The following is a 279172-nucleotide window of genomic DNA, read 5'->3' on the forward strand; positions in this document are numbered from 1 at the left end:
GATGAAGCCTAAATCGTAAGTGAAACACAAGCCATTATGCGCCTGAGCAGATAAGACAGATGTATTGATTAAATCTGAGACATATCTATTCCAACGGCTCAAAAAAACACGCACTAGATGCATCCAGCAAAAGACCCTCAGTTGAAAAATGTGGGTAAATAAAGTTTTTTTTACATTAAAAACCTACAAAGACATTTATCTTTATATCAAAGTCTTTGTCAACTTTCCATTCTCCATCATACACAAAGTAAGAGCGGCCATACACTGTGTTGGCACTAAATAACTAAAGAATTATTCGCACTTCAGGCAAATTGTTGCATATCCGTGAGGCGATCAAGAAAAAAATTCTGTCGAAATCATTAAATAATTGACTAATACTGATCTATCTCAAGTCCTCTCCAGCCTACAACACCTCCTTCTCCACCCTGTTTTTCTTCCTTGATCTCTCATCTCCCCCTTCTCCCTCTAGATCTCTCTCTCCCTCTGAAGCCGCCTTGGGGTTTACAAAGCTACCTTTTTGCAGGTTTAAATTTAGAATCACCTTCTTTGGGGCCACGACTCGTACTGAAGGGAAGAGCGTCTTGAAGCGAGAGCGGGAGCGCGCGCGAGAGAGAGAGGGAGATTTTCTAAACTCGTCCCTGTAAATTGGCAGGTTTTGTGAAAACCAATTTGGAGAGGCTCGGTTTGGACGCATGAGGGGACCGGTTGTGATGTTGTGCTGTGCGCTTCCCGTAAACGCGCTGAGTAGCTTTATTCAAAGAGCTGCGGTAAAAAGGCCAAATAAAGATCAAATCAACATGGAGGAAGCTCGCAGGGAGGGGTGGGTTTCTGTGCAGCGGTGGGGGCAACCTGGGACATGGAAAACGCAATAAAAAAGGAAGAGGAGGAGCAAAGAAGTGAAAAGTTCCTAATGTTAATGAAAGCATATTAGAGTGAAATATTGTGGCATCATCTAAGGCACATCACTGAGTACAGTGAGTCACTTGGGAAAAAAATCTTCAAATATGACACAACTCTGATAACTAACAGCATCGATCAGTCGTTAAAACCTATAGGTGATGCTGACGTACCGATTCTCAGATGTGGACAATTCAACAGGGAAGGAATGCAAGCGCTCAAATGATCACCAACCACCAGTTTAGTCAACTCATCTCAAACATTTATCTGTACATGAAACACACAGTGAGTGTGGTGTAGTGGTGGGCCGACCAACCTACTACTGAACAACGAGTTACAGCGCTAGCATGGCCAAAAACATTGTGAGCCACAGATTCAGTGGATACGATCAAAGATGAAACAAGAAGTCAGACTGTAAAATCTAACCACTGACTGACTGCTGTCATACTCTCTTTCAAATAACTCTGGTCTCTAACTTCCATTTAATTTTGATCGTTTCAAAGCAAATACTTTCATCTTTTTTAAAACCGAACTTTGAGCAGACTAAAAGAAGCTCTGAGGGGTCTGTAGTTTGCGTTTGGCTTGTTTTCACTGCAGCAACAAATGCATTTAATTGGTATCAAAGAGTCACACCAAAGAAAGATGTCGAACAGCCCTTTCCCACTGCATGGTACCGGCTTGACTCGACTCATCTTTTTGGTTTTCCATCGGGCAGAAGTCGTGAATAGCACCTGGCACTTTTTTTTTGGTGTCACCTCTCTCTGGACAAACCTGCCTTTTTTTTAAACAACCAAGCGACATTTCTGTCAGTTATTCTACAGCTTTTGGAGTCCGACAACCTCCAAAACCGGCACCGTGGTCTATTGAGGAGGTGCAGATGTTCCTCCGTGTGGTATAATTGTCAATATCCTAAATTGTGCACTTGTGTGTTGCATTGATGATGACGTTACTATAGCTTCATGTGTTGTTGCTATAGTAACAACGCCGCACTGGGGGATGCTATCTGCGGTGGACGTACCCGGTACCTAAAGCGAGTTGAGTTGGTACCATACAATGGAAAAATGCTAAAAATGTACTGAGACGCTCTTAAAACTGTGAGATATTTTAATTGGGTTGTTCTTCCACCACTTTTGAAATGTGCAGACTTTGTTTCAGGTGGAGCACACGCACAGGCACACATGCACACACACACACACACACACACACACACGCACACACGCACACACGCACACACACGCACAGGCACACACACACACACGCACGCACGCACACACACACACACACACATCCTGAAATGGATCAGCAGAGGGGTGGGACCTGCAGTCAGTCTTGCATCCTGGTGTCACGTCAGCCTTTATAATTCCTTCCAGGAACCTGTGAGGATTTTCACCGTGCTAACAATGTGTACTCATGAATGACTCACACACACACGCACACACTCTCTCTCTCTCTCTCTCTCTCTCCCTCTCCCTCTAGCACATCCCTCTTTCTCTCCATTCTCTCAGCGTCTCTCATGCCGTCTTGGCTACAGAAGCCTGCATGTGTGGTTAAATGCTTCCTTTAGTGTGAATTTGCATGCTTGCATGAGTGTGTATGTACCTGAGCGGGTGTTTTGAACTTCTCGCCCACATCTCTTTAGTACGGTCTGTTGCTTTTCAGTTTCCCGTCCTGTCGTCTCCTAACACACTTATCCAAACTGAGCTGCAGTGACTCCGCTCTCTGTCCAAACTCCATCATCTCAGGCAATCAAGTGCAGTCAATGTTTCTTTCATAAAGGCTGCATTTCGCCTCATCGTAATTTCTCCTCAACCTCAGTTTGGCCAGAAGCCCCTGTATCTATAGGCTCATTCAGGACAGGCCATGCAGTCGCTGAGCGTATCGCTGTCGCCACACTAAAACCAGGCATCTGCAGAAAATGTGAGCTTTTCAGGGATGAAGAAAAGAATGCTGTTCCACTGAAGCGTATAGGTGAATTTTTTAAATTAGAGAAAATAGAAGATTTCGAGAGGGTTTACAAGTCATGATATCCACACTCACAGTACAAACTCAGCCTTTTGCATGACTCAGTTCCACATTGCACACTATTCCACACAGTATGTTGACTTTTATAATACACTGTTTCCACAATTAGTCTACAAAACATCAACAGACCTGACTATTCTATACTAATAGGAAAAATGCACATATGCATGGAAATAAAACCACGACTTTAGATGTCACTGCCAATTAAACTAAGATAAAATAAAATGTTTTGTTTTTGTGAAGTCTTCCTGTTTTACAACCATCCACGTTTTTTAAAGTTTTACCAGCTGTGAAATGCTCCTTCATTTCCTTTGTGCATTGCATTGTGGGAGAATAGTGTGCATTTTAGTATGCATGTAGACAGTTTTAAGTCTGCTGACTTTTGTCACTTTTCCAGTATGAACACAATACACACTCAAATTCATTACACACTATTCAATAGAATTAGTGTATACGTAGAGTTTTAAGAAAGTTTGGTTAAAAAACATCCACTGGATAAAAAAGTGACAGATACGGAGGTAACTAACCAAAGATTCATTTTCCGTTATTAAAAAACACTCAACAAAACACGACCTGAGCAAAATGACTTTCATTACTAACAAACTTTCAAATGTGGTTAATATTCACCGTTTTCCTCTGAGCTCAGCTTTTAATTTCTCACACACTTCAACACACCTGAAAAGACTATAGTCAGCTATTTAACATGAATATTTGTTATTTCCAGATGTGACAGCTGTTTCACTTCAGTTCTGCATGTGTTGAAACAGTTTTGTCAGTCTCCTACACTGTTGTACCGCACAGACCCGTGTGTGGTTACATTTAGCAGAGAAACTGCCTTTGGTGAGGGTTAGGGAAACACTGTGGATGTGGTGCGATACTGAAAGTCAACACATCCTGTCTCGTGTCATTGTTGACTTTCTCTACATTTAATCATGACAACAATCTGCACCAAGTATTCTGAGTTACCATTAACACATGAGTCATGTTTTAATGACCACAAGCGTACATTTTAGGGAAAACAACATAGTAACATTTTGCAGATCAATATCAACATTTTGAGCCTTTGCTAAATTTCTTCATTAAAAACTCTCCACGCATCAAACAGTGGCGTCACTTCACATTTAGAACATCTTTGGTTAAAGATAAACTCATTCAAACACCAAACCGTCTGACAGAGTGAACGTTCAAAGGTTCAATGAAAGCTGTCGTCTGACGGAGTCGTTCAGGGCAGAGAGTCAGATTCTGGTTCAGAGCAAACAGAGCAGCGCTGGGACAGAACGGGTCAGACTGGTTTTTTGTAGACTCTACTGATGGTTGAGGGAAGGTGAAGGGATATCCAGGAGCCCTTCCCATCCATCAGAAATTTTCCATCCAAGAGGGTTTTTTCCCTCTATCACACATAGTTGTGTTGGTGGAAGCAGGTGGGACAGTCACTCGAATCAACACAGCAGAAGATAAAAACCCTTTAAACAGCTTGATATCACCACTGGATATGACAAACGTCAGAAAAATATATTTTATGTGTTCATACAATAAAACATGGTTGTTGTTTAGTTTTTGCTGTTTTTTTAACCAAAACTTAATGGTGAAGATTTGCAGTGATCCAACAGTCAAATACGTTTCATACAAAGTATTGACAAAGTTTAACACCTACTCTAAAATACTGTTAAAGGTACTGAAAAGTGACCTAATCACAATCCTCCTCTGCCCTTCACATTAAAAGACAACAAAAAACATGTACAGCTGTTTGTACATTACATTTTGAAGTGAACCATTTATCCCCTGACAAGCACCTGCCTTCCTTTTCCTCCATCTGGGCTTTGTTTGAAGTTGAAAGCGGCCAACAGAAGCCAAATAAACGCCTCAGGGGTTGTTTGCTTGTAAAGACAGTTAATTAAAACTTGTCGTCCATTTAAAAGAATTACATGACTTATGAGAAGGTGGAGTGACAGATTAAATGAACTCTAAGGCACCGCAGCGGGTTGTTAAAATGGCGGGGGGGGGGGGTTGTATTGTGTATATATGTTATATATTTAAAAGAATTAAACAATAAAATCATATATAATGTTTTGTAAATAAAAGGAATACACCAAGAAAGAGCTTGTCAGTGAACATCTGTTAAGTGATGAGAGGGGAGCTGTGACTGACTGTGTCACAGTGGCACAACTACGCTGTCCCACTTTGAAGGGTCCTTCAAATGCGTCCTTCTTTTCCTGGGCAATAAAGGGTGGATCTTTCGTGGACCAACCTATCCCAAGATTCATAGCGTGCTAGTAATGAACATGATATGGCAGCAGCCAACACCGACAGAGAGCCTGAGGATTCCACTTTACGTTACGTTGAAACCAAGGGCTTTAAAACCTCAAGTTTTTGTGAAAAAAAGTTATGCGTTGTCATGGTTGCTAGGCAACAGGAGCCGTGGTTTGCAATGCAAGGTAAAGGGCGGGCATAGCCGGTGACGCAAAGCAAAAATCCTCTACTACGATGAAGGGCCACACCTTCGTAGACTGCGTCCTCCGAAGGAGAAGTAATGCCAGATCCAGAATTACCAATACTGACACTTCTAATTATCAAAAGCTCATATGAACAGTCATATGTCATATTCAATGAGGATGATGCATTTGTGGGCCAGTAAACACTACAATTCTCTGTTAATTACTTCATTTCATAAGTGAGAAAACACAGGTCTGTTTTTAATGGTAAATAAAAAAAATGTTTTGTGTGAATTCTTTAAACTAACGAGATGTTCCTCGACAGTGATGGATCCTGAGACAGGTCTATTTCACGGTAACAAAACTGTCAACGAGCTGATGCAGCAGCTGAGCATTTGTGATCTTAGTTGTGTTCTGCGTTCTTACATGGCTGCCAGTTTGACAGTACTTGCACCCATTGAAAGTGGGATGAGTCTGGCATGAGTCTTACAGCCAGATTCAAGCCTACGTTGCGCCTTAAATCTTCTTGGGTCATCGACAATAAATTAAGTTTAATCTGAATAATTTTAAGAGAAACAGGCACCAGTTGTGACCATCTGCTGCAAAGCCTTTTGTACAGATTGTTTTTTCCACATCTGTCTTACTGCAAAACAACTTGGTCACAGGCAGGTGTGCATGTGTACACTCAAGCCTGTTTACTCATACTAAAACAAATCCTAAAAGTACAAAATGAAGAGCCAAGGGATTACCATCACTGTAAAAAAATATAACTTCCTTTGATGACTCCTTATGATGAAACTCAGGAAGACCAGCCTCAAGCTTTTTTTTTGCCTTGTATTTATTGTATTTACCACACTGATTTTATTTATCTCACACTGGATGACTTTTATGTTTTATGCAGTGTATTTGCTGTTCTGTGGTTTCATCTACCTGCCCAGAGACAACAGATAAATTAATAGCTATATTACTCTCATGTTGCCCACAGCCCTGCCCTGGGTGATGCTTGCTGAATTTAATATCACAATATTAGTAAGATCATGTATGTAAAATCACATCAAATCAACAAATGGATGTTCAACTTTCGTTCAAAAGAACTAAAACTATTAAAAACTATCCAGGTTGTAATGTTTAGTTGATTCTTCCGACCCGTAGTTTCGGCCTAACTTAGGTATCATTTCTTTTTCTCTCTCGACTCCCCACAGACCACTGTAAGCTTTATTTTATTTGGCAATCCATACTGCTAAAACCCTGGGCCCCCAGCAGTCTTAATGCAGCTCTGCTGAGCTCTGAGCCAATCAAAAGGTCGGGACATGTTTCAGAAAAAAGTTCAAGTGAGAATTGACTTTGATGGATCTGACTTCTCTCAATCAAAATGAATCAAAGAGACGTGAGCTGCAGGGACATGAGAAATGAAAACTTTACAGGCCTTACACGCAGCTTCACACAGCTTCTATCTCTCCAACACAATATTACCTACACGTCACATGAATACAGACATGTATGCTCACACACACAGGCTCATTCTGTCCCTTCTCTGGGTCTATTAGTCCCGGAGGCAGCAGGAAAAAGGACAGAATTAGTGATACGGTGGCTGATTTTTCACTGCTAAAGGTGCAATCCACCAAACCAAATAAATAACTCCACCATTCATTCACTTTTCCCTCCACCACCAGTTTCCCTTCCCCTCTACTGGTCTACACTGAGAAAACACACACACACACACACACACACACACACACACACACACACACACACACCACACACACACACACACACACACACACACACACACACCACACACACACACACAACACACACACACACCACACACACACACACACCACACACACACACACACACACACACACACACACACACACACACACACACACACACACACACACACACACACACACACACACACACACACACACACACACACACACACACACACACACACACACACAAAAGTGAAGATGTAGACCCACTCTAACAGGAACAGCACGCTGACAACACAGAGGCACAAGAGCAACTACATGTTAGAAACATAGATGCGCACATGTAGACACTCACAGACTGAACACACGCGCAGAGTGATGCACGCATGCACTAAACACACAAACACACATACAGTGAAAACACACTCTCCTTCCCCACATTCGGACATAAATAGCAGGATAAACAGAGAGGCGAGAGTCCGCTTTTAAAGGACCTGGTTGAAGTGAAAAAGGTCAGACCAGTTCTCAGACGCCTGAGAAGAAACGCACACCTCAACTGACCCAAAGTGGGCTGCATACACTCTACTGTCTTAACACGGTTACTGACATTTTGATGCAATTATTGGTAAATTTACGTTTCAGGATTGGCAACATAATAAACAACAAAGACTATGAATAATTGCTTGAACCTCAGGATTCCCCTCATCTTTTCCTTTATGTCCGTTTAAGAAACGACATTACCACACTGCGTCGCAGCTTCCCACCGTATATCCACCACATTTACTGTAAGTGCACTTTGCTCATTTGAACATCCGTGTCAGGAATATCCTGAGTCCGTCTGCAGGATCAGTAAAAGTGTTTTTTTTGATGGACCTGATGCATTTCTCTTTGCTAATTTTTGCTCTGGATACAGCGACAACAACAACAACAAAATGCTTTTAAATACACTTAATGCACAATGTTGTGACTGGTGACCTCATCATCATATACATAAATAATGAGGCTTGCTGTATTTAGCTGCACCTGAGTCAAGATGTCTGTTACATTTTGTAGAAGTAATGTAAAGCTTTACAAAGACTGGCAAAGAAATCAAATTTAAACTTTTATTACAGTACATTTTGACCTTGGAAGAATGTGGTCTGTACAGTATACGCAAAGAAAATAAACTGCTGGTTATTGCAGGCGCTGACAGCGAGTAAAAAGAAGAAAAGATGCGTGAAAAGCAAATGAAAGGACGATGATGTGAGTGAATGGCTGTGATTCAGACTGGAGACTGGCAGTGAATCTGGTCTGGGTGGAAAGGAACGATCATTTCACCACTGGGGAGACAGAGGAGTCAAGTTTTTCCTTGTTCTCGCTATTAATAGTTTATGTAAATATTGAAGTAAACAGAAAAACAGGAATTCGAGTAAATATAAAGTGTGTGAATGTGCAGCTTCTTCTATTTATTGTGTGAATTGTTTTAAAAGCTGTGTCTTTTTCCACATTTCTGGTTCTATCACTGGTTTGTACATGAAACCCGTCATAAGAAACTCACTGCTTATAAGAAAAGACCAGTTAAAATATTTTTATCGTATTTATAATTTGACACTGTAAATACTGATACCACAGAAACATGCAAAAGCAGTGGCATCAATACAGACAAAATGAAGCTGTTAAAATAATGTTAATGGTGCTCGACTTTGATGATTCACAATCATGATTTGTTTTATTTGAAAAACTTTATTGACTCATCTTAACATTTTTGAAACTTCATTCAGACAAGACAAAAGAAGCTTTTCTGGAAAGTTTTAAATCAAAAACAATGCATGCTGGGATGTACTCCATGCTAATATGCTAATAATGTTTCCAAAGAAATCTAGTGAAAGCTCAACTCATCATCCTCAACTCACACGGCTTCACATTTCAAGTTGATCTGAAGTGAAAATAACAAATTAATCCTTTTCAATAAACAGATAAATTAATAGTAGTCGATTCCTCTAAATTCAACGGAGCGTTTATAAAGTGTACGGCAGAATCTGAAATGTTGCATTAGCCTAGTTTTGTTCCAAATTAAGCACGGCAACTTATAAAGCCTATAAAATCTGATATTGTTTTGTTTTATATGGAGAAAGATCAGTGAAATACCTTTAAATAAATGTCTTCTTCTCTTGTATGGTTAGGGGTTTTAACGGCACATTACAGGAGCCTCAATAATTTCGCACCATTCGCCACAGTTTTAACAAACAAATAAACAGACCCAAGGTAATCAGTGACAGTTCAATTCTTCATCGCTCACATTTTAATGATATTCCTGTTTTAACAGAGACGAGAGCTGGCCGCGGCTCTGAGTCTGGAGGCGGCAAAGAGAGAGTAATGAGTGGGACATTTTGGAAGTCGACTCACTGTTACTCTGCCAGTGAGGTTTATATGGAGACAGAAGGAAATGAACTGTATCAATGGAGAAAGTGTCCTGCTCCAGGTACAGGTGAGGTTCCAGTGGAAGCCAAACAGAACAGGTCCAGTTCAGTTCATTTCCACAGTAAAAACAGAGCGAGGGAGAGAGACCCAGAGGGTACAGTTAGTGCAGCTACATCCTCAGTCTGTTTCCTTCAAAACATCCGCTCCATGAATTAGACATCTTATTTACAGAGTGGCCCCCTCCTCCGCCCGAACCTCCATCCCACTCCCTCTGCTCCTCTCCTCTTCTGGCCGAACACCGCCGCCCCACCCGTCTCACCCCTCTCCACCCTGTCTCCTCCCCTGTCTCTTCTCATACGCCCACAAAGAGGAAGGTTCTGTGAAGGTCTTTGGTTACCATGGTGGTTCTCTATGAAACCACGATGACTCAAAGAGCCCTCTGATTTCTTAACAGGGAAAAAAACTACACATCAGGATAAATAAGCAACTGTGGTTCTTACAGTTATTTTTAGTCCACTAACTTTAGTGTTTCTTAAAGGACTTACATGTATCATTTTAAAATAAATAAATACTTATTTATTATTATTACTATTTTTATATTTACTGTGAACTAAAACTTCCAACATATTTTTTATGTAATATTGGTTTCAGTAAAGATAATAAACACCATTCCAACATGTTAAAACAATGGTATTGGTGTTAAAGTCACGCTGGAGACACACACTTTTGTTTTGTTTTGTTTCGTTTTTGGACATTTGTTTGTGATACAACACACATTCCTGTCAATGGTCTCACATTATTCCACTGATTATGAGGTGGCAGTGAAGAGACATGGAACATGGAGTATCTGCCAGCAAAAGGCAGGTATAAGAAGATTATTTCTAGATAGTAAACATAACTCTACACAACACACGATTTAAAATACTTAAACCGAGCTGTGTAAGGTTTTTATATATTTTAGATTCAAGGAAATGTATTAAGTGTGTTTGTTAGACATCAAGGATACACAGAGTAAAGCTGAATGTAAACATGACTTTTGTTTTGTATGTTTTGTAATTTCACATTGCACCTTTAAAATTTCATTTTAACAACATTTTCACGGTATCTAAAATTTATAAACAACTGCAGAGCTTTTCTCTTTGTTTTGAAGTTAGAATTTCCTTTTTTCTTAGTTTATTTTGCAACACTCATGGTTAATGGTGTTAACAGGAAGTGTCACGCTGTCAGGTGATGGCTACTACAGCAGACAACACCAACAATAAAAACTACTAAATAAAGACTTAATAACTCAACCTAAATACACTGAATAGCTATTACTGAAAAATGCTGACTAGTAGTATAAAAAAATTGTACACAAGTTAAAATACATTATTGGTGAAATATTTTCTCATTAATTCAGATATAATGTTCATACGCAGCTTAAAACCCTTTAAGTTTAAAATTACTTTACTACACATGGAGGAAATATTACTACACATTTTTCCCACAAAATTTTGTCAAACAAAAAAAAAAAATCTAAGTCTAAAATGCATTTTAGAAGCAGATCTGAAGCTTTCAGCTTGTTAATGAAGAGCATGATCGAATATAATCACCTCCATTGTACGAAGCAGGTATGGACTGGATCAAGAGATCACAATGTAACAGAAGGAAAAGTTGGTTTAAGCCCCTAAATATATGAATGTTTCACAGTAACAGATTTTGTGATTTATTAAATATAAACACATGTATAATGAATAAGTTTTCTGGAACATTTTCACATAGTACTTCACTAGCCTTGATTCCATGTGCTGCACACAGGTCTGCCGTGGTTCCTTAGTGTTTCTTTACTTGAAACGCTGTCTTGATTATTTCTCTCTCCGTCGCTCATTAAACAGTAACAAGTATTCGTCACCAAATCACAGCCTAAAAATATCATTTCCTCTCTCTAAATCCTCCTCACCTCTCACACATAGCAGGGCACAAGCTGCAATTAAAGTGTATTTAATTTTAGTCTCATCTGGCATGTTAGCTGTACAAAGGTACCAGTGTTAGCAACTGGCCAGAGAGGGAGAGAGAGAGAGAGAGAGAGAGAGAGAGAGAGAGAGGGAACACACGGAGGTATTTATAGTGAAGAAAGCAGAGAGCAGAGGTGGAGGGAGGGCTCTGCCTCTGAGGGAGAAATAAGAGTGACAAAGAAGTAAAGATGAGGGAGAATAGAGAGCGTAATACTTGTTGTTTTCATTATTCTAACAGCTGTACCGTGACAGGAGCCATGCTGTTGAGGCTGTCAGTGACACTGATACTTTACAGGGCGGGGACAGAGGAAAGACCAATTATCTTCAAAGAAAACAAGAACCAAAAATGCTTGATAAAAATCAAGTTTTTAACCTTGGTAACATCCATATGGTGCTTTTTTTATACAATACAAGACATGAGCGAAATAATCAGTCATCATGACCACACATTTCCACCTCAGAACTGCAGTGAACCAATGAGTCTCCTAAAAACAGATTCAGACAGCCAGTGATTCATACGTCATATAACTAAGGAGCCAATCATGTCAGCCTGAAATAACCCTGAAAGCTTGTCAGTACAGACAGCGAGAGTTTGCATTAGCACAACCACTAACACTGTGTCAGCCACTGCTAGTTACAAGCTAACAAACAACAAACAAATAAAAGATGCTAACTACAGTAACTGTTCTGATACGATTCGGGTATCAACAGTCTCCTCATCGGAGTCTGTGTCTGACCTCTAAAGGTCTGACTGAGGCTCAAACATGTGGCTGAGCCTCTCCAGTGTCTCCTCTGGCAGTGGTGAGCGGGACACAAAGCCTAATCCAGAATTTCTCAATGAGGAAATAAGTGATGTGCTTCCTGTTTCCCCAGAAATCCTTTGTTTATTTTATGTATTTTTACATAATTTAAACGTGTTTGGAGAGGAACTTTAACAGTAATATTCGCAAAATTGTTTTAGGGACGCAAGAAGATGCAATTTATCATTTAATACCTTAAAACCAGTGTTTTATATTTCTACTTCCTCTTTACTCTCACATTGTCTGATGACTCAGTTTCTTTTTTATTTCTCTGAAGCAGGAAAAGTCAGTCAGGCATGATTTGATGATGAAGTCATAACTATTCTTACACATTACTGTTCAAACAAAAATCCAATTTCAAAAATCTACTTGCACATATTTAACCAAATAGACCTTCATGCAGGACAATCCTTTTAACATCCACCTCCACACTAAACTGTGTTTTTCTTATTGTTATTGTCACTTGGATACTGCAGCTTCACTGTGCAGAAGACGGTATTCACGTTTACCTGTTTGAGGGGGGAAAGTCTGTCTGAGCTCACCTTAAGTCTCAGTTTAAGATTTGGACATATGAGCTGGGTTGATGACAGCACCACTAGTTTTGAGCCAAACATGAACCAAAATGCAACTTACACACGTGCAACGTGGGAATTTAAAGAGTACATACAATGAGGATCAACTTTTAAATGAAGTAGGAGACATCTCATGTCCAATTGTTAAACGTTTGAAATTAATATTCATAGATTTTGGGTTTCTTGATGAGGTAGAAATAACAGATATGATTTTAAAAAAATGTTTTAACACAAGATGATCAAAATATTTTGAAGAGAAGTTAGTGTTGAGTTTTCCGCGAGTGTCCGCGAGGGTCCATGTGATGTAAATTTGTCATCAGAGGGTAAACACGATGGTCTGTGCAGACATCTGTGTACCTTCTATTTTGTTGTGTCCACGCATGCACAACTACAATGGCACCAACTGCGCATGTGCCCCTCCAAGTGGTCTTCAATTGCACTAGAAAGAATTATAAAGAAGCACATCCTTAAGTATAAGGTATAACAGAGGCCGCTAAATGCTCCACTATGTTCACCAGCTGGTGTCCAACTGCGTCTGCCTGCAGTTTGCTGCTGAGCAGGAAGTGTCCAGTAGCTTTTTCTCTGGAAACAGCTGCGTGAAGCGGGTGACGACACTATGAGAGCGGTGAGCGTGAACCAGAACAGCAAAGCTTTGGCCGGACATATAAATGAGTTCAAACTCACTATAAAGCTCAGTAAAGCTGAGGGGAACTGCAGACTGACAGACAGTGGTAATTCTCTGTAGGTTCATCAGCAACACCTTTCACACTGTCACACGGTTTTCCCTTTGGTTTTCACCTCCTCATTTTATACATTGTTATTGCAAAAATACAGATTATAGCTGTGTTAAAGAATTATTTGCCATTTTAGATCTACACTATAGCACAACCAATAAAGGAATATATTATTTTGACGTTGAATGTCAAATGACAGAAACAGCCTCCACCAGTATATACATTAATATTTCATATAAAGAAACGTATTGGTAATAGAACTATATGGAGTCCATGAAAACTTCAACGATGTCTGTTTCCCTAACCCCAGTTACCTGATGTGTGTTTCTTCTTACCTCATTAATGACACTGTGCCATCCTCGTGGTGTGACTAACAGAGCGATCTCGGAGCTCAGGCGACACCTGTGAAGAGCAGAAACATCACAGGGATAAGTTGACAGCAGCAAAGATAGAAATAAGAATTTTTAAAGCAGAACAAGATTCAAACTTGATACCACAGCTTTTCACTACAGTAATCTACAACACAAAATAAAAGATACTCTCACAGGGTCTGATCTTTTTCTATAATCGCTCAAAAATCAATGTTAAATGACAACTTCTAATGAAAAATGGCAGATCACATCAGAAAATAAATAGGAAATATTATTAGTTTGAGTTCTGTCTGAACTGTCCTGATAGACCAGGCAACAGAAAAATACATTTGGGCAAATAGTGTGACTCTGTAGAATCTCAGTTAGTCAGGATGGGACACATCTGTCTATAACAGACTTTAAGAACTTGCTAAATGTAAAAATCTTTTCTGTTCTACAGTTTTATTCTTCCCCCCCCCCGCTCTCTGTATGTTCATTGTTCCAGGTTCAGGTGCTGCGCCGGCTGGTTAATGGTTAACATCGGGCTCGGCCCTGGCAGAGAGCGAGGGGAGGAGGTGGAGGCCATGAAGAAATGGTGACATTTCACTGCCATTATTCATCCGTGCTTTGTTCCCACAACGCTGAGGAGTGTTTGCACTGGGATGGAGCGCAGGGCTGGGATGGAGGGATGAATGGGGTAGGGTGTGGATGGAAGAAGAGGTGGAGAGAGGGGCGGAGGGGGCAGTTGGGGGGTTTGAGAGGTGAAGAAGTCATGGGGTTAAAGTGTGAGACACCTATAAGGAGAGGATAAGACAGACAAAGGCCTCTGTGTTTCTGCCTCACTATCTCTGACTTTTTATCCTGATTTTTTTCTTTCTTGTTTCTTTTGTGTCTCAGTTCTTCACTTTTCTTAAGGTTCTTCCTCCCAGTCGTTCTCTGTCTCTTTCCCATACACACACACACACACACACACACACACACATATAGGGCCCACACGCACTGATACACACACACATGCACATGCTGTTCCCAGCTGTTTACATGGTGTGTTTGCACAATATGATGGCTGAGAGGAGGAGGATGAGGAGGAGGGAGGAGGAGGAGGACAGTGAAGGAGGGGCAGGGTTGTTCTCTCCTCTCCACCACAGAAAACCTCATCAGCTGCCATAGTTTTACTGTTCTGGGACTGATACAGTCCACCTGAGTGTCCCCCCGATGAGCCAGTTATTGTTGATATGTAAGGATGTGTAACACTCCTGTATGTGTCACGCATTAAAAGTTTAAACTTCTTTCTATTATTTGGGTGATTATTATTTACAAAATCCCACTTGGTTAAATGAACAAATGGAGAATCTCACAGGAAAGTCATACTTTTGTTATTTGTTTGACGTTACAAAACATTGTGGACCATGTGAGCTCAACTATGAACTAAGTTTTTTCTGACTTAAAACAGGATAATTTACCCTTAACATCAAAATATAATAATATGAATGAAATATACTCTGGGGAAAAAAAGAAATAAACTCATTCATCATGTATCATCCAGAACGTTTATAATCAAACAAATGCAGCCAAGGTGTTTTATTCAAGGTCATGTTTTGTTCAAACATTAGTCATTTACTTGAACATGAACATTTATCATCATGGATCTTTCCTCCATGTTTAAATGCCGGGTGAACCTCACGGTGGGACTGATGCTCAAAACTAACTGTACCTAAACACACGTACACTACACTTGTCTGCATATGACTCATTGCATGTATTGTGTGTGACGGTGTGTGTGTGTATCTGCATCTGTATACAGTGGGGTATACTCTCTGTTAGATCACACACACGCACGCACGCACGCACGCACGCACGCACGCACGCACACACACACACACACACACACACACACACACACACACACACGGGCAGAACAATGGCTGGCTTTGACAGAGCTGGCCTGACAGGGGGAGATGGGCTGGATCTATTGTGTGCTCTGTTTACTCACAGACTCACCTGGCACTGAGCTAATAGCACCAGCTCTATCTGTCAGTGCAGGGGACAGGGGTCTCAGCCCACACACACACACACACACACACACACGCATGCACACACAATGCAGCATATAGTTCTGATTTGTCTTAATGACACTAACACAGGCATAAACATAAATACATGTTGATGAGAAAGTGAGGTTTGCTTTTAATACTATGTCGTGTGTGTGTGTGTGTGTGTGTGTGTGTGTGTGTGTGTGTGTGTGTGTGTGTGTGTGTGTGTGTGTGTGTGTGTGTGTGTGTGTGTGTGTGTGTGTGTGTGTGTGTGTGTGTCCGGTCACACCTGGGTGTCCTGGGAGATTCTCGGTAAAAGGGGAGGGTTTATGGAGTAGAAAGAGTAGATGGAGGAGGAGGAGGAGGAGGTGGGGGTGTCTTTCAGGTTTTTACTACTGTGCAAACACACACAAAAACACACACACCAACCACAGTTGATGGGTTTTGATGGGATCAGTTGGAAGCCTCAGAGTGACCCTGCCCCAACCCCACCCTTGTTTGATCGACAAGGGTGAGAGAAGAGGGGTATGAGGGAGAGAGAGAAAGAGAGAGAGAGAGATAAAGTGAGCGTGTGTGTGTGTGTGTGTGTGTCTGTGTCAGGGGGTGGGAGTTTGACTGGTTTTGGACAGAAACACACCAGGAGACCTTACACACACATATACACAAACTAAGGCAAAACTTACAGACTACACACACAACCTACACACACACACACACACACACGTAAGACATCATTAGTGTTGTGCAAAAATGTTGTTACCCCAAAACAGCTACAGTGACTATACTATACTTTTCTTAGTGGTAACAAACAATGTGTTAGTCCGTCTCCCCGGCGCCCGCAGCAACAAGCCCATTGGCTCCCACTGGAAACAGCTCACAATATAGTTGCACTTTCAAAAAAAAAAAGAAAGAGCTCATTGATTTCCTACAACAGCTGGACACTCAGCAAACATTACTCAAGCAGGAGTAAACAGGACATTGTAAGGGACTATTTTCAGCGGCGGATTAAAACACATTTGGTGCTGTAGTGAGTACTGTCAGGGGTGTAGGGTTTATAGAGCTGAGCATTAATTCAAGTGCCCAGCAATAAAGTGAAATGGTGATATGTTATGTTAAATTAATTAAGAAACAGGTAATGACTGCACTGGTGAACTCATGAACTTCAGTCCTGGCTTTGTCATTGAAGTTTTGTTTCCAGTCTTTTCATAAATGAGCAGGATATCGCAAAAACTTGTTCACAGATTTCAGTGACATTCAGAAACAAATGGGTCGAGTTTTTGGCTCACAATCAACATCTCTAAATTAAAAAAAACAACTTAAGTCCTTTAACGGGCAGTCTTGCACGTCACACCACTGTTGATTTCATGTGATTGCCATGACTGAACTTTATGTCCAACTGCCCGTCTAGCCCACATGAGTCTTAACGGTCTCAGACCATGTCAGTTTCCCTGGTTCACTCTCAGGTCTCAAGGCCTGGGCAGTCAGAAGCAGGGCCAATCTCAACTGATAAGCCATTTTTTTGTTGTTTTTCTGTTGGGGTTTGGCTCCCTGCCAGCTGATAACAACATGGGGCATACCTGTTGCATTAATGATTGGTCAGCCCTGCCTCCTGCCCTCGCCCAGCTCCTTTATTTTAACATAATTCTTTATCGTTTATGCTTTGAGCAGAAACTAAATCTTATCAAGGGAAGGCATGAGATCTATGTACGCCATTAATGTCTCCAATTCTAGCTATTGCAATACATTAAAATGAACAAGGAACAAATGACATTACTTGTCATATATTCTCAGGAGAGGAACGAAGAGGAGCAGAGTTGTGGGGCATCTGTTTTTAACATACAGTAGCTGAGTCAAGCGAAGCTATATTAACAGAGTTCAGACGACAGTCGAACTGACAGGCAGTAATGGAGGGAGGGTCTTTATCCACAGTGGCATCTGTTCACAGCAAGCTGCACACCGCTGCACACCTAACTACCCAGAAGTGCATGAGTAGTTGTGGGCTTTCATGTGACATAATGCATCCTGTGTCTGCCACACTGGAGGTTTTACACAGTGGATAATAACTGCTCATTGTGTTTTGGCACAGGCAACAACATGGTCATGACACAGTTCAATCGTTACAGTGTATGCTGTATATATGCAATCACCTCTATGGTGTTTTATCATGTGAAACACCAAAAGATGAGTGAGTCATCCACCACTAAACTATAAGTCAGATCCATCAGTCCTTTGCTGCTGACTGTGACATTGTGGAGAAAGTGGGAATTACAACTCTCACTGTGGGTCAGTATCAACAAGCAGGAAAGGAGGCAGGTTACAGCAAAGTGTACAACTTCCACACATCTCTCAAGGGGTGTTACTCTGGGTGAGGGAGTGTTGTTCTGTATTTTTGTTTGTGATTATATCTTTGGGTCTATAGCTGAGTAAAATGTCAGCAGCACATAGTGAGAGCCACATCTGAAACTGAACGGCGTGGGTCGGGCAGTGACCTAGGGGTTGTCTGGGCTGGATAAAAGGAAGTCCTGGTTAATGAGTAACAGTGGCGATGTGGTTTGGCGCTACAGGTGGGGTGGGTGGGGGTTGGCCAGGACGCACACTGATAAGAAGGTAGAAGGTGGGTGAGTTTTAGGGGGTGGGGGCAGCGAAAGACTGGAGAGACAGAGACTGGGGCTTTGTTGTCTACATGTGAATGTATTAATAATATTGTATTTTAATAATAAACGGTATTTATAGCAGACATGCAGAATGTAGACGCACAAGTGGTACAAGCCAGTACCACTACAGGAACAACTGTGATAGTAGTGATAGGGGTATTAGCAGTAGTTTATCAGAAACAGTAGCAGTAACAGTTTTGGTATGAACAGCGGCTGGTAATCAAAGTGAAAGAAGAGGTAGAAGAAGTGAAGTAGTAACAGTATTACAGCTGTAGTGGCAACAGCAGCATTATTAATCAGCAATAGCAGGAGTAGCAGCACTCCTGCAGCACAGTAACAGTAACAGTAGTAGTAGTAGTAGAATTAGCGCTAACAATTGGCAATAATAGTATAGTAGTATAACAGCAGAGGAGGGAAGTAAGTCTATTTACTCCAATTCTGGAGCACTGGTACTTTTAACAGAGTGGTATTCAATTTTTGTACTAATTTATATATTCATTAAAAACATAAAAACATATAATAACGTAATAAAGCCATTACATGCATTTCTAAAACTACAACTACCCGATAAAGTACTTTCACATGTTACAACATGTTAATGCTGCTCACAGACTTATGAACCAATGAATAATCAAAGAGGTAATTTTTCATATTGATACTTGTTTTGCTGCTGATACTTCAGCACTTCTATTGAAAATTTAATGTCAAACTTTCACCTGTAATCAATCATTTTCATTATTTTTTAGTAGAGATAGCAGCAGTTGTATTAAAGCAGTAATATAATGTTAGTAAGTAGTAGTATTAGTAGCAATGGTCCAGTTTTATCAGAAGTAGGAATCTCATACGAGTAACAGCAGTAGTAATACTGCAGCAGTATTTGTAATTACAGAATAAACACTAACATTAGAAGTAGCAGTAGTAGTTAGTACAGCTGTGGTTTAATGATCTCCAAGCGGGAAATTCACTCCCCTGCTGAAATACCGTAAGTGATGTAACACACAGACCAATCAGAGCGCCGATCCCTGCAGCTGAAATCACTGGGACTATGTCCAGGTTAACTGTAGAAGTGAGTACATCAACAGGGTCATCTAATATGGCTCGACATATTTTATCCCCTAAAATATTCACACCTTGAACCAAAGGATAACCTTCCGTTTTCAACTGTTGTATAATAATTTTTATTGATTATTTGGACGGCTCCAATCGAGCGAGCTGGAATGTGAAGGTGATTCACATTGATCTCGGCACTGTCAGCCAGAGAAGTTTAGAGAGCACTGATAAGACCCCCTGATACTGACCTAAAAGAGGTTGCCATGACAACCAGTGTCACCTTTAACCTCGGCACTTTAGCTTCACTTCCTCGTTCTAGACAGCGAGACAGGAGGGAGACCAATGTGAGATTAACATCAGGAATTTAATTCAAACAGTTAAAGAGTCAAGAACCAGTTGAAGTGTGGATGATATTATACTGTATGTGAAACTATGACACTTAACACTGACGTGACAAACACACTGTTGCTCAGCCTGCAATATTTCCACTGGAGGTAATTAAAAAATAAAAAGCAGCATCTTTGGTTGGAGTATTTCACTGTCAGCTTTTAAATCCATTTAATTCCCCTGTCGTCCACACTATGTTGATGTCTCTCTGGCTGTTATCTCCGACATAGGCTAACTTACTGAGGTAACTATAACAGATTTTAATAAAAGAAATTCCATTTCATTCAAACCATCACTGCAGGTGGTTATTTGAAACCCTCAGTGGCCAAATCTTGTTTGTCCAAACTGCAGAATCTGCACCTTCTTAAAGAGCTTGGCTCCACAGTCTGTTTTTCTTGTGTCTTAACTGAACAAAAGCGCGCTTTAAACACAACAATGCAAAGGAAATCCTTCGCATTCATGGTCAGGGTTTAAAGTTTAGGGTCGAAAGCTTTAAGGGTTAAACTAATGAGGATATAAAGATATACCTCAGGATGCACCACCTCCCTCTTCTTCTTCTGCCCTCCTCTTCCCACACACAGACCTGGTTCGACCGGACTGGGTAATCAGTTACCTGCTCTAGCTGACCTGTACAACCTACATGGCCTGTTAGCACGAGGGCGCACACACACACACACACACACACACACACACACACACACACACACACACACACAGACCCCAAAGTCCACTTGAAAACTCAGGCCACTTACATTGTATGAGAGATAAAAGCTGTTTGCATGTCAAAATTATTCAGCATTTTGGTACTGTGTTAGAAAAGTTATCGTCCACACTGAAATTTCACAGCACCTTTACATGATCTCAGTGTTGATTTCTTCCATTTTGCTGTTTTTTGTTTATAGACCAAATGTCAAGAGCAAAGTCTGCAGCGAGTCAAGACTCGAAATGCAAAATGAATCATGATGATCAGAGACCTGAGCAAACTTCAAGCCAAAGCTGTCAACCAATACTGAATCCCACATTCATTTCACATCACTTTCAATCCAGTATTGTGTCAGGGTGGTCTATGATTGGTGAGTAAGATCACTGAAACATAGAAGAAAAAAAAATACACAAAGCTGCGCACCCAGTGTGTTATTAATTAAACGTCAAATGTACTGATGCAGTCCACAATGCATTTCAGCTGCATACACTGGGACATCACATTCAAATCAATAGTTTTTGAAAACCACCGTCCTCCTCGCTACATTACAGCAAACAAGGCCAGCATTTTCAACTTCAGACACTTTAGAAAGTGTTTTCCAAAAGAAAAAAAATCCAGTTTGTGTGTGGAAGCAGAAAACTGAGAAAGAAAATAAACATTTTTCTCATTTAAATCAGTTTGGGATAGACACGGCCTCAGATACACTCTCCAACCAAAACTTAACAGAAACTAATATCTTTTTTATTCTCTTTTTCCTACAGTATCAATCCCCCACAGCTCCTAATTACCTGTACTATAACTGCCTTGACTAGACTTGGTACAACTGCATCCAAAGATGTACACACACAAACACAACCACATTCACTAAGCTAGATACATAGCAGAATATGGAAATTTACAAGAATAAAAGACTGAAAGTTTCACTTCACTTTACTCTCATCTTCCCCTACCTCTATAAACGTTTTCTGCCCCTCTGTCCCTACCCCTTTAACCCTCAGCAACCACCTCTTAACTACTCCCAAAAGTAACTGCCCCGACAACCTGCAAACAGTTAACAGTCCATGTTGTGCTGGATATGTTTTACTATGTGAAGTAGCACAAAAAGTTACAAACTACCACACAAGTCATGTTTTAAACAACACATCTTCATCATTTTAAGAGTGTAACTGCTCCCCCAGTATAGTCTTTGACCCATAGACCAGTATCTGGGCTCTTTATCAGCCTTCACCTGTGGTTGAACAGCCTGTTCACTTTGCCCTGCTCATTCCCCCTCTGCTGTCTCACCATTGTCCCCCGCATACCTCCCCCATACTCCCCCGCCCCTGGTCACCGAGTCCAGCTCAGACAGACGTGGGCGGAGGATGAACAGAATGAACTGGCCCACTGTCAAAATCAATCTCTTCTTGCTTTATTTACTGTCTAATTTATCCACTGAAGTGTCGTGTCAACATCAGTCTTGACCAAGAATACAGTGCAACTTCAAACCCTCCAGCTCATATGCAGAAATGAGTAATAATAAGAAACTGAATGAAAGAAGGTTTTTGTTTGCATTTGGTTAATGCTGCATTTCTTTAAAGGTTGAAGCTGCATCAGTCTGAGGTGGAGGTGAAGTTTTATCTATATTTATTAACAGGGCAGCAGACGGGACAGAGCACAGGTATGTATAGTTTTCAGTCTGTTCATAAAATGTTATCATGTGGAGGAGTTGAGCAACTCTGACATGTAGGAATGTTTTGTTGAGGCACATGGCGCTGGGAGAGCTAGGTGTGGTGCAGGTAATGCAGGCCTGTGCTCTTGTACATCTAAGTTTGTGAGGACCTATTTTCATTTTTACACTCTGAGAGAAGGGAGTTTGGAAAGAGCAGACGTTTGTCCCTTTTTCTTTCTTTTACAAACGGTCAGGACTTGGTTTTATGGTTTATAGTTAGAATTAGATTTAAGTTTAGCCATGTACAGTAGCTGTAAAAGTTAAGGTTAGAGTTAAGGGCTAGTAAGACACAACCTCCCTCTCCACCGAGCTTGTTAACAAGTCAAACAGTCAGTCAGTCAGTCAGTTACACAGCCTCTCAACCAGCCTGTCAGTCAGTCAGTTGGGTGGCGACTGGTTTATAGCAGCTCAAGCAGTCATTCCACTTCCTTCTCTACATCCTTTAACTGCACAGGTGACTGGCTTTCCTAAGATCCTGGAAGCTCTGTGTGTGTGTGTGTGTGTGTGTGTGTGTGCGGTGAGAGAGAGTGAGAGAGAGCAGGAGAGAGAACAACAGATCAATAGTGAATGACTAATGAAGCACAGTGCGCAGCAGGAAACATGAGTCACTACAGTACATCAGGTACTAACCTGTGGGTGTGAACCCGGGACTCTCTTTTAGCTCCATTAAGAAATAAACTGTTGTTTAGTCAACAGTTTAGTCTGTCCCCACGGCACAACTTTGTTTAATGGGACAAAATCACCACTTGATAAATCAGTATCAGGTAATCGGACGTATTTTCCTTTAAACTAGGTCACAGCAAAAACACAGCGATTCAGCAGCTGAAGATGTTTAATTAAATATGATGAGAGAAAGCACAGCAGGACATCCTCACAAATTAGACATTTTAAAAGTAGATGTTGATTATCCATCGCTGATAAATAAATTAATCATTTCAGCCGTTCATTTAGGATTATTTTCATCATCAATTCATCCATATTTTTGTAATTAACTGATTGTTTAGTCTTTAAAATGTCAAAACATTGTGGTAAATGGCCATCACAAAGATCCACAGCCCAAGGTGATGTCTTCACACAGCTGACTTTGTCTGAACCACTGTCAAAAAGTTTACAATTATTTAAAGCAGCAGAAAGCAGCAACTCCTGACATTTAAGAAGCTGGAACCAGTTTAAAGGTCCCTTCATAAATGACTGAGAGTTTGATGCATTGTCTGTTGATCAACTAATTGTTTAATGACTAATTGTCTCAGCACTAATTATACATAAATTTAGCTGGAACTAACATAAACAGTTTTGTTTTAGCAGAATGAATAAAGAAGAGCATGCAGTCAGAACCATTAAAAAAAGAAATCGATTCATATATTTAAAAGTTGATTTTTAGTCTAGAGTGCTATAAAGTTAAATTAAGAAATATTCAAATACTGCAGAAGGAGGAGCACACACACTGCTGAAGAAATGTGGTATGTAAATCTCTACACCCACATCCTAAAATTTCATGGATCTGAGTGTAGTGAGTTAAGAGTAGTGACCAAAAGAGAAAAAACATCTGCGTTCCAGTTTTGCAGTCTGAAAACTGATGCACCAGCGACAGGATCACCAGCCAATTACCAGCCTGGTCTGGTGATGTCAGCGCTGTTTATGGCCCACACAGCCATAAACAGCAGACTCAAACCATAGAGAGACTCTGTACTTGATAAAAGAAATAAGACTGGGGTGTGGTGGCGGGTGGTGGGGGGTTGTTATTTGCATTATCTCACATTTCCAGACAGATGTGAACAAGTCTTACAAGGAATCATTTGTTTTGATTTTGTGTTATTTACTTATTCAATTTATTAAAGTTAAGGCAGGAGCACTTCTGGAGTCAGAGTCAGTAAAATGAGATGCGTCAGATTTGTATGCATCCGGTAAGGGACAGAATAAATAGTGGATTAAATGAGCCACTGAATTCCCCTCAAGTCCCCTGGTGGTCCCACACTTACTGCAAAGAAGTGAAGAGGGTACTTCAAACAGAAACATAAATACAATTTAAGCACCTGAACACAACTGCAGGGTTGTCATTAGAGGAGCAGTTACCCAGAATGCAAAGGGCAAAGTCATTTGGGTAAAAAGCGTCTTTAAGCAGAACTACGCCGAGTGAAAAAAGGAAGTGTTGTTACGAATGAAAGGCAGAGGCACAGGTGAGCGCAGGTAGCTGCTCTGTGACTCACTGGCTTCAGTCCTGATGTCTCATCACAGGGACATAAACACACCTACTCTGTGAGACTGGGCTTCCAAGAGGAAAATAAAACTTTTATTGTACGTTAATCCACGGTCAGCCCACTCTTGGCGATTCAGGAAGTTGATTTTTTAAAAAAAGAAAATGAAAGGGAGTTATGGCATCGTTAGCTGTCAACAGGCTGAGGAGAATATGATGTGTTTACAATAGATTTAAGCAGAGATGGTGCAAACTGACTCATTTTACATCTTCACTCATCTTACAAAGTGACTACTCACCTTACAAACGTACTTGCTGAGGTAGTTTTGCATTGTCAAAACAAAGCTGTTAAAATGTAAGAATGTTGCTCTGTTCACAAAGTAGGAAGAAATCTCACGTTAACTGTTGGATTTTCAACTTTTATACATTATTTGTGTAAAAAAAAAAAAAAATAGCGGGGCTAACAAAAAGAACAACATTTAAATTCGAAAATCAATACCTTAAAAATAACTGATAACTGATCAAAAGATCTGAGAAATGAATTTGTTATGTGTGCAGGTAACTGAGAGAAGCATCAGAGACTGGGAGAAGACAGACGGGACCTCGACTGCGGAAGTGAAGCATGTCAGCTTTTTATAACCTCGCCATAACTCTGCCTCTGTTGCTGTAAAAAAATAAAACTGTCTAGGATATTTCTGGGCCCGTCTCCATGGTTACACACACACACACAAACGAACAGACGCACATGATACACAAAGTGAGAATACATACTTAAAAATATGCTTAGCAATAGTAATACTGTTTTGTAATGCAAATGTTTATATTGCTCAACAAAAAAAAAGCTACACTACAGTAGGGAGAGAGAAGGGAAAAGGTGTGTGTGTGTGTGTGTGTGTGTGTGTGTGTGTGTGTGTGTGTTAATGTTGGAATTCTTTAAGTCTGGCTCTTTCTTTCTTATCAAACAGCAGCTTTCACCGCAAACAAAAGGAAATGTGACCATTTACCACACCTTTTTATAAAGGTACATTCCACTGTTTTAATGGATATTCCCTGTCACTCTGTATTGCACAGTGTAGGCAGGAAAAGAATAAACAATAAGCCATAAACTACACTCTCTGTCTTTCCCCCTCTATTATCCCCTCAGTGTGAAGAGCTCAAAAATCCCAGGCTGTACTTGCACTGTGGCGCCCCCTGTTGAATCATAAGACTAACCACCTGTGGTTAAAAGGCTGAGCAAACAGAGATCAAACTAGATATTTTAGGTGAAACATATCAAATTGGAAAATAAACTGCGCAAATAAAGGAAAGCCAGATGACTTGTCCTCACTAACAGATGGTTTACTGGCCCCTCAGCTGTCCAGCTTTCAGTAAAAACACTTCAAAGAAGCATCAAATACCAAAGGTTACAGTAACAGGGGCACAGTAACAGAAGTATATACAATCAGTTACTTCAACCCCTTGCTGACCCTCATGGAGTATTGCTTTAGTTGATAGTTTCAAATTATAGTCCTTAGAGAGAAGCATGCTCCACATTAATACAAATTAATTATGCTGGCTTGTGCATCTACAATGGTAATAAACATATACCGCATCAACTGTGCATCTATTTCTTTGGCCACTGTACATCCATGTTGAAAAGACAGACTGTCAGCACAGCAACATTAAACCTGCCAACCAGAAGCAAAGTAGCTCATATTACCAGCCTGGGAAAAAAAATTATGCCTCAGATGCTTCATCCTCACATCGTTCCATCACAGAAGATAATTCAACTCACATCAACAGCACAACCCTCTCCAACATACAATATTCACTAACCCGAACTATTTCAAAGAAATCAACAAAACTCCTGCACCATCCAGATACAGAGAATGTGGCCAAAGATTTCAGTTCATAAAGTGAGTGTGTGACTACTTCTTCTACTTTAATTTCATTTTGATGGACAGAGACACTAAGAAAGGGTTTGCAGTTCTTCACACTGCAGTTTTACATACTCAGTTACGTACTCAGGTCAGCTACTGTCTGACATTCAAGGGAATCGGACTTGGGTGTTCTCCTCTACAAATTTAGTATTTCTCACCTCTTCACTTGGGGCCTTTGTCTGTGCTGCTCTTCTCTGCTGGTGGAAACTCAATGAGGCTAAACGGAAGCTGAGAAGAAAGACAGAAAATTGTGTTTATTAGATATTGTATACAAAATGTTTAGATAAATAAGCAATCACACGTTTATTTACTCTGAAGACAGATAATCTGATCTAATCTATGACTGACTGTGACGCTGCAGGACCTATGTGGAGGTGGGTCGTTTGAGCTGAACAAGAAGCGTGATGCAGACTAAACTGAATACACTGAGAAGTCCAGAAGGGAAGATGGATCTTGGACAAGTGCGATGCAGCAAAGGTGTTTAAGTGAATAATAATAGATAAAAAATACTTCCATCTTATATGTCTTTAGTGCAAAGACCTTTGAATTGGTTGTTGTCCCTAATGGGAAAATGTTCATGATGCACAGACAAATCAAATCAAAAGTTAAAAGAGAGGAAAAGGTGTCATCAGAGAAAGAGTCCCAGCACATGCCAAGGACACACAAACATATAAGTGAAGATTAATGTGATCTTTTTACTTGTATCTATAACCTTTACATTTACTTACACTCAAAGTACTTTGCATCCCCAAATTATATGAAACTGAAATTAGATACCCTTCTCAATTGAACAAATCATTAAGAAATGTAGCCCCAGTCTGTGCATTGTTTGAAGACAATTAAGAAGCACCAGCTGGAGCTGGAAAAAAACTATGGAAAGGGCATCACAAGGAGAGATTAAACGTCCAGGACAAGATCAGTACCCATTAAATTAATTGTGGTATTGATATCAGCTCCAGGTCTATAATAGCTATAATAACTAAAGGGAAATCAAATTCACCTGTGACCAATTATCTAAAACACAGAATGACCAGTTGTGGTGTTTAGAGACCTCACAGCAGCTGAGGGACGGACAGAAGATTAGCTTAAAATGCCAAATGTAAATGCTTGTTAAAAGTTTGCCAGATAGACTAACTTACATTAGGGTCCAGCGGTCTGAGAGACCTCGGGGTGTACAATAATAACTGCGTCTTTTTCACAAGTAAGTTAAAAAGACATTCACTTTCTCGCAAACATTTAGTTGGTTCATCAAAAAAAGCTGCTAAGGTTGATGCTAGTGATGCTAATGTTATCACCGCTGCCTCCAGGTGTAACATCGTGTGGATGTTAGTCTTTATTCGGAGCTTATGGGCAGTTTATGCATCCATATTGGTATTTCATAATGCAACTATTTAGCCTAATGTTTGCCCTTCTTACCTGTCCGGCTTAGAGAAGCTGCAGGTGAGCTTCATCCTGGAAGTCGGGTCAGGGGTCAGGGGTCAGAGATCGGAGGTCAGACGAGATTCCGACCCTGCCCACTGTACGCAACGTGGCTGTTAACACGCATAACTACAGTTTTTTTTATCAAACATCATGTGTCATGTCATCATGTTCTGACTTTTAACACGTTAGAAGAACGTGACATGGCCAAATGTGACGTTTTAATGTACAATGATTAATTAATGTTTTTGTGTGTGTGTGTGTGTGTGTGTGTGTGTGTGTGTGTGTGTGTGTGTGTGTGTGTGTGTGTGTGTGTGTGTGTGTGTGTGTGTGTGTGTGTGTGTGTGTGTCACAGCCATGGATATACAGCGCCCTCTGCTAGTGAAAAGTGAGAACTGCACTACTGTAACTTGCCCGTTGTACGTCACGCGGTCAGCTCCCTTCCAATTGGCTGTCCGGCTGAGATCACATGACCACCTCTCCTTTCACGATCCTGTTTGTAGCCAAATCGGCACTTAAACGGTGCAGTGAATGAGTTTCTTCAGACTTGTTTGATCATTTAAAAATGAAATAACTACCTTAAATGTTATTGTGCAGAAGGAACAGACGTTGACGCTTTTACATGTGGGATTTTAATTAACCTGGACGCATGAGAACAGGTGGGTTGACAGTTTTCACTAGCTGAGAGTGAGTTGTTTTTGTTGTTTTGCACTGTCAGCGACTCTTCGGTTGCTCAGTAAAGTTACAGTGGGTTATTAATAGGAATTATAGTACTGTTAAACACAAAACATAACATTACAATCAGAGGTGCTTTGCCTATTGTCATTAACTATACACTGGAGTAGTTACTTCCTAACCGACTGTGTTTTTAAGGTCTTTAAATATTTGCTAATCTTCGAAGTCGCTTACATGAACTACATTCCTGTGTTTAGTCTTGTACTAGTTAGCTAACCCTGTGTTATCTACTCTGAAGCTCACAAATAAGGCGTGGTGCTCTGTTATTCTTTCTTTGGGTAGTTTAAGAATTGAGCAGTCCTCTCTGACTCACTCCGCCTTCTACAACTTGAGCCAAAACTCTTGACTCACTTGTTCCTCTGCACAGATAGAAACAAGCCTTCTTTGTCCTCTGCTGCCAGTTGTAATTTGGTGCACTAGCCAGACCACCCTTTGCTTGAAGCCTTTTTGTTTACTTTAAATCTAGAGATTATAGGGAATCTGCTTTGTATAGCGCAGTGTATGAAGAGTAAAGTAACTTCACAATGTTTGAGGTGCTGGGAAATCTGTGTGAACTGTGTTACAGCTTCCAGTTGTTTTCACTGAATTAAAGTGTTTCACCCTGTACATCTTTGTCAGACTCCCATAGTGCTAGTCTTCTAGTTTCAGTTTTAGATCTGAAATATGTCAGATTTCAAAATGTCACGATTCCTCATTCCAAACTCTGTTACGGTAAAACCCAGCATTGTCTGGTTCTCAATATCATGCAGTGCATGAATTGTTTTGTGTGACTGTTCATGTGCAACAAACCACACAAGTTATTTTATGTCTTTCTGGATGCAATTTGAGAGAACAAAATGTGGTATTTAAATAAACTGAGTGTGTTGGTACATTCTGCTCTATTGCTCTCTTCCTAAACTTGTTGTTTGGTGTAATTTTTGATTGGAAAAAAAAAAACCCTGTCCATTCTGTCAAAACCATATTACTGATCATGTTTTGCCTTTTTTGAAATCAGTTTGGAGAAAATCCCGACAAACAAAATCAAACATGTTGGAGAGCCTTTATTCAACAGTCCAGTATACTGTATGGTCCCATATCAGCAGCTGTATTGAGTAATGTTTCTATGAGGAGACTCCGACTCATGTGACTGCTTGTTTAGGGTTGCATCCTGCTGCTGTCAGCAATTAAGTTGCCATACTTCCTCTTTCTTTATCCAATCACAAGACCTCAGATTCCAGTAAACGGTTTGTCACGATCACATATTTTAATTTTAAGCATTATTACTTACAGTTATTGATACACAGTGCTTTGGTGCAGTTGACCTGCATGCAGCCTGTCAGCAGCTGGAGCCGCATGTGTCTTTGTGCTAGAGATGAACTGTGCAGGTTATTCTCTGTCTCTGGTGTTGAAAACACCTAGAAGCTTCTCTTTGTAAAGTCTGTAAAGGTTAAGCCGAGGTGTGTGTGTGTTTAAAGGAGAGACAATAGTGTTTGAGATTGCCATATTGTTTCATAACGATGCAGCTACATTAAGTTAAAGTTATTTATGATTATCTCTTACTCAAACAGAAACTTTCCCTTTTCAATTATTCAGTTGTCAAATTCACTTCATAAATTTCTTAAAACCTAATTTTTATCCCCAACTGTTCAATGTCATACTTTTAATGTACTGTTGTTAAATCTTTTACCTCTTGTTGGCATTCAGAGCTGCCAACATGTAAAAGCTTTTAATGCAGCAGGTCATTCATTAAGTCTTTTGTGCAGAGACATGAAGACATGATGTAACATCACATGTTTTGTTCCTGTGTTTGGTCTCAGAGCTGCTGACTCTGAGCTGACAGGACTGGTACTGAATCAGATGTCATTTTGTCCTTCAGCGTGAAGATGGACATCACTTACAATAAGGTAAGTTTGGTGTTTTTTCATGCTCTGGTTCAAGTAATGAATCACTGTTGAATATTTTCCACCTTTGATTGATAGGGTTTGATTATTTGCTTAAAGCAGTTATCAAGTGAAAATACCAAGAATTTACTGGTCAAAGCTCAAAAAGAAATGAACAGACGAATTGATAAAGATTGCTAGTATTGCAATCGAGAGGTATTGGTTAGACTGTTCATGGGGAGTTTGAATCATCATATTGAAAATTATAATTGATTAATCACTCTGTTAGATTACACAGAGGCACAATCAATAAATCAATATTTTCCAGTTGTATGGACACATTTATTGTGTAATAATGGTCTTGCTTATTTTGTTTAATGGCAGCGTTCATGTTATATTAGAGGTTTATTGTTTAGTCTGACGTTGCTCTGTCATTGTGTTAATGTATCCCTCTGATGCCTGTAGCTGGTGGACGTGGAGTGGAGGAGACAAGACGACAGAAAAGCACAGCTGGTACGTTACAGACCACACACAAACACACACATACAGACCGGCGGTACTTCAGCAGACACACAAGCTGTCAACACAGAAGAAATACACCGGCACAATCATAGATAAACGTGATTTACTCAACGTCGATCAACACGTTCTTTCCAGTATTCCAGGTGTGTGGTAGCTCTGGCCACTGTAGCCACTGTGCTGCTGGCTGCCACGGCCGTCTATAACCTCCTGACTCCCAGGGTTTCATCCTCCCACACCGCCCCGAGCAGCAGCATCCGTCTGCCCCAGGCCGAGTCCTGCTACGACCCCTGCGAGTAAGAAAACATCTGCTCACACGTGGACACAGTCCTAAAGAGACCAGCACATTTATTCAGCTTTCATGTTTCAAACTGTCATCAACTTTAATAATTTAGCACTTTTTAGTATTAATATTAATTGTATTTAGTTATTCCTTTTACATGGTAACATTTGTTGAAACTAAAATAATGTTTTTATGTTATGCCTGTTCTATCTTCATTCGTTTTTACATATATGTATACTGTATATAAATACACATACATACATACATATAGAAGCACATGATAATAAGATGTTGAGCTTGGTGGTTCGCTCTTGTGTTCAGAAACTGCAGCTGACAAAATTGTCTCCACTCAATGTGCGCTTACTCGCTTGTTCCAAGCTTGTAACCATATTACATGGTCTTCATTAACAAATTAAATATGCTCAGTTGTCCTGGAACAGCAGATGTTTTAACTTTCCATTACTGTGAATATTGTTAGGAAACACAGGGTGACAAAACAACCCCCACTCAAGTTGCACATTCCATGCGATACGGTCAAAAGCTCCATAGCAAGAAAATAAGTGCACTTTATGTGTCAATGTTCAATTGACATAACAGTGTTTGTTGTTATTTTTTTTTAAGAATTGATGGCAAGATATGAAAAGAGTGAGACATTTTACAATTGAGAAATAAACATGACCATCGATGTAATGGCGACACCGTTTCTACTTGAGATATATCGGTCAGACTCAACAGGCAGAACCAGAAGTACAGATGTTAATCACTATCATCAAGACATTTCCTCTGTCCCCTGTCAGGATTGTTCTGGTGGAGAGCATCCCTGAGGGGCTGGAGTTTAATTCCAGCACCACTCACCCCTCCATCTTCCAGGCCTGGCTCAATCTGGTGAGCGAGGCTCGCAGCAGTGTCGACATAGCCTCCTTCTATTGGACGCTCACCAACAAGGACACCGGCACTCATGAGCCAACAGCCAATCAGGTCAGCTTGAGCTGTGAATGGCAGCAAAGGATGACTGTTATACACACACCTGACACCTCCTCAGAGCCTTACACCTGATCTGAATGTGTCTTCATACTTTTTTTTACTCCTCTAACATTGCATCATGATTCATGGGAGTAGGTGAGTGGGTGACAACTTAGAATTAGGTACTTAGAATTATCTCAACGAATCTATCATGAGTCTTTGCTTTAATTTCCTCTTCCTCTATGTCTTAATCTGAAATGAATCTTTTTGCCCCTAGCATTTACAAAATTGAAATAATTTTCTTGCTGTGCACAGGGTGAAACCATTCTGAAGAAACTAGCTGAGCTTTCAGGGAAGTTGTCTGTTCGGATCGCAGTCAACAGACCACAGGAGAGTCAGCCTCAGGACGACCTCAAGCTGCTCAACGATTCGGGTGATGCTCTGCTTTTAAAATACTTTTGCTTTTGTTATGTTGATTCCAATCATATGAACCAAACTTTCTATATACTTTTTATTTATTCCTATTCCTATTAATGTATTCAAATTCACAACTAGAATTAATTATGAGCACTAATATAATTATTTAAGTGTGTTAATTCAGAGGCTGCTGTCAGTCATGTCTCTGGTGCCACTGAAGAACACACTAACACATGATATATATATATATATATTATATATATATATATATACATGGCAATAGCTGTGTCTCAATTTAGGGGCTGCATCCTTTTGAGGACACGGTCTATGAGGGTGTGGCCTTTCAAACCAAAATGAGACGGTTCCTTACCGTTGCGTCACAAAGAGACGCTCCTGTTGCCTGGCAACCTTGACAACAACTAACTTTTTATCACAAAAACCTGACGTTTTAAGGCCCTTGGTTTTGACAGTTGCTCCGTTAGCTGTTGAACTGAACTGAAAAAGTGTGATCTTCAGGCTCTCTGTCGCTGTTGTTTGCTACCACATTATTTTCATTACCAGTGGCAATGACTCAATGAATCTTGGGATAGGTTGGGCCATGAAAGATCTACCTGCTGGATCCTCTGTGGCCCAGGAAAAGAAAGGACAGTCTTTATCACACTGCTGCGACACAATCGGATGCCACCCCTGGAGTGGGACACAGCTAATGTTTTGAGCTTGTGAAAAAATTCTTCCGACCATCATAACTTTTGTTATTTGAGTAATAATGTGCGTGTGTGTGCGTTACAGGGGCTGACATCAGGACAGTTAACATGAGAGACCTCACCTCAGGCGTCCTTCACACCAAGTTCTGGGTGGTGGACAAGAAGCACATTTACATTGGCAGTGCCAACATGGACTGGAGGTCCCTCACACAGGTACACACACACACACACAACACACACACACACACACACACACACACAACACACACACACACACACACACACACACACACACACACACACACACAGGTTGGTCAGACTGATTTTTTTCTTGTATATGTGGATTGGAATGGATTACCTCAATGTTTTTTTTTTGCTGTGTACATGGTATCAGTGTTTGGGTTGTTAGTGTAACGATTAGAGGAAGTGGATAAGAAATTATGTTTTGTTTAGGTATGTAGTTCAGAATTAAAGTCTGATGAAGAATCCCACACATTGTATCCTGTCCTGGCAGTGAAAGGTTGTCTGGTGCCCAGTCCAGGCAGAGGGGGAAGTTCTTGTTGGCTCAAACTTGTTGGCTCGGTCACATTCTTTGTCGTCACTCTGCTGCTTTGTCATTGCCATTGCCTCTGCCTCTCTCACGGTTGCTATTGAAAAAGAGAAAAAATGCCCTAAAGAATAACCTTTTAAAAAAAAATCTACGACATGTAAGTTGTGATTGAGAATACGTGTGTGTGTTCTGCTGGTGGTCTCCAGGTGAAGGAGCTGGGCGTGGTGGTCTACAACTGCAGCTGTTTGGCTGCAGACCTGGGTAAGATCTTTGAGGCCTATTGGTTCCTGGGAGAGAGTCAGAAGATCCCATCACCCTGGCCCTCCAGCTTCTCCACCCTCTACAACAAGGACACACCTCTCCAGCTGCCACTCAACAACACGCCGTCCAACGTTTATCTGTCGGTGAGATACAAACAGGGAAGAAGGAGAGATTGTTTCTATTGCTGATCCCAAAGACTAAAACCCCAAAGTCTTTAATACCAAACTAGAAAGAATACATTTAAAGTGGCAGCATATACTCACTTTTTTTCCCTTCATTCCCCGCAGTAATTACTTTAGTGTTAGTAAAACCATTTGTTTTATCATTTAAGTTATATTATAAAAAGTCTCCAGTTCTCTCCCTTCAGTACCTTATTACATCTACAGAGCACTTCTAATGACCACCGAGCGGTACCATTATTCCAGTAGGACTTTACACTTACTTTATGAATGCTCTCCTGTATTGATTCAAAATGAACAAATAATTAACTAGATGTCTTTGTTTTCTCTGTCACTCTCTCTCGCAGAGTTCCCCTCCGTCCTTCTGTGCAGCCGGCAGGACCCCAGACATTCAGTCCATCCTCAGTGTGATGGAGGATGCCCAGAGCTTCATCTACATTGCTGTCATGAACTACCTGCCCACCATGGAGTTTTCACACCCTAAAAGGTACAGATGTAACTACAGGGAGAATGGCTGAGAAGAGTCAGATTAAGGTTTTACGGTATCTACAGGTACTGTAGTTCAGATCTTTGATAACCTCCAGGATTAAGTGCATCTGTTTCATCCTCTTAAGTCAGTTTTAACCACAAAGTAACACGTTAGTCATATTGTGTTCGAAAAGTGGACAGAAATGTGAAATGAGTGTAAACACTTGAGAAGAAATGTGTCATCAGAAATCCTTGTTTGAAATTCTGTTATTTCTTTGTAATTTAAATTAATTCTGCAGAACAAGTAAAATCCATGAATGAAACCTACATTTCCTTCTTTAAGGTGTTTCATTAAAACACCCAGTAGTTGCACCAGGGTTGACTTGACCATTTCTTTTGAGAATTAATAAGGTATTTATGAACTGGAACACAGCTGAAGGGTGACTGAATGGTTAGTGTGATGGTGCCGTGTCCTCATACTCTGCATGCGGCGCCCTCTGCAGGTACTGGGCAGACATCGACACCCAGCTGAGGAGAGTGGCATACGAGAGGCGGGTCAAGGTGCGCCTGCTGATCAGCTGCTGGGCCAGCACCCAGCCAGTCATGTTTCCCTTCCTGAAGTCTCTGGCCTCAGTTTACGACCCCATGAACAAACTAGACATCCAGGTGGTGAGTACCTCTTCTTTATGTCTTTATGACAAAAAACTGACAAAGGAGGTTGTACATATTATGATGTAGTAAAAACAATATCCTGATGACCTCTTGTTTCCCTTATCCAGAGGCTGTTTGTGGTGCCTGCCAACCCCAAGCAGAAGGAGATTCCCTTCGCCAGAGTCAACCACAACAAGTACATGGTGACTGACAAGATAGCTTACATAGGTGAGGCTGCAGGTGCACTGCATGGTTCATGTGAAACACAATTGGATAATAACATATGTTGTTAGTAACTGGCTTTTGAGGAGGTTTTTTCATTGTCAGTATTCACAGGAGGACTCTCTCTGCTTCCCTTATAACATGTCATTTTGTTTAAGGATGATTCATTTTATCATTTGCATTTCAAAGGCTAAAAGAATAATTCATTCATTCATTTTGAATCATTAGTCACCTCTGATTGTACACATTTAATGGTACACACTAATATTTATCATGTCCAAGTGATGAATGGGCTGAAATGTAACATGTCTCTTTCTGTCTTCAGGTACATCTAATTGGTCAGGTGACTACTTTGTGCACACAGCTGGCTCAGCGTTGGTTGTCAACCAGACTGCATCACGGTCCCCGGACCCGACCGTCCAATCACAGCTGAAGGCTGTGTTTGAGAGGGACTGGAGCTCTGACTACAGCACCCCTGTCACCCAAAACTCCAACCTCAAAGACTTCTGTTAGTTTCATCAGCCACTTTTACAAACAAACCATTTCAGCACCGCAGATATTACAGTGTTATAGTTGCACATTTATTTTAGTTTTCAAAGTCTCATGCACTATCTCAGGTACCCAGTTTGAAAGAGAGTCAACTTCATTAAACTTGACTTATCACAGCTTTAGTGCCAAACTCCAATTTGACAGTAATGTGCCATCAAACCACTTAACTGTCAAGGGTTGTACATGGGTGCCTGGTCTTTTTTTTTTTTTTTTTTTTGTAAGAGGCAACAATGTCTTTGCATTTCTTTGCTCTTCCTATCAAAGCTACATGTGTGCGTAAAAAGCCAATTAACATTATTTTTACCCTGCTGGATCATCAGATCTAGGTCCTCAGTCAGAATGTACTGCGACTTGTTACCAGCATTGACAAACAGTGAACAGACAATGTTACCTTTACAAAAAACTCCAACAGATACTGTAGAGTAACAAAAGCCTGAGACCACTTTCCCCCTCCGGAGGAAGTGGTCTCAGGCTTTAAACCTCTAAATAGTTTAATGGTGTGGTTTGTGTCACGTCGTGCTGGTAGCACTAGGGTGCGCTGTTTGATCGCTTCATTCAGATTCTTTCCATACTCACTTATGTTAAGTGATCTTTTAATTGATCACTCTCGTATTAAAGATCAATCACGATGCTTTTCTTTTATACAACTTCAGCCTCTATGGGAGTTTTTTTTTTTCATCCCAACTCATCTCAGGGAGTAAAGATTCTGTGTTTTCTTAGTTTGCTGGAATCTGGAATAATCAATTCATGCTCAGACTGGCGTGCTGTGCCTGTGCTGTTTTTAAAATTCACTCTCAGTCTTCATGACTGTTTTAAAATAAACTTATGAATAAATACATTTAATACTGAAGTCAGCATTACATACAGCAGACTGGAAGTTTGCAGCAGCAGTAGATGACAAACATTTAATTTCCACTGTGTGGAGTGATTGAAACTACTAATTAGTGGAGAGATGGTTGTTATGGCAACTGTCCAAGGAAGCGTGTTTACTAGTTGCAGCATGTTTATAAAAACGCTGTGGAACAATTATTATGTACATGTCATTATCTCCTAACTCCTTTTAAAGCAATGATTCTCAATAAATGATTTTGATTCAGGCAAACCTGTTTCAACCTGTTCTTTGTTCTTCATGTGCTTTCTGATACACACACTATATATTCACGGCTTTTATTTATATGACACAATGGACTCTATCCAACTCTTTTATTGATTTCCTGCCAACAAGCTTCTGGTTCAGGTACCATCATTGTATGATGTTCAAGAGACAAGAGGTTTGCTTCACCTCATACTCTCCTCACTGGTCCAGAACATACTGTTCTTAAATAATCTTCTTGTGTGATCAGCATGAATAAAAGAACTTACAGTGATGTTTGTAGGCATTTTGCATCTCCTGCTCTGGAGCAGGTTTTCTTCACAGCCCTCTCTGTATTTGTCTGCATCCATCCTTCCCTCAGTTCTGACCGGTCTCTCTGCCCCTGCCAATGAAAAGCATACCCCAAAATATGAGTCTGCCACCACCATGCTTCACCACAGGGATGGTATTAGCCAGGTGGAGCAGGGCCCGGTGTCCGCCAGGCATAGGAGTTCAGCCCAAAAGGTTTGTTGCCTCATCAGAACAGAAAACCTTCCTTGGCAAACTCAAAGCAGCTGTCATGTGCCTTTTACTCAAAATGGTTTCTGTCAAGCATCTCCACCACACAGGCCTGATGACAGAGTACTGCTAAGATGGCTGATGGTCTCACCTCTGCAGAGGATTTCTGAAGCTCTGTTACAGTGACTGTTTGGTTCTTGTTGACTTACTCAGTTTGGACAAACAGGCAACTCTAGGAAGAGACCCAGGGATTTGAAGCTTCTTCCATATCTCAATAATCGAGATGTCTCTGCTGCTGCAAACACTGAAAGCTTCGCAGATGGCTTGCTCTGATCTGTGCCTCAACAGGTTTATAATAGCTGTCTATGGAGAGTTCCTTAGACTTCATGACGTGGCTTTTGTCCTGACATGCAGTGTGAATTGTGGGACTTTAAAGCAAAACAGGAAGCAGCTGACCACATTGTGGAGAACCACAGCAAAGGGTCTGGATACATCTCTAACTGAGAGAGTTCTGAATTTGTAAAAAAAACAACTTATTTTCATATTGTCATTATGGGTTACTGAGAGTAGACTGATGGGCAATAACACAATAAAGTACCAGAAGTGATGACCTCTGAACACTGTATGTAGGAAGGGTGAGGAACCTTTTAAACGTGTTCCCACTTGGATAAATAACTGAAATCCAAGTGGATTGAAATAAACCTACAAAATGAAATGAAATGAAAAAATGAAGAGCCGCTGTAGTGTCACTGTTATTATAAAAGCAGTAAGGGGGCAGCTGTAGTGTCCTCTGGCCTCCTGCTGTGACGTTGTCTCTTCTGTGGAGCTGTCAGGTTGTTCCCAGACACAGTACAATAGACCAGCTGGGCTTTTTCTGTCTCCATACATTCCCATAAGCCTCCATCTGCGCACAGCGGCGCGGAGGAGGAGCGTTATCGGGACCGGGACCGGTCATCAGGGCGGACATGGCGGCGGCGCACAGCCCAGGATAGACACTGCTGAAGTGGAACTGAGGAGGCTGTTTGTCAGCCTGTGAACTGCTGAACGATTCGATAAAACACTGTTTGATGCCACCTGCAATCATGGACGAGCAACTTTTGTTTTTGCGTGTTCCTGCGCGGAGATGCTGCTGGTGTTTCGGTGCGCCAAGACTGACACTTTCTGTGGGTGAGGCTGCAAAGTTTCCAGGCGGAGCTCCAAACCAGAGCGACCACTTCAGAGGAATGAAGGTATGAGAATATAGGACCATATCGATCAAATCAGAGGTGGATTGAGATGGGTTTTTGTTTTCCTAGTAAGATCCTTTTTTGAAACGCGTCTTTTTCACGTTTTTCTCCAACTTCCCATCAAGTTTGTTTATTGTGGATAAACGCACCAACAAGTCTTTACCATATAGGGCTGTAACCTGCAGCTGACCTTGACTACATTCAACTCTATAGGCTATAATTAGACATACAGCATAGTTCCTAATGAGTGAGATATGACGGTGTCTGCGCATGTTCATCAAAGTTTTACAGTTCCCTCAGTTAATGGTAACCCTCCACACGCCTCGTACAGTCCTCCTGATTTTAGAAAGAGGAGAAAACACAAAGTATTCTGTCATAATAATGTGTTACAGTCGGTTACTGTCACAGTTGAACTGCTCATCTCTCAAACTGCTGTCTCTGCGGTTTCAGCGGCTCCGCCCGGATTAAAGCCGCGCTCACGTCCTCCTTGTCCCGCTCCTCCGCTCACTCCCGCCGGCCTGGTGGCTTCAAGGTACAACATGTTCACACACATGCTGCAACTCTCTGCTCCAAGCCCGCTCTCTGTGCTCACTCCACTCGCGCATCCAAGAAGGCTTACAAGGTTTTAAAAGAAGTGGGGAGAGTTTAGATCAACCAGGGAAAAGAAAGTTAAATCTCCAGCAGTCAATGAATCAATTCAGTGACCTCCTTACTTGTAAAAGTAGCCTACAATAATCCATCATCCTCATTTCAAGAGAGGTGAGTGATTTCACACTTCTTTGTTTTCTAATGACAGATAATTGATTTATATTTTTTTTACCCTTTCAAGAAATATTGCAATTTAACTCTGTGTGTTATTAATGGGGATTTTGAATAGACGAGATAATCACTGTAGTATTTAGCCATGTGGTAACTATTGATTGTATATAATTTATCATGCTGTGTTTGTGTTTTCCATTTTATGTAAATTGGTTTGCTGAGCCATTTTGCATTCAGTCAGCCAATCAATAAAGATAAGATTAACATTTTATCTTTCATGGATTTTCTATTTTAAATACGTAAAGTCTTACAAGTGAGTATGCTTTTATTTCTGACTAAAAGCACCTCAGTGATGACAAGTGATTACAACATCCACAGTTAGTAGCAAGAACCTGTGAGGACACATGAAGGCAGCACGAAGGAGACGCCTTCAATAACCAGCACCTGTGCTGTACAGAAAAACAACAGGGCCGCAACTTCTCACAATGGTCACTGGTTATTTTTGTTCCTGACTTAATGTACAAACTCCTCCTATTCTGCGCGTGTCACGTTGCAGTGGCAGTTTTCTAACACTTGTCTGCAGCATTGGTGCAGGTTTGAACCGACAGACTCACACAGTGTTCTGGCTCTCCGCTTGTCTCACTTCACATCTCTCTCAGAGGCTCCCCTGGGATCCCAGAGAAAATTACAATCCAGTACAACTCAGGCTGAAAATCTGAGCTCAGTTGAATTATACATCTTATACAAATTTCACCAGAGAAGAAAAATAAATCAGCAGACGAGCCTGCGGTGTTGCTCTCCTCTCACTGCAGCACAAATGGATCATAAACACATGGAAATAAACAAGGCCAGTGTTATAGTTTCATCTTGGTGCTTGTACATTATTCTCCTAAATCTACTGTCTTTAACTAATTATATTTCTTACCTAAATCACAGTCCAGACCAGAGCATTCGAACAAAAGCTCCAGCTGTGGTCCACTGGTTCTGATTGTTTACGGGTGTGTCTAAATGTGAGAATCAAACACACCCAGTCTCTGCTGACTGCAGACCGGTCTGAGACGTGAGACGTGAGAGACTGAGACGTGCTGTTTCATAAATACTCCTACTGACGCAGAGCGAGCTGTGTGGTGTTTTTACACCAATACAAAGAATCCATCAATGTTTCTTTAAATTTACGAGACCCTTGCTCTTACTCTCTCTTTCTCCATCGTTCATAAATTCTCAGTTTTCAGCATTTTTCAGCCATGGATATTATATACAATATTATCTTATATTTATACAGTATATGGCTTCAAAATGTTATTCCTCACAAATGTAGCTAAAGCAGGACAAACAAATGCACCCTGAGGTATCTCCTGCATGTCACTTCCCAGTGTGTAAACTATTCAGTGTCATCGGGGGCCATGGAGGCAGAGCAGCGGGGCCCAATCCAGGAGGTTATTTCTGTCTCCCTGTAAACCATGCAGCCCCCACCCATCCAGTGACCCATGAAAAGTGTGTGTGTGTGTGTGTGTGTGTGTGTGCGTGCGTGTGTGTGTGTGTTGTGTGTGTGTGTGTGTGTGTGTGTGGACCTGGCAGTATTTGATAGATGGTGCTCCTGTACACTGTGAGTGTTCAGGTGTACAGCCTTACCACTGACTTGGTTATGTGACCTTACAAACACCAGTTATGTGTGTCATGTTAGTTGGTCACGGTGGCCATTTAAAACGGTCATTATCAGGGTTTATATGTGCAAACACACTGGCCTCCTGGACACACACACAAGATTGAAATTTGCAGGACAAATGGTAAAAAGTGTTTTGCCAGAAATTAAAAATGGCAGGAAATGTGTTTCAGTAGAAATGGGCTTGGGCAAAACATTTGTTTTGAATCAAGGAGTCAAGGAAAAACAGGATTTTTGCTCCAATACTTATCTGTATGAGAAAGAAAATAAAGCTGTTTATACAGTAAATGGCCACATGGTGTTGGCTCCATATTCAAAGCTAATGACTTGTTTTAACCTCTTACATAACCTAATATTAGATGATAATAAAGTAAAAACAATAACTATGCAAAAAATATAACACTACTATAATAGTAACACTACTAAACACTGCTAATAATAATAAGTCACATTCAACATGCAAATATAAATACAGGAATGATTTCTGTTTGTTGGATGTTCAAATTTGATTTGAAGAGCAGTGAACACTGTTTATTCACATCTGCTCTTATCACTGCAGCATCCAGCTGCACCACACAGCTAATGCTGTAATTTGAAAGAGCTGCCAAGGGACGAATTCAGTGTGTGTGCATGTGCGTGTGTGTGTGTGTGTGTGCATGCTGCCTTGAGGACCTACCAGTAAAATGGAGATCCCCTGATGAAATTAGTCAGCAATGTTGTGACAGATTATATCTTTACTCTCCATGCAGATGTTTCAGCTGCAGAGATGTGCAGGAAGGACCAAAGAACCAGCCTGTAGCAGGTACTGTGTGTTTACGTGTGTGTGTTTACGTGTGTGTGTGTGTGTGTGTGTGTGTGTGTGTGTGGTGTGTGTGTGTGTGTGTGTGTGTGTGTGTGGGACCTGGCAGTATTTGATAGATGGTGCTCCTGTACACTGTGAGTGTTCAGGTGTACAGCCTTACCACTGACTTGGTTATGTGACCTTACAAACACCAGTTATGTGTGTCATGTTAGTTGGTCACGGTGGCCATTTAAAACGGTCATTATCAGGGTTTATATGTGCAAACACACTGGCCTCCTGGACACACACACACAAGATTGAAATTTGCAGGACAAATGGTAAAAAGTGTTTTGCCAGAAATTAAAAATGGCAGGAAATGTGTTTCAGTAGAAATGGGCTTGGGCAAAACATTTGTTTTGAATCAAGGAGTCAAGGAAAAACAGGATTTTTGCTCCAATACTTATCTGTATGAGAAAGAAAATAAAGCTGTTTATACAGTAAATGGCCACATGGTGTTGGCTCCATATTCAAAGCTAATGACTTGTTTTAACCTCTTACATAACCTAATATTAGATGATAATAAAGTAAAAACAATAACTATGCAAAAAATATAACACTACTATAATAGTAACACTACTAAACACTGCTAATAATAATAAGTCACATTCAACATGCAAATATAAATACAGGAATGATTTCTGTTTGTTGGATGTTCAAATTTGATTTGAAGAGCAGTGAACACTGTTTATTCACATCTGCTCTTATCACTGCAGCATCCAGCTGCACCACACAGCTAATGCTGTAATTTGAAAGAGCTGCCAAGGGACGAATTCAGTGTGTGTGCATGTGCGTGTGTGTGTGTGTGTGTGTGCATGCTGCCTTGAGGACCTACCAGTAAAATGGAGATCCCCTGATGAAATTAGTCAGCAATGTTGTGACAGATTATATCTTTACTCTCCATGCAGATGTTTCAGCTGCAGAGATGTGCAGGAAGGACCAAAGAACCAGCCTGTAGCAGGTACTGTGTGTTTACGTGTGTGTGTTTACGTGTGTGTGTGTGTGTGTGTGTGTGTGTGTGTGTGGTGTGTGTGTGTGTGTGTGTATGTTTGTGTGTGTGTGTGTTTCAGTCCTAATTACTTAATTATACCATAATTTACTATTTTCCTAATCGTTTTTCCTATTTAATCCTGTGTGTGGAAAAAAGTAGAATCTGCACATTAAAGGTCCCATACAGTATAAAGGTAGATGTCCATGTGTTGTTTGCTTATAAAGCAGGTTTAGGTTCTATATTGATATTGTGAAAGCATCAAAGCGCTGAGTCCACAGAGAAATGCACACAGCCTGTATTCTAAAACCAGCTGTCAGGACCTCTGTACCTTTGTGATGTCACAACAAAGCAGTCACCAAGCCCAGCCCACCTGGACCCACCATCCAACCTTGCGGGATTTGGTTTCTGAGTGTTTACCTAATAGCTGTTGTTACTAGAGCTCCAGAGAGAAGCTTTAGGGAGGAGATGTAAAACTACATTGAGATGGTTTTTGTTACATAAAACCATAAAAATATCTTCTTATGAATATTAAAACTTCAAATAAAACATCTGAAAAGTATAAAATATGATACCTTTAAACATTTATACATCAAATTTGAACTGATATCATTTTGAGTTGGTCTGTTTGTCCTCAGATGAAAATCTTTTCTGTTCATGACGTTGATCTGCACAGTGATAAAAAGAATAGACAAAAAAAATAGTTAGAAAAACAAAGTACGTAGAGATGCAATCAGTGAACAAGCAAACAACAAGCAATTTATTGAAATCTCACACTTCAACCCAAAGCAACAACAATCAAGATCGATGGAGACGAAGAATGTGTTGGATAATGGATGCACATGACAAAAGAGGCAGGGTGTAAAACAGCAGCAGCAGAGCAGTAAGAGAACTGACAAATGAAATGAGAAAATCTAAATATTGTGAGGCAGGGAAATTCCCACAGGAGGCTTCAAGTAGTATTTTTCTTTTGCCAGGATTGTTTTCTTTTGTTGTTTTCTTTATTACATAAAAGGCAAGTAACATATGAAAAACAGAATGGCCTCTAATATTTAATTGAAATAATTAATATTATAGATCCAGGATAAACATGACAAAAACATAGCAGATAAGAAAACATATAATACTGCCATTTAGCACAGTGCGGTCTACAGTGTGATTTAGCAGCAGAATGTCACTGAGCTAATTGCACTTTAATTACCACAGCGTCCTCTCAGTGGACACGTGTGGTGACGAGGGTGCGAACATTAAAGGGTGGAAACCCGTCCCTTGACACGGCTGGTTCTGATCATACCTGCCTGATGTTTGGGGGGAGGTGGGGAACCACTACATGCTCAGAACAGGCTGGATGAACAGTGGGTGACATGTTGCCACCTAATGAGGCAGTTATATGTTTTATCATGTTTAACTATATTAACAAGAAGCGTTTGGATTGCCAGGTTGTGATGAAACCCTGTAGGTGATGTCTTTAATCGACGGCTCATTATAAAATGAGAAACCCGTGGCATTTTATTAATAGCTTATTAGTGTAACTGGTTAATTAGAAAGTGAGTCCTTAATTCAGGGCTACGGGTTTCTCATTTTATGAGTCATCAGTTTAAATGGTAGTATATTATTAATCAGTGTTCTTCCGCTATAGTCCATCAATTTATCTTTAACTAATAGATGCATATAACAACAAAACATAAAAACATAAATACAGGCGTGCAGGTGTAAATGTTTGATCTTAGTGTTTGACTTTGGTCTGGATGCTCAGTGGTCTGTTGTTGCAGAAAGAATGAAGAGAAATAGAAGTTCATGTAAAGGAGGATACACACTAGCCTGCTTATGGCTCATCACTAGTCTACAAAGCATGAAAAGTGTATTTTAAATGAAGAAAGCCATAAGTTATTTAATTCACGTATAAATGATTCATGACGTTTGCCTTCTAGATGGATGCTACTGTGATGTTTTGCTCTGAAGGTGAGTGTGAACTATGCAAAAAAGATGAAAACTACAGTCGTAACAGTGAAAGTAACAGATTCAAAGAAAACCAGTGTGTGATTTGTTGATGAACTGACCTGATGCGAACAGGGAGAGAATATGGGAGAGGCCAGGCTGAGGGTTCTGCTGTTCTCTTGTTACACATCACCTGTTACTTTAGGCCTGTAAGACTGTACCTGTACTTATGAGTGTGAGCGATGTCTGTCTTTCTGTCTATATCTGTAACGTGTCCGGGTTCACCTTCATGGAAACCACTGTGATACTGTGTGTACGTTGTAGTACTGATATTAACTGAAGGACTCTCGCTCTCTCTCTCTCTCTCTCTCTCCGTTAGGCACGGTCAGCGTCGAACAAACACAGCAGCCAAGAGAAGAACTGTATCATTACAACCGCACACACCTGAAAAATGGATTTAATGTGTGTCGCAATGTGCAGAGGAAGATTTGTTCATGCTGTATGTCAAAGACACAGCAGGTGCCATCATGTTTATTTTATGGGTTTCTATTTTGATCATTTAATATTTTAATGATAAATTGGATGATATGTAAACAGGCAATCCAGGATATATGACAAATGTTAAAGGATATTGCATTATTTTGAAACAGGCTGGGCCTTGTTGTTGTTGGTATTTACTGCACAAGTAATAAATTGTAACAGTGGTTGGCCTCTGTGGTGGAAGAAATAAAACTTCCTGTTTCTTAGCTCTCAGTCTCTTTTCTCATCCGCCCGTGTCACTGAATGTAATCAAGCAATTTAGATCATTTCTCACTTCTCTCCTGTGTGATTAAGCTAAATACATGGATCTTAAGGGCCAACACCAACCTGTTTCATCAGGTGGGATTCATTCATGGTCTTTAATAGAAGATATTTTTCTGAAGCACCAAAGGGGATTGCCAAAACTTATTTCCAAGATGAGGCTCTCTAAATACGCCTCTTCAAAAATCTCTTCCGCATGGTGATGCTGGCAACACAAAGTGCTGTTCTTGTTTAAGATATTAGCAGTAAAAATACATTTATTTGTCAAAAGTAAATTGCAAAGGATCATTTAGTGTCTCAGAGTTTCCCCTCATGGTTCCCTTATACTCGGCGTAACTGCCCTGAAACCACTGTGCTTTCTGTCGGTTTGTTTGCTTTCCCTCCCTCCGTCTTTTGGCCTTTCTGACAGCAGCGGATGGTGTCTTCATGAAAATGACAATTCATGGCTCAAAACAAATTATTCATGTGTCTGAACGGTGGGAAAGTAGACGAGTAAAGTTTTTAAGCTTGAAGGTGTGAGCTGTGAGTGGGCATCGCGAGGAAAGAACCTGTGTGATCCTTCTGACTCACTTTCTGTTAAACCCACAGGATTCTCAGGGCTTTAGCTGTGTGTGAAGTGTGTGTGTGTGTGTGTGTGTGTGTGTGTGTGTGTGACTGGCTCCATCCTCGATGACTCAGCTCTCAACTACTCTGCACTTTGTAGGGATTAACTGAGGCATGTGGCAGACAAACATCGCTACTAATGAGAACAGAAACTACATTTATCACCCAGAGACCTGATGAAGCGTCACACTTTCTCTCTGAGATACTCTGTGGGGTGGAAATCACAGATTTGTTAAATCAGGCCAACACCCACTTATAAAAATGATCAATGGTGCAGATTTAATTCAAATTCTGGTGTGTTTGATGGAAGGTGGATATTAGAATGATTCACTGTGAAAAAATGAACCCTGACAGACATAATTTTAACAAGTGAGATCATTTTGAGAAAGATTTATTTGCACAATAAGAAAACATACAATGCAATGTAAATATAGTAAAAACAAATGCACAGTTAATAAAAAAACAAACAACAGAAACCTGGCTTACTAATGTGCATGTGCCAATCAGTAACTTCTTTCTTCAGTTTCTCCTTGTCCAAGTTTCCCATTCGTTCTCTGTGAACATGACAAACAGCCATAACAGCATAAGATTTCACATCATAGTTAAAAGGTTTAAATATCACATTTAAACCTAATGCTCAGAATGAGTCATGATTGGTTAAAGCAGCTATTTGTAAGTTTTGCTATTGCTACATAGCTAGCATAAGCATTAACAACCGTTTTACCAGTCTTGTTAAGAGCTTCAGCCACTGTTGTGTTTACAAGACAAGAGGTTATAATACGTACGGCAGAGTGGAGGCTACAGTGACTTGATATGGGAAAGGGACGAGACAGTTGACTGGTTAGCATGTTAACATCATGTAACCGGTAGGTTGTCCTCCCTGCCACTGGGGGTTGCTGTGTAATCCCAGCTCCTTCCTGTTCCACACCTGCAGCAAGTCCTCTAATTTGCAACACATAAACACAGGTGGTAGCACTAACAATTCAGATCTTCTTGCTGCTGTCCCTGGTTTGGTGCCATTCCATTCGGTGGAACCAACAAACAGTGTCTGTTCCCCCAGGTTTGCCACATCATATGCATTGATTGGATAATATACAGCCAAGGTAATTGTATTTATCAATTGTAAGTTTCTGTAAATGTACTGAAGACAAGAATAACCTGTGTTTTGTCTCAGCAGGTGATTGCCACTGCTGCCTCTGAAGAGATGAAGAGGGCTCAGGCGGAGGAGCGACTCTTCTCCCTCTGATTAGACAGAGGAAAGGACCGTGGTGGAAGCAGGAGACAGGGCTGAGGGTGGAGTCGGAGGTAATGACTTGTCCAAGAAACAGCGTTGGACTAACAGACTCCACAGATGAGGAGCCATTACAGACAAACCAAGACTTCCTGTTTGTCGCAAGAATTACATCATCACCACAAATCTCACAGGTCAGATCGACTCATCTGTTGTGACAAGAGATGGTTCCATGGAAGTACACAAAGGTCCTGTCATTCTTGGCAAAGAAGCAGAACTCATCAGAAATTTTGATTTGTTGATATGTAGGCCTCAGTGGATGACTCATTATGGCACCAACTATTTCCCATGCTCCACCCTTTGATGTCTTTGGACAGACTGAGTAATGTGTAAAGTAAATCTAACATAATAAGTTATGAGGACAACATATAAACAAATCTGGGGAAATCAAATACTGATGCAATAACAAATACTATATAACGTATTGTCACAACTGTTCACATTGCTAATATCCTATCAAAACTATTATGGCTTATATATTTTTAGAACAAAACTACAAACATCATATACATCTTCCAGTCACATCAATCTCTCTACAAAAGTGTTAATTTGCAGTTAGATCAGGTTCCTGTGAATCACTTCTACTAACAAGGATCTAACGCCTTCTCACTACTTGCATCTGATTGGTTGGTGGGGCCACCCATTTCACTCATTATCGCCTGATTTCAAGCAACACAGACTTTTCTACCCCAAAGCTAATGGTTATATTTTAAACTTTAAATTTTAATTTTAATGACAACTCAACAAAATCCAGCAGGATCGTTTAAATAGAGCATTTTCTTGTTTTAACAACTTTTCCAGTATTTGAAAACTGGATTACGTCAATGTACAAAAAATATAAAAAATACAACTTTAAAAAAAGTGTAAGTAATTATGGAAGATGTTACACAGACTCCTCTGGTTGCAGGATAACTGATCATATTCGATATTTCTTATTGTCAACAAATCCCATGAAAGCCTGGTATATCTTATTCCCCCTGAGCCATAGAGCGCCATTGTTTCCAAAAACTATGACAAACACATCAGTGTGCCTCACTGTTGCCCTGGGTGACATGTTCCTTCATTAGCATGACATGACACACACTGTCCAGCTGCCTGCTCACTTGAACACCAAATATGTATTAATTCGCCCAACAAAATAGTCCCCAAGATATTATTTCTCCCTGTTTGAATAATGTTTGCTAAAAAAAACAGTGTCGATAATTTTTCGGAAATGATTGAGTAAAGCTTTACGTCTTATAGGAAACTCTGAGCTAAAGACTGAGACAAGGACAAGTACTGGAGCACAGATGAATTGTTGGTTTTTGTCTTTTCAAGTCATGTGTTGAAAATAAGAAAAACACAAATTAATGCCAGCCTCAACCTTTAAATTAATTTTCTGATCACTCAGTGATAAACTGCCACAAGCAGAGGATGTGTTGCTCCATTTGAGGTGCAGTTGTGTCTGACTGGTATCCAGTTTCCAGCCCCTCTAAGCCCAGTAACAAGGCCCTGCTGGGCCACAGCTAAAGCCTCCAGCACCACAAACAATGGAGCAGGGCTTTATAGAGGGTCAGAGCAAACTGCTGACTGTCCACTAGTGCTAATACACCCCTATTCTGTCCTGTCTCATTGCTGTCGCCTCTCCCTCACACACACACACAAACACCCAGTGTCCATCTCCCAGTCTGGTCTACAGACGAAAAAGAAAGTTCAGTGGTCCATATGTTGATATGTACACACACTGATGAGACAGTCCTTCTCTACTTCTGTTTGTCTGCCTCTCTTTCTTTCAATGCATCCACCCCTCCTCCCACAGCTCTGCATCCCTCATTCTCCCACCATCCATCAATTCATCCATCCATCCATCCCTCCCTCCCAGCCCTGGGACCCTCCACCCTCTCTCTCTCTCTTGCTTTCTTTCTATTTGTGGTCCACACACTGACAGTGTAGCTTGGTCTCCCGTGGGCCCAAACAGTCAAACCGATCCCCGGATCGCCTCCGACACCCACCTGCCTCCCCCGGCTCTGCCGCCCAGCTCTCCCATCCCCACAGCTCGTGTGTGGGCTCCTCCATCTGTGTGTTTCCTGTATCGGCTTTCTGCTGCGGACCATGTGTGAGTGTCTGCGTGGAATATTCAGAGTCACCTGGACACCCTCTTCCAATGCAGGTCAGGATGAATAACTGTCTTACTCTACTGTATGTGTGGAGCAACACAACCTCCCTAAAAGTAATGTTTTTGTACAAAAACATGAGGCATAAAGTAAATATTGCTTGGATTATATGGTAAAAACATTCCCATTTTCTCCTAATTGTCACGTAGAAAGATTATCTACTGTTGTGTCTGAGTTTTGGGAGCTGCTTTGGTTCAGATCAGGGTTAGATTTAAGTTAGGGGTAAAGGTTAGGCAGATAATTCATGGTTTAGTTCCGAGGTTAATAAATAACTCTGTAAAAGGTAAAAAAAAAGTCTGATATGAGTTGGTGTCCGCACCCATCACCCACCATGATCGGCAGCATACAGAAATGTAATATATGACATATATGTCCCTATATCAAGAGTGATGTTGACATTTATGTAATCTATAAGGGGTGATATTATTATCACATATATACATCCTCTGGATATATGAAGATATAAGTTTAGAACATATATGAAATACCTATAATAAAATATGTATATGAATATATTAAAAATATCTAAATGATGAATTTTTATATGGTATAACATGTGGAAACCATATATGTTGATGATATATAATTAGTTTACATATGCAAGTTTAATTGAAATAACATACGTTTTTCTTATTAATTTCTCATTGATTTCTTCCCATTCTGGGAAAGTGATCTGAGACTTTGGGAACCTACTGTATATAATATCAACTTATAGCCTATTGACAGGCTTTGGGATGGACTTATATACATATAACACATGTCTATAATATAAGCATACATTAACATACATATTTGTATGGGCTAGACATATATGTCAGTATATGAAATTGTTCCAAGTTTTATATATAATTTTTACATGTATATTTTTTGTTTTATGTGTACACATATTTCATATATGGAATTTCAATATATGTAGATATATTACATTTGTGTATGGGGTTCTTTTAACTATTTCAGCCTCAAAATACTGCTTTTATTTCTTTCGTTACCACTCATGGCTCCTTCATGTGGTATGTTTGTGGTGGGAATATCCACTGAATTAACTTTTGATGAGCACATTTGTTTGGATGTCTTTGGCTGGTGCTGATGCTGAGGAAGCAGGTGGAGACTTAGTGACATGAGGAGGGACACTTCAGATGTGACCTAATGCTCGACTTCTGGTAAACGATATACTCTATAGACGCTTAAGTAAATGTTGCTCTTTTGATACAATTAGTTAGTGGTTACCAAAATATTGTAATGCCACTTGAATACCACAATATTTTGGGTGTATTTCAAGTTTCGATAATCCAGTGACTGAAGCTCAATCTACAGTCTGTCCTGTAGAGTCACACAGAACACAGACAGTACTACGTATTGTATGAAAGAGGAACAGATTCAGTATCCTCCTATGTCTCCCTTTTTTTTTTTAACTATATTTTTGGGGGCTTTTTATGCCTTTATGATAGCACAGTAGAGAGAGACAGGAAATGGGGAGGCAGAATGACATGCAGTAAAGGGCCGTCTGATGTGGGATTGGAACCGGGGCAGACAGCAGCGAGGACTGTAGCCTCTACATACGGGGCGTCTGCTCAACCCACTGCCCCACTCGACGCCCCAACCCTGTCTCCCTTTTTAAGATAAATAACAAATATGTTTTGTTGGAAACATAATTGTGATCATCTTCTATCAATGTAATGAGGAGATGTTTTTAATTTATGTATTTGGAAAGGCCCAAATATGTATGTCACTTGTTGACAGATGTTGTTTGTCTCTGATCCTGCGGTACAACATCCACCTTTTTTTTCTTTTGGTTATGTTCAGTCACTCGCAGCACTTGGTTAAGGTTAGGGAAAGATTCTGGCCTGGTTTGACAGAGTTTACAACGACGTCAGACGCAACATGGTTATATACATTTAACAAAAACCCCGATCTTTATCCAACCTTAGCCAAGGTGCTTTTATTGCCTAAACCACAGACTGGACTCTGGATACAAACCCCCGGTCTCTGGTGTGATAGTCATGAGCGACTACCATTCACCCCCAGACTTCTTCCTGGCAACTGCCCTTCCATTAATGAACATAACACTTTATTCGTTCAAAAAACGCAGTGTATCTAAATATAATTTCTGTTCATGCGTTCCGACGCTGACTGATATTTTTTGGTTGGTAGGATCAGATGGTCATTTAGTCACGTTTGTCGTCCTAGTCCTCTGAATGTTCAGGGCTTGCTGTTACTGTGGCTGATGCTTCATCACATCTCAATCTGCCCTGCAGCTTCATGTGACTCCTCATGATGATAAATGTCAAGTGTGATGAGGTGGTCACATCAAAATCTGATGAGGTCGCTCAAGTCTAACTGAAAGGTTTGGTAACTTGTTGGCTATTAGCAGCTATGCTAAGTAGTGGAGCCACTTGCAAATATGAATCCTGCTTCATGTAATTGTCTTTCATGACTGCAACTCACACTGCACTCTTCTTACACCAGAACAATGTTGTATAAAACTGAGTAAGTTCACACTAGGACAAGTAAGAGACGCCTCCACATTGATTTTCTCTCAACATGTCGAAGCAGCATTTCATTTAATTAGCTGCGAAAAGTCAGACCTCACACCATCGTGAACTCGATACTACTGATCATCAGATTTTTGATAGAAATGGAGAATGATGCATCTCAGTACTGCATTTCCAAAATGAGACGTAAAGCTTTGTCTTCTATGTCTTGTTAATTAAAATATTTTTCTCAAAGATACTTTATAGTAGATATATTTGACTGGCTTAAGCCACAGCAGGACATTTACACATTGAACACACCAAGTTGCAATAAAAAGTACTTGATTTTTACACAATAAACATTATATAAACAGTCACAACGAATATAAACAGCTGAACTGAGTCAATATGGAATTTACCATTAGTGGCAAACTGGTCACATACACGTCCACTGGACACATAGCAACATGAGCATCATTAGAGTTATGTTCTGGTTTATTTCATGAATATAAGTCTCACTGTTCTTTTAGCTGCGGTGTCTTCCGAGAAAAATTTCTGGCATTTTGGGATTTGCTAACTTTGTCTGCTTTTTGATATTTAAACGTACGCTCAGCTTGTCCGAGGTAAAAGAGGCTAAAAGCTGCAGAGTTTGTTCATACTTTTCAGTGACGTCACCAGTACAGGCTACTAACTGCCAAGCAGCAACCTCCAGGGCTGAAAAAATGAAGCCAACACAAACTGCAGTTCCTCTAACAGCCACTTGGGGCTGGCTCCAAAAGCGAGTAAATCCCCATAGACTCCCGTGGTAAAATGTCCAACTTTACAGCAGAAATAAACGTGTTTACAGCCTGGTACAACAATCTGTTCTGCTCTTTATAGCTAATGTCCTCCTTCATTACAACTGTACCGGCGATGAATTCTTATATAACTCACCGGTTTAAATTTTATTAAGGCTTAGAGTTATGCATAATTGATGGTGTTTTCCCGGATAACTGATGTTTAATGGGGAAATTATCATTCTTTGTTACCTATAAATCACCTCCACTCAACTGGACAATTTTATTCCAGACTATTCCAGACACTTAGAGCTTATTTCAACAAACAAGAAAAATCTATAATGTTCTAAAATGTTCTTTGTTACAGCCCCACTACATTACTATTTTATTATCATACAGTATATTCATACAGTATACACCGTAACAGTATATACAGTATAAACTGTTTGGAAAACTAAACTCCTCACATTCATCTCTATTAATAGGCCTACCCAGAGGTCAGGTCAGTACACAGAGAGGTCACTCAGCTGCAGGTCAAGGCAAAGCCGAGGCAGGAAGTGAGCATTGTGTCGCTGAAAACAATTTTTAGTTACTGTTTCGTTGCCTGCGAGTTGATGAGTGTGTGTGTGTGTGTGTGTGTGTGTGTGTCTTTATTTTAAAAAGGGAACAAGGCAGTGTTTCATGACTCAATCCACATGAATAGCAAGCATATCTTAAGCTGCCATAACAGTCATATGTTAATACATTTTAAAATCTTTTTCTTAAGTATGCACGTGTCCTTTTTTTCACCTACTTGCTTGTATATAACAGTCGTATGTTTATGTTTATTTATCTTTGCTTGGTTCCATGTCCATGGTTACCTCCCTGGACATTGTTATTGGTACTGTGAGGACGTTGAGAGTCACTAGAAGCTTTGTATACGGAAATATACTTCGCCAATAAAGCTGATTGTGATTCAGCAAGTTAAAAATTAAACCTCACAAGCTCTATTTGTGGTCTAACCCCCTATAATGCTGGTTCAACTGCATCAACAGGAGAAAGTGTAAAGTGTCCTGTTCTACAACCAGAAACAAGTGTTTCTGTGGTCACAGTGGGCATAAATTGATGATAATAACCTCTGGAGAACTGGTAGCTATCCTCCCCGTCTCAGACCAGACATGTTTTTCACCATAACACACGCACACACACACACACACACACGCACACACACACACACACACACACACACACACACACACACACACACACACACACACACACACACACACACACAGACTGCTCCAGTTTCCTGGCCCATTTAAGCGCTGACGAGGGCATAGCTGTGGTCTGGTGGGACCCTGTGCCCGATGCCAACCGAGCTGCTCATCCTCCCTCAACCCACCTCATCCATCAATACCCCCCAGCCCCACCCTCTACAACCCACCCCTCCTTAGTTCTCCTTTTACTCTCCCCTCATCTGTCTCTACTGACCACCCTCACCCCCTAAACATTAACAAATCCCTGTGTGTCTGCCCAGATTACAGTAATCACATAAATCAGGTGAAAAGCTTCTATCTTAGAAAAGACGCCTTGATTTTAGCTTGATAGTTTTACTTTTTGGTTTTCATGATAGACAATTTAATCCTTCAATCCAGGTGAAAATACTAAAAACCCCCAGTGATGTGCACACCGATCATATACCCTCCATCCCTCCCCCGTCTGGCCCAGCCTCTGTTTCAGGGTCCCAGGCCTCCCTCATGTCTAAATCCTGGCTTTGTGTGGGAGCGGGAATGCAACAATGACCATGTTAGCTGACACAGTGCTGGCTGCCTGGATCTGCGCTGACAGCATCTCTCTCCTACCTCCCCACCTCTGCCCGGCTCCCTGGCATGGGACACATTCATCACTCATCTGTAGAGCTGTGGGCTGGATGGTGCTGCATGGGGTCTATCTGGGGTTTTTGGGTGGGGTTGCAGGTGACAGTGGTCTGCATTTGAATGTAGTTTAATTAACACCCTATGTACTTGTGCAGGTGTTCACTTACTTTAGCTGATCAGACCTCTGCTCAGGTTGTAGTTTGGTGAAGATATGATGATGTGAATAATGAAAAGACACCAAACTTCATGAACTAATGAGAGTGACAAAGTTGTCCAGCTCGAACACGTGCAACAAACTGAACAGGAGTGAATGTCAGTCAAGCAGTGTGTCTGGACCCACAGTCCAAAGAAGAGCTATCAGCCAAAACAAGTGGGTGTGCAGGGGCTGCAGTCTTCAAACATGCAACAGGAATTTGATTACATGACCTGAAAGGTAGAAACAGTCAAAACAGGTCCCATATTTTACACTTTTCCTGGTGTTTTATTTGAATTCTCAATGTAGAGTGTCTGTTTGTGAATACAGGCTGTGTGCATTTCTCTGTGGACTGAGGCTTTGATACTTTCACAGTATTAATATAGAACCTAGACCTGCTTTATAATCAAACTACACATGGACATCCACCTTTATACAATATGGGACCTTTAAACAAAATGATTCAAAAGTTGCACCTTTTCACATCAGGGAGGTGCAAACCAGCTAGCGTTCGTCATTTCTACTTTAATTTAATTTAATTTAATTTTTTTGAGTGCATAGACACTTCTTAGGACTGTGTGGGTGTAATTCATGTACAGTACATCTCTCTCATTTTCCCGTTGCACCTGTCTGGGCTGCACAACTGGCACCTTTATCATGTTGATTATGATCATTATTGTCCATTAATGCAGCTGCTTGCTCGTCAGGCTGAACTGTACTTTGAGCGGAGATGAACATCTTTGGAGAGTTTAACTATAGTTAGTAATAGTCATCATAAATATGTAACAGACATTTTTTGCTGTCGTTGAAAATCCTTCAAGGGTGGAATCTGCAGGCAGCCCAGCTTGATGCAGTTGTGTTTGGGATTTACTTTACAGTGTCAGTTAAACTCCTTTTATCCATCTGAATTATTTCCACTGGAGTGAACGCCTCTCCTCTTCACTTCAGTGAATGAGAGGTTGTGCCAGTTTTGCTTTGTTCACATCAGTGCTACCTTGAATGTTTTCCTTAGGCGGCAGGTGCTGAATATGAGCCAGGATACAGTGCACTGTATGTGGGTTGAACCCCCTCATGTTGTCCAGCAGCCACCCTACTGAGGTGTCCTTGAGACTGATGCTGAATCTCAATCAGCTCACTCTGTGACCTCTGACCTCATTGTAGAGGAAAAGAGAATTTAGCCACAGGGATCAACAAATTAATATTAGTAATATAAGTAGTGAGTAATAATAATAGTACAGTTTGTAGGAATTAGAGAGGATCTTGGCTGGCACGTCTAAACCTTCTCATATTTACCTCGGCTCTGCAGCCAGCTGGTTTACTACAAATCATCTGTAAATATCAGGAGGGAAACAAACAGAGACACACACACACACTGAGATACAGAAATGCAGACAGGCAAAAAAACACACGCCCACACACACACACACACACACACACACACACACACACATACACACACACACACACACACAAACACACACACACTTATCATTCAGCTGCTCCCCTGAAAGGAAGAGTCACACTTTCACTAAAATGAGATCCAAGACCTGCTGTTCCTATTTTCAGCCATTTGGGATAAAAATAACTTCCCAAAAACATCACTTGTTGGAAAGGTTCATCCAGGCATTTAAAGACTGTCTGGATTTCAGCCTGTTTTCAGGGTTTATTTTGGCTTCTCAGTTTGACGTTAGCTCGCTCGGCTTAGGGACACAGAGATATGAACTATACTATATAAACTATAACAGTTGTGGACAGAAAACCCATGTATCTAACATCACCCATCATGCACCAGCTCATTTTTTATCACCATGGACGTAACATTTCTGGAAACCGTCCCACTGGTCGATTTGCATATTAAGTCACCAGGACTTAACAGCAGATTGATCACTCTGGCACTTCATGCAAAGTCAGCACTCAAGAGGCGGATAGTAGATGAGGAGGAGAATTATCCAAAGTAGAAAGACTGAGCTCTGAGCTTTTGTTTTACAGCCTGTAATCGATGCTATACAAATGATATATAATTAGCTCAATATTGCTAATGTAGCCAGGTTTATTTGTTGAACAGTTTCATTACTGAGCTATATCACTTAAAATTCATTAATTCATTCATTTTCCTGGTAACTGTGCTGATCTCTTGTGCCGAAGTAGAAACTTGGCCTCAGATCATTTGAGATCAATGTACCACTAAGTTTAAAAGCTCCAACAAGTTTTTAGCTTTCAGATAACACGGTCACCTATGAGCGCAGCTGTATTTTGATGTTTGAACTTGAACTTCTGCTTTTAACACTGATACTGATGGATTTCATAAACTGAGTGTGACACGTTGCAAGAATGCTGCAGGAATCTCAGAGAAACAGTCAGTGGCCTCAGTCAGTAGACTCACAACTCAGACAGACAGTCTACTATGTCACAAACTTTGTTATCTTCTTCTCCTCCCTCCTTTATCATATTCGTGCAGCCCCGCCCCTTGCTGCCCTAATATGGGGCATCTCTCTGCCCTCTGGCCAATCAGGCGGCTGGATGCGTCCCTTCTAGAGATGCCATGGGCCCGGGCCAGGTCTGAGGTTTCAGTGAGGGGAGCAAGAGGCTGGCTGGTGGCAAGGGGCAAAGGCTTCAGAGAGAAAGAAAGGGGAAGAGATTAAAAACACCAACAACAAAATCAAGTGCAGGAGAGCAGCTGAAGACTGACAGGAAGTGAATGTTAGAGAGAGGGAGTCATAAAAGCCAGGAGAGAGAGGCTGAGATTGAAACTCTGCTGCTGCAGGTGGAGGTCCGTCACCTCTGAACCACTGGAAGAGACACGCTGAGGCTGAGAATTAAGGTAGGCTGGATGGATGTGGTTTAATAAAGTCTATGTGCTGATGACTCAGTGCAGTCTGCTGATACCTGAGGGCTTTCTGCTGTTGCTTTTGGAAAATCTGCTGCAAGAGGTTTATGGTTTATATAGCTGGTTAGTGCAGAGTAGAAAGCAGTTGTTAGAGTGGGAGCTGACACCTCACTGTCTGGAGTGGCAGCAGTATACTGTATGTGTCAGCACCCGTGCCTTTGTTGCTCTGTGTTTGTATAATTTTGTTTTAAATCAGCCTGAAACTTCTTTTATTTTCTGAAATACTGCATCGCTTTAACATTTGGCAGCTCGGGAACTGCTGAGAGCTGTGCAGAATAGTTTATGTGGCAGCTTGCAGACTCCACATTGCTGACTTTGGAAAGCATAACAATAGCACGCTGTTTAAATGCAAAGACAGTTTTAGTAAGACAGCTGCCGCTTCTGTTTATTCCAACATGCCAGTTGCTGGTTACACACTATTACACTATTATGAGCAGTTGAGTGTTCAGAGGTTTATGTTAACTATTTGCAGCTTGGCATGTTACTATGAATCCAAGTTTATGACAGTGTTTTGTAATGAGACCTGGGTCAAACAACACTTAATTTATTTCACTTTATTATTTGTAACATTTATTTAAACCTTCAGGAGTATCATATGGGTGGGGCCTTCAACACTGGACAACGCCATTGGTACCACAGCAGTTAGAGGAGTGTCTTTATATATGTTAAAAATAATTCTTAATCTAATTTTAATCCACATTAATTGAGTTTGGAGCAACACTGTGAGTAGTTTTACACAACTAACATGTAACAACTTTTTTTTCTGTAAAAACCCAGCTTGCCCCAGGTCTGGTTGTAATGATATGACTTGATGCTGCTGAGGAGAGCTGTCGGAGCTGCTGGTGGTAGTACGCAGTCATTTCAAATAGCCCCTGTCTTAATGTTACACACCAGCGACAGCTGCAGTGTGACGGTCATAGGATCTGTTTGCCCCCCAGTTCCTGCTCCTCCGCAGGGCTCGCCCACCAGCCTGGTATGTATGTTGGCCCATAGCGGTTACAGAGGCTGATGCCGCCAAAACACACCCACATGCTGTGATAGCGGATCACCAACACATACGTGGCACTGGGTTACATAATGCATGCACTGGGTAATTTTTGGGCAACAGATATTGGTGTTAGACTTTCTGATTTGATAACAATACCTGACTTAATGTCTAAAAGGCAGATTCTACTTTCCAGCAAATTTAGATGAGAGTATGAGGTGCTCTTGTTGGCTTCGTTGTCAAAATATATTCCCATTTAGCTCCATAAATCAGATTTCTCCACCACTTTAGGTGGACAGATTTGGATTGATTTAATGTTTCTGCTGTTTTATTATTTAGAGTCCAACTGTATCAAAGAGAGGGCACAGACAGGCTTATTCTACCTGAGCTGAAATTCAATATCGAATTAAATCTTTAGCAACGTCAGTGAAGTTGTCTTGAAACTCCACTGAACACGTCAGCAATGACACAATCAACAGGCACCAATGAGCTGCAGGGTCATAATGGGATAAATAGGCAACTCTGTGTGCAGCCATATTCCCTTCCTAACTCAACATTTACAACTGTAATATCTTGAGATGAATTATAAGGTAAAAGATACTTATCTTACATGAAGGCCCTGGGGTCAAAGGTCAAGCATTCCTTTGGGTTTCTGTTTTAAAATCTTCTGATGCGTCATTGCTATGATTCACTGAACAACAATCATAATCTGTATCTGAAATGTACTTTTTATGTGACATGGCTGCAGGTTTCAGGGTTTTCCTTGGAAGCATTTGCAGACTTTCTCTGAGCTTTCAGCGCACCAGAGCGTGTTTGTCCGTAGTGTTTGTCAGCTGGACTTGATCCAATGGAAGCCAGTAACCGGACTCTCCTTTAAGTCTGCCGGTACAGACTGTCATTGGTATCACAGGTCTGAGTCTGATGCTACAAATAAAGTCTTAGGCGTCAAACTCTTGTGGCATTTTGTTATTGTGGACGCTCTAAGAAATCATAATCACTGTTATTTTGAGGTAACATGTTGCCCTGGAAGATGTGTGGAAAATCAAAAAGCAGCAGGTGTAATTTGTGTATGTGCCCATGAGCTGAGAGTAAATGACGTCTAAAATGAAATGATGGATGATGATAGCAGTTTCCTGGCGACAGACTTTGGGTGGTGGTGGTTGCGGTTGTGGGTGGGGTTAATTTTAGACCAGGAAGCAGGGTCAAGAGTCGATTGGGCAGTTCAGCAGGGAGACCTCATGAGGAAACACTGCTTGACGTACGTATGAGGGTACACAGCGTACACAGAGAGTCGAGAGGATTTTACAGGAAGGAAGACTAATGTAAACAAATGACTGACTTGGGGGCACATGTTAATATTTGAGATACTACTGAAATATATTTATTCTTTAAACTGTAAAATACAGTTTACAGTCTGTGGCAAATTTTTATCCTTAAATGAACAGAGCTGTGTGTGTCGCTCACCGTGTGCCGAGTATATCAGTCAAAAACATCTCTGTTTCCTGTTTACATGGAGGCATTTCCTGTCCAAAGGCTCACGCCTGCGGGTGTGTCTTGTTTTGTCCATCTGATGTCTCGAATAGCCAGGAGACACGCTGGGATCTGTATCTCACTAATCTTGAAAGGTTTGGACTTTGTGCTCAAGGCAGCGATGCCTCTAAATGTTCAGCTCAGACGGCCTCAGTGGGAGTCAAACACTCTGACTTTTTGGATCAGATACTATTAAAATCCTGAGTGGTTTGCTGAAACATTACTATGGGGAACATGGGAGTAAAAATTGGTCATGTTAGAGGGAAGAAGAAATGAATTATACCATATATTTTAGTAAATACTGGGTATGTAGTGGAACAACTTTGATCTTACTATGCATTTAAAAAGTCGACACATTGTCTTACAGCATTCACGTTGTAGTTTTACACATCAATAAATGTTATTGTGGAGTGCAGGAGAAATTACAACAGGTGTGCCTTTCTTCAGTCAAACTAAAGCACCAATTAGAAATTTTTTTATAATGTATTGTACTTCATTTGTGATCTGGAATGAGAAGCAGAGAAGAAATGGGTCTAAACTTCTCAATATTTGCCCCTACCAGGCATGTTGGTGCAGCACTGCAGCACCTCATGACAGGTGGGCTGGAGTGGAAAACAAATGTACCTTTGTCAGGGTTGGGCTGTGGAAGGCATCTGTTGTCATCCAAGGAGGGTAAAACTATAACAAAGTGTAGTAATAAAGTAATGTACCAATATAACATATAACAGTGCTGTGCTTGTAGGTACCCAATATTAACAAAAATACTTACAGTATAAATGATTTCTCCTTTCTTCTATAAAATGCCCAATAATTACTCCCTTGTTCCCTGCAGTGATGTTTTTCTCCGGTGAACCTAAATAGAAGGAAATACTGGACCAGAAAGAACTGGTCAGTATTTTATTGGTACCTGATTCATACGACAAAATTACACTGTAAATCATCGTCCATATTATAAAGTGTTACTGTGGAATGCAAGCTTTTAAGCTTTTACACCATTACTCTCTTCAGGGTTCAGACACAGGTAATCAATGTTTTCATAATCAATATTCAGTCACTAGCAAGTACATAGCTCATAGCTTGGAGAAAATTCAGTCTCTTTGGATTTAAACACAGAGAGGTGAACTTGAATGTTTTGTGAGGACCTCAGCAGCACTGACCTGAAGTGATGAATCAATCCTTTTAAAATCCGTTTATCAGCGACGACGGAAGGTGTAACTGCTTTGACATCATCAGCTAGATCAGTGAATTGAGAGAAACAGATGTTGTTGTTGTTGACGTCCTACTCACAGTCTGATTCGTATGTTTTTTTATCCTGAAAATGACACAGTGCTACAGTAGACTGACCATCATGAAGCTTAATGTTACACTAAAAGGATTCAATGTCAATAATGTCGGATGCTTGTGAAATTCAGGAAGATGGATTTTGTTTGTGGTGCCCTCAGTGTAGGAAAATTACCTTTAAAAGGTTCTCCTGTGATTTAATATTGCACTTCCATAAAGTTGCTAGATGGACAAGAGACAAATTAAAAACCTGGACCAGCAACATTGAATCAGCAGAGGTCGAGATATCCTGCTGTCTGTACTGTGGCTCAAACTCCAGAAATCCTTCATATCCCGTAACGCACCAAGTTTCCCATAATGCCAGCAGTAGCATCTTTTCATCAGTGTCATGTAATTAGATTTTCCATTAAAAGTTCCAAACCCGTGGAGTCAGTTTGGACGACACACAGACCTCACTGTAAACAGCTCTATGTGTATAACGCTGCAGCTACTATTACAAAGCCCCCTTTAAAAAAAAACAGTGTTGATAGACATGAAATTCTCTTCATCTTCATTGTGTGTTGGTGGAGGCAGAAACCTCTGAACATATCTGATAGTGGTTGTGAAGTTCATTGTGATGACATGAAGACATATTTTCATCCATTTCCAGTTAATTTTCCTTACTGAATTTATTCTACATATGTGTTTGTGACTGTGTGTGCTGTGTTTGTTCAGCTTTCAACTTTACTGTCACATGCATTAGAAGCAGTGCGCTACAAATAGCATGAAACAATTGTGTTGTGGCCACTTCTGTACAATACACGAAATAAAAGTTGTTGGGAAGTTTGGGACAAACGATTTACACTAAATACATAAAAAGACTATATATATGTCAGTACATGTGTGTTCTACAAGCAGAGGTGGGGGACTTAAATAAATAAATATATTTGCATTTTTGTGGATGAAGTTACTTTTTGATGCCCACAAACCTGGCAACCTGCTAGGTATGCGACCAACAGAGGCAAACGCACAATGCAGCGAAGGGGAGCGCCTAAGTCCAAAAATACTAAAATGTGGATTGCAGAAGGAAAGAGAAAAGAGCACAATGCAGGTTTCACATAGAGCTATAGAGTGATAGTAATAACTAGTCCACACCAAGGTCAAACAATCCTACACATTAAAGATTGTGATAACAAATTCCTGGATCTGCACAAAAATTCAATGGGTTCTTCCCTGGCCCCTCCACCGAGTTTGGTGCTAATCGGTTCAGTACTTTTTGCAGATAAATAAACAGAGACGGGTGGAATCATAATCTGCTTGGCAGAGGTAATAATAATATTAAGACTAATAACATAATAAATTCTAGCAGTGGGCGGCTGAAGTCACAGATCTGGACTCTGAATTACCACAAAATGTCAAATATCTGTCAGATTTATAAGGTGCAAACAGCTTCATCAGTTTTTGTAAAACTACATTTTTCATGACCATCGTTTTTAACTGATTTAAATCTGGAAACTGGAGCTGTTCATCAGAATTTCATATAACTTGACTTGTGACTTGCTTAATCTGAGCAGGGACTCCACTTGACTTGCTTAATTCTCACCACAGTAACTTGGGACTTGAAGGTTGTTTGTTGAAGTATTTCCAGTCAGTCTTGTGCCTGGAATAGAAACTGTTTTCCTACTCTGGTCTTGTCCTAAAATTAGATCCAATAAGGTTTGTGTTATGTTCTGAGGTTGCCACCAATTGTGAAAAAGTGTTGCAGTATTTCCTCTGTGTGTGTGTGTGTGTGTGTGTGTGTGTGTGTGTGTGTGTGTGTGTGTACTCTTATGTAACTGCGTGTGAGGAGAAAACCTATTTTTGTCGATATCTGGCCTCTGCTGATAATACCTCCATCCACAAATAAATCACAACCTCCCATCCTTGACTGTATCTTATGTGTTGCATCACTGCTGCAGCGTTGTGTCAAAGACATGTTATCAACTTTTTAAAGGGCGGATCTGTGGTTGTTTTCTTTGGGAGGACACCTGATGCGTGAGTCGTGCCATCCACTGAGCCAACTATAACATCATTAACTTGTCCATCTCTAACAGGCTCATCGCCGCCTGTGAACAGGATCAGTTTCACAAGTCGACTGCTGTGAGTCAGAGCAGGAGAACAAAAACTATTCAGCTCACATCACGCCATCACATTCACTTGACAGAAGCCTGGAACAGTGTGAGGGGTCGCAATGATCAGTCGTGCTTTTAACGAGACTGTCCTCACCAGAGAGAGGACATCGGTTATGATTTCCTAACACGTGGCAGTTGTGCGAACGACGACGACAAAGTAATGTGTAATTGTTATATTACCAAAAACAGAGCAGACGGTTGTGTGACATCTCACACACAAAGCTTTAACAACACAACACCGTTTGGTTCATTTGGTCCATGTTGCATTTTAGTTTAGTTCTGGTTCGTGTTCACACTGTAAACTTCAAGTTGCTCTGACTCGTTGATTAGATGGTTTTGGTGATGTCAAATCAAATTCCTGTGACTGACAGTTGGTTCTGTTTAATATTAGTATTATTAGACAGCGAACTGATCACATGACGAGTCCTGTGCTGTGATATAATGGGAAGTAATACTGTGGGATCGCTAGGTCACACATGTTTTAATGGTCTTCATTAACCACCAAAGTGAGCCGAATAGGATGCATTTACGTAAATATGTACATGACTCTTACAGACTGATTATAGGAGCGCTTCCTGAACAGTTCACAGCCAGCAGATCATTAGAAGTTGAACTTTTTGAAATTACTATAATTAAAATAACTACTAAAACCCCTGTGATTTACTTTCACACCACAAACAAACCACATCAGACTGAGAGTTACGGTTACAGACTCTCCCTCCACTGGTATTTGAGTCTAATTCATCTGCCAAAAAAAGAGACAAAACACACAATAAACAAAGTTAGAGGTGAACTTCTACAAATATTGTGATTTATTACAACAATACATATTTTTAGTTTGGCGGTGTGGCTCTGCCCATGTGATGCTCTGGACTGTTTCTGAGGACACAACCCTGCAATACAGAACCTTTGAAGATTTTAACAAACACATATGAAGGAAACATAAGAAAAGAGAGAGGCGGAGACAGCAGGCAGTAGTGTGTGGACAAACTCCAGAGCATCATGATGTTAGTGCAACATGGTGGACAGCAAACACGTACTGTATGTCTCAGTCCTCCTGATCTGTTCAGGGAAGGCCTCTGCAGCAGAAATGTCGCAGCTCCTCGGCCTGAGTCTGTGAAGCAGCGTTTCATTGAAGAAATCACACACTGATTTACATGTGAAACTGGCAAAGAAGCTTTTTTGCACAAACTCTGCGCTTAAGTTGAGAAGTGCTGTCAGACGATGTTTAAGCTGTCTTTTCTACTCAGTGACTTCGGTAACCCAGCCGCATTATCAAATCTACTTGAGACAACTTAATCCAGCCTCTGTTGGACAAACTGCAGAGTGGTTGACAGCACCAACAAGCTCTTTAGCTCCGTGGTTTGTCCTCTGATCTTAAGATTCAGAGCTCAGTGTGAAAGCACCAAGGCAGCAAGAACTCAGACTGTTTAGCTACACATTAGCTATCAAGGAGCATATTAGCAGAGCCTCTTACTCTGCGCTTTCTTAAGAATTTAAAGTTTTTGTAACAATTAAACTGATTATTATTCATTCAATTTTACGAAGAGAGTCTCTAGGAAATAATGTGTAATAATTTCATTTGTTTGGAAGCAGTCTAGGGGCATGTAACAAACATGCACCTGCTTATTTGTGCCTTTTTGGTTCAGCTCCCTGGACATCGTTCTGTCACAGCGCTCTGATCACATCTGAGGTCTGTGTGTTCAGTCGTCGGTGCTGGCACAGTCTGTGGTTGGGTCTGTCAGGATGTAAACACAGGATTAGCCTCCAGTGAGATTGAACAGTGTTGATCTGTGCCACTGCTACAACACAAACAACTTGGCAGCTGAGTATGCATCAACACACTTGTTAGTTTTTGACATCATCTTTTTACAAGGCTACTGGATGTGATTTTTAATAGCACTGCTATGTGGGCGACCGGGGATGGTTGTAACACTTTTTGTCTCAGTAACTAAAACTCACAGAGTTGTCGAGACAGAGCTCTCAAATTCTGTCGCATTATCTGCAGCATAGATGAAATGCATCACATTTTACCTAAGATACTATACAAGTTACATCATTCTAACTTCAGTAGTGTCAGTACTAATCAGAATATAGACTAGGTCCAAAAAAATGTCTTTAATACCTGAAAATCAGTGTTTTCCCTGTAATATCTGCAAACCTCCTCACACAGCTATCAGACAAAGGTCATCTCTTACAACCATCCCTTTGTTAAAACCATCCTCTACACCAGCTAAAGGCTGATTGTTTCAACAAACAAGGACTACTCTGGAATTTAGCACATGGGAGAGGGACGTGGTTAACAGTGGAAATTATTTTACAGGGACCCACATATGAGTGGGGGCTACTGCTAAGAGGGAGAGTCCCACTATTACATAATCTACTGCTCACATGATTGTACTCCATTCACCTTCAGGTGTTATAGTGTTGATTCAGTGAAAAATGGATTTGAGCAAATCATGTCTCAACACAACAGTGGAGGAGGTCTGTCTGATGAGGTAAATCTGTTATTTACTATTGTAAGGATGAGTTAAAGGTCCCATACAGTCTAAAGGTAGATGTCCATGTGTAGTTTGATTATAAAGCAGGTTTAGGTTCTATATTAATACTGTGAAAGTATCAAAGTGCTCAGTCCACAGAGAAAAGCACACAGCCTGTATTCAGAGACTGAGCCTTTTGCGCACTTTGTGATGTCACAACAAAGCAGTCAACGTTCTCGGCCAAGCCCCGCCTACCTGGACCCACCATTCAACCTTGCAGGATTTGAGTGTTTACCTGAAGTCACTCATAAAACAGTCAGCCAATCCTTTGACTTGCAGTAACTTCTGCTAACTTTTCCTGCCCACACCTCTAATGGACTGTGAGATTACCGTTAAAAGTGCTGACACTTTTAACAGTTCTTTAGGAATTACAGATTTGGGATCCATCAATTCACCAACTATAGCACATTTTTTTACCATGCATGTAATTGGAGGGAAATTTTTAATTTCCCTTAAATCAAACTGAAATATTTGTAATTGATCACAGTAACATACAGTAAATCATACGATTTAATTTATAAATTGTTCGGGAGACTCCATGTTTATATGATGACAATCATTCAACAGTGGGTAAAAATACTCATGGAACCCGAAGGTTCCTCCCACTTCACTACTCTACACTTACATATGCAGGAGGCTGAGAGTCCATGTTGATCGGTGCCGGCGTGTGCAGGGCCTGTGGAGGCCTGCAGATGTAACTCTGATCTATAATAAGACCGGGCTGTGAGGCATTTCAAATCTTCACCTCCTCCTCCTCCTCATCCTCCTGCCATGCCCCCCATTCCTTTGCTCCGTCCAGGGAGTGCCACCCCCTCCACCTGCTGCTGTCACATAGAGCTGCAGTTTAGAGCCGCTGTCAGGTGTAAACTGTAGCTTATATTTAAACTGACATATTCAGTTTTCCTCTAAAAGTGTGGCTACACACAGCTCAGGAAACTTTTCATTTTGAATTGACAACTGCTCGTTTATATTCTCACTGCCACTCTCTGGCCATTAGCACAACAGTGTGGTGGTTGCACCTGTTGTTGCTGCTGTACCTGATAAAATGTCAGTCACTCAGCACAAAAATAATAGTTACAAAGCCTGGATCTCAACAAGTATGTGACGAAAACTGAATCTGCTCTTCAAACAATTTTTGTCAGTTTTAGTATTTAAGATGAGTCAAATTACCTGCACAAGCATCAGTTTTTTTTCATTAACTAGCATCAGCTCACACGAGTTTTCATGTCTGATTTTGACATGAAAGTTAAATGAAATGTAGAAACATCTCATTCTGGAACTGCTCAGTGTCCAAAAACAGTTTGTAATTGTATCATTATTTAATAATAACAATAATCCGCAAACATCAGCATAATAAATAAATGATTATGTGATTATATGTAATTATCCTTCATTACCACAGCAGGAGCACCAGATTGAATGATCAACAAGGGGCTCAAGTATAGTTTCAATGTCTTCGTTCTCATCATTAAAGAGTGTATCACTTAATGTTTAGTGTCCCACAAACTTGTTCTGTTCCATTAATGCCTGTCTCCGCTCCTCTGTGACTGATACAGCGAAGGCAGGGCAGCAGTGAATGTGTGTTATGTGTTCCTGTGACCTGCTAGACACCAGATACCTCCAACCCACCCAAACAGGCACGACATCCCCGCTGACACTCTACACGTCCTACAAACACACACACACACACAAACACACACACACAGTTACATACACAGATGGGCTTTCCTCTTTGCATAGACAGAAATACACACACACACACAGACACACACACACACATACACACACACACAAACACACACACAGAGCTAAGCTAAGGCAGTTAAAAAAGTGATCACATGGAGGCAGGACTGTGAAGAATGAGATTGCAGGGGGCCACAGTCATGTGATTCACAAACAAGCAGCGCTGTGCTGCTGATGGACAGATGGTTCACTGTCCAGCTTCTACATGTTCAGAAAACTCCTCATTTAGATCAATGATTAGACAGAATATTAAATATGCTCCCCACAGGCTAGACACAGCCCAGCTGCTAATGTTTGCATAGCAGCCAACCAAATAACGGTGGACATGTTGTACATCTCAAAGCTGCTGTTTAGTTCTCATCACATTCTTTGGCTGTTGAACTCACACAGCTCTGTGCTCACAGGAGCAATGGATAAGTTTCCTGCCTTCACTGGCTGTTTGTTCAAACTTTCTCAACATTAAGCTTCAAAATGAATGTTCATTCTATAGTTGGTGCTACAAATACTCAGGTTTATTGGCTCCTTCTGGCATCATTTCTGCTTTTACTTGCTCTGACAGGTTGCCGAATATCGAATCTGAAAACAGTTCCCTAGTTACCAACCTCAAAACATCAGCAAGCAAAACCAGTCAAGTCTTAGTCCAGTCAACACTAGCACCCCCAAATCCCCCTGATATACTGATGCATGTGCACTCGCTGCAATGTCATAACAAAAACAAATCATCTTATCATCACTGAGATGTTTTACTGCTGTAATTTACAAGATGTGTTTACAGAAACTTGATTTGTGCCCTTTTGCTTGGGTTTCGGTCAAGACACGCTGAACTGGTTTCTGCTCTTTGCTGCTGTTTGACTTTTGGATTTTCTACTAAATTCTGCTGTCAGGACTCTATGTTTTTACCGATCCTGCTCTTTCTGCTTCTTCCTCTTCTTCTTTTTGAAGTGACTACTGTGATGGATGCGTTGCTAGTCGAGAAGTTTTAGAAGTGCTGTTGGTTTCCTGAAAGTGTGTGAGTGTGGACTTTGTGCAGATGGTTTGGGTCTGGGGATCCAGCGTAGAGGCATGACCAAGACCACGGAAAGAATCTCAAGACCGCCGCCCCAGAAGCCTCAGACGGTCATGATGGTCATGTCACTAAATCAGATGCTTAAGTCCAAATGCACAAGCCTGACATGAACACCCACGCTACACTTTCTGAAGAACGCCACTGGAATTAATTTACTGTCAGCTGATACCGTCCTGTTCTGGTGGCATGTCAGTCATGTCAGTGGTGGCTGGTGTTATCCTGCATGGGGACAGTGATATGCATATCACTAAGTCAAGCCGTGTGCCCTGATAAAAAGATTCACTACAATTGCTCCTGATTTTATTCAGTTTTTACTTTTTGAGGTAAAAAATTCATTCATTCATATGTTTTCATTTCTAATATTGTATCTGTGCACGTATGCAGTGTGAGCTGCTGACGCCATTGTAAACCGACCCAAAGTGAATATTTAAAGGCGTGAGTAAATGAACATTATGTCCTTAAGTTTTAGAAACTAGTCATTGAGATACAGTATTATAGGCAACAGAGGGACAGACAGAAACATGTAAAAAATGTAAAAGTGATCACAGGAGGAAAAATGATAAATTAAAGTCATAAGAGATTCATCTCTTTCATCTTTTTTTTATTATTTAACTTTCTATTTATTTTTCTGTCTTTAATTCTTTCTTCAGGTTATTACACAGGTGTACAAGAAAATCCATTAAATTCCTTCAGCCAGTTCAGGAAATGGCTTTTCATCCCTGTTTTGTTTTTTTCATCACATGAAAAGACTCTCGCGCATTATGATGAAAAACCCAAGAAACATTGTCCTATGTAATTGCCGTCTCTGCTTAACTGAACCAGATGTGCAATAAGCATTGTAACACCGTAACAATCAAAAATAAGCTTTGTTGTTTTTTTCTGTTTCAGACTCTGACAGAGACCAAGAGGACAGCCATGTCTGCAGTCAGACCAGAGATCCGGCCGTAAGTAAACGCAGACCTCCTCCTTGTGAGAATGTGATGCTAATACATGAGCTAAGACATTAGTAAGAGCGGTAACACAAGAGTAAGCAGGTGTGGTGATAAAGAAAAAAGTACATCATTAGTATTCAATAAGAAGGAGATGGGACATGTTTTATTGCTGTTTTGTCAATCCCCTTTAAAAGCTCCATTTCTTCTGCACACAGTAATAACACGCTGCACTTAAACTCAGTGGAGCGATTCTTTTATCTGATTGGAGTTCAATCACTGAAACGACTGTCGACACGTTACTGTTTGTTTTGCTGAACAGCAACTTACTTTGTTGAGGACATTATAGTGCTCTAATCTAATGTGTTTAAGTGAAGGGCCGTTATTACACTTTATGAAAAGAGTTATGTATTATTTTTCATGGTGCAACGCCACCTCATAAACAGGGAACTAAATCATTATAGCTTCATGTTGCAGGGCTCACTGGCTTCTGAATGTTCATGTGTGCAAAAGTGTCTGTTTGAATGTGAACAAATGAGATTGTTACAGTTATTAATTTTCACATAGCGACAGATACGATCACTGTGTGTAAGAAGAATAAAAAAAAAGGAAAAGGCTTTTGGTGAAAAATAATCTTAATATTATTTTAATGGGTAACTTTCTATTTCAAATTTATTTCACTGGAAACTTGTGGTTGTCAGAGGTCACAGCAGTCTGAAAACAGGTGAAGTGTTAGAACAGGATGTTTTTACAAGATGGTTACAACTATGTGTGAGTTTCTGAAGGGAGTAGAGGAAGGAGATATGGGAGGGCAGGTCATGACATGTTTCCTCGAGAAAGAAGGTAAGAGGTAAAAGACGTTAAAGCAAAATTATTCCAGCAGAGAAACATTGTTGCATGAAAGGAATAGAAGAATAGAAATAAAAATGTATGATTATACTGTAACAATAGTTAAGGTTCTGGAGGATCATTATTAAGATCAAGGGAAAGAACAGGAAGCCATCTGCAGACAATGATGATGAATTCAGCCCCTCAGAGATAAAAGGCCATGTTGTCATTTTGTACTGTCTCTATGTTCTGACTGAAGTTCAGTTTAGATTCGTCATGAGCACATCCTCAAGTTAAGTGTATGGTAGTAACAACACATGATCGGCATACAGAGTAGCTCAGAGTATAACAATCCCACAGCTTGAAAGCCGAGCCTCACATGCACGCTGTATATCAACCAGTTTTCTTCTATCGAGCAGCTTCACTGGAGCAGTGGCGAGTTGAAAGCTGAAAATGTCAGTAGTGGTTAAATGAAAGTGAGAAAATTCACATCACGAACTTCATGTTCTTTAGATTTTCCCATAGGAGTCTCCCACAGGCTGCAGTGCAGAGCTGCTCTGGAGGCGCAAATAATCTGCTGCATGAGCCATTTCAAAGTGATTTAACACTACCTTCTCTGTGGCAGGTAAAAGACAAGAGGCGGTCGCCCCCCTCCAACAGATCCCCCACCGGCCCACAACGCAACCCTCACCACAGCGGCTCCACAGACGAACAGGAGAGCCCCGAGAGAGTGGTGAGACACATACACACATTGCAATGCAAACACAAACCTACCTGCATTAACAAAGACCTAACGCTGGGACCTCGGTGGCTGACCTAGTACAGCGCGTACCATTAAGGCTAAGTCCTTTCCGCAGAGGCCCGGGATCCCCTCTCTCTCTCTCTCCCAATCTTTCCTGTCTCTCTCTCTCACTGCGGCTATAATAAAGGCATGAAAAAAAACTAACTGAAAAAATAACTAAAAAAAACATAGGCTGCTGCTAGTACACACAAAGAATACATGTATGAGGGAACCCATTTATACATTTCAATATTTTATACATGCATGCCTCTCCAGGGACGTTAGAGTGTCTGGATGACTGTTTGGAAATGGTATGATTGTTTTGTTGTTTTTTTTGTGTTAAAGTTGAAAATCTGGAGTTTGTCTCAGCTATAAATGTAAACAGAGAAACTATACTAAATTACAAAATAACAAGTAAAACATTGTTGCGGTGTGCTCTTGGTTATGTTAGGAATGCTCTTTGTTGTGTCTCTCTTTTTTAGCCTCATGAGTGGTGTGGTTATATGTATAGTAACATTGGTCCAGACCGATGTGGGGCACTAAATCCTAACAATGATGTTGCAGAATGCAACCAACTACCCTTCCCGTCACCCCTCCCTTTCCAAGCATTTAGGAGAACGTACTGTATAGTTGCTTTACAGTTATGTAAGAGCCAGTGTTTGCTTTGTCCGTTCTGGGCTTCCATAGGAACATGGTAGTGAAACATGGTGGGACCCATTCCCTATAGATTTCCTGTACAAAAACATCTTTCTTAGTTTCAGGTGAATATACACTAATGAAAACATAATTATAAATATTCCATTTCTGCCGATAAATCTGACTAAATCCTACACACTGGTCCTTTATATTATATTATATCACTACAGACATTCATGGCTAGAGGATGACCCCTACTCATAGACTGTATATAAAGATGGACGTAGCCTCTTTCTGAAGAGCGGCTTTGAAGCTCAGAGTGGGCTGCTCTGCCGTAGCCATCTTTGCAGAGCCTGACTCCACCTAACTCCCAGCTAATCCAAAAATGGGAAAAGATGCGTGTGGAGCTGAGACTTTGGTGCATGCCAGTTTGCGGCAAGCATACGTTCACCCACCTGCCAAAGTGGCATGCTCTCAATTATACAGAACTTTAATAACTCTCAATTGAATTTAAACTGGTGAGTTTCACCCCCACACATTGGTCATGAAGGAAAAAATTAGCTATAGAGACCAAAACCTTGACCAAATCCTGTTTATTTCTGCTGTAAAGTTGGACATTTTAACATGTGAGTCTATGGGGAATGACTTGTTTTTGGAGGCAGCCTCTTGTGGTTATTCAAGGAACTGCAGTATTTGGCACCTCATGTTGGCTTCATTTTTCAACCCTGGACTTTGCTGCTTGCTCCTACTGAGCCTGATGATCCCCTTTCATCTAGTGCCATCATCAAGTCAAAATGTGTTTATGTTAGTCATAAACAAATAACATCCCCATTACCCTCAGCTGCACTTTGTGTTCAGGGCTGTTTAGCAAATGTTAGCATGCTAACACACTAAACTAAGGTCTTGAACATAGTAACCATTATACCTGTTTAGCATCATCATTGTCAATGTAGGCACGTTAGCATGCTAACAGTACCATTTAGTTCAGTACAGCCTCACAGAGCAGCCAACTTGGCTATACACTCTTAGGCTGCGTTCACAATGAATAAAATCCCTGCTTAAAACAGCACAGGGGGTGTGTTTGTGGGGATGTGTTGTTTTATGCACCAAAGACACATGAAATATCATCCTGGAAATCCAGTTTGAAGAATGGATTAAGATATTTAAAACTTATTAGACATCAAATTACAGCACTGTGGTTTGTATCAATCTTCTGATCTAACGCTGCAAAAAGGCGAATATGCATCGTTCCTAAAATGTTGAACGATATACTTTAATTCTGAGAATTTTTTTACAGCTGTGATAACTGGAAAATAGTAAAATAAATTAACATCTCGATTCAGCGATGAAGAGCCTGACTGCATCATGGTTCAGTGAGGTTTACCTCACAGGTATCTGCATGATCCTTCTGTTTGCTGCCAATCGATTTACTTCATTTGGACTAAGGAGTCCTTGTGACATTGACCTCAGGACCCTAAAAGCTCCAGTCTCATGCAGTTGAAATTCTACGATCTACGTTGTTACTCATGTATATTTGTAGACGCAGCTTTGTGATCGACCTCCTGACCCCAGTAGCCACCAGCCTCATACAAACTGGATCACAATGGTCCAGGCCTGATCTGCTGAGGTCATTGTCCGCCACATAAACAACCTTTCATTTGTCCCAGCTCAGCACAGATGCCAGTCGTGGCCTTTTCATGCTGCAGCAGCAGGTGACCGCCAGCTGCTGGGCGCAAAGTCGACAACAATAAACATCTTTTGTGGCAGATCTAAAACTGGCCTCAGGTGCTAGGGGCTCTGTAAACACTCTGACCCACATCCGTGGACTAAAAAGTAGCACGTTAGCAACTTTAAGAGATTTAGAAAAACAAAACGGTGCTGCTGCTTATTGAGAGACAGTGACACCTGCTGGTTTCAAACAGGAACGTTGGCTAACAGGCTGTTAGGAGGTTTTCAACAAATGGCTCAAGGTTTTACACAACAGGAAAAAATACAAGATTTACACAAAAACACTACAATGAAGCATCTTTGTAACAAGTAACAATACAAATACAATACAAATTTGCGAAATATATATATACACCATCACATATAAAAGATATTTAGTTAATAGTGCGATATTAATCATTATGTTGTTTCTTGAATATTAGATTTTTTCTGATTGTACCAAATTACATATGATGAACATTAAAATTCATATTAACTGGAAACAAGTTATTGTGTTAACATAGGTAACTTATAACAGTAAGAAATGTATTAGGTAAAAGAATATTATTTAAATGTGTCATCAATGGAAAGTCACATTTAATTAATTTATACCATTAAACAAAAATACTAACAATAATAATAATAGTCATATTAATAATAACAATAATACATTTTAGGTACAATAAAATGCAGAGCAATGTTTATCTACAAAATACGCTTCTATTTTGCGTGTCCTATGTTATGCCCATGGTGCAAACCAACTTCCCCCAAGGAGTATTAAAGTGAGTCAATCAGTAAATATAAAGACAAAAGAAAACAGTGACAGTTAAAATATTTAAAATTTTACATTTAAAAAGAGGAAGGAAGTCAAATATTAATAATTACAATTTAAAATATAATAACATAAAATTAAAATGAATTGAATAACTGAATTATACAAACATGGTTTAGCACTGTGGATCCACCCACAGCGCAGACCATCTCACCTTGTGTTATCTGTGTTGTCTCCAGGTGCAGAAGGAGAAGCTTCATGCGGAGCTGAAACAGGTGTTGAGTCAGAAGAGAAGTCACCTGAGAGAGTCGACCTGCCAACTGGCCCAACCAGAGATGGACTCAGATCCCACAGAAGAACAGACGGTAAGCTTATAGGGTCTGATAAAACACTGTTGATGTGACTTTTCAGGCTATTCACCATAAAACATCAATGTAGCAGGATGTAGATGAAGATGCACACTTGAACACAAAGTCTCTCCAATGGTTGATACATGATTCACTTTTTCCTTCATGAGTCATCTAGTTATGAGTTATGAGTTATTTCCTTTGTACTTTAAAAAGTGGATGTAGTCCAAGAATGGAGTGACCTTTCCTCCATGACAGTTTAATGGATAAAATGGATTCAGAAGTGAAGTGTGAAGTGACAAATAACTGTACAGTAAATTCTGCACTCACTGAAGCAAGTGAACCAAGATATAAAGCAGTGTCCAAGCCTTTGTGCATTGAAAACAATTTTAAATCTACCCAGCAGAGAAAATAAGTGAAATACAAGTCAGAAAAATACTGTTTTTCATGTCATGCATGATATTTTCCTGTTTCTCAGTGATATTAAAAGTTGTCTGTATGTATTTAAGAGTGTGGAGGAAGCCTCTAAGATAGTGGAAATCGTGGTGGAGACAGAGGCGGAGGCTGGAGCCAGCGGCTACAGTGTGACTGGTGGAGGAGAGCGAGGGATCTTTGTTAAAGACGTCCTCAAAGACTCTCCAGCTGCCAAACATCTCAGCCTACAGCAAGGTACCTGCAATCACATGATTCATTGAGGGAACATTCTCCTTGTAATGTGCTTTAAAATGAATACAATCCAATGAGGAAATCAAATGACAATATGTGCACTCTAAGCACTAAGCTGTGGTGAGTTTGTGTCCTGGGTTTTGTGAGTGCTGATGCTTTGTTCATCAGTATGGTGTTGTTGAATATTCAGTACCATTTTTAATCCTACAAACATTTTTGTAAGTTTACAACCACTAAGATATTGAATAGAAAAACAGCTTCTATCATATTTCACAGTACCACCTTTTCTGAAAAGGCACCATTAATAAATTATAATCTGTAATTAAATGATTTATTGAAGTGTTACTAAATCATTTATAAATACTTAATGCACCAGTTATAAGTCTATAACAGAAAAACTGTGGGGTTGCCAGGTTGTGAAAAATCCTGCAATCATCACCTATAATTAAAAATCTTAAGAAATAATTTTTTAAGAAGTAAATCTCACAATAATTCATCCAGTGTCCAGTTGTAAATGTTAATGAGCAATTCTAGAGAGTCAAGTACTTTAATAACGCTTTACTGTTAGTTTTAAGGATTTTGAAAAGATGATTAATTGACGTCTTACCTTGATGTAGTTCCAAGGAGTGAGCACTAGAATGCAGTGACAACTAATGTCCATAGCAGAAAACTCACACTTAAAACACAAGTAATAGCTTTATCAGAACTGATGTTGATGTTATTTACAGTAGTCACAAATAAGGTCTACCAGTAAATATCTAGTGTTGCAGTTCACTGTGACCACCAGGGGGCAGTTTCCTGATTTTTATCAACATTTATTTCAAAAATCAATTTATATCAAAAATCGTGACTCCGACAAATCTGAATTTTTTGGATTCAGTGTGAAATAAACTTTCTAGGGATATAATTATCACCATAAATAAATGTTCATAATGAATTCATGGCACCAATATACATAATGTTTCTTGTTTGGCGTTACATCTGTTCATGACAACATTACAAGCTACAACTTTTAACATTCAATGTAACATTATCCAACTGACTATATGGAAAAAAATCCTTTAATCATACAAATACAATGAAACTCAACTCTTCTGAATGAAAAATTAATATTGGCAGGATCGGCATGTGACACGTGCAGTGTATCATGCATCAAAATGTCATCAAAAATCACTTTGTAGGTTCTAACAGTGGACTCATTCATTCATGATGTGTGATTCTGTGTGAAGGTGACCAGCTGCTTAGTGCCAAAGTCTACTTTGACAATGTGAGGTATGAAGATGCTCTGAAAATCCTTCAGTGTGCGGAGCCTTATAAGGTCAGCTTCCAACTGAAGAGGACCATCCCTGGAGCGGAGGTCAGCATGCGGCCTCGAGTTCCCAGTGTGGAAGTCAAAGGTCCCAAAGCTAAGATGGCCAAAATGGTAATCAATACAATCACAGTATTTGTATGTGTTATGCAATCTCTAACCTAAATTGTGTGGTTCTTAATATAGTAGCATTTTCAGTTATCACCAGACTTCAATATATACCTCATTAAATATCCAAAGACTTTTATAGGACTTCGTACTTCTTGCCGACCATGTCGCTTTGAGTGACTTCCAACTGTCGAATTAAATTGTAACTTAAACTATGTGTCAAGTGTTTATGAATACCATTTGGTTCAACTTTCCTTACACTTTCAGTTGTTAAATTATTCAACAACAGAAAGTACCGTGCTCAAATTGCAGCACTTCAAACATTGTCAAGTGACTTTGTTGTCATCTGTATGTATTTCAGAGTGTAAAAGGCACCAAGCCATTCAAGGCCAAGAAGAAAAGAGGTGGTCGTTTTGGTCTGAAGAGGCTGAAGGAGAAGCGCAGAGAGGAGCTGGTGATAGAGGGAACACCGCCCCGGCTGGAGATGAGTGATGTGGACGTGGAGTTTTCTCTCCCCAAATTCAAACAGAAGAGGAGTGGGAAGGTTGAAGCAGAGAGAGCTGGAGGAGCAGCGGCCTTGGGGAAGGCCAAGAGGAAGATCAGGTTGGCCTTGTTCATGTTCTTTTTGTGCTTTTCTTTATATAGCATTAAACTAAATGTTACTATTTTTGGCTATTTTACAATATTGTTTTCTTTTTTCCTTTCTATACACTGTTCCCTCAGGTTTCCCCATATGAAAGCAAAAGGAGGAAAAGTGGAAACCACTCAACTTGAGGGACAGGTGACTATTCCTCCATCTGAAATGCCTGGAGCTAAAGTGAAAACAAAAGAAAAAGGACACAAGTTTGGAATCACCTTCCCTAAGACCAAACACACAAAGTCAGGCTCTGCTTTGGAAACTGGATCTGTGGAGCTGAAGCTGCCAGGTGTGAACATCCAGCCACCATCAGCGGAGTTCAGTTTGTCTGGCAATAACTCGCCAGATGTGGAGTTTGCACTCCCTTCCGGAAAAGCTGAGGCATCTTGGCCCATTGTGAAGGGAAAGGCAGAAATAAAAGCTCCTAAAAGCAACATCAAAGGAGGAGTTGATGTAGCTGTGGGAAAATCTGACATAGACATTGGCAAAGGAGGCAAAGGAGATGCAAAGCTCAGAATGCCAAAGTTGAAACTACCCAAAGTTAGACTCTCACGTCATTCAGATGAAATAGATGGCGACATCCAGATTAAAGCTGAAGGGCGGAAAATGCCACATGCTGACGTAACACCTCCAAAAGTAGAAATAAAAGGAGATGGGGAGATTTGTCTCCCCGAAGCAAATATAACAAAACCAAAGTTGGAGGGTGATTTGTCAGGAAAAGCTGCGTCTATTCATATGCCTTCTGTTGATATTACTTTACCAAAAGTGAAAGGAAAGACTGCCATGGACATTTCAATGAAGGACCATGAAGGAGCTGGTAAGACAGCAATCAAAATGCCTGCTATTGACATCTCAGTGCCTGATGTTGATTTGGAAATGGACACTGGACGACGAATTCCTGATGAGGTGGAGGGCACTTTTAAAGGGCCCAAAATCTCCATGCCAAAGGTTGATATCTCATTACCAAAGATGGGATCGCCTGATGTGGATATTGAATGCCCAGAAGCTGGAGAGAAAATCAGCCTACCTTCTGTAGACATCTCTCTCCCGAGTGTGAACACAGAGGGTGGAGATGTGGATATGGACTATTATGTTGGTGGTGATGGGAAGTTTAAAATGCCTGATTTTGACATATCTCTCCTAAAAATGAGATCACCAGAAGGAGAAGTAAATATAAAAGGACAAGAGGCGGAAGGAGGCTTCAAGTTACCAAAAGTAGACTTGACCCTTCCGAAAGGCAAAGCAGGAACAACTAACATTGAAGGAGGAGGAAAATTTAAGTTACCATCATTTGACATCTCCCTCCCTAAAATGAAGACAGGTGAGGTGGAAGTCGACAATGAAGGTTATGACGTGAAAGGAGGTAAATTTGAAATGACCACACCCGATGTTTCTCTACCCAAAGGCAAAATGGAGGGAGAAGCGCAAGCTGGGAAAGGAGGAAAAATCAAAATACCTACCTTTGATGTTTCTTTACCAAAACTTGAACAACCAGAGTGTAACATGAACATAGAGGGGCCTGAATTTGAGGGTGACAGTAAGATCCAGATGCCCTCAGTTGATATATCTCTGCCAAAAGTAAAGATGGAAGATGACACTGAAATGGAGGGTCCATCTGCAAGAGGAGGGAAGTTCAAAATACCCTCATTCGATGTCAGACTACCTAAGATGGGGACATCTAGGGCTGTGGTTGACTTGCAAGGATCTGAGATTAAAGGAGGGGAAATTGGGGTGCCATCAATAGGCATTTCTTTACCTGAAGGTAAATCCAAGGGTGAGGTTGATATAGAGGGAAAAGGCGGCAAGTTTAAAATGCCTTCATATAATGTAGCTCTTCCAAAAATGAAGTCACCTGAGGGAGAGGTTGTTTTGGAGGGACCTAAATTAAAAGGTGGAAAGATCAAGATGCCTACTGCCGATATTTCCATTCCCCAAGGAAACCTAGAGGGAGATTTAAACATTGATGGTGGTGAAGTAAAAGGAGGTAAAGTCAGCATGCCCTCTGTAGACATTTCTCTCCCAAAAATTGATCTACCTGAAGGCGATGTCAACTTAGAATGCCCTGAACTTCCCAATGTTGACTTTTCACTTCAAAAGGGAAACTTAGAGGGCAACTTGCAGCTTGAGGGCAGTGGTGGTAGCATGCCCAAGTTCAAGGTGCCGACTTTTGACATCTCACTTCCAAAGATGAAAACGAAGGAGGGAGAGGTTGACATTGAAGGACCTGAAGTCAAAGGAGGAAAGTTCCAGATACCTTCTTTTGATGTGTCACTTCCAAAGATCAAATCACAGGGAAGAATTACTGACAAAGAAGGTCCTGAGTTTAAGGTTAAATCACCAGAGGCAGATTTAGACCTAAAGACAACTGAAATTAAAGGAGGGGAAATTGACATGCCTACAATTGATATCTCTCTTCCAAAAGGAAAAGCAGAGGGTAAGATAGATTTTGAAGAACCCTCAGGAAAAGGTGGCAGGTTTAAGATGCCTACATTTGATGTATCCCTACCAAAGGTGAAGATGCCTGAGGGAAAGATTGGCCTTGAGGGACCCTCAGTTGACATCTCTATACCAAAAGGAAAAGCAGAGGGTGACACTGAAACTAAAAGCAAAGGAGGACATTTTCATATGCCCTCAATTGACGTTTCTCTCCCTAAATTAAAATCAAAGCGAGGTGACATAAATATTGAGGGACCAGAAATCAAAGGTGGGGAACTGAAAATGCCGACTATTGACATCTCACCCGCCCAAGGAACATTAGAAGGTAATATCAATGTCGAAGGTAAAGGAAAAGGAGGCAAGTTCAGCCTGCCATCCCTCTCTGCTGTACAATTCCCTGAAGGAGATGTGAATTTTCAAGGTCCGAAAGTCAAAGGCTGGAAGTTTGAAATGCCAAAAATCGACATCTCACTTCCTGAAGGTAAAGCACAGGGAGACATTGATATTGACATTCACTCTGGAAAAGATAGGAATATTGACATACCATCCTGTGATATTGGACTTCCTAAAGGAAAAGTCACAGGTGACATAAATGTTGAAGGTCCTGAAAGGAAAGGGGGAAAGTTAAAAATGCCAAAATTTGATATTTCATTACCAAAGGTAAATTTTCCTGAGGGTGACGTCAAATTAAAAGGGCCCGACATCAAGGGCAGGAAGATTGAGATGCCAGACATTGATATTTCTCTCCCTAAAACAAAAGCTAAGGGACCAGAAATCAACATTGAAGGTCCTGAACTTAAGGGAGGAAAAATCAACATGCCAGACATTGACCTTTCACTCCCCAAAGGGAAGGCTGATGCTGACCTCAGTATTGAGGGTCCTGAGGTAAAAGGAGGAAAATTGAAAATGCCCAAATTTGACGTTTCACTTCCAAAGATGAACCTACCAGAGGGCAGTTTGGAAATGCCGACAGTTGATATTTCACTACCAAAAGGAAAAGTAAAGGGAGATGTTGACATTGAGGGACTTGGTGGTAAAGGAGGCAAGTTTCACATGCCCACAGTTGATATCTCTCTTTCTAACGTAAAAACAAAGGGAGCTGATCTTGATATAGAAGGACCTGAGCTTAAAGGTGACATTTCACTTCCAGAAGGAAAACCTAAGGGTGACCTAAATGTTGAAGGCCCTGAGGTAAAAGGGGGGGGGATTAAAATGCCAAAATTTGATATGTCTTTACCAAAAGGGAGTCTCCCAAGGGGTGATGTCAAAATAAAAGGCCCAGACATCAAGGGAGGGAAGATTGAGATGCCTGACATTGATATTTCACTTCCTAAAGGGAAAGCAGGTGGAGAAGTTGAAATTCAAGGACATGCTGGCAAAGGAGGGAAGTTCCATATGCCCTCTATTGACATCTCTCTTCCTAAAATGAAAGCAAAGGGACCAGAGATAAATGTTGAAGGCCCTGAAGTTAAAGGTGGAAAGCTAAACATGCCATCACTTGACCTTTCTCTGTCCAAAATAAAATCTCCTGATATAGATGTCAGCCTTGAAGGTCCTGATATTAAAGGAGAAAAGGTCAATATCCCGACTGTTGACATTTCTCTTCCCAAAGGAAAGATTGAGGGTGACATAAATGTTGAAGGGCCTGAGATGAAAGGGGGGAAATTCAAGATGCCAAAATTTGGTGTTTCTTTACCAAAAGTGAGTCTCCCAAAGTTTGATGCCAACGTGGAAGGACCAGACATGAAAGGAAAAATTGAAATGCCAACTGTTGATATTTCACTTCCAAAAGGAAAGCCAGATGTGGACGTGTCACTCCCAAAAATTAAGTCTCCAGAGGTAGATATCAGCCTTGAGGGTCCTGATGTTAAAGGAGGAAAGTTTAAGATGCCAACTGCTGACATTTCACTCCCCAAAGGAAAGGTTGAAGGTGACCTTGATGTTGAGGGCCCTGATGTGAAGGGGGGTAAGTTTAAAATGCCAAGATTTGATGTGTCTTTACCAAAAGTGAGTCTCCCAGAAGGTGATGCCAAAATAAAAGGCCCGCACATTAAGGGAGGGAAGATTGAGCTGCCAGACATTGATATTTCTCTCCCCAAAGGAAAAGCAGAAGGAGAAATTGAAATTGAAGGACATGCTGGAAAAGGAGGGAAGTTCCATATGCCCTCTATTGACATCTCTCTACCTAAAATAAAAGCGAAGGGACCAGAGATCAATATTGAAGGTCCTGAACTTAAGGGAGGAAAGATCAACATGCCAGACATTGACCTTTCACTCCCCAAAGGAAAGGCTGATGCTGACCTCAGTATTGAGGGTCCTGAGGTAAAAGGAAGCAAATTGAAAATGCCCAAATTTGACGTTTCACTTCCAAAGATAAACCTACCAGAGGGGAGTGTTAAAGTGGAGGGACCTGAGATGAAAGGAGGAAAGATGGAAATTCCGACAGTTGATATTTCACCCCCTAAAGGAAAAGTAAAGGGGGATGTTGACATTGAGGGACATGGTGGTAAAGGAGGCAAGTTTCACATGCCCAAATTTGATATCTTGCTTCCTAAAATAAAAACAAAGGGAGCTGATCTTGATATAGAAGGACCTGAGCTTAAAGGTGACATTTCACTTCCAGAAGGAAAACTTAAGGGTGACCTAAATGTTGAAGGCCCTGAGGTAAAAGGGGGGGGCGTTAAAATGCCAAAATTTGATGTGTCATTGCCAAAATTGAATCTCCCAGAGGGTGATGTCAAAATAAAAGGCCCAGACATCAAGGGAGGGAAGATTGAGATGCCTGACATTGATATTTCACTTCCTAAAGGGAAAGCAGGTGGAGAAGTTGAAATTCAAGGACATGCTGGCAAAGGAGGGAAGTTCCATATGCCCTCTATTGACATCTCTCTTCCTAAAATGAAAGCAAAGGGACCAGAGATAAATGTTGAAGGCCCTGAAGTTAAAGGTGGAAAACTAAACATGCCATCACTTGACCTTTCTCTGTCCAAAATAAAATCTCCTGATATAGATGTCAGCCTTGAAGGTCCTGATATTAAAGGAGAAAAGGTCAATATCCCGACTGTTGACATTTCTCTTCCCAAAGGAAAGATTGAGGGTGACATAAATGTTGAAGGGCCTGAGATGAAAGGGGGGGAATTCAAGATGCCAAAATTTGGTGTTTCTTTACCAAAAGTGAGTCTCCCAAAGTTTGATGCCAACGTGGAAGGACCAGACATGAAAGGAAAAATTGAAATGCCAACTGTTGATATTTCACTTCCAAAAGGAAAGCCAGATGTGGACGTGTCACTCCCAAAAATTAAGTCTCCAGAGGTAGATATCAGCTTTGAGGGTCCTGATGTTAAAGGAGGAAAGTTTAAGATGCCAACTGCTGACATTTCACTCCCCAAAGGAAAGGTTGAAGGTGACCTTGATGTTGAGGGCCCTGATGTGAAGGGGGGTAAGTTTAAAATGCCAAGATTTGATGTGTCTTTACCAAAAGTGAGTCTCCCAGAAGGTGATGCCAAAATAAAAGGCCCGCACATTAAGGGAGGGAAGATTGAGCTGCCAGACATTGATATTTCTCTACCCAAAGGAAAAGCAGAAGGAGAAATTGAAATTGAAGGACATGCTGGAAAAGGAGGGAAGTTCCATATGCCCTCTATTGACATCTCTCTACCTAAAATAAAAGCGAAGGGACCAGAGATCAACATTGAAGGTCCTGAACTTAAGGGAGGAAAGATCAACATGCCAGACATTGACCTTTCACTCCCCAAAGGAAAGGCTGATGCTGACCTCAGTATTGAGGGTCCTGAGGTAAAAGGAAGCAAATTGAAAATGCCCAAATTTGACGTTTCACTTCCAAAGATAAACCTACCAGAGGGGAGTGTTAAAGTGGAGGGACCTGAGATGAAAGGAGGAAAGATGCCAGCAATGCCAGCTGTTGACGTATCAGTTCCAGTGGGAAAAGTGGAGGAAGATATCAATATTGAAGGACCATCTGGAAAGGGAAAGTTTGAAGTGCCAAAAGCTGACTTTCATGGTAAAAAAGGTGGTGGGCTCCACATGCCAACTATTGACATAAATCTCCCCAAATTAGATTTTGACCTCAGCCTGCCCTCTGGTCTGAAAGACAAAAGCCTCCACATGGACACCAGTGGCCCTGACATATCAGGAGATTTAGAGATGTCTGGTCTCAAAGGAGATATTAAACCAGCCAAGTTGAAAGTTAAGAGTGCAGACATTGAGACAGGTGGTGTAGAAGGTCCAGGTACATCTCTCAAACTTCCCTCTGTCAAACTACCAACGGTTGACATTGCAGCTCCAAAGGTGGATTTAGACTTTGGCCTAACAAAACCAAAAGGTGATGATGTGGAAGTGGAGCTTCTGAAAGCAGAGGGAGGGAGGCCTTCTTCGGGAGGCAGCTTTGAGCTACCTGATGTCTCCCTCAAACTCGGCAGTTTTACTTTTCCCAGGTTTGGTGGAAAGTCAAAGAGTGGGGATTTGGAGATATCAGGACAAGGCCCCAAGGGAGATGTTTCCCTCAGCCCACCACATATAGAGGGAGAGATTAGGACACCGTCAGTAGAGTTTGATGGGAAAGGAAAAGTTAAGGTAAAAAAACCTAAAATAAAGTTCCCCTCATTTGGAATATCCAAAAAAGATGCAGATGCATCAGTGTCTTGTCCTGATGTGGAAAAGGGGAAAGTTGACCTTCCTAAGCCAGAATTGAATGTTGAAAGCCCAGACGAAAAATCAAAATACAAAGTGAAATTCCCCAAATTTAAAATATCATCACCAAAAGGTCAATTGCCAGAAGGAGAAGTTGATGCCAAACTGGAGGCAGATGTGGAAGGGAAGGGTGGCTTACATGCACCTGATGTAACTATCAAACTACCCAAATTCTCCATGCCAGGATTTGGCTTGAAAGAAAAAGATTTAAGTAAACCAAGGGGTAACCTTGAAGCTAAGGCTAAGGTCAAGATGCCTTCTGTTGAGTTGTCACTACCAGCAGCCAAAACACCAGAAACTGAAGTTCTTCTCCCCAAAGCAGAAGTGGATGTCTCAGAGGCTGATATCAAAGGTTATGAGGGAAACCTTAAAATTCCGAAAATGCCAACAATTGATGTTTCCATTCCCAAAATAGACTTGGATGTATCCCTGCCAAAAGGAAAGTCCCCAAAGATTGAGGGACCAGAAGTGGAACTAAAAGGAGGTGAAGGAAAATTCAAAATGCCTCACATAAAAATGCCATCAATAGATGTGTCTCTTCCTAAAGGGAAATCTGGAGATCTTGATGTACCAAACCTTGAAATAGATGGGGATGGAGATGCCAAATTTAAGATGCCTGATATCAAAATGCCCAGTGTTGACATAACCTTGCCAAAGGCAAAAAGTGGAAAGATTGATACTCCACATCTTGATGTAGAAGGAAAGGGGGGCAAATTTAGAATGCCTGGTATCAAAATGCCAAACTTCGACATATCTCTGCCCAAAGTAAAAACTGGTAAATTAGAAGGACCAGTTGTTGAAATCGAGGGATCCAAAGGAAAGATTGAAGGTCCAGAGATGGAGCTCAAAGGGGAGGGTGGAATATTCAAAATGCCACACCTCAGCATGCCCTCTGTTGACATTTCACTTCCAAAAGGAGAGATTGAAGGTCCGGAGGTTGAATTGGAGGGAGGTACTGGAGGAAAGTTCAAAATGCCTCACATGAAAATGCCAGATTTTGACATCTCTCTGCCCAAAGGCAAGATTGAAGGTCCAGATATTGAAATGAAGGGCGATGGAGGAGGAAAATTCAAAATGCCTCATATGAAAATGCCAGATTTCAACATCTCACTGCCCAAAGGAAAGACTGAAGGTCCAGATGTGGAGGTTAAAGGGGAAGGTGGGAAATTCAAGATGCCACATCTCAGCATGCCCTCTGCTGACTTTACACTTCCAAAAGGAAAGATTGAAGGTCCGGAAGTTGAATTGGAGGGAGGTACTGGAGGAAAGTTCAAAATGCCTCACATGAAAATGCCAGATTTTGACATCTCTCTGTCCAAAGGCAAGATTGAAGGTCCAGATGTTGAAATGAAGGGAGATGGGGGAGGAAAATTCAAAATGCCTCACGTGGAAATGCCAGATTTTGACATCTCTCTGCCCAAAGGCAAGATTGAAGGACCAGATGTTGAAATGAAGGGAGATGGGCGAGGAAAATTCAAAATGCCTCACATGAAAATGCCAGATTTCAACATCTCACTGCCCAAAGGAAAGATTGAAGGTCCAGATGTGGAGGTCAAAGGGGAAAGTGGAAAATTCAAAATGCCACACCTCAGTATGCCCTCTGTTGATATTTCACTTCCAAAAGGAAAAATTGAAGGTCCAGAAGTTGAATTGGAGGGAGGTAACGGAGGAAAATTCAAAATGCCTCATATGAAAATGCCAGATTTCAACATCTCACTGCCCAAAGGTAAGATTGAAGGTCCAGAGGTGGAGGTCAAAGGTGAAGGTGGAAAATTCAAGATGCCACATCTCAACATGCCCTCTGTTGATATTTCACTTCCAAAAGGAAAGATTGAAGGTCCAGAAGTTGAATTGGAGGGAGGTACCGGAGGAAAGTTCAAAATGCCTCACATGAAAATGCCAAATGTTGATCTGTCTTTGCCAAAAGGCAAGATTGAAGGACCAGATATTGAAATGAAGGGCGACGGAGGAGGAAAATTCAAAATGCCTCATATGAAAATGCCAGATTTCAACATCTCACTGCCCAAAGGAAAGACTGAAGGTCCCGATGTGGAGGTCAAAGGGGAAGGTGGAAAATTCAAGATGCCACACCTCAGCATGCCCTCTGTTGATATTTCACTTCCAAAAGGAAAAATTGAAGGTCCAGAAGTTGAATTGGAGGGAGGTACCGGAGGAAAGTTCAAAATGCCTCACATGAAAATGCCAGATTTCAACATCTCACTGCCCAAAGGTAAGATTGAAGGTCCAGAGGTGGAGGTCAAAGGTGAAGGTGGAAAATTCAAGATGCCACATCTCAACATGCCCTCTGTTGATATTTCACTTCCAAAAGGAAAGATTGAAGGTCCAGAAGTTGAATTGGAGGGAGGTACCGGAGGAAAGTTCAAAATGCCTCACATGAAAATGCCAAATGTTGATCTGTCTTTGCCAAAAGGCAAGATTGAAGGACCAGATATTGAAATGAAGGGCGACGGAGGAGGAAAATTCAAAATGCCTCATATGAAAATGCCAGATTTCAACATCTCACTGCCCAAAGGAAAGACTGAAGGTCCCGATGTGGAGGTCAAAGGGGAAGGTGGAAAATTCAAGATGCCACACCTCAGCATGCCCTCTGTTGATATTTCACTTCCAAAAGGAAAAATTGAAGGTCCAGAAGTTGAATTGGAGGGAGGTACCGGAGGAAAGTTCAAAATGCCTCACATGAAAATGCCAAATGTTGATTTGTCTTTGCCCAAAGGCAAGATTGAAGGTCCAGATGTTGAAATGAAGGGAGATGCAGGAGGAAAATTCAAAATGCCTCACGTGAAAATGCCAGATTTCGACATATCTCTGCCCAAAAGCAAGATTGAAGGTCCAGATGTTGAAATGAAGGGAGATGGAGGAGGAAAATTCAAAATGCCTCACATGAAAATGCCAGATTTCAACATCTCACTGCCCAAAGGAAAGATTGAAGGTCCAGATGTGGAGGTCAAAGGGGAGAGTGGAAAATTCAAAATGCCACACCTCAGTATGCCCTCTGTTGATATTTCACTTCCAAAAGGAAAAATTGAAGGTCCAGAAGTTGAATTGGAGGGAGGTAACGGAGGAAAGTTCAAAATGCCTCACATGAAAATGCCAAATGTTGATCTGTCTTTGCCAAAAGGCAAGATTGAAGGACCAGATATTGAAATGAAGGGCGACGGAGGAGGAAAATTCAAAATGCCTCATATGAAAATGCCAGATTTCAACATCTCACTGCCCAAAGGAAAGACTGAAGGTCCCGATGTGGAGGTCAAAGGGGAAGGTGGAAAATTCAAGATGCCACACCTCAGCATGCCCTCTGTTGACATTTCACTTCCGAAAGGAAAGATTGAAGGTCCAGAAGTTGAAATGGAGGGAGGTACTGGAGGAAAGTTCAAAATGCCTCACATGAAAATGCCAGATTTTGACATCTCTCTGCCCAAAGGCAAGATTGAAGGTCCAGATGTTGAATTGGAGGGAGGTACCGGAGGAAAGTTCAAAATGCCTCACATGAAAATGCCAAATGTTGATTTGTCTTTGCCCAAAGGCAAGATTGAAGGTCCAGATGTTGAAATGAAGGGAGATGCAGGAGGAAAATTCAAAATGCCTCACGTGAAAATGCCAGATTTCGACATATCTCTGCCCAAAGGCAAGATTGAAGGTCCAGATGTTGAAATGAAGGGAGATGGAGGAGGAAAATTCAAAATGCCTCACATGAAAATGCCAGATTTCAACATCTCACTGCCCAAAGGAAAGATTGAAGGTCCAGATGTGGAGGTCAAAGGGGAGAGTGGAAAATTCAAAATGCCACACCTCAGTATGCCCTCTGTTGATATTTCACTTCCAAAAGGAAAAATTGAAGGTCCAGAAGTTGAATTGGAGGGAGGTAACGGAGGAAAGTTCAAAATGCCTCACATGAAAATGCCAAATGTTGATCTGTCTTTGCCAAAAGGCAAGATTGAAGGACCAGATATTGAAATGAAGGGCGACGGAGGAGGAAAATTCAAAATGCCTCATATGAAAATGCCAGATTTCAACATCTCACTGCCCAAAGGAAAGACTGAAGGTCCCGATGTGGAAGTCAAAGGGGAAGGTGGAAAATTCAAGATGCCACACCTCAGCATGCCCTCTGTTGACATTTCACTTCCAAAAGGAAAGATTGAAGGTCCAGAAGTTGAAATGGAGGGAGGTACTGGAGGAAAGTTCAAAATGCCTCACATGAAAATGCCAGATTTTGACATCTCTCTGCCCAAAGGCAAGATTGAAGGTCCAGATGTTGAAATGAAGGGAGATGGGGGAGGAAAGTTCAAAATGCCTCACATGAAAATGCCAGATTTTGACATCTCTCTGCCCAAAGGCAAGATTGAAGGTCCAGATGTTGAAATGAAGGGAGATGCAGGAGGAAAATTCAAAATGCCTCATGTGGAAATGCCAGATTTTGACATGTCTCTGCCCAAAGGCAAGATTGAAGGACCAGATGTTGAAATGAAGGGAGATGGGCGAGGAAAATTCAAAATGCCTCACAAGAAAATGCCAGATTTCAACATCTCACTGCCCAAAGGAAAGATTGAAGGTCCAGATGTGGAGGTCAAAGGGGAAAGTGGAAAATTCAAGATGCCACACCTCAACATGCCCTCTGTTGATATTTCACTTCCAAAAGGAAAGATTGAAGGTCCAGAAGTTGAGTTGGAGGGAGGTACTGGAGGAAAGTTCAAAATGCCTCACATGAAAATGCCAAATTTTGACATCTCTCTGCCCAAAGGCAAGATTGAAGGTCCAGATGTTGAAATGAAGGGAGATGGGGGAGGAAAATTCAAAATGCCTCACGTGGAAATGCCAGATTTTGACATCTCTCTGCCCAAAGGCAAGATTGAAGGACCAGATGTTGAAATGAAGGGAGATGGGCGAGGAAAATTCAAAATGCCTCACATGAAAATGCCAGATTTCAACATCTCACTGCCCAAAGGAAAGATTGAAGGTCCAGATGTGGAGGTCAAAGGAGAAAGTGGAAAATTCAAAATGCCACACCTCAGTATGCCCTCTGTTGATATTTCACTTCCAAAAGGAAAGATTGAAGGTCCAGAAGTTGAATTGGAGGGAGGTACTGGAGGAAAATTCAAAATGCCTCACATGAAAATGCCAGATTTCAACATCTCATTGCCCAAAGGAAAGACTGAAGGTCCAGATGTGGAGGTCAAAGGGGAAGGTGGGAAATTCAAGATGCCACACCTCAACATGCCCTCTGTTGACATTTCACTTCCAAAAGGAAAGATTGAAGGTCCGGAAGTTGAAATGGAGGGAGGTACTGGAAGAAAGTTCAAAATGCCTCACATGAAAATGCCAGATTTCGACATCTCTTTGCCCAAAGGCAAGATTGAAGGTCCAGGTGTTGAAATGGAGGGAGATGGAGGAGGAAAATTCAAAATGCCTCACATGAAAATGCCAGATTTCGACATATCTATGCCCAAAGGCAAGATTGAAGGACCAGATGTTGAAATGAAGGGAGATGGAGGAGGAAAATTCAAAATGCCTCACATGAAAATGCCAGATGTCAACATCTCATTGCCCAAAGGAAAGATTGAAGTTCCAGATGTGGAGGTCAAAGGGGAAAGTGGAAAATTCAAGATGCCACATCTCAGCATGCCCTCTGTTGACATTTCACTTCCAAAAGGAAAGATAGAAGGTCCAGATGTTGAAATGAAGGGAGATGGAGGAGGAAAATTCAAAATGCCTCACATGAAAATGCCAGATGTCAACATCTCACTGCCCAAAGGAAAGACTGAAGGTCCAGATGTGGAGGTCAAAGAAGAAAGTGGAAAATTCAAAATGCCACACATCAGCATGCCCTCTGTTGATATTTCACTTCCGAAAGGGAAGATTGAAGGTCCAGAAGTTGAAATGGAGGGAGGTACTGGAGGAAAGTTCAAAATGCCTCACATGAAAATGCCAGATTTTGATATATCTCTGCCCAAAGGCAAGATTGAAGGTCCAGATGTTGAAATGAAGGGAGATGGAGGAGGAAAATTCAAAATGCCTCATATGAAAATGCCAGATTTTGATGTCTCTCTGCCAAAAGGCAAGATTGAAGGTCCAGAGGTGGAGCTCAAAGGTGAGGGTGGAAAATTCAAAATGCCACATCTCAGCATGCCCTCTGTTGATATTTCACTTCCAAAAGGGAAGATTGAAGGTCCAGAGGTTAAGATGGAGGGAGGGACAGGAGGGAAATTCCAAATGCCTCATATGAAAATGCCGGATGTTGGCATCTCTCTGCCCAAAGGAAAAATTGGTAAAGTTGACATATCTCTTCCTAAAGGAAAACCTTCAATTGAAGGTCCAGGTATAGAGATTAAGAGAGATGGAGGACAGTTCAAGATGCCAAATATGGATATATCTATTCCTAAAGGAAAATCAAGTATTAACACACCAGAGAAGAGAGTTGAGGCAGAGGGTGGAACCATCAAGCTGCCACATATCAAGATGCCAAAAGTTGATATTTCATTTCCTAATGGTAAAAGTAAAGACACCGAAGCACTGGCTGTAGAGATGGAAGTCCCAGGAGGAGAGATCAAAGGTCCAGATGTTCAACTTCCAAAGGGAGCTATATCAGTGCCAAAAGGCACATCAAGCAAAGCACAGATCAACTTACCAACTATTGAGGCAGGAGGGAAAATTGGAGTGCCACAAGTCACATCACCGGATCTAGACATCAGCGTGACACCTAGTAAACCTAAACAAGACACAGAGGCTCATGCAGACGCAGATTTGCATGTTGAAGGAGAGCACAAAGGTCTGAAACTTAAGATGCCAACAATAGATATTAAGGGTCCAAAAGGAGACTTGGAGCTTGATATAGGCCTTCATAGAGGAGAGGGCAAGAAGGACAGGAAAAAAGTCGAACTACCTGACTTGGATCTCAGCACAGCAGGAACCAGCAGTAAAGTAAAGGGGCCTAAAGTCAAAGGTACAAAATTCAAGATTGGAATGCCAAAAAAGAAAGCTGGCAAAGATGCAACAGCAGAAGCAAAAACTTGTAAAAACTGTGGCAGTGTGGAGCTAGGTGGTCAAGTCAAACATGTATGCAAAGTTAAAGAAAGATGTGAGTATGAAGTTGAAGTTGAAACTCACAATGAGCATAAAGAGGACAAAGGTCATATTAACATCTCAGTGCCAGAGGTTACATTACCAGGTGTTAGTCTGAAAACCAAACAGGAATCAGTCAACCTAGAAACAGGGGGAGTTAACCTCTCATCGCCCAGTGCAGAAATCAAAGTCCCCAGGATCCCAGACATAGAGTTTGATATTGGTACATCACGAGATGAAGGTGATGACAAAACAGAAAAAGGCAAGAAAATCAAAATCCCTAAGTTTGGAGTCCCATTACCCTCCATTTCCTCTCCTGAGGGAAGACTCTATGGGGCAGAAATTCAGTATGAGGGCCCTAAAATGCCCAAAGTAAAAAAAGCAGTATTTGTCTTGGTAGACCCTCCCAAAATAGATGAACCTGCTCCATGCACAGGGGTCCCAGAAGAGGAGCCAACTGCTGAGGCTGAGACAGGAGACGTCAAAGTGAAATTGCCCAAAATCAAAATGAAGCCAAACTATGGGAAGTCCAAAGATAAATCAGCTGCTGTGAGCACAGAGAGAGGGGGGGAGGGAGAGGAGAAGTCAAAGGGAGGGAAGATGAAAATGCCCAAAGTGTCATTTTCTCCTGGCAAATCAGGGTCCTTTGATGTCAATCTCAAGGGTGAAGGTTCAAGTCTCAATGGTGAAAAAGATGCAAGTCCTCACAAAGGCTCCAAGGATGATAAAGGGACATTCAGTGGCAAAATCAAACTTCCAAAGGTGGAGCTGACCAGTCCATATGGAAAGATGGCTGCTGGGGAGGAGGACACAGAAATGAGTGTGAAACTGGGAAAAGGTTCATCAACAGCAGATGTGGGGGGAGATGCTAAAGGGCTTGAAGTAAAATCCGGCAATATATTTGGAAGTTTCAGTGAGGAGACTTCAAAGGATGTGGTGTCATCTCATGCCAGGACAGAGATGCTGGACAGGGACAGCTCAGAGTCTCCTGCTGGCTCTACCATGGAGTTCAGGTCAACAAAGATCGGGGCTTGGAGTGAGGTGGAGAGCAAAAGCAGAGAGTCTGAAGAAAGAGAGTCTTCCCCCTGGTTCAAGGTCCCTAAGTTCACCCTGAAGCCACACTCCACAGGTAAGGATCAAGGAAACCTCAAACACAGATAACTGGATATTTAAAAAAAAAAGATGTTGTTAGTATCTAATATGTTGCAACAAGCACTAGAGTAGTAAATGACTTGATTCTTTGTTTACAAAGAATATTATGAAAAGTTACATTAAACTCTCATTATATATGGTATAGACTATCTTTATTTGTCTCTTTTTTGAAAGAAAAACTTCAATAAAAGTCAATTTATTAGTCATGGTACTACTCACTCTGTGTTATGTCTTCTGCACCTCAGGTGAAGCTTTGTCAAATCCCCAAAAATAACCAGGATTATCTCTGCTTTAGACTCAGATAATACAGATTTTTAACACAGGACTATGTTACAAACTAGAGAGTTTAGTGTGAAAGATGTAGACCTTTCCTGGCTGGTAAACATCTGCTATCCAGTTGCTTTATGAGAAGTGTGGGACTTATATGAAGAACTAAAAATAAGTATATCTCCACAGCCTCCACTGCATTCATTTTTACCATTTTTGTCTTTTCTTATCTTTCCTTTGCAAGTTCTCCAAACTTTATATATTAAAACACTAAAGTCTGAAGTGAATAATTGCACAAATCTTCCAGAATTAGCAATGATGTTCATATTGTATAAACTTTTTATGTGTTATACTTTATACCAGTCTTCTATCTATTGTTTCTATATATCATCATAGAATGCATTGCAATATGCACTAAATCATAAATAATAGATTCTTGCTATTACTTTTATATCTTTTTGTTTTTACTCTACAAATCATTAATATATCATCTCCTGTTTTGTCTCTGCTACACAAGACTAAGTTTCCTTTCCCTTTTCCTCTCTTACACTCTTCCCTCTTAATTCCTTCACCTATTCTCCTCTTGTTCCCTTACCTCTACTTGCCTGTCCTTGTTTCCTCTCCTCCTCTCCCAGGCTTCCTCCAGATAACCCCAGAGGGCTCTCCTCAGGCCCAGCGGAAGGGGGAGGTCGGAGGTGAGGTCGACGTCTTGGGATCTTTCTGCCTTCACACCTCAGGGCCCGTCTTCACCACCCAGGAAATGTCAGAAGAGCACCAAGTCTCGTCCACCAAGGAGGGAACTGTCACCATGGTGACCAAGACCTCCAGAACCACCCAGCACACGGTTACCACAGAAACGCGAACAGGTGAAGCTTCGACAATCACGACAACAACTCAACAGGTGTCAGATTTAAACTACTGAGGATGCTGTAATGATATCTTAAATGTCTTTTCATTTGTATGTTTTTCTTTGGTGAGGTTGCAGTGTTCTTGTGAGCTAACTGCAACATGGCAAACCTCTCTTAAGGAAAAGTCTTTATTTTATATTTTGATAAGTGAAGTATGAATGTGATGAAAAACAATGAGATTTCATTAACCAGCAATATTGTCATTATTACAGCAACAGAGTAATATATACTGACCTTTTTTCATTTTAAATGTGACTATTTTTTGTTATTCTTCGAGTTTTGTTAGTTTAGTCTAAATTATTTATCAGATTTTGTTTTGGTTTTAAACTGGTTTCACTCTGAATGTAAACATGTCAGATTGCTTCATTATTTATTGTTGTTTGTGTTTTCACAATGTGCTGGAATGAGTCATTTACTCACATCAGCATCTTGGATTTGACCATGATTTTATGATTAGTTCAAAATAATTCATTTTGAACCACTACAGCACAGGCCAGAGTAATATTTATGTAAATATAACTATATGATTGCTTTTTTGAAGCAGTAGCCCTTCAATCCAAAATGTAATTATTTTCATATTCACCAGAGTCAGGAGTAGAAATTATATTTTTTGACCTGATAACCTATTTTGTTTGTCTTGAAAAAAAAGTGTGAGCTTTTTGAGATTATGGCCTATTTTCATTTTCTGCCATAGTTTTATATTTTAAGCATTTAGCTGGTGCTGTTACCCAGAGATAGTCACAGTGCGTGAGCAGGACACTCTGGACTCTATCTGCTGTGGGGATCAAACCTGTGAACTTCTGGTTACAGGTTGCTCTTGAACATTTAGGTCAACCTGCTGCTAATCTATTTTTATATTTATGTTTTTACTGTACACTGCCAGAAAAAGACACCACTGTATATTTTGTGATTGAGGCTTTGGCTTCAAGATACACCCCCTGACTGATGCTGATGCTGGGAACGAATTTTGTGATTTATGGGTGATGTTGGGTGCTTTAACAAAATAAACGAGAGGCATTTAAAAGGTAAAAACTATAAACCCTTTTTCTCCCAACCCTTTAAAAATATCCCTCTAAAAATCATTACTTTAAGGCTGCTACAATGACGGACTGGCTAAGGAGTGGCGAGCCTTGATCTTGTACAAACACTGTCATGTAGCAGAATATGTCCTCCAAAGACAGAAGAGAGGGGATCAAGAACAAGAGGACCAAGGCATGTTTTACTTTTGATTAAAATGTCTTTATTAATCTGACATTCTTCTGTTTTTTATATGAACATTTCTCAGGATGTTACAGAATAATTTACAGACGTTAAAATGAATGTCAGATTAATACCAGTATTTTCATTAAGTGCCTTTTCCCCTTAATTTTCAAAAAGTGTTTCCTCCATTTAAAATATGAATTGCTTTGAAATGCAGGAAGAAAAGCCTTGTGCTGTCTTTTAGATATTTATTTTATAGTTTCAAGTTTCATTTCCAAATACTGTCACTACCATTTGAAAAAAAGAAAAAAAAGAAAAGTCACTATATCGTTGTCAGCATTCAATTAAGCTTTTGAAAACTACTGATTTTATACACAACTCATAGCCATATACTTGCAAAATAAGAGTTTAACCGGATGCAAAAATCAGATATTTTCAAAATAATGAGCTATTATTCAAGTGGGTGTGAAGCATTTGAGAATGAACACTTTTCACTTTACTTGGTTTACTTTACTTGGTTGGTAGAAGGAATATAATTGTGTGATAAAATGCATGAAGAGGTCCTGACAAATCCACTCCCACATTTTTACATTAACAACTTTTAACACTTTGACTGTTTTGCAGGTGAGAGAATAGAGACATGTCAAGGTAACACGCACTGAGTAGCTAGTATCTATGTGTATAGAGATTTTTACTTTTCTGGTTTAATCAAGTCTTCACATTTCATTTAGATGATAAGGGGTTTCAGTGCCAAGTGTTTTCGTCAAAGCTGCATTGGAAAGACTGTTGGTTAAGATGTTACATCAATAAAATAATATTCACACAAAGATGAATTGATTGTTCACTGATGTCTTGACCTTCACAGTGGCTGAATTTATCGTAAAAGCTGTCAGCTTATTGGTGTTTCCTTGAGTCCACCCAACATTTATCAGCCTGAATCATTCATATATCTATTATCCATCGTTTGCTGGGGGCCGTAGCCAAGTGACAAATTCAAATATGCAAGAAAACACAGTGGAAGTTGATTTATGCCAGGAAAAGAAAATATAGTGTGTGATTTAAATAAAAAATACTCATGGTAACAGAGAATTATCAGAATATTATGACTTAACATCTCACTATTTTGACTTTTGACTGGTAAGTCAAAACGTTAACTTGCTATCTAACCTGTAACTACTATCTAAAAGTTATGTCATAGTACTCAACATTTTAAATTACTATCACATAATTATGACTTAATGTCTCATAAGTTTGATTCCAGTAAGTAAAGGTTATGATATAGTAACTATATTGCACAGTTTTGATTTAGTAACTTTCGACTTAAAGTTCCTGCAAAAATGTGACTTAGCTGGGAGTCATGGCCTACACGTCGATGTAGCTCCACACAATAGTCACTCTGCTCTGTTGGAAAGTTGAAAAATACAACTAAAAAAAAACGTTTATTCCACACGTGTCACAAGCAGGTAGAATCCACTGAGTCCAATGTTTCTTTCCTAAAATAACAAAACATGACAGGACACACTTCTTTGAGCAGTGTGATAAAAAAAATAAATAATAATAATAAAAAAAACATCCTAATGTTGACCATCAAACATTTACGTAATCAATAATAATAATACATTTGCATAAATAAAAAAACAATGGCAAACATTACACTGCTTTTTGTATTTTATTGATTATCTTGAAAAGTCAGCGGATAGTTACAACTTGAATACGTAGCTATATGTTAGCTTGAAACACTGTTAAATCACTCTACTCTGCAATTCCTGCATGAAAAAACCCAGCTTTTATCCTCCTACAAAAGTCACTCTCCATTGAAAAGTTTTTCCTCAGTAAAATTAGGATCATACCAGTTCAGCTGTATTGTATTGCACTGTGGGATTGTCAGCAGAAAGTAGACACTACATTTTTCTCTTCTGGGAGTTTCACACAATCACAACAGTTTTTACTCTGAATGGAGCCAAAAATTTAAAAAATTAAATAAAATATCCAGTGAGCTGCAGCTCTGCAGATGAAACACCTTGCTGATGAGAGAGGTGAGAGAATGACCCGACTGGTTGGAGCTGACTGAAAAGCTACCATAACTCAGATAACCACTCTTTACAAATGTAGTGAGCAGAAACGCTTCAGAATGAACAACATGTCAAACTTTGAGGAGGATGGACAACAACAGCAAAAAACATAGCCTGGTCTGATCTGTGGATCCAACCTCCCTTATGTCACCAGTCCAGGCTGGTGGTGGTGCTGTGGTGCTGTGGTGGTGTGGTGCTGTGGGGAATGTTTTCTTGACACACTTTGGGCCCTTAATACCAATCAATCATGGTTTGAATGCCGCAGTCAATCTCAGTATTGTTGCTGACTGTGTACTTTCCTTTTGTGGCCACAGTTCACCATCTTCTAATGTCTGCTTCCAGCAGGATAATGCTCCGTGTCACAACGCTAAAGTCGTCTCAAACTGGCTTCATGAACATCACAATAGGCAGTCTCAGTCTCCAGACCTGAATCCGGTAGAACACCTTTGGGATGTGGTATAGCAGGAGATCGGCAGCTTGTATGTGAAGCTGACAAATCTGCAGAAATGATTAGGTGCAGTCATATCAACATGGAGCAGGAATGTCTCCGACATCATGTTGAATTCATGACACAAAGAATTGAGGCCGTTTTAAGAGCGAAGAGAAGCCTTACCCAGTATTAGTATGGTGTTCCTAATACAATGCCCGGTCAGTGGAGAGTGGATAAATTTAAACACTCAGAATTCAGACGCTCAAATAAAATGTTGTGCACTATGTACCAATATATATAAGTAGTATATAGTGAGTCATTTCTGTAAGTAAAAAAAGTATATATAAGGGTTCAGGGTTCTGCAGGACTGGGTAAACACAGCAGATACAGAAGCATAAGGAATGATTACTCTGACCTGTGAACGCAGGAAATTCACTGCTATATCAGATGCTTCACTTAAAAACAGCGCAGTAGCATTAACTGCAGAAGCAAAAGCAGAGCGCAGCAGAAATATTTTAAGAACATATTATTCTCACCTTTAGATCAAGTATAAGTATAAGTCACAGAGAAAAAGGAGAGAGAGGAAAGCTTTCTGCTGTGGATCAGAGACACAAAAGCACATGAATGAGTCTTATTGAAAAATGCCTGGAGAGGAGGGACTCTGGAGGAGAAAGTGATAAACTATTCACGGGGTGCATGACGTCTTCCCATTGTGTGTGTGTGTGTGTGTGTGTGTGTGTGTGTGTGTGTGTGTGTGTGTGTGTGTGTGTGTGTGTGTGTTCCCAGTCTACTCATCTGCTGCTGTGATGATGCTGTGCGACGTAGGCTACAAGGGTGAGTGTATGCGAGGGGATATTAATGCTGTATGAGGAGCGAACGATGCCACACAGAGAGGGGAAGTGAGGAGCAAGAGACTGCAGCTTCACTTTTACTGTTTTCAGCTGATTTAACAGAACAAAGAACGTTATCTCAGTGATACACACAACATAAGATGAGATATTTTCTAAGGATTAGTAACTCAGACTTTGTAGCAGTGTCTTCTTTCATTGTTTCAGTATCTCATCATCTCAGAGCCCTAAAGTCTAAAATTAAGCCATGATGCAGCGGTTTGATAGTGAACAAATTTTGTTCGGGGCAGCACACACCTGGGTGTCATCATCTCCAGAAAAGCAATGATTATACCAGCCGTACTCCTCAGATCGGCTGATATCGGCTCCTGCACCTCGACTCTACCTCTGTCTGTATGAGGTTTATGGCTGCAGTCCTGTAGCACCCCTATCTCCATTCAGGATATCTTTTGCTTTAATCATAGTGAGCAGCTCAAGTCCTCCAGGTGGTTTCCTATAATGATTTGCATAGTGTATATAATATTAAGTCTGCACTGCTCTGCTGTAATAGGAAGGTTTGGACTGGATTCAGACAGCTTCTCCAGCATTAAGAAAATACAACGCTTTAATCAACAGCAGCAAAATGTGGTAATTTTATGGGTGTAGTTATCTTGATAACTTAAATACATTTCCTGACTGCGTTATTTTCATATTTTCGTATCGCTTGGCTGACATAATGTCAGCTGGTGATACTGGCATTAAATGAAGTTGCTCCTTCACTCTCCTCTTAAGAAATGTAAACACAAGGCAAGCAGGCTCAGGATCAAGTGGTTTTCTAGCTTAAAATAATGTCATGCAACCTCAATTCACTGATTTACTGTCTTCACCAACCTCAAGGTGCAGTAGCTGCTTGCTGGCTATTAATACCTCTGACATTATTGCAGCTGTCACAGCCTGGCTCTTAAAACCATGACAAAGAGGGAGACACATGAAGTAGTTTATTTACAAAAAACCACTGAAAAATATGTGTGAATGCCCATAACTTAGTGTAAATTAAAATAAATAAAAGTAAATGAAAAAATATAAGGTATGTTTGTTTGTTTTTTAAAACACAAGGAAAATATACTAAATATACTGCATACAGAAATATAATAAACAGGGAGCACATGGAGGGAGCACATATATCTAATGACAACTGTTTCCATAATTTTGGATCAGTCTGTCACCTTTTAGTTTTAGCCGTGACAGTGGGACATACAGGAGAGATGAGCTTTCAGATCTAAGAGATCTAGGGGCCGAGTGCCAATGAATAAGGACTGTGACAGAGGGAGGGGCCATTAGGAGCCTTAAAAAAGCGGATTGAATTCTGAAGTGAAGGGAGCCTGTGAAGAGAGGAGAGGCTAAGACTGGGGTGACGTGCAGTGTGTGTGTGTGTGTGTGTGTGTGTGTGTGTGTGTGTGTGTGTGTGTGTGTGTGTGTGTGTGTTTAAGTGTTGTAGGATGCATAAAATAAAAAAAGAATAACAAAAGAAGCTAAAACTGCCACACCACCAACGGGATGCCGATAGAGAGAGAGAGAGAGGGCCGGCAAATTAACATGGCGAACGCTAGGTGTCACCAGAAGGCACTGATGTCCATGCTGCAGGTAGCAAGATGAATGAGACACTGGCACACAAAGAACAACAGGAGTCGCCACAGTAGCAGTGCACAGGATGATGTCACGGCTCGGTGTGGCGCTACACTTTGATGAAAGTTTTTCTGCAAAGTTAGAAAAAAGTACGAACGCAGCATTTTCTACTTCTGGTAAACAGAGATTCCCGTTGTCACATTACACCTCCTCTGAGAGTCACGTAAAATCTCTTTTACATCCTAATAAAAATAATCTTCGGTCAGTATAACACACGGCTCCCTCACACAAAAGGCTCATCGTCATGGCTAGCACTTTGCACTGTTACTACAACTGCAGGTATCAGCCCAGTGTGGGTTGATGACTTGTTCACCTAACATGGTCGATTCGCTCACTAACAAAAAACATACACAACACAGTGCAGTTAAAGTAATATATAAACTGGCTCAGTGAACCTGACTAATATCCCTAGCTGACATGCAAATTTAGAAAATAACACTTTATCTTGTAAACAGAGATTCTTGTCTGATTAACCCATGGGAGACTTGACGATCTCCCAGCGTATGTAGTCCATGTAGCATTATTGGGAGGCTACAAATGACTAACAATAACTTAGGAGTTTGTTTCACTGAAAAATAATTACCTTCCAATGTTCGCTGTATTCTGTCTGCTGCACAGTTACAAAGATTTTGAAATCACTTTTTAGAGTTGCAACTCTGTTTCCTAATCCACGTGGCCAGAACTTACATTTGTCCTTTCTCTCTGCTAGAAAATATCAACACATAAATTTGTATTTTTAAAAGATAGAAACACCAATTTAATTAATAATCATTTTTAGATTTTGGATCACCTTGTATAAGTGATGGAAAGACAGATAGCATTTCCAGCTACTAGCTCTGGTTGGATTAGGAAAGGGATATAAAAAATTGTATTTGCGCAATAGACGGAATTTAGCACAAATGCTTAACATAAAGTATTTTTCTGTGTTCATTTACTATCTGTTATGATGTTTTTGCTTTTAATCTTCTTTTTTTCTTATTTCTTTTTTTATTAAAAAAAATCTTTCTCCCTGAGTGTGGCATCAACAACTCCTCATACACTTCCGCTCGCCTCACCTCTCCCTGCCTCTGTGCGGCACTAATCACCCCTCCTACAGGTGAGTGGGCTGCAAGTCAAATTAGCTCTCCGTCATCGTGCTCGCTGAGCGCACCGGAGGCTACTGCGGTAAGATGCGGCGGCGCGTGATGCCGAGCCGCGGTGGATAAGATGATGCGCAATGGCCGAACGAGTGGGGGGAGAGACGGAAAAAAGACCCACCGTTGTGTTCGGCTCTAATTCAGACGATGGGACGGACGTGAGCGCGTATCCGACTGATTTGTAGCGCTGTGGCGCCAGTGGTGCAGGCCGACTGGACGGATGTGGTGGTGCTGATCCCACTGAAGGATGCTCCGGAGCCCGAGGAGGGTTGAATAGGCTTCGTCTGTAAACAATAAGGAAGCAGGGACGCGTTAAGTAAAGGACCTTGGATTCAAAGCCTGGACCTGAGACACCGAGGCATCGAGGTGAGAAACAATAAAAGCTGTTCCTCTTGTATCCCTCCCAGGACATGTTGGCTGAGGAGACTGGTTTCGCTGGTACAGTGTGTGGTTTGACGTGGTTCATCTTCTTCACAGTGGTACACAGTCTGCTCATATGAGTAGGCTAAAAGTGTGATATGCGTGGCCCAAACCTATTCTTGTCGCTTCTGCATGTGTCGGTTTATTAAGTCACTTAAATCCTTTGCTGTGCTGGTACGATGAGTGGATCTATGGGTTTATGGGCACCTGTGTTTCATTTTTAGTCCATGTGATGGTTCTGTGCGGCTGATGCAACAACTAATCTAATTGGCACCATGGTGGACATTGTGTGAACGCAGATTTTTGTACAAAAATAAGGCCTGTTTATGTAGGAGTCAAAAGAAAAGGGATTCAAATGTATGACCTTTGACAGACTCACACCCCCACAAACAGGATAGCTGTAATCCAGTGAGCCGGAGTGAACAAAATCACTTCTCTGATAAATTAAATGAATATTTAAAAAGAAATCTTTTATGTTTTGTTGACATTCCCGTTAGATCTGCCTTGTATCCGCTGCTACAAACGTACAGAGGAGTGGATTGTGTCCTCTCCTGGCATGATTCTTACTATTTCGACCATATCAGACAGTGAACTGCTGAGGTCTGCTGTTTCTTTATGAGTACACATCACTTTCATCTTTAATTTCCTTGTTTTGTCCCACTCCTCTGCAGGTTGCTTCGTGACAGCTGAGTCAGTCCACAGTGACGTGAGGCCAGCCGACAGTGACGGTGTCACTGAGCATCAGTCTGGGAGAAAACAAACATCTCATTATCTTCTCTATCATCAGCACTGACAGCTGGACATCTGACCTGGGCGTTTCTTTTCTTCATCAGGACACTCAATGTTTCTGAGCAATAAAGGGTAAACAGAGGCACAACTCCAGCTCGCTGTCAGGAAACAACTGACTCTGTTTTGATTTTTCTTTTTTCTTTTTTTATCCAAAAACTCAGATGTTGTCAGGATGAACTGTTAAGACATGAGATTGACAAGAGAGTCAGCTCTCAACTAAGTATTTTTTTCTTCGTCAGAGTGAATCAGTGAGAAATTCTTGAGAGTATTTCAGCTGTTTCACAATGCCCAGTGTATTTTTTCTAAACTTAGATCTTTTCACCTTTTCACTGACATGTTCTGAGTCAAGAATAGACTCTTGATTGTGGCAGCGTTCCCTCTCACAAATGAGAATTCGACCCGACCCGACTGGCTGCATTTTGATAAAGGATAAAGTGAGGACAAACCAATAAAACATAGATGAGGCCGACAACAAGCACCATGCTCCAGCAGAATAACAACAACAACTACCCCTGTCTGAACGTGTCGGGCTCCACCCGGGAGATGCTCCAGAAGTGCTCCAGAACCTCTCTGCCCTTCCCCAGCCGACTGGAGCTGGGCCTGGGAGACCTGCCTCTCATCCGGGGCCTCAGAGCCTGGGTCCTGTGCTCCAAGAACCGCTGCAAGGCTGGCGGTCTGCTGGGAGGAGGACAGGCCCCCACAGCTCCACCTGCGGGCCGCGGAAGTTTGACTTCCGGGCCCAGGCCTGCAGATGTGTACCTGAGCAGGGAGTGGGGTCGCATGGGGTACGGGCTTCCCTTGGGGCTGGATGCCAGACAGGCCGGGATCGGAGCTTTGGTTACGGTTGCCACTCTGAAGACCTCAGAGGGCAGCGGGAAGACACAGACTCAATGCCTTTTCCTCCGGACTGAGAAAGGAAGCTGTTTGTACTCGACGGCTAAGCCTGGATCAGGGGCGACTACCAGTGCAGCCTCCAGTGTGGTTGGAGGATGGCTGAGGGGGAAGACGGGAGGAGGAGGAGGAAGCAGAGAAACTCCGGCCGGGAGGAGGGACAATGGGCCAACTCTGCCGGCACAGACTGGAGCAAACCGGGTTAGAGTGCGATCAGGAAGGAGATGGAGGAAGTCCGGAAATGCAGCAGGCCATGAGAAAACAGGCGTGAGCAGTGAGAGGCAGCAGAGGAGAAGGGAGGATCCTGCAGGAGAAAGACAGGAAGAGAGAGACAAAGGACGCCTGGAAAGTAAACACTTTCCCAGCCCACAGCAGGATGGTCGCAAAGCCAGACAGGAGAAAGAGGGATCATGCAGAAGTCCCAGATGCTCCCACAATGTTTCTCCTAAAACCTCCTCTCAGTGCGGAAGGAGAGCACAGAGGAGGGAAAGCCAGGATGAAGGCGAGGGATGCGAAAGTCCGAGAAGTCCAAACAGGCTAAATGGTGAGGTGAAAGTAATGAGGAACGAGGAGGAGAAGGAGGAGAAGGGAGGCCGGTGTGAGTTAGAGCCTTCTAACTCTGATTTGGCTGTACCAGGCCTTGACCTAGAATCCAACCGCTTTCACCCACAATCCCCCAGTGGCTGTGATGGGGAAGAGATTAGAGAGGCCGACAGCAACGAGGAGCTGAAGACGCAAACTTCTCACAGCAAGGACGGCTATACAGACTCTGAGATGATGAAAATACAAACCGGAAACAATGATTTCATCCATGTTGAGTCCGGACAGTCGAATGACGACTTTGAATCAAGACAAAACAGAGGCTCTGATGACAGAGGACCAACTAGAAATCCCCGTGAAGAGATAGCGGCTAATGTAAATGGATTTTCTGATTGTGCGGAAGCAGGTGAAGAATCGGAAAAAGAGATGGAGAGAGTGGATTTTGAAGAGGAAGAAAGGAGCATCAATCAGACTTCTGCTGAATTCTCAGTTGTGTCCAACTGCTACGAGGACGCCTCTGTCTCCACCCGCCCTGCCTCCATCAGCACTGCAGTCTCCCCCGAGTCCTCCACTCCAGTAGAGGGCAGCATCTGCACTGCCGACCATGAGGCCTGCTGGGAGGAGCGCCTTGAGGGGTGTCATCTAAGGGAGGCAGACCCTGGGATCATGGGTAAAGAAAAACTGGATGTTAGCAGGTTTGAGTCCCAAGAACCAAACCCTGCGGCTGACGAGAACAACACTGTGAAACCTCAGATTTTCGAGGAAAATAACAGTCAGCTGGAGGAGAAAGAAACTTCATCTTCACCTCTCAGACACAGACTTCCCTCCATCTTTGAGACAAACAGGAAGACACTGTGTAGGACAGTTGAGTCTGAGCGGAGAGAGGAGCCGCAGTCAGAGGAGGAGAGACTGAATCCTGAGGAAGCCGAGGAGATTCGGAGGAGGGAGTGCACCTGCAACAAGCTGGACGATGGCAATGGTGAAGGTGATGATGTCAAAGAACAGCAAACAAAGGAGGAGATAAATGTTAGGACCATATGGGAGGATACGTATAAAGAGGTCAACAACAGGAGGTTACAGTCTGCAGACGAATGCAGGGGAAGGAAGACAAACGGTGAAACAAGCGTCACCCATGTTGAGGAAAATGGAGAAACCAGCACTAACGTCTCTAGTGTTGCCTGTGCTGATCCCTCCACCTCTCTTGCACTCTCACCGGCTAATCCTGACCCCTTTCTGCCCCTCCTGGGATCCATGGCAACCGGCCTGCCCTGTCTGGAGGAGGAGGAGAAGGAGGAGGCGTGGGGGGAGCTCAGAGCGACGGCAGGAGACGGAGGTCAGGAAGGAAAGAGGAGGCACAGGAGAGAGCTGGAGGAGCAGGGCTCCACCGTGGCCACCGCAGAAGGGAGAAAGGAGGAGGAGGAGGAAGATGAGTTTGGAGTGTTCATGTATGCGGAGGGAGAACCAGCCTGGAGCGGTGGGTCCACCATGTCTGCCTCAGTGCCTTGTGGGAGCAGAGAGAGTGTTGGTGAGTCTCACGGTTGTTAGTTTGTCGTTCTCTGTCTCTTTCTATGTCTGCCAGCAAGCCTTCCCCCTCTCTCTCTCATTCTCTCTCTTTTACTCTGTCTCTCGCCCCTTGTGCAGCTTTAGTAAATTTGCCTTTCTGTTTGTCGCCGACGTGACAAAGGATCTTTGACTAAAGTTGACAATCCTGACACTAAAAGGCTCCAGAAGCAGAGCAGAACCTCTGAAAGATGTCAGAACTGCACAAATTAAGAGACATAAAAATATCAGCTCTCTCTGTGTTTTTGTGCTTGAAGAACAACAACTCTCACTCAGGGTATTAGTGCATTTGTAACCTTCTGCACAGCTTCAGGAATGCATGCACATGCACTCTGTTTTAAAGGGCCATGCCAGTGGTTTTGCATGTTTTAGCCCATTTTACTACAATTCATGTGCAAGTCTAAATCACGACTAATCATTGTGACTGTATTCATTTGAAAGCAATTTTCCTGGTTTCTATTCATGAATCAAATCTATTAGCAGTTACATTATAATCATGAGGCGATGCAGTGGAGACGTTTCAAATCAATCTGCACTTAAACTGTTTTACTGTGCTATTATGACTTATGACGAAATAAATAAAAAGATGTTGCAGACTTGACTGTATAACAAATTACAGTAGATACACAGCTGGTTGTTAAACCCTGTGAAAACTTGTTCAAATCTAAAATATTTCCCTACAATGTTGCAATTAATGACCTTAATAAGCATTCATTTTATTGAAAGGTTTTAAAGGCATTTGTATGTGTGTGCGTTTAACACTCAGAAACGGCTTAATCAGGGCTCTGCTTTGATCAGATTTGATTTGCAACATAAGCAAACAAGTATGTGGATTCATCTCCGTCCAACTGAACCCTGCCCACCTCAAACCAGTGAGACAAACAAGGACAAAAAGTAATGTGAAGTAACCAAAACCGGTGCCTTTATTTTGAAGGAGCTTCCACACACAGTTCTGGCCTGTAATGAATAAATATTAGATAAGAGAGTCAAACACAGTGACATCAGACTGATTCCCCCCCGCACTGAGCATATACTAATCTGACAGTATAAACTGGCTGCTTTAGAGTCAAGATACTCATGACACAGACGCATGCAGCTGAGTATGTGATATGTTGGAGTGGGCCTTTTTGTTTTTCTCTAACAACCAGTGTTAATCAGTCCTCATGTTCCCTCATTATGCTCCTTTTAGCTAATCGCCTAAACCCAGTTTCCACTGCAGGGCCAAACGAAGCTAAGCCGAGGTTTTACTCATTATTCATGTCTTCTCAGTTTATCTGCATAAAGAACTTTTCTGTGTTTATTTTAATATATTGCTAAAGATTTATCAGTGGGGAGGTGGGGAGGGGGGTTATTAGCAGAGCCTTGACACCGTTGGTATGACCTTTGTGTGAAGTGTCATGGTTTAAAGGGCCGTTCCACCGTTTTTAAGTCCTTAACTTCCTAAAGGGTCACATCACCCAAAACTGTTTTTAAAATGCGCTGTGAGCTGATCATTTTCAAACTGCTTCCATGATCTGAATATCAATCGTTAGACGTCCCTACGTCACCGTAAAAGTCTGCAGTTATATGCACTAACACTGATTTAACACAACATTGGATAACATATATATACTATAGTCGTTGTCTGCTAAATAATGTTCATACTGTACAGATCAGAAATGAAGAGACGCCTTACTGAAATCTTCAACACAGAAAAACAACAGCAAAGATTATAAAAAGTTCAGTCTCTAAGTAAAATATCTGTGATTTGCTTTAAATGGTTTAAAACATGCAAAACTACGTAAACAGTACTGTCTCTAAGTAAGGGACTGACTAATTGGAAAGTGTATCAATAAAAATGAATAATTAATACTGACTGTGTGTTTAGAGTCTGGACAAGAACATAATTTAATTGTATGAAATATAATAATTGTTGACCATTAGCGCCTTTAATCTGGTGATAATGTGGAGTTGTGTCTTGCCTTTGTAAGTGCCTCTTGCTCTCGCAGTGGAAATAAGGCTCTAGTTTGTCCTGACCTGGATTCCTAACCGATCTCTCCCTCTCGCTACATGGTATTAATCATTCAGAGTTGGGTTAAGAGAGGAGGAGGCAAACAGGGCCTGGGACTCTAAGGTCCTGTTAGCCTCAGGTTATGGGGCAACGGGTGTAAGAGAAAAAGCCTCACAAACACACACACACAGAAAGACGAGTGAAGTGTTTGATATATATATCATGCAACGCCTTAGCAACGGAAGGTAACGTACGACGGTGTGAGGACAGTGAGACACAAATATTCACTGAAGTGTTTCCTTGCAACAATGTTATTAACGTTATAATAAATTCAACTTGTCTCACACTGCTGCTGAAAACACCCAGGTTTTATACCGTCCCACTTTTTCCCCCCTCTCATACCACACTCTGGGGTTTGGCTGATACAGACCCAATACCAATTTAAAATCAGTGTTCCTGTGTGGACTGTAACTACACAGCACTTCTAAAGTATTGACAGAGATGTTGATATGACAACGTTTCTCTTGGGCTTGTTCAAATTTCAATTGGTTTCTTCATTACTGTTATTTAATGACAGGACACATCAAAATAAGATTGTAGCTGGGATGTTGCTGGGGTGGTGAAGTCTGAGCGGCAGATATCCCAAAATCTCAGCAAATCAAGTCAAGTCAAGTCGACAGCGAAGCAACTCCCTAAGCATGCAGTACAAAAGAGAGGAGAACAAAACAAAACAGAACAGAACAAAAAAACAAAGTAGTGCTAATAATACATAGATATAATGAAAAAGATATTATAAAAGTAAAAGTTTAAAAAGTAAAAACTAGCTGGCTAAATAAAACTGGGGCTGAGAGTCATTTGGGTAAACTGTAATAATTAATCTCGTCTTCATTGGCAGAGAGTTAATTGTGTATTGTTGAACCATCAGAGTTGCCATCTGTCTTCCTAACTAATACACAAATCATCCAGGTCACATGAGAGCTATTCACATTGTACTAAAGACTGTGTGTGTGTGTGTGTGTGTGTGTGTGTGTGTGTGTGTGTGTGTGTGTGTGTGTGTGTGTGTGTCTGTCTGAAAACAGCTCTTGGAAACCACGCAGGCACCGGGGAGTCGACCCTCTGGACGCCAGGATGGACGGACAGCTCGTTCCACCAATCAGATGACACCTGGACGGCCTTTCCTCAGGATTCGTCAGATGAAGGGCGAGACGACGTGGGACAGTGGTGGCCGACCAGCGCTGTGGAGGAGAGGAGAGACAGGCTCTCGACCAATCAGAACCTGGTACAGTTTTACTTCTGGTCTTCATGAAAACATAACGTAGAAATCCACCGTCACAGCTTCTGTCTGCTCGTTCAGTAAGAACCAGGGAGTGTCCATCGCATCCATTTCCCTCAGAGTTATGACTCCTGTAATATCAACCTGAGATGTTTTAGGGCTTTCCAGGAGTTATCTGCACCCCAAGTATGCAAGTGTGCACGCACTGAATATGCTCAGTACTTGATAAAACATGTGCTCAGTCTAGTCATCAGGGCACATGACCAGCCATGATACGGCTCTGTGGATGGCAGTGTCAGGTGGGTGGTCCACCACTTTGGTCCAGACCTTCACTGTTCATAGATTTATTTCAAACCAAAAAAGTAAAAACAGAGCTGTTTTTCTGTTTTTGTCATAATTAAAAACACGAAAAATAAGAACATCAATGAGAACAAATTGGAAGAACCGGTCCAACTCTGGTGTTTGCAAATTCCTTTTTTTAATTTTTCCTTTTTCAGATGACGTCGAAGTAAAGGTAATATTAACAAAAATATCATGTTTTTTTGGTTTTTGGTTTAATAAGAAAAAAAGAACAAACTGAATATACACTAATTTTCATTGTTAGACTCATATCTAGATTGAATAGTTTCTGCAGGCACACTCCCAGAAATTGTACATCACCAATAACTCTGTTTTTTACATTTAAATCCTAGTGTTAACAATTTCTTTGGAAGCAAATTACTCATAAGTTTCAGCTTCAGCTGCTCCTGTGTTCACCTGTCATGCTCAGTTTGAGTCTGACTATTGTGTAAGTGAAGTATGAGTCAGACCAAATTGTAATTATTGATATTGAGAGTCAGACACAAAATCGAAAATCCCAAATTGCTGCTGCCTGCAGATTTCCGGATGAAGGATTGTTCCTGAACCTAGACAAAGAGAAATCTGGCTTTAAGATTCCTTTAATAAAACGCAGCAGTGGTGTGTTCAATGTGGTCTCATTCACACAGTAAACACACAGTACTTAAAAGAGAACGCATGACCCTCAAAGTACACAGTTTTGAAGCTTCCATTAATCCTAACCCCACCAGGTCAGCTCAAAAATAAAACCCTTGCTGTCAAGACAATTTGAATAAAAGCATCGAATAAAAGTTATTTGAGGTCGGACTGTTGTTGTTGCTTTGAAATCTTGCCACTAATTTGAGCTCCTATGGCAACACTGTGCTCTCCTCACTTGAACGTCACGTAAAGTCAACGGAATATGTTTCTGTATATACTGTTAATCCAGGGCAGATACAACCCAAATGACTGCAGTATACTACTCTAGATACTGCTCACACTGGTCATACATTGTTTCAGGTAATAATTACTTAGTCAGACTTTGGTGCATCATTTCACCTGTGTCATCTTCTTTTGAACAGTAACAGAACAAAGCCACACAGAGAGCAGAAGTCCTCCTGCTTGAAAACCCATTCTACTTGCAGTGAACTGTCTGAGGCCAGTTTGTACAAATAAATTGGCTGAAATTCATAGAAAGACTTCAGATCGATGTCTAAAGCCTCATTCAGGGAGGATTTCTTTTTCTAGGGGAGGTGAGGTGATTTCAATATTACCTGCATTGGTCAGTGATATTAATCCTGTCCACAGTCTGTGATTTTTCACCCCAGTCATTCCGGTCTTATTTACAGTCTGTATTACCCATTGTTTCTCAGCGAACCCGCTGGTCCTGCTGTAATTTAAGTCCAGTCTGCAGTGAAACTGCAGTGTATCTCAGTTTTTACACACACAGCTACATTTCCTGTTACTGAGCTGCTTCGGCTCAGAGCTCAGTGTGATCAATAAAGAAGAAGAAGTTTTTTACTAAACTGAAAGATGATTTGTTGACATCAATCAATTCATACAGTGAAGGAAAAATTAAATATAAGACTTTATGACACAAAGCTCCCACACACTCAGCAAATAGGACTTTGTTGCAGGTGATTCTGTCTTTGCTGAACTGATTTTATGTGTAGGGAGCAACATCAATCAAACTTCAGTCAAGCTTTATTTGTGTAGCACTTTTCATACAGCTTAGTGCAGTTCAAAGTGCTTCACAGATGACTGATAAGATAAAAGGAAATGGGCAAATCAAGTAAGAAAGCTGACAATGAGATACAATAAAATAGATTTAAAAAGCTATAATAACATTAGCAAACAAAAAAAAACAAGAAAATGAATAATAAAAGAACAGATAAAAGTGAATAAAATACAATTTACAACATAATAATAAAATAATGTGATTAATGACTAAAAACCATATTTAATTAAAGCCAGGCTGAAGAGATGTTTTGGGTTTGTATTAAACATGGATAGTACTTTCTTACTGTAAAATCAGACTCATCAACATTCAGAAACATATTTGAATAGTTTGCATCAGTTAAATAACAGATAATTAATTACCATTGAATAATATTAAGGAATAAAAAGCGTGCCAGTGGTGAAGGTCACATGATTGTCCTGCAGCGTATCATTGTGTATTTCAGAAGCAGCTCCTGTAATTTGCCAGGATGACTCTTATTATGAGAGAGGAGGAGAAGCATTATATAACCTACCTCCCACTGTAATATTAATTCTGTCCAAAAGGACCTTTTTGCAACATATTCTGCACAACAACATAGCAGACTGAGCAACAGCCCACAGGAGGCCATCATTAGACAAATTTAAACCTGCAGTGCTGAACTTTGTCTCCCCCCTCAGGCAGGGACAGTGATTACTCAAGGACGCGTGATAGGTTCCAAGTCAATAATCCATTATTTAAATACCCAAATATCTCTAAATATTCCTTTCCTAACCACAGAAACACAACAAACACAGTTGATATGTTGAAACAAGATAATGTGAACAAAATATCCAATTAGAGAGAGTTGAGCTGTTGAAACCGTCAGTTGAAACTACAATGGTGCATCATCAATGTTGTTGGAGCAAGGAATTGTGGGACAGCATTTTGTTCTCTCCTTTCGTAAAGCAGGGTCCAGTGTTTCCTATGCTAAAGTAGATAAGATAGGAAGCAATGAAGCTCCTTTCCTTATCATTTAGAGAACTGGACCAGCTCTTATCATGGCTGACACTGAGATACTTCCGGGTCATTTCTCTCAGTTACGAACCTTCATAAGCAAAAAAAAAAAAAGACGTTTCCACCGGCGGCTGTGAAATACAGAGAGATTCACCTGCTGCTGAAAGGCTCAGTCAGCACTGTGTGAACTCGTTTGGATTTAATGTAAAGGAAGTTTGTTTACTGTTTATGTGAAAGTCCTGCAGTGTTTATCACTCATTATTTACTCATTATTCAAGGACTAACTGGAGTCTCTTTTTTGATCATCATTCATTTTTCATCAACCTCAATCCAGAAGGCAGATGGCTCTTATTGTTGCCTCCACTGAGGCTGTATAATCCAGACTATAGATAATGTTCAGGGATGACGCGCTGGTCGACCAACATTAGTAACACTGGTAAACATTATTAGTACCTACTACACATCAGCATGTACAGATGTACAGCCTCACAGAGCTGCTAGATACTCTGTTGATATGTTCATCAACAAGTAAAATAAATAAATACCAGAGTGCCGATCTGCAACAACAGTTTGTTTATTGGTCTTTTTTTCCATTTTGCATTTAAAACAAATAAACCAAGAAACCCATAACTATAACCTCCTTGGCAGAGGTAATTATAAGCCATGTTGTCTCTTCTTTTTTTTTCCTCCAGTCACCATTGCACCGTTACCATGGAAACACAGCTCGTCCTGACACAGCCCTTGGGGGTTGGGTGACTAAGTTTTTCAACTTAAAATTAGTCAGTACTTTGTCAGCGTCTAATGTCTCACTCACGTTATCCCAGTCTGAGCTGTCAGAGAGGGAGAAGAGCAGCGGGCGCTGCAGGAGGAGGCTCCCGGTGGACAGTGAAGGCAGAGAACAGATACAGATGAAAATGTTGCTCTGCCCAAAGCTGCAGTGAAGGAGAGTGTTGGGTTTTAATGAGTTGTTATGTTTGCTTATAGTCCCATGAAAATCAAATGTTAACTTCACATGTGATGAACTGAAGAGAGCTGCAAAAGGTTATGGATTATGGATGCATGTGGGCAGCATGTTTTTATTTTTCCAGTCTTCAGAGGAGTCTTCTATTTAAAAGCTGAGTTTTCACTCCACTCTCTCTCTGTCTCTCCTGTAGGTGGCTGTCTTTGCTGAAGCCTTCCCCTCGCTGCCCGGCTCGTCGTCAGGTGACTCCGGTGACCTCGACGCTGTTCCCACTCTGACCCAGCTCCTCAGGGGCAGAGCCAGCCAGGACCAGGGGTAGGTGAACCGTCTCCACTGAGCCCACGTCATGTGTGTTTACGTGACCAAATCCTTTTGGATTTACTGTACGTCGATCGATTTGCTGCAGGGTTTACCGCATGTGTTGACACATTTCTCCAGTTTGTAGCAGAAGAAATCAGAGCCCAGAGGAAAATCCCACATGATCTGCTTGTAATTAGGAAAATGACACAGAGGATTCTGAATTTTATAGCCTTTAATTTAATAAGCCACCAAACTGATTTCTGTGTAGTGTAATGTGATGGAATAATCTATTTTATATGGAGCTTTATTCATATAAAAAGTTGTTTAGTGGTAAATAATAACAATAATAATGATGATGATGTATTATCATTATACAAACTGGTCCTATGTAGAGGTGACCTGTGTATAAGGTTTAGTTCTTTCTTCACTGAGTCGTAGAGATGACAGTCCACATGACCACAACAAATGCATTAGTGTGTAGTCAAGTATTGAATATTTCAGCATGTTCATCAGCACGGTCTGAGCTGTTCAACAGAGTGTCTGGAGTTCATGGGAAGAAGTGCAAACAAAAGCCTCATTGGAGGTGTTTTTGTAGGTTCATGTAGAGCTCAGATTCTTATGATTGTAATTAATTGTGGCCACCATGTGGTTAAAGTGGTGAAGTGCAAGGTAACTGCATCTCTGAAAACAGAAGGTGGATCATGGTTATGATGGACTGTTGCACAGCAGTGGGTCTGTATGTGTTGCTGAAATACCGACATTTTTGCATTGGAACAACTAATTATTCAGAATCACCAGTTTCATCACGAAAGTAAATAAAAGTTTGCAAAGAGAATTAAAATACAGAAATATTAAGTAAAAATATGTGTTGGAAAAAAGTATTGTGAACTGCCCTCAATTAAAGAGTAAGGGAGCATTTAAGTTTCTGTTATCCAGCTTTAAAACATTTGTAAATGAAATCCGTCCGTCTTTGACCTATGTGAGAAAAAACCTCTGAAGCCTGTGTAGATACAATAAAGAAAATATAGTATGTTTAACACACATTCTACTGTACATGGATATTTTTTAGAAAAGCAGTGATCTAAAACAAACTAATATCCGTCATCTGTCTGTGCATCAAATCACTGTTTCCCTGTGTGTGTTCGTGTTTGACCCTGAAGGCTGTTGGACAGTTTCCATGACTTGAACAAAATGATTGGACAGAGATACAAGAGAGCCAATGGCGTGTCTCGTGACCTGCTGCTGAAGACTTTACACCTGGAGCAGCCGCACACTGTGAGTAAATACTGCTTTCGTTCTCTGATAAACATGGGAATGGCATTTCTGTCGTCAACAAAGTACTTGACTGACATCATGCTGACGTGTTTCAGCGTTCACCGTTCACAAAACACCAACGATCTAATTTTACAGTAAAAGCTTCCTCTCTTATAAGACACACATTTTCTGTAATTTCACGCCGAGGAATTAGCACATAGCGCTTAGTGTTCAGTTTCAGTTTGTGAAGCTTCAAGGTTGTTAAATTGAATTTGCAGACGCTGCCTTAACAGCATGTAAAATGAACTGATAGTGCTGTTTGACTGATGGCCTTGAAAAGTGCAGCCTGATTCAAATTACATGGCTGCTGTTTTATGCAAAACACTGCTCACACTTCACAGCTGCAGATAAAAGAACGGACAGCGCAGGCTGGTCTCACAGCTGAACCACACCATGTCAGAAAACAACAGAGCATCTGCACAACATGCAAATGTGTGGTTTCCTCCTTCAGAGTCTTTCCTGCAGGGCAGCAGGGTTAAAGAAGCTGTGTTCATTTTTTATTGTTTTATTGTTTTCATTGTGTTTTCTTAAGATGCTTATTGATTCTGAGTTATCCGGAAAGTGTTTGTTACCTATTGTGCTAACTGATGAATAGGTAACAAATACTTAGCAGGTCCTGATTTGTTTCTTATTTGCTAACTACAAGAGTTTTTTTCTATTTTAATGTAATGTGTTAAACATAGAATATTATACAAATGAGCTACAGTAGAAGGTGTTATATTAAATGATACCAACACTGTAAATAGATAATGAGAAATTACCAAATTACTAATGTTAAATTAATTTACCAGTAAAAATGCTATGAAATTGATTAATACATATACACATATATACTGTATACATATATATGTGTGTGTGTGTGTGTGTGTGTGTGTGTGTGTGTATGTACTACTAACTACTACTACTAACTCAAAAGTAGTTGCAAGGTAATCGATTACATTAGCAGTCGATAGGGGTGTAACTAATTTTATTTATTTTCATTAACATTTAGTCAGTCTGTAATTTTTTGTGATTAATCAGTTACATTATCTAATATTGTGAAAATGTCCTTTGTAAGGCCCCTTATTTAAATAGTTGATTTTGTTCGACCAACAGTCCAAAACACAAAAAATACATGGAAACAGATGGAAATAGAGAATACTTTTATTTTCTGCTTGATGAATCAATTGATTATCATAATTGTTGTAGATGAGCTTTCTGTCTATTGACTAATTGATTAATCAGTGTTTGCCTTTTAAACCACTGCGTTGTGCTGCTGGTTGTAGAAAGTGTTGGGTAGTCTAATATCACAACTCTCACATCTCATTGTTGTTCTCTTTGCAGGAAAGCAAACCTGCTTCCTGGACAGCCAACCGGCGTCTCTCCCCTGGCCTGCCCTCGGCCAATCAGCACGCTCAGAGCGCTGCCGCCAAGCGACGGCTGTCATATGACTACAACAGAAACATCATGGAGTAACTCTGCAGGGTCAGTTGTAGCTGGACTGTGATTCCTCAGCATTCACTTGCAGGTTTTAACCTGAGCAGGGCCGGACATATCAACAACAGGTTTCTCAAGACTCTGGACTCACAACATGTGTTACTATCTCCTAGTCAAATACTGATTGACCTTTTGACCCTTTGCACTCTCCCTGGTTATTCAAGCCGAAGCCGCAGAGAAGACATAACCCATGAACACGGCGCAACACACCAGACGTCGTCTCCTCCAGCTCCTGTTGATGTATACTGGTGGAGTAATTTCATTACACATGTGCCACCTCGTTCACACCACCAACAACGTTCCATTTAGATTTTCCTTCTCCGCCCTGATACCAGCAGGCTGTCAAAGACTGTGTGGAGCGTGATGACCTGTGGTTACAAGGTACTCACCACTACAGTATGTTGGAGGAGAAGAGTCCACCCTGATATTTTCCTTCCTGTTGCATTATTATCAGAGAAGATTTAAGTTTTACTTTAATAGAAACACACTTCTGGTCAAAGGTTTTAAGAACATAGAATACCCCCAATTTTTTCTAGTTTTGATTGAAATTTCAGCAGCTCAGGTCCAGTGAATAACCTGCAGTGGTACAAAGGTGAGTGGTAAACTGCCCAAGCTAAAAAAAAAGAGAAAAAAAAGATAATGAACCAGACAGTGACTTCACCCGATGAAGACCAGCACCGTCTCCAGACTTAAACCGCATGGAGCTGGTGTGGGACGAACTGGACAGAAAGCAAAGCAACCTGCAAGTGCAACACAAGACGTCACAAGTTTGTTCAGCTGCTGGACGAGTCAGAACTTCTGATTTCATTTAGGAGATTCCATAATTAATTTTTTTAAATCTATATTATTTATTTGTTATGTTTTAATGTCATTGAATAATGAGTTGGTCTAAAACTTTTGACCAGAAGTGTTTGCCTCTGAGGCAGAGCTGCTGGTTTGTCTCATTGGTTGAATTAAATCTCAGTGGGTTGAGCCATATAAAAACATTGATGTGCAAGAAATGATAAAAAAATAAATTTCTCACATGATTTCTACGTTCAATTATGACCATGTAATTTATGATTTTGGACGGTTAGCATGCTTGCTAACTAGCTTATCTGCATTGTACATGTGAAATCAGCTAGGCTCCTGTAACCTGCAAACTTTGGTCATTTTTTCTGGATATATATATTTTCCCCACTTCTCCTTCTCCTTTGCAAAAAAGATAGTAAGAAAAAAGAAAGATAGTTTTCTTATGCACAATATTGCATCTTTGGCTTCACCAGAGAGTTGTTTAACTCAACCAATGAGATTTGCTCCTCTAGAGCGGCTGTGAGAGGTTTGTGGGATGGATGTCGTGTGGAAATAGAGGAGAGCAGAAAGAGCAAAGGATTTCTGTCATTTATTAAAAGTCACTCAAACTGTCAGACTGTTTAAGGTGACACTGATAGTGAAATTTGTGCACTGAAATAATAGTTATTCAGCACTGAGCTGCAGTTCACAATACAGTTTGGGCGTAACAAAAAGAAATCATTTATACTTGCCACATAACCATTGAATGAATCATTGTGAGGGAGGTATTCACGTTCGCTTTTCAAGCAGTTCTGTATTAATCAGTGCTATTATGATGGCAGATCATATGATGTGAGCATGATATGAAGCTCCAGTCTACCTCCCAGAAATTGTGTTTTTGTTTTGTTCGAGAGGGAGAGACAACGACATAAAGTCCCCCTCGCCTCCCCTTTCAGTTTGCCTCCAGAAACAGTGTAAGACGCTGGGTGGCTGCCCACATACTGTATGTCTACAGATCTGAAAGTCAGATTCATGCTAATGTTAAAGCTCATTTTCCCTTTATAGTTTATGAATGATGGAAGTACCTGAAAAGTATATCGTCACACTGGAGGGTGATGTGAAGCATTATTTTTCCACATATGGCAGATAAAGTTACCAGTGTGATGATGTTTAAATTTTACGTTTACATTTTGCAAGGTGATGCATGTGCTTTCATTGTGTAATAGCTACAGAAAAAAAAAGCTAATGATAGGAATGAACCTTAAAAATAGTTTTGGTTCCTCTGAGAAATGAGCTCGTCTTCCAGTTAGTGCCAACAAGAACACCAGTGAAAGTGCCAATGTTTACAAGGTTACAGAATCATCACAGACACATTCAGGAGAAAACTTCAGTGCATCCACTGAGGTGGACTCAAACAGAAATTCTGGCATGTAAAGGTTTGTTTTGTTTTTGTCTCTCTGTCTGGCTTCCTGTCTGCCTCTGTTTCACTACACTCATGTGAACGCCACATTGTTTTGCAGTTGAGTCCACTTCACAGGCAAAACTTGAATTTAGCTACCGATTAAAACAATATTTTTGAGAACACTGTTCACCAGTCAGTGATGCACTGTACACTTTTTTTTTATTTAGACATACTATCACATATAATCACCTCACAACGTTTGTTTGGCTTTACGTTGTATATTTCACTCGGCAACTCAATCATTTGTGATGAAATTCAGAAAAATCATTTGTGTGCGCTGCCATTTGTACAAACTACAAATCCCTGAAAAAGAAAAAGATGAATATTTTCTGATCTGTTCAAATGAGGAAGAAGGAGATGTCGCCTTGTTAAGTGATGTAATAAAATGATACTGCGTGATGACTGCTTCCTCAGTGTTCAATATAGAGCTAGATGTCCATCATTAGTCAAGCACCACTAAGATCAATGGTGAAAACGTTCCTCTCTGACCTTCTCGTCCAACCCGAAGGCGATGGCAGCTGGTTCGTTGCTGACATGCAAAGAGTTGCGCAGGCATCCTTCGTGGCCTGGCACTGGGAGTTATTGAAGCAGGCACCGTAATTACAGCATTGTTGACAGTTTTTGAAGCAGGCTTCACCAGTCTCCTTCAGCACCATGGAAGACATCTCCGCTGGGTTGAAGAACTTGGTCTCACCCTTGCACTCAACCTGAACCTTGGGGCGACTGTTGTCACTGACGACAGCGAATGGCCAGAGCTTCCTATCTGACCACACAACTGTGTCACCAGTTGCCAGTCAGTCTATTGGCATCAAAGACTGTGTTGGTTCATGGCGACCTGATTATCGGCTGCATCTCCAATCAGCTTGATTTAGATTTCAATGTGTTGCATAAAATGGCGAACAGTTTTTAAACTGCAGCTGGATTAAGGTCGGCATCAAATACACATAGTGATACACAGTCATGTTGATTTTTGGATAATATGTAAATCCTCTCCAGGAGTGTAATGACTTTGTATGAGGGTAGTTTGTGTTTCATTTCAGTCAGACTTGTGAACAACTGAGTTGTGGGCAGTGTGAAATCAGTCATAGTGAAATGATATACAACATCAAAAAATATGTGACGTACCAACCTGAAAGAATTTTGGAAGAGGAGCGGTGAAAGGTTTAGAATAGCTGCTGAGCTGGTGGAAGCCTCCTGGTCACAAGCCTGAACCCCCCCACACCCCACTACCAAAGGACTATCAATACACAGAAGCAAACAAACAGATCAAATAGTGTACACTGGGGCATCTTTCACTTCCACTTGTTTATCAAAACAACGTGTTATGTAACATGTGGAAACGTGTGTTTACGTGTAATAATGCATGTTTGTTCAGGCTCTGTTCAGCTGATGTGAGTGATACTGACACCAGTACCTTTTACATATCTTTACATATCACTGGATGAAGCTGATGACATACAAGGTGCCCAGGCCTGCGATTTATTGAAATAAATACATAATATTCATTGCAGGTTAGGTGGCTTGTTGCAGCGTTGCTCTGGAAACTCCATCTCATCAGAGGTTAAAGACATCAACCAGTTCGCATTTTAATAAAAAGCCAATATACACATGGCTATCCTGTGTGAAGTGCTATCAACGTCTCTCCCTGCTGAGATGCATGAGGCAGCTCTGTGATCCAGAGAGAGAGAGACTGAAGCACTTTATATGCTGAGTCAGAGCAGCTGCCTGCTGCACGGTGATAACAGAGCTTTGTACTGCGAGCTAGAAAACAGGCCTACGGGCAGCAGAGCGCCCTGACCTCACCGCTGACATCGCATGAGTCAGTCGGCCTTTTACATAAACACCACCAACAAGACAGTGATTACTTCCAGGAGAAATTAACAGAGTGTGGCGCTGGCGTTGCATTGTACCTATAGCAACCGGTGTCTGTGTGAAAACAAGAGCTGGGATACAGACCATTCAGGAATTCAGACATGAGCTACATATGAACTGGAAGTGAAGTTAAGTTTCATTCAGCCTGACTCAGGGTGTTGGTTAAACAATCTGGGAAGAATGCTTCTTCACTTTCCTGTCAAGATTTAGATGAGAACATCACTGTAATGCTAATTTTTACCAGTTAGGGTCAGGCCTTGAGGGTTAGGGTCAGAGGTTAAAGTCTCAGCTGTTCTCCCATCCAAGAAACAGTCTGACACAAAATCCTGATGCAAAACCACAGCATGTTCAGTGATCTTTGTGTCGAAAACCCCACAAAATAAACAGAAATCCAACTTCTAACAGCTGATTTGAAAGCCTGGCCCATACAAAAATATTTGTACTGGAACTACCCATAACTAAATAAAATACTTTTCAGTGGCATAAGCATTCAGGCCATCATGGACCCAGACCAGGCTTCTTTAAGGGCAGATTGAAGCTCAGTGACAGAAGAAAGTGTGGTGAACATATACAAACACTACTGAACAATTACATGAATAACTGAAGTGATATTGGGCCGGAAAACATGCACTAGAAAACCTACAGGGAGCAATCGCCAGAGAGGCAGTATCACTGAAACACAGTTTTACGGCATACAGCCACACGCACATACCTACACTTCACTTCAACAACTCCTCACACACACAAATAAGATAACATCAACTTTACTGGTCCCATGCAAAGAAACTGCAATGTCACAGCGACAGAAGTACGAGGACAGATGCATAGTATGAATAAAGTACCTTTAAAAAACTAGAATACACTACATGTCAAAGGAGTTTGTTTTATCTCACCATTCTGACAGCAACATATAGAGCTACTTCCTGCTGTACCGTACAGCGTTGTGCTAATGCATCAGAGTGTAGTAACAGTTTCTCCTGGCACTTCCTTTGCATAGATAGAAGGATTGCAAGTCATCAACAAAAGCAGGAGTTGTTTGCATTGAATTTTAAGGTTTCATTTACTTCCACTGCTGAAGCTGAAATCACTTTCTTCATCCTTGAAAAGGCCTGTTTTATATGAACTTTACATAATATTTCAGTTTTTTGTGACCAAAACTTTTTGTTTGTTTGTTTTGGCCAGTTTACAGTTATGATATTTAGTACTACACCTACTATACTATACAAAATGAGACATGAAAGCAAATTAAAATCTGCAACTCTGTTAGACTGAACCTGACAGGTGAAAGTGAATTAAAAAATATAATGTTTTACTGATCAATTGAAACATAAAAGAATGGTAAAAAAAAAAAAGATAAACAAAGATTAATTTAACTGACTAACCTAATTTTGTTAATGGGCCTCACAGCAAGGTCAGAGTGTCTCTTCCTGGACAAACAAAAAACCTCATAATTTGAGGAAAACAGTTAAACATCTTATTTATTGAAGAATTATGTTTCATGTATGTATTCAAAACACCCTCAAACCTTTCCAAAACTTAAAAAAAAAAATACATGTGGTCTTGGGGGAAAGGGTCTTGAGATAACTCCATAAGCGCACCTTGAGACTTTTCCAGGATCCAGGACCAGGATGCACAACAGGACTCAGCTGAACACACCCTCCTGCTTCTACTGTGGGAGGAGGATGCGGTGACAAGGAGGGGTTCAAGTTCAATTAGGACAGCCCCTAAAAAAGTTCCCACACAGACAAGAAAAGAAAGTAGTCACAGAGGCAAGAGAGTGAACCTCCGGTCAGCAGCTTCACTCATGTTTATCCACGAGTAAAACAAGACATGCATTCTGTAGGCAAGTCGTGGCTGCTGCTTACAGGCTTCATACTGTTTTATATCATCTACCTGCTGTTCGGAGCGCTGGTTTTCTCCAGCATCGAGCGGCCGGTGGAGGACAAGCTGCGACATGACATGGAAGCCCTGAAGCAGGAGTTTCTGGGCCAGAGCTGCGTCAACGCCGCGTCCCTCGAAAAGTTTCTGGTCAAGGTTTTGACGGCGAACAAGTACGGCGTCTCCGTCCTCAGAAACTCCTCCGCCACTTCCAACTGGGACCTGGCATCCTCCATGTTCTTCGCCAACACTCTGGTCACCACTGTCGGTGAGTTCAGACCAAAGTACAAAGAAAGTCTTTAGAGAGAAAAGTCGTTTTTACGCATGACGTAAAACACCAAACTTACCCGCATGATACCTAAGAAGTAACTTCAAGTCTCGTCACAGTAAAATGTCACAGTATTATCCTCTATCAGGGATTTAACGCCACAAACTGAACAAAACTGAACAAACAAACACCTCCAGTCTGATGCAGGGACTTTATTTTTTGGCTTTGATTGACGATAAAAACACATCATGAGTCAAATATTGATGATAATTTTATGGTGTTATTTTGCCACGTGTCATGGATGTTACAGACAAGTTGCAGCTGTGCAACTTTCAACTTAAGACAGGTCAGAAACAAACCGATACAGCCAGGGGGGAAAGTACGTTTCATCAATGCAAAGTGATTCGGGGGAAAGGTAATTTCCGGTTCATTTTCTTGAGACTTTATGAATATGGAAGGATGAGAAGTGTTCATATATATATATATATATATATATATATATATATATGAATGAATGAATTGATTCTCTTTGTCAGAGTAAATATCCAGGAGGTTCAGGGGCTCTTATTGTGAAATTATGAGACAAGGTTTGTTGATGAGAGTAGAGAAAAGGGGATGAATTACAGATTTATGAATTTACTGTGAATTACCAGAATATTGCAGGGTCTGTTTCTGTTATGTTTTATGCAGATTGATCTGTGTAGAATGTAGGAACCTGACCTGGATGTTAGAGGAAGGAAAGGGTGAGAGCGGAGTTCACAGAGAACATCACAGGTCCACATGATGCTCAGTAGTGATGTTGGGGTGTCCCTGACATGTTCACTCACCTGCACATCCGCACTCTTAAAGCACATTTTACCCACAGCATTTTCGCAAGTGGACGAAGGTGCTGTTAGTTTGTCATTAGACCTGAGAAGAAATGACTCTGTACAAGGTCGCACCGAAGCATCACTCAATCAGGGACAGTTTTACAGGCATGGTGCAGAAACCTGTCATCATTCATATTATGTAGACCACCATGAAGGTCATTGGGAGGCAAGAACACCATCCTCTTCAGTTGAAGTCCTGATGGTGCTTCTACGTCATCCACTCTGAATATGAGCTCTTACCTTCTGACTGACTGTTTAAGGTTTACACTGAAACACTAATTGTTCCATCTTCCATTTAAGATTTTAAGTCTCAGCCGTTAAATGCTGCATTGGTGAGTTTACGTGTGCAATACTCATTGGTTATACTGTTGAATGTACGATATTCTGGTGCAATGTGAAATATTTACACAGCATTATTTTTTAATTGGCTGTATCAGTTAGTTTTAATTGAGCTTATTTAAGGTTTACTCATCATGAGGAGCACTACTCAGCCTGTAAAAACAGTTGTACAGTATCTTCTTCTTTTTCTTCTTCTTCTACTGGAGCTTTCTTCAATCTGAAAAAATCATCACCAGGATTATGTGGGATTGGGTTTGGAGACTTCAAATTTCTAAAAGGAATCTTGCATCATGAACAGGAATGGAGTTTGAGAGATGTCAGACAGAGTCTAATAAAAGACATTATCAAGATGCATTATGGGATATGTAGGATCCAGAATTAACACCAGGATATCTCAACCTCTGCGACTCTGAGTTTGAACATTAATTTAAAAATCTGTTTATCTCAAGCCCCTGAGCTTTAATTAAAGTGCAATACTAGCATGTGACCTGTTATTGATATTAGATGAGATTTCAACCAGAGTGGTTCAATATCTTTTTTTGTGATCAATTATTTATTGTATGAATAAGGAGGTAACAAAACCAAATACAACACAAAATTAGACCGAACAGGAGGGATGAAACGTATGCAACGGATATCGAGAGCCCTCCCAGCTCCATCCACAAGCAGGCAATGAGAAGAAATTACGAAAAAAGGAAAATGGCTAAATAATAATAATAATAGTGATAATAAGAACATCAAGAAAAATCAATAACCAAACATAAACACACACAAAAAAAGGTTTGATATCTTGACAACTCGGGAAGCACGGCCTGGCCAGAGGCAATCACTGTGTCTGCAGTTGTTGCATCAAAGGCCTGAAGGTCAGTGGCATAAGATGTGTCATAAGATGAAGAGTTGTTTTTTTTTGGAGGGGGGTGGTTTCAACAAAGAAGTGTGTGTTTCTGTCTGTTTTGTGGTAAATGTTATGACTTAATTGACCAAAGGACTTCTCTTACATAGTATAAGTTTATTTATCCAAATACTTATCCATACCTAATCAGCAACATAACCCCTTGTATGTTTTAAACGTCCTGAGAAAGCTGCTGTGCATATGCAACGTCCTACAACAACATCCTGCTTCACATTTAATTACACACGTTAAATTGTAGGAGCCGCCCAGTGAAATAACAGTACAGCCTCAGAGCAGTTGGTGGTTCAGTGCTAATTCACATTCTCCTTACAAAAATTACCAGCTAGTCGAGTTATTCAGTTGAAGTTATGACAAAAAAAATGCATCTGTGGCTGCAATCATCTTCTTCAAACGTAGCCAGTCACAGTAAGATGTTCCCTGCGTCCTGAACTTGTTGTGTTTGCTGTTGAAACAGGATGTTGAGGCAGACAGAGTGATGCAGGGGGCACGTACCAGTGCAGCATGCTTGAAACATAAACCGCAGCGGCTCCTCAGGAAAGAAGACAGACAATATTTTTTTTTAATTTCTCATTTCATCTCACAACTTTGATTAAAGTTAAAGTGATATCCGCCACAGAATCAACCTCGGTTCCAAGAAAAAAACAATTAAAACGTAGCTTTGTCTAGAAAAACAAGCAACACAGGAAGTCACTAAACTTCTGAGAAAACACAAAAAAAACATTTCAATTTTCTTTTTTCTTATGGTTGTGTTTGAAATCCATGCTTTATTTGTAGTTTTTACTTTTAAGGCAATAATTTGAATGAATAAAGAGTCTCTTGTTTTGGATGCTAATTTGTCTGGTAGAGTGGAAAGAAAAATCAAGTGTAAGAATGATGATTTGCCTTTTGTCTTAACTTATCATTTTAATTATTGTCCATGTCCATGCCTCCACTCCTAGAAAAATCAAAGCATGGAGCAAATTAGTTTCTTAAGACGCAGTAATCATATCTATTAAAAAAGTTCAGGCAAATATTTTAATCCCTCCCCCATCTTCTTTCATGTACTTGTAAGTTCCCTCTTAACATGACTTGCAATTTGCTTCAGTTTTTGACTTGAGTTTGTGACTGGACTTGGACAGTATCACAACTAACAGGGTTCAGCATCATCACAGTAACAACACACAGTGAAGCTCCCGGGGTGTTTAAGCTGCAAGCTGCTCTGAAAACGGTCACATTCACAGGCTGCCAGCCAGACACTCACATGGCCACTGAAGAAATGCAAATTCATGCATGAAGCAGAACAGAAGTGACCTTTGTGTTCAGGAGATGTTTGTTTGCTCTATGTGATGCATGAACTTCTTTCACAATACTGCAAGTGTTTTCTTACAGGACACTTCCTTAAATGTTTTAATATGTTTAGCTGAGGTTTCAGGTCGAGGAGAGTTTCGACCCATCAATGGTGTTTTTTCCAGGTCAACCAGAGAAAGAGCAAGTGTCTGGTATTTACGCAGGTTGTAAATAAACCACCAGTTTGTTATCTAAACCTTTTATCTGCAGGTGAAACCAGAAATGCAAAATCAGATTATGGAAGTTTACAGTGGACAGATTGGAAGTCATTTTTTAACATTTTCATTTGTTCAATAAAACTTTTTTTTTTTTTTTTTCTTCAACCTGATCGCTCATGTTCCCTCCCTGTTTACCTGTGTTGATCTCAGCAGTTACATCTGGGGACTAAAATACTACTATGACCAGGAGGAATGGTGTCCAGAACTTTGAGAATAAGACCCAGGATGGAAGGAAACACACAACTTTTGTTCTTTGTAATGTTTGTCAGTGTGACTGTGAACACTTTGGACCTGGGGCAGCTGATGAGAGGTGGGAGGGACATTTCCAAACTGATGGTTTATTGTCTCGTCAGTGCACACTGAAACTAAATGGCTGCTGATGTGGTACAGCAGCTTGTGACTCTGACTGGATTTAATGAAGAATAATAATGGGTAATTGATGTTGTCACTTTGGATTAGTTGAAGGCAGAGTCACTGGATGTCGAACGTCTCCTGTTGCATTCAGGTTCCCTCCACCCTTAGTTACTGTCTAACATGAATCGATTACTTAGGGGTCAGAGGGCAAATGGAAAATGTCAATCCTATGACTGCAAAGAGACACAAAACGACCACAAAAGAAGACACATGCCCCGGGGGCCCATTGTCTCATACTCCATCAATGCTTGCTAATGGTGGAAAACTGTATAAATATTTTCATTGTGAATTAAAGTTGCCCTGTGGTGTTTTTTTATTTCACAGGAACATTGTTAGCTTGACATTCAGTCCAAAGATTGCGTGTCTAACGGAGTCACTGTGGCAGTTTTATGTGTTTTGAGAGGATTGTGCTTGTTTGTATGTGCTGTATTGTTTTCATTTATATTTTTTATGATGCGTTGATTCTGTAAATCACTTCTCCATAATGTGACGGAGGAGGCAGAGCTGAGATCTGGCCCAGTCAAAAGGCTCATTTCAGGTGCATCAGTTGCAGTAGTTTCACTGCTGCCTGGTGGACGATTCCTCCCTGTAGGCAGGTTTGACAGACACTCAGTGAAGAATTTGTGCTGTGAGCCTGGGTTTTATTTTCTTCCTCCCAGCATTAGTTTCCTCTTGTTGCCCACAGCTGCTGTTTTTTTTGTTAACTGAAAAATTGGCTCCAGTCCAACTTCAGGAGCCAATTAGTTGCAGCTGTTATCTTGTCTGACAGGTACAGTAGCTTTACTTGGACCACTGCTGACTCTGTCACATTAGTCTATGTTCTCATGATCAAGCTGAGTGTTTTTTTTTTTTTTTTTTTTGTGATTAAACTATGAATTGTTTAAACTTTTTGTGGAAATGTTTCACCTAAAGTCTCACTGAGGCAAATAACAAAGAAAATGAACTCTAGTACATTTGTACAAAAATACAAATGACATACTTAAAGGAGCTATTTGTAAGTTTAGCTATTGCTACATACCCAGCATTAGCATTAACAGCTGTTTACTTACCAGTCTTAGCAAGAGCTTCAACCATTGTTGCATTTACAAGACAAGAGGTTATAATGGGCTACGTCCTCTGAGCAGAAAATACTTTGTCAGTGCAGAGTGAACGCTTCAGTGACTCTGTAATGGAAAATGATGAGATGGTCCGACCGGGCCGTGGCTACCTGGTTAGCATGCTAACTTCAGTAGAAGAAAAGAAGTGATAGAAATAGAAGTAACAAGAGGGTTGCTCTCCCCCAGTGGAGACAGCTCTTGGTGAGTAAAGGAATGACTGTTGATGCTGAACTCACATAATTTCTTCTAGACTGGTAATTAAACAGCTGTTAATACTAATGTTAGCTATGTAGCAATAGCACAACTTACAAATAGCTCCTTTAAAACATAACAAAAAACGGTGTTTAGCAAGATTTGTAGCTCAGTTCTTTTAGTTTAAAATGCAAGTGGCAGTTGGAATAAAAGATTTCCTAAAAAACATTTTTGGTTGCTTGAAGCAGTTCAGAGTTTTAATAATTATAAATGTACACAGAAAGGGAGGAAATCGAAGACGATTTTAACATTCACACAATTGTCTTTTCTATTGTGTCTCCCCTTTTCCTCTGCTGCGTCCCTGCTCCTCCTCCAGGTTATGGCCACACCACTCCTCTGTCTGACACTGGGAAGGCCTTCTCCATCGTCTACGCCCTGATAGGAGTCCCCTTCACCATGCTGGTGCTCACCGCCTGCGTCCAGAGGCTCATGTACCCTCTGGTCCTTGCTCCAGTCGGCCTCCTGCAGCGTACAGGCATGGAGCCTCGGCCGGCCACCGTTGTGCACTTCCTGTTGCTGCTGACGCTGGTGGTGCTGTGCTTCTTTGTGGCTCCGGCGGCGGTGTTCAGCGCTGTGGAGGTGTCCTGGTCCTTCTTGGACGGGATCTACTTCTCTTTCATCTCACTGTGCACTATTGGACTAGGGGATTTTGTTCCAGGGACACAGCCTGGGCAGAAGTACAGGCAGCTGTACCAGGTCTCTGTCATGGGTGAGTGCAGTTGTTTTTATGTCCCTTGTATATCAGAAATTAATTTGTTCAGTCACCCAACCTGGTGTAGCCAGATTTAATCTGTACAGTAACATCAGACTAAAGCCCAGAACATCAACATTTTAAAGTCGTATTTGTCCTTTTCACACTGAATTTCACTGGAACTGGCAGGATTAAGAGATGAATTGGATAATATCTTCTGTGTCCTTTTATGCACTTTAAAGTTCCCATATTGTTCATATTCAGCCCGTATTTTTAAAGAGGACCTATTACGGCCATTTTTAGTGTTCATCATTTCATTCTTGGTGTTGACTAAAATAAATTTACATGCTTTAATGTTCTGAAAAGACATTATTTTTCTTCTTCTATACATTGTATACTGTACCCTATTCACCCTCTGTCTGACGCACTCTGTTAGAGCTCAGGGCTCTTTAAGGCCCCCCTCACCCATCTGAAGCCAATCAGAGCCCAGTGTGCTCTGATTGGTCAGCTTATCAGCAAAGACACGTTCCGCATGTCTTGTGTAAACAAACGGTTGTGGCGGCTTCGGTTCTACCTTATCAGTTTGAGCCAGAGTCTGATCCTGAACCAGTACATCAGACCCGATCCAACTTCACAAGCTGGACTGGAGCAGGAAAACAAGTGTACCCGCTGTCCCGCAGCCGGGCGGCAGAAAGAGGCAGAAATATTGAGAGTGCTGTGAAGGACAGTCTGCAAAGACTTCGGATGACAATATTCATAACTTGGAATACTTTTATGAGAAACCTTGTTGATTTTTTTATGTATGGGCACTTCCGGACTAAAGGATTTGGTTTTGTTGCTTCTTACTTATGTGATCAGGTTGTAAACATCACAGATCCACAATAACTATGCAGACTGTAGGCTGTGAGGCTGAGTCCCCCGTTCAGCCACATCAAATGTGAACTACAGAAATAACCATTGTGAAAATGAAGCATCTAACTGTGCGTGGTTTCTGAAGCAGTCCTCCTTGAAGTGTGGCCTCACGCTATAATGTTGGAGCAGTTGAAGGAACTGTGTAAAAAGAAAAAAATAGGCAGATTTCTGCATGCAATTGAGAACACTGTCTTTTCGGCATGACTACAAAACTAAACAAAACTCTTCATTATAAGTAGTTATGTGCTGTGCCTTGTGTGGGGGCGTGCCAAGCTTGCATGCTGGGTCCAACTTTCTGGTGGGCGGCACCAAGAGACATTCATACAAAGGTGAAAATTGGGTTTTTACCCTGACGGAGTTACTCGCTTTGGTTTAAACTTTGAGCGTTGTGACTCTGGAGACCATTTCCATGCACCACAACCTATATAACACGCAATAAGTAAGGGAAAACTCAGAAAAGCATAATAGGGGCCCTTTAAAATAACCGTCAGGGTCATAACTTTGTGATGACAAAATAGTCAGGGCTCTCAGCCATGCCCCAAGCCCCGCCCACCAGGGCCCACCTTCCAACCTTGCAGGATTTGGTTTCTCTGAGTGTTTACCTGAACTGCGATATTTTTATTGGATCACTCAGAAAACTGTCAGCTCACCAACCTGTTGTTGCTAGAGCTCCGGAGAGAGGCCTGAGAGAGGAGATGTAAAACTACACTGAAGTTGTTTTTGGTGCTTAAAACTTTCAAATAAAACACCAGGAAACTTATTATGTGGGACCTTTACATATATTTGCAAAAACTGCAGCCATTTTTTTCCTAACACACATGTTGTGTAATTGTTAAAGCAAAACACTGATTTTCTGCTTCACTTTTGTTTCTTTTATGTCTTTCTCTTGTCACATTTGCTTCTGATTGAAGTCTGAATGTGTCTGCAGTCACAGCACCAGGCTCACTCACTTCGTCTTTTAAGGCTTGGTCATTGAAGGTATATGTTTAACAAGAAGGTGTTGTCATCATGGTCCATGACACAGTGATGTTGGTATCATTAACTCTTTGCTGAGCTAGCTTTAAATGCAGTGTTAGTTCATGTAGTTCAATTAGTGCAGAGTCTCACTCACACTTGAAATTTATCATAAACATGTTGAAAAATACAAGCACCAGGTTTAACATTACTCACTTTCACTGGCTCCCCAGTTGTGATTCACTTAGTACGCACTTATCACTATACAGAGCAAACACTTCTGGGTTAGGTCAGTAAACTTAGCTGTCAGTCTTGCTCTGTTGCTGGGTTAGGGTTTCATCCCAACCTGTTTACTTTAAAGATGCCACATGGACTTTTTGACCTGCAGGTGTGCTGTGGAGGACTTTGTTATGAGTCCCTGCTTTTTTTTTTTTTTTTTTTTTTTTTTTGCCTTGTGCACATGGTCAGGAACCTAGGCAAACTTGATAAACAGTTCTGCCAATGGTGCCACATTATTCCACCGTTCTGCAGGTGGCGGTATCATACCAAGGCACTAAGAAAGTAAACATGAGAGTAAACAATCCATGATTTTAAAATGAGCTTTTGCAAGTATTTTGTGGGCAAGGAAGTGAATTAATGTAAATAGAATGTAAATAGTTCAATGGGCCACTTCAGAACGACTGAACCCAGATGAAATACTGGAGCACACGATTCACTTTAGCACTTTAATGATCAGGTGCAAACATTTGGATACGTACTGCGTCTTCTTCAGAGTAAAACAAAGATTTGAATAAAAATTGAGTAACCTCCTCCAGGTAGAGAACAGTCTCTCATTGGTTAAAAGGAGTGACATGACAGCACTCATTGAAGAAGGAAGGTCCTACAGTGTGACACGCGACATCTCAATATTCATAACCAGACTCAACAGTGATATGATAAAATCATCATAAAAGAAACAATGCTGTGTGATGATTATTGGGACATAGATTAAAGATATCAGCTCAGTTCTTCATTGAGTCCATGTGGGTCAGCTGTGTTTAGTGTTTACATCCAGAAAGCTTCTTTCCTCAATAGTTTATTGACCATCTCCTCCTTTCTGAGAAGGAGAAATTATTTCTATGAAACCAGAATTTGATGCAGGAGATCCATGCATAGCTTCTGCTTAGTGTCTGGTTATTGGTTACTGGTTCCAAATAGCAGCACTGTGTTCGGCAGTCTGTGATTTAAGAGGGTGTTTGATCTGGCCTACATGGACCATTCCACATGGACATTTCAGAATATAAATTCTGAAATCAGTGACATGAATATTAATTGTGAAATGTCGAAGCCTACCGTCGTACTGTGCTACTCTGAGAGCACCGGTCTCTGTTAGTGGAGGGCCTGAAGCCTCCTTTCACCTGTTAACACTGAATGTAAACATAACTTTTGTTGATCTACAATGAAACTCCACAGGGAACGTTTTAAGTAAAGAGGTTTAAATCCACAGCTAAACAAACACCCGAGAGCTAACGTGATTTTAAACCAGACCAAACTTATGAACCAAGAAAAAATATATATGGAGACTTGATGGAAACAAATTTGTTTGAATAAATAATGGCACTGCAGAAATAGCCTACACTTCATCTTGGAGGAATCTTATTTATTCAAATAGTTTATAAATATGAATGGGATCCCATGAATCTTCATTATTATAAATGTTCCCACAAGTGCAGCAAGTCTCTGAAACATCCAAACATCCTTTAAATATTCAGCGCACACAGAGGCATCCTAATATCTGCACATTTCCACCCTGTTATTGTTATTTCTCTGCAAGAATGTAACTAAAAATCCCAATGAAAGTGAGCAGTCACAAGGAGCTGCTACCTGCCTGCAGAGCTGTAGATGAGTCTGACCTGACATTGTGCAGAGGCACAGAGCCATAGGGTGACAGACGGTCACAGCTTCATATGTCCCTGTATCTTCTTTATTCCGGAGAAGAAAAGAGGAGGATTTTTTTATTGTTGTTGTTTTGAAAGTAATCTTGAGAGCATATAACAGAAAAGGATTGTGTTTTTCTGGGATGATTGTGTTGTCTTGCTGCTGTATGGGGAGAATCTGACCTTTGCAGCCAAGCATGCCTCTTTCATTTTCACCTCCGACGTGAGAAGTAGCACCTTGCGCTGCTTCTACTTTCTTGGTTCCTCATAAAGGAAACCGCTCTCTGACTTCATCTGTTAACACTCTTGAAATTGAAATTCAGTTTTCTGTGTAGCTCATTATAAGTTGATCTGAGTTTGCAGAGAATTACATGAAACAGAAGTGAAATTATCTGAGAAGCAATCAGGGATTTTGAGCTTGAAAACTTTGAGTCCAAGCAACAGCCCCCTGACTGTAATATTAGGTTCAATGTGTGGGAGTCTGACAGTGGCTTAAATTAGAGAGCAAATATCCCCAGGGGCTTTTTTGTTCAATAGGCATTAGTCATGCTGGTGGCAAGGCAAGGAAATATCTCAATTATTATCCAGATTAGAAGCTTTATTTTATCATGATTCTGGCAGCAACATCTTGTGAGTCATCTGTCATCTCTTTCACTCAGTGATTCATGATGTCAGTTCATGTCATTTCAGGCCCACTGCAAAGCCAGATCTAGAAATGCAAAGTGATATCTGGTAAAGTGTTGGCACATTTAAAGTTCACTTATTGAAAATGCAGTATTATTGTTTTTAGGAGCAATGTAATAACATTGCACCTGCAAGGCTCCTTCAGACATGCAAACTGACAGGATGGACGGGACAATATCATTTATTAGAGGTGTATTAGGTGTTAAGCAGATATGTGTTTCTTACCCAGTGGTTCTTTGTTCTTTTTTAGATCAAGACGTCGCTGTCACATGTCGGAGGGTTGTGTTCATAGCCGTGCTGCTGTTGTTCTGTGTTTGTCTGGGTGTTTTCTCTGTAATTGAATCAGGGTTGGAATGATGTTTTTGTCTAAAAGCGGCTCTGCGGTGAATATCTGACAAATGAATGTGCTCTGCTGTGTTCAGGACTGAAAGAAAATTAGTGAATGTTGTTTCCCCTCGGCAACGATTTTGACTAACAACAAATTCAACACTAAAATGCTTTTTTTATTGTTAAATAAAACAAACAGCTATTGATGATGAAACTTGAGTATCATTAGGTTTAGGACATGACAATGTTTGTTTTGGCCAGTATACACTTTATTCCCCCTATTGACTCATATTAGAAGGATTTCATGTTTGACGTGATGGTCGGAGTTGGTGGGCGAGTAGGCGTTGCTGCCAGTCGCTGTGTTTTTTCCTGTGTGTCCCGTCCTCTTCTAATGGCTTGACTTCAGTTTGGAAGGAGGCCCAGCAGTTCAGATGGAGCAGCTGTGTTGTTTTCCCGTCCCGCAGGCTGTATTATATAATAACGATGTAGGTCGAGTCAGATTAACCCAAACCGTCCCCGCAGGTTCAGAGGAGGATTAGTGAGCGACTGGAGATTGTAGCCTGTTGTTCTCACAGCCACAGATGATGTGACGTCACTGGAAACCAGTGTTGTTTCCCCAGCTGAAGTGCTGTGTGCTGAAACTGACCATAAGTAAATTGGTTGGAAATAGCAACACAAAAACCCCACTGTGGTGGTAAATGAAAATGAAGGCCAACTTCTAAAATCCATCATAATCAGCAGGATTTCCTCCTGTTTTTCTGTCAGTGTTCCTGAGATAGCTGGAGAATTAACCCCACAGTAGTATTAATGGCTGCCCGAAACAATAGATGCCATTTATTCCAGAAATGTACATTTTCCTAAAATGTCCACATTGGAGGGATCATCCTTCACTGGCTGTATTTTGGTCTGTACCAATTTTAACATTTTCACACAATTTCTACCAGCCATTATTTTGTTAGATAGGTAGATAGATAGATAGATAGATGGATAGATGGATAGATGGACACTTTGACTCTCTCAACATACTATTGATCGATGCAAAGTTCAAGTAAGAAAAACACCCAAACTGTTACAAGGCTTTTCCGTGACAGCACAGCGTTTCTAGTGACTTGCTGAAGAGCAAATATTTTGGGATGTTAGTTTGGTGTTTGGACGGTCAAAGTCTGTTTTTTTTGTCTTGTGTTTTTCACCATGAAGGGTTTCCCATGAGATTCTCAGCTGGAAAAATAAAAGCAGTCCAACATTTAAGATTAAAGTCAACAGGTTCAAACTGTTTGATTCAAGTACTGTAAATATTTAATGGTGATATAAGTAGTGATTTCAGAGTTATCTGATCTTTTAAATCTAATTCCAGTTAGATTGAATTAAATAAAAATGAACTTGGCTCCTTAAACCAGTAGATATAAGAGCATGTAGGACCAAAGCTGCTCGGTGCTGTTATATGTAGCCATCTCCTTCACCATTCACTGGAAACTTCCCACAATAACAGTATAGTTCTGGAGCTGAGGCCTCTGTAATCCTACACTGATTTTCGTGAAGAGGTGGCCTACTTGTACAGTGAGAGACTATTGTCCAGGGCCTGAACTCTGGGCCAGTTCAGTGCATACATGTGACAGAGAAAGAAAAACCACATGGCATTGCTTTAAGGCAAACACGAGAACCAGAGCAGCAATAACACATTTTGTGCAGATTTTGTTTTCAGCTTTGACACCAACTAGAGGGCACTGATGTCCTGGACTTACTACAAGAGTTTTTTCTGTCCACAGTCCAGCGTATGTCAAGACTCTGACATTAATTCCTCAGGTCTTTACTGGCCACATTTTCTGAGATTTTTGCGGTCTTATGCAGTCATGAATGGAGGAGACTGCTAATAACAACTGACAGTGAATTTGTAAAGATTTATGTGAGAGTTTGATGTGGTAATGTAATGATTTGACTTTTCTCTGTGATGAAACATTGAAAACTGACCAGCAGGGTGCCGCTTTGAGCCAACTGAACAGTTTTTACTCCATTTCTACGTCAATCTGAAACAGTGGCTCCATGTGGCTACAGCATCACGACCAATATAGACTAAAACACATATATGGTTAAATAAACTAAACTTTGTCACAGTTTCTCTGCACTATATCTGCACTCCATTTAAGTGGCTTTCCCGTCCTTGCCATTACATAACAAGTGACACACCAGTATGACCAAGTGGAACGTAGTCTCTTCTATCTGTAAGCACATCCAGTGCTTCAGCTGGTCTTTACAGCCATGCCAGCAGTGCTGCGTGACTCTAATGCACATAATGCACCAGAAAACAAAACTATAACTGTAGAAAGACAGTTTATTTGTTATTAGACTGCATCCTTCTTCAAAGTTTCAAAAGAATCTTCTTAAAGCCCAGAAACATCCATCTTTTCTAATTCACAGGTCACCAGGTCCTTGAACTTTTTATTCCAATACTTTTTATTGAATTTTCCAACATTACCAGCTCCAGTCATCCCATACAAAGAGTGTTAAAGGGGAAAAAAATCACACTCATTAATGGGCATTTGGCCATTTTTGAAAATGGAGCAAAGATTGCCACATCTTATAAAAGTTTCTGGTTGAGGCAGAAGTTGAATGCTTTAGCTGAGGTGCGCCATTACATCCTCCAGTCACAGTTATGGGATAGAGGTGCAGTTTTACTCCATTTAAGGAGAATCATTCCTTGTGTTTTTATCTAAACGTTCTGATTCATCCACTATTTGAGAAATAGTGAAAAATCAGTTTCAGATCATTACTTTCTTGAATAAATGACCTCCCATGACCTCTCTCTTTCTCTCTCTCTCTCCCTCCAGTCTACCTGTTTGTGGGTCTGATGATGATGTACCTCCTGCTGCGCACCTTCCACAAAATGGCCGACCTGCACGGCCTGACCACCTTCCTGCAGCTGCCGCGCTGCGAGGAGACCGATCAGGACGAGGACAGGGAGCCCATCGTAGAGACCAACCACGAAGACCAAACGCCCCCTCACCTGACAGAAAAAGCTGCCAGTAAGCCCCTGGAGCCGGGATCACAGCCGTCATACAACACCATCAACAAAGGCTGAGCTGTGGGGAGGCAGAGAAAAGACACAGAAGCTCTACCTACCTCTGGCGATTCCCTCGGTGTTGAACCAGTGATAAAACACCCAGACTGGTGGGCTGAATCTGAAATCCTGTCTCAATTTTTTCATTTTGTCTTCTGTAGTAAAAATAAAACAGAGAGCTTAACAGAGAGCTTAATAATAATAATAATAAGAATAAGAAGAAGAAGAATAATAAGAATAATAATAATGATGAATTGAGATGAGAGTTTTGAGATTCAGCCTTTGTGAGAGGACCGCCAAACAGTTTTTGAGCAGTTATTACATCACTTTCTGCACATATGAAAGGACTATCCTAACTTGACTACAGCAACCCCCCTGGGCCAAAAGCCACATATGATCCTTTTCCTCCTAAACACTGGTGTAACTATGGCTTGCGTGTTCACACACACGAAGGGCTCGAACCAAAACTTGTGGTACATAATTGGTTGTTTTCAGATCACTTTTGTCTTGCATGTGTTCTAGACACGTTTTTTTGTTTTTTGGGGGTTTTGTTTTTTTGTGCCCTAGGTTTGGGTTGCTGTATCAAGACTAACAAATCTTGTCTTCATATAATTGTGCTGAAACTAAACTTGGTGCTAAACACAATCTGTGGATTTCAACATTTCAACTTCATGAAAATCTTGTACACGTTTAACTGCATTTGTTTTTATTTGGGTTCATTGTTCAGCTCCTTCTCTTTATATTTCAAAATATGCACATCATATGCACATACACCTCCAGACTATTTACCAGACGTCCAGTCATGTTTATAATCCTGGGACTTAATCGCTGGAGAGGCCTTGAATGCATCTTCACAAGCACGAATGATCACAACTGCAGTGAAATGACAAATGAACCTGTTACAACTTCCTGAAATGAAGGGCTAATGTGGACCTACACTGAGCAACAGTGGGGACGTTTACTGGAACATGTTTCTTATTTAATTAGATTTCCTGTATGAAAGCAGTACCTTGTGTGTCTGGGTGGGCCTTCAAGAGCTACAGAAACTACAGAGAACTGTGTTTGCTTCAGGGCACAGGCTGTCCTCCTTTGTGCTGCCGCCCCCTGGTGTCTGCATGTATGTAGTGCAACAAGTTACCACACCTCCAGATGAGTGTTAAATGGGCTTAAAGGGTTGGAATATAGGGACTGAAGATAAAAAATAAATATGTGTTTCATTGTGGTGATTGAGGCCGTGATTAATTTCAGTGGAAAACTGTCACTTGTCAAACGCGGTATGCTCTGTGTGATTTATTGTGTCTGGATTTATTGAAATGCACTTTAATGTTCACATCATGTATTTTTTTGTTACCATCAAAGTTGTAGTCAAATGAACAGGCTAATTATATCCTGCTACTGTAACATAATGTGTCCCTGTCCATGTTGGTGCGTATGTTGTACAGTGACAAGAAACAGTCAGTGAACCCTCAATGATCTGAGTTTATGTATAAATGTGTCTTAAAATACGATCAGATCTTCATCTAAGGCACAATTATGAACAAACATCATCTATTTTATGTTAACTGGTGACTTATAATTGCCTGGTGTGAATGTGAGTGTGAATGTTTTAGATAAGCGGTATAGCTAATGAATGAACAATCTATTTTAACTAATGACACACAAATCATTGTATTGTTCTTGTCCATATTGAAAATATTCAAACACTCACAGTGTAGGCTGAAAATAGTGTGTGAACCACTCGGCTAATGGCATCAACAAAAGCTAATTGGAGGCAGGAGTTTTCAAACCTGGACTCCAGTCAATGAAACAAGACTGGAGGTTTGGGTTAGAGACTCTTTGACTGAGTTTCTTCTTATTCACAAGAAACATCTGATGTGAACCATGTCTTGCAAGAAACATCTCAGTGGAATTAGATTCAATAATTCTTGATTTGCATGAAGCTGAAAGTGTTACTGTCATCTCAGAGTTTAGATCTTCATCGGTCCACAGTCAGACACACTCTATGAATGGAGATGATTTAGTTCTGTGGCTAGTCTTCCGAGAAGTGATTGTTCAGCTAAGTTGACTCCCGCACACAACGCAAACACTCAGTAACAGGGAAGCTCAGAGTTACAGCATAAGGCTTAAAGGAATCACTGGAGCTGGTTAACTCTGTTCATCAGTCTACCACACATACATCACGGAGCATGGTGTCCATGACAGGACATCACATACATCCCTGAAGTTTGTCAAAGAGCAGCTTTATACTGGGAAGATGTTTTGTGGAATGATGAAACTATAAGGTTGAATTGTTTGGGAAGAACAAGCAGAACTGAGTATAAAAATGTCACTGTATACCGTCATGAAAACATCTTCCCAAAGGTGAAGTAGAGTGAAGGGAGCATTTGATTTGGGGCTTTGTTTCCTCTGGGCCTGGACAGCTCAATATCATTGTGGGGAAAATGAATTCCCAAGTTTATCAAGGTCTCTTGCAGGGTTAGGGTTAGGGTTAGGGTTAGGGCTGCGGCTGCTGAAGCTCAGGAGAAGCTGGTGATGCTACAGGACAATGACCATCAAAGTAAATCTACTACAGAAGGACTTCAGACAAAGAAAAACCCACTTTGAAGAGTGGTTCAGTCAGAGCCCAGACCTTAACCCAGTACAGATGCTGTGTAATGAACTGAAGAGAAATGTTCACATCAGACATCGTAAGAATATCAGGTCTGATCAGCAGCTACTGGGAGAGCTGGTTTCAGGTTGTTTCTGTCAAAGGAGGTTCAACCATTTATTAAATATGAATGCACTGTGAATGTTTAATTGCTGTTTTCAATAAATACACAAAAGATTAGAATTGTGCGTTATTAGCTTAAGCACATTGTGTCTACACTTTGTGACTTTATGACCCTTTAATGCAGGAAACCATCTTGCCAGACTCTAAGCTGGACAGATGGCTCATCCAATCACCTGCCACCTACCTGACATGTCAGGTTGATTTAATAACAAAGGATTCACATGCTTTTTCTTGTGACTATAGTTTAGTAATATCATGTATTCATACTGGACAATCATACATTTCAAAACAATTTGTGTTTTGTCCTCATCTTTGTCATCCTTGCTACTCTGAAGCTCTTTGCACTGTGAACCCATCCAGAAACCTGCACTACATGCCCTGTGTAGTTTTGACGTTCTCAAGCATTGTACCAGACAGATGTGAGTTTTAAAGTCCTTTTATAGGTTGAAGCCATCAATACATAATACCCAGCAAATACTCATTATTTTATTCATGGGTAGGTGACCTGAGAGGGGACACAAACACTGGGAGAATTTGTGTTTTTAGGTGGAATCATATGACTTTCAGATTGATAAATGAATGAAACAAAATGATGGCTATTTCGTATAATGTGAAGTGAGTGTGCTGGATCCAGACAATGGCATCTGTCATAAAGGTACAGTACAGTATTTGTCTAATCCTTCTAATATAGGATAGGTTCTTATTTTTATAATTATGTCTTAAAAAATGATCACATGCCTATATATAAAAGAAAAGTTATTGGATGGTGATTGTTTTGTCTGTCCATACTCAACCAGGAGTCATAAAGTCATGTCCATGCTATTTTAATGTACATAAGAGCATGTATTGTTTAAGACGAACTTAAACATGTAAGGAATATTCTTCCAGCATAGGGCTTGCACAAGAATTTAAACGGAAGTTGTCTGTTTTGTTGAGATCATTGTAAGTAAGTTATTAAGATCCTGTATGGTCTTGATGTGCTCAACTCCACTTATGTCAGCCTGAAGGTGGAGAAACAAACCGGAAACTGAAACCTCTCTTTTTGGAGACTTTGAGTCAGAAAACCTAAAAATCATTCATGCATGTTAAGATTCTCTAAATACACCACTGCAGCTTTTCTTCTGGGTAACAAATTCAAATATCAGATAAAGGGTGCAAACCTGCAGAAATGTGCAGGTCATAAGAAATTACCAAAATATAGTTTTTATTCATTTCCGCACTTGTCAAACCTGCAGTAATGTACTATCATAACTTTCTCTAACAGACGTGTGATGATTTTCTGCTAAAAAATTCAACCATTTTAAACAATGAAAATAAAGCACATATTTTCATTTTACGTTTTATTAAAAACTTCAGTACAGGTAAACAAATATTTCTTTAGAAAAAGTCTAAATACATAGTATCTGAGCATTCTGCCCTCGATTTCAAAACATAACCATTAAAATATTTGATAGAGAAAATAAAAGAAAATAAAATAACTGCCATGACAGTATATTAATATACCATTAGTGAATTGTCAAATATGGAATAACATTAAATTACTCATCTTGTTAACAAAATATGCCATTTATAAATAGTTTGAGACTGCATCCGCTGTTCAGAGAGGACCTTTGCATAGAGAGCAACTTTGATCCGTAAACAGGACATAATGTACAAAAATCCAACAAACAGATATCATGTGCTTCCTCAAACGATTTATTTCAGCAGTTCTCATGTCGTGCATTTTAGCAGTGTTGGTTTAAATGATAGATCAACATCAAGAACTGGCTAAGTTACAGTTAAAATACCTTTCCTTTTCCTTTAAACAATATTCATTAACAGAACTAATAGGATCCCACTTTATGTGTTTACAGGGAATAATTTGGCCAGATCATACCTGTAATGTTACTGTTTAATAAATACAGAGTAAAACATAAACCACATGCTCACATGACGGAGACTTAAAATGCATATTATTAACAAAAGTGCAATAATTCAGATGTAAACCAGACAAAACGTGTGAACTCCACTAAAACAAAAAGAAACTGACCTACTGACGAGTTAGCAACTGTTCACAGGGTAGAAGTCAGCACCATCCACACTCCATCAGCCAATGTGGCTGAGACTGTAGCACTATGATGAACGTCCAGTGGGACCAATCAATAATACTACATCTGTACAACAGAAAGTGTTGTGTAGTGGTTGTGACTTTAAATAATGTGACACGATGAGGATGTTTTGTACACATTCACAGTACTATAAATGCTCTTTTAATAACGGCATCTATTAGAAGTCATTAAATGCTCTTTCTGAGCTGGACTGTGCACGGAGCCATTACAGAACAACCACGTGTTGCTGTGTTTCCTGAGCCACACAGCTGCACTCAGGCCGACTGAGAGGAAACTTCTCAGAGGAAACAAACTAGTTTCACTTTTGTCGGCCTTCAGAGGGAACATGACTATGCTAGTCAGCTAGTTGAGCAGAATTTAAGAGTTGTGCTTTTTCCACTGAGTAATATTCCACAAGTAACTTTCTTTACTGCTAATACAGGAACACATAAATGAAATGTAATCTTACTGTACCTCCAACTACTGGTTATTGAAATATACCTGGTGATAAACTGAGGGATACAAATAAGAATCACCTAGTTAAAGATAATCCTCAAGAATTATGCACACTAGAAACTTCATTTTTTTCATAACTGAACAAAATACTGGTTCTTATGGATTTTTTCTGGCTGAACCACTTGATATCATAAATATGTAAAAGTTTTCAATGGCTAAAAAGCACATTTTCCACAGTGCTCCTCCCGTTTTAAAATCCTGACCTGATCTCTTATATCATGCCCCTGTTATAACTGATAAATATGAGGTTAAAGGATTTCTTCACAGAAGATCTGACTTACAATATTAGTGTTTCAACCTCTCCAACTTCCAACACCAGCCAAATCACATTCTCTCAGAACTCACTCATTAACATTTTACACTTGTATTATAAGGGATTTGTCCCACATCGCCCAACGATCAATCCACTGCATGAATCAACACTAGTACGTTACTGGTTTCCGCTTTTTTCTTACTCTCGATAACTCGGGATGTTCAATGTGAACGCAGGATCACTTGAAGCTGTGATGCATTTGACAAATTTTAAGGCTGAAACAGTTGTCTCTTCACACTTGGCAACTTCTCATTTTCTGAATAAAAAATGAGTTCTGCAGTCAGGCACCACCCTTCTTTAGTTCCAATTAGCTGAGTCACACTGAAAACTGTAATATGCTTTTCAGCAGTTCATTATGCACTGACTCACTGCTTATCTATTGAGCGTTATCTGGCATTCATTTTTGCCAGAAACAAATTCTTCGTGTTCCTTTTTTGTGTTTCATGTTACAATAAGAGCTGCCAGATGCATCACAGCTTGCTAGCCTACTTGTGGAGCATTTTCTATCTTAGACATGAACCATTTCTACATTTCTAGAACATTCTTACTACTTTCTAAAGCCCATAATACACAATTTCTTGAGCAACATGTAAAGACAACAAAGAGAATATTCGACATGTTTGACAGTCCAGCCCTTTGCCTTAATAATTCAGTTTTTGTCCACTAAGTTAGTGAATGGTGTTCCTATTGAAGTGGATTTCTCAAAGTATGATTAAGATGAGGCCATCAGGACTCCACCAGGATCTCCATAAGATGCTCCAACTCAAGTCCCTCTCTCACATGATTATGACCAGAGAAGGGAGAGGATGGTGGCGAAGAGATAGAAGGTGAAGAAGATGATGAGGAAGACAATGGGCTGAATGAGGAGAATGAAGGGAGGCACTTCAGATTCTGGTTGAGAGAGAGAGAAAAGGGGTGTGAGGAGGAAGAGGAGGGAGAGAAAGGTGGCAGGTAGCGGAGGAGATCATCCCCTGCTGGGTATCCACCTCCACTGCCTCTAAGCCCAAGCACTCCCATGTCCCTCTCCAGCAGGGACGTGTCTATATCCTGGAAAAGATCCTCCACAGTGAGATCACTGAGGTAGCTGGACCTCATCACCTCCATGTTGCTCTCTCGTACCCTGCACTCCTCCTGCTGCTCCCAGCTGCCCCCATAACCTCTGACTTCCTGTTTTACCCACGCCACACTTCCCTCAGGCCTCGACAGGTTCTCCAGGGACCGGAGAGGTGTCCGTGGAGCTACCTGAGGGCTCCCGTCAATGGTAGAGTCCAGTGCAGTGAGAATGGAGGAAATGGCAGCTGAGAGGGAGAAATCAGGATCAGTGGACATTGATCCCCAGTCCTCATCTTCGTCTCCTACAGACATAGGGACATTTGATGTATTCATGTGGCAGCTTGCAAGATACCTACTTGTAACACAATTTGACATGTAATTTGAGGAAACCAGATGGCAGCTGGTAAGTGCTGAGTGGCTGTTAGTAACTGCGACTGCAGAGTGATGTTTTGCTGCAGGAACTCCGGTGAAAATACTCTCCCACTCTTTCGCCTGGAATGCAGGTGAAGAGCTGCAAGGTGACACTTCCCTGTCTACAGAGGGTGCCATGCAAGCCTCTAGGCTAATCTGCCGCAGTGTGTTGGCTATCAGAACGGACCTCCGCAGACTGGGTTCAGGAAGCTCCTGGCCACGTTGATACTTGCTCAGGGAAACTGAGAACACAAACTGTCGTTGGCTCTCCCAGGTTGGGCTGGTCCTGTCAGAAACCTCCACATCCTCTGGTGGGAATTTACGCTTCTGCCCCTTCATGATCATCTTTAAACTGCAAAGGAAGGCATAAACTGTTAAACTGACCTGAATTACAGCCATAAAATAAATAACAGTAACAGTTATAACAGTGTAAACGTTTTATAGATGTATCAGTTTCTCAGTTTTGCCCTCAGTAAAGGAATGTGAGATTTTTCAAATTCAAATGCTCTTATAATAATATCAAAACACTGATGTAACATACATAACATATGAATACAATTTTTAAGTGTCAAAACAAGTAGTCGCTCAATAGTAACTTCTCCAGCACAAATAAACAATAACGCTTCTCAAGGATTGGGAGGATATTTTTGCTTTTTGATCACTGTGTTAAGTTTTTTTTTTTTTTTTGCTGTTGTTCCAAACCTAAGTCATCACTTATCACACAGCCTACGATAAACATCTGTCATGATCTAATGTAGCTACTAATCATCAATTGTAATTATTGAAAATTGCAGCCATAGACTAATACATCATAGGCAGTAAAAAGTACTTTGAAATAATATATTTACAACGAATGTTTTAAATAAATAAGACTGAGCAGAGTTCAATAGGACATAAGTCATTATCTTCAGTGTTTGTTAATTACTATTTTCAAAGATATGGCAAAACTAGTGCATTATAGATTAACTCTACTACTGATAACACGAATATTAAATTAACTGCGTTACCTAAATTTGATCATTTTATTTTTCATCAGAGTTTTCTATGAACTGAGTCATCCAGTGACTAAATGTGGGTTGGGGGTTGTAACGTTAGCTTCATCGTGTAGGAGGGAAACAGAAAACTTCTCAAACGAGGCCATTTAGTAGCAACGTAAATTAACTAAGACTAACTTGAATCATCATAATAACCGACACGAACACGAGTAGCGTAGTTAAACCACCAGCGGGTTAACTTTAAACAGTTTAAAAGTAAGGTATCTTTAAACAAACCGACCTGTTGAATCACTTCCCGTCTCTCGAGACAGTCGTTGTTGGATAAAGTTTCGTTATCCGGCTTCCTCCTCGACCCAAAAAACTAATTTAATTTGACACGAATTGCTCAACTCATTTAGAAATTAGTCGGTGATTAAAAAGTAATTTAAAACAATTTTTTCGGTTTAAAACTTTAAATGTTACAGCTGAGATTCGCTAACCGACTGACTCGCTCTTCTCCCGCCCGTGATTTGAGTTTCACGCCAAAAGGTTTGCAGTTGGGGGCTGGATGTAACTATGTGCATTATGGGTAATGGAGTTTTATTACGTTACATTCCAAGAGTAATTTCAGACTACAAATCCGCATGAAATACATGTTTGTAAACAGTATTACAAACATGATGATACAATTACAATTCATATTATATGTAGACCTGTTAATGCACTGCTGTCCTGATTACTGCCCCCCAAACCGGATTGTCAAGCTTATTATTATGTAATTTACATAGCACTAATTCCTAAATGATTACATCAACGATCCCCATTCTCCTATTGGCTTTGAACGACTAATTAGTTTACTAATTACGACAATGGTGTGTTAAACACTAACACAAACGTTATCAAATGGGGATTCCAGTCAGCATGTCTTATCGTTTAACGTTTAAATTAAAGTTATTGTTACAAAAGACTTGTGAGAGATCAGGCTACCGGACTGATCAGCAAACCAACACAGTCCAAGAGATTTGGAAATGTAGATATTACAACGCGATATCGACATATCAGAAACGTCTGCATCCTAAAAATGTACACGTCCACAAGAGAAGTACATTTTATCTCTAATAAAGTGTGCAGTCGTCCAAATCAATCTTATTTCAAACAGAGTCTATCATTTACCTGAGAGCTGCAGGCGCCAGAGAGGAAAACGGTCAGTGGACTCTCTTCTGTCGTAACCCACCTACATGTCAAATCTTTTCTGTTTCGATTTAAATTCCTCCACTAGACTTCTCACCATACGAAGAACCAGCGATTCAACTTTGAAAAAACACATTGGCTCCTCCTCCTCAGCTTGAGCATTGGACAGCAGAGAAAAACATCCAGTGATCAGAGCGTAAAGCAACTACTGGTAGTCTCTTTCAAAATAAACACCCAGAAAGGCGAACAACAGCAACAACTTTAATATAATATAATATAATATGCTTTATTTTTTATAGTTGCAACACATCTCCCAGAATCAATATAGGACTATAGTAAGAAACGGGGGCAATGACTGGAACTGGTGTGTTTCAGTGATGTACTGGGCACCAACATTAATATGATAACACAAGCATAAGGGTTAAAGGCCTCTATAAATTAAGCTTTTATTTTGAAGGCATCCTGGTATTAAGATGGCGCTCCTTGGTTCACTTGACACATTTTTGTCAGAGGGAGTTGCACAACAGATACACATGCCACTCATCTGACTCTCACAGGGACATGAGACACAGCAGATCAGAAAAGTGGTTCAGTACGTAGTTTTATATCAAAACCCAACGAAAACATCAAATGGGAGCAAAAACTCACATTAAATTACATTGCTACCACGTGAAGGGACAGAAATAACTCATCCTCATTCATTTTCTGTGGAAACCCATTCTATCATTTTATCTTGAACATAACAGATTACTGTGCTCAGTTTTGATTTGGTTTCGATTTGCTGTTATCCCTCAATCTGAAAATAAAATGGGATAAAGAAAACATGGTGACCATTTTATAGAGCATCACTCAGTTGCAAAACTTTGGAGGGTGCTTTAAACTGACGTACTTCCTGCAAGGATGCCACTCTGGCCCTTTCACAGTGATCAAAATCTATCTGGGTAACTGTTAGTTGTCTGTAAAAAGAGTTACTTTTCACCCCTGATCTACCTTATCAGTCATTTTCTGTGTTTGGTTAAACTAAAGAGTTAGGTAGATTATTGTATATAATAGTATTATTAATTCATAGTTGTTGTGTCACCCCTGCAACAAATAGCCTGCAGGTATATGCTCATTCACATGACACCTCACTCTTTTGTACAAAAGTCTTTTATTTTCAACAGCCATAAAAAGAGACCTACTGTAGATCAAAACAGCAACAGTAGGCATCACCTGATTTTATGTTCAATGATGGGAAACAATATATTCAGTATGTAAAGACTGTTCTCGTGAAAAGACAGACATGATGTTATGAAATGTATACAGCTATAGCAAAAGCAGCTGTGCAGTTGTGCACTTGTTTTAAAATATCTCCCCTATGTGCCACTGATAATAAATTTAAAATGAATATAAAAATATAACAACACAAAGCAAAAGCTGCACAATCATGATCATAAAAGCGAAAACAGCAAAGAATTATTGGTTTATTTAAAAACAAAAAACAAATATATTTCCTTCATTTATCTCTTAGCACACACAAATATTTTTTGTATTTTGAGTGTTTTGGTGAAAATAAAGAATGGCAATCAGTGACAGGAAGAAATGAGGAGGGCGTCAGCAGTGTTTCATTCAGGATTATTTGTACTCTCCCCACACTCCAACAGTCTTGCCATCCCACTCTGAGGTAGACAGACACTTAACGAAGAAATGTCCCAGGTCATGTTTAGAGATGGCTCTTCCTTTCAGCATGTTTTCTGCTGTCATGTAACGCTCTGTCAGAGGGAGGTCACCTGGAGAGCCAAACAAAAAATTTTATATAAGATAACATATCACTGCCCTCTATAACGGCAGTTAATAGAAAAAACAACCAGTCAAAGGTGTGATAGAGAGACATATTTCAAAGTTAAACAACAGAAAATTATTTTTTATTGTCTTGAACCATGTCACACACTTACTAAACTAAAGAAAGTCTACAATTATTCATGAGTGAAAGTAAATTTCTTTCCTGTTTTTGTTTTTTCAACTATGTAAAAGTTTTTGCCTTTGCCTCTGATTTTGCCCTTTTGTGTTTTTTCTTAACTTCTTCTTTGGAGCAGATTTACGTTGTGTGTAAAGTCCAGTGTCAAAGTGTCCAATGTTTTTTATTATTATTAAAACTTTCATAAGGTTGTAATGACAAAACTCTGTGTACATAGATCATAAAAAGGTGCTTGGAACTTGGTATCCATTAGATTAGCAGATTGGCTAACTGCAGCACTTTTATGTCAGCAATACATTTTGAAAGTTTTCTCCCACTTTTGTTTGGAATAAAGATCTTAGTTTCTACTTCCTACAGACCTGCGATGTGAGGAGGCATGACGGCCACGTAATCCAGCCCCGACGTTTTCAGCACCGTGTGCATCCTGTCATGGTCCTCTGTCACAGGGACCAGACGGGGCGGGACTTTGGAGCGATCCCACAGCAGGAAGGCTGGAAGGGAGGAAAGATGAAGAAAAGAGTGAAGAGGAAAAAAATGGAGGAGAGAAGAGAAGGAAAGAAGGATGAATTAAGGCAGTGGACAGAGTGAAAGAAAGGGAAGAAGAGGACAGTGATGAGATAAAGGAATGGAAAGGGAGTGGAGATGAAACAGAAGAAAAAAGAAGAAGAGAGAAGTGGAGGGGTTTGCTTCCAGCTGTCTCCCATTGCACAGATGTTTGTCACATATTTATTCACTTCCTTTGTCTTCTACTTTTGATTGGCTTTCATTATCACTCTCCGAAACGGAGAAAGGGCAATTCAGCAAGTGACAGGAAAATGTGTATGCAGGAGATTCAAATTCATTTCTCTTTACTTTGACCACTTGATCTACTTCATTAGTATTTTTATAACAGTGAGTCATACCTGACATGCAGCCGACCACCTTGCGGATTCCACGAGCCTTCATGGCCTCCAGGATATTCTTGGTTCCTTCAGACATCATGGTGGTGGGACCTGAGCGAACATCAGAAAAAAACATTAGGGACTGTACTGAGGTGAAAAGTACATAAATATTCCAAAACTGTACTTTCTAGGTTTAGTTTTGAGGCACTGACACTTTACTCAAGTACAGTATATTTCCACTGGGAGGTACTATACATTTGCTCCACTGTATTTGAGAGAGCTACACAATTACAGAGTAGAGCATATACATGAAAACAGTAAAATAAATATGTGTTAGTAAATGGATTATTTAGTAGACAAACATTAAAAGATGTCTTCCAAGTTACTGTATAAATCATTTACAAGTGAAAGGAAGTGTTCTGTTATTGAATAGAAAGTTTGAGTGCAGGACTTTTACTGTAAATCAATGACTTTTCTACTACAGCGTTGATACTGTTGATAAATAAAGTCCTGATATTTTTACCTTTTTTGGAACTCTATCTTGTATCTATGTTATCTGCATGTTACTTTGTGTGTACGTTTATTTATCTACAGTTAATCCATTTGTCATTTATTGAATCAGGGAAATGTTGGCCTTGAGAACTACATGCACATTCTCTTTAGTGTAGTGTGACACTGTAAATGCCATGCTCTGTTTTATTTCCAGTGTTTAAGATTGTGTCAAACTTATACAATGATGTCACACAGGGTTGAATGTTGTGTAAGTCTTGTGGCGCCCTCTGGTGAATATATTACTTTATTACACCATTAAAAACTACAATCCTTGTGTAAGGGGAACAGTTATGTAAGGAAAGGTGAACTTTAACAATCATACATTGACTAGTCAGTGTGAACATGCAAGAAGAGCCTAAAGCAACAACAGTAAGAAAAATGCTGCAACTTTAGGCCAGTAAAATTCAAAATCACATAGATAAATCCAAAGCATGTGTGAAAATCGAATAATCCAAGTATGCAAATGAAATTTAGCAATAAAAGATTTAGAAACTGCAAACTAAATTATAAGTTTTATTATTGCAATGCCATTAGAGTTTTTATCAGCCTAGACAAAACTTGAACTATGTTTTCTTCTCTTATAATATTTGCTGGGTTGTGTGTCTTTCTTCGAACTGTGGAGTCTTACTGAGGTCGTTCCTGGTGCCAAGGATGATGATGACAGCATCCTGGCCCTCCATGGTCACTTTCACATCCTCTTTATTCAATACATCTCCCACCACCACTCTGGACGCCTTGTGGTCAGAAGGCAGCTTGGCAGGGTCCCGCACCAGCACTGTCACATTGTATCCTGGAGGAGGAGGACACATGGAAATGAAACAGTAGCAACATGACCTCACAGCATCATTACCATCATATTTACAGATATGATATTGTATCTTTGCAAAGTCTTATATATGTAATGATTATGCAATCTCAGGCCATTTAAATGTACTGCTACCACAGTGGTTATATTTCATAACTCTACAGGACTTCTTCATATCTTACACAATATTGAATGTTTTCCATTAAGATAATGCAGAAGAGAAAGTGGACAGAAAGTTTAGACTATTTGGATAGAGCCTTAATTTTCAATTTATCGCTTAAGATTAGCAAATGTTTTCACATCGCAAATTTTTGGTTTTATGTCCCTTTTCACGTTGCTCCAATTCAGTACTATGAAAAAGTTTAACTTAAGACTCCTATCTTGATGATGACTGTATGAACTCTGCAGGAAAGTTACATGTGACAGTAGTACAGTCAGATTCAGAATTACTTTTATCCAGCAACTATGAGAGCAGGGATTACTTCAACTGTTTCAGGGGATGGCCCAGAAACCCTCATACTGAACTGTCACTTTCACCTGACTGGTTACAGTGCAGTAAACATGGCGAGACTGACTGTGAAATTCAATGACATGACATGGTTTCAACCTGTGACTGCTCTGTATTCTGTCTTTAATAACTTCACCACCTACATGAAGGGGATCCCACCCCTCCTGTACAGGCAAGATAGTGAACATCTTTAACTATCAGCTGTGTCACAATCTGCTGTGACTCAGCACAATGCTCCTCTGTAACGTCTAACATGACTCAACATTTTTTTTCACCCCATGGTGAGCAGGAAAGGAGGAAATGAAAATGGTGCTAAATCAATCATATGACATGATATATGTGATTGTGTATGTGTTTGTGTATGTGATTTGTGTGAGTGTGTGGGTCTGTCTATAGTTTATGTTTTTGAATATCTTTAAGGATTGCAGCCAAAAATAGAGCAAATTAAGTCTGGGACTTGCAGTTTAAGCCATAATCCAGTGTTAATTTATATATAAAGAACAAATCAGTCAGTACTATATTTAAGAAACCATTCCACCTCTAAAATGTATTCTTTAAATTACAGCATATTAAATTTGTTACAATCTTCAAAAGCAATTAAAGTAGGGCTGACCCCTGTTGACAAAATCAAATACCACCATAGTTTTGACCTTAGATCTTGATATGGTTATATGGTGATATACTGTTTTAAAGATGACTGCTGGTGCTTTCTAAAGACATGAACACAGGGAAGAAAAAAAAATAGTAATGTGGACTAAACTCTGAATCTGAAAAATGAAAAGTTAAACTATAGGCTGCTGTACCACAATTTTACAATAAGCACAATTACGTAACTTTATTTGAATTATATTGATTTATAACCCAGCTATAAAGCCATAGCAGAAGAGCATAAGTCCACAACTTGACACAGTGAAGCCTGAAGTTATATAATTATCAATAGTATCATCGATCATCTGATATAAGGTTATTATTAACCACTAAAGCAAACAGCTGATCAACTTCTTGATTGATCATTAGACTGAGTTTATGCTCTTTTTTGACTCCTGTAGGTGCACAGACAGCCGATCATATGTATCAGGACAGTTAACAAACTGGAGGGTGAAAACTTTGACCAGAACAGACACCACTTATTCTCTCTGACCTGCAAACTGCAGCTGAACACAATATAATGACACCGATGTTACTGTGTGTCCATACTACACAGTTTAACCAGCAGAAGGCACCGATACATTAACTGATCTATTCTAATATATTCTTTTCTACTCTACTCTCATTCCTCACCTGCAGACACCGCTAGCGGCAGAGTCGCCAGTCCGGTCATTCCCGTGGCTCCAAATATCGCGACGTTTTTGATCGACTCTGACATTGTTTGTAACAAGCGAGGTCACGACACAGCAACAAATTGTTGGCTAAACTGTGTCCGAAGCAGAGGGTGCTTTCACTTCAAAATAAAACTTGACATGTGAAGACACGAGCTTTAAGGTGACAGGAAGGGTCACTCTGCCGCCGCTTCTCAAACTCCTCCCCCCGCACAGAGAGTTAAAGGAGCCCTGCTGATCATTCATCCCTGTTACAGCCAGCCTGTTACTACGCTGACATGGGATGGATCTTGTACCTAAAACAGCAATACCACAATTTCAAAACACTCAGATGAAAATTGTCAAGTGTCCTTGAATTGTCTTTGATTAAATAAATATCCAATTTAGTAACAATTCAGATCGTCATGTTGGCAAAATAGCAAAGTTTTATTTTAAGGACCTTAAAAAGTTACTTCATCTCATTAACTCAGTATTCTGAAATCCTGCTTAGATCCCTGGTGGTCACCACTACATTGGTTTGCATAAATTAGCATATCTCAAGCACACCTGTGACTACATGTGCCAGGTGAAATTAATTATACCATTTGCTTGTTTTCAAGTTGTATGCATAAAGCCTCAATTGTCCCCCTATGTGGATGCGCACATGGACAGCTGCGGACACCATGTACAATCTAGTTGTTCTTATAGAGGGCTGCAGGGATGATATATTTTTGTAGGTCACTCTGTCTCCCTCCCCACTCACTCGCAACCTTGGAGTCATTTTGAACACCATGTCAATCAAATCACCAGAACTGCCTTTTTCCACCTAAAAAACATAGCTTGTCTCCTCCCATCACTCTCCTTCTCTGCTGCCAAAACTTTGATCCATGCCTTCATCATATCCAGGATAAACTACCGCAACAGCATTCTCTTTGGCTCATCATCCAAAGTCGTAAATAAACTCCAGTATATCTCTTTTATCACCTCATAGAGTATTCCTATTACAATTGTCTTTTCCCATTTTAAAGAAGCAATTTCCCCTTCTTTGCTTTGTATTTTCTGTGATAGTGTAGTAATTTGGATACTGTCCCAGTAAGGTCCTCTCTCCTTCTCTAGATCTCTTGTAGTCTGAGCCTGTTTCTTATCTAATTTCCAGATCTTTGTACCTTAATCTGTTTTCAGATCTAGAGTTCACCAATTGTCTTCTTTCTTTTTCAATGACAGTTAATTCTTTTCTTTATCCATTAGCTCTTTTTGCAGGTTGTCCACTACCATTTTGACTCATAATAGCTTAAAATCATGACTGGGGTTTTTATTGATGTATTTTATGTTTTACAATAAATATGAAAATGCCTTCAGCTTGTTAACCAAATGCCTTATTTCAGCCATCTCTTCAAAGACCCATCCACTTTGGGACCAGGGAACCAGAAGTGCAAAAATGCTCATTTCCGGTTTTAAGACTAAGTCTTGTAGCTCTCTATTGGCTGTCACGCAACCCCAAAGCCCCTCCCACTTCGTCTATGGCAGAGGCTTTAAAAAGGGGAAGGAAGGGACGACACAGAAAGTCGGTTAGTTAGTCACTTAAATTGTCAGTTAGTTAGTTAGCTAGCTAGCTAGCTAATTAGTTAGCTAGCTAGTTACACCACTTTAACCACCATGAATAAGGTATGTTAAACCTAAGTCAGAAACTTAACTCATAACAGTACGTCGGTTTTAGGGCCGGTTAACATTTGGATAGCTAGCCTTGAAAATACAATGAAACTATCATAGACTTGAATTTAACTAACGGTTAAAGTAACTACAAACACTTGAAACTCGTATATTTCTTCTTTGTATTTCCTTACACAACAATACGGTTTGAAAACTTTGAACTTGACTTCTTTCGTCTTTAAACCACATCTGCTGCTGTAAAACACGGCCTCTTGCGGCTTCTCGCTAAAATGTACCACTGACAGTCTCTCTCCCTCCCCCTCCCTTCCCCGTCCCTCTCTCTGCTCGCCGCACTGATGCTGATATTTCTCTCCAGCATCACCAGCGGAGAGGAGGAGGAGGAGGAAGGGAGGTTGTGTCAGGTGGAAACGGGTATCTCTATGGATGTCATCACTACCTTCCACCGGCTCGCATCCTCAGCACCGACAGCATTTCCCAGCCGGCGGTCACCGCTGCAGACACGCAGCGCCCTTTTCATGCACCGAGGCTGTGTATTTCCACGGTACAGACTCCCCGGACTGCTTCTGTAATTGCTCAGACAAACCACTTCCTCTTAGAGTAAGGACTAATCGAGGGAAGACCCTGCTGGAATAAAAGCGGAGCGTCCGTCTCCTCCATTGATAAACCGCTATCATCGATTCAGCCCAAAGACGTCTTGGTATAAGAGGAGGACAAAACCAATCCAAAAAACTGACTCTGAAGCTGAAGGTAAGGCCGACAGAATGACGACAGAATGATTCCTTACTGCATGGGATGTCGTTTCATTTTGTCATTCCCTGTGCGAGAGCAAGGAGTCGAGGTGCACGGTGTTTTTTCCTTTTTTGCAGGGACGCCGGCCTGCATTTGGGTGCAGGGTACCGCAGTGATCCGGTGGGGGGACGCGCTGTTTCATGTCTGTTTTTACCGACATGTGTTACAAGATGTATGCCTGAGAAAGTATTTATGATTCCTGCCAAAGCTGATTGTATCATTTGAAAGGGTAAATTGGTTAAGATGCAGAATAGCGGCCTAGTGAATGGGCTGTGGCATGTTGTTGCATCTTATACCGGCTCACTTCAGGCTTCTATGTCCTATAACTTTAAATAACTGATGGATACGATGGCTGCTGTTGTCCTCTGGCAAAATGTGCCTCAATGCAACTAGAAAAAGAACTTTGCATCGGTAATTCTCTACACTAATACTATATATTCCTGCAGGAAGTTATGGAATGTCTGTGGTCTCACTATGTGACCTTATATTACTTTGCCATTTCTGTCCCTTATGGTATCAGTTATTGTTGAATCCTGAGGGGGATTTTGCTATTCTTAGGGGGTACATTTATTCAGATTATTTGTATGCTTTAGTGACACAAGGCAAACAACAGCACAGCTTACTTTAGCAACTCAAGGAGCAGATGCGCTGTAGCTTGTCAAGTCTTAATGTGGTCTGTTTGATCACAGCTGCAGTGAAAGGTGACTACTACCTCAGTTTTGCATCGAGATTACTGGCTATTGGATATGGTTGCTGTGCTAGCGCTGCTGTTGAGAGCTCATACGAAGGTGTGCAGGCAGGTGCAGGTTAGTTGGTGAGCTTTGGGTAGTTGGTGCAAGATGTGTGTTTGTGTGTATATGTGTTTGATGGAGGTGAACAGGAAAGAAAAGGGAAAACAGACAAGTATGCTATTTTTAAAGGCAGTCACAATGAAGATGATTTTTTCACACTAATACTCCTAGGGGGGTTCATAATGGCCTATAATACACAAATGATAAATGATTTATACGTTATTGTAGTTTATGGAAGTTTAAGTCCTATGCTGTTCCTAAACAATTTCTGTATCACACCTGCAGGGGATTGTAGTGTGTCTGTGATTCTCAAATCTATTACACTTTATACTATTACATCTTGTCCATTATCACTGATATTTATACAATGCAATAATATTAAACAGAGTACAGTAATTATAGTAAGTTTTATATTGCTAAATATTATACTCCATACTGTACATACATACGTATACTAAGTACAGTAGTATTATGAAAATACAGTGGTATACCATTATTAGTGTATATCACAATGTATACTGCCCAGCTTTATTACAGTATAGAGCTCTTTTCGACACTCTTCTTCTTGTCGTCCCTGTCTTGTCTGGATGATAGACAGCCTCTCATGGATACTGAAGCTCTCTGCTGGTACTCTTGTTTATCGGACCACAAGGTGACTGTTTTGACTTGCCAACTCTAAACTGGGCGTTGACTGCTGCGCTTGCTTACAGATGTTGTTTCATTCTACTGAGGTGAAGTGAATGGAAGTGACTCAGTGCAGTGTGTAAAGTGTGGACTGTGTGACGTCACAGTGAAGGATTGTGTGTGTGTGTGTGCGTTGTATTGCGTTAATAGTAAGGTTAAATTAAGGTCAGAATAATGGTTACATTTAAGGTTAGCTAGCTTAGGCTCTCATGAAGCAGCTCAGGCTGTCAGACTACACAAATGTCAGACATTTTCCATAAATGTGTCAAATTCATTGTGTTGCTCAGTTGGCATTTAAATAGCAGCCTTGCAGGGCATTTACTGTGAATCAACCCAAAGCCATTCAATGTACATTTTAATCTTTGTTTGTGACTACCAGCTACTAAATACATGTGAATTTGTACATATTTCCTAGCTTAGTTATAGACAGACCATTAAAAACACTACACAGGAGAAAAAAACTTCACCTCAGCTCTAAAAAGACAGCAAAGCAGAAAAGAGAGTTTGATGAACAGTGAGAACGGAAACATAAAAATACAGCAAAACTGTGAACAGTATACTCCATCATGCTAGATGGTGTTTTACAAGCACTACACACAGTGTAGTAGTTCTCCAAAGTTTTATTCCATATCTAGGATGTCTCTTACAATACCATTTTTTGCTGTTGAACTTTTGCCTGTTGTTTTTGTTTATAACATCAGTCAATAGATTAATAGAGTTATGTAGATTAATGTACATACCATGTAATCATTATATACAGAAAGGGAGTTTAGTGACATTGGTTGATAGCCAAACTGACAAACAGTTCATACTGGCAAACAGAAATATATAATAATAATACAGGGCCTAATATATAATCATATGCAAGGCACCCTGCACTATAGTTGAACATGCATTATCTCTTAGTAAGTTTAACTTTAATTCATTTGTACATAATGTGATGAAAAAAAAAATTTTGTATCAGGAAAAGTGCATTAGATGACTGACATTGTCATGGAGAATAATGAGGTTTCTTTAACTTTCTTCTGACCCTCCAGAGAGAGTTGAATTGATACTTGGCCATTAGATCAATCGATAGAAATTCCAGAAGCTGAGCATGATCCTCTCAATTGTCGATAGGCAGATTACATTTTTACTATATTGCAGAGGTTATGATAAATGTCCCCAAGATGTTTTGACGATATTGATCAGGATTTGTGTGTGTGTGTGTGTGTGTGTGTGTGTGTGTGTGTGTGTGTGTGTGTGTGTGTGTGTGTGTGTGTGTGTGTGTGTGTGTGTGTGTGTGTGTGTGTGTGTGTGTGTGTGTGTGTGTGTGTGTGGGGACTGAGGGTCTGGTCCCCATTAAGTCTTTGAGAAACAGAGACACAGAGCTGCTGCCACTGACTGATTAACACTGGCAGCTGTCTGTCTGTCTCTCTCTCTGTCTCTCTCTCTCTCTCTCCCTCCTCTCCCTTCATCTTTCTTGTGACATGCCTGTCTCTCTTTTGCTCCCCTTTCTTTCTTTTTCCCCAATTCTCTCTATTTTACCTCTCTTTTTCCATGTCCTTCTTTCTGTTTCTCTGTAACATCTCCTTTCTATAACATCGCAGTCTGTTTTTCTTTCTATATATAACCTTCTATCTTACTCCATTACTCTCTCTCCATGTCTTTTGATTATGCCTGCCTCTCTTACTCTCTCTGTCTGTTCTAAATCTAACCTCTAAATCTAAAGAGATGGACAGTCAGAAATCCTTGATCTACATTAGGCTATTATTGGATCATTAGTAAACTTATGTGCTCAGAGAAAAAACACAAACAATAGAACATCATCACTGAAATTGTTCCCATTTCTGAAGAATTCATCATAGAGTGGTAGGTACACAGGATGTATGGCAGGAATGTGTGAGGAAGAAGTGAGGGGTTAGTGTGTTTTCAACCATATTTAGGTGAATTTCTTGTTGGACCTGGGTGCCAGTTGGATGTTAGAAATCTATTGATGAAACATGGACACACATGCAATTTAATATATTCACCACAAATTACAGTTTCCCGTGCCACAATACAGTGTAAAATAATGGTCTCATTTTAATGCTCCTGTTCTTATTAGTAGAGTCCTTACATCTCCCAAGTGGACATCCATGGTAACACCAACTATCTTTGATGGAAGGATAATTGTAACTGAATTGTATCTGTGCTGGTACCTTCAGTCAAGTTCATGTTAAGTTAGTCAGTATTGTAAAATCCACCCTGGTAGTTCTTGGGACATCAGAACCTCTGGAGTAGGGACTTTTTGGGAGACAAGAACTATGACCAACTAACCAAAGCTGGAACTAAGTTAATTGAAAAGTTTCTTGGATAATGCTCCTGAAGCTCATACAGGCCGTTAGCACAAGATCAGAAAATACACATATATGATTTTGGAGCAAGTCATATTTTAGTAACTACTCAAATCCCATTAGTTGCTAAAACCTGAAATGGACTTTTGGTTTTGTCTTCTAGTGTGCATCTACAGTATTTGGGAATGCATGACATGAATTAGAATCTTAAGAGACTAAACCTGTGTAAGTACATATATGTTTGCCACATTTGCTCTTTTTCACCACCATCCTTCTTGATAGTCAGTTTTATACTGTATATTAACAATCGTTAGCTTCCCAGAACCAGCAGTCTTTGGACACTGAACAGACTTTGGCCGCTGAACAGACTACTGTTGGTGACTGAACTGCTTCATTGCAGAATTTTCAGGGTTAAGTGCTTGTTTCAAGGACACCTGATGTCGGCATGTACTGAAAAGATTAGAGTATTGTCACTCTTTGGTAGTATGGAGGCATCATGCCAAATGCTAATAGCCAAAACACAAGAGTGGAGGCTGGACAGAGAGGATAGGTGGTGAGGACAAAGGGAGGAATGGGAATTGAGGGAAAGGACAGTTTAAAAAGTGTGAAGGATAATAAAAGGAGAGAGTAGAGAGGTGGGGGGCTGACGCTTTCATTACACCATTGGTGTAACAGTGATTTATTGTCGATACCAACAGCGACAGCATAGCTGGGCAGAGAAGGCAATAATAACACTGAGTGGTTGAGAGGAGAATGCATGATGACATGCATGCACACACGCACACACGCACTCACAATAGTGCTGACACCACTAGGTCATTGATAGTGAATAGTACATCAATAGAAAATTAATCAGTGATAATTTGATAATTAATTAATCGCATAAGTCATTTATCAAAATAATATGTGAACATTGTCTTGTTTCTACTTCTCAAATGTGTTGAATTAAGCACATCATTTTAAGATAAGACGACTATCTAGTCTCTCAGTCAAGGTTTAGTTACAACTCTGGACTAATGCAGGATGGATTGACACTGACTATCGATTAAATGTTGAATTTAAAATGTTGATTAGCTGGGCACCCTGGGCAATATGGATGCACATCTCATGAAATAATAACCATCATGTATTCAATAAAGCTGTAGTATAAATAGTATTTTATTTTGAACAATTTCTTAAAGGAAATGTGGCGTAGCCTATTTGAATGGGGCTGATGGAGCTGATAAAATTAATTAGGCTGCAGCCATAGCCTATAGGCTTATGTTTACATTGTATAGGTTAAGCTAAGTCTGGTGTGACTGTGTGGCAAAAACCTGTTTTTTCATACAGATAATTGATCAGGAATCGATACAGCATTGGTATCAATAAAATCTTATCATTTTCCACTCCTACCAATTAGAAAAACGACTTGGTGTCACCAACACTCCATTATCTTGGTTGAAATCCTACCTCCCAGCTGGAAAACAGTTTGTTTTCATTAGTAGCTTTAAGTCTCCCACGTCCCCCCTTTCCCATGGCGTTCCCTAGGCCTCAGTTCTTGGACCATTACTGTTTACTGTTTACATTCTCCCTCTTCCTGATGACTCACAACATTATATTCACACCAAGCCCACGACACTCTGCCATCATCCAACCTGATAGACTGCTTAACCCATGAAGACCTAAGGTAACCTCTAAAAAGTGTTTTAATCCTAAGAATTGCCGGAAAACAACTTGACATTCACTAAAACCATTATTGCTCAGAATCTGACGCAGATAGAAACATGAAGTAAAAACCAGTTGATAGCCTAAACCTTTGACTTTTATTATAAATCATTGGCTTTACCTTGGAAACTGGATATGGCTGAAAAATAGGCAATAAAATCTATTATTATTATTAGTATTAGTATTATTAGTATAAGTAAAGTAAAGAGAACAACTACTGAAAGAGTTCTAACAGAGCTGAAGTTGAATCACATAAACACACTAAATTCAACCGGGGGGGGGGGGGCAAAGATGGCCACCCTGAATATAGAACATTTCTTTTTAGACGCTGTCCTATAAACCACGATGAGGTTAGGTTTGGGTCCACCTAGAGAAAAAATAATGCCTCAGATGATCTAGATTCAGTCCTAAAAGTGATAGATGAGAAGACTTCTCTGGTGCTAAGTGTTCATTCCTGCTGCGCTGTCTTTCCTAGAGTTGGATGGTCAAACAGTATGAGTGGAACATGAAATTTTCCTTGTTCCTAGTTTGAGGTTCTGCTATCACCTGACACTAACTACCTTGTTCATTCTGTGTTTTAGGGCTGAATCATATATTGAATCGTATGATCATTGATTGTTCTGCGCAGTATTTTCTCAATTAATCAATTCCAAGTGACTTATTTAAATTTGCTTGTTTTGTTCAGTGAACAATCCAAAATCCAAATATATCTTAATTTACTATCAATAATCATAATAAAAGCCAGCAATTCCAAGCATTTATTGAACATTTTTCATTGTATGTGGGATGTTCAAGGGATCACACACACACACACACACACACACACACACACACACACACACACACACACACACACACAGATAGAGACAGGTGATTCCGCCTCCTTCTTCCAGCTCCATGGAGAGATCAGAGAGGCTGCTGCTGTTATAGTGTTTGATCCTTCAGTGTTAGAACAGTAGACTCTGGATCCTGTACTGACTGAAACATGTGAAGTCTATAATCCCGTGGAGTCCAGCAGGACAAACCTCAGAACCAGAACCAGATCCCCTTTCAGTCTGGGAAAGTACAAAACGGTCCGGAAAACAACCTTTATCCGGATCCTGTGTTCCTGCTGTTCTTTCCCCTACTTTTTTGCTCCAGGTTTAGGGTTCTACAACTAGAGCTGTTAAGCACAAAGATTTTCTTTGTTTCCTTTAAATGCCACAGTGATGATCTTAGATATTACATAATATGATTACAGCTAAATTAATAGATCTCAGCAGGTTTAACGAATGCAGCGTGAAACACGATACTGCACTGCTGTTGTCATTATACATGAACAATAATCACAGATCAATTTTACTGAGGAGAACTTTCTGAAGTGTATTATATTTATGAGCAGTTTAAATGGAGAAAGCAAAATGAAAGCATTCAGCAGCAGATTCACTCCCATCACTCGCATTTTAATGCAGCTTTGTGGTTTTAGGTGTTGATTACTGACCAACTTCAGACACTGACTGCTGTGAGGGCAGCAGCATTACTCAGCACTTTATTTCTGACACTGTTGTCAAGAAGCTATACTTGAAAGCCTTTGAAAAGCAAGCAAAATGAGACCCAGACTAATAATTTTGTATATTTCCAGTCTTTTTTGCAATTTTTTTGGAAGTGATTTGTACCTGCAGTTTATTTGTAATCAGAACTATTTAGAGCTCCTGGAAGTTGATTGTCCCTTGAAGGTTATACATATACTGTGCACATATACATTTACCATACTATGGTAAAATAAGTGTGTATGTGTCAGGTTAAGGTAGTGAGGATTGTTGCATATTCTCAGAAGCTGTTGTCATTTTTAGATTGCAGCTGCTGTTTTCTGTGTGTAGTGCTGATACTTGGACAACATAGTAGATCTTTTTTATCAGCCATACCTATGCTGGATTGTATCTGACTCACTGGCGCACAACTGCAGCTGTTAAATAAATTAATAATAAAAATATTAAATAAACATTGATGCCAATGAGGTAGCCAGATGATGATCCATCCTCTTGTCAGTCCAAACACAGTTTATAGTTTGCTTCGATGGCTGCTGCAGTTACTGACTCACAGTTGATAAAGATCTATGCAGGAACAGAAACAGTGTTTGATTGGATGAATATTTGAGGTCTAAACAAGAAATATATTACCATAAATACATAACAGATGTCAGATGTGATTGGTTACCTTGCAGCACTTTTGGACCCCTTTTAGGCCACATTTATTTTTAACTTTACCCTCTGTTGTGCTTGCCCGTCCCTTACCACCTGTGCCACTTCATATACACAATAAAAAGAGGATAGCAGTTGTGCCTATTTCGCTGGATTTGGTGTAACTTTGCCTTGTGGTCGAGCAAACAAGAGGAAATAAAAGTGTGACTGGTTGAAGCCTGAGCAAATATTCCGTCAAATATACAACATCCTCTCTAATATTTTGTTATTGAAATAACAATAATATATTTAAATTTATAGACAAAGATACATTAGATGGAGTATTTGGACATTGACATCCAAGGTCAAAACCTAGTATATGGCTGGACCGTGTATCTTCAGTGTGTGAAATTGAGGATGTAGTTGAAAACTGTTATGGAATCGCTATAAAAAACTGACATCATTACATCATATTTGCATTCTGCCTAATGTAATAATCTGTTTGCTTCTCTCCTCCTCTGTGCTCACATTACAGTATTTTATTACAGCCGAATTCCCAATGAAGCTGTTCTCATTTGCATGTTTTTCTGTTTCTGTTGTCAGACAATGGAACAAGTATGAAATAGTGACTGAAACACAGCACATTAAGACTACATGTTAACCAGCACTCACTTCCAATCCATTTCCAAGCTGCTGCTTTGCTTCTAAAATCCTGATTTTAGAACCAAGACCTCATCTGACAAAATCACTAAATGCATACGTTGAAGACAAAGACTGTGCTGTGCTCTTGGCTATATTTACAAGCAAATGGATCACTCAGAGAGAAAATTAGAAACAACAGAATATCTGTCTTATTTTGTCTCTCACACAGCGTACAGCCTCCATCTGGGTAACAAACTGCTGCTCCACCTCTGCCACTCACTGAACAGAGTAGACAAAGAAAGAGGGAGGGTCTGAAAAGTCCATGAAGTTGGCAACACTGCGGGCTGTAAACTCCCCCAAATAGAAACAGTTTGCGCCAATTGCATTTGAAAGAGCAACAGCCTATGATCTTCTGAAAGCGTTTTAAAACCTGAAAGAAAGTAAACCTGATGGTGGTCATCAGGGGTCTCGGACTTTATAGTGGGCATTTTGGGGGGCAGGGACAGTCTAATGAGCAATGCTATTGACTTGCATTATGGAAGTTGTAGTGTCCAGCATTTTTGGAGCTTGATCTGAATTAGTGACTAAAAGTCAGTACATACAGCCTCTACTCCTCTGATTTTTACCATTCTTTTAAAATTTGTCTCTTATGAGTCTCCCAATATTACAGTTCTTCTGCATTGGTCTTAGCATGTGATAATGGTTGTTGCTGCTTGCTTAAGACAAAAGTTTCCAACTAAAATATTAAAATTATTTCTTATTGATATTCTGACGTTGAAAAGTGGGCTTTTCATTCATACTACTCTGAACGCAGATAGTCTCTTCTGTGCTCAGTCTCTGGAGGAAATCATGAAGCATCTCACTGCTGCTCATACTTATGGAGCAGAAAATGGATAGCCAGGAGTGTGTGTGTGTGTGTGTGTGTGTGTGTGTGTGTGTGTGTGTGTGTGTGTGTGTGTGTGTGTGTGTGTGTGTGTCTGTGTGTGTGTCTGTGTGTGTGTCTGTGTGTGTCTGTATGTGTCTGTGTGTGTCTGTGTGTGTGTGTGTGTGTGTGTGTGTCTGTGTGTGTGTGTGTGTCTGTGTCTGTGTCTGTGTCTGTGTGTGTGTGTTTTATCACCTTTATTCTAATATTCAGACTCAGCTGTTGAGGAATCCACTAGCCCCAGGCAAGAGAGTCAACATTATTTCTGAAAATCCCCCACACACACACACACACAGACACACAGACATACACACACAGATATACATCAGAGCAGTCCTGTGAGATGTGAGTCTGATTGATTGAAAGACACCAGGTGGTTGAGGTTAGGCAAGGATCAGGGCAAGGAGAGCAGAGGACACACACACACACACACACACACACACACACACACACACACACACACACACACACACACACACACATACACACACACACACACACACACACTATTTTGACTGACATGACAGTGTAGCAGTTTGACTGATGTGGTGTAGATACTTTCTACTCTCCTCTGTAATGCAATGATTGGTTTCGATAAGTGTTTTAGTTTGTTGATGTTATCTCATCATGTCTAAACGTGATATTCCACATGTATTACATTGTTTTATTCTCATGCTGTTGGTCTGTACTATGAGTCTCTCTTTCTACTTCATGGCAGTACACTCATTTTACAGTGTGCTGACAGCTGAGACAGTGATATGGTTAAAATGATCACTCTAGCTTTCTCAGATAAGCTTCCCTTGTTTTATTATCCACATACTCCCATCTCTCTGTGGCAGGAGTGTTTCTGTGTGAACCTTTGCTGAATTCATGGTTTGTAATATCAGTCAGTTTGGTCTGCAGTGGGACTGTGTGCAGCCAACTTTGATTTTGGCTCTCTCACACTCTAAAGGGAAACGCTGGCAAAAGATTTTGCCACACAGGTGATATGGATGAAAAATATATAGGGATTTAGGGAGGTTAAACATGGGGCTGGTTCATATCACATCATCAGCTGCCATTTATCTGAGACTTAAAGACTAACTCGACCAAGTCATGTTGAGATATTTTCAGTACAGCTGCAAGGAAGTTTGATTGTAGACATTGTTTCAGTGATGTTTAAGAGGTTGTTGGGTTTTGCTGTCAGTTCCTCAGGATGAAGGATGAAAAGCCATTTTCCACCTAACACAGAAGAAGATACTGTACCAGTTCCTCTGAGACAAAATATAGCAGATGAACTAATATAAAGATTTTTGAAGATACATCCAGTGCATCTTTTGCAGGTCTTAGTACCCCATAATCAAATACAAGCCAGTCAGTTTTTTAATTTCTTAAGTAAATGTGAAAAATGTTAAAAAAAAAAAAAAAAACCCATGTGCTCAAAATGAGATTTTATTATATTTAAGAACCACAATTTACAAAAAGTAAAAAAAAAAAAAACATGAAAAATGTTCATAGTGTAAAATTACTGATGTATTAACCTGCAAGCAGCTTTTATGTTGTAGCTGTCCAGGTGGATAAAATAATATACTGTTCAGTAGCTCTTCAATTAGTCAATTACTTGAGTAATCAATCAACAGAGAATTAAATGGTAACTATTTTGATATTGAATTGTAGAAACGTTCACAGGTTCCAGCTTCTCAAAGCTTCTTTTGGTTTTTGGACTGTTGATCAGACAAAACAAGACATTTTATTATTTCACTTTATGTTCTTGGCCAGTTTGATCGATTTTTTACTGTATTTCTATGTTACTATTTTCTGACATAGACAAAGCGATTCATCAAAAAAGTAATCATCGGATTAATCAATCGTTAGTTGTAACTCTAATTACATTACATGTATTACGGTAACAACAAAATTTTAAATGAGTATTACAGTGTTCTAATATTAATAATATTACAATGTGTAAAACTGGTTTGCATGCCTCTCTGACTGAATGGCACAGTGGGATTAGCACCTTTGCATATTCACTCAGTTAGCCTATAAATTCAACTGATTTCCTGTAGTTTTCACTTCTGCTGCAGTCCTCATCATCAGACAGAAAGCACTGTAATGTTTTGCTGTTACTCTCTCCAGGGAGAACAGCTAAGTGCATGTGCACATCTACCCATCCTCTCTTTGTCTTGCAGGGCATGCTGACATTTACTCGATATGGCTATGTTGTTTTCCAGGGGTTTCACATGTGATGTTCGACTTTTGATGTGGTGGAGATGGAGGATGGGCCAGAAAAGGGGTGAGATGAGGGGAAGACAAAGAGATTTACAACAAATAGATTGATGCAGAAAATGACAGAGAAACCCCTAAACCTGCAGCAGCCTCGATCACTCTTTGACTTTTAGTCTTTTTGAAATCCTAATTAATAAATCAATCAAAAACTCATAATCATGAAAATCCTTTGATCCACTTTTTTTTATTTAAATAATAATAATAAATACAAGCACAGTTTCATTAATTTCACATTAATTCTTGTTTAGTCTGTGAATTGTGCACTGGTGCATTTGTCTTATTAATATGTTGGATTGATGTCCATCTAGTAATTTTCTGTTTGAGTGAGAGTGAGAGGTGTGGATGGGGTTTGATGGGGAAAGGAAGGGGGCTGAGGAGGTTTGAGGGTGAAAGAGGGAAGAACATTTTTCATTCAGTGTTCTGTTATCTTACAAGGCATTTCAAGGACATGAGCTTCAATGGCTGCAGAGAGGTGAACACTAGTAAGGCCAACGGTTTTAATGCTTTAAGAGAAGGCCAACAAACATATGAAGAAGGGAGGGTATACTACTCTATATTTTTTTTAATTCAGCCCCAGTGGTCTGTACATATAGCCATTCAGAATGGAATGGCTATATATTATTTTCTTTTTTTTTCAAACCTTCAAACCCTTGAAAGTGCCTATTGGTCAAAAAAGTGCTCCTCAACAAAAACATGGACCAGCACGAGTCTTAACAACGTCAAATGTTTTTTTTTGAGTCACAGAAAAAAACAGGCGTTCCAGAAATAAATAAGAAGCTGTATTGTGTTTCCCTCGTCACATTTCCAAATCATCAGTTTTGTCCCTTGGCCTACATGTGAGACAGCTCAGTAAGAACAAGGGTTTGTTTCCCACTGGGTCCGGCCATGCATGCAAACATGTATTCCCACACCCTAAGCAGCTTTGGAGAAGAGCACCAAATGGCATATTTCATTTCCTCTTGGCACATCTGCTCTTTGCTCGGAGAAACCACTGCATGTGTTTTTCATGTATCCATCACATGCATAACATGTGTAACACAAAAGATGGCAGATAAACACTAATATGACAGTGTTGCACCAGGATTCACATAATAGATTCTTCTTGTTTCTCAATATCTATAAAGACTGAGAAACATGTTTTACATGTATTATTATCTCTATTTTGTATTAAACACAAACCCCTTGTGGGTTGAAAGATGGCTGTTAAAGTTTTCATCCATCATAGAGCACAAAATATCCATAGAAACTCAATCCTCTCCTGCAGCATCGTCCACCCGCCTTTCCTCAACAAACAACAAACGACATGCTTCCCCCAACATGCTAAAATATGGCTGAATTCTATGCTCTTTTAGTAATGAGCATCCATCACTTTAATTTGCAAACTATGGGGCCATCTGGACTTTACATGACATGTACTGTCTAAAAGATTATAAATACATGGGATTTTTTAAACAGGGTTAATAGAATATAAGGAAGGGTGTATAAAATGCTAAAACAGACATAGCTAAATCCCTTTTAGCTGCATGTTTAAGAATGAGAGGGTGACCTTTGAAGACGAGATTCATATTTGATAGCTGTCAGGCTTTTCCAGCACATGAGAGCAAGAAGTTTAAGTATTCACCCACTGCTGATTTTTAGGTGTCTCTGACTTTTCTAATGGATACCTGAAACAGAAGCGTGCAGTGCTTGAAGCATATTGTTTACACCAGGTGAATCCATCCGTTCTGCAAGATTTTGGTTTTCTTTGAGTTTTGACAAATCGGTGATTGACATCAAACTGCTCTATCAGCTCCTATAATGTATTCAACTGAAAACAGTGAATGTCAGAAAAACGAACCAATCCTAAATCTTTTCATTATCATTTTGATGTTTTGAACATTTCCATTCCTTACCTCTCACCCTGTACTGTGTGATTTCTTGGTGAGGTTTAGAAGTTATTTTTATCGTCTGGTTTTCAGCTGTCAATGGAGGAGATGGGAGAGATGAGAGAACCAAATAATTTTTACTCTGTCTCCCACCATCCTTTGAATCATCAGAGAGATTTTATTTTAAGCTTCTCTATTGTAAAATGCTGTGATGCCAAGGACAGGTGCTGCATCATTCATGAACGGGAAGGAGCTGTTACTTACGTACTCCTGAGTAGTTTTTTTTTTTTTTTCTTTCCGCAGTGAGTCATTTTATTTGTGCATTTTGATCTCAATTAAATTAGGGATGTTGCAGTAACTGTTTGCACATACTTTTCCCTGTAAATTAATTTGCTTCAGTGAACTTGTTTGGCTAAATAGGGGTTAAAAAATGTCTGATAAAGTGTGTGAAGTCAGTCAGAATTTAATTATGAAGTGTGAACAGCCTTTCACCTATGGGGGTGTGTTTGACAGTTAGACAGGACAAGAACACAGCAATGACACCTGTCTTCTTCACCACCTTATTTGTGCTCCTATGCATGTGGGATTGTGTGTGTGTGTATGTACAGTACATGTGAAAATGCCTTTACACACATGTACATGTGAGTATTCTGTCTACGTACACCACCAATTACGCACTACAGACACCAACGGGATAAATAAACTGCACAGCAAAGGCAGTCACACACACACCACGAACCCGGACATTTGCACATAGCATTTTGTTTGTATTTTATTTTTTATTACTTTTCTATTATTATTATTTATTCTCAGTACTTATTTTTAGCCTAAATGTATCCTTGCGGTGTTATTATTTTTGTCTGTGTTATTACTGCTTGGGGAGTAATAAAGACCCTACCTTCCTGACTAACACGTGCATGTGTAGAGCTTCTGAAACAGCTTTTTATGCATTTTAACCAAAGCTGTCCTCTGAGAATGAGGGTCATTACTTTTCCTGATGATCACAATAATAAAATGTTACTGTTTATTTGATTAATGAATGTACCTTTAGGTTCAAATAGAAGTCAATTTTTTCAGCATGTTATTAAAACCTACAACGACTGAGCTACTGCATATATGTCATCAGACAGACTTTATTTACAACATAGACAAGCTGATATCTGAGTTTTAACAAAAGGCGAATGTTGACTGTGTCCATATGGGTTCATGTTTCTACACACATGCATCAATACCTGTGTTTCTGTGTCTCTTCTGTGTCTGTATATGTGTGACCAGCATTTGTGTGTGTATTTTAGGGCGTCGGGCGCGATGGCTAATGCCTCCCCAGACCTGGACAACGCGGAAGCCCAGCGCCAGCTCAACAACAACAACCGACCAATCAGCTCTGGGTTCTGGGAGACGGAGTGTACCAGCTCCAAGCTGTTCGAGTGCTCCCGCATCAAGGCCCTGGCAGGTCAGAGGTCACATGCATACAGACAAACACACTATGAACAGACCTGCATAAGAAGATATATTAATATACCAAGGGCATGGTGTTGAGTTTTTAATTCTTCATTTGTTTCAAGTAGGTGGCTTCAAACTAATCCACTAACATTAGTGTTAATATGATTTTATTGGTAAAGCAGCACTAAAAATCCTTCCCTCCAGAAACACAGAACATAGATCTCATATTTTAAAAAGCCTCATCAGGTAACCTCACAAGGTAAAACTGTAAGCAAAATTTGATTAAATGCTAGTGCTAGCTAATGCTGTTTAGGATAGTATTTTATTTAATATTAACTGTCTTTTTTAAAACAAAGCAAAGGCTTTATTCGGAACCAGATTGTTCGTCTTTATGCCCTTCCCTTTGATTTGAAGTTAATTTCTTTATTTCGCTCAGACGAACGAGATGCGGTGCAGAAAAAGACTTTTACCAAGTGGGTTAACTCCCATCTGGCCAGAGTGTCCTGTCGTATATCTGACCTCTACAACGACCTGAGAGATGGATACATGCTCACCAGACTGCTGGAGGTCCTCAGTGGAGAGCTGCTGGTGAGAACATATACACACACATACACACACACACACACATCACTCAATGTAAAAATCTACCTGTTCTTAAACCAAACATTTCCATCAACTCTCAAAGCTTTACCTCAAATACTGTTTTTACTCGTAAGCTCTGTTTTTACTAGTAAAATCCAACCCATTGGCATATGTTTTTAAAAGTTATCTTTCCCTATGGTAATTATATTAATGTTAATGCTAATGTTGCATGATGTTGCATGTAGCACTATAATACACTATAATAATAAGGGCTTTGATATCAAACATATTCATCCCTCGGTCCTCCCCCAGCCGAGGCCTACTCGGGGTCGTATGCGGATCCACTGCCTGGAAAATGTTGACAAAGCTCTGCAGTTCCTCAAAGAACAGAGGGTTCACCTGGAAAATGTTGGTTCCCATGACATTGTGGATGGGAACCATCGCCTCACCCTGGGCCTTATGTGGACCATCATTCTACGCTTCCAGGTAAATAAACACATATAAAACACCAAGGTATTGCTAAGATTATTGTATAACATGTTATCACAGCTCAGAGATGTAATGACTCGGTTTTGGAGATGTCACATCTAGTTGAGTCATGGCCAAGGGTGGAGTGCAGCCTGTTGCCTGCAGCTCTTTATCTAACAGCTCACTGTGAGTGGTCATTGGTGCTGCACTAACCCTGAAATATTTAAAACTAATTTGATGTCTTGTTTAGTATTGAAGATGCATTTTTAATGAATGATAGCAGTCAGTGCTAACCTTGGTGACAAATACATTGTGTTTCTTGTGCTTGCTTGTGCCAGCTGAATGAAATGTTTAAGTTAGTTTTTTGGGCATTTTTTGCCTTCAATCCAATAGTTGCAGTGAGAGAGAGAGAGACAGGAAAATCAGGGAGAGAGAGAGGGGATGACATGCAGCAAAGGGCCACGAGTCGGATTCGAACCCGGTCCGCTGTGACCTAGACCTGTTTTATAATCAAAGAAGTCTACCTACCGTTCTACAATATGAGACCTTTAATACAACTCTGACTAGGAGAGTGAAAGCTGGATTGCATGCTGTATTGTTTCCTGTGAGTCCCTTATTTGAATCCAACATCAGAATGGCCACTCTACCACCACATGGAAAGGTCATTTCTGAAAAATTGTGTCCATAGATAGAATCAAAAAGGGAGTTTGATTTCATTGAAATCTTATTATTATTCTTATCTTATTATAACTTTAAGACTGGTATTGGTCTGATATTAGCAGTGTCACATGGGTGTTTCTAATGAATTAAAGTACGCTAGGTGGACTTTGTTAGTGCACTGACTTGCTGGCATGTGTTCCCATGCTACTTACTAAAGTGCCAGGATGCTGTAATCAGCAGTGGCTTCATTTAGGATGAGCTGCCAGCAGTACAGTTTGGGGGAGGTTGTCACAGCTGCAGCATCATCAGTGTGCGACGGCGACAGCAGTGTTTGGTGGATAAAGCCTGAATGTCACTCAGGGCTCAGCAGCCTAGAGGTAGCAGTCGCCTTCCAGTCTGTTCTTCAACAAGGACACACATACACACACAGAAACTTACCCACACTGCACTCGCTCTCTAACATCTACACTCTCTCAGCCTGTCTATCTATCTATCTATCTATCTATCTATCTATCTATCTATCTATCTATCTATCTATCTATCTATCTATCTATCTATCTAGTCACAAACATACCTATGTGCTTGCATACTGGCATACACATTTTATCACTCAAACTTGTACTCACATTCACACACATACACAGGTTTCCAGGCCTTAGCAGCAGTGATACAGGATCAGTTCCTGCCATGTAAGTACAGCATAAGCCCAGGGCTCCTCTTCATTACGCTTCAGTGCTACAGCGTGGCCTCTGCACGAAATGCTTGTTTAGCATTATTCAGACCCTTCTGTAATATTCACGGTGCACAGTCGGCTCGTAGCTGTCTCTTGGGACTCAGTGTTGTCATGCTTGGGCTGGCTACCTACCACAAAGCGCGTTTAAAAGCACTGCTAGAAGAATTAGCTCATGTTATGTCAAGTGACCTTCTGCAAGCCAGGCAAGTGAGGCAATTAAAGAGGTGAATGGTGTGTGTGTGCAATATGGCTGATTGGTCTCATGATTTCAGTGTAAATGTTTAAAAAAATGTACGTGTATGTTAACTGTTGAAACATAGTTCATGATGGACATCATTTACATGTAATTTAATCCCAACAATTTAAGTTTAAGTTTCAGTGTTTGATCTGAATGACATGTTTCAGTAGACTGAAATATATAGTTTAGATTCATATATTTTTCAAAAAATATACTCCACAACATTGTAATGGTTTGAGTCTAGCTAAGCAGCTGTAACTGCACAGTTTTGGATACAATAGTGTTGGCTACTGGCTAGCTTTGCCACCATTAGCTGTGAGCTTGGCTGTCGTCGTGCTCTCCTTCTTCTTCAGGGAGCCACTAGTCGATGGCCTCTTCAATTTTGCATGCGTTGAGACAGGAGAGCAGTGCAGGAGACTGATGTCCAGGAGTGTGTGTGTGTGAGAAGGAGTAATTATGAAAGAAGTGAGGATAGAGGGAAAGGATGGTTTGCTGATGGGAAACAATAAGCAGCAATGTTGTGTTAAATAACCAAAGGTGGGGCCTGAATGTGACCATTAGTCATGTGTGCTCAGTCCGTTTCTGATTATTAACAAAGGTTAAAATAAGTTTGAAATACATACAGTATAACACAGTCTTTCCTGTTTTCCTTATCGTTTGTTCACAAGGTGCCGTTTATAACCCTCGAAGCTACAGCCATTCTTACACAACTGTTTTATTTGCCATTATTTAAGCAGGCAGGTAAGTTTAGAAAAAATCTTATTTGGAATGAAAACCTAACAAAAAGCCATTTGAGGTGAGAGGACACGAAACTGAGATTGAAACTGAAATGAAAACAAAATACACACAATATCAATGGAAAAGGAGAAAACAAAGCCACTAAGTGACTATGAAAAAAATAAATAACGACAAGCACAAAGCTGTACAGCAAAAAAAGAAATTCACATCAAATTTAAATGACATTTTTAGTCATGTTTGACTAAGAAAAGCTTACTTCTATCTGACAGTTCAGTCTCATTTCATTTCCACTTTTGGCTAAAACCACACTGATATGTTTTCATTTTAAAACAGTGTTTTGAAACAAAAATGATCTCCGTCCAGACAAGCGCGTTTGTCCAAATCAGAAATGATCTCCATCCATACTGACATGCCTGAAAATGCATATCACATGACCATTCACCAACACTGGGCATGTGCATGCCAGTGTAAGAGGGACGCAGATTGTCTACTCTGTAGTTGGTTGCTTAGTTGCAGAAAATACTATAATTTCAGAACAGCCATGGCAAAACGTACAAGCAGAGGTTTCTTAGCATTAAAAAATGCAGAATTTAACTGCACATCAGCTGCTAGCATTGACAACAAGATCATCAACACTTGTAACTCATTATCCATGTTGCATTCACTACTGGTAGTCGAGGATGATGCTGGTTGTCTTTGTCCGGAAAAGGGTCACGTGATTGGAGTGTGACAAATCAGGGAAGGGTACACTGTGACTGACAGTCAGGAAGAGGACGTGGGTGTCTCCGTTTCTGCTAGTGCAGACTTAAACGCAACCCTGGAGTTTCCAAACTAAAACAGGGTCAGCAGTGGTTCTAAAATTCTCCATTTTAGGGCCTCGAAAACTCCAGGGTGGTGTGGACGGCAGGTGAAAATGTAGCAAAAGTGATATGTTTTAAAACTAAAACTTATTATTATGGATGTAGCCTAAAGTGCTGAATTCATGTCCTCCATTTGCTGTGAGACCTGGCTACTCTTGGAACAATTACATTTTAAAGTACAGTGTATTCTTATCTACTGATCAGCTTTAGGCAAAGACACAGTTCATTTTATAGTTTACAAGTGATCCAGGCCTGGGAGTTTTGCCATTATGCGATTGTGTTTTTTAGCCATAACTAGGATACTAACAGAGTCTGCGGTTTGATTCCAAATACAAAAGCATGTTTATAGAGTAACTTCATTTAACGGAAGATTTCCGTGGTAAGAATAACGTCAGCAAGTTGGCAGAGGTTTATGTTTCTCGAGTAGCTTCCATTTATCTTTCCCTTTTGCACTTTGTCTCTCCTCATCTCCACCTCTTTTCCCCTGTCCTCCCTTCCTCTGTGGTGAAAGAGAGAGTTTGCTTTGCCCAGTCAGCAGGTAGTACCAAACCACTGCAGTAACTGCACACACACAGAAAGAGGGAGAGAAACAGAAAGAGAGGGAGAGAGAGAGAGAAAGGAGAGAAGGGAGAGGATTGACAGGCAAAGGAAGAGGTAATCCTAATGTATTTGCAGAACCATACACAAATAATAACAGACTGTTATTATTTTCAGTGACTTCAATTATAGTGTTGTATATGGTTGGCTGAGTGTCCCTGTGCTGTATGCAGTGAGTGTGTGTATGTGTGAGCTTACCTAACACACTGCCAGCTCACTTGCAGTTTCCAGTGAGTCTGAATTGAGACACATTGATCTAGCTTTACTATGTATTTGACAACATATATAGATTCAGATTTTTACTGAATGCACACAATACTGCACTCTTGACACAGCTGAGATGTAGATTGTTGCAGTAGCAGGGACATGTTCCTAGTGACACATTCCCTGTGAGATTATCTGACACATTGTCGTAAGCATCACAATGTTGTCTTTTCTTAACCTTTTTTAGTCTGTTGCAGTGAAGCAAGTGCTGGCAGACACATTTTACATCACAACAAATCATGGAGATAATGGTGAATTGTGGATCATACTCATATTTCCTATTTATGACAAATTTTCTGTGTCTAAGGGTCTTCCATCTGTTCTTGATCACTAAGACAGTAACTCTTAGATTGCAATGAAAATTAATCCTTTTCTTATTTTATGGATTTACTGATTAATCATTTAATTAATCTGTGTGTCAAAAATAATGACAAATACTAATTACTCACAAGTTACCAGCCTATCGTGACGCCTTAGAAACTGCTTGCTTCCTCTTCATCATTTGATCTATAGTGGTATGAAACAGTGGAAAGCAAGCAGCTCTTCTAATTTGTGAAGCAGTGACCAGCTAATATTTGGTATTTTTCAAATGTTAAACACCTAAGGTCATACATTATTTATCATTTAAAGTAGGGCTGCACAATATGCAAAAAATCATAATGCAATTATTTCGACACATTTAGATATGAGTCACCATTTTATTGGCTATGGTAATTTTTGCATTTCAATCACTGAAAAACGTATAAAAAGGTTGATCTGTGTAGCGTCATAATGCTATATTTATTATGGTCTGCTGTGACACATTTTACCTCTATCAAAAAATAGCAGCTCCTTAAATTTGGATATGGCACTTGGCCATATTGTGATTTCAATAACATTTTGATTAATTATTCAGCGCTAATTTATACTTTTGGATTTGGGTCATTTTCACTGATAAATAATTCACTGTGAAATAAAGAAATTCGTTTTGCGATAAAAATAAATATTTAATGCAATAAGGTGGACATTTAATAAATGTTTATGCTCAAATTAATTAGGCTTTTTCCATATGCATTGTTTGCATATAAATTATGATGTCTCTGCTGCTGAAATAAACTTTAGAGCTAGTTTCAAAATGTATTTGTGTGTGTGCATTTGTATGGTTATGCGATATGAGGACCAGTTTGAGTTTTAGTCCTCTGGAGTGAGGATATTTTGGGAAGTACTCACGTTCTGACACATGGTCAAAGCGCTGTATGAGGGTTAAGACTTGGTTTCATGGTTTGGGGCATAATTAGGTTTAAGGGTAGGGTTAGGGATAGTCGTTAGGCATCTAGTTGTGATGGTTAAGGTTAGGGTAAGGGACGGGGGAATGCATTATGTCCATGAGAGTCCTCAGAAGGATAGAAGTACAAACATTTGTGTGTGTGTGCGTGCAGTGTTGTGCCTAACAACATGGCTAGCAGCTGATTCATGGGTGTCAGGTCCCCAATTACCTTGGATCATGTCAATGTGATGTGATTGGTGGAATAGCTGTCACTGTCACCTATCATCAGGCGTTGTAATGGCGCTGCACTTCTTTGCACTGAAATCCTCAGCTCTTATTGCTTTTGCCTGTTCTTTGTGTTAATTCTCTCACGCTGTGTGTTCATTTTATAGTTCAGGTATACTATCAGAGCAGTGTGACTCTGACATTTCTTCTTCGACCTCTTAGTCACCTGCAAGATCTCTTTTTTTCTTTCAAGTGATCCAGATAGGCCTGGCGTTGCTCCTGTGAATGGCTGTTCACCCAGTTGGAGAAACCACTCAGCCAATCAGAGCCTTTATGGGCAGGACTGAAATTGGCTGACATTGCCAAACTATGTCACATGGGTACTGGCAACACTTTAATCACTGATGCGATTGCTGCTTATTATCTATAGCTAAATACAAATTATCTGACCCCGGATGGGAGCACGGCCAGGTGGCTAAGAAGTAAGCTAACTTCACTGACTAGTTTGCAAATGTTAGACAGTCTTTGTTACTCTGGCTGTGTCTGAAATAACTTCATTCAATCTTTCTCTGCTCCATATACTGTATATATATTATAGACACTCAATAGTTTACTCTATAAATTGAGATTCTGCATACTAAACAATCACTGAAAGGTATAGTGTTGCAACACTATAAAATACAACGGCATTGCAGAGTAGGATTGTTAGCAGTTGTACATGGACACTTTTTTCCCTCCATTGTTGGAACTTACATTAAAATATAATGATAGTCAATATAGTGCACCATAAAGTAAACAGCAAGTGATTCTGTTTGCTAAACACCAAACTAGTAGACTCTGTCTTCAGTGAGGGACAGGTAAAAACCTAAAATGTGGATGTATTTTCCTAAACAGAAAGGGTCTGTGCCACATTGTCTCTCCCACAAATGCTTAACCTGTTGCTTTTCTTGTTCAGATCCAAGTGATCAAAATAGAGACAGAAGACAACAGAGAAACCCGCTCTGCTAAGGATGCCCTACTGCTCTGGTGCCAGATGAAGACCGCAGGGTGAGCAGTGAAATAAATATAAAGGAAACTGTGACCTGCAACAGTGAATTCCATGATCATTTATGTAATTTTCCATTTAATTTTTGTTTATTTATTTATTTCACACAAGTCAGAATCGAATACAGGTAAAAGCATACAAACATGATTATATTAATGGATGAAAATGGGACACCCCAATAAGCTTCAGAAGTTTGTGAATAGGGGCCCAGTAACGGCATGTAAAAAATAATAACAATTTCAGCTACAAAATACCTAAATCCTAATACCTAAAACTCAAAGAATAACTAAATGGTCCAAAAACACACTTAAAGTTACAAAAGATTTCTCGTCCAGGTACCCTGAGGTCAACATTCAGAACTTTACCACCTGCTGGAGAGACGGCCTTGCCTTCAATGCCCTCATACACAGACACAGGTAAGTAGTATTCTATCTATCATGTTTAAAATTGGGTTTGATGCTATGAGAGCAGCAGATAGAAAATTGTGGGAATGTTTGCCATGTCTTTGTGTTTTGTTTTTTTTTATTTACAGCAGAAGTTGTTGTATTTTTCAGTTTTTCAGGAATTTAAGATCTAAATTAAGATGTTAATGATGTAAAACACCAGACCAAAAACAGCTGCACCAGCAAAAACAAAATGAATACACGCACATTTAGATGAGCAGACAAAGACAGAATTGTAAGACTGACATGCAATTTTAGGACTAGAGCCATACAAGCATGGCAAATTCTGTTGCTTCATCTTGCACTCTCCAGACCTGACCTGATAGAGTTCCACAAGCTGACACGGTCCAATGCAACCCATAACCTCCAGCAAGCCTTCAACATCGCTGAGCAGCACCTCGGCCTCACCAAACTCCTGGACCCTGAAGGTGAGAATGTTTAACTGGTTTTGGGTTAATGTCAGTTAAACCACATTACATACAGAAATAGTGATAGAAAAGGAATAGTGACATAAAAGTGATTTTTTTGTATTCACCGAGAAAAATAGTTTTTCTGTGGCTCCAGCTAAAGCTGACCAGATATTAACTCCTCTGTTCACTGCCTCCATCGTCTCTCTCTGGTACAGATGTGAACACAGAGAACCCTGATGAAAAGTCCATCATCACTTATGTGGTCTCCTACTACCACTATTTCTCCAAGATGAAGGCTCTTATCGTGGAGGGCAAGAGGGTTGGCAAGGTAATAAATAGGCCCATATGCAGATTTACATATAGACATTTCATGTCCAATGCATAAATGCTAACACAGTAGTTGAGCTGCCATTATTTTGAAAATTGAAGAACCAGCTGTGTTGTCAAGCAAAAACACAAACTACAATTCATAAAAATGTGCAAAACTTCAGTGACAGAGATGTAAAAACATAATTCTGAACATTTCTCTGTATCGCATTGTGTCTGCTTGTGTTCCACTCTCTACTTAACCTCTTCTTCCTCTTTGAATCTCCGAACCATCTTCTGCCTGTCCTGGTCAGGTACTAGACAACTGTATTGAGGCAGAAAAAATCATCAACCGGTATGAGGCTCTGGCGTCAGACCTGCTGGACTGGATCGAAAAGACCATTGCGGTCATCAGCAACCAGAAGTTTGCCAACTCACTGACAGGAGTCCAGCAGCAGCTACAGGCCTTCACCACCTACTGCACTATAGAGAAGCCAATCAAGTACGTTTTGTGATTTTTTTTTTTTTAAATGGCAGCTTGATATTTTGATAATAATAGAAAATAATCAGAAATATGTGAAAAACATATTTCAAAATAATATATTTATTATTTCTTCAAGCCTGATCCTCCATCCTGCCTGCAAAATAAGACTTGACAAATAATAATAATTTTGTTTTTAGTGTCTTAGGCTAACATTAGCTGAGAGGAATGTACAAGTAGGATTAACATCTATCTTGATCATAAAATAATTTGTGGTTATTTAATTATGTGTAGTGACATAGTTCACATTAATTAACACACACACACACAGATGCACACTGATGTTGTTTCTACAAAAGCACAGACACTGTCTATACAGTACATACATACAATGTACAGTACTTTGGTGTTCAATGAGAAAAATTAAAAAAATTCTCTGGTTCCTGCCTCTCTCTGCGGGTTTGCTCTTTTTTTGTCATGTATGATGATAGAAAGATATCTTATGGTTTTCGACTGTTGGTTGGACAAAACAAGACATTTTTAGACTATAATAATTTCTTATAATTTCATTTTTAAATATTTTTTTGAAAATTTATAGAAAAGTGAATTATGAAAAAAATCAGCAGATTAATCAGTAATGAAAATTATATTATTGCTGAAGCAGTAAAAAATACACATGAGATCTTCATACAGTAGACCCTCCCAGAGTGATGATATGCAATGATACTGGAGTTAACAGGTAAGCAGAGTGAGCAAAGACATCGCCCTCTAACCACAGTCGTCAGACCTCCATGTAGCCAGCATTCATGCTGCCTCATGTCCTTGATCAAGACTCCGAATCCTTGACCAACTTTGTGGCTGCAGCTTCAGTGTTTCCTTTGACCTCAAAGTTGGAAGTATTTTGTTGTGTCTCCTACACAAGAGGGGACTATTGAAAGAGAAGAGGTCATATTGTGGAGCAGTATCCTTAACTAAAGTTTTTTGTCTCTCACTCAGGTTTCAGGAGAAGGGAAATCTCGAGGTCCTTCTCTTCACAATCCAAAGCAAACTTAGAGCCAACAACCAGAAACCATACGTGCCTCATGATGGGAAGCTCATCTCAGACATCAACAAGGTCATACATCCACCAGCTGTGTTGTGTCGTTTTTATTTCATATACAGTATTTCACTTTTTGAGTTACTGATGAAAAGGTCACAATCACTCTTTAACAGTTGAGAAAAAACCTTCAGTCAAACCCATGACTGTTTAACCAGTTATATTTTCCATTACCTCTATTTTAATATCACTTTTCCACTATCAAACATTTCGTTTTGTTATTTTCTTTTCAGGCCTGGGAGAGGCTGGAGAAGGCTGAGCATGAGAGGGGTGTTGCTCTGCGCAAGGAGCTGATACGTCAGGAGAAGCTAGAGTTGCTGGCTCAGCGCTTTGACCACAAAACCACCATGAGACAAGCCTGGCTCAATGAAAACCAGAGACTTGTATCACAGGTAGGGATCTAGGAGGGGTTGGGCGGGGTAAGACTGAACCAAAACTCCTCAGTCTAAAATTATGTTGCAATGTGTGAATGTTTCCCCTGTAGCTTACTTCAACCCATCTGACCTTCGCAACAGCTATACCCGTGTCTTTCGTCCACTGATGTTACAACAGTGAAGTGAAGTGTTCTGTGACTACTTGGAAGAGAAGATGTTATGCATTTTGTGTTAACTGAGCGGTTCCTGTTCCCTTTAGTGTGTCAAATCTAGGCTCTTTTAATTTGTCATCTGTCTAGTCAGTATGTAAATCATAAAGTTCTTCTTTGACCATCTTAATTTCATTATTTAATCTTCATGAGTCCAGTCTGCTTTCCTTGGCTAAACACCTTCCATTTTGTCTTTTTCCTCATCTCTGCCTTCAGGACAACTTTGGCTATGACCTACCAGCAGTCGAGGCAGCAATGAAGAAACACGAGGCCATCGAGGCAGACATAGCCTCGTATGAAGAGCGAATTGGAGTGGTGGTTGAACTTGCAGCAGAGATGGAGGCAGAAGGATACTATGACATCCGACGTATCTTGGCACGCAAGGAGAACATCCTGGGGCAGTGGGGTCTGCTGAAGGAGCTGGTCGCAGGGAGGAGGACCCGTCTGGAGAAGAACCTGGCCCTGCAGAAGACTTTTCAGGACATGGTCTACATGATTGACTGGATGGAGGACACACAGGTATTGAAGGGTGTGTGAGAGGGAGTGAATGAAAGAGACACTCTATCTCTATCTAACTACTGTATAATCAGTAGTTGGATACAGAGGAAAGAAACAGTGGAGATGGAGATGGAGGAAGTGTAAAGTCTATATGGGTTGAAGAGTGAAAATTGAAAGAGACAGAGCAGAAGTATCTGTCAGTGTTTTTGATTTATAAAGAGAAATAAAGAATGAGTAGAATAACATCATAGAAATGAAATCAGAAAAAAACTCTGTTGTTTTACTGTCCCTTCCTGTCTCTCTCAGGTCCAGCTGCTGTCAAAGGACTTTGGGAAGCATCTTCTGGAGGTGGATGACCTGCTGCAGAAACACAGCCTGCAGGAAGCCGACATTGCAGTGCAGGCTGAGAGGGTCGAGACACTCAACACAGCTGCACTCAAATTCACCACAATAGAGGGTACACACACACACTCACTGAGCTTTCATACTTTGTATATCACTGAAGTATACTGATGAATATTATGAATACTAATGAGAGTGAAAATGTTCTGTTTTTTAAAACCCAAAAGCATTAATCAGAACACATAGAGAAATGTTGAATGTACTTTAAATTTTAGGTATTCGGCATTGATAAAAGCTTCAGTATCTGCACAGCAACACCTATACAATATTAAAATGTAACCTTTGTAAAGCTTATAATGTTCAGTTTCTGTTTCAGTTCATTGAAGTTCTGTTTTGTTGGTTTGGTTTTCATTATTCTGTACAGATGTTAGCAAAGTCATTTTGATTGTAATGAAGATTGTTTTCTTTTCCCCAGTGCTTGTTATCTGTCATAGACTAACTAAGTTAAAAGAGGAAGCAAGGATTTAGTTAGATTTCATTCAGTCAAGTGGAGATTTACACTATTTGACCTTGACACAACAGGAACATTGATTTTTTGAACTTGAGATCAATAAGGAGTATGTTTTTTTTTGGGTTTTTTTTGGTGATCCAGCTCAGAGTACATTACTGTAATGAATTAAGTCTTATTTTCTTTCATGGTCATTAACATCATTTTGTTGCCTCCAAGGTTACCAACCGTGTGACCCACAGGTGATCTGTAACCGCGTCAACCACGTCTCTTCCTGTCTGGAGGAGCTGAAACAACTGGCAGCTAAAAGGCGTGCTGAGCTTGAGGAGTCGAGACAGCTGTGGGCCTTTTTTCAGGTAGGATAGTCCGACAGGGTTGTGTTAAATATTCCCAGCCAGTCAACGGGCCTTTATACGCCACCTGAAGTGCTTGTGGGATACTTCAAACAACTGTGGAAACCTGCTCCTTTTTGATATCGGAATTAGGAGGAAGGGTGCTTATGACAATTTCTTCAAATTTATGAAACCGAAAGTCTGAGTCGGAGATGAGAGAGTAAGCAGGTTTTCAACTTCTCTCTTTTTTAATTCTTAAAACAACTATTTCTGTCACTTTTCATTTAAATGACTGAGTACAACACTATGAATGTCAGGAGAGATTGTGTGTCATTATCCTGATATTTAATAATTATCATGTCTTCTGTATCTCTATGGCTGCCAGCTTTTCACTCTGCCTTTGAGTGTGGCCATTCTGATAACTATAAACACTTTTGTTGGACAACATGTCAAACAAATTAGTTATTTTGTTGCATAACCCAACTCTCAGACAACAACCTTGCCAAGTGTACAGTCAGCTTATGAGAGTGACGGCTCAACAGAAATGTCTGCTAAAGAAATAATAAATCACAAAGCAAATTACTGTAATGATAATGTTTTGTTACTTGCTGCTTTGACACGAGAACAAAATGTTTTTAGTGCTGGTTGCTCGCCTGGAGCACTGCTATGAAAGTTTGTCAGAGGAGCTCCGCAAATATGGAGCTTTTTGTGTTTTACAGCATCGATACAACTATAGCTGTTAATAACAGCCTGTCTTTGTAGTATGCTGGCAGAGAAGGGTTAACATTTATGATCAGATTAGTTATTGCCATAGAGTGGCATTAATCCAGTTGAAAGGCATGTTAAAAAAAAAATCTGTCCTTTTCTGTCTTATCTTTTAGACAGGAACGACAGGTACAATCAGCATTTTTTATTTATGACATCTTTCTATGGGGCTGCATCACTTCGTCTTACTCTGTCTCAGTCCATTTCCGTGCGTCAGACTGGGGATCTGTGTGTCTGCGGAAAAAGCTGTTTATCACTTTGATAACACAGAGCTGGTGACAACGTTATGAATAAGCTTTTAGAATTAACAATGAAAGTAATGAGTGTATAATAAGAGTAGTGGATTTCTTTGTCATTGGTTCACATTGTTGAATCACTAATTATATCACATTACTGATTCATTTGGCTAATTCTACCTCTGCCTTTTTTGAGGCTGTCGAACACAGACTGGGATCTGTGTTAGATGCACTTTATGGATTACAGGAGAGGACTGCTTTATATTTCTGAACTTTTTTACTTTACATAGTTTTTTACTTTCACTGATCTTTAAATTTTTTTTGCTTTTCCCAGGTATCAGTTCATTTAATACATTTTTTTAATGTTTTCCTTTCGAAAGGAAGGTTATGTTAGGGTTATAAAGCCTGTGGTTTCGTTTAAAAGTAATAATGTTTTATCTATTTTGTCTGTTTGTTCTCCTTTTAGGAACTGGAGGAGTCAGAGGCCTGGATCAGGGAGAAGAGCTCCATCCTGGGAGCTCAGGGTTATGGGAAGGACCTCAGCAGTGTGCTGAGGTTACTACAAAAACACAAGACTCTGGCTGGAGAACTGCTGGCCCATCGGTCACTGCTGCAGGTGTGTTTGCATGTGTGTTTGTGTTTTTATCTGTGTGTGAGAGAATCAGCACCTGGAATTCCTGTAGTACCTGGAGTTACTGTTTGAAACTTAATGTACTTCAGTAAATGTATGTATTAGCATTAATAAATTACTCTCTGATCTCACCCACAAAAAAAACTTTTTTGACAAAAATCATTTTGAATAGTACAAATATATATTTTGCAGAAAAGTATATCACCTTGCCTCTTTTTAGTACAGTTTAATTTATATAATCTCACAGCATTCATCATTGAAACTTGTTGCTCACTTTCATATTTGATTATTGACATTGACCTCACGTGTTTCTTGTTTTGTCAACTCATACTTGTTGTGAAACATCACATGTAAAATTTAATATGATGTGACTATAAATGTAGAAACAGGATCATAACATGAAGCCCGTCAGGAGAATATTCAATATGAAGTAGGAAGGACCAAATAAAACAAAACTTTGCAACAGTCAAAGATCAATAAAACCAAAGCATCCAGTGTCAAAGGTAAATGTTTGGTGATTGGTATTTCAGATTTTGCTATAAACACTTTGATTATTATCCATCCATCCATTATCTATACCGTTTATCCTTATAGGGTTGCGGGGGGGCTGCAGCCAATCCCAGCTGACATTGGGCGAGGGCAGGTTACACCCTGGACAGGTCGCCAGTCTATCACAGGGCTGACATATAGAGCCATATAGAGACAAATAACCACTTGCGCACACATCCACACCTATGGGCACTTTAGAGTCGCCAATTAACCTAATGTGCATGTCTTTGGACTGTGGGAGGAAGCCACAGTACCTGGAGGGAACCCACGCAGGCACAGGGAGAACATGCAAACTCCACACAGAAAGGCCCCAGTAGTACATCTTAGTAAGATGTTGGGTCACCATGTGCAGCCAGAACAGCTTCAGTGCTCCTTGGCGTTGACCCTACATGTCGCTGAACTCCACTGGAGGGATGAACACCATTATTCCAGAAGATATTTCCTCATTTGGTGTTTTGATGATGGTGTTGGAGAGCGCTGTCTAAAATGTCGGTCCTAAATCTACCATAGGTGTTCATCTGGGCTGAGATCTGGTGACTGTGAAGACCATAGAATACGTGTCACATAATTTTCATACTCATCAAACCATCCGGTGATCCCTTGTGTCCTATGGACAGGGGCATTGTCATCCTGTTTCTACACTGAATTATGCGTGTTTTTCCTTTGATTAGTCCCCCATCTGTTGGAAGGCTACACACACATGACACATTGTTTAAAGATTTTCCACCAGTGTTACATGGGATCATACTGTATACATATAAGGGCCAAAGAGGTATGGTCACATCACACAGGTGCAGGCTTTATGCAGGGTAGATGTTGGAGGTACAGTAACTCAGTCAGAGGACTCTGTGTATGTTGATATGTATTTTTTTTTTTTGTTCTTCTCGTCCCCTTTCTACTGTTTTTCTCAGCTCTTCAAAGTTGTCTCACAATCTACTTTTTGGACCATGATAACACAGTGTTTCTCATACATGGATTTATTTGTGGCAGCCCCCACAATATCAACATTGACTGCTACATATTGATTTTCTATTCCAAAATATCCTGCAAATAAAAGAAACATCACAGTTCTACTTAAGTATCCAGATTAAAGTTAAAATGTTGGCTAGGGTTTCCTTTTACTGCCCGCAGTGTGAAATAATTTAGAGTTTATCCCTCCATCCTGCCCTGCTCCTGCAGAACACCATGAAGCGAGGAAAACAGATCCTGAGTGAGAAGAGCTTCGGCACTGCAGGGATCCAGGAGCGCATCATGGAAGTGAAGGGCGAGTGGAAGCGACTGGAGGACCAGGCAGCGCAGCGTCTTGGCCACCTGCAGGAGGCACTCAACTTTTTTCAGTTCTCCACGGAGACAGACGACTTGGTGGCATGGCTGCAGGACGCTTACCGCCTGGTCTCCAGCGAAGACTTCGGACATGATGAGTACTCCACTCAGTCACTGCTGAAAAAACACAGAGGGGTCAGCGAGGCCATCGACAAACATCGTCTTCATGTGGTGACTCTACGCAAACACATGGTGGGGCTGCCCCTGCAGTACCGTGATCAAGAGGTGGGTAGAGGGAGCATGGTCAAGATGTTTTAACTTATTTGGTGAAAAGTATTTTGTTTGTCTTTCTGCATTTGTTCTTTTGCCCTTTTTGTCCTCGCACTTCTCCTTCACTGTCCCCTCTTCTCTGCAGGAGGTGCAGGTTCGCATGGGAGAGGTGGAGCAGCTGTATACCGAGGTGGCTGAGGTGGCGGTGCTCAGACAGCAGTGGCTTCATGATGCCCTCGCTGTCTACCGCATGTTCAGTGAGGTCAACGCCTGCGAGCTGTGGATTGATGAGAAGGAGCAGTGGCTGGACAAGATGGAGATCCCTGAGAGACTGGAGGACGTGGAGGTGGTGGCACACAGGTGAGGAGGAGGGCGAACGTTTTATCTCTTTTATGGTTCTTTGTTTTTGATTCGTAACTGAGGAGTGACAAGCTCTGACTGGCCCAATGCATTAATGCCCCTTTTTGTAGGTTTGAAAGTCTGGACCAGGAAATGAACAGCCTGATGGGAAGGATCCTGGATGTTAATCAGATAGTTCAGCAGCTCCTGGATGGAGGTCATCCGTCTTCTACAGAGGTCCGAGGTTGTCAGGACCACCTCAACTCCAGGTACTGAAATAAAACTGACCTCCCAACAGCTACAGCTATTTTTGGTACTACTATTTTTTTGGTACTACTATTTTTGGTACTCCTCCTGTTGTTACAATAACAACAGATTTACGAAACACACCAATGCTGAGCCAGAAGTGGCCTTTGCTACTACAATACACTCTAGCACTAAACTAACAATACTATCACTGATACTAATGTCATTAATAATGCTCCTAGGCAAGCAGGTGTGGTCATCAGATCTTCAAATTAGTACTAATATAAATCTTTATTTTAGTCATGAACCAGTAAGATACTGTAGAAAGATACAGTATATTATTCATGAAAATACATATGTTCAGGTCAGGTCTTCTGATAGGTGGACTCTGAGGTATTTAAAATTGGCAACCCGCTCATTCTCCTCTATGTTGTTGCATATTCCAGTGTTGTGTGTTTTCTTGTTCTCTCTGAAGTGTAGGATGACATCCTTTGTCCTATTGGTGTTGAGGATCAAGTCATTGTCCTTACACCATGAAGACTGTATCTGACTTCCTCCCTGCAGACAATTTCCTCATTTGTGATCAGGCAAATCTGATTATGGCGTTGGAGCTGTGGGTGGGAGTGCAGTCATAGGTGACTATGGAGTAGAGGAGAGGACAGAGGACACAGCCTTGGGGGGCACTGATGTTGAGGATGATAATAGAGGAGGAGTGTTTGCCTAATCTGACATGCTGGGGTCAGTTGGTGAGAAAGTCTTTGATCCACAGGCAGATAAATGTGTATAGTCCAAGTGTCTGCAGTTTGTTGAGCAGTTTTTGCCGGTAGATGAAATTGAAAGCTTAACTCAAGTCAACAAAAAGCATCCTGACACGTGTTGGGGTTTTCTAGGTGAGTGAGAGCAGTGTCAAGTGCTAGTGAAATGGCGTCATCTGTGGATCTATTGGCCATGTCGGCAAAATGATGTTGGTGGAGATGGGGGTAGGGTACAGGTCTCGATGTTGGATAGCACCAGCAGCTCTCAAAGCATCAACAGGCTGGTCATCATTATGGCCTGTTAATGCTGAAGTCTTGGGCACTGGCATCATGGTGGCAGTTTTCAGACAGGTCTGAACTGTGGCCTGTCGTAGTGACTGTGAGAAGATGTTTGTGAAATCTGCAGCAAGCTGGTTGGCACATGCTTTCAGGGCTCGTCGAGGAACACCATCAGGACCGGCTCCCTTTCTGCTGTTTATGTTTTGTAGAGCCCGTCTGACACGGACCTAAAGAGTCGGGAGGATATGTTAAAATCAGTCATTGTCAGTTCTCTGCTTGTATTTGTCTTTTTTACCTTTTGGAGGGGGGAGGAGTAGGTGTGAAGAGAGGAAGGTGGAGTGAAAGGTAATGACATGCAGAAAGAGAAGAGAGGTGGAGAGGGAACAAAAGTTTGTACAGTTGTGTAATTATTTAGGTGAATTCATTATCTAGAAGCAAAGTATTTTCATATTCTTTTTGTTTACACTGTCATGGTCTACTCTTAAGGGACACTTTCTGTGGACTATTTTTATAGACTTCATATTTGGACTTTTGTTTATTTCCTGTTCTTATTTTGAAATTATTTCCTTTTATGTCTGTTGTTATTTCACTGAACTCTACCTGTCCAGTATTTGTTTTGTCTGCACTTGGGTCCTGAAGTTACAATCGCTGACATACACAGTGATTTTTCTTTAATTGTAGCTTCATATCCTGTCAGTCGTGTCTTCGTGAGATGCTGAACTCCTACCTGCCTTCTCTGGTCCACCTGAGCATTTCCTCAATGCCTGAGATGTAAATGTAAAATAGCAGATTTAGCACATGTTAATCGATGGTATCCCTGTGATAGGATTGGCTTTTTTTTATCCATCTCATATGTCATATTCACTGACCACTGTTACGTCTGGCAGCAGTGTCCACGACGGCTGGGAGACCATGAATCTTGTGACCTTGGCACATGGAGTTGGTCTCAGGGCGACCATCTGTGCTGGCTGCTTCAGTCAAGACGAGACCAGCCGAGAGCACTTTACCCAAAAATAAAAACAAACACACACAAAATAAACACTTGTCTTCTCACTGCCTTCTCTGCTATTTTTTTTATTAAAAAATCACTTTCAGATTTAGGAACTTAACTATATAATATCATGTCTTTGCTGGCCTTAGATGTGGTATTGTTGTTAGTGTGCAAATTCAACTTAACTTTAATGAAATACCAACAACCTTCAGAGGAACAAAATACATGAATCCTGAGTAAATTGAAAGTTTTAACCATATTTGCTATTAGTTGATTATTTTCACTCCATAAAGCTCATAGTCATGTAATCTACTGAGTTTTATCAATTACTAAGTCAATCTGTTCATAGCTCCCTCGAGTTTATCTATTTTCTTAATATTGTGATGAAACTATCCAGGTTTAAGCCACGCATATAAAGTGGCAACACTTTTTAGAGTACACACAACACAATGTAGAGATTAAACACTTATTACTACAATATGACGACATTTACAACAGTATTATTTTTTTATAAGTGATTTGATTTAAAATCATCGAAAAATGCTTAGCATACATTCATGATTATCCCTTATTTCGTAGATAAACACATTAAAACAAATTGTGCTGTGTGTAAACTTAGTTTGGGGAAGTTTACAACTACTGCATCCTTGTGTAATTACATACACAGCTTATATCTCATTGTTGTGGAGCAGAGACCCCACCCACCCTCCATTCACACCTAAGCTCACCACCACTACTAGTCTGATCATAAGACGTCTTTTGCAGCTCTGAGGTCAGCGTCACCTAGCTGTTTTCCATCCTGCCTGCTGAGCGTTCTGTCTGCCTCTCAGTGACTCTGCCATTACCTCATTACAGTCACAAGGATCTCTGTGTGTGGGCATCAGTGTGAGTGTGTGAGTGTGTTTTTCTTGGCTGAATGGGTGTGTATTGAGACCTGCTGGTCTGGAGCAGAATCAGGAGAACATATTGTATGACAATATGGTAAGCAGACAGAGGCCTGAGCTGAAACCACAGCAGAGCACAGAGCAAACAGAATCAACTGTCTCAGATAAATCCCCACAGTTCATATCAGGTCATCATAACAGAGTTTAACATGTCTTTTAATTAGCAATTTATTTAACAAAACTTAAGAAAACCTTAAATATGTAAATGGAACCAATCTCATTTCAGTGAATCAGCTGATATTTCTCAGCTGATGCGTATTTTGTTTAAGATCTGCTTGATACGTCTGCTGCATTTTCTTTTGACCTAGAGTTTAGGGCTGGAATTGAAGTCCTAAGCCTACTCAAATTATGCAAACTTGCCCTGTGTTCTGAAAACATTGTTAAGAGAGGGATGAGAGGGCTTGATAGATGTAGGTGTAAAATTTCCCAATAAATCACAGCTGTCTTCACAGTCACACATTTCTACCTCACAGTACCACACTCTACAGTTTTATTGTTTCTCTATCCTGTTTGTCTCCACATCATACCAGGTGGAACAGCATCGTGGAGTTGGTGGAGCAGAAGAAAGATCAGCTGGACTCAATGTTACGTCTGCAGAACTACCTGCTGGAGTGCGCCGAGATCAAGTCCCAGATCCAGGACAAGAGAAAAGCCATCGACGCCACCCAGTACGTAGGCAGCGATCTGGGAGGAGTCCTCGCTCTGCAAAGACGCCTTTCCACCATGGAGGGAGCCTTGTCTGTCCTGGAGCCCAAACTACTGCATCTGCAGGTAGGGAATTATGGGGGAGTACACTGACTGTACAAACATTTAAGGATGGGGTCCGTTTTCAACTGTCATATTACCATGTGGATAAAAAAAAAATACAATCCTAAAAACAAAATAATAATAATCATTAAATGAATAAACAGTGAGTGTAAGAAACCATAGAAGATACAAACTGCAGCATAAAGGCTATAATCACTGTCTCTGTTTGGTGATGTAGGAGGAGGCAGAGCATCTGGCCACCGTTCACACAGGTCGGGCCATGGAGGTTCTTGTGCCGTTTGATGGCATCAGTGTGGAGTGGGAGGAGCTGAAACGCACCCTGCAGGGCTGCGAAGACTCACTGATGGTGGCTAGCAGGCTGCAAAGCTTCATACAGGTACATAGGAGTAGTTCAGACATCAGGAAGAACTCTGATCACTCTGATCAGCTAACCAATGATCAATCGATAGGAACTGCAACAGCATGTGTTTGATTCTGTTTCTTACTGTGCTCCTCTCCTTCCTGTGAGACTGTTCTGTAACTGACATGAACAATAAAGACACATTTTCAGAACTGCTAATATAAAACACAATAGTGCTTTGAGTTAGTTATTGTCTCAAACCAAGTATAGATCTGCAACTCATGCAGACACTGGATGTTCTGGTAATTTTGTGTTACAGAGCAGAGCAGAGAACAGAAAGCTCACCAATTGGTCATTTGTGTAAAACATTTGTTTAGTATTTGAATGTAGTTAAGGAATGTTAGATGTTTTTTTCACATAAAAACAAGGAAATGTATGTAGAATGTTTCTCTCTTGAGAAAGTTCCTCTTCCCAGAAGAGGGTAAAAAGACGACAACAGAGATTGTGAAAATGGTGATGGAGAAATTGGTTGTTTGAGGAATCAAATTTAACTATCTGCTGCAAGCTAAGCAGGAGTGTTTTGACACAACTGGAAGCAGGAGTGTTTTGACACAACTGGTAATCTGGAAACAAACTGCCTTTAATTTCACCTTGCAAGAGAGAAGTACATTTTCTACATACAAACCTTTTGAAACCTATGTATGGTTATAATGTGCTAAAGAGGCTGCAGATTATTTTTTATTTGTCAGATTAGACTAACAGTAGAATTGATGAAATGTAAATCATGTTCCTCTCTCGGTCCTGTCAGGATCTGGACTCATTCCTTACCTGGTTGGTCCAGACGCAGACAGCTGCAGCCTCAGACCAGCTGCCCAACGACCTGGAGGAGGCAGAGAGACTGATCAACAAACATGCTGCCCTCAAGGAGGAGATAGGACGGTGGGTTACTGAAAGACAAGAGGCTTTTTATCCTTATCGATCCTTAGTGATCTTCCTAAAAGGTCCTAAAAACACATCAGGTGTTCAGAAAATGATTGATTTGGGTCTCTGTTGTTGTCGTTGCAGGTATGAAGAGGACTATGAGCGCCTGCAGGCCATGAACGAGCTGCTTGAGTCTGAGGAGGCTCCCCTACCCCAGGCCGCCCTGCAGCAGTGGCTGCAGAAGCTCGATGTCGGCTGGAACAAACTGCTAGAGATGTGGGAGAGCAGGAGAGAAGTTCTGGTCCAGGCTCACATTTTCCATCTGTTTCTACGAGACGTTAAACAGGCGGAGTCCTTCCTCAATAACCAGGTGAGATAAAGAAAGACCAGAGGATGAATTTTATTGTCTGTTGGTGATCAAGTTTTTACTTGACTACTTGTTGTGATAATGTGATTGGCTTTCTATTTAATAGTTTATTCCTACCATTTACCTGATGTACATGTTAGTAAAAACCTCTTTCAGTTGCTCCAGCCCCACTTCTTCTTGCAAACCTGCTTAAGTAACTTTTACAACTCTAGAAAAGTTCTGTTTGTTGTGATGTTTGACAGCCAAAAAAAAGCAGCTGTTGTGTGCAACATGTATGACATGCTTTTAGGCTGCTGATTTTACATTGCTGCGTTTAGGTGATGTTTGTCAGAGCTTGTCTGGCTGCTTTTCCTTTTGCATCTTTTCTTCTGATGGTGGTAGACCAGAAGGAGCTATATATACCACACAGAAAATCAGTAGAGAAAAATTATGTGCAGCTCAAAGAGCGCTGTCATTTATATATCAGTTGATATACTGTGTATACATACATACATACATACATACATACGTAATACTGAACTAAAATGAGGGGCAGATTAAGAAACAGAAAAGGTTGAAAGAGTGCAGACTAACATCTACACTTATTCCTATGACATGGTAAACAAACATACTGTATATCACCAAAACATGGTGTCTGCATGAACACATTCTCTCTAAACAGGCTTAATGATGCCTTTTGACTGCAGCTGAGATGCACAGAAAATCAACTGGACTGGGTGTGGTCAGCGTATAACTCTGCCAACGAGAGAAAAGCAGAGAGTGTGTGTGTGTGTGTGTGTGTGTGTGTGTGTGTGTGTGTGTGTGTGTGTGTGTGTGTGTGTCAGCAGGTGTCTTCCTGCAGAGTGTCTCTGTGTTATGCGATATTAGAGCAGGAGCTGTTGAGACAGCAGCTTCTAGTAACTCTAGATCTACATGATGAAGTGTAGGAGGAAGAGCTGCTGGCAGCCTTCTGATTCTCAAGTCTGTATGTGCGTGTGTCTGTGTGAACAATATACAGTATGATGGTATTTATAGGTTTGTGTAAATTATACTTCTTGTTGGTTAAACTCTGTCCATGACTCGTAGGTTAGTGTTTAAGTATTTCTTTTGCAAACATCATACCTTGCATTAAATAATGCAGTAGTATCATGAATGAAGGGAGATTATATTACTTTAACGAAACATGATGTTGCAGTTATCTTAGTGGCATCAATGATTACCAATATAGATTAAGTGCAGCTTTGAAAGTTATGTCTCATCTCATTTTCATGTCATGAATATGAGCTAGGATGTTTATGCAGCAATTAGCACAGACAGAAATGATAGAAAGCAAGGATTTTGTAGAAATCAGCTTAAGTGTATTTAAGGACCTTTTTAAAGTAGATTTAGACATTGCTGAACAATGATTATCTCTTTTCTTTTATAATGTATAAATTCCTATAAATGTCCTTATAACAGTCTTTGGAATGTAACTATCACTTAGTTTCATGATAACATATAAATATGATCTAGCCTGTGTCATGTACAGAGTAACAGTCTATCACATGCACGTTTTTTTTCTAATCCGAAATGTCACAGGCAGAGCTGCCCCTGACTCCCCTGCCCCTGCCCCTGTGTGTGTGTGTGTGTGTGTGTGTGTGTGTGTGTGTGTGTGTGTGCGTGCGTGCGTGCGTGCGTGCGTGCGTGCGTGCGTGCGTGCGTGCGTGCGTGTGTGCGTGTTGGCCAGAACGTCTCTTTTGCTTTGCTAACAGATCTTTACCAGGGACCAGCTCCTTATTAGCCTGGTGGGGGTTGGGGTGAGAGCCTTATTTAGAGAGCAGCATTTCTTCTTCAATAAGTATCAAAGATGTTCCAGCCCATAGATCTTTGTCTACCTCTCCATGTTGTTTCTGCCTTAATTTAATTTATTTTCTCTGTATCCAGGGGCCCGAACTTCTCCTTATAAAAGGGCAAATGCAAAATAATATGAATGATTTCTTGTACTGTAGACTTACTAACAATTATTGTCATTATTGATTTCATCTGCCTGTGTTTGATTAATCATTTAGTTGAATAAATTACAGAAAAAAATCCCCTCACAATTCCCTAAAACATCTGTTGATGTCTTGAAACCGTCCAAAACGTAAAGATATTTAATTTACCATCAAACCTTCACAGCTGAGAAGCTTAAACAAAGGAATGCAATATTTTTTCTGCTGATCAACTAATCAATAATGTAATCAATACAGTTAAATGTTAAGGATTAAAATTGGATGTTTATCCTATGATTGTTCATCCTGTGGTTTAGTTGATTTTTGATAAGCCACTAACAGTCATGTCCTAATTTTCAGGAATCTCTCTCGTCTGTCCTGTGCTCATGGTGTTTTTCTATGTATTTTAGGCTCTTTAGTTTTTTTTCTTAGTTAATCTCCTGATGTCACTGTATCTGTCTCTGAACCTAGAATTCACCTCACTGCTCCCATCTTCATCTTCCAGGAATCTGCCCTTGCTCATGTGGAGTTGCCCACCACGGTGGAAACGGTTGAGGCCGCCATAAAGAAACACAAGGACTTTACCACCACCATGGAGCTGAACCTGCACAGGATCAAAGCTGTGATCGAGGCTGGAGAGAGTCTGATCAGTCAGAGCAACATCTACTCTGAACGCATCAGGGAACGCATCGACACCCTCGCCAACAGGTACCACATACATAAATACAGAAGGACATGAGCTAGATTAAAGCCTAGACTGACTGTCAATGTTTAGCAGTTTTTTGTTAGGTTATATCAGTTTTACTTTCCTCGAAAAGGATAACTATCAAAAAAGATTCAAAATGTTGAACTCTCACATTGACATTTCAGTTTTCCTCCTGCTTTGTGAGTTTTTTAATGAGAATATTTGCTAAGCATGAGCATATGGCATGTAAAAAGTACACCAAAAATAATACACACTTTCTAATATATATATATTTTTTAAAAGAACTATGAAACAGAATTTTACCATATAAAACAAAAGATTTTTCTTTACTGTTGCTCTGTGGAACTGGAAAAGGAAGCAATAGGAAATATTTTTTCTTAAAGGTCAATTTGTCTAATTATTCTGTGTGCAAAATGGAAGCAAGGAGAAGGAAATGTACATGTCCGACATAAATGTAAAAAGAAAAATTATAAACTTTACACTCTTTAAGTAGTTGCTAGTGTGTAAAAAGCCACAGTCGTTTTAAATGTTGGATATCTCCATTTGAGATGAAACTCCGTCACTCTGACACAATATGTCAGCACAGACTGTTCGAGCTGTACGATGTGCTGATTATAAAGCTCAAAGATCTAAGCAGCTGTCCAAACACAAGACGACAATAATAAAAAGAATAATTGCAACTAAAGAATTTGAAGAAAAGAGACTTGAGAGTATAAATGAAACAAAACACAGAATACAGAGCCCAGCCTGTTTGGCTCAGACCTGACACCTGACCATGAAATCTGTGTGATAGCTGAGGTGGTGTGCGTGCGCGAGTATGTGTGTGTGTGTGCACATGTGCATGTGGGGGTTGGGGTTTTTGTGTGTGTGTCCAACAATAGCACTGTGGTGAACCATATGGTTTTTAGATTTAATTTACATGAATTAACCCAGTGGACGTTTATTTTTCTCCCATGGTGACAAATAAATGAGCACAGTAGTACATGATGGTTTTTATGTGTTGTTTTCTGGTTCTATAATATATAATTTCACAATTATTACATTTTCAAAGTTCTTTTTCATAAAGAAATCATATCTGGTCTCTGTCTGTTTGTTGTTATCAAAATATCAATATTACAGCTGTACTTTTTTGGGCAACACCAACCCAGATTCTTCCCTGTTACCAAATTAAAGTGGTGATACTAGAGTTATTATGTCTGAGTATGTCAGACATATAAATATGAATACAAATGAACAGATTAACATAATTGTCAGTGTATAACTGTTTGCCAAATTAAATCCAGTGTTAAATCATGACTCTTAAAATATAGACTTCATTATAACGTAATAGTATTTTCACAAAGGTGCAACAAGTAAAGTATGGCTTTTGTTGCTCTCTATAAGTGAAGAACTCCAACAAGACTCTGGGTCAGTGTACTATATTTCATCTGATTATTGCTATAAAGAATGTATGAAGATGAAATATAATACTAATACTACTGCTTGTGCCCTCTCCTTTGACCACTTTCTTACTCGCTCATCCACATTCAGTCAGCTTTTAAAATGTTTGTAGTTTGGGAATGATTGTTCCAGTATAAGCAGGACTGGATTGTCAGTAATCTCAACACCTTGTAAAGCAAATCTAAAGTTAAACAAAAGTAGATGCCAAAATAGTATAGTTGTGTTAATTATATAGTAATTGTACCTTGAAACTTAACAGCTTGTCCATCACTATTTCAGGGGAAACCAGAACAGAGAGCTGGCCCAGCAGTGGCTGGAAAAACTGAACGATCAGTGGGAACTTCAGAGGTTTCTCCAGGACTGTCATGAGGTAGGAGGCTTCTGCAGTTGACCCTTCTTGTGCTTCTTGGCCAAGAGTGGTGTGCATCTTGGATTCAAGCCATGAAGTCCTTAGTTGTTACGTGATCTACTTATGGTTGACACTGACACATTTATCCCAGCCTTCATCGGGTCATCCTGTAAGCCTTTTGCAGTAACACAGAGGTTTTTCTTTGTTGTCTTGATGAGAGCATTGTACAGACGTTCAAAACCTCTCAATGTTGTCTCTAGGAATGTTCAAGGTCTTGGAAATCATCTTACACCCATTGCCCAATGTGCAATGAAATTATCTTCTGTCTCAGCTTTTGTGACTGCTCCCTAGTCTTCCCAAAAGTTGCAACACACCTTGAACACATCACTGGGTGATGTTTATATAAATACATCACAGCTGAATCGGGTTTTAACCCAGCTGCAGGTTGACAACAGTCTGAATATCACCACTACTGTATGTACTGCTTGATTTTGTGATCTTTGAGATGTGCTGTGCAAAACCATGTCAGAGAGAACACAGATACCAAAGATTGTACATATTTTGAGTACGGTCCTTACAGTACTCACAGTACAGTACAGTCCACACCTTATGTGTGTCGAGTTTTGTTGCACACGGGTCACCTCTGTTGGCTCCTGCAGTTTTTGCTCTCTCACCCTGCAGAGACACAGGCGTCTTTCTGGGCCAAAACCTTGTTTAGTTTCAGCAACTTTCTCTCTTTGGCTACCCTGAATAATTCAGCAGCACAGCTCCTCATCACTAATTCAGAGGAGGAAGAGTGTATCTCACTATGTACATGAGTGTGTGTGCGTGCGTGCGTGCGTGCGTGTGTGTGTGTGTGTGTGTGTGTGTGTGTCAGCCATATATCTCTCTGTCTGCTTGTATGTTGTATGTGTGTCTAGAGAAGTACAGTATGCATGAGGAGTCTTCCCCTGACTGTGTGTGTGTGTGTGTGTGTGTGTGTGTGTGTGTGTGTGTGTGTGTGTGTGTGTGTGTGTGTGTGTGTGTGTGTGTGTGTGTGTGTGTGTGTGTGTGTGTGTGTGTGTGTGTGTGTGTGTGTGTGGTGTACAGTGGGCGAGTGACACTGCGTCAGTCTGTAGAAACCTGAGCTCTCAGCTGACAGGGTGTGTTCTCTTCGGTCCAGCCTGCACCCTCGTGTTTCCTGTTTCTCACTGCTGCTCTCTGTCCACTCACATTTACACTGGCCTTTACACAGTCACTTATGTTTGTTGTACACACAATGTTATCATCTACAGTTTATATTTATTGGTCTGGTCTTTATGGGTGGGACTGACACCTGATTATATACAGACTTTTGTTTGACGGTAGTTGTAACACACTCCATGCATGCAGCTGGACTGCATTTATATAGCGCTTTTCTAGTCTTATCAACCACTCAAAGCATTTTACACTACAAGCCACATTCACCCATTCACTCACACATTCATACACAGCTTTCTTCTACACATACAGCTCTTCTACCATACATTCACACTCATACACTGATGGAACAGCCATCAGATGCAATTTTGGGTTCAGGGGCCAGTTGCACAAAGCACCTTAAGTTTTCTACTTTAGTATGACACTTAAGGTTGAAGTTCTCCATGCTGAGGGAGTTACTTAAGGGTGTTGCTCAGAATCTCTTAAAAGGTTTCCTTAGTTAAGGGAAAATGTTAAGACATTTGCAGCAATGAAGGAGATTTTACAGCTCTAAAATTCTACAGTTTCCATGGAGACCATGGAAGATATAGGATACAATCAGAGGTACCTTAAGTTTATTTCCTTAGTTTAGTTGCTAAGGTCTTCTGTGCAACAGTTCAATTGACTTTAAGTGATTCCCTAAGTATAAGACTAAAATAAGGAAAATACCTTAAATATTTAAGAGAACATTTTAAGATAACCTTAAGGAGAAGACTTAAAGTTTCCTTAAAATAAAATTGTTACACAAAACACCCTTAACTCAGACTTTACTGGCCCCAGAATCTTGCCAAAGTAAACTTCAGTACGTGGACTGGAGGAGCAGGGGTCAAGCTGCTCTTTTAGAAATACTTCTCTTTTTCAACAGAGATACTGGACAAAGTGTAAAAGACCATTACTCTTAGAATAGAGCCAGCACAGCAGTTCAGTGCTATTTATTACCATATACAAAACAAAACATATTTTTTAATGGTTTGGTGCATTTTGTTTTTGTATTGTGTTTTTTATTTATTTTTTGAATTATTAATCATGTATTTTATGTTTTATTTGGTTCAGTTATTTTCTGATAACACTTGCAGTACAATGAGACTTGCAATGAGACAGTCACATGGGTTCTCAGTTCACTTGCTGATTGAATACTGTAATTTTCTGGCAACCTGCACTGGGAATTTATGACTGTGCTTGCTGTGAACAAACCCCGTCTAAAAATACTGAAAAAAAGCAGTATTTTTTCCTCTCTTATATAACCTTAAAAGTCCCTATTCAACCTGTCTGTTCCACTTTATCCACAGTACAACTCCATCTTCAGGACAATAGGGGACTGAAGAAGTGAACTCAGAGATCATACTGTCGCTTTTGCCCCGACTCACCTCTGTTTCCAGAAAAGAGCAGGTGTATGTCCAAAGGCTGCATTGCTAAACACACTGTGTCTCTATAATACACAAGGTGCAACACATGATAAGTCACTCTGTACGCATTCTCTCCAGTCTTCAGCTTGTTTGTGCTGTTCTTCTGTCAACTCTCATATTATGGATTGACAACTCTGACAGGTTATTGTATGCTCAAGTTAGACAATGTTTCGTTCACTGATAATATTTTCTCCTGGCCTAAAAATCCTTTAACTATTCTTGTTCATACAATATCTGCAGTGGACTAGTGTTTGTCCTGAGCTCATCTGTGTGACCATTTGATGATTTGTACACTCAAAAGCTATGTAAGTAAAGTGGTCTGTGAGCTGTTGAAGAAAAACACTAAATTGAATGTTCAGCCCATGAAAAAGCCTGAAGCACTGACATATTTCTGTCAACATGCGGGGCACATGCAGATCTATTTTTAGTCTTAATCCAAACCTTCTCCTGATGCCCAATCAATTAAAAAAAAGGAAATGTATATTTTAGTAGAGTTGGCAGACAAAGGGGAATTTGATTTCCCCCTGTACTGGTTGGTTGGTTGGTTGGTTGATTGATTGATTGATTGATTGATTGATTGATTGATTGATTGATTGATTGATTGATTGATTGACTTTATTGTCCACCTCAGTTGAAATTTGTCTTCGGCTTCTCCCAAAGGAGGTACAATTAAAAAATACATACAATCCACATAACAAGACACACCATTAAAACATATGATGTGTAAAACATACAACAGTGCAAATGAGCAGGTAGCAGCAGATAGGTTAAATAAATAAATACCAGAGAGCAAATCTTGAAAAAAAAAGAAATGAGTAACAAGTGTTCCCAGGTGCTGTCATTTTGTGTTCAATGCCTGTATGGCATAGGGAATAATAGACTTCTTGTACATGTTCCAGCTGGTCCTGGGACAAAGGCTTGTCCTTATTATTATATGTTATTCTTTAAAATATGTAAATAAGTCATTTCTGACTCTTGAAATCCGGTCTGTGTCAAATCTAAAATATATAAGAATGGATTTTAAGAAAAGCTCTACTTTGAAAATAATGGCAAATAATGCATTTTATAATGATGCATGTAATTACTATATTATATTATTATTATGATTAATTCTTTATCTTTTATTTGTCGATCTGAGGTTTAGTTGATAAATTGTCAGAAATGGCACAATCACAATTTACCAAATGACCGAGGTAACATTTTCAGCTTTGCTTTTGTTAATTAATTTACTTATCCAACTGATTAATGGGCTTATTATTATTTGTTCCACACATGCTCATCAACTTTCTGCAATGTGATGTCAAAGTGCCATATAGTGGTAGAGCTGTGGGTTTTCCAGAGAAGCTTTCTTGACATGCACTTTGTTCTTTCATCAACATGATGATGAAGTCTAATAACGTGATGATGAATACGAAGCTATGAATCCTCCTCCTCCCTCTCTTGTTGCCCTCTTTCCTCCTCTCCCTCCTCTTTTCTGTCCCTTTCTTCTCTTCTTACGTCAGACATACCTCCCTATCTCCTCCTCCCCCACCCATTCATTCTCTATGTTGCCGCCCCCCACACACACACCACACACACACACCCACACACACACACACACACACACACCCCCCAACCCCACACATACAATCCCCCTCTCTTCCTCTTCGCTCATTCAATTCATTTACAGTCTCAAGGGGGGCATCAGGCTGTGACCCACCATGACCTCTACAGTCATGAGACCGATGTGTGTGTGTGTCTGTGTGTTTGTAAACTGCTTATGAGTGTGACTTTGCACACGCTCTTTTTTTGTCTCCGCATGTATGTGTGTGTGAATGTGTGAGGTGTGTTTACTCATTTTAGCTGTGTGTCCTCACCCATGTGTGACAGTGTGTGATAGCTTCTGAAAGAGGTGACAAAGTGACGAACAGAGGGGGCGTCTGACTGAAATCCAGCCCTGGTCCTTTATAGAAAAAAGGAGCAGTAAATCTATCAAACTACAAATACATCATTCGGGATAAATCACTGTTCTGTCCAATCCTCCACTAGCTGTCTCTCTCTTCCCACTATCACCCTCTCTTCTTTTCCTCTGTCCAAACCTCTACTGTTTCTCTCTCTCTTTTCTCTCTGCTTTACCACTGCAGCGGCGTCAGGCAAGCTGGAGACAGAGAGTACAGCTGCCTGGGACTGCTGCAGAGAGGAACAGAGGGATGGTAGAGGGGGGTGGTGTGTGTAGTGCGGGAGAGGAAGAATAAAACAAAAGCAGCTATAGCGGAGTCGTGAGCTTGGCTGTTAGTGGTCTTGGGCTTGCTTCAATCCATTAAACCAGCGAAAAAAAAATCTCTGTTCTTCTGGTTTCCACTGTTTCTTTACCCTCACACTCATCCATCCCCTCCGCTTTGACACCGTTTCAAGCCCACCTCCCCCCTCTACCTCCTCCAGCTCAGCATCATTAGCCATGACCGGTGAGCCTGGAGGCACTGCCTGCATCCCCTGCCCCCCTAAAATCCCTATCCCACTCTTTTGCTCCTCCCTCTCCTCCTCCTCCACTCCATCTCTCGTCCGACCTGCCTGCTCACTCACTCGCCTGCTTGTTGAGGGTGTGAGGCAGGGGAGGAGCGCCCGTGCGTCGGCTCGGCTGCCTGCCATTTTATTGTTTTGGGGAAGAGGTTTTTTTTTTTCCTTCTCTCAGTCATCCTCATTCTTGCCCTCTCGATCGTCACTGAACCGCCCCCGCCCCTCCTCTCTCTCCTGGTTGAGCATACGGCGAGTCCTCAGCAACACAGCAAGGAAAGAGGAGAGAGGGGAGCGCAGCCTCAGTTTGAAGTCTCCAGTCTGTCTCTTCAGCCTCCAGTATTGTTGTTATTTACCCTCATGGCTGGCGTTTTCCTCTCAGCACACCTTTTGTGTTCACCTATCCAGAAGAAGCCTCTCTTTCTGACTCCCTTTACTTTCCTTCCTCTTCTCGTTCTTTCTCTCCATCTGGCTCTGCGGTGAAGAGTGTCTTTGCATGTGTGTGACGGCAGACCAGCGAGGATGCGGATACCAGCGGCTGCCTGCAGCTGCCACAACCCCGTGGGCTGTTCCCATTAAACGGCGCTGGTAAACGAGTTATTCGCTGTACGGTTGTGTGAGGAGAGAGTGGTTATGGCTAATGGAGGTGCAGGTGGAAATGTTACCAGCAGGTGTGAGAATGCTGATGACGAAGAGATGAGGGTGCTGATGCTGACCTCAATACGTTGATGATGCTGTCAGCGCAGGCGTGAGGTGTTCTCACTGTGTGTTTGCCTCACACAGACAATATGTGTGTGCAAAATGTGCAGATTTGACTCTTTGATGGAGAGTGGTGTGTGTGGGTTGTTTACTGTGTGGGTGAGTGTTGATGCTGTGGACACTGTGATCTGTTGTGTGTACATGTGAATTCCTGCCGCCATGCTTGTTGGTACACGTGTGTCTGCCTACATGTTCCTGCTGTGTGTCATTAAATATTCATGTCTGTGTGTTTGACCTTGCATTTCCTACCATATGTGTTGCTGGTGTGTTTATCTACAGCACACTCTGTGTTGTTGTCAAGTAGCTCTTTTCACACAGAAGCCAATGAAAACATACATGTGTGAATAATAATGTACTGTAAGTGAGTGTATGATTCGCTATCAAACAAATGAACTGGACATAATTTCAGCATTTGTATGCAGCTTATTAGTGTGTGTGATAGTGTTTTGTATCCAAATCTTTTTGAGATAGGAAATCAGTTTCTACAAAACCAGCACCCCACAACAACAGTCATTTACAGTATTTATAGTCATCCAATATTGACACCTATCTCTCTTTCTCTCTCTCTCCCTTTCATTCTCTCCCTGCCTCTCTCACCCAGCTGGGGGACTGGGTGTATGAGAAGATGCTGATGGCGAGGGACAGCAGCCGAGACGAGACCCAGAAGCTTCATAAGAAATGGCTGAAGCACCAGGCTTTCATGGCCGAGTTGGCCCAGAATAAGGAATGGCTGGACAAAATTGAAAAGGTGAGTGCTGCTGGTCATCCAAACGTGTTCCTGCCTTGCTGATACAGTTTTGGCTGATTTTTTTTTTTTTTTTCTCATGCTTGAGGGTTACTGGGTCATTCTGATGTATAGTGAGTTTTACGACCTTTGACTTCTTGGAATGGGACAAAATGCCACTGTGTGATACATAATTATGTTTGTGTATTTTATTTCGCAGTATTTGTGGGGTTTTTTTTTACAATAAGCTGCAGAGGATGTCAGGATAGAGATGGGGAGAAGTAATGACATGAAATATTGGTTTTGAGTTGTAAAAGTAAAAAGTAAAAGATATCATTTTATGGGGTTTGGTCCACTGACCTAAAGAAACCCTACACATCATAATGTGTATCATGGCATTGTTGACAGCAGAATATAGTGTTAGAAAAACAACTTAGACACTCCATGAAGAGGGATTTTAACTTACAAACAAGTGGTGAGCTATGTATACACTGTGTTTGTTCTACATCTTTGTCCTTTTGTTGTTGCAGTTTATCTTTCTTAGACGGATGTTGTCAAGATTTTTTCACACTGTTCCTTTCGACTTTAATAATTTATTATTATTAATAAGTCTATTTACACCCGGGTGAAAATAGTCACACACATATGGAATGTCCAATGGTTCCCTAAGCATTTTGTTTAAAAAGACCCCTAAAAAAACAGTGTATAGGACCGCACAAATTGTTGCAGTGCACCTTTTAAAAAAGTGACATATACGCCAGGTGGTTTGCTAAACATCTTGGCTATCCACCTTGGGTGCATATAGCAACTGCCTAAATTATTATGTCGTTTTTTCTTTTTTCTTTTTTTTTTTTTTTTTTACAAAAGCTTCTGCTATTCTTACACATTTTCAAAGCTTTTTTTATCTTATGTTCCTTTGAAAACTCACATATCAAATTACTGAATACCACGCCCATTTGAGGCACTCCATATCGCAGAGTTTGCATTTATGATTGAGTGTTTTCAGAGATACAGTCTATACTCATCAAGTGTTACCCCTGTAACAATAACTAGAAATGAGCTAGAAAGGAGTAAATGGAAAGATTTATCTTCATTGTTGAAGCATGCAGATTCCCACTAGCTTATTGTACTAATAGCTAGCAAGAGAAAAAAATGTTGATTTTAAGACTGTAACAAATGGTTGTATTAGCTTTGTTTGGGAAGATTTATAGCAGCTGTCGAAAATCTGTTTGGTCAATGAAGGTTAAGATTTGTTAATATAATATTAAAGAGAATAATGACCTCTTGTGTCTATGTAAAAAAAAAAAAGCATGGACATCAGTCATCAAAGTTGCAAAGCCTTTCATTAATGTCAAATTTATTTTGAACTACTCTATATTATAGTCCCTCTATTAAACACTTAAGTGTTACACTTACTTAATCAAAGCGTGACAAAGCCAGTGGCAAGGACGAAAAGTATTACAGAAGGGTTTTAAATAGAGAGGGGAGCGCTGTAACCTTCATCACGGCTCTGCGTCCTGATAGGATCTATTTTATATTAAGGAGGTTTATACAGCACATCAGCCTCTTGTCTAAAGCTGCAGTCAACACAGACATAATTGAGTTAGTCTGCGTCCAAGTTTCACTGGGTTGACTTTGGGCTGTTGCTTTCACACCTTTGACTCTATGCTGTGACATAAATCTGGATGTGTAAAATCATTACTGGTCAGTAAAGCTGAAGTTCAGTGCCATGTTTCCACAGGCCATCTCTATCTCCTCACTGATTTTTGTTAGTTCTAGGCAAAGTCGCACCTAGTGTTTTATGTGTGTACGTGTGTGTGCGCCCCAGTGTTTGTCCTGTGACAGGCTGTGAGAGGCAGTGAAGGCGATAATTGAATGACATTTGCTCATGTTATAATACCACAGATGGCCCTAGATGTTATGTTGCTATCTAAGTTGTCTATACGTTTGAGCATCTCTCAAGTTGCTTTGTCTGAAATGTTTGCACCCCATCTGTTAAGTGTTATGATCCTAAGAGCAACATGAATGATCAAAGATTGTGTGTATACATCAGAGGAACCTAATTTTAGGAACAAGGTACAGGAAAATATACAGAAGATGATACATTATCCACATGGTCAGACTTTAGTTGTGTAATGCTACAGTCCATTTTTGATCTACATGTGAAGCCATGCTTATGTCATGTCATCAGGCCATGTAGACAGTTGGTGGATAGCATTCACCAGTTGCCTGTTGTCAGTACAAAATTAGATATTGTTTGTGATGACTGTTCAGAGTGAGTGCAGAAGAGTGGTTGAGGTTTTTGGCTGAGGACCCATGGACGCTGATGGACCCATATGGGCTGTTGTAGAAAATCAAACCTGTGACTGTTTAGTTAGCATCTGATGGGGTATATAATATAAACCCATCCTGGCAGTACATCTGTTCTAAGGAAAGTCAAAGAACTACTGTATTTTTAGTGAAGAGAAACTGATACTAGACTTTTTATCATAAAGCTTAGCACTTATGCTGCTAACTGAAACATTAAATATGATTATACTGAGTGTGTTTCAGTCATAAAAACTCATCATACTTTTGCTTTGATGGTGCATACTGTTGACTATGTCATAATGGCTCAGTCCTCTGCAGTCTCATACTGGGCAGGGCTGAAACTGAACTCCCCTCTGGGAGCAGAGTGAACTGAGCCATGGTACAACACTGCATTATGTGTTATTATCTATACACATACTGTTCCTTAGAAATGGTTGAGACCAGAGCTGAAGTGATGAGTCAATTAATCAATTAGTGCATGTTAATCAGCAACTATTTCCTTAATTAGTACTTGTATCCAACAAAAATTATTCCATCATTGGAGCTTTCTGCTGGCATGATGGTAAATGGCAAATGGTTGCAGCATATGCCGCATACATATACATACTTTGAATCCAGTCATGGACCTTTTGTTGCATGTCATACCCCTTCTCTCCATCCATTTGATGGTTCCAGCTTCTTACATGTGAGACACAGGTACAGGTACTTTACTTGTTATGATATAAGTACACATGTTGATAAAGTAATAGACCATCGTTCAGCTTGAATAAAATATATTAGGCATTTAAATTTGAGCTTGCTATTGTGTAGAAGTAGCTAGAGGCATTATGGGATGGAGCTGTTAAGTGAATGTGCTCATCCTGACCTGTAGGTTAGGATGATTTGATGGAATAATAATTATCATTATTAAGGTATATAGACCTTAGGCAATAAAAGAGGACAAGAAATTATTTGCACAACCACAAAGGTCACTTTTTAAACCAAAACCACCTTTACTGTTGATTTTCTGGTACAAACTGTCTTGTACAATCAGGACAGAAAAGCTTCAAATAAACCAGTGAAGTTGAGGTATTACATCATCTCTCTGTCCTTGTCCAATCAGCTCGCTGATCATTCTAACATTGTGGTTGATGGCTACACAGCTACACAGATAGGCAGCTTCACCCACTACTGCCCTATAAGCTGCTCATTAAGTCTAATTACTGTATGCCTGTTGCCGAGAACCCAATGTCTTTTTTCATTTCTCTCTACTTCTTCTTCTTTAGTGGGCACTTGGTGTAGTTGTGAGAATGTGTGTGTGTAGCTGTGCATGTTACCGTGTGTGTGCATGTCTAAAATGTGGGTTTATGATGTGGGCCAATTGGCTGACTGATGTGTGATATACAGTGATATAACGTAGAGAGGGAGCAGCGCTGTGTGGAGAGCCCTGGACTGTTATTATAATAACAAAAGGATTAAATTAGTTATAATAGGCAAAAATTATAAGTTTCTAATTTACATTTGCATTATATGCATAAATAATATAATTGGCATGATTACATTGTACAGCAGTTAAAAAATGGCTTTGGTTGTCTGAAATGTTGTCTGTAAATGATCGATGCTCTGATGTATAAAGGAACCCACTGTAGTTTTTACGCCCACAAGCTGAAGTATAAGAATATTGCTAAGTGCATTTCTTTGTTTTCATCTTCAGATGAAAGTATGAAATTTGGCTGACAGTAAAAAATAATAACCTACTGAAAATCTTAAGTTTTCTTCTTGTGGTGAATTTTCTTCTCCTTGTTTTTATTTTACTAAATGTATCTTTTGTCATTATTCAAAATACAACATATGATAATGATAATAAGAGCAAGGCCTGTTTATACTGCAGAGAACCCAGCCATAAATCAAAGATGATTGCTCTGTGAAACCTGTTTGCACTCAGGATAAGCCTCTTTCCCATCCTAACCAACATGTATCAAAACATGTTTAAAATCCTGTGGTTTGACCAAACTGTCACCAGAGAGAAAAAGATGGTCACATTTGGATCAGATAGTGATTCTCATTTTGCTATTTTTAAAAGAAACTATAATTTTTCAATGAAAACTACATTTTATTCCTCAACGTTTATACTCTACAGTGTAAAGACGGCTCAGAGTATGGTATGGTATGTTTTCTACACTTAAGCAACAACCTAAATGATTTAACAAAAATATTTTGTGATCATTAGTGGCACTGAAGTCCTGGTGCATTTTTATTTTTAATTCAAGAAAGGAGCATCTCGATGGAGATAGAGGAAGTGACCCACTAAGACATTTGTGGAAAGAAAAGGTTTATGCGTGTGTTCTATGGGTGTCCTCTATACAGATATGTGTGTATTCTCCTGTCTTTGTGCAGACCAATTCTTAACAATCATCAGAATTTCTTCCAAGAGCTATTTAAGGGTCAAGACTTGTTTTTCAGGCTCATGTAAATTTAGGTTTAGATGTTAGGTAGGGATTATTACAATATGTCAGATTATCATATGTCAGTGGGATCCTATTAAGAACAGACGTACAAACGGGAATACAGCTCTAGTGGTCCCAGCTCATGCTCAGCAGTAGCAGACTGTAGTCACACCAGGCCTTGTAGCTGTTGGCAGAGAGACAGGGTTTAGCCTCCGAATTCATATGTGGCAGCCATGTTCACACCACAAGCCTGCTCCATGGACGCTGCTTAGCAACTTATATATTTTTGCAAGATAACAATCATAGGATTTGGCAATACAGTTAAGGATTGGTACACATTGATGACTAGTGTTAGAAACATTATTCTGTCCTTTTGCATGGTGCGGTTGTGTCTCTCTGTTTGTGTCCTCTGAGAATCTCTGGTCTATTTATGTAATCGAGTAAGAACCCCTGTCTGCTGTGAAGGACTCTGTGAAGCACATTTCCTGTTTTTAGGGTAGTGTCAGCCATCTGTGATTACATTGGTATCTGTATTACAGTAAAATGCAGTTGTATGTACAGTAGATGCAACGGATATGTATGAGCTTTTACGAGGGAACTGAGTAATTAGCCAAACAAGTTATAGTCTCACAGTCACGAAGGTTTGCTTGTTACTCCACCTGTTCACCATATACTCTTCAGAGAAAGCACTCTTTACATCAAGGTATCTTAAAGCGTCCACTTCCTGCTCTTTTCCTCATCAGAAGCCTCCTTAAGCCCAGAGGCAGATGCCAACTCTGCAGAGCCTCTAGCTAACCAGAGGCCCAGCCACCAATAGGCTGACATCAGGGTCATAATGTGTTTGTCGACGGGAGATGTATGTTCACGTTCATGTTTAAACTCTAGATTTTTTACTCTGGTGGAACCAAAGAACTGCAAGAATAAAACTGAAAATGTCTCTGTTCTTCTTTGCTAAAGCCTGGCTCAGACTACAGGAGTTCTGGGCTGATTTATCCCTGATTCACCCCTCCCAACAATCAGAGGGGAAATCTGGTCCTGAACCAGATTATCTTGTGAGGGGTTCACAGATCCAGTTTTAAATGAACTGCTCGCAGACTCATTGGGGCTGCCTCGATAATATCAAACATGTTTGATATTTAGGAGTTAAAGTCTTGATGATGATGATGATGATGATGATGACGATGATGATGATGATGATTATGATCATGATCGTGATTACGTCAGTACTTCCAAAGGTGATGATGTTGCCAAGCAGTGGTAAAAAAAAAAATCTAGCCCCTGAGGCTAATCTTAGCTAGCATACTACTGTTGACAGATATTAATACTGACAGTTGTACTCATACTAGTTATACTAATTATAGGAAGTTATTTTAATGCTGACTCCTTAGAGAGCCTGGGAGTAAAACTCTCTTCCAGCAGCAGCTATTGACAGTGTACCCTTGAGCAAGACACCATCAACTGCATCTGTTTTTGTCAACCGTAGAGTTGGGTGGTCATACATATGTGGGAATCAGTCAGACTAAAGCAACGATCTTACCTCAGGTTGAGGTGAGTGTTGATGTTAGGGAACACCCCAGCAGAGGGGGATGATTATGATGCATCTCTTGTGCTGTGTCAGTTTGTGGTGACGATAAACAGCTGATAGAAGCTGGAGCGATGTGGCTCCTCTTTCCTGTGCTTGCAGAGGTTGCCAGGCAACAGCTGTCCAATCCCCTCTCCTTTCACCTTGTCTTCCATCCTCTCCTCATACAGCTCAGTGTGAAGGTCATTTCTCCTTCCCTCCCCTACTCTCACAAATTCAAATTCAGAGGGGCTTTATTGGCATGAAAGTTTCAATAGCCTCACCTGTTGAACAGTGACCACATGTTCTGTTTTCTTTCAGTTGCCATGATTTTTTTTGTCATTTGATTGTTGTGGTCACTTAGCCTGTACTCAGTTGGATCTGCCTCTGCTTTTCTATCTTTGACAGTTAAGATATATTTGACCAATTCATAATCTCTGTTTAGGGACAGATAACAGTCTAAACTACTTTGACATTTAGTTTCTTCTTTCTAGTGTTTCAGATAAGTTTCTTTACATTGTGTTATAACTTGGTTTATACTGATTGGTGTTTGGAAAGCAGTGTTGTTAGACTCGTCAGCGTGTGTTTGAGAGGGGGCAGTAAGTCCCAGCACCCACTGGCATGGGGACTTTTTCTGGGCTCAGCTCTTGGGTTTGGAGGGCTTTGGAATGGAGGGTGTGTGGGGGGCTGGATTTAAGGTGCTTAAAAAATATGAGTATTCTCTTTTGAATGTTAATTATCAGCGGGTATATGCCTATTTCTGCTCAACATGCTTTTGTTTTCTTTTTCTTTGTACGTGTAAAATGTATCTGCAGAATTCTGCATGTAGAGATTCTGTTGGATGTTTATCCCCCAGGTGACCCCATACTTCACTACCACATGGGCAGGATAACACTATCAAATATTTGAGATATTTGAGACCAGATTTTAATTATAATTTGGATGGTATAACATTTTCTCATAATTGCATTTAGAGCTATTATAGCTTTTTCTTTTAGTGCATTCATTTGAAACTTCCTGATGCTGTCATGTTTATAATAAGGTAAATATAGCTCACACTGTGTTTGATGATATGATTATTTATGGTGAACTGGTATTTCTTTTCTTGACAGTTAGGGCATTTTTGAAAAATCATAATATTGGTTGTCTTCATATTTACTCTCAGGACTCTGCTCTGACAGTATTTTTCTACTATGCCCAGCTGTTGCTGTAGTCGTGGTTCAGTAGGAGATACTAGAACAAGATCATCAGCATTAAAAAAAACCCTAACGAACAGGTGAAGAATTCAGTTTATTTGTCTCCAATTTTAGCAGTACACCCATATTATATCTCACACTTATCTGTGCTCCCATTGGCGTGTTGGTCTTAAAATGAGGTGTGGTCAGGCGCACTGTTGGCGGATTGCTATCTTTAGGCAGTGGAACACGATTTACTAACAAAAACCTTGTATTAAGTCAGTGGTGCAGTATTTCACTGTTATTTTAAGGGTACATTGTCAAGAGAATAATACACACCTACATAGGCGAGTGTACAACGTGTATACACTCTGCCTGTTACGCACAAGCAGAGTGTGCCACAGTGTTTCCCATTCATCACATTGAACCACTGGTATAATCACAATATGTGATCAACTCGCCACAAATAGAATCTGTAAGAAACACTGTACTGTTATAATCCACAAGGTGCAAGCGCACCTGGCTTTTAAAGGGAATGGGAGATGGCACTCTGATTTGTTTATTTCATGTTACGCCCAAAACAGTCCCATGATTGATTAAGAGACTAAGTACAACCCTTTTGAACCATGCGCCTGGCACAGAAACCGTTTTTTCTGTCGTTAAAATAACAAATATAAAATCAAAGTGATATGAACGCACCCTAAATGCAGTTGCGCCACACGCTTTATACCATGTGCTTTGGACTCTTAAAATAAAGCCCTAGGTGTTAATGTAGTATAGTATAGAGGGCCAGATCTAATAAGCTGAGGTTTGCAGTGTTCTGAATGTGTAATGCGGTGTGTAATCAATAACTGCTGTTCTGTCGCTGCAGGATGACTGGGCTTCCTTAACGGGCCACATAAACAAATCTAAATATATATGGATCATATCTCTACTTTGAAACTTTGACAAAGTTTTTGAATGAATGAATAACCTGAGTGAAAACAAATCCATCAAAACTCACAGACAAAAGATTAATACTGTAGCATATATGAAGAGGAAACAAACAGCCCAGATATAAGAATACTTTTTGTTGAGCCACTTGTGCAGGTTTCTGGTTTCCAACTGAAAATAGACCCTGAGTTTTTCTATATACAGAGGTTGAAATCGATGTTACAGTAGTCTGCACGCCTTCAGGAGCTGTGTTGGTTGTAAAGACATGCCTAGTCATTCTGTAATGTCTGTAATATAACTGCAGTGATTTAGACCAAATAGAAGCTGCTGGCTATAAAGGGTGATTTGCCTCAGCTGCAGCAGATTGTGTTTGTGTATGTGACTATGTGGAGGAGTGTGTGAGTGCACAGTGAAAATACTTTCTTCCACCATGCAGTTGATAAGCTAAACCCAGTGGGCTCAACGCCCTCCTAACCCCCGTCTCTCTCGTTATGCTTAATATTTAATTGCCTTCATTAATTCACTAAGAATGACAGTGTCAGCCTCTGCTGCCCTGGTCCTACTTTAACTTTCTCTCTACTAGTTGTATCACACAATTATAAAGACATGAATAGTGATAACTATTAATTAGCTTGATGTTTTAATGAAAATGAAGCTCTAATGAAACAAATCTTTTTTTAATGTTAAAACATCTGTTTGGTGTCACATCTCAGTGACTGCTGACTACTGTTTTTCTATCGTGTCTTTTTTTTTATGTTTGTTATTTAATCTGTAGTAGTTGCTGTATGATTCCTTGTGTTGTTTATACACAGTTAGTATATCTGGAGAAAACAGGGTTTAGGTTGGCTACTGAACACTAGTGGCCGTGTGAGTCACATGATGAACAGACAACTTTGCTGATCTTACATCCTTTGGCCTGAGGGTGATGCCATGTGTTTCCCAAATCCTTCATCCTCTGCACAGTGCAGATTTTATTAATGTCTTAGCCTCAGCTAGTCAGATTCAGTTCTACATTGTCAACTTTCATCAGCTGAAGTTTGACTTTGTCAGCTTCATCTTTAATTAGACTTGGCTTTGGTTTAAGCTGACATGCTAGCATTAGCATTCACCTCAAGGGACAGCTAATTTTAGTGTGTCTATGTTAACATAGATACATTTAGCATGTTGACAAGCATATTAACTGTTGGATGTTGGACAATTTGAATATTTATAAAGTAATGTTAAGCATATGGGCTTTCTAACATTTTAAATGTTAGAAATTAACATATGCAGGGGCATCGAGTGGCGCAGTTGAGCAGGCGCCCCATATGTAGAGGCTACAGTCCTCGCTGCAGTTGGCCCGGTTCGAATCCAGCATCGGACGGCCCTTTACTGCATGTCATTCCCCATCCCCTGTCTCTCTCTATTGTGCTATCATAAAGGCATAAAAAGCCCCAAAAAATATACTTTAAAAAAAAAATTGAACATATGCGTACTTCTTATCAGGGTAATATGGTAACATTTAGCATGTTACCACATTAGCTTTTTTCTCAAAGTACAGCTGAGGCTGATGGGAGGTATCCTGTTAATGGCACCAAATGAAAAGTCAGGGGATCACCAGCATTATTAGTATTTATCCTGTTAAGACCATGAATGTCTGTAACAAATTTTGTGGCAGATATTCAACTCTGGACCAGTGTTGGACTGACTGATATTACCATCACTAGAGCCAAATAAATAATCATAAAAAATGCACACATGCAAAATCTAAATTCTGCACATCAGCACACCTATGTCCTTTTTGATATAAGCTACTCATGCGACAGCCTCACTCACAAAGCTCTGTGTTTGTGCTTGCTCTGCAGTATATGAGAAAGTGTGTGTATGTGAATGAGGGTGTCTGTGTGTGTGTAGGTATGTGTAGGCCAGTGTAGGTATGGACTGTGAGAACATCAATGGAGCACTTTTACTTGGAGCAAAGAGTGGTAAACTGAAACTGAGATCTGCTATTACTTTTTTTTCCCTTTAATCAATTCCAGTTTTATTTGGATACTTTGGCAACACTAGTTCAACTAGTATAACAACACTGTTGATACAGTTTTCATGCCAGTAAATCATACAGAACTGGACTGAACTCAGACAGTGATGCTGTGGAAGATGGAAAGAGCTGAAAGAGACAGGTTGTGGTTTTCTAATGTAAAACCTAGCTGGACAGTGGTTATTTTATGGCTGTAATACCTCTCTTAAAAGTTGTGCTCTGGGGTTTGCTGAATTTTCAGAGGAGACATTAGAATTTCTTTTATTTGAGATGTTGAATTGAGAGAGAGCTGAAGATCCAATATGCAACTCTTTGGACCACAATGTATTTCCCATATTGCATCACATTATATTAAGCTATTCACTCACTTGCTGCTTTACGTATTGCTACAACTTGACCATGTTGTTATTTTTAGCATTCTAGACCTACAGATGTTATCTGATATAAAACAAACAAACTATGGCATCCACACTCCCATCATCATCTAGTCTCATACCTTAACCTTGTCTCATCTGTACATTAATGTAGATAAAAAGAGGGAAAAAGGTCACTCGCACTCTCTAAGCACTTACTGTTACACTTACTACTGAGTTCCTAGTTTATCTTTTGATTCATTCTTGCAGGTGTGCCTGTCTGTGCCTGCTGACTCTGACCTCAATACGTCTCATAGTGATACTATACAGTAGCTTCTTCTGCCAGCGCTGCAACCCTGCTGTTAAGACTCTTATTCTTCAAAGAGAGCTTCGCTTTGACTGGCCTTCATGGACACCAGAAGGGTTTAAACCTAAATCTGTTTGCTTCCGTTTCAGCAAAATTTATCACAAAATTCAATCGTTTTGTTTCTGTTTATTCCAGAAAGATTTCAAAGAAATGTCAATATTTTGTAATCAAAGATGACCAGCAGTAAACCATAAACGTTATTTCTCAGTGAATGTCATGACTGATCATCTTTACTTATCTTTTTACTTACATTAAGTTCATATCAGATTGGAAAGTGCAGTGAAATGAAATGAAACACATCAGAGTGTTTTCTTCTCAAATGCTTCCCAAATGATCCTGGAGCACACTGAGCTTTCTAATGCTCTCAGTACAATAAGAAACACTCAGAACTGGAAAAGACAAAAGTAAAAACAAACAGGTTCAGTGCTTCTCTTCCTCTTGTCAAAGTGGTGCTTTTTACATAGATGGGACTACAGTGCTCCTCTGCGCCTCTAGCTGGGTACCTTCTGGAAAATATGTGTGTGTTTGTGTGTCTGCGTGCGTGCGTGCGTGCATGCATGCATGCACAGTAAGTGCATATCTCTTAACAGACTGCTTGCATTTGTGGGTGAAATCATGCGATCAGTTGGTTGTCAAAAATATATAGAAAATAGTTGCTACAGAGCAAATCATACAAACAGGAAAACAGGAGGATGATTTTCAGCAGGTAGTGATCTTTAATTGTGTCCCAGTTCAATGCTGAATAGAAATTCTTGTATATACAGTGTGTATTATAATCATCAATATTCTAATCATCAAAATATTATTAAACTAGTTACTGTGCCAAAAATGTACATACTTTCCATCACATGTCAATCAAACTGTGACTTTGAAATGTCACTACCTATTAAACTCCATAAATTGACTTTTAACATGTTTTTCCAAAATCATACTGCAGCTGTGAAGCTCTAGCTCAAATTAAAAACCTGTAAAAACACAACATATTAAAAACCTACCTTGAATTAGCATGTAGTATGGATTTTACCTTTATTATCTTTTCAGCTATTATAGCTATTGCTCCTGCTATTCCTTGCCTCACTCCGTGTGCACCAGAGGATTTCCCTCAGGAAAAGACTGACGTACAGAATGTACTTTGAATCTGGAAAACGTCACCAGTTCAACAATTCCTCATTTAAAAAGTGAGAGCAATAACTTGATGTGCAGAGCAGTTGTTGCTGTTTGGTTGGATGAGCAGATTTTTCACATGCAAAGTAAATATTGACACAATAGCTGCAGTGGCCTGAGCATGTCAGACACACTGACCAGCAGAGTGTCAGCAGTGACGCTCAGGAGCAGATGTCCGCTGTGATATACAGACCAGACAGCAGAATGAGGATGGCCCATCTGTTACTGTTAGTATCAGTGTCCTGTCAGGGGTCCTCACTCTGTTCTTCAGGGCTTCTTCTTTTTCATTTTGCCTAGTTTTTCTTCTTTATTTTGTTCTGGTTCATATATGCTCTTAGCATTTGAATCATTTTCAATCAGAGCAGGAGAGTGTGGTGACACGAGGCTGGATTCAAACTGAGGACGTTGCAATTATGTGCTATGTGCCTCAACCACTCAGCTATCGAGACACCCAGGATTACTTTCTGATGTCACAGATTTCCATAACACAATAATAATTCAGCTTGTAAGTATGAAATCAAAGTTTTCATATTTTCCGCTCCAAATAGTATTCAGGATGTCTAAATAAATGAAATTATTTTAGTTAGTAAGTAAATTATGATAGCAAATACTTACTGCCATCACCAGATCGACTGAAAGTTCATTAATAGAAAAGGCAAAAAGCACAACATTACTGACCACATTAGACAAACTACACAAATCTTTACCACTTTAAATGTGTACACTCGAGATTTTGTGGTACACTTCCACAAAGTTAGGTGGATTGCAAGAGACAGATTAGAAGAGTGGTCAAGGCTGAAATACCCTGACTTTTAGTCCCTGGTATGAGTCAAGCTCCAAAAGCACTTGAGCCTTTAATTATCTTTTAAATGAATGCAGCTTGATAGAATCTTTTATTCCACCGACACTACCTAATAAAAGACAGCGTCTTTTAAATTTAAACTCCACACCCCCAGTTTGTAACGCAGGCTTTCTGTTAAAAATGTCTGCCTCCAAGCTCATGCCAAGATAATCTTGATGACAATAGAAGACATTATACAACTGCTTTTAACTTTACAAAGAAAACATTGTTGTTATGTGTTAGACATGGGTTTTCCTGTTTGTTGTGGGATCTCTGCAGTTACTGTTTGTTTTAGCAGTGGAATATTTAGTCTTCTTTGAACTGCAGCCTGAGTGTGTGTGTGTGTGAGTGTGGAGTAGCAGCTCTGAGCTTGTGGGTGAAGCTGCTCAAGCCCACGCAACCCACCTACTCACTGCAGAGGACAGCACACATCAGCAGCTGGAGAAACACCACACCAAACACAGAAAAATCACAGGACAGTGAGTGGTGTAGTGTAGCCTGCCGTACAGCTTGTAATTCATCTGTTTTCTGTGTGTGTGTTAATGTATATACACACATCATACACATCCATTTTAACTCCTTTCATCTCAATTTCACTTAAGTGGAACAACTCAAAGTAAACTCCAGCTCTTCAGAGAATATAATTGTTGTAGTTTTGGAGGAAAACAAGACTTTTTTCTTCCTTGAATCTTGGCCTATAGTGTTTGTATTTTTTATTTCAACATTTAATTTAGGAAATTTGACAGAGCTCATTTGTTCAACAGAGATGATTTTACCATACATTTAGTAATGTATCATACAGTACTATATAAAGTGTATATATGGTGTTTTCTATATATGGCATACATAGTATCTAATAAGAAAAATATATTATGTTATATTGTGTGACATGTTCTTGAACAGTAATTAGAAAATAAATAAGTTGACATGTATTGCAAGAGGATAATTCATACATATTTTCTTACATTTAGATATATTTTGTAATAAATGACATGTATTTTGTAATATCTGACTTAGCAATGACATTAATGCAGTTATATACACTATCACCTCCAAAATAGCTTTTGAGTGAAAATGTTGGTTTTGGCAAACTTCATACATTTTTAGCATTTCTGTACTTTGTTATATGACTGAGCATGCTTTTACAACAAAATCACATTCACACCTAGGAGCTACATTGGAACAAAAAGAGATTTCTTGAACCACGCTCACACAGCAGGTGTGTGTGGAGGGGGGAGGGGGGGGCTTGGACTGGAAACCTTTTTATGGTATCAGTGCCGTCCAATTTCCAGTCACTGGACAGCTCTCTGTGTCTGTAGATTTTATCATAACCTGAGTGGGTCAGGCAGGATGTTGTCCTCTGTGGATGATGAGTCACTGCTCAAAGTTACTTTATTGTCTTTGTGAGATGTCCTGGCAAAGTCTGAAATTACCACCCGCCAAGCACCAAATGCTGGAAAATGTAGTCTTTTGCAGAAAATTGGGTCAGAATAACAAGGCAGGAAGGCTGGTAACTTATTTGTTCTTGAAGTATCAAAATCTCTGTTACACAGTAAACTAAATGTCATGTGTTAACCAGCAAGTCTAACATGAACATTATTTGCAAATGTGTATTTGGTTTTTTTTCCAAAACAAATGTGAATTACTATAACCTTTGTTAGTATAGATGACCTTATATTTGGCAGGTTTTTCCTACAGACTAATAGCAGTGAACCAAACATAAACTGGTTCTACAAATGTTTGGAGCTAACTAGCGTGGCCGGTTCTGTTGGTACACTGAATGAATAATTACTTTGTAATGTCATCAGTTAATGTGTGAGTTACTTACCCCAACACTGGTTTTGACAGTTTGACACAGAGGTAATGAAGTCACCATTATGTCTGTCTTTCTTTTGTTTCCATCAGATCTTTTTTCTTTGTTTGTTTCCTCATTTTTTTCTGTAGCTCTCTTTCTCCCTGTAACACACACACACACAAACACACACAAACACACACACACACACACACAAACACACATGGGCTGCACAATACGAATTACAATTGGATGGGGGGAGGATTTCACTGTGGGGGAGGCTAAAAAAAAAAAAAAAATAGAAAAAAACAAAAAGGGAGCAGGTGTACATAAGGAATGGTGTGTGCGTGCGTGCGTGCGTATGTGTGTCTAAAAGGGGGTTCAAAACAGGAGGCGCTACAAAAGGGGGGCAGAAATATGAAAAAGAGAGCACAGAGAGGGAGAGAAAGGGGAGGGGAGTGTGAGGTAATTTATGAGGCATTTTAATACAGTGAGGTTTAATCTCTTCAGAGACACTCACAAAGACACCTCCTCCTAACCCAGTTCCACAGAGTCTGCACATAATTATCCCAACATAAGATCCGTTAATATTTTTTGATGTGAGGAAACGGGAAACAGGTTTGTAGCTTTACGCCTCCTTCACATTTTAACCTCAGCTGGTCAGAAATATGTTTAAATATTACATTCCAATAGAGTAGAAACGAATGATTATTTTCGATAAATCTACCAATTATTTTCTCAATTATTTATTATTATTTATATTATTATATTATTAGTATCTATTATTATGTTATATTATTATTATCCATAAAATGTCAGAAAACTGAGAAATACCTCACAGCTTCTCAGAGCTTGAGGTAACATTTTCAAATGTCTTGTTTTGTGCAATCAGCAGCAATATGTGCAATTTGTGATTGACGTGGTGATGAATTACTTGTTGAATCATGGCAACTCTACATTTCAGCACATCATGTTAAAGAAATAGTTTATTGAAATTGTAAAACTGCTCTTACAATAATAATTTTTACAAATAAAAATATATACCAAACGTGACAGTAATGTGGAAACAGCTTCTCAAATGTGAGATTTCGCACTAATGTATCAGTGTGAAAAAGTCCTTTGTGTTTGGGTGTTCTGATTGTTGGTGGGAGGAAATTGTGTACGATCACAAGTCGGTATTATTTTTGACAATCAATAGATGAAACAGTTAATTATTTGGAAAATTATAATCACTACTGTAATTGATTTTAAAAGTCATAATAAAAAATTAAAATAAGTAAATCCCACCAACTTTGTATTTGAAACTCAGTGTCCTTTCTTCCTCTGTCTTTAACCAGTCTATTTTAGACTCTAGTGTTCTTAATTTTATATTTATATATGAATATAATATTATATAATACAATATTAGAAATATATATTATATTATTTTGTGTTTTGGTTTTACAGTCAGCAGTTTGACAAGCAGTTAGAAAAACACACATTAGAAACTTAATTCTTATGGTCTGAATCTCATGAGCTCATTTTATCAGAGCAGCTGATCCGATTCTCACGTATCTTTTGACATACATTTGTACAGTGATGAGGAGGCAGATTTATGTGAAACTGATATGTTCATATTTTTGAGTTTATGGTAATACATCCAAGGTGCTGTGTAGAGACATAGATTCACTGATTAAGTAGTTAATTATTCTCCTTAATGACCATATTATTATAATCGTCTGGATTGCAGTTTCATTGTACTTGACAATAAAGGAATCTTGAATCTTGAACAGGTTGCGTTTAATGTAGCATGGTGATTATGGTTGAACATTTGGTAATTTATGATAATTTAAGTATGTTTTGCTTTCGTTTGTTATATTTTAATACAATTTAATAATTCCTTATTTAAAAAAAAAGAAGAGTCTCACCTCTGTCTCACCTCTCCCTCTGTGTTCCTCCCTCCTCTCATCCATCCAGGAGGGCCAGCAGCTGATCCAGGAGAAGCCGGAGCTCAGCCCTGTGGTCCGTAAAAAGCTGGAGGAGATCAGGGAGTGCTGGCAGGATCTGGAGAGCACCACCCAGGCCAAAGCCCGCCAGCTCTTCGAGGCCAACAAAGCCGACCTGCTGGTACAGAGCTACGAAAGCCTGGACCAGAGACTGGGACAGCTGGAGGGTCAACTGGCCTACGTGGACCAGGGACAAGACCTCACCACTGTCAACAAGCAGCTCAAAAAACTACAGGTACATAGGATTTAAAAACATTAAAGAAAACCCTCTAGTTAAAACTCTAACCTCTATCTTACTGATTCTCAAACTTTTTGAGTTCTGATTATGCCATTGTGGGGTGACCTGATAGCCAAATGGTTAGGGTGCAGCAAGTCCACAGTTCGACACCCGACCGGCTGGACTGTTTGCTGCATGTCATTCTTCAACTCTACTCCTTTCCACATTTCCTGTACATCTCCACTGTTGCTTTCCAATAAAGGTAAAAATTACCTATAAAACAATGATTATGCAATTATGGCTTCATATGGAGAGTGTTGACAATTAAACCAAAAAAGTCATTTTCAGAGGACGCCCAGAAGCTCAGTATTTCACTGGAAAACAAGACAATAGGGATATTTCAAAATTTGTAGGCTATAACAGAAATATGCTTTTTTTCTATTCTATAAGTTAGTCAGCTCTTGACTACAAGCGTCTTTAATTATTTATGACATTGCAAAGATACAGATACAAAATTTACAATAAACAGTAAACAGTTTACATGTAAGTGTACAGGAAATTAATTTAAGGGCATGTTTTAATCATACCAACCAAAAATCACCATTACTTCCAGGTTCAGTTTTTAAGGTACTTTATTTTTGGGGAGGATTACAGGTGCCAGTTAAATTTCTGATCTGTTCCTTGTCTGGGTTGTTTCTTTATTTTAGGTCTTTTATCAGTCTAATAAGCAGCCAAAGAGAAAAAAACAACTACAACTACACACACTAAAGTGTTTTAATCAAAATAGGGAATTCACATTTCACTTTATTGACATAGCTCGTAAGTTAGAGCACTGCTGATTCACAGTTACAGTTACAGTTGTTCCATATAATCATTGCAGTGTGTGTGTGTGTGTTAATGGACATGAAGCATTATAAAGAAATTTGTGCCTCAATCCAAAACTTAATCAACAAAAAATCTAAATATTAATTAAGAGCTCCAATTGACTCCAACTATTACAATTAATCTATCTATATTCTCCAAACATTTGTTTTCATTAACTTATGTTTTCATTTGGATTTACCAACTCCTCATGTGCACATACAGTAGCAGAGGGCCGATGGAGACACAATATATCTCTTCACATACAGATGGCATCATTGGCTGCAGATGTTCACACTACTCCCCCCCCAGACTAGGCCTTTATTTATTATTCTAAACTAAAGTTTACACCAAAGTCTCTTTAGTAGTTAAGTGCGGTCCGAAAGTAAAAATCATATCCTTTTTTTCAACACATGGAAAATCATGAAATTCTTCTGATCATCAGAGTCAATAATGTGCAATACTTTCAATAATGTTACACAAACACTGCAGTTAGAAACGTCCAAAATTAACTTTCCATATACAGGATGGTGATAAAACTTTATTTAAACTTTATTTGTTTGTACTCTTAACTTAACCCATAACTTAATATTACATAAATATCAGGTTTAATTCAATGGTAGTAAATGTGCTGTTTTCTGTACATGTGATGTTGGGATGTAACTCTTCACCTCCAACTGTGATGATTTGGAGTCAAATCTTTTACGCAGCAAAAAGCAGGCAGCTTTGACCTGGGCTGACACACAGATTCATCCTTTCATCACCTCATGATTTCACCAGACATCTCTCATTCTCCTCTCCCACAGTATGCCGCTTACAGCTTCCTTTAACAGGCCGCCATTAGCACTGCTTTCCCACATCATCTTTACATCAAACCAAACTCCACTACCCAGCATCCATCCTGACAAGGGGTACAGTAACCTTCACTACACTTCATGTCTGTCGACTATGCTTTTGCTGCTTTGGGTTACTTTCAGTCTCATCTTTCCTTTCATGTCCATCTTTTATCAAATGTTGAAATTTCAAAGAAAATTAGAATAATTAAATTCTTTATTGATACAAAGAATACAGTAATTATTTCAGTTGTGATCTTTCTACCATTTGTACTTAAATGATTTAATCTCAGACATTAAAATAAACTAATAATGAATAGATTATTATTGTGGTTGTGTGATCCTGTGTTTTTGGACAGGCCACAAATGGTGACGCACTTTGTGCAGTGTGACTATACACAATATATAAAACAACGTGAAAAAGTTTAATGTTTGAGACTTATAATTTTATGTTGTATTTACAATATTGTTCTAGTAAGTAAAAAATCTTTGACTTGAAATTTCTCTTAATATAAGAAAAAATTTAAATGTAAGTCCAAAAAGTATTAAAACTATTTAAAAACAACTATACGTGTGATTTCATAGTCAACTCAGAGCTTCAGTCAAATTAACAACAAACTATTAATTATTGCGTTTCTGTCTCACTCTTTACATCCCACTCATCTTTATCTTCTCTCCCATGACCACATATTATTCACCTCCACCCAATTTATTCTCTTGTCCTGTCACTTACCTCTTCTCTCCTAATCAACATATCCTCTCTTCCTCCGCCTGTTTTGATAACTTCTACTCTACGCCCGCTCTCCTCCACCATCCTCTTCCTCCTTTTTCATCCCCCTCAGACCATGGAGACCCAGATGGAGGAGTGGTATAAGGAGGTGGGGCAGCTCCAGGTGCAGGCAGCCTCCATCCCACAGCAGACACAGGTCAAGGAGACGGTTGCAGAGCGTCAGGCTGCCGTGGAGGCCAGGATGGTGCGTCTAATCGAGCCGCTGAAGGAGAGACGACGCATCCTGCTGGCATCTAAGGAAGTCCATCAAGTCGGACGAGACCTGGAAGACGAGATTGTGAGTCGGAGGGCTGTCAGTGACACACACACACCCACACACTCATACACACTGTAATGGAAACCTTTAGACAGTATGAAACTTTCACTTCATGTTACACTTTACTTTTATTTGCAGACTGTTTAGTCCAACGCAACAGTTCAACACTGTGGATGCATCCACATTCTTTAAAAAAATCTTGGGATATTTCTTTATCTTAATTTGATTCCACTTGAAAATTCAACTGACATATAATGACAGCAAACAGATACAATAATAATTATTATCGATGACAGTCAAGATATTTCTATGTTTTATTCTCAGTCATTTCTAAAAAAATACATTTGAACTTAACAGTCATATAAACAAAAAAGATCAATTTTGAATTAAGTGTAAAGTGAACATGTGGAATTTGACAGGTTTATGTACATTTTTTAAATATCTTTTACAAATATACATTCATTTTATATAATGTTACATTTAAGGTACATGCAGTGCAGATATGCACTCTCACAGACTAAAATATTCAATACTGTGGTTGTAGTTGTGGGTCCAGGAGCGTCTCCCGATGGCCATGTCTCAGGAGCACGGCTCCACTTTGCAGGCCGTCCAGCAGCTCATGAAGAAGAATCAGGTAAGAAGATCAAAATAGTTTGTGATTTTAAACACAGACTTTAACTAATGCACAACTAAAGTCTGGCTCCCCCTGTTAAGACTTCATCACCACCCTAATTTCAACCAACCGTGGTCAAGTCACAAACAGACTGAAAGGTAATATGTGACAGAGAAACATGATGTGCAACCTCTAGTCCTGATTTAGCTCCATTAACACCTTCTCATGTAACTTATGATGTACTCCCTGTAATATACCGCTGCATCTTCTCATCATTAAAATCAACAGAGAAAACTTTTAAAATGTCTGCTTTCCTGGCCTTGCCCTCTGTGTCTCCTTTAGACACTTCAGAGGGAGCTGCAGGGCCACAGGAGCAGGATCGAGGACGTCTTGGAGAGGGCGGGGATCATCGCCTCCATACGCAGTCCCGAGGCCGACTGTGTCAGGGCCGGCCATGACCAGCTGGCCCACATGTGGGCTCTGCTCTGGGCTGAGACCGAGAGGAGGCAACTGGTCCTGGACGCCATGTACCAGGCTCAGCAGTATTACTTTGACACGGCTGAAGTAGAGGCATGGCTGAGCGAGCAGGAGCTGCACATGATGAACGAGGAGAAGGGGAAGGTGAGTGTATGATTCTCTGAAGTATGCTGAGCATTTCAGGAAAGAACTAAATAATAAATTGCGCATTATCTGCTTCAAAATGAGTACATGTAGTATTTTATCATTAGGAAATAATTTCCTTATAAAGTTTGAGTCATTAGAAAAACTACTTTGAATGGACACATCTCTGTGAAATGTTTAAGCACAAAAACTTAAAATCAAGTCTAAAATCATCAGTCGTGCTCTGACATTCTTCTCTTTTTGTTGGACCCTAATTTGAGCATGACTCTTTCCTCTTTACATAGACTTTTACATAGAGGCAGGACTGAGCTTTTATCCTGTCTGTGTATGTACGGTATATACTGTTTTTTAAAACTGAAACTCTTCCCTGCATGTGCCGTTTCATCCTCCCACTAGGATGAGCCAAGTACACTGCAGCTGCTGAAGAAACACTTGGTCCTGGAACAGACCATCGAGGACTATGCTGAGACCATCGGCCTGCTGTCACAGCAGTGTCGACAGCTGCTGGAGATGGGACATCCTGACTGGTGAGCATGTAAACACACACACACACACACACACACACACACACACACACACAGATAAAACCCACATGATCTAACACAGATTTCTTACCACAAAATAAATTACAGGAATGCTTGTATTTTCCACATCATAACCACAATAGAAAGTACTTGATTTTTCAGTTTTCAGTTCATCTTTCTGCGTATGTTTGACCTGTTGAAGACAAATATCAAGATTGACCAAAGATGAAAGAAATGTGATGATATCTTTGGTTGTGGTTCCAAAACAGTGCTTCTACATCACACGGTGACCGAGGTTCATAGATGGCCGCATGCTGTATGTATGCTAAAAAAATTGTTTGCAAAGTTGGCTTCTGCTTCCAAGCCAGGACCAGGTCTACATTCTCCTCCTCCTCCTTGGATTTTTTTTCCATACACATAAAAACTACTGTTGCAATGGCTTGGTTCATACTTAGCTTAATAAATAGCAGTGCAGATGGATGACCCACGCCAACAACCTTTTATTCTCATCTGCTGACTTGTGCCGTAGCCTACGATTCAGGTGTTATCATTGTGCAGTCTGCATACATCAACCTTGATGCCATACCGAAGTTTATTAGATCCATGTCGCATAGTGTGGCCTACATAAACTTGATTGCTGAAGTTTCACAGCCTGTAGCGGCTTAAGACAAGCAACAGGGTTGCTAATGAAACATACAATAAATGAAATATGAGAAAGCCAAACACCAACATTTGCAATTCAGAGCCCCATTTACTTAGTATTGGTCAGGGGTTGTTTGGTGTTTTATTAACCCAGACAAGGACAATATTTTCTTAATAAAAATTAGCTTAATAATACGCACACAAACTAGAATTATCACCGTCAAGTTGCAGTTAATTAGCATGTGAATTCTTTAGTCATGGTCAAAAACGTGTTTTGTGAGGTCACAGCGGCCTTGAGCTTTGACCTTTAACCACCAAAATCTAATCAGTTCATCTCTTAGTCCCAGTGAATGTTTGTACCAAATTTTAAGAAATTCTGTGAAGGCTGAGATATTCCATTCATAAGGCCAAAAACATGTTTTGTAAGGTCACAGTGATCTTGAACTTTGACCATGGGCGTTTTACTGATTAGATTGTGGTGGTCAGAGGTCAAACATCACTGTGACCTCACAAAACACATTTTTGGCCATGACTTATGAATTCATACACTAATTATAACAATTTAACTTAATGTCTAATAGGATAAAATGAAGTGATGACATTTTATATCCAAGAGGTCAAAGGTCAACCTCACTGTGACGTCCTAATTTTGTGCAAAAAAAACTTCTGGCTATTATTCAACTCTGTAACTCAGGACGGGGAGGTTGTGACCATATTTCCTGTAACTTGACGGTTGATGGAGACATACAACCACGAGGCAGTCATACTAGTTTTTGTACTTGACCTGACACACTTTCTCTTCTCTCTTCGACAGTGAGCAAATCAGCAAGCGTCAGTCGCAGATCGACCGTCTGTACGTGTCTCTGAAGGACCTGGTGGAGGAGAGGAAGAGCCGTCTGGAGCAGCAGTACTGGCTCTACCAGCTCAACAGAGAGGTGGATGAGCTGGAACAGTGGATTGCTCAGAGGGAGGTGGTTGCCAGCTCGCCCGAACTGGGTCAAGACTATGAGCATGTCACAGTAAGTATGTCATCAGATGGTGTCTGTGGATGAATAATAGATTTAAAAAAACATTTTTATAAGCCACATACTGAAACAACACTGGTCTCTTTTGATTGTTTATTAAGTCAATTAATTATTCATTAACAGCAGCTTATAAATCTGCTCTGTGAATGAGTGACTAATTGAAAAAAGCATCTGGAGAATAATAGATGTGCAATTACAAACAATATAAAACATAAAATTTCAACATATTTTATTCTGATCTTTTTATATTTCATTTCCTTTCTTACCTCCACCCCTACTGCACCTCCAGGTCCTGCAGGAGAAGTTCACAGAATTTGCTTCAGAGACGGGCAGTGTGGGACAGGAACGAGTGACAGCTGTCAACCAGATGGTGGACGAGCTCATCGACTATGGCCACTCGGAGGCTGCCACCATTGCCGAATGGAAGGATGGGGTGAACGAGGCCTGGGCCGACCTACTGGAGCTCATGGAGACCAGGGCACAGATGCTTGCCGCGTCACACCAGCTGCACAAGTTCTTCTCCGACTGCAGAGAGGTAAGGAGCCTGAGGAACAAAGCTGACGTGGAATGATACAGTGAAATGCAAGAAGAAACAAGAACACAATAAGCTGTGTCCCAATTCAGGGGCCACATCCTTCAAAGGACACGGTCTATGAAGGTGTGGTCCTTCGCAGATTTCCACTTTGCATCACCAGCTGTGCCCGCCCTTATTGTTGCATCGCAAAGTGCAGCTCGTCACCGAGCAACTGTGATAACCCATTACTTTGCTCACAAAATTTTGAGGTTTTAAGGCCTTTGATCGTTAGCTGTTGAACTGAGCTGAAACCCAATACTTACATTTAAAAGTGTAATCCTCAGGCTCTGTTGGTGTTGTTTGCTGTCATACTATTTTCATTACCAGCATGCATTGAATCTTGGGATAGGTTGGGTGATGAAAAGAAGGACGCATTTGAAGGAGTACTCAAAATGGGACAGCCTAGCTGAGACGCAATCAGTCTTAAAATGCAGCCTCTGAAGGATGCGGTCCCTGAATTGGGAAACATTTTTTAGAAGGAACAGTTTAATTTCAACAGATTTTGTCCATGCATCTTCTTTGCATATTTAAAGTTTAAGTGTTTTTTGGTGAGAATAGAGAATGTAAATGAAATTAAATGAAATAAGAACAGAAGGTATTCTATTGTAAGCAGAAAATTAGTATCATTGATTTTTTTTTTTTTTTTTTGTCCAGTTTTTTCTGAGGTGTTTAGAGCGACACACTGTCAACAGACATGTATTTTGGAGTTCATTTTTACAGTTTTGAAAAGATTAGATGAATCAATTTGGCTTCATGTGTGCCTGAAAGATGCTTGTGAAAGATGCTTGTGTACCTGTATACATGGAGCACTTCTGCACGGCTTTATGGTTTTTTTTTCAGGTCCTGACTCAGATTGAGGACAAACATCGAAGACTGCCAGAAGTTCGGGCTCGGCAGGGCAGCACTGCCAATACCAGCACCCTACAGAGACTGCTGCACAGCTTCGAACAGGACATACAGTTGCTGGTCACGCAGGTACAGACACAAGCGCATGAACAGACAGCATGTAGAATTAACTGCTGCAATAGGAGGGAGGGAAGAATCACAAAGACTTCCCTCAGTGATAATCACTGTAGGATTTTTTTTAATGCTAATATTGATTGCTTTCACATTTACTTATCCAGCGGCTCTTGTTTAGCATGCATGCTCTCTTTAGCACGCCATGCCTCACATGCATAGAGACATGAGGTGGAGGTGATCATTTTGAATCAGTAAAATAACAATAATGATTACTACTACTATTTATATTATTTTCATGTGTCTTCATACACAAAAGCCTCAATTTACATGGACTAAATTGTTGTCCCAGTACAATATCAGTTATTGTACTCTATTTTGTTATATTGTGTTCTACTTTACAGTGTATTGTTAAACGTATGATAGAAACTTTGATGTGATTAATTTGTTATCATTATGTTAAATTGGAAATAAAAGTTGAATTGGAAATAGATTGACAGTAAAAAATCTCTGGTTATTTGTGAATCTGAATCTTCGTGGAAAAACTGTCTTCTTACTCTGCATTTAATTTTGCTTTGTCTAGTCTGTCATGCACCTGGGGAACAGAAACAGTGGTACATTTTATTGAAGAACGATGCAAAATCACAGCTGCTCTGTGTCAACTCAGAGCCTGCACCTCTTGGCCCTGACTAAACACAGCTGTCAGAGCATCTGTGTTTTCTGCGTCATTTGGAAAACAAACTCTCTCTTTTCATTTCCTTTTCCGTTTTTTAATATCTGATTCTTCCTTGTTCAGCTTAGCTTCTTTCTAAACTCTTCTCTCCCCACTCTTCTAGGTGCGTCAGCTACAGGAGAGTGCAGCCCAGCTAAGGACGGTGTATGCCGGCGAGAAGGCCGAAGCCATCGCGTGCCGCGAGCACGAAGTGATGCAGTGCTGGAAAGAGCTGCTGACATCCTGTGAGGAATGTCGCTTGCAAATCACCACAGAGACAGACAAGCTGAGGTTCTTCGGCATGGTCCGAGATCAGATCATGTGGATGGACTCGATCATCTGTCAGATAGGGACAGGAGAGAAGCCCAGGTATTTTCACCACAGCAGCAGGAAACAAAGACTGTGGTTGACTGTGTCAACCTCAGGGTTAAATCAAGCTGGTAGGAGTGTGTACAGTTTTCACAATCTAAAATGACCTGGACGAGCAGAGTTATAGTTTCAGCATAATTAATCTCAGTTTGTGTCAGACTCAGGGGCAAACTTGTTATTACCAGATAGTATACAGTATCAATGCACTGTATATTATCTGGTAATTACCAATGTAGCAGCAAATATCGAGTCATCCTGCGTTTCAGCATTATGTGGCTTTTTAATTTTAGTTATAATTAGTTAGCCAAAATGCAGTAGAGACATAACATTCTGGTGTGGTGTGGCTACGCACGCTACAGTGTGGTAGCCAATAGTCTAAAAAACTATGTGTGCTGGTGAGCTAAGTGTCTGTTGGCTATGTGGTTCCTGCAGGGACGTGTCCTCAGTGGAGGTGCTGATGAATTATCACCAGAGTCTGAAGAGCGAAGTGGAGGCTCGCAACAGGAGCACACTGGAGTGTATCGAGATGGGAAAGACCCTGCTGGCTGCTAGAAACCCTGCGGCTGAAGAGGTGAGACGAGGAAATGTGATGATGAGAATAAACTTCAGTTAATGGTTTACAAGGGAAACTGATTCACTGCAGCAGCAATCAGTTCAAAAGAAAATAATTAAAACATTGTTTTTATATAGCATCTCCTTTAAAAAGATGTTGATGAGTAGCCAGGGCCCCATGAACTGTGGAAAAAAAAAAAGTGTTTTTGAATTAAGCCTTTAGACTTTTGAGGAAGAATGGACGGCCTCGAAAGTACTATTATTTTAAAACCCAGATGTTTCTTATTCAAGCAACAGACTTCTCAGATGCTGTGTCTAAATTCAGGTACCTCTATACTCAAACTTGCTATTTTGAGTGCATAAGTGCATACCCAGATAGTGCGCTCAAAATGGTCAAAATATTTAGTGTAAAATGATCAACAATGCTCATCCTCAATGGTTGCCATCTTGTACAAATACAAAAATTTACCTTCCAGGGTGAAAGCATGTACAATATGCACAATGTGAAAACTGTGATAAGGATTTTGAATTTCAAAAGCATTTCCATCTTAAGATAGAGGAATGGATAGAATACTCAATAATGTAAAATGGACTTATACTTCTATAGCAGTTTTCTAGTCTTACTGTCCACTCAAAGCGCTTTACACTACACATTCACCCATTCACTCACACATTCATACATCACACTCATACGCACAGTCATACACTGATGGAACTGCCATCAGGGGCAACGTGGGGTTCAGTATCTTGCCCAAGGATACTTCGACATGAGAGGAGCCAGGGATCAAACCACCAATCTTTTTAATTAGTGGACGACCAGCTCTACCTCCTGAGCCACAGCTGCCCCGGTGATCCCAGTGATCCCAATGATCCCAATGATCCCAGTGATCCCAATGATACAAATGGAAAAACAAAAATAACATAAAACACAAAGATGTAAATAAGAAAATAGAATAATAAAAGCAAGTACTAAAATCAAGTTACCAAAATCTCAACTAGAAACTGAACTAAAACTAAAAACTAGCGCCAAATTCTAGATATATACAACAGTAGTTCCTGGAAATATTCTGTACATGTACACAGTGCAAGATATTTTAGCACTGATTTTGAGTATGACGTTGTGATTTTGATTCTCAGATCAAGGAGAAGCTGGACAAGGTGGTTGCTAAGCAACTTGAGCTGTCTGAGAAGTGGGACAGGCACTGGGAAGTCCTACAGCAATGTGAGCACACGCACACTCACACACAAACCTCAATGCTTTCATAAAACATACACAGATGTACGAACACACAGAGACACAACACAAATAAATTATAAATACACATGTATTGTTCAAGTGGAGAATGTGAAATAAAAAAATAGAGAATAAAATGTTATTTTTGTTTCTTCTCTCCTCCCCTCAGTGTTGGAGGTTCACCAGTTTGCACAGGATGCCGTGGTGGCGGAGGCTTGGCTGACCGCTCAGGAGCCGTTTATTAGCAGCAGTGAGCTGGGCGCGAGTGTAGATGAGGTCGAACAGCTGATTCGTCGACATGAAGCCTTCCGCAAAGCTGCCGCCACCTGGGAGGAGCGATTCAGCTCACTGCGGCGACTCACCACGGTAATATCGCCACCTTCATCATCATCATCATCATCATCATCATCATTGTGTAAATACACACATACACAATCTGACCAGTGTAAGAGAGTTTCTGCTGATTTGTAAGTTCTGAAAACACTATAATTGTAATCTAACAGTTGAGGATTTCCGATATGGAGAAATATGTATATGAATATCATCCATTCATTTCAGGGTCCCGTGTGACTTTGATTTTAAAGCTGGTTCTATTTTCTTTCCACAGGTAGAGAAGTTAAAAGCAGAGCAAAGTAAACTACCCCCAACCCCTCTGCTGGGTCGTAAAGTCTTCCTGGACCCCCAAGACGCCTGTCCCAGTGCATCCACCCTCCCCCGCCTCCCGATATCCCCTGTTATGAGGCAGACCATCTATGAACAGAATGAAGCTAGCTCTCCTCCCTCACCCTCGCCTGCCACCCCTACACCCTCTCCGTCTTCTGTGGTTCGTCGGCTGGGGTCAACAGTTGCCAACTACACCCCTGTAATGAATGGCTCCAGCTACCGCCACACCCTGGAGGCACGGCAGGGCAGCGTGGTGGGTGTGGCTGCAGGACTAGGCCAGCCCGCACCTTCCTCGATTGCATCTATTGCCACGGCAGCCATGCTAGTCTCAGCCAACCAGGTACGAGAAAACGCCAGCACGGTGAGAGACCAGGCAACGAAGGCAATGAGTCACCTGCAGCCAGTGCAGGCAGCAAGGGAAGTGGAGGTGAAATCATCCCCGTATCTAAGGCAACCTAAAATCAAACACATGGATGACGCAGTGACGCCTCTGCTCGTAGCCAGCAGGCTGGAGAAGGTGAGAGAAAGGGGTAGAGAGAGAGAGATGATGATGGGAGAGATAGGGACAGAGAGAGCAGAGGTGGCGGTCATGGCCGAGGTGGTACTCCAGGAGCCGAGAGAGCGTCTGCACAGCGAGCCCACCAGAGGGCCTCGGGGATCCAGGACTGACCCATTGGGCCACGCTGAGCCCCAGGTCCAGACGCAGACTTACCACAGGGACCACAGGATAGAACGGCAGCTGTCCAGCGAGCAGCTGATCCAAGCACGCAGGGACGAGCTGCCTCAGGAGGTGTGGAGGGAACAGGCCGAGAGGCGGGAGAGACGGACACTGGAGAGACAAACGTCCAGCGAGCAGGAGGGCCACGGGAGCCACGAGGGCCGGCGGCGGGAGAGGGACCGACACCGGCTCGAAAGACAGGAATCCAGTGAGCATGACACCGGGAAGGAGCACTCAGACAGACGCTCAGGAGGAGGGTGAGACTGTGTTGGTGTTTGTTGTCATTTAGGTTGAGTTATTTGTCTTGTGTAATGTGTTGTATAGTTAGTAGTTGATTGTGCAGGAAAAAAACATGAAGATGAATTCCAGCGTGACTGTCTCATTTGCTCATTTTTCCACAGAGAAAAGAGATCCACCCTGGCAGAAATTGTAGAGCAGCTGCAAGAAAGAGAAGCAGCACAGGTCTGGGGCTTTATGTTTTATGTATTATGTCATTCTTTCATTCAGTTTTATTTAAATACTCATTCCGAGTTCGAGCTACATTTTTATAGTTCATTTGGGGGAGGTTTTTTTTTTCTTTTTTGAAAACAAAACAAAACAAATTTCACCTACCGCCACTATTTTCTTAATGTGTTGTTTTGTATCAGTTTGTTCAGGAGATCACTACATCAATCCATGATGAAGTTTACTCTAGTTTTCTCAAAGTTGAAATTGAAACCCACAATAGCTTGAGAAGCGTTCATCTCAGAAAATGAACAGCAGCATCTACTTGCACCACATATTGTACCTCATAGGATTTCATCTTAAGAGTTAGCTATGTAAACAGAGAATTAGCTATATAGACAGAGACAACTGGGTTCTGTAGAGTATATGTAATATGCAGTATATGTGAATTGGTTAATAAATCTGGTGGATGAGTCAGTCTGCTTCGTTAGAGTGACCCCTGCTAACCTGCTAGTGGGTGGGAATCACAGGGAAAACTTATATACATTACGTGATGAAAAAGAAAGAAAAGAACATCAACCACTTAACATTGTTTTTTACTTTCAAACCTTGAACCAAATTTTTACTGGCTCTATCACCCCTCCCCTCCCTCAGGCCCGTGGTGAGGTGCCCCGCCTCCCTAATGGGTTACCAGAGAAGTCTTCCCGTCCCGACCGGCCTCGAGCTCGGGACAGACCCAAACCACGGCGCCGACCACGACCCAAAGAACCAGGAGAGACGACGCGGCGGTCTAGGTCCGCTCCAGCTCAGAGCAGCCCAGCAGTGCCCCAGCCGCCAACACACACCGCACACCATGAGGGCTTCCTTTTCCGCAAGCTGGACATCGAGAGTCTGAAGAAAAGCACCAACAGGTGGGTGTTCAGGGTCATAATGATAATCATAACACATGGAGGAGATGATAGGTGATGTAGAGGGTTAGGATGGACACTGGTGTCATGAGTATCAGACATGTGCATGGTCAAATAGTACTTGAAAATAATGCTGACAATTTAATTTGGCGCTTTAGGAAGGTTACAGGTACAGGTCTGACCTGTACCAGATGGGTGGAGTTTACCACAAAAAAGCTATTAAAATATTGTCAAGTAATTCAAGGACTGAAGTCGAAACACACGAAAACAAAGAAACTAAAAAAGTATTTTCAAATACTGTTTGACTTATGTTGGTTGTAGCACATGTCATTGTACTTGCTGTTTCGCATGACATCACAGCACCGTCAATTTATGGATTCAAAAATGATGACAGGTGCATGACTTTAGCATGCTAAGCTAGCAAGCTAACACACTCCGCTGACACATGTTGAACAGATGCATGACTGACACCAGCTCAGATCATGATCACATGGTGCCGCATTGGTTGCCTTGGTGTGTGGGTCGACATGATATTGCCAATACTCAGCTAAGCTTTGGACATACCGTATGTTTCTATATCTCACATACATTAACATTTACCTGTTTTGATTCAAAGGATCTTATGACATTTGGATATTTGCCCATTTATTCTACAGTGGAATTAAAAGGCATTTTGTCGGTTTTCTATCTGCTTCCAAAGAATCTGAACATTGACAAACTAGCAATTATTTGACTGTTTCCTGTAATTGACAGAAATATACAAGTCGCATAATTAAGACCGGTATCTGGTGGAAAGGTTTAGTTGTGAATGAATGATATATCACTATTTATTGTGATGCTTGTTGCCTGCTCTCAGCACTGTCAGTGAAGGTGCAGTGCCTGACAGTTGATAGTGGTAGATTACAGTTGATGATTTGTATTGAAAAATAATAGATCCATCTTAATCCATCATGATCATATTTCTGCCTCACTACATTACCTACCTAACTGACTTTCTACAGTGTTAATTTATGCAGCAGCACTGCAAGTTTCTAAGTTTGTAGTGTTGTCCACATTTAAGCAGTTATATAATGAAGACACATGAGCGTGCAGAAAATGAAATATTAGACTATCCCATTGATAATGGCACCAGGAGACTATGTTATTCTCATATCAGGCTGCAGCTTCTGAATATTTGATGTACAGTATGTCATCTCTGATCATCAGCATCAGTATTTGAAGACAACAGTTACATGAATTCAAACAGCAGCTCACCGCATGTGAAAACTTCATGCATGATGCTGACGATGCCTCCTGATCTAACACGAGCCCAGAGTAAAACACAGCAGAAGTGGTTGGATGCTGTGGGAGTGAAGGTTGATGGTTAAAGCTAGTGATGGCGCACACTGCTTTGTGACCTGTCGCTTAGCCCCTGCGCACACACGTACACACCTGTACACACACACTACCTGACCTCTACAGATGACTGGCCTGCTTCCTCCGGAGAGACACAGACGGAAACGTCTCTCTGCACTGTCCCTTATTGGCTGAGCTGACCACACACAGCTATAAGCTCATCCCCTCCCAGCTAAGGATGAGTCCCACGCACGCGTCCACTCAAGGCAATGGATGAATGTCTCGTATGTACATGCCCTGTTATGTACATAGCAAGGTAAAGCATAATCCTGAATGGCTTAAATCTGCACAAGTGTGAATCTCCAAACAGCTCCTCCTTAGACTTATTGTATGCTCTCTTTTTGATTTGAGTTTGATTGGAGGAGAAGATCTGCAGGATAGACCTTTTCCTCCAGTCAATACTGGGGAAGAGAGGTTAGTCTGTGAGGAAAGATTGAGATTCAACCTGTCTCTGTTACATAGCTACATGACGAGACACTGGGTATGTTTATGTGCACATTAATATTCTGGTATTATTCAGGATATCCAAGTTTTCCCTATGAAAATATATGGTGCGTGTGAACGGTGCCTATTCTTTATCAACTTTAGTTGACTCCAATGACCAACTGATTTTGTTTGGTACAAAAGTTCACATCACTTTTGGCTTTGAGCTGTCATTGGTCAGTTTCTAATTAAAGGATTCTTTCATCAGTTTGTCAGAAGAGCTGAAACATCTTCTCAAGGTTTTCTGTCCATATTCTAAGATAATGAAAAATATACTACTGTGAAGGATTGTAAAATCTTGACACTTCATTTTAACAAAGATAAAGGTTTTTGTTAGAATAGAACAACTGCTCCTATGAAACGTGTGGTGTCTGTACTCTGTGCAGTCACAAACTCTGTCACACTGTGTGAGATGGGTCTCATAAACTCTTGGTTGTAGTCTGTGTCAGGCGTATGATATCCATGGGCATAGATTTGGGTATGAACAGTAGGGATATGTCCCTACCAGTTTTTAACAATCTCAAACAATCTGGCCATTTTCACTCCGCCTGCAGCATTGCCAGGTGTGTGTGTTTCCTGCAGAGTGTTAGATATTATAATGAATAAACAGGGGCATGGGGTGTACTCGACGCAGATTTAAGTAGCTGCAGCTCGGCAGTAGTAGCAGGAGAGTTGATGATGAACTGTGTAGAGTCTGAAGCGGTGTGTATGTATTTATAGCTTAAATGTTTTAAAAGTCACAGAACTGAAAACATCTTTATTGGACAAAACTAACATCAGCTCAAATCATATATCATAATATCAGAAAAAAATAAAACACGATACAAGTCTGATTTCAGCAAATACATATTCAATAAAATAGAGCAAGTGCATATAAAAAACTGTGTATTTTGGCTGTCCAACACAAAATGTCTCTACCTCTACACCTTTGACGATATCTATTTTGTAGATATCAGTGGTGTGATAAATGCTCGGTGAATCATAGTGCTATGACGTAAGGTCAGAGACATGTCATTAACTGGTATTTTCATGTTTTGGGTAGTAGCTAAACTATATAACTTTTGCCCATAGAACCACTGCTATGCATCAGAAGACTCAGAAAAAGAGGAGGGCAAGAGTGTGAACCTGTGAACCCGGCCGTTACCGGGGAAATGAGCACAACATGGAAGTTCAATTCTGCAAAAGGAATTTAAGATAAATTAATTTTTTTTTAGCAGTGGCAGCTTCCTAGTGAATTCTGTGTCATTTCATGTTGTACTTTTTGTTTGTAGACGTGCGTCAGAGCAGCAGTCACTTTGTGAAAACTTCTGACAACGTCAGAATTTTTTGTCTTTGGTCACAGTACAATCAAGGACCACCATTTTTGACATCCAGACACATTTCTCTCACAACTGTTAACTTCCATCTGGGGCAGCCCAAAATCACACAGTATTAATCGGCCTCTTGACAACGTCTCTGTGGCCAAGACGGATGGGACATGTTCTTGTTGAATTCTAATGAAAATAATGGTTGACAAAAATGTAACTTTAAGTCCTCTTTCTAGCTCCTTCCAGACCTTTCTACCATTAAGCAGAGGTCAGAAGTAGAGCTAGAGTTATAAACCAGACTTGGCTTATTGCAGATTCATCAGTATAAGTGTGTATATGTTTCAATAAGTAACAAGAAATAACAGAACAGAAATGCCAATCTAGGTTTGAGGTAGTTTAGAATCATGTCACCTTTATAAAGGTTGTTCACCAGAGAGCACTGAGAAGTTGTTTCAACTCTAAAATACCCCATTCTTTGAAAAAACAAATATAATGGATCTGTATCAAGATTGTTGCTTATCTTATGTGTTTATATTTGAAAAATTACTATTGGCCAAAATATCGTGGTCAGATTTTTTCAACCTCCCATATATGGATATCAGGCTCAAAAATCCATTGGTCAGCCTATTGTTGGAAGTTACAGAAAAGGCTGTGCAGTAAAGGAAAATTTCTGACACTGTTGCCTCTTAGTAGGATCGTCAAAAAAGACACTTTCCCAAAAAACTTCACTCTCTTATTATGATAGTTTTCTGAGACCTAATTTCCCTTATCTTCTGTTAAATTCAACCAGGGCAGATCACATGCACCGTTGTGTAAGTTGTGTTTCCATTACACAGAGGTATTTGAAATTGGGATATAAAGCTGCACACAGACAGCTTGCTCTGAATAATACCTATACTTGGGTGTCAGTAGTTGACTGGAATGCTGTGTGCATGTAAACACACTCAGAGGGAAAAGATGCATGACCAGACTTTAAACTGTGTTGTTGCCAAAATGCCATTTAACCAAACTCCTCTTTCTTGTTTCTCCTCTCCTCCTCGGTGCTGCTGGCTGCTCCTCTCGTCTCCTCCAAGGTAAGTCATATATGAGCCCCACACACAGACACACAAAGTGTACATAGCCTCCCTCCCCACCCGTCCATCTCCCTCCTCCTCCGTCCGTCCGTCTGTTTGTGCGTTCGTCTGTGTTTGTTCAGCAGTGTGTTTCCACCTCCCTTCTTGGCGCCGGTTCATCCCGCCTACCTACCTGTCTGCTCTGGTCAGGTGAGTGAGGTGTTAGCTTAGCAAGAGCGACTCTGCAACTCTACCTGACTCCTCGCATCTCCCCCCAACCACACCACCTCCCCACCTTCCCCGTACTCTCCCCTCCACCTTCCCCTCCTCCTCCACTCTCACTCCCCTCGCCCTCCCGGCCTTCCCACACCACAGCAGGTCATGGGTCAACCTGTACTGCGTGCTAAACAAAGGGGAGATGGGTTTCTACAAGGACGCCAAGAACACCACCACGCCCTACAACAACGAGCCGCTGCTCAACCTCTCCCACTGCCACTGCGACGTCACCAACGGCTACAAGAAGAAGAAGAATGTCTTCACGCTCAAGTAAGCAGCTGTTTTCATTCTTATGTTTACAGTTTTGTTTCTGTACTTTTTAAACACAGGCACAAATGTGTGTTTTGTGCAGGACTGTTAAATGTCTGGCTCTTTTAGAGTGGATGTTGTTTCGCCTTCCTCCTAAACGGGGGGCAGTAGTTTGGGATAAAGGGTGGACAATCGGACGATCTTATAACGTGCACGATCTTGCGCTGGCAGATGAGCTACTTTTAAGACAAATCATTACAGATCGTGCCATTAAAATGTGCTATATTTAGATATTTAAGTTCAATCACTACTAACCAGCCAATTGTTAACTGCTAAACAGCTAGCACGCTAACTGCAGATGGCAATGGCAGTCCTTGATCTGCTCTACAGGTTGGGCAAGCTTGGCATAGCGCCCCATGTAGCAGCTCATCTCCTGAGCAGAGCAAGAACCACTGTTACCAGTTTGCAGTCCAAGACAGTGTAGTTACAATCCATCCGCTGTATGAGAGACCTGCTGCAGCCAGGGAAACATGAAGCAGGAGTCAGGGCAGAGACTGAACTTTCAAATCAAAACACTTACATACAGCACCTCATAAATAAATAACAGCGCTGTCAAAACCAATACTCCATGTCAACTAAGCAAAAGGTGATTGGTTGTGACACAATTTGTAAACAAAAGACAACATTGGCCCAGATTTACGTTGGAACACAACTTCTCTTGGAATTAGTTTTCACTTTTTAGGATTTCGTCACATGAACAGTATAAAAGCACAATTTGGGACCAAATTCAGTCTGAATCGAATCTACTTGATCAGTGGATCTGCTCGTGTGGTGCGTTCATGTTTTGTTCAACTCTGGGGATCTTTGACTCATGAATTTACATGGTCCACCAAAACCAACTTGTCGTAAAGTTTCTCTTCAGACATGTTTTTAAGTATGTAAAAATCCTCTGCTATGATTAATATCTTGTTCAACGTGGTTTTCCCACATAAAAAGTGAAATAAAAAGTAAAACTGGAGCTGGAATGAAATCTACTCCTACCTCCTCATTAAGAAATTCTGGATCAGGCCTTGTGCCCCGCCCACCACCGCTGCTTACACTAGGTTGACAGGTGAAACAATAGCGCGTGTCAAGATGAGCTGTGGCACTCTAATGAAAGGTGTTACTGAGTTGCATCAAGGGAAATTTAGGGTCAAGTGTTTAGGGAGCTTAGCTCAAAGTCAGGATATCACGGCCTCTGTTGCTTCCGTTTTGACCATTCTTTTTTTAAATGTGTGTCTTTTAAGTTGTCCAACTTGATTTAATTACAGTAATTGCAAACACTATTGGAGCCAGGTCTTTCCTAAAAACAAATATTCATACTATATTTGGCACTACACTGTTTGAAAGTTTGATTCCTCTCCTCTTGTTGCAGAACGAAGGACGGCAGCGAGTTTTTGTTTCATGCTAAAGATGAGGTGAGACGTTTCTGTGTTTCTGTTCACATCTCAGAACAATTGAAGGAGTTGTAACATTGGATTTATTTCAATGATCACTCAGACACTAACATATAAATAATAAATAACTAATCAGCTGACATCTGTGATCCCTCGCCTCCCACTCTCTCCCTCTAGGAGGACCTCAAAGCGTGGGTGAACAACATTACCGCCAGTATTACAGAGCACGAGGAGATTGCCAAATGGGGTCAGCCCCAACCAACTACCTCATCCACCGACGAGGGTACGCGCCGCGACGGCAGCAAGGCGGACAACAGGTCAGAGCGAGGCGGCGAGCGCTCAGACCGGGCCGAGCGAATCGAGAGGGCAGACAAAGAAAGGGAGAAAGAGAGGGAGAAGGAGAAGGAGAGGGAGAGAGGCGAACGGTCGGAGAGGTCGGATCGGGGTGGGAAGTCGGACACGAAGCGCTCAGAAAAGTCCGGTAAGAAAAAGTGAGCTGGTCGACAGATCGGTCGGGATCGAAGAGTATGAACTCCGGGTGGGAGGCGGGGCTGTAGACTGGTAGTGAACGCCTCCCTCCTTCTCTCCACCTCCAACACTTTCAACTAAGAGGTTGTGTTTGGATGGAAAGTGACACACAGGACAGAAGGATTGACCCAGGCTCACTCATAGGACGGACAGGACGAAATTTGGAGCAGGAGACATATTTCTCCCTCTCTCTCTGTCTCTCTCTCCTCTGTGTCTCTGTGAGAACACACAGAGTCACTGACGCCCCCTGGTGGCTGTTTCAGAAAACTGCCAAGGGTGGAGTTTTGTGCTGCTGAACCCCGGGCAGCGTTAACGCGAGAGAGAGACGGGACACGTATCACGTTAACTTGAAGGCTGTTACTGATTGCTGGTAGTGCGATAAAACGTAGCTCATACTGTTCCACATACTGTTTGTTTTTTCTATGAGATGAGCTCTATCTGTATGTACTTCTCGTCTGTCTGTCCTATCTACTGTATCTATCTGTCTGTCTGTAAGTTGAGACATCCTACACTAGGTCTTATTACTCCTCGGAAATCGAAAGAAAATGAAATTATGCCAAAATGTTTTACAGACATACAAACTTAGAGAAACTTTTTTGCTAACCGTTCTCCACTTTGTCCCATCTGTCTCGAGGTCTGCCCATGACAAAACATGGAATTGAAGCTGATTTTACTTTGATACCAAACAACACTGATACCACATTCATCCAAACCCATCACGGATGAATCGACACTGCTGAACAGCTGCTGTGCTGATTTTAGGAAGATGGAAAGATGATGATTTAAGATGAGAGGAGTACAGGGGCGACCGAAGTGAACATCAAAACAAGAGGAAAGCTGAAATTTTTAATTGTTGATCAGAAATTAATAGAAACGCATCCAAAGGCTTGAAATCCAGATTAAAGGAAAGATCAAAACCCTGAAATTAGCTTGAAATGTTCTCGAGTTTAATATTGGAAAGAGCAAACGGAGAAACTTCCCTTTGTTTATGTAGGATTTATTAAGGATCAAAGATTTTCTCATGAAGATTTCTGCAGGACAGATGATCAACAAGGTCTTAAATCTGTGACATAAAGACTACTGGATGGCGCGGTCGCTGCAGCCACTTGTCTTATTCATAAAGATAATAAAGACAGATGCACAGTTCTTGGATCAGTGGTCAGAAAGAGATGGTAGACTGTGGTTCCCAGGGGCCTCATTCATTAAAATATTGTTTAATTTTTCTTTTTTAATGTTTAAAAAAAATGATAAAACTGCAAAAAAAATATTCCCTTAAGTTCCTACTTTGGGTAACTGAGATTTAAGTTTTAATATATTTGGTAACAACGTTGGTAGAATTCATTTTATCCTGCTGATTTTAGCATCAAGATCAGTTTTCCATAAACAACATGTTTGGCTTACGTCATAAGCACAAGAATCTGCACCTGGCATTGATTTTAATGAGTGAGGCCCTCAGGCTGAAAACAGGCCTCATCCACTCTTTTTTTCTCTTACAACATCGAACCACTCGATGGATTTTCTCTTTGATTAATTCACACAAATCTGTTGCATCCATTTTTATATAGAAATCAAAATATCTTCTGTGTGTGTGTGTGTGTGTGTACATATCTTTCTAATGTTGTGTGGACGTTTTGGGAAAGTGAACACATTTTGGCCGATCACAACTTTAAAGGGCTGTTTTATGGTTAACACTTGGCTTTAAGGTTTAGAATTAGGCTTTTTGTGATGGTTAAGGTTGGGATAAAAGGAAATTATGTCAAGTGTCCTCACAGCTATAGAAAGATCAGTGTGTGTGTGTGTGTGTGTGTGTGTGTGTGTGTGTGTGTGTGTGTGTGTGTGTGTGTGTGTGTGTGTGTGTGTTTGTGTGTTGTGTGTGTGTGTGTGTGTGTGTGTGTTGTGTGTTGTGTGTTTGCGTGTGCTGCTGCTCTCCGCTCCCAGGGTCTCCATAGCTCTCAGGTTATTTATGTTGGTGTGTGCTTACCGTGTGCTTCACGTGTTAATATGTTTGTCCCCTCAGACGCAACCTCAGTCTTCCAGACATGCCCAATCTACAACAGACCTACTCACACTCACACACACGCACACACGCACACACACACACACAGAGAAGTATATAACTCAGCAGGTTTAACATGTTAAATGTTATAAACATGTTGCAGAGTGTAAAATGTCATCATCCCATCAGTGTAGAGTTAGACAGGAATGAATGACTGAACTAGAATGGCACTCAGTAGAACATGTACCTCCGCCAAGGCCAAATATTAACAAAAATGTCCAAAAATGTTGCGTTAGCCTATGTTAATGTTATCTTGCAATATAAAGACAAGTGATGAAAAATTTCTTGGACCCTTTAACTAGACAAGCACCAAAATTTAACGGCTTCTTCCCCTGCCCAAGTCCATGTCCCTCCACCGAGTCCAGTGCAAGTCGGTTCAGTACTTTTTACATAATAAACACACACGGGTGAAAACATGACCCCTGTGGCGGAGGTAATAAATGACACACAGGTGACAGCCAGGATATCAGACTGACCAAATATTAAAAAAAAAAAAAAAAGAAGAGGTCAAACTGTGTAAGTCGTGAGATTGCATGTTTTGCTTGGAGAGAAATCACTCGTCTAAAGAAGCTTGTCTTTGCTGCCCACTGACTCTGCATCCACACATCAGTTTATGTTTGATTTCTTGTAAACTCACCACAAAGCCATAAACAGAGAAACAATAACACAAAAAGAAAACTGAGAATAATCAGCTGTTGGATTTTGTGAAGCACGGGCAGACTACAGTTACTGTCCCGCCCTGGTTGGAGATTCCTGGTCAGATAGCATTTAAAATCCTTTTTTTTTTTTTTTTTTTTTTTTACATCTTTTAAATAACAATGCTGTCTCAATATCACTGCTACTGTAAGAAAATATTTTTCACTTCAGTTCTAATATTTTTAACTCTTTCAGTTAAAGTCCAGCTGAAATGATCCTGCATGTTTTTGTCTGCTACAGCACACATATCTACCAAAAAGGAAAGATTTATATTTTATATTTTTTTGGTTTCATGATACGTAGTTGAAGAACCTATTTCAATACAGCCAATCAAATTACTCTGTTTTGAACCACATTTGTTTAAAGCAGTAACGTCAGCGCTCTGTCACAGGCGGAGCAGAGGGACACACTGACTAACAGCCAGTCAGCAGCTGGAGCTTATCTCTGTGACCTTGTAGGACTGTCCCTCATGCAGTTGATGAGATTGTCCTAAATGAGGCTCAAGCGCCTCTTGCTCATTTGTGCATAGCTCATAAGCCACAGTGCAAGTTTGTTTATTTTGTCTCTTGTTCTCCTGCCACTGGTTCTGGAGCTAAGCCTGCCATCAAACAAAGACCAACCTCCAGCTGCTGAAACAGAAAAACATTTCTGATATTTCCTTTCTTTCTTTTAATAATACAAACATTGTTGACAATAATAAAACAAAAAAAATATTTTTGACTGCAAAAAGGAATGACTTGATGTGATTTCAGTTGGACTTTAAACTTACATCATCCTCTATGAGCAGTAATTGCCATGGCTGTAGAGCCCAAAAATCCCACTTTGTTTTATATTTTTGGAAATCTATATTTGCCAGAGTAAAGTTAATCTTCCTCTCTGTTCCTGAAGAGTCACACCGAGGTGATGAGCTGTGAAGAGTATTATTATATCTGGCTGTTCCTGTTTATTTTTTAGGTTGTACTTTATCCACATCAGGATTTTAAATTCTCTCTCAACCTGTTGGTTCAGTTTCTGTTTGTTATAAAAACATGTCTTGAGAAGTTGTAACTTTCTTTAATCTTTTTTTTTTTTTTTTTGACACTTTTTATGCATCTAAATTAGGTGTGAATGCCAGATCAATGCAATCATTTACATGCATGTTGGACACAACAAACAGTCAGAGTTAAAAGAGGTGAATTATGAATGAGAAAAACAAAATAGTGCAGTGGTCTGCTGTCAGATTATGAATCTAATAGCACCTTGTTGCCGTAGATACACACAGGACAGAACAAGCAGGGAACAGCTAACATGATAACATCACAAAGTCTGAATTTGAAAGTATGTGAAAGTCAACATCATGATAAAGTGAAGATCAAACCAATGTGTAGATTTGTTTAAAGTCTAAACATGAATGATTTGGATGAGCCGACCCTGCCTGTCTGTGCGCGTCTGTGCTGTTCTGTTCACATCAACCTCAGTCTGTCGGCCGAGATGAATTGACGAATAAAATACCTTTTGATTTGTCATTAATGTATTTATAGTCAGTGTTTTCTTTTCTCAATGGACATGAATGTAGACTTTGCTGTGGAACGTGTTTCAGTTTGGATCAGTGTTTCCTCCTGCTCTCACTTCAAAACACAACAAAGAAAATTCATCTTTATTTATGGAGATATAAAATCTCTATTTTTATTATATGATATCATTAAATCTTTATTTATACTCCAGCAGGCAAAAACACTGATCCAGATTTTTCTTTCAGCCACTTACATAAAGACACCAAAACCACTCAGTAGTATGCAGTAACATGGAGTATGATTTATGAGGATTGTAGAGGGGTGAGTCCAGGAGTTACTGTTGATAATGTTGATGATGATGATGATGATGATGTCAGCAATGACCTGAGACTTTATGCAACTTTTTCTTTGCACTAGGGACACTGGCCTGTTGCAGAGTTGAGGCCTGATGGTCAGTGGTGTTGGGGATCCAGCAGGGACGTCACATCCAGGAAACTCACGAGTTTTATTTGAGGCTTGTATCAGGGTCAGTTGTTTGTTCATTTTAACTTTAAACAATTGGTGCAAGCCCTATGTGGGTTAACAAAGGTCAGGAAATTCATGCTAGAGCTGAAACAGGTTGATCTACAGTAAATATTTCTGCAAATAATTTGATTTATTGTTCAAGTCACTTTTATCTGGGTGCAGCTGCCTTGTTCTCTCTCTGTCTCATAAACTGAACATCTTTAGTTTACAGGTAGTGGCCGAACAAAACTCCATTTCTTTTGTTTAAAATACCTCGTGTTGTTTCCGTTACCAGAAGTGCTGAAAAAGCCACGGCCAGCTCACATCATGCTCATCGCTTGTCACTCAAAACAACTGCTGCTTGTTCCAACGTCCAGACAAGAACAGATGATCAGCCTCAGTCTAGAATACACACACACACACACACACACACACACACACACACTCTGCCTGGATCGTATAATAACAAGACAATATTAAGACTTAGGGCTCAGACGACAGTGAATGCAATCAACCTAAAATTTCTTACTACACTTTTATTTATTTTTTTTTTAATCTAGCCTGTATTTATGTGTTTTCTGAGGACAATCATGGGTGGTAAATTTAATCACTCATTAATAAGAACACGTGCAGGGCTCTTGAACTCCAATGCAGACCCAGAACTTCAGGTTTTGAGGCTGACAACAGACTTGTGGAGTAAGGAGAGGCTGGTTCTGTGGACATATGGATCTAGTGTTGGAAGGTTAATATCTATAAATGCATCTGTTTTCTTACAGAATGATCAGGTTTACTAAAATCACAATAACATATGTTTTTAAATAGGTTAAAGCATTTGTCTTAAGTGGGGCTATGTGTTGAACATGTTAGGAGTTTCAGCCTTCTTGTCAGTAAATATAAAGAGAGATACACTCATGAACACAAATCTTGACAAAACTGCACAAGATTACAGACATAGAAACTGCTCATCTCTGCTTTAAAACAAAGAAAGCACAATATTTTTTATATGAAGTTACATTTAATCTAATGAACACTCATGAGCTTCTGTTTATCTCTTTCCACTTGCCGCCATCCTTGATTATCATATTTGTCCACAGCTTTACAGTAAATTCAGGCAGCACTTTACACTTATCTTAGGCAGATTAGATTGATTATGTTGTGCAGTTGGCATCATCTTTTTGACTTGAGATGATTTTAGCAGCTACAAAGATCTGGGCTAAATAGTCTCAGCATAGCGTGCTCTCAACATTAGGACAATTCCAGCAACATCAGATTGAGTTCTGACATCGACCTTCACTTAAACTCACTCCTGCATTAAACAAGCCCAATCCTTTTGTGCTCCACACAATTATTTCCAAATTTTTCTCCAGCTAAAGTTATTACACCAGCCACAGATAAACCAGTGCTGATGAGTGAATCCTGAATATTTTGCTGCAACAGTTTCTTTCTTCCCAGGACCCCAGAGCACCACTGTCTATCTGCCCTCAGCCTGTCTGTCTCTCTGTATGCTTGCCTACTGCAATCTGATAATGTACCAATGTATTTGCTCAGAAGTGTTTTCTGTAAAAAAAACAAAAAAACAAAACAAAACAAAACCAAAAAAACAGATGAAGAAGAAAATAAGTTGAAAAGAATTTTATCCATGGTGACACTGAGAAAACTGCCCCTTGTCTTTGTTATGTTGAACTTTTTTTGAGTCTGTGTTGAAGTGAGATTGTTGATTTGTACCAAAAACCGGGTTGAGAATGATCCACAGATCCTCCACACAAACACATCAGGACAAAGAGGTTGCATGAATGACATAGTCTCTATTACGGTACTGCTGTGCATGTCTTGAAGTCCCATCCTTCCACTATACAATCACTGTAACATACCGGGGCGACACAAACTACCAACATGGAAAAAGGTGAATGAATGAACCAGTAATATATAAAATGATGAGAACCAACTGCGAATCATTGACTCTGTACAGTCGTTTCTTTGAATTGATAAATACAAATTGTGATATTGAAAGACAGTGTTTGTGTGTGTGTTTTTGTAAAGCAGATAAGTGAAGCCTTATAGGAGGCCACAAAGTGAGGACCAGTCTAATCTCTTGTATTTCATTTCATATAGGTAACACACTGAATGTAAAGGGGCTGTTATTCAAAGTTTATTTGTAAGGCCTGATATGGCGTACAATGTCTCAATGGGATTTACAGGCACACATCAGCAGCCCAGTTCAGGACAAGAAAAAAAATCAAAATAATATAAAATGACCAAAACATGCTTTTTTTGGTGGTACAATCTTTATCTAGGCATATTTACAAACAAAACTCTTCCTTGCTTTTTTGCTTTTTTAGGACCATATATAACCAAGGCATGAGTTCCTGTCTGTTCTTTTTGGAGTCCCTGACATAAACAATAGAGCCATAAACAGCCACACTTATTATAAAGTTAACTCTACTACACTGTAGCATACTGTAGGAACTGTAGGGAGTGGGAGAGTCTTATATAGTTAAACTTCTTAAATTAACCAGATTTTTAAGTAAGGGTGAAGGAGTCCAAGGAGTTGTAATTTTAATAATTTTAAATTAGGAAATTGAATTTTGGGGAAAAGCAATCAAACAAAGTATTTGATTAATAATTTGTGTTTGATATACAGTTAGTATCTAAACGTCTTGAAACTAGAGTTTGAAATTGGGCCCCTGGGGGCAGAAAATTAACTAATAATGCAGGACCTACCTTAGTTGTTAATGTACTTTCGTGATGCAAATAATTTCATACATTTGTCACTAATCAGATTTCCAAACCCAGTGCAGTGGATGAACCTGGGGCCCTTAAGGCCCCTCAGGTTCTGGGGCACCTGAACAGTTGCCCCATTCTGGCTGATTGGTAATCCAGCCTTGACCACAGATAGAATCTGTATGAAGCCAGAAATAATAATAAAATAATAATAATAAAATTCATTATTTATTGAGATGTAAAATATCTATATTATATTGTATTATATTATAAATATATATATTATACCATTTGTTATTTAAGAATCAAAAAACAATATCAGTGTTTTTAAAGGCAATTATGAAGCCCTATCTTCACACCATTTATCGCTTATTGATTTTAGTAGGGTGTCTAGAGCTTTTATTGTGAAACGTAGACGTGACACCGGAAACGGATATGCGACACGGAATCTTTTCAGAGGTGCACAGTCCACCATATAGGCCAGTAAACGTTACATGAACACGGAAGATGTGGTCTTGTTGCGTTTAAAATACGTCTCTATCTTGAGTTTAAGTTGCTGTTTAAAATTAAAGATGTCGTACGAGCTGGCCGACACCGCGGGCTGAGCTTTAAACTGAAGTAAAATGGAGGCAAGGTTCGGCAGCGAAGTAGCGTCGGTCGTGGAAGTCGCCATCCAGGCGGCAGTGTCTGTGTTCAGGGATGTCTGGGCGAAAGAGGCGCCAAACACGGAGTGGGAGGAAACGAAGTTCGTTGACATCCAGGAGATAGAGAAGTGTCTTGTAGTTCAGATCCACAAAGTGTTCACGGAGTTCTCCTCGGAGCTGTTCGAGGAGAATGAGGCTCTGCGAGCCAAAGTGGAGCAGCTGGAGGATGTGCTGCAGAGGAAAGCCGGGCAGCTGGAGCAGGAGCTGGAGGCCAGAGTGGGTCAGCTTAGCAAGGAGATGGAGCAGCTGGAGAAGGAGCTGAGGAGTATCAGTGAAGGCAGCAACAAGTCTCAGGGAGGTCCGACCCACATCCTGCTGCAGGACGGCTCACTGATAGGTGAGGGGCAGTCAACAATCAACCAATCAATCACTCCATTGGTGAACACATGAAACTCATCTGACAGTCAGACTTTAAAGAGGATTTTAAAAGCATGACCTGGAACAAAGAGATTGACCTTTAAACTGTGTGTGCAGATATGGAGCAAATCCCATTTTGGCTGCTTCTAACAAGTAATTCCACTTTGAGCTGCAATGATTAGTTGATTAATAAATTAGTCAATCAGCAGAAAAATAATCAGTCGCTATTGTTAGCTATAGATAAATCGTTTCAAAAACAAAAATGCCAAACATTCACTAGTTCCAGCTTGTTGTTTGTGAAGATTTGCTTCATTATAGATTCAGTGTCTTTGGATGTTGGATCAGTGGTCTAACTTTGGGCTTTGGGAAACTGTGACGGGCATTTTACAGATCAGATGATTAATCAGAAAAATAATTGGCAGATTATTCAGTAGTTGACCATTATTTATTAACATGTCAGTTGTCGATTTAATGTGAATTAATTGTTGAGTCTATAAAATTTTGAGAATTGTAAAAATATCCTTTACAATTTCCAAGTGACAGCTTCGGTTTGTTTACTTTGTCTGAAAACCCAAACATATTTAATGTACAATGATATAAAACAAAGCGATGTGGCATTTGAAAAACTGGAAGGTTAATTAGTTTTCGCATGGATTAGTTATTGATTTAATGAGCCGTTGCACATTAATTAATGAAATGAGTTTTATGTGACATTATGTCTCTGTCTTTCTAACAGCAGGAGCACCAGTGCTGTCGGTGTCCACCAGTCAATCTGCCCCAAACTGTGCTCCAAGCACGTCAGACCCTCCACCAGGTTCAGCAGAGAGCGAAGTCACTCCCAGCTCCACAGCTGAGTCTGGGACTGTCCCCAAACCTGCAGGAGCCCCAGTGGTGTTTGTTGGCAGCGTCAGCTCTGCTCCAACAGTGCTGTTGGTGGGTGCTAGCCAAGTTGTCACCCAGCCCCCCACCCCATCGCTGGCTGTCTGTGAAACCACAGGAACAACACAACTCATCCTCAAAACAGCAGGGTCTCCGCCTCAAGACACCCCCAGTCCAGACTCCAGCCCCAGCGGTGGTCTTGACTCAACACAGGAAAAGGTCAGGTGTTAATGGAGTTGTATTTGTCTGGAAGCAACCGTGTCATGAAAACCTAATACCTAAACTATGTTACTGTGTTTTAAGTTTTTATTTGTCTTTCTGATTATACTAGTTGGAACCGGACATAGTCCCCGTGTACTCGTCTTTTTTCCCACCCTGGTGTGATACAGTGTGTACGTTCAGGGTAGAAAGGCTGTATGAAAAGTGATGCTGCCTGAAATAAGAAGTGTAATGCAGAGGCAACTGTCACTGTTAGCGTTCTGATTGCATATCATTGGGTACAACCAACTTTATAATTTAAACTCAAATTACTTCCTTGTGCATCATAGAAACCTGTGGAAGAGGCACCTTCATGGAGAACGAGGAGGACAAGGAGAGCACTTTCTAAAATTGAAAAAGGTATGAAGAGATTTCAGACTGTTGTCACACGATGTATGCATTTCATTCCAGTTTGTGAAAGAACTGGAATAGGGAGAGGGTACATCCCTCTTGAAAAAAGTAAATCAAAATGTTCAACTAACATTAGACTAATTTAGTTATTTTTTCCCTCCATTTCCAGTTTCCACTGACAACAGCACTGAAGAGAATAAAATCAAGTCAAGCGAAAGGCTAAGAAAGAAAGAGTCACAGACAGTGAAGCGTTTTTTCTGTGAGCAATGTAACGTTGGTTTTCATTGGAAAGGTGAATTGAACAAACACATGAAGGTCCACAAGAAGCCGTTTCCCTGTGACCAGTGCGACAGAAGTTTCCTGGAGAAGAAGTCTCTGGAAAATCACGTCTTGCGTCATGAGGCAAGTAAAGCCCCCCTGCCCTTCCCCTGTCCTCAGTGTAAAAGATCGTACAGGAAAGAGCAGTCGCTGCAGAACCACCTCAAGCGTCACGAGCGGCTGAAACCACCAAAGCCGTTCGCCTGCGATCAGTGCGGGAAAACATTCAGAATTAAGCCGTCTCTGGAAAACCACCTCCTACGCCACGAGAAATGGAAGCAGATGTTGAAGTGTCAGTTTTGTGACAAGACTTGCAAGACGTCCGTCCAGCTGAAATGTCACATGGCCGTACACTCGGAGGAAAGACCGTTCAGCTGTGGAACATGTGGGAAGGAGTTTAAGAGTAAAGACACTCTTCGCTTCCATCGGATAGTTCACACCAACACCAAAAAATACAAATGCACAATGTGCGACGAGACTTTCAAATACGCCCACTCCCTGACGGTGCATAAGAGGAAACACACGGGCGTCACTCCATTCATATGCACCGTGTGCAACAGGTCGTACAGGACCGGCACGGCTCTGAAAAGACACAGCGTAGTCCACACAGGGGAGAAGCCGTTCACCTGTCACATATGTGGAGCGAGGTTCAGCCTGAATAACAACCTCAAGAGACACCTTCGCATTCACACAGGAGAGAAGCCGTTCACCTGTCAGGAGTGCGGCAAGAGCTTCTCAGACAACAACAAGCTCAAGTCCCACATGCTCATCCACGGTGCCAGAAAGCCTTTTATGTGCGACCTGTGTGGAAAGACTTTCCTTTTCAACTGCAGGCTGCTCATACATCAGAGGTACGTGCATGCTGACAGGAATGAGGAGACGGACGGAACACAAAGGTTTTTCCAGACTAGACGTCGAAACAAGACTCTGGTTAAACCATTCAGTTGCAAAATATGTCTGCGAGGTTTCAGTGCTGCATATTCACTCAAACTTCACGAAAGAGGCCACAGTGAGCACAAGGAGTACAACTGCGGCATATGTGGCAAGTCTTTCCATAATAAATACTCCTTTGGCTATCATCAGAGGAGCCACTCGGGGGAGAGGCCCTTTGTTTGTGATGTGTGCGGGAAGAGGTTTTTCCACGCCGGTAGTCTGAAGCAGCACGAGCGGATTCACACGGGTGAAAAACCGTACAAATGCGACCAGTGCGGCAAAGCTTTCAGAACAGACGGAAACTTCTACAGACACTTGCGGATCCACACAGGCGAGAAACCGTTCGAGTGTTTGTACTGTCAGAGGAAGTTCCACCAGTCCAATCAACTTAAGTCTCACCTGCAGGTTCACACCGGGCAGAAGCTCTACTCGTGCCAGCAGTGTGGCCGAGGCTTCTCTGACTCAAGGCAGCTGAAGAAGCACAGCTGTGATGGGTCGTAGGTGATGTGATGTCACCAGTACGCTCAGCTGAACAACAAATGGGAGCACTTGTGTTAACCCGATAGTCATAAATTAAGTGGTGGTATGTTGTATTAAGGGAAACAAATTTACTTCAAATATTACAAAATATTACTCAGCTGAACAAGAGGGAGACAGAAGTAACTAATTCGTTTTATCATCATTATCTCCTGTTGAGAGCTGGTGCATTGAAATGAAATTCAGCTGTTCTAGTTTTGAAATTATGTTGAGTTCTTTGCAATTATAAAGTAACAATAGAAAATTTTTTTGCTTGTGATAGCTTCACGGTACAATAGGGTGCTTGTTTGTCCCCGTGTTCTTGTAACACTTTAGGGCCCTGGTAACTCTCACTTGTCATTACTCTTGATATATTACAGTTAAGGGACTAAACTAAAGTATCTACTAAAGCACTGTAAAAGCAGTGGCAGGTCTACTCTCATCCAGAGCATTCACAGTAGAGGTTAGCAGCAATGTTTGTGGCATTTATAGTTCTGTTTTTCTCTATTTGCTTCAGTAACCTCAGCTGTTAAACACATTATAAAAGATAGTTAGGACTGTTTACCCTTTAAAGGACGTTATGGCCATTTAAAAATGTCAGTTACACATGTGAAACAGAGGTTTTGAGCTAAGATGCCTCTGTAAATATTGTTAAGGTGGTAAATGCCACATAAACTCCCTCTTTCTGTTAGGAATAGATAGGAAGTGAAACATTTCTCTTTTACAGATTGAGTTGATATTAAATGAAGATTAAGGTAATTGTTATTTTGAAAGGTTTCTTAAACTGTTTGTATTATGTTATGAGTTCACAATAATCCAGCAGAATGCCGTCAAGATGTGATTATTTTAGTAAAAAATGTACGTTGTATAATATACAGCTCTATCCAATAAGGCCGTGTGTATACTATTTTTCGTTGTTATTGCAATTAAAGAAAATTTGCAATCAAAGCAACTTTGAGTTTTATTTTGAAATGGGGGCTTTTACATTTAGTGCTACTTCCGTTTCCGGAGACAATGGCGCCGACTCTGCTGCCGTTTGTCTCCAACGGTTAAAGAGTCAGCAGTGAGTTTAAAGATAAAATGTCAGAGAACTCGATGTTTTATTTAGAAACTAAGTCCATCATGGAGACTGTCATAAAGACAGCCGCTGATGTTATCGGAAATTTAAAAGAAGAAAATTCCACAAAGGAGCCAAATATGAGACGTAAGGTGAGCGAACGGTTTATGTTATTGATGTAACTGAAACGAGAAACGTGTGTTGATTAAAGTAGTCCGAGATGTTGTGGTTGGGGGAGGTTGTACCGACGGAATAAACTCAAGTAGACGGACAGCGGAACAAAACAAAGATGGCGTAGTGTCAGTTTGTACGATAGCTAGCTAACATTTACAAGATAAAGTTCCGGGTACATAAACTACACACTACATATATATATATAAATCAGACTGTAAATTAAAAAAATAGCGGCGCGGGCTCTTATTACGGGTTTTTAAATTACTTTATTACTATTTTGTATTAATGGCGCCTGATAAATAACACAGTAGCTGAAACGATATGTTGATTAATGGATTAGTTGATCAATTTATCGTTAATTGCTGATAATCGATTAACCGTTTACTCACAAATGAGACTGTCGATTCCATTCATCAGTTGAGAGGATTTTCTACCTTTCTGTATCACATTTGATAGTAAACTTAAGTTGTTCAGGTCTTGTACTCCTGGTTGATAAGAACAATCTGAACATGTCACTAAGTTCTGGGAAATTCGTTTTTTTTTTTTTTTTTTTTGACATTTTATTTGCTATGATTGAAATAATTTTTAGTTGCAACCCTGGCCATAAAGTAATCACAGCTTGTATTATCATGTTAATTGACCCTGTAAATTAAATTCAAGCTGTAAAACTGTTCTCTGGTGGACATTGGCTTCACATCCAGTGAACTTGTTTTAAGAAATGATCCATCTGGAAAATGTCTCTTGGCTATTTATCTTAATTTTATTTGACTTTCAACCAGGTTAGCCTGTGCTTAGCAGATGTGGTCATTAGTCTGAATACTGTCTACCTGTAAAGAGCCTTAACCTCCTGATTAGTTGTGATTTGATTATTATGCTAGACATATTGTATTATTAATGGACTATATTGGATCATCAGTTGAACCCCTTATAATGCAATAATCAATGTATAGGGTGATGGTTTTCTATTATTCGGTATTTATACCATTAAGTTGTATTAAGTTTTTATCCATTTTGTAATGACTTTTTAATTAATTTGACAGATTTTTCATGAGTAGTTGGTACCAACACCAGGTTCTTATATCCACTACAGATACATATTCATATTAACATCAGCTACTTTCATCTAATAGCTCTTTTATTTTAATCCTCACAGTCAGACAGCATCATGGAAATGTTGGCACGGGAGGCAACAAGAAAGATCAACGCCATTTTCTCCCAATTGTCATCAGTGCTGCACAATGAAAACAAGACTCTGAAGGACAAAGTGGGACAGGTGGAGAGCGAGTTGAAGACCATGACTGAAAACTTTGAAAATGCCAGAATGTGGAGAGAAAATGTCCTGAACGGCTGCCCCATCCTGTTTGAGCAGAGTGGGTTGATTTTCACCTTGAAGCCATTTGGGATGTTAAAAAGAAAAACAGATGAAGTATCAGAGGGAGTCACTGATTCATCGCCTGCTGCTGGGACACAGAGTGGACATGATGCAGGTAAGTTTCCATTAAAAGAGAAAACCACACAAAAATATTAACAGTGTGATGTAATTGGGGAGTGCTGGATGACTATAAGTGTGAGTGTGTTTGTCGTCGAAAAAAAGAAAGCAATATAAAATCTATAATTATAGCAAATGAGAATTAACATGACATCCAAAGTAGTAAAGTTCATAATTGGCTTCAAAGTGTAATCAGCAAAACTCACACACACATAAAATATTGTATATTACTGATTTCTCTGCATTACTTACTACTCATGAACACATTACAAAGATTCAAGGACTGTAGCACAAAAAAAACAGCAAAAAACAGAGATTAACTTTCCACAGAATGTAAAAATCAGTTGTAAGTTGCAGAATGAAACATGAAGACGAAATTACATTAAGTTCATTTAAGTACAAACAGTGGGAAAAACTTGAGGCAACACTGACACTGCCATGGCTGCTCATTAACAGGACTGGGCAGGATGTCTCACATTACAAGAGTCGGATTTTGTCTCACTGATGCTGAAACTCTGTTTTACAGTCACACAGTAGATGCTCAAGACATGAGATGAGAAAAGGTGGAGCATTCTGGCAATAAATAAATCATCCTGCCAAACTTTTTTTCCCACTTTAATTACTTATTTGTTCATTGAACAACAAACACAAGTTTGATACAACACACATCCTCAGCAAGGTGATTATGAAATCCTGCAGGCTACCGCAAACCTAATAAAATCAATCAGGCGTTTCCTTTGAATTTTCCATATTTCTTTCATAAGGAATAGGGATTAAAAACTCATCAACTTACAATGACACAGATGAAGGTGGTAGGGGTTTACTATCTTTCCAACACAGTGCATCACATTTATTAACTGTCGTTTTCACTATTCATTAGAGTTTAAGCTCTGATGATGGTGTAGAAAATGTGTAATCTGTGAAACCATAATGTTTTGGGTGCTGGCAAATCATTATTTCCATCTGGTTTTGGAAGAAACTTTGACCCAGATAGCCAATACATTATAATTACTTGGAACAGAACATTTACAGTATTTTCAGTTGACTTTAGCAACAACTAATGTGTCTTTGGTTTCATTCTTTACTGTTCATTTTTTGTTCAGATGGCAGAGAAGCAAAAAAGGAGGTGAATTCTGAAGCTGAGTCCTCACCGGGAACTAGACAAGGTGAGATTTTAAATAGTAACTATGTAAGTAATACACATTAATACACAGGGAAAAAAGACTCCAGTAAATATATTGGAATTAAAGGTCCCATATTTTACACTTCTCCTGTGATTTATTTGAAGTGTCGTGTGCATTTCTGTGTGGACTGAGCTCTTTGATACTTTCACAGTATTAGTATAGAAAAAAAACATGGAAATCTCATTTTATTCAGTATGGGGCCTTTAAGTGTAAATGCAGTTATGATGGGACTGGAACTCTATTCTAACATTACAGAATATAACCATGATTCCTTATGTCAGTTAAGTTCATTATTCCACAACTGGTCAGTAATTGTGTAAGTTTAAATTGATTGGAGTAATAATTTTACGTGTCAAAGCATTTCCTTTTATGTAAAAAATGACTGTTTTTGCCTCTGTAGTGTTGTTACTCTGGAGATGTGTGGTCAGTTTTATCTTTTCTACTCCCGTCTTAGACAGTGCAGAGGATTGTACCACAACGAACATGACAGAATCCACAAATACTGACGGCCAAAACACACAGGAAGCAGAGGTCAAGAGGAAAGGGAGGATGTTTGTATGTGATGTCTGCAACAAAAGCTTCAGTCGTCACTTCCATCTGATGAAGCACATGAACACTCACAAAGAACAGAGGCCTTTTGCCTGCAACCAGTGTCCGAGAAAATTTAGGAACACAGCAACTTATGAGTACCACCTGCTGCGCCACGAGGAGAAGAAGTACGCTACCTTCAAGTGCCAGCTCTGTGAGAAGACATTCAAAACAAAAATGCACCTGAAGACTCATCAGCTCGTGCACACAGACACGAGGCCGTTCATCTGCTCCAGCTGTGGGAAGGGTTTCAAAACTCAACACAACCTGCGGGCTCATCAGGTCGTCCACACCACTGAAAAACCACACAAATGCTCAGAGTGCGGTGAAAGTTTCAGGTACGCCTTCACCCTGAAGTGCCATAAAAGCATTCATACCGGAGAACATCCTTACAAATGCACGGAGTGCGGCAAGGCTTTTGTGAAGAGGAGATCGCTGAGGGCGCACCAGTCGGTCCACAGAGGGAAGATGTTTACATGTGAGACATGCGGAGCAGGTTTCACCCTTCAACACAACCTGAAGAGACACATTCGTATTCACACTGGTGAAAAACCGTTCAAATGTAAAGTCTGCGGGAAGAGTTTCATTCAGGACAACAAGCTGAAAGCACACATGCTCCTTCACGGTGCTTCCAAGTCGTTCATGTGCGACATGTGTGGAAAGACTTTTCTGTACAACTGCCAGCTGCAGAAACACCAGAAAGTAACTCACGATGAAAGACAAGGGCAGGTCATTAGAAGACGAAGTCGGGAGCGAGGTAACCGCAGAGTTATCTATCGGCGGGACAGAACGACAGTCGATGTGACGCCTTTCAGCTGCAAGACCTGCCGCAAGGGCTTCGACACAGCGAGTTCACTGAATAGACACGAGCTGATCCACACAGGTCAGACACCATACAACTGCCACACATGTGGGAAGTCTTTTTTCTACAAAGCCACGTACGACTACCATCAGAGGAATCACTCAGGGGAACGACCATTTGGTTGTGACATATGTGGGAAGAGGTTCATCATCCGTCAGGCTCTCAAGTCCCACGAACTGCAGCACTCAGGAGAGAAACCCCATAAATGTGAACAGTGTGGCAAGGCCTTCAGGATCTACACAAACTACCTCAGACACTTGCGGATCCACACAGGGGAGAAGCCGTATGAGTGTGAAGTGTGCGGAGTGAGGTTCAGGCAGTTGGGACACGTTAAGTTTCACATGCAGGTCCACACAGGAGAAAGACCATATTCTTGCAGCAGCTGTGGACTTGGATTTTCAGATTCAAGGCTGCTCAAGAGACACAACTGTACTGAGAAATATCAGAAAATGTTAGGGAACACACTCCAAACAGCGTGAAACTAAGCATGATTTCATCCACAGTGCTGCACTGCAGTGAGAGACTTACCTCATAAGAAAATGTCCTCATTTTGATGGTTGCAACTAAACTCATAACATTAAACTCCAATGGTCATTTGGGCATCTTCTCATTCCTCTGAAAGTTTTTTCTATCTCTGAAACCTTAAAATGTCTAATGTCTTTTGAAGTTTGAAGCGTCAACCAAAAATACAGCCAATATACAAAACCCCACAATTCTGCATTTGATAAAAGTTTCTTTAAATTATATGACCCCCTAATTTTCATATTTTAATTTTTGCTTTAGTATTGGATTGTAATAAGTTCAAAACAGCAAAGTGCATTAAATAAATATTGTCTAAATAAGATTAAAATTCTATCAAATTCTATTTTCAAAGCTGTTCAGGTGATGACATGGTCCACTCAATTTATTTTGAAAATACTGGCAGGAAGGGTTACACTGTTGTCACGTCTGACTCGCTGTAACCACTGGAGGCAGTATACACAACAAGTCAACAGTAAACTGTCTTTAAAACAACAGCTCTTTATTTATACAAATTTTAACATTGCTGCTGTTATGGCTCTTACTTCTAATACCATACTATTGATAATATATGTATTGATAGTAATTATTGTTTCGACCACTGGAGGGCAGTAAACACTCGTGTTTTAACTACACCTGCATCATTTGTTGGGCCCCTATTGATCCCAACTTTACATAACAGTTTCAACATTTCCCCAGAAACCAACCAGTACTCTAAAGCTCATTGGTTAAATGATTGGTTGATGAATTGATTAGTCGACTGAAGGAAAATTATTTGGCAACACTTTTTTTATGCATATATATCAAAACCTCATTGATTCCTAAAATATTTACTTGCTAGTTTCACAGTTCTGTGATGGTAAACTCAACATCTTTGTATTTTTGACTGTTGCTCAGAAAACTAAAGCAATTTGAACATGCTAACTAGAGCTTCAGGAAATATTGATGGACATCTTTCACTATTTTCTGATATTTCTGATATTTTTATGACAGCTTATTTAAAAGTAAAGTGTGACCCTAAATGCATTCAGTATGAGGAGGTGATTGTAAACATGTCTCCTGTTGAGAGCTGGGGTGTGGACCACAAAGTCAGAGCCCAGCTGTTTTAATTGCACAAATATTCTTTTAGCCCTGTCGGGATTCCTGATAATGTTGATGCTTTAAATTCTTATTGCATCACTGCAGTTCAGAATAACAGGAGGAGACTTTGTCATGGTAGCTGTAAATATAAACTACAAACTACAACTACTGTTGTCTTTTATTGGAAAAATAATCCATATTCTGTTAAATATTTCCCATGATCACAGATGCAATATGCTAGTCAGAAAGACCTCATCAGACATTAATTAGGCTCTTTAATTCGCTCTACTCTTTGCTTTAGCAGGAGTAACTTTTTATGAGTATCACATATTTATAACACTTTGTTCATCATCAGAAAAAAAGGAAAATATATTTACTCATATTAAAGACACTTATTTTTTAGTATTTCTGCATCTTATCATTATATTATAGTATTGTAATCAAATAGTTTACACTTTACTGAGTGGAATATCACTTTACTTATCATATGAATCTTCATTCGTGGATGTGCTTTTATTTTGAAAAACACGACCAGGAAGTAAAAGGGTAGATTCGTGTTGTGAGTGGTATGAGTTTTTGGTACGAGACAATGTTGTAACATCAAAAGCTATTTGCTTTCATTATAAATTAATAGAACCGAAGCAGCAGTTGTAGCCGCACATTAACTCGACAACATGTCAGACTTGGAGGCGCAGGTCGGCTCCATTTTGGAGATAATGGTCAATACAACTGTCACAGAAATGACCAAAGTTACGGCTGAAAACACACACGGCTGCTCGGAGGAGAAGGTACGTTGTGCTGTTAGTAACCACAGTCAGTGTGCGCTGTGTTTTTGTTGTTGTTGTTTTTGTTTTTGTTGTTGTTGTTTCTCTGTAATGCTCCTCTGTGCGTTGACGCTCCCTCCTAGACAACCAGCTGATCATAGAAATAGAAGAGCTAGCTAGCTGCTCGAGTCAGTTATCAACGGCTGAACTCTCGTTTGCTCCCGACCGCAGGGCTGTTATGCAGAGTTTTGGCCGCATTCAGGCTAAGTTAAATTAAAGCATGTAAGTGTGGTTGGTCAAGGTACCACAATAACCCAGAAGAATCCATCTTTGGACGCCATTTTGAGTTGGACAACAGGCTCAGGCCTATCTATCTGCTGTATGTCTAGAAACGTTTGGCTACACTTTTCACTTATAGTTACCTGCCACGACCGTGATCAATCCATCAGTTCATATTTTATTTGGCCTATAACTGCAGTAATCATAAGGTGTCTAACTAAAACACCATGACAGTTCAGCTAATTATTTTTTTATGTAGTTAGTTAATATGAAAAGCCTGCAAACCTTTTCTTTTCTCCTAACACACTACAACCAAGGGTCAGAAGTAACTAAGAACATTTACTCAAGTACTTGAGGTGGGCCTACTTCTATTTTATAATGTTTTGAAGTACTTCATACTCCTACTCAGTGATGAGAAATAACTTAATACATTTGCAATGGAGTATTCTTATATTGTGGTATTGATACTTTCACTTAAGTAAATGATCTGAGTACTATTTCCACAACTGCTGCTACTCCATCACATCTTTAGAAATGAATATTATAGTTTTCACCCCAACGACAGCTGCACTTTATTTGTAGAGAATTGTCCATTTTTTTTCAATAGCCTAGTGAGTCAATTGTTTAGTTTATAAAATGTCAAAAAAATTAAAATTAAACAAGTTATAAGAGCCCAGGCCTTTAAAATTGCTTGTTTTGTTCAAGCTAAATTCTAAAGATATTTACTCTATTAAAGCTGAAAAGTGAATCATTCAACAGAAAAATAGCCAGCAAGTATTTTGATAATTGATACATTTTTTTGTCAAATTTTAAGCAAAAACAGTGAAAAAAGAATACTAATATTTTCATATTTCAGTCTCAGAAGAGAGATTTTGCTTTTATATAACCGTAAACTGAATATTTGGGGGTTGGGGGGGATTTCTGCACTTTAGGTTGAGCAAAACAAGTCATTTGAAGAAATTGCCTTCAACTCAGCAACATTTTTTGACCCCCACAGGGACAATTAGTGCAGTTGTTAATAGATAGATAGATAGATACTTTTATGGGGTATAACAATGGTCTCTTATTCATCATCATACAGTGACTTACATAAATATATATCATTTTTTAATTCGTTAAAACAATTAAAAATGTACCTTCTATGACATATAGTATAATGAGATACAAGATAAAATAATAAAAGTCCTAATTGGTCCCATAGTAAGAAGACATTATTAGTATAATCTTAATATTGTACCATATCATTCTGATCATTTCATTATATCCTTCTGTATTATAGCACGAGTAAGCTCTGGCCCTTTTTATGAGTGTTGTACTGTATTGGTACGAAATAAGTTGATTGTTTCAAGTTTGAAAATTCTTTAAATACCCAGACTCTGCCTATTGATAAGACTTGATAAGTATTCACCTGTCCATCAGCCTCTAACAGTGCTCTGTGTTGTTCCCGTCAGGTGATCCAGTTCAGTGTTTTCATGACGTCTCTGGCTCGAGAAACTGTGGAGAAGATCTGCCAGCTCTTCCATGAATGTTCTGCTCTGCTGCGGTTAGAAGTATGTCACCTGACTGCATTGATTTGTTTGTCTGCAGAAGCCTGTTGCAGTTATCTTTGGAAAATCAATGTCAGTTTTTCTGATTACAGTCTTATCTGCCTGTCATTATATCATAATGACCATATTACAGCATGTGATGATGTTGAAGTATTTACAAACACATCAAATCCTGAATTTATGTTGAATTCCGTTTAAAAAGCTGTCTTGTTTTTGTTCTGTAGGTGTCGCAGGGTGTGGCAGAGATTGACGACCTGAGGAGGAGGCTGGAGATGGCAGAGACGGAGCTGAAGCTGGTGTTGGGCGGCAGCAGAGGGCAGAAGGAAGCGGAGGAGCTTACAGAGGGAGGCAGTGGACAGAAGGAGGACAGGAGGCCTCCAACCAACGGAGCAGAGGAAGACTCAGTCCAGATCAGCCACCGCTCAGGGAGGAAGAGTCGCAGAGGTGATGAGTGTGTCCGTTCACTGTGTTGTTTTTCTCAACTAAAAATCAGGTGTGTTGCCTGTAATATATTATGACAAATGCTCATATTAAACACATCACATTTTTAATTACAAAAATGGACAGAAACATTTTGTGTTTTTATCATTTCTGTTGGAAGATAATCAGAGAATAAGCTACAAATTGTTGCAAACGTAAAGAATAGTGAGTATATTTTGTATTTGTCAGAACGCAAACTTCAGGATGTAAGGTTAAAACAAAAGTTGGACATTTTCATATCTGTCCATTTATTATAAAATTAAAGCCAGCAGCTAATTAGCTTAGCTTAGCATAAAGACTGGAAACAGAGGTAAACAGTTAGCCTGGCTCTGTCCAAAGGTAACAAAATCGTCCTCTGAAGCGCACTCATTAAAATGTTATATCTCATTTGGTTAAAACTGTAGTGTCAACAAAAAAGTGCAAAAATTACAATTAGCTATTTCACAAGTGGTTACGTGCCAGACTTAAGTTTTTGAGCAGTTGCCAGGCAACCGGCGGAGACTCCAGGTCGTGTCTATATAAGACGGAGAATTGATGTTTTTGCATTTCGGTTTTTGCGTTTTTTACAAAATATGGAGCTATTACTTTAACTTGAGTGAACAAGTACTTACTTTGATGCCACTAAACAATTTATATCATCCACCTCTATAGTAATAATAAGACATGTTTTCTTTCTGTCATTATCGTATGCTTTTATTTACTTTTGTAGGACAGGATAGGAATTATATGTTTAATCAACACTCAACAAAGACAGACAACAACCTCAAGCTCATCTGACGTTGACGGTGGTCAGCCTTTGTCAGAGACTTTCTATTGTCCATGTTTTCCTCAGTTTGAGTCTTTTAAAGTCTCAGTTTGCTGAGTAGCAGAGTAACAAAACTGGCTATAAATCTGCAATGGCCATGTATGTTAGGACATTGTTTTCCTTCTTTACCACTGTGTAAAAGAGGCTACACTGATGTTATAAAAACAGGTTCACGTCTTCTGTCTTTGCTCTGTCTGCTTCCTATTTGGACTGATCAAACAGAAATTGCCAGAAAAGCACTAATAAATAACTCCTTGAATTTTTCATTTTTCCAGTTGTGGCCAGTGGTGATGCTGGGGTGAAAAGGTCACCTATAATCCATCTGTGGAAAGGCAGAACTTATGAGGTAAATCCCTGTCTTGTCTCACACGGATGTTCATCCTCTGTTGAGGCTGAACTGGGTGTTTTACTGGTTTCTCTTTCCCACTTCCTGTTATTTCCCTCACTTAACACTGGTTTATAACAGACGGTGAATCAGATTGGATTGATTCAGTATCAGTGTCAAAGAATGATATTTGTTTGTATAAAATTTCTTGTTTCAGTGTAAACATATTGCCAAAAGTATGTGGACACCCAAACACCTCACCCATTTGTGACTGCTGCTATAACAGCCTCATTCATCTGAGAAGGCATTCCACAATAGTTCAGTACATGGCTAGGGAGGTTTGCTCCCAGTCCAAATGTGTTTCCCAGTCAGCCAAACTGGGAATCACAAAGTTGGGAGCAGAGTATCGTCTCTAAAATACCAGTGTATTGGAATTATGGGGCCTGAACAGAACCATGAGAAACAACAGTAGGTCAAAAGGATGCAACATTATTATTTTTATTATTTTATATAATTTTTATTTTTAGTTATTTAAATTCTTACATCTGTCCACATCTGTTTATTCTGTCTTTCTCTCAGGACAGTGTGCAGCCAGTTATAATAAAGGAGGAGGGACTGGAAGTGTTCGCTGACCAGGTGTCCTCTGAGTCTGGTCAGTGCAGAGACGAAATAGGCCACGACGATGATGACGACCCAGACTACCAGGTGGATTTTATCAATGCCTCGATACTTTGTGTAATGTGTCTTTTTATAAAATAATTTTACTGCTCCTGCCTTCTAGCCAGACTATTGTATGGAATAAACATCAACCAACCATGACCAAAAACGAGAAAATTAAAAGTGAGTTAAAGGAAATGAATTAACAAACTGTAATTTTTTTCTGTTAGTTGGAGCCGGAAGATCTAGATGATGGTGAAGCAGGATACACCTCCAGACCTAAACGTGTAGTAAAGTCCAAGTCCACACGAGGCCGAGCAAAGAAAGAGGGTCAGAGCCAGAGCCAGCAGCCTCTGAGCTGCAGACACTGCAGGAAAACCTTCACCAAGCTGCTGCAGCTCAAAGCCCACCAGGCCGTCCATGGGGCGAGCACTGAGAAGCCCTTCCACTGCTCCCAGTGTGGCCGAGGGTTTTCATTCCAGCGCAGCCTCAACGCACACATGCTACTTCATACAGGTTAGTGTTCAGCTTTATGTGAGATAAACCATCTGACCTGACATCTTATCAGCATATGAAGCTGTCATGGTGATCGTGTTGTTGTGACTCAACCACTAAGTGAAATAAGTTATTATTAAAAAAAAGCTAAACCTGCAGAACGCTGTGATAATTCTTCACTCATAAAAACGCTTATTAAGGCAGATTTAAAAAGCATATAACCTTTGATGCCTGGAGTTACAATACTCATTTTCCCATGTACAGGTGAGAGGCCACACACCTGTGATGTGTGTGGGAAGGGTTTCACCTTGAAGCAGCTTCTGCGGAACCACCAGCGCCTCCACGCTGAGGTCCGTCCATTTCGCTGTGACCAGTGCGGGAAGAGCTTCTACCGAGCGCACGGCCTGAAGATGCACCAGATGGTCCACACCGGGGAGCGGGCCTTTAACTGCCAGTACTGTAACAAAAGCTTCACAATACAAGGTAACCTGCAGCGCCACCTGCGCATACACACCGGGGAGAAACCCTTCAGGTGCGAGACTTGTGGCAAAAGCTTCAACCAGGCCGACACTCTGAAAGGCCATCAGCGGATACACACAGGTGAGCGTCCCTTTAGCTGCGAGACCTGTGGCAAGTGTTTCATCCAGAAGAGTGCCTTGAAGATGCATCAGAAGACCTCTCACTCAGGCGAGAACTCACTGGCCTGCGTGGCGTGCGGCACTACGGTGGCCTGTGTCGACTCGCTGCGCAAACACCTCCAGACACATGCGGCAACTATCCCGTGCACATGCGTGCTCTGCGGCCGACGGCTCAGCTCCATCACTGACCTGCGCTCGCACCAGCAGCACCACACAGTGGACAGACCTCACAGCTGCGGGCTCTGCGGGAAGAGCTTCAAGTCGTCCAGTTACCTGAAGATTCACCTGAAGACACACAGCGGGGAGAGGCCGTTCTCCTGCGACATCTGTGGTCGCATGTTTACACAGCACAGCAGCCTCAAATCACATCAGGTAGGTTTACACTGACTATCGTTTTCATAATAGAGAGGTTCAACAAAATTGTCTTGTGAGGAGAAAAAATACACCCCCTTCGCTGTCCTTTGCTGTTGGCATGAGAACAAAAATATGTTGCTTGTCTGTAACAACATCCATGTTTGAGCAGCTCAAAAGTTCTAAGTGAGACTCAGTTCCCAAAAAAGAGCATTAGTCAGTCAAAGACCTTGTATAAGACCGTCAGCTTAGTAGCTGGTGAAGTGAAATCCAGACGCAAATGTTATATATGTACAAATAAAATAAAATGTTAAAATAATATGTTGACATATATGTCTATCCCATACAAATATGCATGTTTATGTATGTATGCTTATAGACATATGTTACATAAATATATATCCATCCTAAAGCCTGTCAGTATATTTTTATATTATATACAGTAGGGTCCAAAAGTCTGAGATAACTTTCCCAGACTGTGAAGAAAGGCATGTTTAAAAGTAACATTTAACATATATGGTCACAACACCAGTATAAACTTCATCAGAGATGTTTTAAATATTTTCATATATACAAATTTCACTATGGGTATTTCATGTATGTTATAAACCTATATGTAGATATGTGATAACAATATAAGTGAAATTTATGTCAACATCACTCTTGATATAGGGACATATATGTCATGTATTAGATTTCTGTATGTGAAACCGTATCAGCCCCAGCAGATACATTTAGCTTTTTAACCAATTTGGTTAAAAAGCTGAAATGTAATTAGTTTGATCGAAGCTTCTCAGGTGTTATAGATGTCTGACAAGAGAACACCTGTTTTAGCCAGGTACAGTGAATGAAGTTCTCGAACTGCCGCAGTGATGTAAAAGACTATGTTCAGTACAACCTGGCATTGATGTTGTATGTGGTTACAGATGCAAGAAAGCCCACTTCCTGTTGATGTGACACTGGTTGTGTAAATTAGAGACAAAAAACGCTCTAAAGGGGCGTCGTGTAGCGTAGTGGTTTAAGCAGGCGCCCCATGTGTAGAGGCTACAGTCCTCGCTGCAGTCGGCCCCGGTTCGAATCCCGCATCGGACGGCCGTTCACTGCATGTCTTTCCCCTCTCTCTCTGCCTCCCCGTTTCCTGTCACTCTCCACTGTGCTGTCCATTAAAGGCATAAAAGCCCAAAAAAATATACTTTAAAAAAAAAAAAAAAAAACGCTCTAAAATTGGCCCTTTTTATACTTTTAACTTAGTTAATTTTTTAAATAGGCAACAGACTCCCTTCTTTTTAGGGCCAGCTGCACCTTCTGCAGCAGTATGTTGCGGTTGACCATTTCAGGTACTTTGGAAAGATGTGGTATAAATCTTTCCGCTTTTCTTTCTGCCTTCTCGTCTGAAGGTGGTCCACACGGGAGAGAAACCGTTCAGCTGCGACACATGCGGGAAGTGTTTCAGCAACACGGGCAACCTGAACAGACACCAGCGTATCCACACCGGGGAGAAGCCATTCAGCTGCGACACGTGCGGACGCAGCTTCAACCAGGGCAACAGCCTGAAGGCCCACCAGCAGATACACACTGGGGAGAAACAGTTTATGTGTGACAAGTGTGGGAAGAGTTTCTCCTACCTGAGGAACCTGAAGGACCACAAGTGTTTCTACGTCTGAAGCTAAACTAAAAGATGTCTGCCCTGGTGGCAGAGCAGATGGTCTAAGTTTCCTTGTGCCTGCTGAGAAATACAGGGATGGATGGGGGAAATAAAGCAATGAGTGTGCAGTGAAATAGTCAAAGGTTTAGGAACTTTAAGTGAGTAGCCTTTTGTCTTTTTAAATTGAAGGAATTTCCCTGGTACAGACTTTCAGTGAATGAAACAGGTAAAACAGCTTGAACAGGATACCAGAAAAACATTTAAGACCAGAAGGAGTACTCATAACGTGATTGAAATTTAGCAGTATTTTACTGGCAGCTGTTAGATTCTAACTGATCTATAAAAGACAATGAAAGGGTGACTGGTTGATTTTATTGAATTCAGTTTTTTTTTCAGTATTTTAAACCATCTTATTTAAATTGGAGGTCAGATAGTAGTTTAAGCATCGTGAAGAGTACTTTCCTGCCTTTTTTTCCAAACATCGTTTCAGATTATAAATAATTTACTGAAAATACAACTGTGAGTTTTTGGAAATAACGTTGCCTTGTGTGCATTAGAAGAACTGATATACTGAAACAGTTATTTTGTAAAAATGTTTCATCAGTAACTTTCCTGTGGAGTGTGTATTTGTTATATCTCAGCTGTGAGACTGAGTCAAATGGATAAACACTGAAATTTAAATCTTTTTTCTTTTATTGACTTGTGTAAGAAGCTTCAAGAGTTTAAAATCTCTGTCTTTTTTACTGGTGTATCATCAATCAAAATCAAAGGCACACACAAGCACACTCAACAATTCAGTCTTCTCCCTTGTCGTCAAGCAAAACAAAACAAACAAATCCCTTGTCAGCACATTTGTGTAATTTTTCCTTCAGTTAATCTAATCTAAGACACGTTATGAATGCATCTGTTGATATTCAAATTTACAGTGTATTCAGATTAGGGTGCAAATACATGAAAACCAAGAGCAGACATGAAAAGCAAAGAAAGAAAGGGAAAAAAAAGGCTACAGAGGATAAAACCACTACAAAGGATGTCATGATCGGCTGACTGCTATGAGAAAAGTCGTGAGCAGATATAGTGCTTTCAGAGGAAACAAAGCTGATGAGCTGCTTGCAGTATTTGCAGTGCAATAATCTTGTAACATGGGTGGAAGCATTGCTGGGTGTGAGAGCGTATCCTCAGTAAGGGGTGATACAGTCGATGAAGAGTAGAAGAAGCAGGTTGGCCGATCTCCTAGCTTGTCTCTGTGCTTGTTGACCCAGCAGCTGATGTAGAGAACATGTGCACAGGTGCAGTCCCAGACATTACCTGACAGACAGATAGAATTAAGCTTTCTCAAAGGCTCCAAGGTCCCATTCTCCACTGCTCTGAGCTGGTTGGACTTCAGACTCAATCTGTGGAGGTTTTTCAGTCCTTGAAAGACGTCACGCTGCAGGTGATCCAGCTTGTTTCCCTCCAAGTTTAGTTCTCTTAGCTTTGAAAGCCGGGCAAAGAGCTGAGGGTGTAAACTGACCAGGCTGTTGTTCATCAGATGAAGCCTGCGGAGGTTGTGGAGGAGATGGAAGGTGTTGAAAGGGATGTCATGGAGCTGATTGAAGCTCAACCTGAGCTCTTTAAGGTGGGTTAGCCTGACAAGGTCATCATGAGACAGCTCTGAGAGGCAGTTGTTGTCCAGATCCAGTGTTGTGAGATTTGCTAGATTCATGAACAGGCTTGTAGGAAGTTTGCCTATATTGTTTCCATTGAGTTTTAACTCCTTTAAGCCGACAAGGTCTCTGAAGTGGTCTGAGTGTAAAGAGGAGAGGTGGTTATGAGAGAGCCTCAGCGAATGTACCCTCACTAAACCTTGGAAGAATGAGGGATGTAGAGAGCTAATGTGGTTGTCATTGAGGTCTATCTCTCTGAGGTCACTTGTCCTGTGGAGAAGTCCATTGGGAAGGTGCCTCAGAGCGTTGTGATCCAAGTACAGGTTCTGTAGAGACTTGAGCTTGGTGAACAGAGCAGGATGGAGCTCCAGGATGTGGTTGTTCGACAGCTGTAACTCGTTGAGTCTGGACAGAGCATCAAATACCCCATCTGGAAGGGCAGAGATCTGATTGCTGTTCAGCTGCAGCTGTCGCAGTTTGGTCAAGTTACTGAATATGTCCAGAGGAAGAGACGTCAGTCTGTTCCTGTACAAATCAAGTAACTCAAGTTTGATCAGGTCACTGAAGACTTTTGAGGGAAGAGAATCTATGAGGTTGGCACTGAGGTCCAGCTCACTCAGCATGGTCAGACCTCTCAGTGATCCCTCAGAAACAGTGGTCAGTTTATTTTTGCTCAAATCCAGATGATCCAACAGGCCGAGTGAAGAGAAGCAGTCGTCTGGAAGATTGATGATGCTGTTCATCTGTAGATTCAGAAACTTGAGCCTCTTTACATCGCTCAGTGCCTCAGATGGAACAGTGACCAGCTGGTTACCACTCAGGTCAAGGTGTTTGAGACTTATCGCTCCACTAAAACTGGCCTCATCCACCCTCATGATTCTGTTATTTGAAAGAACAAGTCTATCTAATGCTGTGGAGTTTGTAAAAACACCCCCCTCTATCTCTGTTATAACATTATGGCTGAAGTAGAGGTCAGCAAGGGCGAAGGCCCCTTCCAGTCCACCAACCTGTAACCTGCTGATCTTGTTAAAATTCAGAAACAGTATCTTCAGGTTAACTAATCCACCAAGGAATCCGATTGGTATATATTCAAGCAGGTTCTCACTCAGGTCTAGTAATTGGAGAGCAGTGCAGTTTGGGAACTGACCAGCATGTAGAGACCTCAGGCCATTGTCACGTAGGAAGAGCTTGGACAGCTTCGTCATATTGGGCCAAGGGTTGAGGGATAGGAAGACATTCAGCTGATTCTTAGTCAGGTCCAAGATCTACAGGACATCAGGAAGAAGAGTAGACTGGTGAAAAGTCTTTAATGTTTAATTGCGTAGAAATACCATAGAAGAAATCTTGATAATATAAGTGTCTTAGAAGACCAGGTAGGCATTAGGGTCACTGCACACTAAAAATTTAGTTTTGAAAAGCTGCAGCAATTGATAATGGAATTCTTTTATGGTCACTCTAAAAGATTAAAGTAATAGATAAACATCTAGAGAAATATGCTTATTGGCTTCAAGGTAGCGAGTTAGATAAGATGATCAATACTAGTCTCACTACCTTAGCTTAGCACAAAGACTGGAAACAGGGAAACCGCTAGCCTGGATCAGTCCAGTGGAAACAAAGGTTGTGCCTGAAATACTCATTCATTCAGGCCTCCCTTCTCAGTTGGTTTGGTTAGTGACCATTGGTTGTACAGTACTTTCCACAATGCATTATGGGATATGGGATGAGTCCACCATCTGGGGTAATATAATTCTAACTACACATTTGGAGAGCACTACAAAGTGGCGAACTCACTATATAGTGGAATATATAGGGAGTGGTGAGTGATTTCAGACACAGCCAAAATCTACCTTCTACTCCACTAATTAACATGTTATATCTGGTTTGTTTACTCTGTATGTTCGCCACTTTACACGGTCTAATTGGCCAGACTAATTCTTTGCTGCCCAAGAAATATTTGGGCAAGCTCTTAATTGTTTTGTATTTTTTACATAGCCTCACCTACTTGCATATTTATACTTGTTCAGAAAGTATTCAGAGCCCTTCACTTTTTGCACACTCAACTGGGTTGTAGATTTAATATTAATTGGATAAAACTGCCATTTTCAGTGTACATTCATTAACCCATCGGGACAAAGTGAAAACATTTATAAATGTATAAAAATCAAGCAAGCAGTAGGGTCTATTTACTGAAAAGAGCTGTCTGCTGCTGCATGAAACAGGGATGATAAATCTTTGTGGGTTTGTCACTGTGCTAACCCCTTTCACGTTACAGGTTGTCATTTGATTCGTTTCTGATAAGAAATGTCACTTAGTATGTGAAAATGTTTACTGTACTGTAAATCATATACTTAAATTCCATTGCCTTGAGTTTTTAGACTGAAAATCTTTCAGGCAGCCAGTTGTTCCCATTCGCTATAGTATAAGACTTAAACTTGAAAGATGCCATTATTTAACATTTATGCTTTATATAATAATGGCCGGATAAAATATGCTGCAGGAAACTCCCTGCAGAGAGACATTCAAACACATTTACAATTTAACTTGGGACTTTCTTAATGCGTGACGAATAAGCCGATCTTTTTCTACTTTTCTTTTTTTTCCCGAAAGTGTCACACACAAAGTAGCTGTATGTTAGTTTCTACCTGCAGCTTCTCCAGCCCACGGCGGGGTATTTCCTGTATCTTGTTGTATGAGATGTACAGCTGCTCTGAGCCCTCTGGCAGCTCAGGGATCTGGTCCAGTCCTTTCTGCTGACATGTAACGGAAGTCAGGTTGTACAGACATTGGCAGGTTGGGGGGCAGAGGTCTGATGCCCACACCAAGAGGCTCAGGGAGGCAACAGTTAACGCTGCCAGCATGGCTGACGACAGCAGAAAAAAACCTGGAGAATGGAAGAAATTAAACAGTGCAATATTGTCAATTCAAAAGGGTTTTATACAGCCAAATAATAATTAATTGTAGGTCAATTCAAATATTATTTTCAAGTTGACTTTGGTTTTGGAGAACAAGATCTGAAAGAGAAATAAGTACATTTTATGGTGGTTTTGCTTTTTTCTTGATCAACGATTTGCTGATTTGTGAAGACACAAAGAAAGGTTAACATTTTTACAACACACTGACTGATGATCACTAGTTATTCAAGAAGTTCCTTTTGTATTGTACAAAGTATCAATCTCTACATTTTAAAGGACACTACTTATTTATATATAAATTATATAACATAAATATATAGTATGAATTTCAATCGAAATAGCTCCAAGATTTATATTTTTAGGTGTGTTCAAAAGTGTGAAAGCGTTTTTACTCTTGCTATGTCAGACCTTTGAAATTTGTAATTAAGACTTACCACTGACGAGAGGACAATGAAGTCAGGTTTAGTTGAAGGATGGTTTTGCTGAAAACTGAGTCTGCAGACTGTCTTTGCTGCTCTTTGAGCTCCATTTAGAGGAAGGTGTGGTTACCAAATGAGCTCTCTTAGAACAACTGCAAAAACAGGAGATGGTTGTTAGGTCAAACCAATGTGGTTATAGACCCACGTCTCTGACAAGAGCATCACACAACTGCTTAGAGCAGCAGAGAGATGGATCCATTTCCAGACAACTTCCTCTTATAGAAAAAGTGGGCTTATAATACTAAAATAATGATGAACTACCAAATGGCTGAAACAATTAACTATTTATTAAAAAAAAATTTGCCAATTTATTTGTTGTCATTTGACTAATTGATCTACTGATCATCTCAGCTCTACATAAAACTGATATCAGATTTACTTCACTAACTCAATGCATACAATGAACAAATAGTAGGTGAGTGACTAAGACTAAAGGCAAGACAGTTTAATCAATAACCTTTATTCAGGCTGCAACTTATTATTATTTTCATGGTTGATTAATGTATGTATGTATGTATGTATGTATGTATGCATTAATGAAAATATCCATCACAATTTCCCATTCCCACTTCAAATTGCTTGTTTTGTTTTGTGTCCAACCAACGCTCCACAACTTATAATATTCAGTTTATTAGCGCATGGGAACCTGGGACTATAGTCAATATATGTTTTTTTTTTTTAATTAATGGATTATCAAAATATCATCATCTAAATTCTCAATCTAAAACACCTCACCTTCCTTTTAAAGCTTAAGACTTCTAAAGCAAAAAATGTATCAATGGCCTCATGCAAACCTTCATCTCTTCTGTTCACAACTCTCTTCACACACTCAAACATTATCACTGTTACAAAATGTACCAAAAGCTACTAAAAAGCGCTGGTGAATGTTTGATTATATTGAGTTTTATCAATGCTGCAAACATTGGGAAGAATTTTAGGAAAATGTTCCATAATTCCTGGGGGGCTAATAATTTTGGTCACAACTGTATTTCCATTGTTGATTAAGCTTCAAATACAAAAATAATCTCTGTAAACGTGCTGCATGCCTGCAGCCTGGAGAAATGACGTGGTTGTAAATGTATTCATGTGCATTCATGTATGGAGTGGATCAATATGTGGACGGTGGTGTCGCACAAAATGGAGCATAATTGAGCCCATTAGAGAAGAAGGGCAATAACAGGACAGGGTTCCTGCTCACATGGTGCACATGGTTTCATGGCAAAAACCTATAATGTTTCTCTGGGAGATTAAATTTGTGACTCCAGCTGATTTAGCCTTGCTAATAGCAGGACCTAAGGGTGGCTATGTTCCTCAGTCTGGCTGTCAATCAATCTGTCCTGGCAACTGCTGACCAGATAATCTAAAATTTGGTGTGAATCACAGCTAAACATTTGGCAACCCCTGATCTTTCCACCATCACCAACATCAGACCAACATTTGCACATAATCATACACAAGGAGTATCAAAAATATATTGGCAGATTCCCATAAAATTTACTGAACACATTCATGTTCCTCAGAGGATGAGGAAAACTCTTTACACTTCAGCTGTGTCACTTGACATCTCATTAGGCCTCATCACCTTTCGTTGCAAGGAAACTTACTGAGCACATTTTATCCTTAAGATGATAAAACAAAAGTAGTCTAACCAAGCCAAAACAGTGGCCTATCAGAGCGCACGCAGGTGCTGCTCTCCTATGGGTTCATACACCTGCCTATGAAACATGAAGAGGTCTGTCACTGACCTCATTTAAAGATGAGAGGGCTCCCCCTACTGGCTGTCTCTGGTAGTACGACTGGTTCAACAGGTTAGGTTACATTTACCAATTTGAAAATTGGTCCTCCTATCTGCTCCCTCAACCATTTAGAGCAGAGGTCACTAATAGGCGGACCGGATCCAGACACCGTCCTATCCGGACCCGCAAGTAAAATATAGTCTAAATTATTGAGAATTATTACATTTTGGGGTTTTTATAATATATTAGTACTGAAGGTGTGTTCAAGTAATACTTGCACAGTATTTCTATTTTCGACTGTGTCATAAATTTCAATTCAATACTTAAATACTCAAATTGCCGGCAGGACTGGCAGCTGGTCTTGGTGATGACGTATGACGCTGGTTGCCATGGAGAGCCTATATATTCTAGAAAGTCGTTCCAAGTCCAACATTTCACTCTAAGACACGGGAAATTCAAAACTTTCACTCAACGATTTCTGGAAAAGCCAAGAAATAATCAACGAAGAAAAGGATCCACGCTGACCGCAGTTGACCTCTGTCACTGCTTTATCATGGAAAATGTGAGAATATAGGTAGTTTAAGAAAAACTTAAATTACTTTTTTTGCAAGCCGTTTTATTCAACGCCTCAACGGCCCTGAGGCTTTGAATGTTCAAGAAAGCCTGAGAGTGACTTTCATGCAGGGTCACGTTTGTTCAGGAACATAATGTCAAATATTAAAGTCTTTGGCTTAAATAACTGAAATGTAAAGACAGAAGAAAGCCACAGTACAAATACTCCAGTATTATTGTATAGTATTATTTCTCCTATGTGAACTTTGCTAATTCCTGATTCTCCTGTGTCTCAGGTCTCCAGAGCCAGACCACATATCTTGTTGTCTGCCCAGCTGCCTGCTTCATCCTCCACTCTCCATTCATAAGCCTTCATTTGTTCCCCTCCTCATCCCAACCAACCCCTCCCTGACCTCAAGTTCCTGGATCATCTCCTCCACGCCACATCCTGTTACACCACGCCATAAGCCCTTCATTCCTGTCCCAGTTCATCGTCACCAGACCACCCTCACTCTTCAGCCCTCCAGCGGCTCCCTGTGAACCAGCTCGCCAGCTCCAGCCACAATTCCCCACACCTCCCCCTTTCTCTTAAGTCAGTTTTCATATTAAATCTGGTTACAAACCTGCATTTGCATTCAGTGTCTGAGACACAGAACAGAATACCTGAGACTAGTTTTACAAATGCAGCTTAGTCTTTCTTGAGATTTTTTTTTTTTGTTGGCATTTTGCATTTATCTGACAGTTACAATGTGACAGGACATGATTTGATTCCCCAGCTGGGAATCAAACCCCAGATGTTAAAGATATGTAGAACGCATCCTTCCCATCAGACCTCTGTGGTGCCCCAAAAAATATGTGGCTTGGTCTTAAGTCATATTGACCACATACAAGGACCATGAGGCTTTTCAGTCAGAGGGTGCTATCCAGTAAAACTATGGTGCAGGTAAAAATGTTAATATAGATAACATTAGGTTCAGTAGGGTGATGTGTTAAAGTATGCGTTCCCCCTCATTATATGACAGAAGCAATGCTTTGTTTAGCTTGTATGAAGTCATTTATAGATAAAATTAACTTGACATGTAATCCAATACAGTGTGATAATGATTTTATTGCCTGGTCTAAATTTGGACTTTATGTTGCCAAATCGATCCAGTGCTATAAGAGTGACATTTACAGTATGATCTTTGAAACTGGACGGTCAACTCTTGCTCTTACTACTTCACCAATAGATGGCAGTCTATTCTACTTTTTGGATGTCCCCATATGCGGTGTAGCGCTATTTGTTTAACTACAGGAGCGCATCTAAGTTTCTAAATTTATAAGGTTATGTAACCCAGCCCCAGCCTGGGACACCTCTGGAAAACATGATGTTTCCCAAACCCCGATTTGACTATTTCATGCGAACAGATCTTATCCTACTTTAACAAGATAATTCCCCTTTTTCAACAGTTTATTTGCACATTCAACAGTTAATTTAGATAAAGAAATAAATGCATTTATTTTGGCAGTTTTTAATGTATTTGAATAAAGAAAAACAAAATTTGACAGATTTATTGTGTAGCACACAAGGTAAAATCACCATGAATCAAATGCTCTTAGAGATTCAGCTAATTCAAATTATAAAACAATGAACACAGGGTGAAGGGCTGGTTTTTCAAAAATAGTTAAATATCAGTGCTCAGTTATTTCAAAAAGCATTTTGTATTTGTTTGGTGTTTACTTCCCTTTAAATCCCTGAAAATGACATCAGTGTGTGCATTTCTCAGCTCAGTGGGCTGCCTGTTACACGGACTGTCTGCTGCATGACTGGCTGAACAGCCACAGGACTGTACAGTAGGTCAGGCTGGTTGTAATCCATTCCAGATTACAGTCCAGGGCATCGCAGGAGGAAGTGAGGGGGATTGGCGAAGACAACACTCAGTACAACTGGCTTCCTGCCAATTTAAAGAGCAGACAAGTTTGTGTTTTGATATTCATGTGAGAACAAGGTTGAGTTGTTTTACACCTTTGGAGTGAGGATCTCTTTAGAAAATGATTTCATTTTAGTAGGTATACGCTTAAAAAAAAAAAAATCAGGATGAATCTGCTTTTATAAACAAATGGCCGATGAGGCTTCACTGATTTTACGTATCTCAGCTAAATCATCACGAGAGGCAGGAATCAATGAAAGAATGTCCCTAGTACAACATATAAAAGCATGTAGAGTTTCAGGAGATTCATGTGAGAGGTTTAATGTTCAAATCTGCCATATGAAGTTGAGGATGGAGGTGAGGGTCTGGATGCGGACATTAATTACTCAAGTTCTCATATTGTCTACAACTATGTGTGTGCATGTGTGCTCTTGTACTTCTATCATTGTGAGGATAAGCTATAGCTTTGGACCTTCAGAATGAAGACATTTTGGAAAGCGAGTGTCTCTCTCCTCACTTCAAAGGTTGTTTGAGGGTCAATTCCTGGTTTTCGGATTAAGGTTGAAATTAGGTTATGGTCTGGGTCAGGGTTGGATTAAGTAGTTGTGATAATTAAGTTCAAGAACCAGGGAACAAACTATCAAAGTACACAATTATGTGTTTGTGTTTTGATGTCCTCAGGGTCAGTATGAGCCACTGGCTGGATCAATCCTTGCTGACGTGCTCAGAGCAGCACAAATCACTAGCTGTAGCACACACACACACACACACACACACACACACACACACACACACACACACACACACACACACACACACACACACAAATCACCCCCAGATGTAGAAAGCAATAGAAGCAGACTCATTCCCCTCCCTTGCTTTTCCATAGACCATTAGATGTATTGACGATTCCACATCCAGTATTTTTTTTCCTCTAATTGGTTTACACACAGCTGACCGGACAGTGATGCTAATGATGCCGGTGTACCCTGTAACACAGTGTTCAGTACAGGCTCTGCAGTCCATGGAAATATGGACTGCTGCTGTTCTTTCCAGCATCGATTCTCTCTGAGCAGCAGCAGCACTCTGCTCTTCTGGTAAATCTCTTTCTCTGCCTCTGCTCTCCGAGGGATGACAGTGAATCTGCTCGTGTGCTGCTCACCTGCTCGTTCCAGTATCAGCCTTTTACTCTGCGGGGGTTCAGGTCACTGAAGGTCTCAGTCATAACCAGGAAGCAGGGGTGCGAGGGAAGGATGAGGCCCTGGGTTCGTTCCAACAGGTCCAGATCAGTCCAGGTAAGATTTGTCTCTCATTCGTAATTAAGTCATGAGACGACATGTTCTCTTGATCACTCTGAAAAGTGTCGCTTGAAGATAAATAAACTTGATTGCCAGTTTATTAGGTACACCTATAGCCAAAACTAGTGCACTCTAATACAACATGCATTAAATCCTACCTTATTTGTTTATAATGATCAGGTTACATCTGAGAGGAGTTGAGTTAATTATAGATGTTGATCTAATATTTTGTCCACAGCATTTATATCAGTGAGAACAACCAAATTGCCTCTTTGTATAGTTTAATATAATTATATATAATAATTTCAACAGCACCATAAACTACATCCTCCAAATGTCCATGCTGTTTTGTTTTTTGTTTTTTTGTGAGGGGTTTGGGGGTTGCATTAAATCCAGATTTAATACAAATGAACATATATAATTTTGCTTTTTTAGCCAAATTTTTTTATACCAATCAACCATAGTAAATAGTAAGTGTGATATAACATCAAAATGGTGCCACTGTGTGTGTGTGTGTGTGTGTGTGTGTGTGTGTGTGTGTGTGTGTGACTTTTTCTGGAACAAATTTAACCTAACTGCATCTACACTGCACGCAAATAAAAAGACCCTGACATCTCAATAATGATAAATATTAATCAAGTCAGATTCTCTAACAATAACGCACCTTTGTGGGAAATCTTTTTGGCTTTGTAATTGAAACATCAACAGTAGGTATCAGTAGGTTTAGTGGAGTTTGGTGTGGAGACACAGGAGTGTGAATCAGCTGTTGCTCTCCATCAGTGGAGGTTAACTGTGTTGACAAGTTTTTCTTGAGAGTTTTCTCTCCACCTGTGATGAGAAGTGAGAGGACATGTGAGGACATGTGGACATGTGAGCCAGCTGATTATCAGCACACGTGAAATGAGGCAGAAACAAGCATCTCCTCTGCACAGTGTTTGGTTTGGTTTTTGGTAGCTTTGATTCACAAATCCTCTAGTGAAGGAAACATCAGGATGTGCTCACCCCATGTCTAAATAGGTTTACAGTTTACTGTGATCCATAATGGACTTAGAGGTTTAAAACTTCACTGGCCATTTGAATGTACATGAGGAATTCTGTTTTTCAGATTAACACTGCAAAACAAAGCCATCATTCTGAGAGAGAAAATTACCTTTTAAACTATTGGTAATTCAGTGTAGTTGAGGCTTCACATTTTACTATCCAGAATTTATTAACTGCACATAACACACAAATAACATCAGAATTTATACTAATAACTTGATTCTCAAGGTTTGATACAATAACATGATCTTTTAAATAATGTAAATGGTGTTAGAGAAAAACTGAACAAAAGGCAAATATTGTACTTGCTGTTATGGGGAGTTGAGCTCTTATATTCCAGGCTGAGGACAGTTTCACTAACTGGTAAGTCATCTTGCCATTCAGAGTTGATATGTCAAAGTTTTCATGCTCCAAACTGGTATGATATCACATCTCTTCGTCAGTCATTTATGTTTTTCAATATGTGACTTCCAACCTTTAAATGTAAAAATGGTGTCAGTAGTTACAACATGGTGTAAATAAAAGTAGTAGGAAGTAATCAGTTTTGAACTATTAATGCTTATAACTGTGGTAATAAGGCCTGCTGTGTAATTACTCCTGAAGCCAATACACAGAGATGAGGCAGATTTCCTGGTAGGAGGTCTCTCTCTCTCTCTCTCTCTCTCTCTCTCTCTCGCTATCTCTCTGACACACACACACACACACACACACACACACACACACAC

The 279172-nt window shown here is 40.3% G+C and overlaps 10 protein-coding genes, 3 long non-coding RNA genes and 1 pseudogene across 20 annotated transcripts; 8 read left to right on the top strand and 6 right to left on the bottom strand.

The window, feature by feature from the left end:
- Positions 1-11810: 11810 nt before the first annotated feature.
- On the bottom strand, positions 11811-26795 carry LOC130168165 (uncharacterized). Its single transcript, XR_008827391.1, has 3 exons — positions 26726-26795; positions 13905-13971; positions 11811-13274 (listed from the first exon to the last, which is right to left on the bottom strand). It is a non-coding gene; the product is annotated as an uncharacterized LOC130168165 (long non-coding RNA).
- Positions 26796-28475: 1680 nt separating this feature from the next.
- pld3 (phospholipase D family, member 3) lies at positions 28476-36789 on the top strand. Its single transcript, XM_056375162.1, has 12 exons — positions 28476-28645; positions 30518-30604; positions 31046-31093; positions 31238-31395; positions 32180-32360; positions 32661-32778; positions 33552-33679; positions 34223-34420; positions 34804-34943; positions 35428-35593; positions 35704-35803; positions 36123-36789. The coding sequence occupies exons 2-12, from the start codon at positions 30584-30586 to the stop codon at positions 36308-36310; spliced, it is 1446 nt and encodes a 481-aa protein (XP_056231137.1). The 5' UTR covers positions 28476-28645; positions 30518-30583; the 3' UTR covers positions 36311-36789.
- A 1947-nt stretch (positions 36790-38736) lies between these two features.
- Positions 38737-46097, top strand: LOC130167967 (uncharacterized). Of its 2 annotated transcripts, none has more exons than XR_008827355.1 (4): positions 38737-39166; positions 39614-39922; positions 43332-43384; positions 45729-46097. It is a non-coding gene; the product is annotated as an uncharacterized LOC130167967 (long non-coding RNA). The 2 variants fall into 2 exon arrangements; XR_008827356.1 differs by having other exon boundaries at positions 38741-39166; positions 39614-39695.
- An 11975-nt stretch (positions 46098-58072) lies between these two features.
- Positions 58073-96978, top strand: prx (periaxin). 2 transcript variants are annotated; one of them, XM_056373577.1, is made up of 9 exons: positions 58073-58314; positions 70564-70619; positions 72058-72165; positions 75568-75693; positions 76185-76344; positions 77571-77764; positions 78120-78361; positions 78482-93747; positions 94673-96978. In XM_056373577.1, exons 4-9 carry the CDS (start codon positions 75664-75666, stop codon positions 94957-94959), a joined length of 16179 nt encoding a protein of 5392 aa, XP_056229552.1. In that variant the 5' UTR covers positions 58073-58314; positions 70564-70619; positions 72058-72165; positions 75568-75663; the 3' UTR covers positions 94960-96978. The 2 variants fall into 2 exon arrangements, with proteins under 2 accessions (XP_056229552.1, XP_056229553.1); XM_056373578.1 differs by having other exon boundaries at positions 94555-94691.
- A 5300-nt stretch (positions 96979-102278) lies between these two features.
- On the top strand, positions 102279-119470 carry si:ch211-14c7.2 (uncharacterized). Its single transcript, XM_056373329.1, has 6 exons — positions 102279-102662; positions 103388-106461; positions 109566-109765; positions 113942-114063; positions 115209-115323; positions 116686-119470. The coding sequence occupies exons 2-6, from the start codon at positions 103965-103967 to the stop codon at positions 116815-116817; spliced, it is 3066 nt and encodes a 1021-aa protein (XP_056229304.1). The 5' UTR covers positions 102279-102662; positions 103388-103964; the 3' UTR covers positions 116818-119470.
- A 47-nt stretch (positions 119471-119517) lies between these two features.
- On the bottom strand, positions 119518-120883 carry LOC130167808 (heat shock cognate 71 kDa protein-like; annotated as a pseudogene).
- Positions 120884-122403: 1520 nt separating this feature from the next.
- Positions 122404-122976, bottom strand: LOC130167316 (uncharacterized). The gene is made up of 2 exons (XR_008827264.1): positions 122837-122976; positions 122404-122667 (listed from the first exon to the last, which is right to left on the bottom strand). It is a non-coding gene; the product is annotated as an uncharacterized LOC130167316 (long non-coding RNA).
- Positions 122684-139905, top strand: kcnk6 (potassium channel, subfamily K, member 6). The gene is made up of 3 exons (XM_056373332.1): positions 122684-123089; positions 128834-129226; positions 136827-139905. The coding sequence occupies exons 1-3, from the start codon at positions 122774-122776 to the stop codon at positions 137075-137077; spliced, it is 960 nt and encodes a 319-aa protein (XP_056229307.1). The 5' UTR covers positions 122684-122773; the 3' UTR covers positions 137078-139905.
- A 1595-nt stretch (positions 139906-141500) lies between these two features.
- sertad3 (SERTA domain containing 3) lies at positions 141501-146467 on the bottom strand. Of its 2 annotated transcripts, none has more exons than XM_056373331.1 (2): positions 146354-146467; positions 141501-144558 (listed from the first exon to the last, which is right to left on the bottom strand). In XM_056373331.1, the coding sequence occupies exon 2, from the start codon at positions 144549-144551 to the stop codon at positions 143469-143471; it is 1083 nt and encodes a 360-aa protein (XP_056229306.1). In that variant the 5' UTR covers positions 144552-144558; positions 146354-146467; the 3' UTR covers positions 141501-143468. The 2 variants fall into 2 exon arrangements, with proteins under 2 accessions (XP_056229306.1, XP_056229305.1); XM_056373330.1 differs by lacking the exon at positions 146354-146467 and adding an exon at positions 145482-145899.
- A 1035-nt stretch (positions 146468-147502) lies between these two features.
- blvrb (biliverdin reductase B) lies at positions 147503-152588 on the bottom strand. Its single transcript, XM_056373198.1, has 5 exons — positions 152356-152588; positions 150390-150551; positions 149231-149320; positions 148688-148819; positions 147503-148140 (listed from the first exon to the last, which is right to left on the bottom strand). The coding sequence occupies exons 1-5, from the start codon at positions 152438-152440 to the stop codon at positions 147986-147988; spliced, it is 624 nt and encodes a 207-aa protein (XP_056229173.1). The 5' UTR covers positions 152441-152588; the 3' UTR covers positions 147503-147985.
- A 1613-nt stretch (positions 152589-154201) lies between these two features.
- On the top strand, positions 154202-241776 carry LOC130167532 (spectrin beta chain, non-erythrocytic 4-like). 5 transcript variants are annotated; one of them, XM_056373812.1, is made up of 43 exons: positions 154207-154790; positions 169475-169632; positions 170059-170210; positions 170517-170690; positions 177189-177280; positions 177614-177694; positions 178034-178149; positions 178347-178459; positions 178752-178939; positions 179915-180032; positions 180248-180406; positions 180814-181116; positions 181402-181552; positions 182165-182301; positions 183745-183894; positions 185638-186006; positions 186137-186351; positions 186462-186599; positions 190076-190316; positions 190531-190689; positions 191462-191592; positions 191719-191944; positions 194396-194598; positions 196316-196406; positions 202863-203009; positions 219881-220144; positions 222663-222887; positions 223411-223500; positions 223822-224100; positions 224497-224627; positions 226081-226285; positions 226581-226826; positions 227706-227840; positions 228659-228903; positions 229336-229474; positions 230593-230677; positions 230859-231055; positions 231297-232327; positions 232472-232532; positions 233169-233425; positions 238038-238205; positions 239599-239641; positions 239798-241776. In XM_056373812.1, the coding sequence occupies exons 2-43, from the start codon at positions 169488-169490 to the stop codon at positions 240113-240115; spliced, it is 8118 nt and encodes a 2705-aa protein (XP_056229787.1). In that variant the 5' UTR covers positions 154207-154790; positions 169475-169487; the 3' UTR covers positions 240116-241776. The 5 variants fall into 5 exon arrangements, 3 of the variants coding, with proteins under 3 accessions (XP_056229788.1, XP_056229787.1, XP_056229790.1); XR_008827301.1 differs by lacking the exons at positions 239599-239641; positions 239798-241776 and adding an exon at positions 234884-237680 and having other exon boundaries at positions 154202-154790; positions 238035-238205; XR_008827302.1 differs by lacking the exons at positions 238038-238205; positions 239599-239641; positions 239798-241776 and adding exons at positions 234884-235231; positions 237681-238021 and having other exon boundaries at positions 154202-154790.
- Positions 241777-248067: 6291 nt separating this feature from the next.
- LOC130167615 (oocyte zinc finger protein XlCOF6-like) lies at positions 248068-252882 on the top strand. Its single transcript, XM_056373975.1, has 4 exons — positions 248068-248659; positions 249416-249777; positions 250107-250176; positions 250337-252882. The coding sequence occupies exons 1-4, from the start codon at positions 248242-248244 to the stop codon at positions 251917-251919; spliced, it is 2433 nt and encodes an 810-aa protein (XP_056229950.1). The 5' UTR covers positions 248068-248241; the 3' UTR covers positions 251920-252882.
- A 67-nt stretch (positions 252883-252949) lies between these two features.
- LOC130167809 (zinc finger protein 850-like) lies at positions 252950-267554 on the top strand. The gene is made up of 13 exons (XM_056374303.1): positions 252950-253143; positions 254319-254652; positions 255758-255820; positions 256293-257763; positions 259189-259193; positions 259569-259675; positions 261382-261480; positions 261702-261921; positions 263038-263108; positions 263667-263792; positions 263975-264260; positions 264504-265249; positions 266626-267554. Exons 1-13 carry the CDS (start codon positions 253015-253017, stop codon positions 266890-266892), a joined length of 3924 nt encoding a protein of 1307 aa, XP_056230278.1. The 5' UTR covers positions 252950-253014; the 3' UTR covers positions 266893-267554.
- Positions 267555-267782: 228 nt separating this feature from the next.
- si:dkey-182i3.11 (insulin-like growth factor-binding protein complex acid labile subunit) lies at positions 267783-273015 on the bottom strand. Its single transcript, XM_056373976.1, has 3 exons — positions 271866-273015; positions 271162-271400; positions 267783-269784 (listed from the first exon to the last, which is right to left on the bottom strand). The coding sequence occupies exons 2-3, from the start codon at positions 271375-271377 to the stop codon at positions 267907-267909; spliced, it is 2094 nt and encodes a 697-aa protein (XP_056229951.1). The 5' UTR covers positions 271378-271400; positions 271866-273015; the 3' UTR covers positions 267783-267906.
- Positions 273016-279172: the final 6157 nt, after the last annotated feature.

Source organism: Seriola aureovittata, chromosome 4 (genome assembly GCF_021018895.1).
Source record: "Seriola aureovittata isolate HTS-2021-v1 ecotype China chromosome 4, ASM2101889v1, whole genome shotgun sequence".
NCBI lineage: Eukaryota > Metazoa > Chordata > Actinopteri > Carangiformes > Carangidae > Seriola > Seriola aureovittata.

What these genes read in the sequence shown, in the direction of transcription:
- pld3 (XM_056375162.1), top strand. Translation starts at nt 30,584, where the DNA reads ATGGACATCACTTACAATAAG. An exon ending in TCCTGCTACGACCCCTGCGA is followed by an intron (nt 31,396 to 32,179) that starts GTAAGAAAACAT and finishes GTCCCCTGTCAG; the next exon opens with GATTGTTCTGGTGGAGAGCA. An exon ending in CAAGCTGCTCAACGATTCGG is followed by an intron (nt 32,779 to 33,551) that starts GTGATGCTCTGC and finishes TGTGCGTTACAG; the next exon opens with GGGCTGACATCAGGACAGTT.
- prx (XM_056373577.1), top strand. Translation starts at nt 75,664, where the DNA reads ATGGACTCAGATCCCACAGAAGAACAGACG. An exon ending in ATCCCACAGAAGAACAGACG is followed by an intron (nt 75,694 to 76,184) that starts GTAAGCTTATAG and finishes TATGTATTTAAG; the next exon opens with AGTGTGGAGGAAGCCTCTAA. An exon ending in ACATCTCAGCCTACAGCAAG is followed by an intron (nt 76,345 to 77,570) that starts GTACCTGCAATC and finishes TTCTGTGTGAAG; the next exon opens with GTGACCAGCTGCTTAGTGCC.
- si:ch211-14c7.2 (XM_056373329.1), top strand. Translation starts at nt 103,965, where the DNA reads ATGAGGCCGACAACAAGCACCATGCTCCAGCAGAATAACAACAACAAC. An exon ending in TGGGAGCAGAGAGAGTGTTG is followed by an intron (nt 106,462 to 109,565) that starts GTGAGTCTCACG and finishes GTCTGAAAACAG; the next exon opens with CTCTTGGAAACCACGCAGGC. An exon ending in TCTCGACCAATCAGAACCTG is followed by an intron (nt 109,766 to 113,941) that starts GTACAGTTTTAC and finishes TCTCTCCTGTAG; the next exon opens with GTGGCTGTCTTTGCTGAAGC.
- kcnk6 (XM_056373332.1), top strand. Translation starts at nt 122,774, where the DNA reads ATGCATTCTGTAGGCAAGTCGTGGCTGCTGCTTACAGGCTTCATACTG. An exon ending in CACTCTGGTCACCACTGTCG is followed by an intron (nt 123,090 to 128,833) that starts GTGAGTTCAGAC and finishes CTCCTCCTCCAG; the next exon opens with GTTATGGCCACACCACTCCT. An exon ending in GTACCAGGTCTCTGTCATGG is followed by an intron (nt 129,227 to 136,826) that starts GTGAGTGCAGTT and finishes CTCTCCCTCCAG; the next exon opens with TCTACCTGTTTGTGGGTCTG.
- sertad3 (XM_056373331.1), bottom strand. Translation starts at nt 144,551, where the DNA reads ATGATCATGAAGGGGCAGAAGCGTAAATTCCCACCAGAGGATGTGGAG.
- blvrb (XM_056373198.1), bottom strand. Translation starts at nt 152,440, where the DNA reads ATGTCAGAGTCGATCAAAAACGTCGCGATATTTGGAGCCACGGGAATG. An exon ending in GCCGCTAGCGGTGTCTGCAG is followed by an intron (nt 150,552 to 152,355) that starts GTGAGGAATGAG and finishes CTCCTCCTCCAG; the next exon opens with GATACAATGTGACAGTGCTG. An exon ending in CATGCCTCCTCACATCGCAG is followed by an intron (nt 148,141 to 148,687) that starts GTCTGTAGGAAG and finishes TTGGCTCTCCAG; the next exon opens with GTGACCTCCCTCTGACAGAG.
- LOC130167532 (XM_056373812.1), top strand. Translation starts at nt 169,488, where the DNA reads ATGGCTAATGCCTCCCCAGACCTGGACAACGCGGAAGCCCAGCGCCAG. An exon ending in CAAATTCACCACAATAGAGG is followed by an intron (nt 181,553 to 182,164) that starts GTACACACACAC and finishes GTTGCCTCCAAG; the next exon opens with GTTACCAACCGTGTGACCCA. An exon ending in CACTGCGGCGACTCACCACG is followed by an intron (nt 231,056 to 231,296) that starts GTAATATCGCCA and finishes TTCTTTCCACAG; the next exon opens with GTAGAGAAGTTAAAAGCAGA.
- LOC130167615 (XM_056373975.1), top strand. Translation starts at nt 248,242, where the DNA reads ATGGAGGCAAGGTTCGGCAGCGAAGTAGCGTCGGTCGTGGAAGTCGCC. An exon ending in GCAGGACGGCTCACTGATAG is followed by an intron (nt 248,660 to 249,415) that starts GTGAGGGGCAGT and finishes TCTTTCTAACAG; the next exon opens with CAGGAGCACCAGTGCTGTCG. An exon ending in ACTTTCTAAAATTGAAAAAG is followed by an intron (nt 250,177 to 250,336) that starts GTATGAAGAGAT and finishes CTCCATTTCCAG; the next exon opens with TTTCCACTGACAACAGCACT.
- LOC130167809 (XM_056374303.1), top strand. Translation starts at nt 253,015, where the DNA reads ATGTCAGAGAACTCGATGTTTTATTTAGAAACTAAGTCCATCATGGAG. An exon ending in ACAGAGTGGACATGATGCAG is followed by an intron (nt 254,653 to 255,757) that starts GTAAGTTTCCAT and finishes TTTTTTGTTCAG; the next exon opens with ATGGCAGAGAAGCAAAAAAG. An exon ending in GCAGCCTCAAATCACATCAG is followed by an intron (nt 265,250 to 266,625) that starts GTAGGTTTACAC and finishes TCTCGTCTGAAG; the next exon opens with GTGGTCCACACGGGAGAGAA.
- si:dkey-182i3.11 (XM_056373976.1), bottom strand. Translation starts at nt 271,377, where the DNA reads ATGCTGGCAGCGTTAACTGTTGCCTCCCTGAGCCTCTTGGTGTGGGCA. An exon ending in GTGGGCTGGAGAAGCTGCAG is followed by an intron (nt 269,785 to 271,161) that starts GTAGAAACTAAC and finishes GATGTCCTGTAG; the next exon opens with ATCTTGGACCTGACTAAGAA.